Source organism: Oreochromis niloticus, linkage group LG7, assembly GCF_001858045.2.
Source record: "Oreochromis niloticus isolate F11D_XX linkage group LG7, O_niloticus_UMD_NMBU, whole genome shotgun sequence".
NCBI lineage: Eukaryota > Metazoa > Chordata > Actinopteri > Cichliformes > Cichlidae > Oreochromis > Oreochromis niloticus.
Window position 1 is genome coordinate 11,318,398 of NC_031972.2, and position 278,048 is coordinate 11,596,445.

At 39.0% G+C, this 278,048-nt stretch overlaps 15 protein-coding genes across 44 annotated transcripts in view; 10 read left to right on the forward strand and 5 right to left on the reverse strand.

The window, feature by feature from the left end:
- The first annotated feature begins 668 nt into the window (after positions 1–668).
- tmed2 (transmembrane p24 trafficking protein 2) lies at positions 669–2,589 on the forward strand. The gene is made up of 4 exons (XM_003455150.5): positions 669–1,045; positions 1,561–1,753; positions 2,252–2,359; positions 2,449–2,589. The coding sequence occupies exons 1-4, from the start codon at positions 866–868 to the stop codon at positions 2,571–2,573; spliced, it is 606 nt and encodes a 201-aa protein (XP_003455198.1). The 5' UTR covers positions 669–865; the 3' UTR covers positions 2,574–2,589.
- A 3,433-nt stretch (positions 2,590–6,022) lies between these two features.
- Positions 6,023–12,075, forward strand: ddx55 (DEAD (Asp-Glu-Ala-Asp) box polypeptide 55). The gene is made up of 14 exons (XM_003455157.5): positions 6,023–6,285; positions 6,367–6,417; positions 7,077–7,163; positions 7,428–7,519; positions 8,373–8,435; positions 8,703–8,852; positions 9,150–9,342; positions 9,453–9,535; positions 9,716–9,847; positions 9,937–10,029; positions 10,134–10,248; positions 11,183–11,351; positions 11,477–11,763; positions 11,846–12,075. The coding sequence occupies exons 1-14, from the start codon at positions 6,178–6,180 to the stop codon at positions 11,993–11,995; spliced, it is 1,773 nt and encodes a 590-aa protein (XP_003455205.1). The 5' UTR covers positions 6,023–6,177; the 3' UTR covers positions 11,996–12,075.
- On the reverse strand, positions 12,073–16,698 carry eif2b1 (eukaryotic translation initiation factor 2B, subunit 1 alpha). The gene is made up of 9 exons (XM_025908922.1): positions 16,387–16,698; positions 16,204–16,305; positions 15,552–15,688; positions 14,202–14,318; positions 13,989–14,101; positions 13,840–13,908; positions 13,671–13,746; positions 12,361–12,486; positions 12,073–12,271 (listed from the first exon to the last, which is right to left on the reverse strand). Exons 1-9 carry the CDS (start codon positions 16,397–16,399, stop codon positions 12,116–12,118), a joined length of 909 nt encoding a protein of 302 aa, XP_025764707.1. The 5' UTR covers positions 16,400–16,698; the 3' UTR covers positions 12,073–12,115.
- Positions 16,699–21,082: 4,384 nt separating this feature from the next.
- On the forward strand, positions 21,083–31,438 carry bcl7a (BAF chromatin remodeling complex subunit BCL7A). Of its 2 annotated transcripts, none has more exons than XM_019360705.2 (6): positions 21,083–21,278; positions 25,437–25,518; positions 25,665–25,758; positions 26,882–27,031; positions 28,283–28,386; positions 28,600–31,438. In XM_019360705.2, exons 1-6 carry the CDS (start codon positions 21,187–21,189, stop codon positions 28,672–28,674), a joined length of 597 nt encoding a protein of 198 aa, XP_019216250.1. In that variant the 5' UTR covers positions 21,083–21,186; the 3' UTR covers positions 28,675–31,438. The 2 variants fall into 2 exon arrangements, with proteins under 2 accessions (XP_019216250.1, XP_005459693.1); XM_005459636.4 differs by having other exon boundaries at positions 21,090–21,278; positions 25,662–25,758.
- A 1,043-nt stretch (positions 31,439–32,481) lies between these two features.
- Positions 32,482–79,706, reverse strand: clip1b (CAP-GLY domain containing linker protein 1b). 3 transcript variants are annotated; one of them, XM_005459637.4, is made up of 23 exons: positions 79,575–79,706; positions 76,057–76,245; positions 74,968–75,348; positions 73,734–73,867; positions 73,352–73,476; positions 73,027–73,228; positions 72,750–72,947; positions 72,467–72,570; positions 71,261–71,321; positions 70,366–70,470; positions 66,147–66,308; positions 65,746–65,841; positions 60,692–60,749; positions 60,511–60,608; positions 57,044–57,118; positions 49,879–49,985; positions 43,499–43,544; positions 43,279–43,322; positions 38,090–38,195; positions 37,832–37,997; positions 37,691–37,743; positions 37,469–37,581; positions 32,482–36,799 (listed from the first exon to the last, which is right to left on the reverse strand). In XM_005459637.4, exons 2-23 carry the CDS (start codon positions 76,145–76,147, stop codon positions 36,565–36,567), a joined length of 2,760 nt encoding a protein of 919 aa, XP_005459694.1. In that variant the 5' UTR covers positions 76,148–76,245; positions 79,575–79,706; the 3' UTR covers positions 32,482–36,564. The 3 variants fall into 3 exon arrangements, with proteins under 3 accessions (XP_005459694.1, XP_003455162.2, XP_019216249.1); XM_003455114.5 differs by lacking the exon at positions 70,366–70,470; XM_019360704.2 differs by lacking the exons at positions 43,279–43,322; positions 43,499–43,544.
- A 1,740-nt stretch (positions 79,707–81,446) lies between these two features.
- Positions 81,447–83,441, reverse strand: LOC100690406 (hydroxycarboxylic acid receptor 2). The gene has a single exon (XM_005459638.4). The coding sequence runs from the start codon at positions 83,187–83,189 to the stop codon at positions 82,161–82,163; it is 1,029 nt and encodes a 342-aa protein (XP_005459695.1). The 5' UTR covers positions 83,190–83,441; the 3' UTR covers positions 81,447–82,160.
- A 153-nt stretch (positions 83,442–83,594) lies between these two features.
- Positions 83,595–90,059, reverse strand: denr (density-regulated protein). 2 transcript variants are annotated; one of them, XM_005459640.4, is made up of 8 exons: positions 89,893–90,059; positions 87,445–87,557; positions 87,320–87,339; positions 87,120–87,204; positions 85,265–85,348; positions 84,810–84,926; positions 84,573–84,712; positions 83,595–83,899 (listed from the first exon to the last, which is right to left on the reverse strand). In XM_005459640.4, exons 2-8 carry the CDS (start codon positions 87,545–87,547, stop codon positions 83,855–83,857), a joined length of 594 nt encoding a protein of 197 aa, XP_005459697.1. In that variant the 5' UTR covers positions 87,548–87,557; positions 89,893–90,059; the 3' UTR covers positions 83,595–83,854. The 2 variants fall into 2 exon arrangements, with proteins under 2 accessions (XP_005459697.1, XP_005459696.1); XM_005459639.4 differs by having other exon boundaries at positions 85,265–85,354.
- A 388-nt stretch (positions 90,060–90,447) lies between these two features.
- On the forward strand, positions 90,448–99,140 carry ccdc62 (coiled-coil domain containing 62). Its single transcript, XM_005459641.4, has 13 exons — positions 90,448–90,810; positions 90,917–90,957; positions 91,036–91,179; positions 91,371–91,563; positions 92,265–92,431; positions 93,730–93,831; positions 93,926–94,097; positions 94,730–94,828; positions 95,439–95,527; positions 96,340–96,428; positions 97,571–97,724; positions 98,220–98,339; positions 98,567–99,140. Exons 1-13 carry the CDS (start codon positions 90,690–90,692, stop codon positions 98,654–98,656), a joined length of 1,581 nt encoding a protein of 526 aa, XP_005459698.1. The 5' UTR covers positions 90,448–90,689; the 3' UTR covers positions 98,657–99,140.
- A 76-nt stretch (positions 99,141–99,216) lies between these two features.
- hip1r (huntingtin interacting protein 1 related) lies at positions 99,217–116,980 on the forward strand. The gene is made up of 33 exons (XM_005459642.3): positions 99,217–99,492; positions 99,815–99,878; positions 101,601–101,743; positions 101,839–101,895; positions 102,286–102,366; positions 103,079–103,155; positions 103,235–103,296; positions 103,612–103,752; positions 103,851–103,908; positions 104,102–104,177; positions 104,299–104,439; positions 104,533–104,655; positions 104,999–105,182; positions 105,269–105,357; positions 105,608–105,724; positions 105,821–105,922; positions 106,961–107,155; positions 108,063–108,173; positions 108,291–108,485; positions 108,563–108,710; positions 109,332–109,418; positions 109,503–109,610; positions 109,703–109,839; positions 110,260–110,370; positions 110,534–110,592; positions 110,702–110,732; positions 110,821–110,883; positions 111,596–111,696; positions 111,803–111,908; positions 115,078–115,201; positions 115,670–115,731; positions 116,000–116,581; positions 116,680–116,980. The coding sequence occupies exons 1-33, from the start codon at positions 99,412–99,414 to the stop codon at positions 116,713–116,715; spliced, it is 3,852 nt and encodes a 1,283-aa protein (XP_005459699.1). The 5' UTR covers positions 99,217–99,411; the 3' UTR covers positions 116,716–116,980.
- A 4,974-nt stretch (positions 116,981–121,954) lies between these two features.
- rilpl1 (Rab interacting lysosomal protein-like 1) lies at positions 121,955–138,185 on the forward strand. Of its 6 annotated transcripts, XM_005459645.4 has the most exons (10): positions 121,955–122,546; positions 125,706–125,853; positions 126,728–126,846; positions 128,858–129,103; positions 129,827–129,973; positions 131,622–131,672; positions 131,755–131,909; positions 133,124–133,228; positions 134,479–134,566; positions 135,542–135,680. In XM_005459645.4, exons 1-10 carry the CDS (start codon positions 122,259–122,261, stop codon positions 135,545–135,547), a joined length of 1,353 nt encoding a protein of 450 aa, XP_005459702.1. In that variant the 5' UTR covers positions 121,955–122,258; the 3' UTR covers positions 135,548–135,680. The 6 variants fall into 6 exon arrangements, with proteins under 6 accessions (XP_005459702.1, XP_019216247.1, XP_005459701.1 ...); XM_019360702.2 differs by lacking the exon at positions 135,542–135,680 and having other exon boundaries at positions 134,479–134,572; XM_005459644.4 differs by lacking the exon at positions 134,479–134,566 and having other exon boundaries at positions 121,956–122,546; positions 135,542–138,185.
- Positions 138,186–139,047: 862 nt separating this feature from the next.
- On the reverse strand, positions 139,048–150,193 carry kmt5aa (lysine methyltransferase 5Aa). Of its 2 annotated transcripts, XM_005459643.3 has the most exons (8): positions 149,925–150,193; positions 146,190–146,343; positions 145,912–146,005; positions 145,717–145,827; positions 144,562–144,649; positions 143,583–143,642; positions 143,144–143,334; positions 139,048–142,818 (listed from the first exon to the last, which is right to left on the reverse strand). In XM_005459643.3, the coding sequence occupies exons 1-8, from the start codon at positions 149,931–149,933 to the stop codon at positions 142,608–142,610; spliced, it is 918 nt and encodes a 305-aa protein (XP_005459700.1). In that variant the 5' UTR covers positions 149,934–150,193; the 3' UTR covers positions 139,048–142,607. The 2 variants fall into 2 exon arrangements, with proteins under 2 accessions (XP_005459700.1, XP_003455165.1); XM_003455117.5 differs by having other exon boundaries at positions 145,717–146,005; positions 149,925–150,191.
- A 4,882-nt stretch (positions 150,194–155,075) lies between these two features.
- On the forward strand, positions 155,076–174,062 carry sbno1 (strawberry notch homolog 1 (Drosophila)). Of its 7 annotated transcripts, none has more exons than XM_005459651.4 (33): positions 155,076–155,425; positions 157,815–157,934; positions 158,024–158,128; positions 158,233–158,460; positions 158,552–158,693; positions 160,098–160,198; positions 160,366–160,462; positions 160,678–160,838; positions 161,113–161,246; positions 161,352–161,442; positions 161,521–161,682; positions 161,845–161,980; positions 162,093–162,198; positions 162,907–163,060; positions 163,146–163,328; positions 164,881–164,978; positions 165,072–165,223; positions 165,360–165,551; positions 165,645–165,815; positions 165,909–166,078; positions 166,201–166,332; positions 167,310–167,445; positions 167,583–167,695; positions 167,786–167,857; positions 167,934–168,033; positions 168,219–168,293; positions 168,384–168,530; positions 168,694–168,788; positions 169,951–170,037; positions 170,315–170,452; positions 170,545–170,621; positions 170,877–171,070; positions 171,316–174,062. In XM_005459651.4, exons 2-33 carry the CDS (start codon positions 157,815–157,817, stop codon positions 171,456–171,458), a joined length of 4,212 nt encoding a protein of 1,403 aa, XP_005459708.1. In that variant the 5' UTR covers positions 155,076–155,425; the 3' UTR covers positions 171,459–174,062. The 7 variants fall into 7 exon arrangements, with proteins under 7 accessions (XP_005459708.1, XP_025764784.1, XP_005459706.1 ...); XM_005459649.4 differs by lacking the exon at positions 155,076–155,425 and adding an exon at positions 155,436–155,626; XM_003455118.5 differs by lacking the exon at positions 155,076–155,425 and adding an exon at positions 155,436–155,626 and having other exon boundaries at positions 158,555–158,693.
- An 845-nt stretch (positions 174,063–174,907) lies between these two features.
- On the forward strand, positions 174,908–180,359 carry cdk2ap1 (cyclin dependent kinase 2 associated protein 1). 4 transcript variants are annotated; one of them, XM_025909001.1, is made up of 4 exons: positions 174,908–175,149; positions 178,726–178,850; positions 179,434–179,560; positions 179,647–180,359. In XM_025909001.1, the coding sequence occupies exons 1-4, from the start codon at positions 175,122–175,124 to the stop codon at positions 179,712–179,714; spliced, it is 348 nt and encodes a 115-aa protein (XP_025764786.1). In that variant the 5' UTR covers positions 174,908–175,121; the 3' UTR covers positions 179,715–180,359. The 4 variants fall into 4 exon arrangements, with proteins under 4 accessions (XP_025764786.1, XP_003455192.1, XP_003455191.1 ...); XM_003455144.5 differs by having other exon boundaries at positions 174,911–175,149; positions 178,750–178,850; XM_003455143.5 differs by lacking the exon at positions 174,908–175,149 and adding an exon at positions 175,468–175,719 and having other exon boundaries at positions 178,750–178,850.
- Positions 180,360–182,122: 1,763 nt separating this feature from the next.
- mphosph9 (M-phase phosphoprotein 9) lies at positions 182,123–216,915 on the forward strand. 2 transcript variants are annotated; one of them, XM_003455119.5, is made up of 24 exons: positions 182,123–182,254; positions 183,028–183,299; positions 184,328–184,475; positions 193,198–193,287; positions 193,425–193,927; positions 195,405–195,570; positions 195,787–195,859; positions 196,689–196,792; positions 196,892–197,011; positions 197,212–197,675; positions 198,745–198,894; positions 199,348–199,435; positions 201,170–201,385; positions 203,993–204,040; positions 204,135–204,199; positions 206,129–206,230; positions 207,012–207,227; positions 207,309–207,502; positions 208,100–208,369; positions 208,998–209,118; positions 211,300–211,391; positions 211,900–212,078; positions 213,047–213,115; positions 215,970–216,915. In XM_003455119.5, exons 2-24 carry the CDS (start codon positions 183,064–183,066, stop codon positions 216,069–216,071), a joined length of 3,816 nt encoding a protein of 1,271 aa, XP_003455167.2. In that variant the 5' UTR covers positions 182,123–182,254; positions 183,028–183,063; the 3' UTR covers positions 216,072–216,915. The 2 variants fall into 2 exon arrangements, with proteins under 2 accessions (XP_003455167.2, XP_005459710.1); XM_005459653.4 differs by having other exon boundaries at positions 207,309–207,478.
- A 3,196-nt stretch (positions 216,916–220,111) lies between these two features.
- pitpnm2 (phosphatidylinositol transfer protein, membrane-associated 2) overlaps positions 220,112–278,048 on the forward strand; it is an 80,265-nt gene continuing 22,328 nt past the window's right edge. The window contains exons 1-14 of one of the 10 annotated variants that reach the window (XM_019360699.2): positions 220,112–220,401; positions 229,479–229,516; positions 242,006–242,223; positions 265,877–266,091; positions 267,410–267,531; positions 267,936–268,169; positions 271,207–271,545; positions 271,737–271,832; positions 273,479–273,583; positions 274,463–274,521; positions 275,083–275,173; positions 275,748–275,901; positions 275,986–276,175; positions 276,271–276,390. In XM_019360699.2, coding sequence (XP_019216244.1) covers positions 242,146–242,223; positions 265,877–266,091; positions 267,410–267,531; positions 267,936–268,169; positions 271,207–271,545; positions 271,737–271,832; positions 273,479–273,583; positions 274,463–274,521; positions 275,083–275,173; positions 275,748–275,901; positions 275,986–276,175; positions 276,271–276,390 — 1,803 coding nt within the window. In that variant the 5' untranslated portion in view covers positions 220,112–220,401; positions 229,479–229,516; positions 242,006–242,145. Of the gene's footprint in view, positions 220,402–229,406; positions 229,517–234,649; positions 235,053–235,116; positions 235,249–237,245; positions 237,320–242,005; positions 242,224–265,876; positions 266,092–267,409; positions 267,532–267,935; positions 268,170–271,206; positions 271,546–271,736; positions 271,833–273,478; positions 273,584–274,462; positions 274,522–275,082; positions 275,174–275,747; positions 275,902–275,985; positions 276,176–276,270; positions 276,391–278,048 lie in introns of those variants that run through there. The other 9 variants (XM_005459654.4, XM_005459656.4, XM_025908745.1 and 6 more) reach the window with 9 other exon arrangements.

Genomic DNA, 278,048 nt, shown 5'->3' on the forward strand with positions numbered 1-278,048 from the left:
ATCAAAATACTTTATTAAGCTGAGGGGAAATTATTTGGTCACTGTTGCTCCAAGACAGTAAGAACAGTAACTTACTAAACTGAATTAAATAATACAAAATATTACAAAGTTACAAATCTAACAAAAAAGTATTCAAGTCTGTCATTCATGCCACACTACAAAAAAGTCTTACAGTGATGCACTGTGTCTTCAAGTAGTATTATCTTCAAGTAGAGTTTTGAACTGCTATGCAACATTAATAAATTATTATTATCATTATTATTGTCGTTACTGCAAAATGCTATCAACTGATATGAAATGTTTTCATAATCGTGTACTATTACTTAGATGACTTAGTGCTGTTGTTTTGGATATTTTCTTATTATATTCTTATTATATATTTGTATAAATATATGTATTTAACTCATTAAATTAGTGCATTTTCACTTATGTTCGTTTGATTTGATTTTTTTTATAAATCAGAAAAAAGTATTTACATTCAGAGTAAAAACACAAATTATAGTAAACTAAAGAACACGACTCTTTAATTATTCGTGTTGCACATAAAGACCCTTTACGGGGTTGACTTTGGCAAGCAGATATAACTTACATGGACTTAAGGGACTTCTTCCAATAACAAATGAGAAAACGAAGAGTTGTCTTTCACTTCCTTTTCAGTGTGTGTCATGTATTCTCGGAGGTTTGGCCCTCGCAGGTACCCGTGCAGTAAGCCCGTACGTGGCAGTCTGAGAGCAGCACAGAGTAGCCGAGCTTGTTGCGGCTCGTCTCCTGCAACAGTCCACTCACACAAACTGGATATACATTAGCATAGAAAATTTTTATACCGTCAGCTTTACGTTTACGCTCTCCATACAACCACGGAAACATGTTTACCTTGTCGGAGCTAGTTGTCTTGCTGGCCGTCCTGTCTGCCACTGCTTCTGGCTACTTCGTTAGCATAGACGCCCATGCCGAGGAGTGCTTCTACGAGCGGGTCAACTCCGGTACCAAGATGGGCCTCATGTTTGAAGTGGCCGAAGGAGGCTTCCTGGACATCGACGTCGAGGTGAGATGTTTCATTCGGATAGCAAAAGAGTCACCTAACGCGAGGCAGAATGTACTTGTAAATCATAAAATGCAATGCAACACAAGGCCTGTGCTAATGTTAGCTATTAGCCGGTACCGTCAGGTAAAACTAGTTGGATGCAAAGCAGGTGTAAAGGATTTAACATACAGTTGAATGGAAAACGTTTACATCTTACAGAGTTGCTTTTTTTAGTTTCCCGCTAAGAGCTGCTCCATAATGATGATTAAATTACCCATTATGATATAGGAAGTGCAGCATTAGCATTGTTTCTAAGTTGCTAATTATGTAGCTAATTATTGATTATTGAATAGTCAATGCGCTGTAGACGTTGTAGAATTCGTTTATTTTCGCTAGTTTTAAGCAGAAAATCTAGCTATTTCTGCAGACAGTCTGACTTAGTTTCTGCCATATGTTTCCTAAAGCACATCATGCCCGTCATGTTATTCTCCACTCAAGCAGCAATGTCAGTTATTTAGATATTCTTCTATCTCCAGATAACAGGACCTGACGGTAAGCAAATTTACAAAGGGGACAGAGAGTCCAGTGGGAAATACTCTGTGGCAGCGCACATGGATGGAACCTACAAGTTCTGCTTCAGCAACAAGATGTCAACCATGACACCCAAGATTGTCATGTTCACCATTGATATCGGAGAGGCTCCCAAAGGCCAAGATATGGAGACGGAAGGTACACAGTGGGGATTTATGTAGTTTAACCGCAACTCTTTTTATTCCTGTTGCTTGTAAAATTATTATTCCTTTTATTCATTTCTCATTTTTTGACTTTATTATGTGGATTCACTGTTTCCCTCTTCGTAGGTGGTGACAGCTGGGATGGTAGGGCACAGCAGGCTTTGACTAAACTACTGTTGTGAAATAAATTTTTGAGCTTGTGATGCACTGCAGTCTTCTCTAACCAGAGTTGCGTCTGTAGTAAAAACTAATTAAGCATACATATGTCAGACGCGGTGATGTTTGCGAATGATTTGACTTGTTGCACATGTTGAGAACATGTATGAAGTATAAATGCAGATACATGCATCACAGGTGTGAAAAGGATATGCACATCTTGCATGTTTTTTTTTGTTGTTTGTTTGGGGGGGGTTCTTTTTCAAATGGGGGTAGCAGGGTTCTTTACCACTGTGTTGTGACTCATCACTGACAAGTCACTTTTCTCTTGTTTCAGCCCACCAAAACAAGCTGGAGGAGATGATCAACGAGCTGGCAGTTGCCATGACAGCCGTGAAGCACGAGCAGGAGTACATGGAGGTCCGTGAGAGGATACACAGAGCAAGTAAGAGCCTTTACATTAAGTCCAATAACCATTGTAATCATAAGTGTAGATAAATCTTTATAATTGTTCTCCTCTTCTTCTCCATCCAGTTAATGACAACACAAACAGCAGAGTGGTCCTGTGGTCATTCTTTGAAGCTCTGGTTCTGGTGGCAATGACACTCGGACAGATTTACTACCTGAAGCGATTTTTCGAAGTGCGGCGAGTGGTGTAGTGCTATTCAAATGATACTCCTCTGTGTCCTCCACTGTACTTTTTTGTTTTGTTTTGTTTTTCCCCTCCAACACCAAGACAGTTATTTACACTGTGGAAATGAGAGTGGCAGTTTTGAGTAAAGCCTACATGTGATTGGATCTCAGAGGTTTTGTTCTCTTGTTACCTGTTTGGTTTCTTCTTTATAAATGTAATTTATGTTTGGAACGAATGGCCAAAAGATTGTGGGATAAATTTCAGTTTATTAGTTTTTCTTTTTAACAGATCTGTTTAATTACAGTTAGTACAGTTGTTTCCTGTGCAAATGACTGTAAGGCTCAGTGTCTGCAGTCAAATGAAAGACTTAAAATTGCACATGAATGGACAGGTATGTGTGGAGTCAGAGTGGAATGTTGCCTATATTAAGTTTGAAATGGGAACCTTTTTGAAATGATAAAAATGGCACATCTGAAAACATCAGTGCAGTAGTTTAGTGTCTGAGATAGGAAAAGTTTGATTTCAGGTGTCAAAGCCAAGTCAGACTGGCAGATACTGCCAATGTGTTAATTCTCAAAAAACACAAATTGCACTCCCGATGAACTTGTCTAGCTATCTGAAAAAATTTACATTACAGCTGGTCTTTAAGGGAAACTATACAGCTTCTAACACTGTCTATTGATTCATAGCGATTTGTGGCACAGGTGGGTGGTCATCTTTTCCAGGGGAAATTGTGTGGCTCACTCCCCACATAGTTCAGAAATAGAATTCAACGGCGAAGTCTTTTGTTTGCCATAAACTAACATTTATGATTGTCAAACTCTTGGATTTTAAAAACTTTGGCCTGGCTGTAAGATCATAAAAAGCAGAGGCGGGGTTGAATTTTAACTAAACTATTTGGGGTGCCTCTCAAAGTATAGAAGAATACTGAAATCCATGTTACATGTTGATTTGGGTGGGCTGGGTAGGTAGGGGGTTTAAACATTTGAATTCTTTAGTTGCTTCTATAGTTATTTTTTGTTAGGGTTGGGGATTTTAAATTATACGATTGTATAAAATTCGAACTGTTAATTTTTTCCCCCCTCTTGAGCATTACTTGTGACAGCTGTTTGGATGAGGTCTTTCTTCCAAGTATATACGTCCAAGGCAGTAGATGTTTCCATTTAGCCACACCATAAATGGTGCATGCACCAGATATGCTCCAGATTTGTATTTCAAATAATTCATGGTGAGCGCAGGCAGGAAAGTTGCTCTGTACACAGTCTCTCCTTTTTGTGAGTGCAACAAAATCAGCTAAATAGATCTTTACAAATGTAGGACTGTGGTCTGTAAAAAAAAAAAAAAAAAAAAAAAAAAAAATGCCCCAGGTTTCATAATAAAGCCAATATTCTGTACAATTATTTTGATGTCTTTATAAATGGGTGTGACGTTTCATTATGATTAGAGAGAAGACACTTGTCAACAGGTGTAATTTCACCATTAAATTAAAATATTCCTTGGAACACAGCTGCTCCTATAGTTTTTCAAGATTTTAAGAGGTTTATTATCCCAGAACATAAGGACCAGTGAGGCAACACTGTATCAACTTAATTAAAATGAGTAATACAAATTAGGCAATCCAATCTAAATTTAGAGGAAAAAACACATATAAATAATTCACATTAATATCCAATGGGTTTTACATGAGAATTATACTTAGGCGTAAGCTCTACGTCATAACTTGCACCATAACCAGAGCCTCATTTTAACAGTATGTTGTAGCCTTCTACATAACCTGATATGCACTTCCTCAGAAATGTAACCACACGTCGGGTGGACACATACCACAAGGACTTGGAATGGCATGGAAGGTTGCAGTGTAGGCATTAAAGGAATTTCCTGTTAGGATGTAAATTTCCTGCAAAAGTCAAAAAATCAAGCTTTAGAGTGCAAGGAGAGGGCTGGTATGAATATAAATATAAACTTTAGGAATTACAGCATATAACAAATTGTCATGTGTAATGTATTATTGTATGAGTCCCTGGTGTGTGGATATATGATTGGTGCTATGATGCTGCACATCCTCCTTCCTGCTTCATTAATGAGCAGGGTGAGAAGATTCCTGCATCTGCTAACATTGATGTCTTTAGTGAATAGAAGGCTACTGCCGATGACCTTCTGTGTGGTACTTGGTCAGTGCATTGCCTTTCTGTCTGCACCTGAGCCATGATGAAAAAGCTACAATACAGAGGTCAGTCTGCTCAAGTCTCCTAGGTAAGTAAAGATAGTTTTCCAGATGACGACGTTTTTTATTTGAATCCCCATTTACTTGAAACCGGCGATAACCTCAACAGCAGCTCCTCCAAAGTAGAGGGGCAGGAACTCAGTCCTGTTTATTTTGTCCATGACAATCCACTCAAAGCACTTCATAACTATAGGAGTTATTAGATGATGGTCATTCAGGCACGAATGCTGCTGAGGTTTTTGGAACAGGAGTGATGGTAGCAGATTTAAATCATGTTATCTTAGCTTGAAAGAATAAGATGTCAGTCAGTGGCTCTGAGAGCACCTCTGCGACCAGAAAACGGGAGAATCTCTGGCAGAAGAAACTAAAGCAATTGTGTCCAAAGAGGAAGCCAAAAAAGCTGTGTTTAGAGAAAAAAAAGTACTTTAACAAAAGTACCAATAATATAATATGAAATGTGAAAACACCTAACTGCTGCCGAGCTCCTGCTGCAGATGTTTAAGATTAAACTCAATTTAAATACTTTATACTTTGTTCAATCTCCACTAATGGATCATATTCAGATGTCTGTGGTAGCTGTCCTGTGAGGAACACTACAGCTTTCCCATCAGAAACACTACATATTGATTTTTTAAAAATATATTAAAAAGCAGATAAATTAAAAAGATTGAGGATTGTGTGACATAGTTAACTGTATGCATCTACAGGAGTATAAAAATGAATGAAAAATGTATGTAATGTAAAAATGTACATTTGGTAAACCAGGTGATTTTTCAGAGATGTTAAAAGTGCTGGTGGAGTATGCATCTTGCCTATGTTATTAAACCAGACATGGCAGGAATTACACCCTCTGTTTTTCAAGCTTTCATTACTAATGTACTAAATGAGTTATTAAAAGTAATTTACATCACACATGTTGGCTGAGTTGGTTTCCAAGAGAAGCTCACCTGTTGCAGTGTTGCAAAACGTTTGTATAGCATAACAGAATCCTGCTTGAGATAAAAGGAGAGAGATCGCTTTCACTTTGGTACGTTTTTATTGATATCTGTTTTTAGATTTTGTTAGCTCTCGCTTGCCCTGGCGAAAAACCAGTGTTGCAGGGTGCCCAGAGTCTGTGGCAAAAACATCCTAAATCATAATAACAATTACATCGTTCAGGAGAACGACCAGCAACTGCAGGAAGGTTTTATTTATCTTGTGTGAGCCGTCATTTGTGAGCGGCTCACAAATGACGGCTCACTTGACCGCGGTGTCACACGGAACCACGCAGTTTGGCGCGCTTCTGTTCCCACCCGGCGTGTAAACAGCAGCGGACCCGGAAACAGGAGCATCGTGGAGTGCGACTGTGGCAGACCCACTGTGAACCGCTTTAGTTTCAAGCTTTGCTGAATGTTTGGTTTCCAGCATGGATAATACAACAGACGGGACGTGGGACAGATTACCCGTTAAACTCAACGAGAAGATTTTGCAAACGCTCGATGAACTGAAATTCACACACATGACACCTGTACAGGTCAGTGAACACTTTCAGCCCGTGGCTCACACCTCTCCTCAGTAAACACTGAATCTGATCTGTTGGAATTTTCCCTTCTAGTCTGCCTGTATCCCGCTGTTCATGAGTAACAAGGATGTGGCTGCCGAGGCGGTAAGTGCGCCATTTAACCATTAAAAATAAAGATCGCTGAATTTTATTATTGCAGATGTTTCAGAGTTATGGTAAACATCCTCCCACACACCCACCCACACATCCAGCCAGCCAGCCATTCAGCCATTCAGTGTCACGGGTGTCTGGATCCTCTCCCAGCTGTCCCAGGGCTGCAGACAGGGTACACACTGGACAGGTCGCCAGTGTGTTCCAGGGCTGACAAACGTGGTGACCATCCATGTGCACAGTATACATTATACCGATTAACCACCACTGCAAGTACTGACATTTGAATTTAACTGGACTGGAAAAATTGTCTTGACAGGGTCATTCCATATAAAATCCACCTAATCTGGAAAAGTGGACCCCCAGACATATCCCCTGATTGTTGTATTTTCAATGCATGTTATAATAAATCATGCTAAAAGTGAAAAACCTAATTTATCATTAATAATTTTAAATATGGGTTTTTGATTCTGCTTGAAAGTAAACGAAGAAATAAGCTTCCCGAATCTCAGAGCTGATGTAACCACCTCAACCGGACTGACCCCCCCCCCGTCTGCCGCAAGGTTTTCTGCTCAGCACACGTGTAGAGAGTGGTTGTCCTGTGACTTATCGCAGCAGCTCCTTGTAGCTCACTGAGTTTCATTTGATTGCAGGTGACTGGGAGTGGAAAGACGCTGGCTTTTGTCATTCCTATTATAGAACTCCTCCTGAAGCGGGAAGAGAAGCTAAAGAAGATGCAGGTAAGAATGAAAGTGAAGCAAAGATGGCATTTAACCCCAGTTTAAAAAAAAAAATAGGGTGACTAGCAGTGTATGATGTAATTAAAATTAGCTTTTGTTCTTTTTTTGTGATATTGTTATAGAGTTTAATACCTCCTTGATCCTGAACAGCTGAACTCTGAGTTATGATAGTTCTTGATATTTTACAGATAATCTGTGAAATATACAAAACCTCAACAATATGATTTGGACACTTTGTTAAGCCCCAAATAATGTCTTTTGCAGGTTGGTGCCCTTGTGATCACTCCCACAAGAGAACTGGCCGTACAGATCAGTGAAGTGATGGAGCAGTTTATTGAGAAGTTTCCACAGTTCAAGTAAGTAGAAGATACAGTGTGAAAGGGGCATTGTATGTAATACAAATCCCTTAGTTAATAAGATGAAAAATTCTTAAAACCGATTTGAATGAAGTGTAATGGTAAAAAAGTGTGAAACTGAACATGTCTGTTTGCACTCCATATGTCAGAAAGAGCAAATGGTGGATGGAAATTAGTGATGTGGTTGCATGGTGAAAAAGTCTGTCTTTAAGAGTGTGGTTAGAAAAGTCAGAAGTTAGTGAGGGTGGCCTCTGCCTTTACAGCTATCCTTGGATAAAACTGGAAACTATTCTAATGGTCGTTAATTCATTATTGATATATACTGAGGTGTCAGAGGTTGTCAAATATCATCATCATAATCTAAGAACGAAAGTGTTTTAGATTAATGTCGAAATATCCCAGTATATAATAGTGGCTTTAATAAATACCTGCCATTATATCTTAATTGCCCCTTGGGGATAAATAAAGTCTTTCTGATTCTGATTCTGATTCTATAGCAGACAGGAAAAGACCATGGCGATGTGCCCATTTACATATGTGACACAGTTACTGTGGTACTGTCACAGTTACTGAAAGCAATATAAAACTGATGAAGGTGTGCAGACAGGATATATGATGTGTAATAGTCGAATGAGGTAAAGTTGCCACTCTGCTCCTTAAACAAATAGCAGTGCATCACTGATCATGTTATTATTTTGAGCCTGTGTCACCTACAAAATACAAGTAAAACCCCTTGAAAAGCATAATTATTATTTTAACTGAACTGTGACTGAAATAGTAACCGGTTGTATAAACCTCTACTTCATTAATGATCGGAGAAGTCTTTCATGTTTTCCGACTTGTTGTTTTTCAGGCAGATTTTACTTATCGGTGGCAGTAACCCAGCAGAGGATGTGGAGAAGTTCAAGGATAAAGGGTATGTGATGATCTGAGGGCCTTTCCACCAACACACAACTGGCACAGTTTTTCAGCTGGACTGAAATATATCCATTATAAGCACAATGATCCACAACCTTGTTCTGTTAAGAAGTAAAAATTGGGCTGTGTTAATGAAATTAGTTTTTCTGAATGGTTCTTCATATCAATGGACCCAGGAGTATTATATCAAAACCTCCTGTGCTATCCATCACAGAATCACGTTAAAAACATCCAGACCTCTTGAATTTGTGCATCTGTGTCTCAGAGCAAACATTGTGATTGCGACACCGGGACGCCTCGAAGATATGTTCAGGAGAAAGTCTGATGGTCTGGACTTGGCCAGCTCAGTTAAGAGCCTGGATGTGCTGGTTCTAGATGAGGCCGACAGACTGCTTGACATGGGATTTGAGGCTAGGTATGGAAAAACTCTTTAACATTTATTGTTTTCAATGCCAGAAGAAATTATGCTGAGGCCTATAGCACCTCTTCAGAAAGCAACACAAATGCATTTGGGCTATGGGGATTGACTCAGTTTTGAAAAAAGGTCTAGTGACTGTTAGAGGAACTGCAGTTTTTTTGTGCTTCACTGCTGGTGAAGTCCAATGTTAAAGCACAGAGCATGCCAATAAGAACTATCCAAATACTTTGTGTGTTTGAATTTTGTAGTGCGTTTTAACTCGTTATAGGTAACAGTCTGTATTTGTGTATCCAGTCTAAACACCATCTTAGGTTACCTGCCTAAGCAGAGACGTACAGGCTTGTTTTCAGCCACTCAGACCCAGGAGCTGGAGAAGCTGGTGAGGGCCGGCCTCCGGAACCCCGTACGGATCACCGTCAAAGAGAAAGGCCTGGCCGCTGCTGCCACCGCCCAGAAAACCCCTTCCAGGCTTTCCAACTACTACACTGTGAGAGAATCAGCAGTGCAGTGCCTTTATTTATTTATTTATTTATTTATTTATTCATTAAAGTAGAAAAGTGTAGCAATGAAACAAAAAATCTCATGCTTATATTTCAGATTTGTAGAGCAGAGGACAAGTTCAACAACCTGGTGGCTTTCCTGAGGCAGCACAAGCATGAGAAGCTTCTGGTCTTCTTTAGGTAAGTTAAAGTGGTGCACAAAAAAACTTGGTAGCTTTCAACTTTGCTTGTGTGTTGTGCGAACCACTAGACTGCAAACTCATTGTCATGACAACAGTTTCTTTTATTGGAAAATGTTTTTCTCCGTGACATGTCCGATTAGGTCTGTTATGACATAATTCGTTGTCATCTCGTCGTCAGTACCTGTGCTTGTGTGGAGTATTATGGTCGAGTTCTAGAGATGTTGGTCAAGAAGGTCACCATCCACTGCATCCACGGCAAGATGAAACATAAACGCAACAGTATCTTTGCTGACTTTCGGAAACTAAAAAGGTAAAATTCAGTTTGTCTGTACAGGTACAGTATTATAGCTGTTTTGGGAGGGGGTTTGTACATCATTTTTTTGCTTGGGTGTCATGCAGTGGGATCTTGGTGTGCACAGACGTGATGGCCAGAGGCATCGATATCCCTGATGTTAACTGGGTGCTGCAGTATGATCCTCCCAGCAGTGCCAGGTGAGTCAGTACTGACTACATAACTGGATCTTTTGCTCACTGTATGCACCTCTTGTTTTTGCATTTTATTTATTTCATTTATTTATTCATTTGGTCTGACTCAGTGCCTTTGTACATCGATGTGGGCGAACAGCAAGAATTGGTAATTATGGCGATGCACTTGTCTTCCTGCTTCCAATGGAGGAAACCTATGTTAACTTCCTGTCCATCAATCAGAAGGTGAGTTCAGCAGAAACTGAAAGTGATCAGTAACTTTTCACACCGGCTCTCTGCTCTGGTTGCTCCTAACCGAGAGTCTGTACTATGAAGCAAGTTCAGCATACTTGGGACCTCTTTTAATTGTATGGTTCACTTACTCAGAACATCAGCAGTCAGGTTAGGTGATCACATGATCGCGAGGACTATGTAAGTAAACAACCTCAGTGTCACAGCTCCTTCATTGCATATTTGTAATTTGTTCAGTTGTATGAAGCAATGTGTTTTTTTAAATGGTCTTCCCCCAACATTTAAGAAAATGTAAGCCTCCTTTCACCTGCATTCTCAGTAGTGTTAAATGATCTGTAGGCAAGTAATGTCCCACACCTTTAAAAATCCAACACAAGTACAGGGTTTAAGTGTACTAGGATTATATCTTTATATGAAAGCTTAGAATTATTTAAAAATTGCTTGCAACCAAAAGGGGAAAACAGAAATAAATTTGCTGTTGATAATATTTACATCTAAAAGTACACATTTTTGCATGTTTTGGTTTCTGACAGCTGGTCCGTCACATTATTGTCCCCCCAAAAACACTTCCATTATGTTTTGTGATTTATTTTTTCTGCTTCCATTGTGTGTTATTCAACTTCTATTGTGTTTTCTGTGTTTTTGAGGAGTGTGTTTGACATCTCAGGGCCACTGTGGAACATAGATATGACTTTGAGATGTTCTGACTTTTAATATACAATTTGTCATTTTTTGTTATATTTTCATTTTTCAAATTTAACTGTAGTCACTCTTACTTTTTCATTTCAGGTAATAAGTTCCATCAAATTGCAAAGGAAATTCTTGGAAATATTTTTTCCCATTCACAGCTAAATTCTTCGGAAAACTATAAGGTGCACAATATAGAACCTGCAATATACAAATCTCATCTTGTTCATCTACTCTCCAGTGTCCACTCCAGAAGATGTCCCCAATAAAAGACGTGGTGGATGTACTGCCAAAAGTGAAGGCCATGGCTCTGGAGGACCGGGCCATGTTCGAAAGAGGGAAGAAAGCATTTGTCTCGTACGTCCAGGCCTACGCCAAACATGAATGTAGCCTCATCTTCAGGACCAAAGGTTAAAACAATAAATCAATCAATCAGCAAGCACACATGTAGAGCATCCTAAATATTATTCAAATACATATTTGTTGTACCCACAAACAGACAAATGTAAATTTGTGTCACATTTCCAATGTATAGATCTGGATTTTGGCTGCTTGGCTCGTGGCTTTGCACTTCTTCGCCTGCCCAGGATGCCTGAACTGAAGGACAAAACGTTTCCTGATTTCATTGAGACGACAGTGGACACAGACACCATCCGTTACAAAGACAAGAACAGGGAGAAACAGAGACAGAAAGCACTGGCCGAGCTTAAAGACAAGACTCCCTTCCCTAAAAAGAACTTTGTAAAAAATAAGGCCTGGTCTAAACAGAAGGGCAAGAAGGAACGCAGGCAAAAGATGGCAGCCAAGAGAAAGCATAACGAGGTATTTCCGTTCACTCATCATTAATGGTTAGATGAATTAAAAACATCTGATGACTACACTTTTAACTCTTGTGTTTCTGCAGGATTCAGATGTGGATGATGAAGACCTGAAAGAGCTTTTAGATGACACTCGTCTCCTCAAGAAACTAAAGAAAGGCCAAATCAGTGAGGAGGACTTTGAGCAACAGATAACAAGTGGAGCAAAGTCGAAAGACAAAACAGAAGAACCGTAACAGTTTGGAAGAAGACAATGGACAATATAACAGCTGTTCAGATGTATCCACCAGAGTTGAATTAAATCTCTGACACATTTCGTTTTTGTTTGTAGTTTTTATTGGAGAATTGTGAAGCAGTTATAAATAAAGTTTGATGAGTTCATCGCTGACTGCAGATGGGGTAAGGACTCCCAGGTCAGTGAAGAGGAGGGTGATGAGGGAGGGAGGTGTGTAATCAATAATTGGATGTTCTTCTGACAGGTTCTTTGCGGTCTTCAGGGTGTCTGCTTTGTACTGTTGAGCCCCAAAAAAGATATGTAAGGAAAACTTCTGAATATAAAATAAGGGGGGGGGAGAGAAAAAGAAAATCTGTACAGTCATACCTTAAATTTTTCTGGCACGTCCTGTTGGTTGAGCGGGTACAGACGTACGAATTTGAAACTCTCTGCCACGACGTAGAAGGGTTTGTTGTGTGCTTTGGAGCACAAAGCCATCTGATAAGTGCCGATCTGCAAGAGCAAAACACCAAAGTCTATTATTGTATCACAAGCAGTGTCACATTTATCACTTTTAGGGTGAACAGAGTGCAACCCGAGTCACAATTTTAAAATGTCCCATAAAGTTACAGTTTTAAACAGACTGTATATCAGGGATCTCAAACTCGTATATTGAGGTGAACAAATAAAATAGAATTTGGCCCTTGAAGTTACTTTTTTTGTTAGAGAGGATTTATTTGTTGTTGAGTGCAATGTTTAAAAAGCAAAAAATTATTTAATATGGAGGCAATATGAGCAGGAAGAACATGTTGAGAGAATGGCTTTGTTAGTTCAGTGGGAGAGTTATTTGTAAAGAAAACAATTTTCACTAGCAGTCAAAAACTAATGTGTACAATTATGTCTGTATTTTTATTTTGTTAAATACGAACAAAATTATAGCAGTGCTGACACGTGGTCAGAAAGAGTCAATTTGGTAGTTCAGTGAAAGGCTTCAGTTAAGAGTGAGAACTTTTTTTTTGTCTTGTTATACAATATTTGACAAAAAAAAACAAAACCAAAACACAACTCTACATTTTCAGAAATATTTGTGGGTGTTTTCTTGCTTGTTTGGGTTTTTTTTGTAGTACTAAAACTCTAAAGTGGCCCTCAAATGAGATGACAGTCCCAGCAGTGGCCCACAGCTCTTTTAAGATTAAGACCCCTGCTGTATATTAAAGATGTAGCTGCCATGATATCGCTGAGGCATCATTGGTTAGCGAAGTCCTGTTATGAAGCCCCAAACTAAACATTTTCATTGTCTCCATGTTGGTGTCTTAAAACAAACTATATATGAAAAGTGAGCAGTCACACAGTAAAGCATGCCCTGATTTTTCAGGACATTGATGGAGACCATAATTTATAAAATGATCAGAATACAACACAGAGAACCCTGTGCTGTAACTTGACATGCATCATGTTACAAATGTAACTACAGATCACCTTCAACACACTTGTTTTATCATAAAGCGTCATTTATGGTTAGCCTAGACTACAAAATGCTTTGATGTATGGTTTGGAGTTGATGGCACTAACAAAAAAAATAATTAAACAAAAACAGGTGGCCAAGAGAGGCCCAAAGAAGAAGCAATAGCCAGCATTTTGACACTGATTTGAATTAGATTCAATTGAAGAGCATCTGAGTTTTTACTGGAACACACCTTATTGATGATCCCACCACTCTCCACAACTCCCTCAGCACCAACGATGACTAGATCCACTTTTTCCAAGACGTATCTGTAAAGAATGACAAAAAATACAAAACTAATGCAAATGACATTGACAAGAGACATGACATTAAAATCAGATATTATTAACATCTGTATCCACCCCACAGCTGCATCCAGCACGACCGTTACTGGAACATTGAGTTTCCTCAGGGCTTCTGCCATGTGTTGCCTGAATAAAAAAAAGAACATAAATAAGCCTGTGTCGTTTCAGAGTAAGACTAGAATACAGTATATAGACTGCTCCCTCACCCAGCTGCGTCAGGCTGCGATTCAGTCACATAGACAGAGAATCGTTTCTTCTCAGCTGCAGCTTTTTCCAGCACCCTGAGGACAACTCTGGAGTAGGAGTGAGTCAGGATTTTCTGAGAGAGACAAGGAGAGGCCAGGGAGAAGGAAAAAAAAAATGCATCACTGAACCTTTTCCCTGTAAAGAGCAAGAATTAGGTTGTGTTCCGTACTTACAGCGCCATCTTTAATAAAGGTGTGACAGAGCTTGGCGACCTTGGTCCTTGACATGGAGATCTTCTCTAAAAATAGTTCTCCTCTCTCCTCCATCACCTTCTTACAGCGAGACAGGTCCTGAAAAAAATAAATGTTAGCATCTGCCTTGGATTAAGATAACAGGTCTGATCATGCAAACATACGGTGCAGCCTCTTTAAATCTAGCCAATCTCCATAGCAGTTCCAGCAAAACTGCTATTTCTAAGTTCCTCCTAATGTGCTTTCTTCTAAAATCTTGCACTTTTGCATCTACAATGTGTGCTAGAACTAATTTGATTTAAATTTCTTTTTGGGAAGGAGAATGATGTTCCAAAATTGACAATGTGACATTTGGACAATGTGTGTAACATTTGGAAGCCATTTCTTTGAATTCGGAATATAGAGTCAGAGAAGATCTCAAAGCAACTTACACAGGCCATCCCTAGTCAGCAAAAAACAAGCACATCACAAAGATCGCAAGAAAGTTGCAAACTGCTGAAAGTTTGGTCAAATGAAACTAAGAACAACCTGCAGTAGAAAGGAGAGAACAAAGCACAGAAGCTTTGGAATGTCTTATAATCTGAGACAAATAACAGCCTCAATAAAACATGGTGGAAGCAGCAAATGGGAGGGGTGTGCTTGGCTTCCAGTGTTCCAAGGTCACTAATTTTTATAAGTGATGTGAAAAACAGACAGAGCTGAATGCATACTGAGGTGTGCAGAGCTATCATGTCTGCTTACAGCAAAAAAAACCAGTCATATCCAGCAAAGTCCCACAATGATCCAAAATACACTCTAAAAGTAGCGCTGGAGTTTTTGATGGTCAGGAAATGGAATATCCTGAAGCTGTTGGGTCAATCACGTTGTCTTAACCTGATCAAACTGTGTTTCACTCACTGAAGACAAAACAAAATACAGAACCATAAACAAACAGTAACTAAAGACAGATGCAGTAATGGCCTGGCAAACGTCATGAAGGACGAAATACATTCTTTGGTGATGTCTGTAAGTTCCAGGCTTCAACCAGCCATCAGCTGCAGAAGAGTACGAAAAATAATCACAACTATTTTCCAATTGTGACACCTCCACCTAACAGTTTTTTCTTTACTTTGATGATATTTGTTCTCCTATATGAACCATAACTTTGCTGTAGAACTGCAGTGTCTCTTTTAATAAAGTTCTTTCGAGAACAGTAGCACTTGCACAGCATCCATAAGGTCTGACTCGATAACATACAACAGATCTGGTAGCACTCTGATGATTTCACTCAAGTTATTCACGCTTAATTTTGTTCAATGTTTAAATCTCCAACGCCAAACTGTCTTCACTCACCTGGTGCTCCAGAGATGTGAGGCTTATGAAGCGCAAGAAGAGCTCCCCTCCCGAGGAAACGGCCACAGAGGAGTCCACTCCTGTCAGGCAGTCTGTGGCTGACGTAAGGCTCTCCCTCAGCCCCAGGATTGTTTCGCCTGAAGGGGAAGAGACAGCTTTGTAGTTCCTAGTAGTTCCTTACAGTGCTCTTTCAAATCTGTGAAATCTTTATTTTATTTATGGTAGAAAAAAATAATAATTCTTTTTAAAACTGGATCTCCAAAAGTTGAATCTGTTCATCTGGACGTAGCGTTTTGTGGGAGAAACGTTTCGTCACTCATCCAAGTGACTTCTTCAGTCTCAGCTGACTGCAGGTTTCCCCAAATCTTATAAACAGTACATTTGCTGTTTATAAGATTTAAAACTGGACTTGACATCTGGGCTTCAGTAGCTTCAGTAACTTTTTAAAGCACTGTTTCAGATATTTGAAACACTCTAGATGCTGTTTTCAGATCTTGGCCCACATAATTATCCCAGAGAAACTACAAAAAAAACTATTTACAAATTGAGAAAACACAAAAAGGCTAAATTTCAGGTCTTCTTCTCCACATCCAAGCGAGAATAAGAAAAAGCCGAGACGTGTCTGTATTAACACCAAGGGCATAACACTAACCTTTATCTCTCTTGAGGAATTCAAGCAAAGTGCGGATGGCAGCAACAGCAGAGGCCATGTCCGGGTCTTTCCTCATCTGATCCCTGAAATACTCCACCAGCTCTGTCCCAAGGCACAGAGATATGCAGTTAATATTTCTAACACAAAAAAGCAGAAATTTATTTTTAAAATCAAGCAATTTACCTTCGTTGTTCATCCTGAAAGCAACAACAGCGCCTAAAAGCAAACCACAGAAGATTTCTACAGGTTTCAGTCAGTGCACTCTTTCTGACACATGCCAGAGCGGCTGACTCCGCTCACTATCTCCTTCTTTCAAACGAAAATATTCACAGCGCTCGAAATATTGTTTTAAGTCAGCCCCACTCTGAATGTAAGCAAAAACCTACTGAACACTGTCTAAAAGTTGCTCCTGTCACTATTTCCAACTTACACACCATTAGCTCATCCTGCAAAAGGCAGGTTGACGTGTCGCAGAGTAATGACGTAGGACAAAAACGTCTCCCAGACGCCGTGCCGTTCACGTGAAGTTGGAAATGTGATTTTTTCTTTTCTTCTTTTTTCTTTCATTCGTTTATTTGTTTCTTTGTTTTCTGTTTTTGTTTGTTTGTTTTTATAAACCACAACAAATGGCAAAGTGACCGTAGTGGCAAGATTCAAAATGATGCAAATAGCTCATATTGTAACCTCAAAAGGAAAGAAAATAACAGCAAAGATTGTAAAATAGTAACATAGTAATGCAGAATCTCCACAAAGTGAATGAAATGACCATAAATCAACAACAGAGAGATAGAAATTTCTATTAAAACATATAAATCCTAAAGAGATTCACTTACCTATAACGGGAGACAACCAGACCATATGAGAGTCAGAGACAAAACAACTGGTGAGAAACCATTTGAACTTTGTATTGGTATCAGATCCATCCATGTTCATGAACAGTAAAGCACAGACATCTAATAAGTAAGTTGCTTATTCCATTCTGTAATGTAACTGAAAGGAAATATAAGTGTTTCTTATTCTAGTGTCCTCTGGGCATAGTGGGCATGAAGAGGTACAAGAGCATAAAACAAAGTTTATTATGAAATATGTCTTCATACCAGCAGTTATAATATAATAACATTTACACATTAATTAACATTTACAATAATTATGTACCTTAATAGAACTACACTGCAATATTACGGGTCATTTATGAAATTAAGTATACTGCTTACACAGGGTGAAGTGTCAACACATACTTTCGATATTGTTCTATAATTCAACTTCCAGTTAATCTTGATACGTTTCACAGCCTCAAATATAGCTAAATAGCTCCCAAACCTTTAACCTGTACCACAGTATATGAACTAAAAATGTAAACACCGATACACATAACAAAATACATATTTTAAAATGTTAATGAATTAAATTAAACTTGATAATTAATGTCAGTAATGATTTTTAGTGGGCTCACTTGGCTTTAATGGCTTATAAGCACATGAAGGCAAAGCCAAAGATTAAATGGTAAAAGTTGAAGAAGGAAGAATGTTATACAGAGTTTGGGGAGGAGTTGAAGTATGTGAAGGAAGAGACTATTAAAGAAAAAGTGGAATAGTCAGGGAAATGAAAAACACAGACAGGAGTACTGGGAGGCTAGGTGTATGGCAAAAAGAGAGGTGTCAAAGCCAAAGGCTAAAAGCTCATTGTGTGTCATGTGTGAGGCTGGACACTAACAGCCTCACAATGAGCTAAGGATAAGGGAACTTGTGAGGATAAGGGAATTTGTGAGAGAGACTGAGCTGGAAAGGATGTGCAGCAGTGATTTGTCACATAGAAGGAAAGATGTGCTAACAAGTGATGAGAGTATGGTGAGAAGATAAATAAGATTAGTTTGAGGAGCTGATGAAAGAAGAAAATAATAGAGAATGTGAAGGATGGGGGAATGATATCAGGAAGTCCAGAGGATTAGTAAGGAGGACATGAGGACAGCTATGGAGAGAATGAAGAGTGAAAAGGCAGTTTGTTTAGATCTAATGCAAAAAATCAGAAGTTTTAAACATCTTCACAATGGGCAGTGCACAAGAGAGGTGACAAAAAGAGTGGCGACATAGTTGAAGATTCACCCTTGTTGGGTGTGATTAGGAGGGGCAGGATTAGAAATGAGAACATCGGAGGGACAGCTCAGGAGTTTGGAGACAAAGTTCAAGAGGAAAGCCTGGGATGGTTTGGAAGTGTGTAAATGAGGCATAATGGATATATTGGACAAAGAATGTTAAATATGGAGCCACCAGGCAGGAGTATTAGGGAAAGATCACACAGAGGTTTTTTTCAATGTAGTGAAAGAAGACATGCTGAGGCCTGGTGTGAGTGGAGAGGATGCCAGGGATAGGATGTGATAGAGGTAGGCAATACACTTTAATGACTTCTAAAATGAAAATAGAAGAAGACTTGTTTTTGCTGTTAGTATTATTATTATTATAAAACTTAACAAACTGAAAAAAAAAAGTTTGATAGTAAGTCTTTGTCCATTTCTTCAGGCCAAGCCCTTCTGCAGTTTTGAATTACAACTGCAGAGGGCCACATGGTTCTTTTCTAACAACCACCAACTTTGTCATTAATTATAGTTTTTCTTCAGTTGCTTTGGCACAATTCTCACACCAGAAACACCATTCTCACTTCTTAATGCAGTTCTAAAATCAGTAACACGTTTCCCCTGCCACACTAGCGTTTTTATCACCACACGTTTTTATCTCAGTGTTTTTATACACACTGCTATTGTTTCTACACATACTAGACTACATACACTTCTAGAGATATTTGTTATGGTGTTGATGCACTTCTCACAATGACATTTTAAAATTCATGAAAACAGTTTATATGTTTCTTAGTCAGAACCTTAGATCTGTCCCTTTCCTGAATACTGTCCAGCACTGCATTAGTGTTTTCAATCAAGTTACTTCAAACTGTTTTCAAATATGTTAAAATGAGCAAATCCAGTCACACACTCTTGGTGTTAGCAGTGAAAATGTATTTTGGGTGGAAGCGCATTCTCAGAAGTTTAGTTGAAAGAGATAGAAATACATACAGTCCTGTGTGAAGGCACTGCTAATTACATGCATGCATACTATATGCCCAACGGCCACTTTGTAAGATGCAACATATAAAATCTCAGCTTGGACTGCCTTTTGCCTTGAGAACTGCTTTAATTTTGTGTGTTATAGACTCAACAAAGTGCTGGAAACATTCATCAGCAATTTGAGTTTCCTGTTCTTAGCTGACAGGAGTTGCACCTGGTGTGGTCTTCTGCTGTTGTAGCCCATCTGCATCAAGATCTGATGTGTTGTGCATTCATAGATGCTGTTCTGCATGTCTTGTTTGTAACACAAGTCCTCGAGTGAGTTATTTTTGCCTTCATTTCAAAATATCCAGGCCATTCTCCTCTTGCAATAAGGTATTTTCACCCAGAGAAATGTCGCTCACTGGATAGTTTCTCTTTCTCAGACCACTCTCTGTAAACCCCGGGTATGGTTATGTCAGTAGGTACCAGTAGGTAGTAGGTTCTCAAATACTTTCCAAAGTGTGTAAGGTTTTAATGAAGATAAAAGCCATTTAAATGTTACAAAAAGTGGTGAAAGTGTTTTTATTCATTCATCACAGAGTTGAAGTGATTGTCTGACTTTGCGGGTTCTGACAAATGTGAAAAACGTTTTGATTGTTTTAGTGTCTTTTGCACAGGTGAGCTTTGAACTGCATGAAAAGTGGTGAGGACAGTGGAGGAAGGTATTCACAATGACAACAAACAGCCGAAACTAAGAAGAAAGAGTCAAAATGACCCCAAAGAAATAAAGTGAGGACAAACAGTTTGAAAAACATGCAAAATGAGCACCAAGAGGCACTGAAGTGTCACACAATAAACAAAATAACAAGAAAGAAGCAAAAATTGGAGAAAAATTACCAGAAAAAACTTAAATAAAGATAACTGAAGGGAAACAAAGAAACAAGAAGTGAGGAAAAAAAATTTTAAATGACAATAAAATAACAAAAAGCGAACAAAAACTGAAAGTGAAAACAAAGAAAGACTGAATAAAAAGATTCAAAATTACGACAAAGGAGAGTCAAAAATTGTCAGAGTAAAAAATAAAAAATGTAAAGGCAGAAGGGGACACTGAAAAGTCAAAAAGGGGACATAATATGCACAAAAGACACAATAAAAGCAATACAATACACATTATATACATTATGAGGGCATACAAAACAAGGCCAAGGAGGCACTAAATAAGAAACACTGAATAAGAAACAGAAAAGTGACATCAAAGATATGCAAAACAAGTCCAAATAGACTCCACAGAGGCACAATACAACTATAAAGAGATTTAAAATCTGTGACAGAAAGAGATGAAACCAAGGACAGAACAGGAGACACAAAATGACAATATCAGGCAAGAAGAAAAGAACACAAAGCTCCTGAGACATGCTCAAAATGACTGACGGATGCAAGACAAGGCCAAAATACACATAATGACTAAAGACATGTCAGATGTTTGAAGGAGACGCAAAGTGACAAATAGAGACACGGGACAGAAGCTGCCAGAATGAAAGTGGTGTAATTTTGCTGTTGTTTTTCAGTCTTGTGTTAAGACGTGGGGGACATTTATACTCTTACTCGAGGCCAGTCTATTCAAAGTATCAAAAAACAATAATGAATCAAACAGAGTAAAAATATGAATCATCTTCTTCGTCTTTTCCTCGCACACTCTCTAGTTTTAGCGTTAAGTTTTCTGGCTGGACTGAAGTACAGAACATCAGGCAGCTTGCAGCCTCTTTGTTCTCCTCCTGGCTCAGCAGGGAGACGGCTCTTCTGAGTGCAGCTGCAGCCTTCCGCCCCCCCCTCCTCTCGCTGCTCTATCAACCCGCGCAGGCGCAATTGGCTCCTCTGTGCGCTCTACTGTTTGCATTGTGTCTGAGCTGCCGGCGAGCTTTAAAAATATTATACCCACCGCGGCAATGTCGGGCAGGTCGGTCCGAGCTGAAACCCGGAGCAGGGCGAAAGATGACATCAAGAGGGTTATGGCCGCTATTGAGAAAGTACGAAAATGGTAAGAGGAAAAGTAGAAAAAAGCAGGTTCGTTATCTAACACGAGAAAGGCTTGCTTGTTGGGGGAGGAGAGGGAAGGAGCGAGACAGAGCGAGGGATGAAATTGAAAGAAAAGGACATTTTCTGAAGTGGATTTCACGGCAGATGTACTTGCAGCTCAGGTGCACCGGGGCGCACTAGTGCGATGCACCACCCCGTCCATCGTCGGGCTAGCACGTTTAGACTACATGTAGCCGGCGTATTTTTCCACTGATTTTAACGGCAAGGGTTGAACCCAGAAGCCATATTTCGATGCAGTCACATGAAGCCATTGCTGCCCGCTGTTGAGCTCGTAGCACAGGCGGCGGTTTTTAGGATCGAAACGTCTAATAAGTCCGGACTTGGAAACAATTTGACGACGGCGCTCTTGAGTCGGAGCAGTTTAGTCCGTCTGGAGTTTTAAATTAAGCGCTTTGAGTCGCCCTTTAGGTCTGATAGAGACTGAGGCACGGTGGGGGTTGGGAGAGGGAAGTAGGCTACTGTAGTGCATGGCTGAACACGTAGTGACTCAGTCTTAACGTTTAACACAAGAAAAAAGCCTTTTATACACATTTGAAGGCTCCGATACGCCGATGTTTGTTATGATAGTATACACAATTTAGGTGTGAAAGCTTACTCAGGGGCCGAATTTATTTATTTATTTATATACATACATTATATATAATTCCCTGGTCGGCGTAGAGTTTTCGTGGTTTAACAATGTCCCTGATGTAATTAATATTTGTGAAATTAAACTTAAATATGATTTAGGGCAGGAAAACTTATTTTACTTCATACAGACCGGTTTGATTTTATTGTATTTTACATTCCTACATGTTCATTTGTGAAAAACAAAAAAATCCAAATTGTGCCCCTCGCGTGTTTGGTAGCGCTTCACTTTAGCATAATCACTTTGGTATAATTTTACAACTTTTAAATTGACCAGAATTTAAGTTTCAGTACCTAAAATCACAAAAAGATGATCAAAATCAGAAGGTCGAAATACTGAAGAATCAGAATTGAAGTATTTTTAAGTAATCGGCATTGAGTTATTTTTGAAAGAGTCAATAAAAACATCTTACTGGTTGGTAGTTTAGAGGAAAAGAAGAGACAGTAAGATGTTTACCCCTCTCACTTTATAATTACCCAATATTATTGGGTTACTGGACGGATTACAGAGTATGCTGACCTCTCCTTCGATTGATTAATCGGTAATGGATCCATAGAAAATGATTTAACATACCACATTCCTCCCATATTATCTTATTGCTAATATGAGTTCCCTGTTAAATTCATAATTGAATTGAACTGAAAATCGTTCTCCCCACACAGAAGATATTCAGGCTCAGTAATTTCTGATAGACCTCACTGAACCGTATTATCCTACCAGAGCACTTCACTTCACTTGGCTGCTGGCTTATTTGGGGTTCCTAGAATTTTAGACAGTAGAATTCAGAGGCTTCAGTTTCCATCAGTCCTCTCTCCTTTTAAGATTTTAAAGTTCAAAACCTTTCTTTTTTCTTTTAAAGTTTCTATTTAGGACTGGATCAGGTGACCCTGAACCATCCCTTAGTTATGCTGCAATTGGCTTAGGCTGCTGGGGGCTTCCCGTGATGCATTGAGTGTTTCTTCAACATTCGTCTCTTTTTGTGTTTATACAGCCGGACTGTATTCAGTCATTAGTAAATATTCAACTCTGGTTCTTTCTCCCATAGTATGTCTTTTGTCATGTCTCTCTCTCTCTCTATGCTCTTCACTTTCCTCTCAACCCCAACCGCTCAAGGCGGACTGCTGTCCCTCCCTGAGCCTGGCACTGCTGGAGGTTTCTTCCTATTAAGAGAGTTTTTCCTTCTACTGTAACCAAGTGTTTGTTCATAAGCGATTGTCTGATTGTTGGGCTTTCTAATATTGTAGCATCTTTACTATACAGTACAAAGTGCCTTAAGGTGACTGTTGTTGTGAATTGGTGTTACATCTCTTAGTAGAGATGGCACGATACCACTTTTTTATGTCCGATACCGATATCATAAATTTGGATATCTGCCGATACCGATATGAATCCGATATAGTGTGTTTTTTAATCAATAAAACTGTTTTTTAATATATTGCTGCATTTTGTATAAGTTCATACTCAGGTTTAAATAAACAACAACACTAAAGCTATTCTGTTATACCTGTATGTAAAAAATACACTGCGCCCAAAATATTTCATAGTTCAGCAATACTGATCAATCTAATAAACTTAAACCTACTCCATCCCTCCTATTCTGGTATTTTAAAGAGTACTTAGCAGAAATATTAAGCAACCTAACTAATAGGGTTGCAAACTCCCAGCAAAAATAAATAGGGAACCACCCCCCACCTTCCACCTCACGATGCTTAATCGACGTAATGAACTTTAATTTGATGCAGTGTGAAAAAAATGCACAGAATTAAATTATTTTTCAAGAATAATTAAATAGATTCAACATCTTTCTTCAACAGAATTGCAGACTGCACAGATGGTACCTTCCCAAAGGAAAAAGTACTATAGCTTACTAGGGTATATTAGACTTAACAGTTACTATATACAGTAATGGACTTCTACACATTTTACATCAGATTAAAGCTTTGGGTGTAAGATTCGGATAATTATTTATTAAAAGCTAGACATTTTAAATGAGAATAAGAAAGAAAAGTATGTCTTTGTTTGCCCCCCTTTCCCTTTTAATGCCCTATCGGCCCCCCTGGCTAAACTTTGCTAGATCCGCCCCTGCACAGTTACCAGCCGTCAGCTACATAGAAAAGGATCCTGGTGTAGAAAGTAATATTAAATAAATTCTAACAACAGCTTATCAAGCGTAAACGTGCTGCTGTTGTTCAGCCGCTGGTTTCCTCTTTCTGGGGCCAAAAAGTGGGCCAAAAACAAAGAAGAGAGACAGACTCGCGACAGAAAAGCCGATCAGCTGATCATTGATCAGTTTCATGATTGAAGTAGCAGCAGGAGGGGGAGAGAGAAGAGGCATCTGTTGTTAAGCTTAACGTGCGAATGCTTTACAAACATTCAGAGATGAACTTACACACTTGCTTTACTTCTCTCTGGGATAACTTCCTCGGAGATGAAATGCTGGTTTGCTAGCGAGGCTACAAATACACACAGCCACTCTATCACGTGATGCATAATGCTCTGACGTGCTACGGTTATGAGCCCAGTTACGCCTTGTCGCAAGTTTTGTGAGGTGCTTTTTTGATATTTAATGGATCGGATTACATTTTTTATTTCTCTCCGATATCCGATCCCGTAATTTACGTCAGTATCGGACCAATACGTAATATCGGATCGGTCCATCTCTATCTCTTAGTATCCTACTGAGAGTTTTTTCTTTCTTATCTTTTTTTTTCTCAAAACTACAACTAAAATGTAAAATTTCTCTGCATTAATCAAAACAATAATGAACTAATTTACTGTTTAATTAATTTTCAAAGTCATTTTTAAAAGGCACCAATAATCGTGGTATCAACTTCACAACTCTTATTTATAGTACTTTTTTGTGCCTATTTTTGGTGCCCAATTACTTCATCGCTTGTTTTGTCAGATCAACAATCCCAAAGTATTAATTTCAATAGTATGAAGGGGAGAATACTGGCAAAGTATCTCATCTGAGAGGCTGAAAGTTACAGTGAGTAATGTGAGCAGATAAAAGGCATTAAAAAACAGAGATCGTGATTATTATTTATTTTTACCCTTCTGCATTTTAAAGACCAGAGAAATGAGTAACTGAGAATACGAGTGTTCAGCATATGAGTGACTAAGCAAACCAATCACAAGCTTTAACCTTTGGTGTTCAAAATGTCAGGTAACATAGGATTTCTTATTTTGTAGCTTCAGGTTACTATCAGAAATGTTTAAGACTTTCAAATATTCAATGGAGAAGGATCATTTTTACTTAATTGAAACAGTGGTACTCTACCAACAACAGCTGGTACACTCTGTACTTTAAGAACATAACTACTATACTACTATCCAATACTTTTTTTAAATTGTATTTTACATTCCTACAGCATCATTTATAGAGTGGCTACAGTTATATCTACACTGCTTTCACATTGGCCCCATTGGCCCAGAGCCCTTGAGTCAGCTTGGTTTTTCTGTGCCTTACAGGGAGAAGAAATGGGTGACTGTTGGAGACACGTCCCTTCGTATCTACAAGTGGGTGCCAGTTACAGAGCCCAAATCAGATGATGTGAGTTCATTATCCTCATCATCACCAAAAGCTGTATACTAATTTATTCAAGCTCCAGGCTGTGTTTGTCCATCTTCCTGACACTTTATTGCATGTTGGAACCAGTTTTACTAACTAACATTGCGCGTATTCTTCTGCTTCAGAAGAACAAGAACAAGAAGAAGGGCAAAGATGAGAAATATGGCTCAGAGGTGACGACTCCAGAGAACAGCTCTTCTCCAGGGATGATGGACATGCATGGTGGGTGTTGAAAGCTATCATGTACTTTCATTTAATCAAACATTGCCAACATGCCAACCTTAGAGATTGTTTATATTAAATGAAACTCAGAACCAAACTCAGTTTGGTTGATTTCAGTGTATATATTTTTTGCCCTTGTCTTTTTGACTCTGTCAGTGTGTCCACATAACTTAAAAATCTTCAATCTTTAGCAAAACATTTGTTTATGCCATGCTCCAAAAGCCTATCATATTCTGTCATAAACTGTGCCACTACAATCCGAAATATAAAATGTATTTATAGTTGTATGATACAGCTTCACTTTACAGAAAATGGCAAAAAAAAAGGAGAAAAGTAAGTGAAGCTGTAGGACTTCCAGACAAGCTCGGGAAAGTGAGATAATGTATTCCAGGCATTTTTGGAAGGAAGTAGTTCTTCCATTGCCTGAAACACTCCAGTAACTATACTTGCGTGAGTAACAACAGGCAAAACTTTGTCCAGTCTTTGATCTGAACACGCCACCTATCATCTCAAGGCAAAAAAACAGAAAACAAAAAGAAAACCAGCCAGGCCCTGTGCTTTTTAATCAAAGGTTTCTAAACTGGAGGAAATGGTGGATTTGTTAGCGACTACTTTTGAGTAACAGATTAAGTTGATTTGTTTTTGCAGTGAGCATTCCCTGCAAAACCTACAGGCGCTATATAAATACAGGCCATTTACCATTTACAGTGTGTGTGTGTGTTCATGCTGATGAAGAAGCATGTCACCCAGTGTGTCTGTGTGGCTCATTGATGCGTTTTTTTTTTTTTTTCTTCAAAGACAGCAGTGGTGCTATGACACAATAATTTGCTATATTTTAACACAGAGATTACACCTTGATAATGATAAGCGGAAGAGAATAGATGGATGGATTTTTTTTTCCTGTTTTTCCTTTGCATATTTTTTCTTTTATTGCATTATTATGGCGTGAAATTTGACTCTGTAGACCCTTTAAGTAGCCTATAATACTCTTTGGAGTCATTCATTTGATTTTTTCATTATGAATCAAGTATTTATAAAAAAAATGAGCATGACACTGCTGCAAAACAAAGTCTGTTTGCCTTTAAAGTGACTGTGCAATACTTTCAATCTGTGTCTTTGCTAGATGACAACAGCAACCAGAGCTCCATCGCTGACTCGTCCCCAGTGAAACAGGAAAACAGTTGTAGCACCAGCCCTGCCCCAGAGCCCACCTCCACATCACACCGTGACAATGGTGAAGCCAAGACTGACCAGAGCCCAGACAGCAAGAGGGGTTAGGCACTTGCAAACACACTTCCAAATAAACAGACAGACACACACACTTTAAATGACAGTCTTATCCAAAGCTCCTCTAGCAGGTGGTGGAGTTGCATTGTCAGATGGGTGAGGAGCCCCTTCCTGTTTTTGTTTTTATCCTCAGAACAAATAGCATCACACTGTGAGAAGATTAAAATGACTGCTTCTAAATAGTTACACACTCATATGGGGACCACAGACACAGTGCAGCTGTCGTGCTGTTCCCCCCGGGACTTTAACCATCAACCATCTTTTGCCCCTGCCCTCAATTCATCTTAATGCCAAAACCCCCTCTCACACATTCACATTCTAACTTACATATTATATTTTTGCATATCTCAATATACTCCACAGCAGCAGTCTTGTGGGGATTGAAGCTAGAAATATTGCACCACAAATTTGAACTGAATGCACAATAAGCAAAGATTAAACATGTTGTACTTCTTTTTAAAGAATAGTGTAATACATTCATCATTCAATTATGGACCAGAGAAGTAAAAACATTACAATAAATAAATCCTAGAATGTGGTAAACAGGCCAATGAGTGTGTCAGTGTGTGTCTATAGTCTAGTTTTTTCGCACTTTAGTGTAGCAATACCTCTTACAACCATAACATTAATCAAACCAATTGTTTCTGAATTGATCATAAATAGTTTTCAAAAAAAAATGCCAAACACACACTTATTCAGGCTTCTTATTGCAAGGCTTTGCTGGTTTTTGTTGTCCTTTATGGTAGTTACTTAGATATTTTAAATTTAAAATTGTCTTTATTAAACAAGTTAAAAGCAGAATCTATTTACTCATGACAATAATTCAGAGCTTTGTTGTGCTTTTAAAGAAAACCCCAGCATTTTTTTTTTTAAATGCTTCTGGAATTCGTTGAACACCAGTATTTAGGATCGCAAATAATGATCAACTTTAAAAATCAGTAAGTATTGTATCTTGTCAGCAGAAGAACCTTTTTTCTTCCTGATACGATCGAACCAGTCTAAACCACTGTCCTGAAAGCAAAATGCCATCACTTTAACAGAACAAGAACATCTGAAAAGAATGGGTTTAACTCAGAATTATCAAAAGTGAAAACTGTAGATAAATTTGAGGGTGTTTTTTGCAGTTCCCATCCTGTGCAGTTCATCTCTGCGACCACACTGTCATTAAAGTATAAAGTATAAGACAACAGGTATGTGTGCTCTTGTGCTGATCTATCATTGTCTTAACAATCTCCAGGTAAGAGCATCCCTTCATCAGAGACCTCAGAGAGAGCACAAAGTGCCAAGAGAGACAGCTTGTCCTCAGGGGAGAAGGACTCTTCAGACAGCAAAGCCACTCAGGTATGAACACATCTGTCTATAAAATTCGAATCGGTCTTGTATGATCTGCTGTTGTAACCCCTAGAGGGAGCAGCTAAAAGAAGAAGAAAGTACATCCACGTTAGCTTCGCTTCTCAGGCCCAGAAGATATCCTTTATATACAGTATATCATATTACTATTTATTAGTCCAGAAAAATCCTCAATATTTTCTTTTCTTTTCTTCTTGCCTGTAGGACCTAGAGGATGAAGCCCCGCCCAGCAAGAAAAGCAAACTGGAGTCCTCATCTCAGGACTTTGAGGAGAGTTAAATGTTTGGGGCTGAGTCATTACTCTTCTTCAGCCTCCTGTCTCTTTCCCTTTGTACCTTCCTCCATTAACTCTAGATAATTTAGGGCTAATGGACATACTGGCTCTCCTCTCACTCCTGTTTTTCTTCCCTCACCTTCCCCTCTCTACCTAAACTAAAAGGGATAATGGACGTCTCCCACCCTTCCTCTCTCACTTTCACCCTAATGGCTGCTTCCCCTCCAGTTTGTCACCTTTGCCCCTGACACTCCCCTGTCACAGAGGGAGAATGGATATTACCTCTGTTCACTGGTCCCCCTCCGTGCTTCCTTCCAGTCCTCCACACTTTTCACTAATGCCAAGAGACACGCCGAACCTGGGCTGCAACCCCCTCTGTGAACAGGGGCAGCACTGTCAGCCAAGCCACCACCAGGCCAGATGACAAACACTGACCTGCTTCTGTGACTAAAAGAGTTAACACTGGGATTAGGATGAGGTCAATCGCAGACACTGCTCTGAGACCGTTTTTTTAAACGTTTCACTGCTAAGGGTTTAGCTCAGGATAACTGAAGAGGCTAACCTGGTCTCAGATCAGCGGCTGCGGGGGGAACCTCCACCCTAGGACCACGTCACTTCAATCCTCCCGATGCGCCTCCTGTTAGACTAATGTTCTATATTTGTTTAGGAAGTGTTTAGGGTTTTTTTCTCAGGAGGGTCAATGCACTGTTATGGTATGTCACAATCGATCACAGATAGATTTGCTGCTGTAGTGGATGTCTTTTTTCTCTATCCATGAAAAGTTCACCATTGACATACGTTTTTGTTTTTTGTTTTTTCAAAGAGAGTTCGTTTATGGTTCATAGAGGAAGAATATGACAACGGTACTGGTTGAGATACACTCTTGGTTAAGTAGTAAAGACAGGCATAGCTAGCGTAGGTCCTGGAGGTGTGCCTTGAGTTGCTACGATTAAATGCACGTTTTAGGTCAAGCAGGTTTTGAATTACAATTTTGGTGCCATGTTTTGTTTTTTGCCTTACAATTATCACTAAATAGTTTTAGCTGATATTTATTTTTTACCTACAACTGTTTTTCATTTAAAGGAAGAGATGAACATTTTGGGAAATATTTGCTTTCTTGCAGAGAGTCAAACAAAAATATGGCATTGTCACAGCCAGGCATTAGTTAGCTTAGCTTGGTATAAAAGCTGGAAAGAAAGGGAAATGGCTGGCCTGGGTTGGTCTAAAATCAGTCAAATAAGAACTAGGAACACCTGTAATGTTGCAGCAACACACAAATCCACCAGGTTAAATTTCCTTGATGGATGTCGCCCAGAGTAGGACGGGAGAGGAAGTGGCAGAGGGAGAAGCTAGCCTAGCAGAAATAGTATTTGATTTTGGTTATTTTACTTTTGTGAATTTTTCTCTAGGGGGTCACAGCTTCTGTCAAAGACAGTCTGGCCCATAACTCCCTGTGAATGACACGACTTAAGTTTTAGACTTGTTTTTTTTTTTTTCGAAAAGCTTTGGAGATGAAACTAGCTTACATGTTAACATGCTATTTATTATTTATTTACAATTATTATTTTTTACTTTTATACTAGAATGACAAGAGACGACATCCCTCATTACTTCTTGGCACATAAGAAAGTGAGTTTTTAGCAGTGCTGTTAGTTGTAACCTGTTTTTACGCTAGGCTAACTGTCTCCTGCCATGTAATAGCGTTATATCGCATTATCATAAAACTCTCTGCAAGGAAGCAAATTGGCGTGTTATTCCTTTAAACAGTTGGAGACTGGAATTTGAACACTACCCAGAAGTTAATTTAGTTTTGTCTTGTGAAAATGTTACAATTTGTAAACTTCAGTCAGATCACCAGTTGTTGGTCTTTGTCTACTTCAGGTGTTTTTGTTTTTCTTTTAGCACCTTTAAGTAGAAATTGACCAATTTCCAGGACTGGTTTTCCCACCTGCTCCACCATTTAATCACTTCTCCTCCGTGTAAGTCTTCTGTGTATCACTACTTCTCTATGACCTACTAAAGTCTTTTAGCTCAAACATTGGTTCTAATCCTCCTTCAAGGTGCTGTCTGTTGGCTGAATCCATACACAGGTGGCATCAAGCTCTTGGTTTTGTGCAAATTTGTGCAATTTACTTGAACTTTGTTGTGTGGATTCAGGCCTGTGACCTCTAATGTACAACCTCACACATCTAAGATTTACTTTCATTAATTGAGATTTCCTTGTCAATTTGGATTGAAATGAATTGACTCACCACAAATCAATGATTTCATAACATAACAGGGGCTTTATGATGCAGAATTACTTGATCAGATTTCAGCAAATCAGCATTCACATGGATGGAGAGAAAAGAAATTAAAAAAAAATGTCTTGGTATAGAGGACGGATTAGCATATACCTCATTCCCAGTCCAGCAGCGCTGGAACTTAAAATGCTATTGTATTGACATTAACAGTTATAAACAGCATTATGTACACTCAGTTTAAGAAAAAAAAAATCTCACTTATGTTGTAGCTTTCACCTGATCGAGCCAATTGCTTATAGTTTGCTCATAACTGTAAAAAAAGAAAAATGGAAAAAAAGAGCTGTGAGATATAAAATCTTGTATGTTTTTTGGGTTGTTTTTTTTTTTTCTTTTCTTGGGACCATATTGTTTTTCTTTAGATCTTGTACAGATTTATGGTTTGGTTTGACTTATTTATTCCATCAGTAGTGCTTGGTTTTTATCATGTCCAATGGTTTTGTTTTCTTAATAAAAGTCACAAAATTTTCTGGGTGTTGATGTTCAGTGTTTGGTGAGAAGAAAAAGGGCACGAATAATGAGGACATCTGAAATAGCAGCCTTATCAAAGTATGCGTTTTGCTTTTGAGTGGCTTGTTTCAGCTTGCTTTCTAGCTGATTTTTGCCAGTATGTGAAAGCTACATATTCAGACACTCATACCTTTGTTACAGTGGAACAAAGACATGAAAAAATTAATAGTAGGACTGACTGCCCAAGGCCCCAATAGGGGCCCTTGGAAGCCTCAAATGAACAGTTGTCCGTTCACAATTTTTACTTCTACTTAATGTCATCATTAAATTACCTGAATAATTAAAAAAAAAAATAGTGGAGGCTTGGAGGCCACTTTGACAAATGACAAAATGCTTTAGTCCACTCAACTCTTACAGTACAATGCTCAACTCTTACAGTACAGCTAATGTATTTTATTAAGTTGACTGCTAATGAAGACTGAGTCATATCTATAATCAAGAAAGCAAAACTGGGTTATCAAACAAGAAAGACAAAAAGCAAACTTGGGGGAATTCAGCTGTTAGCAAAACATTTTTGCAACCACAACTACCACCATCTGGTGGTCTTCAGATACAATGTAGGTTTAACGCACGTACGCACTGCCTGAATTTCTTTTACCCAAAAGCTACATCCACGTTTTAGAGTGGTTTTAGCCATTCTCTTTCATGTGTGAATTACACTGCCAAGTTTCAAATTTCTCCTTTTTTCATGCACTCTCACAATATCTGAGGTACTGAAGACCTGGTTCGTTTTTATTTCTATTAATGTACCCAAGACAACAGGAAAATGAGTATATCAATTTCACAACAGAGATGTTTTTATGTATATACTTTCCTTATTTTTCTTGTCAGACAACTATTGAAATGTGAAGAAAATGCATCTGGGAAAGAAACGAGCAGTGCCACAGCTGTTCCATATCTTTGTGCATGTCTTAAAATCAGCTATAATGCAGGTTGAAAGGTATCTTGGAGAAATGCAAAAGTGGCTGACTGGTAAGAGGAAACAAAGGACAAGAGAGTAGCTTTTCTTTTCTTAGCATTTCTATTGGACTGTTCAGGAGTATACAGCACATAGAAAACAGTGACATTTTCCACCACATCAACATCTGTAAAACGGTTTGAAACCATTTATAGATGGTGCCTGAAATTGTTACATATAAAACATTACACTAATAATTAGACTCATCACTTATAACAATGTTTTAAAGTCTATACAAATATTTTTCCCCTTGAGTGAAAACCTCCTTATAGAATGTCAGCCTTGTCAACAGGGCAAAAAAAAAAAAATAAGATGTACACACAAAAGCTATCTTTTTGTTCCATGGCACTGTGTACACATTTAGCAAAAGGAAACTTCTCATTAGTATTTACAAAAACTAGGGTCAGTGGTTAGTCATGTATTATACACTGTTACACTGGAAGATTCAATATGATCCAAAATTGTGCTTTAGTATAAGATACATCAAATAAAAACTGCTATACAGGGTTAATTTAAAGAAATAGTTTGGCAATTTAGGTAATTCACTTAGTCGCTTTCTGCCAGCTTTAAAGGATACAGCTGGCAGCTGGTTATGAAAGAATTTAACCAGCTAACATTCTTGTAGTAGCACCGCTAAAGCTCACAAGCAGTTATATGATCATGTTGCTTTAAATAGTACAAAATTATTTTTTTTTTAAAAAAGGCAATTTGTTTTATTTTCAACAGATTATTTATAATGCTTCCCAATATTTCTTCAATATGTGCTAAGCTAACCTGGTGTAGCTTTAAGCTGACCGCACTTTAGCAATACATTGAAATCCATACAGTACTACCATATCACTTTGTTTATTGTGCTTATAATTACAAAATCCACCAGATGTTAGGATTACTTTTAATTTCTATATATGTGCCAACATGTGCTTTAATTATGTATTTTGAGGTTATTATTATTTTGTAAGAAACCAGGTTATACAGGAGTTACACATGCTCTGTGATAACCATGTTCACAGTAAATGTTTTTAGTGTATAATAAGGTGGCATTCATAAGGTAACTTTAAATAATGATGTATATTCATTTGACAAACTCCAGTTGTATTGTGACTTTTAACATGGAATAGACTTTAGTAGTCAGTGTCATTAAACTCTCGAAGCGAAAAAGCAAAATTACTAAAATGTCAAACTTTTGCTTTAAAGGTACTTGTTGCAAATTCCTTTTTAAAAATCATTCTCATCTTCAAGAGACAACTAAAGTTTAAGCAGGGCTGGACTACACTATGTGTAATACCAATTTCCACAACAAGGTGGTGTAGCAAGTCAGTGTAACCTACAACTCTATTTTGGGCATTTTCAGCCTATTAGATAGTACACTATAGAGAATAGACAGGAAAGCAGACTCAAACCCAGGCCTCAGTATATGGTCCCCTGCTCAAAAATGCTATTTGTAGGGGTACCCAGTGTAACCTACATTTAACCAAGCAAGTAACTAAGAGCACATTCTTATTTTCAACACACCTCCTGATCAAACACTGCACCTTGGTGCTGTAAGTTTTCCTTAAATGGTGGAGAGGGAGATTGCAAAAAGTACCTTTAAAGAGGTCGGCATGAAAATTAGTGCTCAATGATCGGCACTGTCCTCCTTGAAAAAATAACTATTAAATACTTTGAGAAGAAAACGTACATTTACTGAATCTTTAAAGTGGATAGTGCAAAGCTATCAAAGTTAGTAGAGGCTTCTGGAGTTTCATTTGGGCAGTTTTCTGTAACATGAGGCAGATGCATTTCAAAAGCCCACCTATACTACAGTAGTCCTAGTACAGACTATACACCTTCAATCAGTGCTAGCTTATTTTCCCTTAAGGGTGTCACTGGCTAATAAAAGATCATACAATAAATAACAAAATGCAACTTCATTATTAACCCTCAGTAACCTTCTACTGGATTGTTTGAAACATATCAACCTGTGGGAGACTAAACAGGAAAATGTGTTTGTTCCTGATGTTGGAAAAAGCTGTTGAAACCTAACCATGAGATCTGGTTAGTTGGTGTTTAGTAACTTTTGATTAAGTTCCCCATTCGTCACAATATTGCAGGCAACTTTTAAATCGTAAACTTTTATGCATCTCAGGAAATGGTCCTTAAGAAGCTCTTAGAAATAAGAACAATGTGAGATCATAATGAAAAGCTCAGAAGCAGTTACTAAACAGACAGAATTGTGTTATTTAGTTAAGCAAAGAAACTTTATACTGAAAAAAGTAAGTGTGAAGGTAAACCCATGCTTTGAAAAAAGGACCTGAAATTATTATTTTTTGGAAAGTACCATTTCCAAGGTCAAGATTGAACTATATCCATATCAGAAAATATTTACATTTTCAGCATTTAGGTTATTACTAGAACTTAGGTTGCTAAATTTGTTTAAACAAATTAAGTCAAAAAAATTTTAAATATTTAACTGAACTATTTTAATTGGAAATCTGTGACAAATTTAAGAAAAAATATGAAATATTACAAGAAATAAGTCATAACATTTTATGATAAAAGTGATCATGTTTTGAGAATAAGGGGTCGTGTGAGAATATGAGAATAAAGTTAAGAAAAAATATCTTACTATTATAATATAATATTAATTTGATAAAATAAATGCAACAGTCTAAGAAAAAAACGTGCCGTAACATTTTGAAAATACACGCAATATTATGAAAATAAATTATTTAAGAAAAAAGAAATCCCTTCATTAAAAATGTCTGTAGAACATTTTAAATAATAAAGCCAAATGTTTTATTGAAAAAGTTGTAATATTCTGAGAACAAACAAATTAGGTTTTACAGTGATGCAGTATTTTTAGAATACTAACTATGATAATTACCATTATAAGAATTTAGTAATAATATTCCAAATGTCTATTTTAATACGTGCAGTTGAAACAAAGTGTTGAGGAAAATTTGTCTGCTTTTCCTTGTCAAAGTAGGAATGTGGATTTCACTCATATGCAGCTTAACGGCAAAGTCTTAATATTGAAAAAAAATGAATCCAGCTCATACACACTTCAGAAATGGACATTCTTACTTTTTCACAATTCCTTGCATTACCATGTTCGATCATTTTGAACTATTTTTCAAGGATTCATGTGTTGTTGTGCTTTGAGCTTTGGGCCATTTAATAAGATAAGATAAGATAAGATGGCCTTTATTAGTCCCACAGGTGGGAAATTTGTTTAACAATTACATTTATTGCATCTAATTATGAAGAGAGCCACGTTAAAAGTTTGCTTATACTTGATGATGGCAAAGTAACCTGATGGCAGCATAATCACAGGTGATTTAAGATGGCACTGAACTGTTTCACTGTGTGATGAAGAGCATGTATGCTAAAAAGCACACACTATTAATATGCAATAAATAAATAAAACTGGAGTTCTGCAGTACGCCAGCTGTTAATCCTTTTTTGTATTTATGTATTTCTTCAGCTGGGCACCTGCCCCATATAGTGGTGAGGATGTGCATGTTTTTTTTTTTTTCTTGTTTTACCTATATTTCCACCAAAATATTACAACTTCTTCAGTTTTATTATTATAATTACTTTTCCCAAAATATTTTTCCCTTTTTTATTAAAAGGGCTTTACAAAATATTGCATTAAAACATAAAAAAAATGTTATGGCAGCATCAGTCTGATTGGTTTCTAGCTTCACACTGAGCGATGTGAAACAGAGTGGAGAGGTGCTTCATCTTCCCTTCATTCAACTGTGCTTCCCTTTGCTGACCATCAACAAATTCAGTTATTTTAGAGAAACTGAAATGCAAAACAAACATTAAAAATGACAAGTGCAGAGGACAGATTCCTTTTGTTATAAACATCAATATTGCACCAAAGCAGCATACAGTATTTGGACGAGCATTCCTCATGACACAGAATGGAGCTGCAGAGTAAAGGATTCAGACCAGGACAGTGGCTACTTGTGATATGCATAAATACGGTATAAAAATACATTATGGAAAAATTTGCAGTGGCTATATTCAGACATGTTGGGTTGGACTGTGGGAAAAAGAACAGGAGAGGAAAAGGTGGTCACTGCAGTTTTTATGGGGAGGAAGCAAAAGGAAGGGGAAGGAGAATAAAACACCTGGAGCCTCTAGAAGGTCTGATCATCATTGCAGGACTCTGTGGCATGTCCGAAGGCCTCGCAGATATCACAGTAGGGCCTTTCAACGGCAGGGTTGCCATGGTAGGTGGTGTGAGGTACAGAGTCAGGGCTCTGAGCCTGAGTGGGGCAGTCCTCTGTGTCGTGGAGGTCAAAGCAGTCACAGATGTCACAGAAGAGACGCGGGGTTGCCTTCTTCTCTCGCTTTGATATGCCTTCATCAAACCTACGTTAAAGAGAAAAGCGAAAACACACAAGCTGTGGCCATGGGTTTTTATCTGAATACGTTGTATGTAAATCATTGTATACTACACTTGTGTTTTCCTAGTCTTTTTCCTTGAAAGTGTTAGACAACAATGTGATGAGTAAAGTGCACTGGTGGTCCAGGAGCGGTTTTAATTGTTATAACACAGAAACAGCACTAACACAGAGACATCTGATCGTCCACTTAACTCTGTGGTCTGCCATGAATGGAGTGAAGCCTGCAAGCTGATTCAGGGAGCCAAATACAAACTACATTCATTCTTCTCACCTCTTATGCCAAACACACCTTCATATTTAGTGGTTTATAAGAAGAAAAATTCCCATCTCCAGGGGATTTTTTTAAACACTCTCCAGTCTTCTTACATAAAACATCTGCAAGGAGTGATGAGCTTAGATGCCCAAATTCTAACTTTTTTATGCTGCACTAATGAATCATTTCAAATGTCAGTTGTCTGTCTGAACTAAAAGCTTTGCTCAATTATAATAAGAGAGAGCAGCAGAAAACTGACTACACAAGCAAGAGAGATTGACTGGCACCTTTGATTGAAAAACTAGTTAATTAGTCTAGCTAATCAATTCTAGACGATTTGTTTGTGCTCATTAGTTACATGTTTTTAACAGTATTTCTTACCCATCAGTCCCGTCGTTACCATTGAACTCAGACAAAGCAAGCTTCTTCAATTTGATCTTCAGCTCCTCGTTCTTCCGCTGCAGGTCCACAATCACACTATTCAAGAAGTTGATCTGATGGAGAAAACCACACATATCTCCTCTTAAAGGACGCTGGGGTCATGTGTGCAAACATTAACTGGAAACCGAGAATGAGATCAGTTCTGTTAGCGGCAAGTCTTACCTGTCCCTCTGCAAACTCCTTCTCTTCCCTCAGCTGCTCCAGAGCTGCATCACCTGCAAAAGTATGTCAAAGACAAGAAAACAAGTCAACAAACAATTTTTTGTATCTCTTGTCAGATACAAGACTGAAGTATTTTCTCACCAGAGGGTGGGAGTTCCTTGTCTCCTTCCTCCAAGGCTTGTGCTCCCATAAGCCTTTGCTCTAGACTGTGAACGCGGCTCTGCAGCTGAGCTTTGTCTCTCTCTAGCGTTTCCACGGCCGACTGCAGGGTCTTGGCCATGGCGTTTTCTCCTCGCAGCACCGCGATCTGCCGATAGAGACAGACAAATACCTTACATATTTGGCATTACACAAAACAAATGTAGAGTGTCCAAGATACTGTAAGCTGAGCGTGAGTACCTCATTCCTCAGAGTTTCTAATTCCCGGTCTTTGTCTGAGATTAAGGCTCCAGTGGATTTCTGGAAGTTTGTGTCCCCCTCTGATTCCACATTTGAGACAGTTTCTCTGCAGAAAAATGTGTACAAGGAGTAAACAGTGAGAGGACTTTTTATTTCCAGTTTCTTGCCAGTGGTATTTGCTAATTTATGAGTGTCCATCCAAAAATACTGGACCTTCAGATGTTAAAGATGTCGATTTATTCATGAAAGTTGCCTTTCTTTAAGTTTTCTGTCATTTTGACCAAGATTTGACCTCTTGAGCTACATATAAACTGTTGTCCCACTTTTTACAGGGTCACAGTTCAAAATAATCTACATCCTACACTAAAGCTTTGTGCGTCCACTCAGTTCACCCTTTGTCTGAAACGAGATGTATTTGCTCTCCATTGAGAGCCATAGCACTAAAAGTATCCTGAATAGAAATCTAAAGGAGAAATGGTGGAAGCCCCTCCCCTCAAAGACTAAAATCAGGGAAATTGTTGTTGCATTTATTTGGTAGAGTTTCAGCAGCCATGTGGTTGCAGACATCTCCTTCTCCCCATTATTGTTTAAAAAATTTATGTAAGGTTACTAAAAAAAACTCCCTCTTTCCACATTGCCTTAATATTCTAAATTAAACTTTGCAGGTAATTCTTGGTTTCTACTATCTATGTTATTCCTCACATTTAGTCTTTCCTTGCGTATGACCTTTTGTATTTGTTTTAGACTTTTTTCCTGCCCCTTTGCTGGAATTGGTTATTATTGCTGATGTCCTCTTTCAGTTTTTCTGTGTCATTCATTGGATCCTTTCTCTGTGATAACTTATACATAACGTGCATTATCATGGGGTTGTTCAGTGCTGTGTTGAGTAGGGGATGGGTCGACTGAGCCGATAACAAAACTATAATATTTTATTATCAATAATAACGTGAACGTGTGTAGTATAAGTTTTGGTTTATACTTTGGTTTAAAAACAACTTTGAAGCAAAATCAGATTGGTGCATAAAAATCCTACAGATGTATTTTTGGATGGATTTTTTATGTCCCACTGACCACCGACAGTTAGAGAGAGAAACACTGTGTTGTTGTAAGGATGCGTGAGCACAGCTGAGATCTGTGGCAGTTTCAACAGTATTTGAAGTCCTCTTCATGTCTGCTTATGTGTCTTCCAGAACAGAAATTTGTCTGTTTGATGAAACAGACAAAACCACCACTTAAGACCTTCACTACTTTACTTAAAAGTAAACCATTCATTCGACCCCAGAAAGTAGTAAAAGCATTCAAACAACCATGTGAAAAAAAACATTCACTGTGTAAAAAGACCCTGTGGCTCAGTGGCTTGTAGAAGCAGCTTTACCAGCAATAACTTCAAGTGATGGTTATGACTTTATTAGTCTCTCACATTACGGAGGAATCTGTTTCAACATCGCTTCACCTCATTGAGGTTTATGGACTTTCATTTATTTCATTTTCTTAAAGTCCCAACACAGTATTGAAAGAGTTGATAAAGCTAACAAATGAACTCTGGGTTTTTAAAACGTCTTGATTCTTTTTATTGTCGGTGATTCTGTTGTCATCATCATCATTGTCCTGTTGCATGACTCAGTCTTATCCGAGCTTTAGCTGTGGAACAGATGGCCTCATATCACTCCAGAATACTTGAATCATCCCAACAATTTCTCACAATGCCTCTTCCTGCCTAAAGACTAAAGGTGAGCAGGCCTTTGCAGTTACTGTCAATTGACAATCGGCAATTTTAAATCCTTAAAATTGCCAATTGTTGATTCAACCTATTTTTAGTTTCTTTTAATTAAGTCTGAGATCCCTATTTTGGTTTGGTCACACTTTCTACTGCTCTTTCATTTGATTATCATTGTTTTACCATTGAAATGAGTTATTATCCTTATCATGTTGCCCTGTGAGGTCTGTGTTTTGTAATGGTTTTTACCAATTTTAGAACTTAGTACTTGGAGACCTGGATTGCAAATAAGTGTTTCAGCAAAGCACTGGTTCAACTTCTCCATCCATTTGCTTCCGCTTATCCTTTTCAGGGTCGCGGGGGGCGCTGGAGCCTATCCCAGCTGTCATAGGGCGAGAGGCGGGGTACACCCTGGACAGGTCGCCAGTCTGTCACAGGGCCAACACACAAGGACAGACAACCATTCACACTCACATTCACTCGCACATTCACACCTAGTGACAATTTCAATTATCCAATTAACCTATCCCCACAAGCTGCATGTCTTTGGACGGTGGGAGGAAGCCGGAGTACCCGGAGGGAACCCACGCAAACACGGGGAGAACATGCAAACTCCACACAGAAAGACCCTGGCCTGATGGTGGAATTGAACTCAGGACCTTCTTGCTGTGCGGCAACAGTGCTAACCACCGTGCCACTGTGCTGCCTACTGTTCAACTTCTGTTGTTTGAAAAATGTGATATATAGGTAAAAATGACTTGACTTGGCTTGACTATGCTCACATCTGTCCAAAGGACATTGTTCCAGATGTTTTGCAGTTTGTTCATATGCAACTTTGCAAAGCTGTGCTGCCATATTCTTTATAGAGAGAAGCTTTCTTCTGGCAACCCCTCCAAACAAGTGCAGTAATCGTGCTGTCATGAACTTTAATATTTCCCATGTAAACTGAGGCCTTCAGATTCTGAAAGATGTAGCACCTGAATAATCATCTTAGCTGTATTTCAGCAGATTTTATCGCCGATTGCCAAAAACAATTACAACAGAATAGTGGCAACCAGCTGACACTCCGGCAACATATCCGTTCCAGCAGTCTTGACAAACCAAAGAGAAGGAGAGCAGTTTGTTTCACTGAATCATTTCTCATGTCTCTTAACGTTTACTTGAAAACAATCTCTCCCACCACATCTATTATTTCTGCTCTAATTGTATGCAACCTTGCCATTCCCCTCAAGCCAAAACTGCGGAGCTGCCAGTTCATCTTTACATCTTACATCTTTTTGACTTCACTTCACTCTGATCTTACACCACATATTTGTCTTTGATGTTAGACTGTCCCTTTCACTCAGAACTTAAGTCACTGCTCTACATAAGTGGTGAGATGTTTTAATATCCTGATCACTAAAAACACAGTGTTTCTGTTTATGACTGGCACAGGCCCACAGAAGTGATATTCACAGCTTCTTTTGTTTCAAGACTTAGAAAAGGCTTAAAATAAGACCAAACAACGTCACAGTGAATAGATGAAGGAACTAAAATTACATTTTAAAAAAATCAAATGTTATCCAACTTAGAGCAAATCTGGGAATACTAAAAGAAAAAACACAGCTCTAATGCAACGTGGCCTGGAACTAAATCCCATAGTGACATATTCATATTGCTTGGTTTACCTGACTATAAGTCTAATATCCAAAGATATTCAGTTGAGTTTCTTTTTTTTAATTTAAACAAAGAGTGCCCTTATGTCTTATGATTTTAAAGATTCAGAGGTTGCTTTTCTGCTTTTGTAATACGTGAAGAGCTTTGAGGGTCATATCTTGGTCCATTTATTTATTTTTTATACTCTATGCTGTACAATCCATCCATTTTCTTAACGGTTTATCCACTTCAGGGTTGTGGGTTGGTTGGAGCCTATCCTAGTTTTCATGGGACAAAAGGGATGTTACACCCTGGACAGATCACCAGGTTCCTCACAGGACTAATGCAGATACATAGACATCCTTTCACACCTAGAGCCGTTTATGGTGAGTTCATGTGCATGTTTTTGTACTGAACACCTGGAGAGAACCCATGCAGTCACATGCAGATCGTGCATACTCCACTGGACAGCCAAACTGGGTGGTGATTTCAAACCCAGGGCATTTTTGCTGTGAGGCACAGTGCCAAGGATCCCAGCATTATGCTGCCCCTGGTCATTTGACCAGAACATTAATATGAAAGATAATAACTGGAGGAGGACTTTGTTCATAGTGAGTCTCTCAAATAGATAGCAATGAAGTCTTTCTAGACGCAAGTCTGTCTCCTCAGGAGTCATCTTAAAACCTCTCCTCTCAGTTATGTGGGGAGTTGTTTGAAGCACTTTTTAAAACTAATCTCTAATAATCTCAATTTCAGTGGTGAACAGGACATAAAAACTGCAAGTATAAAATCACCAGTTGACTCTGATAAAAACTTCTTAAAGCTAGTTGTTTTCTGAAGAAAACATCCAGATGTACAAAAATGACATTGGTTATATAGCCTCTTATATCCTGGTGATCAGAGATCAATCCTGCACTCATAGCTGTTGACCAAGTATGAAGCTGGAGCCAACAATCAGTTAGTCAGCAAGTTACTTGGTTACAATCTCTTATTATACTTCTTTTTTTCCAGTCTTTAATTAAACCTTCAGCAACAAACCAGCAAATTACAACCAGAGAGGTTTTGATTTTTATCTATAGACTTTCACACCAAGTTTCACACTTTAGCTCTTCATCAGCTCTGTTACCAGTCCAGCAGTCAACAGAGGGATGTGTGTAAGTACAGCAGGGGGTCCCATTAGAGGAACCACGTCACATTAAGGCTACCCTCCAAATCTCCAAAAGAATGAATCTCCTAATGTCAATATTTGAATAATCAACCAGGAATTAAGGAATTAAAACATTATAATACTGTGGTATTATTTCTGGTCATTCCTGATAATGACTTCAGAAGCTGTTTAGTGTTGTTTTAATGGCTTTGTGTGTATCTTTGTTTAGCTGCTTTTAGTTGTTATAGCTACTGTGTTGTGCTAGTTTATAGTTGAAGAGTTAAAGGGGACCAAGTGTGTTCATTTTCAAATTGATATTTGTATTCTTGAACTCTACTAAAGTAGGGTTGCATGAGTCATACTTTCATACATATTCATACCAAATAATGATTGTTTATGTTATAGAGGAATTTGGTGCTGCCCAAACAACTAATTTTTCACTTTTTAAAAATGAGTTAAATGGTTATTTGCTAAAAAATGAAAGATATGACATCATTATTGTTGTTGGCTGTAGTCTTTTATAGTTTGTTACATCAGTTTTAGATGCATCAGCAGAGGAATTACTGAGAGATGCAGTGACGAACACTACAACATTCTATGTTCAATGTTTAAAAACTAAACAGGAAAATATATTAAAAAGTCAGAAAATCAACATTCAAAATTTGAAGCACATATTTCATAGTATCTAACCTGGTCTTCATGTCTGGCTGTTGACTGCTGCGATCCTCGTTGTGCTGAGGCGTAAACACACACAGACAATATATAGCAGAATTTAAATAGAAGCTAAACCCGTCTTAGCTTCAACAATTTAGTCACAGCAGGAGATAAAACCTCACTAGGCCAAAACCCTGAGCTCTAACAGGATAAGGGAAAAGCATTTACATAATAAGAAAGTTAAAAAGGCCAATACCTCATCAGGATGCTGAGACTTGTGGGATGCCAGCTTCAGCTCCTCACTAGGGAAGGAAAAGACAATTCACATGTTTGAGGGCTGCTCTAAAGGCAGTGTAGTGAGGTCCCAGTGATGTCTGTGTCGCCAACACTGCTATATGCTTAAATCTGGTGATTCCCAGATATTCACATCTGTTAACATCTCACCTATACAAACCTAAGTAAGCATATCCAACACACATCTGGCTAAATATTCTAATGGTTAATGAATTTTGTACTGTTACAAGAATCATTAGTGATATACACAGCAAATATATTAGAGGCTATTTTTGTAAATGATGAATACATTTCAATGATGAAATGTTCATGTTGAGCACCCATTAGTTCTCTTCTACTCTCAAAAGACACAGATGTCCTTGCCAGCTGACACTCCCTAATTTAAAGACTATAATATGATCACACAACATGTAACGTAAATAAAAGCACACAGGGGTTATTAGGAGACATTGATATTGCTGTTTGTTTTATAAGCTGTACATGTTCTCCCATTAAAACGCATCTCTCTACAGGAGATGCACTGACCAAGCAGCCAACCCAAATGGTGATTGAGATCTACATATGGTATCAACCAGAGGCAACAGGCTTGATTCTGAGGCTAATGTGATAGTACATTAAAGTGCAAAGCCACTGATGGATCTTGACCTAAAAATAATAAAGCCAATGTGAAATTGCTAAAAGCTGATTTTATGCTAGCAGTCAAAAATCAACACCTTCCATCATAACAACTGTATGACTCACCAGTCAGGATTGTTAACAATTAACAACACAGGCAGTTGTAGCTGATTACTATTTGAAATTTCCAGATACTGAGTAAGCCAAAATTTTGAGAAGATAACCCAATTTTTTTAGAGAATAGTTTTCAATTTAGTCTAATTTGAATGTGCCTGACATTTACATTTGCACACGTCTCTGTGTGGTAAACCATAGAAGAGTTCAGGGCTGGAGTTAATGTGTAGAAACAGCTACATAGAGCTTAAGTATTACATCATATTCAGGCCATCCTCTTTTCTACAAACTTCAGTGCAGTCTTTCATACAGCGTTCTTTCATTGGTCTTGCTGAGAAACCAAAAAAGTATGTCCCTAAGAACACACTGGCCTCCACTACAGGAACTGCGGTCATATGCAGTTTGTGTAAACACCTCACTAACTTCTTTCTTCTATTCTTTACTGAATACAAAAATCTCTACAGCAGTGTCCAGCTGTTATTCAGACATGTCTGAGCCAACTATGAAAACTCCACTTGGTCATGGACTCAGCTTTTCTGCCCAGCTGTGATATTTGGGTTTAAAGTAATCAAAGGACAATTGTTATTTTCCTATTTCTGAATTAAAATTCCGAACTTTCAGTTCATGTCTATAACTGTCACTAAATAAGAGATATCTGTAAAAATGCTCAGTGCATCTTAAAAAAAAAAAAGTTAATCATTACTTCAAATGGATTGTTTCAAAACACAATGGATTTATATTTGGAAACTATTCTCAGACTTTAGAAAAGCTATTTCTATGTCTGTGATGTCTGAGCAGGGACGATCAGAGAGTGCTGTGTGCCCCTCCCACAAAAGCAGCACAGAAAATTTTCAGAAGCTGTTTCACGAGCCTAGCTCTCTGGGCCTGGGTGAGGCTTTAACATATTAATGGTCATGAAGTTAGCAATACAAATATAGGGAGGTAGAGGGCCACCACAGTTCAAGATGTCTTGATGTATGCTCAATCATCCAGATAAGTAAATCCCAAAAGGTGGATTCTGTTCATCTAGATGTACGATTTTCAGTGAGAGAAACGTTTCGTCACTCATCCAAGTGACTTCTTCAGTCTCTGAAATCTCTTTTGGGAGGCACAGTTCAAGATATTGACAGTATAAAGGATGAAACGCCACCGTGACGTCATTTTCTAAAATGTACATAATCTATGTTAAGATATTCTCTGATGTAAAGAGATCAGGTTTAGTTTAGTTCAGCTTACATACAAAAGACAACTAAAATGAACAACCCTCTGTGCCAAGAGCAATGGTCACTGACCACTGACCTGACTTCAGTGTAAATTGAATGTGAGATTGTCAATGTACATTATATGCTGTATACACAGACAATTTTCATACAGCAATGATTGTGATGAAACTGATCTCTGACATTTATTAGTTTATTAGTTTCTGAAAAAATAACCAAAATGTCAAACATTTTGCACGACAATTGAAGATATGTTTAGCCTATTTTAGAGTTTAGAAATGTGTTAGATAGGATGTAGAATTATTGTAGAGACACTGACACTGCCCTCGATGTAATAAAGGCCCGAGTGTGTCATAAACTTAGGAGTAGATTTCTAGGAGACCTTTCCCCACTTGAGCTGTGAAAGTAAGACAAAGAGAAGTTAATGCTGAGTGGAAATTCCCCAGGGGATACCTAGGTGGGGGTCTCAACATTTGTAACTGGATAACTGTGGTCTGGAAGGGGGATTACTTTTATGACCCCCAGGAAGTCACATACACAGAGACACACACAGTGCTTTGACTGTTACGACACACCCACATGCACACAGTCACTCGTGTGCACTCACATAGACATACGGGTATGCGCACACACAGGCACTCACATGCTCGTACATACACACAGACACAGAGTTTGCAGCACACCATGGGGGTTTTATGATGGGGTCGCTTCTATAAAGCTGACTGTAACAAACAAAGGAGTGAAGATTTTGCAGAGGGACACCGGCCTTGCACGTCTTCCCTTCTAGAAGATGCATGCTTAACTGAAGATGAATGAAGATGAATAAAGATGAATAAAGGTTTGTGAAATGACTACTGAGTTCCGGTGCCATCTCTGGATGCCTTGAGGAATGAAAAGAACTGGGGTGAAACTGATTTTGCAACACATTCCTAAATCTTAAAGTAGTGAAATGTGATGAGCTAATCTACATATTAGCTCTCATCACTTAGAAAGACACGTGTTGTTCTGTTTTTGCTGCCTACATTCACTCATGACACAGTCCTATTTTAAAGGAGTAGTTTATATACTGTACTGCTATACAACTGACCTACCTACACTACACTATTAGACTATATAAAAAAGACAGCAGCATAGACAGTGTTGTCAGGGAATTTATGAATCTGGATATTTTTGGATGCTGGAACTAAATGATTCGTTCAGGAAAATGAGTTTAGCCCCATGTGGGTCATTATTAGGATTTGTGTCAAAGTTAAAACTCTGAAGCTATGTGTGACTCATAGCCCAATCACAGCACCATCTGGGTGAAATATTTAGCTGTCTGCTGTATAATTACATTGCCCATGCCTCTATAGCATCCTGCACTCTAACAACAGTGCGCTCCACTGTGCAGTTCTTTTTACATATTCTGTGTTCCGAGGACATCACAAACCTCTTGTCTCAGTTCCAGTTGCGCTTTGTGTTAGGTACTAATTATTCATTTTAACATGCTAAAATAATTAAATGAGATGAAGAAAATGTCAACATTTCACCTGCTAAATAACAGCAGGTTAGCACCGTCACTGTATGTTGGTATGCTCACGCTGGGATCTATCCTTAGCCACAACTGTGTTACCAGCTGCCCAACAAGGTGCAATGACTTGGATTTAACTTGCTACTCAGTGAGACCTGGGTTGTACACTTACGCGGGCAAACTGTGGGCAAAAGTAATCGGTTGATTAACAGCAAACTAATTTTTTTTTGCCAATGTTAACAATAGAATATCTATTCTAAATTATATTTCTAAATTCTACTTCTACAATACATTTTTTTACATGGTAAAAAACAGGGCATGATGTAAAATGAGTTTACCACTCCTGCTTTAGATAAAAGACGGACAGACCCTGCTTACAGATCTAAATATCTTTTGCTACCTTCACACTGCAGGAAATCAATGATTATTTCAATGCATGATCATTTTAATTCATATTCCACATAAAGCACAATTTGTCTATCTATTTACAAGAAAGAACAGCCTGAAAAATAAGTGCAATTTCAGCAACATGTCTCATGTAGTGTGTCTGCTGTCAAGAGTGTTATTTCAAATAAGACTATGACTGAATTCTTTCTTTGCAAAGCTAATTTTGATTCTGATTTCAGACAATCATCTCTCACTTTCATGAATCCCACAGCTGTGACAAATCAGCCATTTTATCAACACAAATATAAACATCATCTGAACTGTTTATTTATACCGCAAATCCAATTTCCTGTACTCTTCCATAACACAGGTGGCCTACAGCTGAGTTCTCTACCTTAACACCTCCTGTGTGACCGTTTTAACAGTAAAAGAAAAAGTGAAAGAAACTAAAGCATAAAAAAAATATGTAAACCAAATGAAGTTAATGAACAATATTTTTGGCCTTCAAAGATAAAATTACAGCAGCACCAAAATAACACAATCATGACATATATGTGAGCTACAATGTTTACAGCTGTTCTCTCATAGCACAAAGCCACCTTGTTTCCGTACAAGCCTGAAAACCCTCTCTCTCGCTGTCTCTCTCTCTCCCACACACACAGAACACACGCACATGCTGATGTCACAACAAGAGAAATAGCCATGTCGGAGCCAGGCGGTCCTAGGAGGAGAGGAGGGATTACATAACAGGACCAGAGTGAGGAAGGACGTGCCTCAAAAAGGATGGCGAAAAACATTGTTGGGACAAGGCGGGTGGAGGTGGAGGGAAAGAAAATGTAAAACAACAAAATAAGACTGTAACATGAATCATCCATATAGAGAGCTTTTATTTTCAATTATTTAGGCAAAGGCAGAAAAAAAGACAAAATGCTGCTTGAGGAGACTGGAACCGTTACACTGTAACTGATGTCATTTGTTGACATTTTTCATCTCCATTTGCTGCCTCTACATGCTACATATTGATGACTGTAATCCAACCAGTTAAATCCATCTGGAGCTCTGACATTGCAATTTAAGGGTTCTGATGACTCAAGGGGATGTGTGGCAGGATGATGTAAAGGCTCCAAAAACACACGCATGGACACACTACATATTTACACATGTACACAGAGGCACATGACAGCTTGAGAGAAACGCAAGCTCTATAAATAGAGCTCGGCGGCAGACTGGAACTTCACCAGAAACAAACAAAAAAGAAAAAAAGAAGAAGAAAAGAAGAAAAAATATGCCATAAGAAGAGAGAATACTTTTAACCTGAATCAAAAGCACCATGTTTCAGCTTACAATCAAAGATATACTGCTGAGTCAGTGCAAGTTAAAGACTTTCCACATCTACATGTCAACACCGAAGACATAGAAGGAATTAATAATGTAGATAACACACTGTCAAAAAAAATGTCCAATTTTAATTCAGATAATGTTTTAAATGAACTTGAGCAGAGAAAAGTCAAGATATAAGGATCATGCGGCTAAGGTTCATGATGCTGCATGACAGTGCCATTTTCACTATTTTCACACACACAGCTTCTCTACTCTTTTTGGAAGAAGGGGATGATTATTATTTCCATGTTCAATCAGTTCAATCCCAGGAGACGATGTAAATCCCATCAGAAAAGGCAGCTGTCATAAAACATCTGCTGAATCAAACATGCGGAGCTACCTGCTGTGAAGACCCGATGTGAATGAGCAAGCAGCCAAAAGCTGCTTGAAACATGTGAGATTACTGTGTCGACAAAACTGCAGATTCAATCAAGATATTTCAGGATCACATTTTGTGACATTTTTAAGTATAGTTAAGGCCTTAATTTTGCATAAATGGCTCTCAGACTTTTTAAGCATCTGTGAAGACACACCGTCAAAAATATCGCAAACATATACATCCAGTAATGTAAAAACCATAACATGGATTGTACAGTTAAGGATCTCAAACCTGGATAATGAATGCACACTCAATCTAAATTTCCAGTCAGGTGTCATGATTCAGGAATGTTTATATAGAAGGAGTAATACCCAAATGGGCTTTCTTTGCTGTGCTCATAAACAGTATTGTACATTGTCCTCCACATGCATTATCACACAACAGCATGGTCTGACTAATTGTGCTTTGCACAACAATTTAGAGCATATTTACAAGTGGAAGCATCTCTCTAGAGAGTTACACATGTTGCCAATTCAACAGCACATTTGACATTTCAGCTATAAAAATAAAAGTACTTCTGACTCGTTAAGGTAACAACTAACAACTGTCAAGCCACATTCTCACACAGTCCTTACTGTGCTGGAATTAGAGCTTGAAAATGCAGACTGGATTTTTAATGAACATTTGGCCCCAAGGACAAATTTAGCAGCTCCAAACTAATGAACTGGCTGGCTGGGGGTCACCTTTACGGGAGGCAAGAGGCAGGAAAAAACACATTAGTTATCATGAGTACTCACATTTCCTTGCAGAGGATGCCAATACGCTGGTTTTCTGAGCTGCTCCGCTCTTTTGAGAGACTGAGCTCTTCCTGATATTTGGAGTTCTGCTGTTTCAAAGCCTCAAGCTGAAGAGGAGCAAGATGGAAGAAAGGAAAGAGGGTGAGAAAGACACAGGGACTACAGGTATACAAAATTACACCTAACCCTATTATTATTTCTCTAGAGGAAATGAACCAATATTGCAATTGTGTGCTGGTCAGTGATTTTTGGATCCCGTCTGGAGTATTTATGCTTATTTCATCTTGGCTGTAATTACAGCTGCAATTACTCAAAGACGTTCTTGTTCCAACAGCGATGCTCTGCAATTTTAAAGAGTTTGGTTTTGTTCTTCTACCTCATTACTTCAGTGTGGAATGTCTCATTTCAGGCTTTTTATCACTAGTGAGGGATATGAGTTATGTAGCCTACTGGTGTAAATGTTTTAGCTATTTATGCATAGCAAAGAAGTTAGCTTAAACAGGAAAAGGAAAGTCAGAATTCAACACCAAGAGAACGAAGCAAGAAAAAAAAAACCTTTAATTTTGGATAATTTTGGATTTCTTCATAACATTGCGTATGTAACAGTCAGTTAACAATATAAAACTCCACTTCTCATTAATCCATATGTCAACAGAAATCCCTGTCCTACTAAGGACATGTTCATAATCTTTCTTTCACAAAAAAACTGAAAGCAAAGGTGAAAAACAGTCCATAAAGTACAGAAGCCGAAAGTAGTGACAGTCAATTTATCTGAATCCCCATCTAATCAATTATCAAGGTATTTACTGGCTGGGATAATCCCCAAAGCTGGGGTTAAGACAGTGACCACACACATGAGTGTCTATGGTTTGATTCTCTCCTTCTCTCCCTTATTTAAATTCCAGCAACATTTTTGAGCTCTACAAAACACACAGATATATTCAACATCTTGTTCTTGATTGTTGCATTCCTTGGTTTACATTCAAGAAAACTGCAGTAAGAAAAAAAGAATATCTGGGTCATTAAGAGTGAGACCAGAGGTAATACCTAAAATACACCAGCAGACCAAAGAGGCCAGCAGACAGCATCATGAGCTGGAACTAAAAATAAAAGCCCCAGAAAGATCTGTTCCTTCAACTTCACTGCAAGCAAACTTTTTTGTTTCCCATTTGAGTCACATGGCAGAGATTCCAAACACATCTGAAATCACTCCTGAAGCTTCAAAGCGCTTCTCGGACACATGCAGCGCTGTGATATCAGCTGCTTTAGAACAGCGTCAGTCAATAATTAATTAACGAGTACGACTTTGAAGTCTATGTTTTTGCTGAAACAAAAAAGAAAAGAAATAGATTATAAAAACCTCATGCTAGCCTTTTAGAGTACGTTTCCATTCGCACATTTACACATTGTGATATTAACTGCAGCTGAGTTTCAGAGTTTTTTAATTCTATTATGATAATGTCCAAATTGAATGCATAAACACATGAAGACACACAAACAAGCACAAAATACAGAATTATCCAATAGGTCACAGGCACAGGCAAGGATCATTTACCTGCTTACAATAACCAAGAGATACTACTGTATTAGAAAATGACTGCAGCACTGACAAGGTTTTCCTATCAGTTTGATGTGCTAAAAAAAAAATAAAAATCTAACAAATGATCCTACCTGGTAGTGAGGCGAATAGAGGTTGTTGGAGTAACCCTGATGCAGAGCAGCTATGTCCATACCTACACAGCTTACCACTGCTGGATTTCAGATACGTTCCCTTGCTAAACGACAGCAGTGTTGTGACAATCCCTCCCCTCTTGCTCTGTCTGTAAAATGCATGCACCAACACAAGCCGCTAGGCATCAATAAACCATCAGCTCTCATACCCTGCTGTGCACGACTGAGAGAGAGAAATGGAGAGCTTGTCGCCTGAACAACTCTCTCTCTCTCACACACAGAGTCAGGTTAGGTTAGCACTTCCCATTATGTAAGCCTAAATAAGCTCCTCCTCAGACTCGCCCCCCACCTTTCTGCAGCTCACAATCTGGTTTGTGCACACCACATGCACACACACTCATGAGAATGTTGACCATTCATTCATGATGAATTTCAGCATCTCAGATTGAACCCTCAGTTGGAGACTGCAACAACATGTAATATACATTCTACCAGACATGCCTTCATACTTTAGGCTCCTGCACTCGTTTAGTGATGTGTTATAGCATAGATACTCTGGAAATCTAACTAAGGCTGCAGGTAATCATTATCTACATGACCAATTAATGTCTATACAGCGATGCCTGATTCCATATCAATCAGTCCATAGTTTTAGTTCTTAGCTTTAGGAACCGGCTAACAGAAAAGAAATGCATCTACACGTAGAATTATTATTATTATTAGAAATATTTATGTTAGGTTATTACACGTTACGGTTTAAATGGTGAAACAGCTTGGTTAATTTGAAATGAAGATGTTCTTTCCATGTACTAAGTTAGGAAATTATCGCACTTTACTTAAATGTGGTGTATTTGTCTTCATGGCCAGACCTAAATATTATTTGCCTACAATGGCACACGACAAAAATATCACAATTATTGTTTTATGTTGTCTATAATGTGCCAGTATGAATCTATATTTTACAGGACATAATGCAAACAGAGAGGCCAGGGTAATTTAGAAATGGAGTCATGCTGTTTAAAAAGCAGATCTACTCCAACTCTGTTGTTTACAGTACTCTTTAGTCTTTACAGGACCGTGTGCCACACCATTTTCCTTTCAAATGTAACAATTTATGCTATGTACAGTCATGTGGAAAAGAAAGTATGCCCTATTTCAAGTTTTTCAGGTTATAATAAAAAACAGCATCTGCTCCTTAGAAGATCTTAAAAGAAAGCTGAAGTAGATCCTTACTGTTTCCACAGGAATTAAAAGGGTAAGTAACAATCAGGTGCTGCTAATCAAATGAACTAACTGATCATCGGGATGAGCGGGAGCTTTAGTAGTTTGCTGGACTGAAACATTTAGTCCATGTGTTAACACAATGGCAAGAAGGAAAGACATCACCCGTGATCTTGATCTTTCTAAGAATGGACATCCCAGAAAATGTATTCAAAGGTCAGACTGTAATATTCAGAGAAACTGCAACATCTCAGACTCTATAGGTCTCATAAAGTATGTTAAATGTTAAAACTGGTAACAAAAGGTTAGTATGTCTTTTTTTCCCGAAGTGTTCCCAGGAAAAAGGCTCTTCTCTCACACATGACAGCACAGATTAGGTTTTGAAAGTTGCAACTGAACAAACCCCAAGACCTCTGCAACACAGACAAGTCTAAAATGAAGATGCCCATGAAGTTGGCCATAATGCACAGTAACATACTCAGTGAAGACCAAACACAGCATATCAGCACAAACGCAAAAACAGGTAATGCTACTCTTTCAGAATATTTGGGACTCTTTCATAAGTAATCTAAAGTGATGAGACCTCTGTGTTGTGTTCCTGAGGATCTGTCTATAAAAAGCCTCTTGTGATTTTAATTTGGTGCTTTTAAATTTGTAAGGCAGCTGCACGAAAAATAACATGCTTAATTAGAGAACTGCACATTAAGATGATCTGCAGTCAGCCCCTTTTTTCTTTTTCCTTACTTTTCATCTCTGTATACATATTAGAATGCTCAGAGTAGGAATTAATTCAATGAAGATATTAATGAAAAAAAAACCTATAATAACTCTGGACACCACAACACAAAACACAAAAGAGACTGATCTCAAGTCAGCTGTTTATACTGAAGTAATGTTGCCAGAACTCATCACACACACACACACACACACACACACGGCAGCTCACTATGACATGTGCAGGGTTACATCACTACCTACAGCATCATGGGTGAGTGGAGAAGGGAGCCAGACGTAAGAGCATCTCTGCTGAATAATTGCTTGATCACATGAGTGTTTGTTGTAGTGCACAAACTCAGATTTCTCCCTCCTGCAGCTACCAAAAAATTTGGAATTAAAATATACACAGACCAATTTGATACATGCTACTATTCAGCAGTGCTGGCAAACAGAAAGAAAGCATCCAAAATGTAACGTTTATACTGAATTAAAACGTCATCGATGAAAGCTTAAATAATTTACACAAAGAGGAGTTGAACTGTGCAGGAGGTGCTTATTTTGAGTGCTCAAGTTATAATTATGTAACTTCAAAATGACTAACATTTATTACATAAATAACCAACAAGGTAAAATTCTATTTTAACCTTTAAAATGACTAACAAAAAATATTTAACGAAAACTGCATAAAATATTATGTACAACATATTAAAATAGAAAATATTACGTAGTTAAATCTATGTAGAAATTTTATTTGTATATTTATTAAATTATTAAGGATCCTTCATCCTCTCAGAGACAACTGACACCAAATGCACCTTAGCTAAAAATATGTATCTATTTCCAAAGCTCAACATGTCTTAATGGTAGAATAACACACTGAATTGTCAATTTAAACTTGCTGATGAATGATTAGCAGAAACATTGTAGTTTTATGTTTAAGTCTTAGTTTTGGCTTTTCAATTATTATAATGTGGATGGTATTTTTGCAAGACTTAAGAAGTCTAGAATAGGTATTATAATACAAACATAACACTTCAAGTAGTGCCGATATTTCAATCACAATAATTATCTGCAACAACCTGCTGTCTTCACATTTAAGCACACTGACAAAGACTAAAACCACGGAAATTTCATAAGCACACAATATGTCGATTATTTTTGTCTTTTTCAATTGCCAGTTTTTTATTTTTATTTTAGTTTAAGTCTAGTGTTTCATATCTAGTGTTGCTGTTTAGCTTAGCTTTAGTTAAATATAGCTAAGCGGAGAGCAAACATGCTACCTCTCCTGGACCATAAAACCCTCTTTAGAGAATCAGAGAGAAAGTGAGAGCAGACATCCCATAGAGAAAGAATGGGAGAGAGGACAGACACAAATGGAGATTAGGCAGGGGTCATAGATGACTTAAATCATGCCAAGCTGGTGTTATATTATATACTCAGTTTAAGTTGACTCAAGTATATAAACTTACCACTGGAGTAACAGGGGCTTAGAAACAAGCCATAACTTGCTTGTCATCAGTATGCACATACAACTTTGATTATATATGTAATCATGTTCTTATAATGTTAACTTAAGTGTCTCTTTTTCTGCTTACCCCAATATGATGGTATTTTAATTATCCATGAATTCATCAAGTAACAAATGGTATAGAAAGGAAGTTGTGTTCAAATTCATTCAGTATTTCTCTGTAAAACAGTGGGAGAGTACAGCTGCAGTGCTGATCAAAGTGTGTAGGAAAAATGCTGGGCCAATAAATTATATAGTTTATGTCAAACATAATGCATGTTTATGTTCATTTTTCATTTACTACTCTAATCTCCTATGTATTTCTTTTGTAGTGAGGAGATTCTCCATCTGGAGCCCACAGGCAAGCTGACAAATAGCGAAGATGAACGTACATTATTTGAGCAAGAGCCATGCAGTGAATGATCCTCTGCATGTGGAGTGCAAACAGAGGAGAGCCGAGTATAAGATAACAAAAATATAAAGTTACAGCTGAAAGTGCAAGTCGCAAACACGGGAAAGCAAAGAAGGATGAAATACAACAAGAGGGATGGACTGTAGTATTTCATGGGTGGCTGATTAAATACGATGACTGGCCCAATCACATGCGGTCGGTGTGGGAATGTTGATGTGAATATGTAACAAAAACCCTGTAGGCTACAGAAGCTGAACTGATGTGCATGTGCGAGTTCTTTCACGGGGTTGTGGCGACATGAAGTAGAACACAAGCATGTGACACTGAAACTGTACAATACCAACAGCAAAGGGTCAGAGATGGATTAAAGAGTGTTTGCTGCTCTAATGTATAATTCAATAATTAAAGGAATTCCTGTTTACAACTAACACATCCACTGTGTCATAGTTGATAGTTTTTGCTATTTTAATTTCATGCAACAAACAGCAGCCACAAAGAAGCAATGATTAGATACTGGTGTAGCTTTGACTTTTCGTTACTGGTTATAAATGCCATCAACCTGCCAGAGACTACAGATTAAAATTAATTAAATTCTTAGAGTCATGAAGAATTACTGGTATTTCATTTCAATTTGGACATATAATTAATTATTATGAAAACTAAAATAAAGTGTAAATAATTTTTTAAAAAGTGCAAACAATTTTAAAAAATTTAAATTTAGATCTCGTGAGCACGCTGTTTAACACAGTTTTACAGTTTTTTCTCATGTTTACATGAACTACTCCTATGTTGAATTACAAAGTTGGGGTTGGTGAGGCTTCTCCCACTTTTTAAGTGAGACGTACAATTCAAGGGGGCATTCCAGTTGATTTCAACTTAAAAGGTAGGATTTCTGACTTCCCACTTCAAATGGAACACAGCACAAGATAAAGTTAAGCAGCTCTGACCTGCCCTACAAAATACTAGTTTATGCTCTAGCAATTGCAGTTGCTGGAGCATAAAGGCTAATGTGAGATATTGTTTCAACAGCCAAACAGTGTTAGTCTTCATTCCAAAAGTCTATTAATAGAGGAATCCGTTAAATGTTGAAGATGAAACAAATTACTTTAAAATATGTTTGGCAATACTTTTACAAGCTATTTTGGGAAACGTTGTTGTCGCCTCGATCTTGTCACCATCAAGCCTATATGCAACATTTTTGAATTTTCATAAAAAATTTAAAAAATTAAAAAATAACATAAAGACAGCTATAGAAAATATTTTCAACTGACTGATTAGCTACAGCCAAGAACATCTGTTAGAGACAGACATCATGTCGGGTGACACAATCAACGGCTCAAAATAAGAAACTGCTTTGGTTTGAAACAGCTTGAACTTATTGGAACTTCTATGGTAATTCTGCCACCATTCTGTAAACTGATGAGTGCACACAAAGTAGCATAGCAAGTGCAGTAACTATCAGGGAGGCAGGGCTCAGCTAACAGCTAACACTGGTGAAAGAGAAGATAACAAGAACAAGGGATAGAATAGAACTTGTAAAACCATTGTGTTGACCTCAGTCACAGCAGTGTATATCCACAGTATCCACAGGTGATAAACATCATCCCACATATTTCCAGTGAAAGTCCTCTGCTCACCTGTGTCTCCAGTGTTCTATTGTCAAGGGTCAACTGCTCCAGCGAAAGGGCCAACCTCTCTGACTTTTCAGTGGCCTGGAATATATAATGCAGCCAGCATGAGATGTATGTTATAGTACAGAAAGAAATGCATATGTTTAACAACAAGCCTATTTTCCTTCTGGATGTATAAAAAAGTTAACATACAAATTTTTTCATTAATTACTAATGACTATTTACAATTACTTATTCACTAAGTGATACTTTGGGTTAAAAAAGCTACCAGGTAGAGTGCACCTCACACACTGTGGTAGATTTAGTCACTGTAGAGGTAATGCATACACCTTCCCTGAGTCTTGTTTCTGTTTTGGATAACTAAACAAACCACTTTAAAAAACTAAGGACAGAGTCAAACAGAATCATATTAGCACTCAAAAAACAGTATTCTATTAATAGAACAGAGAGATTAGAACTCATTAAGGATGTTGGCTAAAAAAGGAAAGTCAGCCTCAAGATTCTCATGCTGTTTCACCCTTACATTAATCTCCAATGAGTTTCTTGAAGCATGAACAGAAGTATGAAAGCTATGGCTTTAGGGAAAAAAGAAGTGCAAACTGTCCTGTCTACTTTCAGAAACAAAAGCAGTAGAAAAAAAGACTACATGCATTCAGTAGATATTCATTAGCAGGAAAAAACAGTCTAGTTTTTCAATTTTTCATTGCTGCATTTATACATTTTCTCCCACCATGTTTGATTTGTAAAAAAAACAAAACAAAAAAGGAGACTACTGGGAATGTAAAAGTGGTAAAGGAACTGACCAAAAGTCTTCTATAGGAATTGTTGTAGCACTGTTTCATAATCTGGAGTGGGTGCCACGTTGCGGAAGCCGCCATGTTGCCCCACCATCTTGAATATTGTTGCCTATATGGGCTTTGTCATTCCACCTAATCGCGTTTTATACAGTATATGTGGCTAGAGACCGGCCACATACGTAGTGTGCCTTAATTTAAGGATAACAGATAGCTCTTTAAAGCTAACAGATAGCTCTTTAAAGCTACCTGTTATATTTGACCATTTAACATGTGTACAAGTACATTTTTAATGTCTTTTTCAATATGCCTTTCTTCTTAACTTCATCTCCCACGTCCACCATTGCATTGTCTTCTCATGTTACCTCACCCTTTTCCTCTTTACCTCAGTCTTTATCTCCTGAACTGTAGTCAGTGTTGTAACATACACAAACAATAATGTCAGATTTATTATCAGCAGATTAAACATTCAACACTTCCGTCTCAAGACAGCTGACAACAAGCTGGCTAAACAAACAACAGCTGCTTATAAGCTAATATTAGCCTTGAGTGTCTTGAAAGCTACACTTTGGTTTGATTACATTCTCACATTGTAAGACAGTTTATTCACTGAGTGTCCAAGTCCAGCAATGTTAGATTCACTTCAAAGAAAGTTTCACAAACGCTGGCTAACAGTGGCAAAAGCTGTAATTCCTCTCAAAATTTCTGGAAATAATACTGTCAGTGGTCAATGGTCAATGGTAACTTTATTGTCCCCAATGGGAAATTGATTTGCAGGATGTCCATACAGAGAGACAAAAACAAACAAACACACCACACACACACACACAAACTTTTCATGGCAATAAAATTATAAGAAATTACTAGATGTAAAATTTCACTCATTAATTCAATTAAAATGCCCAAATTACCAAGATAATATGTCAGTCACAATAAATTGCTAAATGAACCGTTTTACTTATCAGTAATTTGTATCGAATTAGGGTCAATATCTCGCCAGCTTTTCTTTCTAGAGAATTACTATGAAATTACTCTAAATATTTATTTTTTTGTATGGTGTTAGGACAAATGTTTGGATTGTGGGTATGGGCTTTTACAGTCAAATGAACAGATGGTTTAAAAATACAATATGCAATCTAAATCCTGACAATGTATATACAATGGGTACTGTATGGAAGAGGAATAGGGCCAAAGAAAAAAAGGAAAAAGCGGCCCAGTGGCTCTAATCCTCTTGCGTAGTAGTGAGACGATACACAAAAAAGAAATAGAAAATGAAGACAAAAGAAAAGAAAAATTGTGAAACACAGTGCCATTTGTGGTGTGACACAAAACACAAAAAAACAAAAGTACAATGCTTTATTTAAACGCTGGTATACTGTAAATGTAACACAGTAAAAAAAACAAAAAACAAAAATAAAATATTAATGAAAATTAAACGTGAGTAACGTCAAACTGAACATCTTGAATAAGTGTATTTCTTACACTTACATTGCACTAGGACAGGGGTCGGCGAGCCGCATGCGGCTCTTTAGTCCTTATAGTGCGGCTCCGCGTGGTTTGGGAAAATAAATTAGAAGTATTTCGCTGAAGTGTATTTTATTTATGTTAGTTCTTTTAAACTTGTAGTTCTAAATTGGAAGATTATTGTGATATTGAAATATAAATATAAAATTATATTCTATTATTTTTTCCTCGCTCAATATAAGCGTCACACTCGCGGAAGTCGGTATTCCCGCCGAAACACCGTGCATTTATCGAGACTTTCAACCCCAGGTAGGCCAATTATGGATCTTCGGATCCACATTATGTCAGCAGCTCCACCGTGAACTATGTTAAAGACAAACACTGCTCACGCCTCACAGACGACAGATGACAGCTTACAGTTCTGCGTAAACTGACTTCGCACAGCACCGATTAGCAGACGCTGTGAGCAGAGGTTCAGGATCAGAAGTCCCATTGTAAACACATCACGGCAGACCCGACGATGTTTGCATGAACGCGCTTTTCAGCATCTCTTTATTGACCACTTTTCACACACGGTTGCTGTACGCATACAGCCGGCTGTAGCTTCGCAGCTCACAGCCCGACACACACCAACAACAACAACAGCAGAGAGAGCACAGACTTTAAGGCGGCGAGGCGTGATTGCGGGTGCCGCTCAGGTGCGTCCGCCTCCCCTGCAGCGGCGCTGCAGACCACGCCCCCGCCGCATGCATTAACCAGGTAAAATACATATTTAGGCAGAATTTTGCAAATATCTATTTTTCATTTTTCAGCAGCATAGAGCTTTTTTACCAATTATTTTTTAAAAGTCAGGTCAAGGCTCCAAAAGCCCAAAGGAGATATAAGGGAGGCGGCTCACAACAGTTTTTGTTTGCTACATGGATCATTTTAGTTCAACTTGTTGCTTTTGTTATATTTCTTTAAGAGTTCAAAATGTGTTGATTACATATATAAAATGTAATTTTCTCTGTAGCACTTCAAGGATTTCATAAGCAGCACACCTTAGTTGTTCACACAAAGGTAGAAAACAATATATACAGTGTTATCTTCATTTTAGATGTCAAAAAGTATTTGCGGCTCCCAGTGTTTTCTTTTGCGTGGAAACCGGGTCCAAGTGGCTCTTTGGGTGTAAAAGGTTGCAGACCCCTGCACTAGGAGCTGCATGTGCACACTTACCTGTGTCAGCTGGGCTCTTAGCTCTTTCTCCCTGGACTGATTCTCCTCTTTCAGTGTCTGGTAGTCTTTCGTCGAACACTCCACAATCTGCTCCAATCCTAACAGAAAAGAGATAGCAGCTTTAACAAATCACACACTGAAATGAGAATAAAGGTAGCAGATATACAGCAGATATGTTTACCTTGCATCGTCTTTGCTGCCTTCCTGTTCTCCTCCTCAGCTGTCTCAAGCTTTTCTCTCTGAAATGGAGAGGCATCAGCTTGACCACGAGCTAATCACTCAAACAGCAGCATTCTTGAACCTTGAGCTAACCAGGGAATAATGACTGGCTCCAGAAAGCATGCAAGGTTTTTGGATGAAATTCTGCTCTCAACGATCCTCACAAACAAAAACACAGAGTGATTAAATAAGACAAAGCTACAGCTCCACGAACCACCCGCACGAACATGCACTTCATTTGGAAGATGTGCTGAAGAGTTTAAGCACAACTCATGTTCTTGCTTTTCTGTCAGTGATAATAACAATATGACTGACTCTGTAACATTATTGTGACAATTGAGACCAAAAAATTACTATAATTTTAACTTTTATTTTTGTGATTGATTCATGTTTCTTGATTTTTGGCACAATTGCCAAAATATTCACTTGCATATTTACTTAGACTTAATTCTCAAAGTAAATAGCCCTGTACATCAATACAGCAACAGTTACTGAGGATTTCTTTCTTTTATTATACAGCACAATTATTTCCATGTGTTCTTCATGCTTGCGCCATATGGAACATATTAATTTTTTTGTCTTTGAATCTTTAGAGATGTTTCCCAATAGGTCTGGCATTTTCATTTATTATATATGCACACTTGTTAGCGATGACAATATAATATTCACTTACTAAACAGTCGCAATCTATTCATCCTGTGTACCAGCTAGATGATCACCTTTTAAATGTCTACACCAAACTTCCTCCAGCTATTTTGATGAGACAGGCCTTATGTCAAAGTAGTAATTGCCATTCAAAGTTAAAAGATCAAATTTAGGAGTTAAATGTGCTCTATATCCTGACACCACCGTTTTCTATTTAAATGCCGTTGAATTGAATGGGGTTAACAGGATGAGGGAGCTGTATCATTTGTTTTAGCCAAACATCTGTGGTCTTTTTATGGATGCCTCATCACTCAGGCCACTCACGCACACACTCAGACCTTTTGCACTGCTTCCAAGCACTTTCTTCTCCAATGTCTGCCTCTCTATTGTCTTGTATACATTCCTCTTGTATAGTGTATATATTTTATTGTATATATTTCTCCTGTCTGTTATTTATTCCTGCTGTCTTACTCTTTATATTTTACTCCTGTACAGTTGGTGTGGAGCACCCATAATTTCATTGTACATGTACAATGACAATAAAGGGCTATTCTATTCTATTTTTTTCTATTGTCAGTAAGCAAACTGAATAAGCTGTCAGTAAGTAGTGTTTGTTGAGTTCATACAGTAAACCAAAGGTAGCTGAAGAAGTAGTTTTTTAATAATGAACAACTAAAAGCAGTTCATTTGTCAGAAGATTTAATAAACAGTCCATTTAAAAAAATCAATAAAATTAATAAAATTATTTTATGGGCCAGGCTTTGAAGGGTTAAAATAATCACAATAATTGCATTAAGAAAAAAATAATATACAATCAAGATTTTAAAATTAATTTTAATCCTGATCCTAATATATAAGTGTTAAGTGTAATTACTGTAGTCAGTAGTTCAAAATAAAAATAAATACCTAAATAGATTTCTAAAATCAGAATGTATATATATATATAGATATATATATCTATATATATATATATATAAAATAGGAAACAGAGCAGTTATAACTGTTATTTTTCCCAATTAGTTTTTAATTTGTAGTTCATTTTGACCTTTTTTTGTACAGATTTTTTTTAAAATAATGCTTACACATTATAAAAAATACTGGCACATATGAAGTTAAAAATTCTGTATAAATGTATAAAAATAACATACTTGTCATCATCAGTACTATCAGTTTGTCTCAAAGGCCAAATAACTAACCATTTCTCCCACTTTTTTTCTCCCAGTTCTTTTTGGAGCGGTATAGAAGTAATTTCTTCCATCTTATGTATATGTTTGAAAATATTAACAGACAGTGTGGCAGTAGGACAATTTCTCTGAAGCCAGTGTTTTGTAATGGCTTGTTTGCATGCTGCTTCCAGAAGCTATTTTTGTCAGCACTGTTTAGTCCATTAGGGTTATAACCAAGATCTAAGATCTAACCAAGTTCTACAAACATTAAAGCCCAAGACTTTAGAAATAATGGTTGTTACTTCCTTCTAGAGCTGGGCGATATAAGATTTTTTCATATCACGATATGTTTTTTTCATTTCAGGCGATAACGATATATATCACGATATAAGCCAAATAACTATATTTGAAATAATCAGCAGCTTGTTTTGATTTAAATATTTATTTCCCATAATAAGTTCAACAGGGTAGATGTACTTAAGGAACATGAGACTTCAGTTTCAGATAAATAAAGGCAAATATTGCAAACTACACAAAGGGCAGCTGCTAAAGCGTTTAAGTTTCAAAATAGAACAAACAAAACAGACCACTAAATTGTCAATTCCACTTAGAAACAGAATATTAATTCTAAAAAAATAAATCTTAGTTTGTTTTACACTTTGTTTAAACAGTTTTAACAGTTGCTTTAGTCTGACAAAAGCCGAATGACGAATTAGCGCTTTCAGTCAGAGATTGAGCATGCACCGCTTTATTGTATTTCCAGACTTGCTTTCGGCACAATTTACAGTGTCAGACTTGAAATGGCTGAAATACCTTCACACCACTTCTATGGCCTTTCCGTTCGACAATCTCTCCAGCATTGGAACCATCATCTGTTTTCTCTTCGATAACCTTCGCTCACGCTCTCGGTTGATTTTTCTCTAGTCGGCGCACTCATTTCCTCCATTACCCGGGCGGCACGGCGGCTGGCTGCTTCCCAAACAAATACACACGTGCGGCTTGGCACTTGTGCTGTACATAACAAGTCACGTGACGTGACGCTGCGGCTGTGATTGGTTCGGCTCTGCGCTACTTAATTTGGATTGGCTGTTCTTTTTTTTTTTTAAAGAGGACAAGAGAGATGAGGCCTATTGCAATAGTTTAATTTTTCTATCGAGAAAAAGTTATTTCGCAATACATATCGTTATCGTTCTATCGCCCAGCTCTACTTCCTTCCAAAAAGGTAGGATAAAGGTGCCAGTCAAAATTTATGGGCATGATCAACATTCCTTCCAGCAAGCCTAGATGGGTGACAGTTTACTTCAACCTTTGTTTAGGAGTGACAAAAAATCAAATCAATTTTTCCAACAGTAGTGTCTCCAAGTCCAAGAATTGGTGGAGGACAATTGTGTCTCCCAGGCAGTTTGCACATATCTTCAGATATTTTAATGCCCAGTTCTTTCTCCCATAATTATTTCACATAGTTTGCAGTGTCCTTGTACAATGCGCTTAGATTTGTCAAGCCGATATGTCTGGCACAAGTTTCTAAAATGAATGAGCTTGCACTTTTTAACAAGCTTACACACAGGGGCAATGGAATAATATGCACACTGCCCAAATCTAGGATCTTGCATCACTGATTCAAACTCAGGATCATTTGCTGCTCGTCCAAGCAAACTTCATATTGAAGCTGGAAATGTTTAATAACATCCCACCATATGATTAGAGAAAAGTTGACCCACTGGCTATATGTCTTGACCAATTTCTTCAAATATTATCTTATTGATACAAGTGTAATTAATGTCATATGCTTTTTACAGGTCGTTACAGGTCACAGGTCATTTTTACAGGTTAGTTAAAGATCTTTAATGTAGGATGAGTATCGACTGAAAATGCATTTAGCATTCATTTCCTGTGTGTGGGTAAAATTGAATGTCAAGACCTGGATTTATATATATTAAAGACATACCTTGAATACATCCCATATATTTCCTGCCTTTCATCAGGAGAGGCAGGCCTGAGCCTGGGTCCATTATCCCAACCTGTACATCATCCATGCACAAGCTTGATTTGTACTCCTCACCTACTATAGAAATATGGGCTAGCTGAGCAAGCAGTCTCATTGTAATGTTATGGAGTTAGACAGACTGCCATTAACCTTTGTCCATGCTGTAAGTGAAGAATACACAGAATGGATGCAAATGTTTCACTAAAACTAAATATGTTCATTACAAGATTAAGAAAATCCCAGCCAATCCAATCAAAAGCACCCAAACTGAGTAGAATAGCTTTTTCCTTTTTTAAATTTGTTCAATAATGTGTAACACTTTCCTTATATTGTCTTGAGTTTGCATCTGTTTTTTATTAATCTTGTTTAATCCTCACCAATTTTTAATTTTCATTTTTACCAAGTGAGGGAGGGTCTAAAGATTTTTTTAAATCAATAATTGTACTGAGAAAACAAGAATTTATAAGATTATTCAAATTATTTTTGTATTCAATCCAGACTACAAGTAGTGTTATGCGTGACTGTCTCTCTTATAGATGGTTTTGTTTCCTCAATCTCCAAGCCTGCAGTTTTGTTGTTTGGTGGCTGATCTCATAATTTCTTTACTTCATAAATCCTATGTCTTTCTCCACCTACTCACTCATTTTGTGTACTTCTTGTTTATTGTTTCTGACTTGTAATGCCTTATGACAGCTATTTTATTGGCAATAATGCTCTCTGATTTTTTTCATTTTTGTTTAAATTTTATGGTTTTTACTTTTTATTTTGAATTCAGTTTAGTGTTTAAAATTATTTCCTTTTATTTTAGTTTTATTCATTTTAAGTTTCTTAAATTATTATAATATGTGAGGTATGTGTCAGAATAGAAGAATATAAGCGCTCATAAACGCAACACTCTGCTTTTATGTCAGGCAACCGGTACATTTTAAATAATTTTCTATTATTGTTTTTAGGCCTTTTATATTTATATACTTGCTTGAAAAGTTCACAATAAGTTAGATATTAATAATTGAGACCAATGTAAAAAATCATGTAAATGTGAGTTATCATAACAAAGAGCTATGTTCGTCTACGTTCTCTTAGATGTATCACTTTAAAAGCCATTATTATTGACAGACAGGTAAAGTACACAAGTTCAAAGATGGGCTACAGTACATCGTCATTTCTCTGAACATGTGTATTGTATTTATTTATGTCCAGAGTCTCTTTCCTTCTTACCAGACTGGTTAGCTGTTCTTCCAAAGACGTCTTATCCTGCTGTACAGACTGAAGCTCTTTCTGTTTGCTCTCCAGGTCAACACTCAGCTCACTGATCTGTTCGGAGCACACAGTATAGACCATAAAACATACACATGTATATCTGAATAGAGCCATAAATTATGCATCATCACAGTAACTTCAACAGACCACACACAGAGTATCACATTTTACTAGATGGTGGGTTGAATGAAGAGTGTTATACCAGTTCTTCTGATTTTACCATCATGTGATCATTTCAATAATAATGATAAATGATGACTAACACATTCAACAAGCAATTATGTTTCTTATAAAGCTGTGGCACAGGAATCGCTGAACAAAACACCATAGTCAAGAATTCTCTGGTGCTTTCTACAAACCTTCTTCTCCTGAGACTGAACCTGTGCCTTGAGGCTGCTGATTTGTTGCTGTGACAGAGACACAGCATCCTCCTTCTGCTGGGACGCCCGGAGCCTGAGCTGGAGATCTGCCACCTCCCTCTCTAGCTCCATTATCCTGGAGCGCTCAGACACTGTGGCCACCTACAGCAGAAAGCAGAGTCATGAGGAGGTTATGGGGCAAAGAGGAGACATGGGGCCTGAGAGAGGAGATTAGTAGTGCCTGCTCATATGTAATCATTTGCTTGTTTTGTCCAAAATGCAAAGACATTTACTTTACAGTCACATACGTAAGGGAAACACATTAATTCAGAAGCTGGAAACAGACAAAGTGCCAGTTTGAGGTTTTTGCTTGAAAATTACTGTCAGTAAAAGATTAACTTATTCATTATCAAAATCACTGCAGATTATTTTGCTGTCAATCAAACATCTACAAATTAAAACATTCACAATAAAATTATCAATTTTATAACCTCATTTCCCTCTTTCATCCTTAATTAGGGAGCCTACAGTTATCTACTTCTGTCAGAAATCAATTAGACAGAATCTGTGAGATATGTCACCATGACATGACATGAACCTTAAAACAAGCAGCTAGCTTAGCTTAGCATAAAGACTGAAAAAAGTGATGGAGCAGCCACAGTCAAACAGCTAAAAGCTGTTGACTGTGGTTGTGGTTTCTGCATAGAAACCATCATAAACACAATAACTGGACTTATGGATATCTTGTTAAATACAGTGTCGAAATGTATGAAATATTCATATTCAAGATATGGAGCTTTAAAGGGAACCACTGAATTTTCTTCCTGTTATAGACACTAAGAACGGTTACTCCAACTACAGCTGTTGCAATTTACCCCTGTAAATGTTTTTTCTTTTGGCAAATGTATTTATTTTCAAGAGTGAATAAATGTTAAGTATATTATGGACATTATCTTGGGGGTAATGGAAAATATAGTCATGTGGCCTTAAGATGTAAAGGTTTACTGAATATCAGTTTATTTGTACTTTTAAAATAATGTATTTTTAAATGTGACATATAATTGAGTAAAACATATCACAATGTTTCTCCCTTACATTAATGTGTTAGACATAAGCCCTATAATGAATGACATTTACTGTTATGAACACTATAGCCTGTAACAATCTGCACTTTTGCTATTTAATTGGGGCTGACCCAAGTAGGTATTAAATAGCCTGTTGCAGTACAAAGATATATCAAAATGCACAAACCAGTAGAAATGAATACATATTCAGTTATTTGAATCTTTGTGTCATCTGACAGCTTACATTCTTTATGTTAAGCTAAACTAAGTAGCCTCTATACAGTTCACTATACAGTACAGGTACAAAAATCTTGAGCCAACCGTCATTTCCAAACCTTCCAAATCTTAGATTTTAGCTTAGATCTTTTTAAGGTGGTCTTAAGCAATATTTCTTCAGGCTTTCTGGAGGTCTTTCAAAGTTCTTCTTTGAACTCTGCCTACTTTTGCCCACATTTTTAGTCAACTCTTTGTACCTCGCCATTTTCAAAGGAAATTACTAGCAATCTTTCACAAAAACACAATTTATTCAATTTCTTTAGCTGAACCCATAAAAAATGCCAACAATAACAGTTTGATAGGAATAAAATTGTATTACTGAAACAACGGGATTCCCAAAAAGCTATTAGTTTAAACCTTAGCATATGACATATGACTTATGCTATGGATATGTGCATACTCTCCTTAAAAAAGTTTTCTGGGGAAAATGGATACGTAGAGAAGAAAGGACGAAGTGGCAGCCCCAAAAACTACAGTAGAAGAAACGCATCTGAATGTCATGTCATTAAGAAGCAGGAAAAAAATCCAGCAAAGACTTAAAATAGGACCTGAGAGATGCATATGCCCCTTCAGTTGATCCATCTACTGTTCACTAAATCCTCATCAGAAATGGTCTCAATGGAAGGGTGACTGTCAAGAAGCCATTCTTAAAGAAGGTTTAAGTATGGTAAATTACACAGTAACTGGACTTATGGATGGTGATCAATCCAAATTTTAAAACCTTGATATTACATACAGAAGAGGTCAGGAGAAAGCAACACTCACTGTTGTACCTTTCTGTTAAACATGGTGGAGGTTCTGTCATGGTGTGGGGTGCATTTCAGCCAGTGATGTTGGAGATCTTGTCAAAGTTAATGGAATTATAAATGGAAAAAAGTACCCTCAGATTTTGATCCACCACATAATACTACTTGGAAAACATCTGATTGGCAATGCAACATTTTTCAGCGTGGAAAACACACTGTCAATGCAATAAAAAGCATTCGTGGATAGAAGAACACACACTGGAGTCATGGATTGGCCTCCCCATAGCTCAGAACTCAACATTACAATATTGAAGCAGTGTGTGATCATCTTAAAATGTAAAAAAAAAAAAAAAAAAAAAAAAAAAAAGTAGGCAACATCCAAATTTAGAGCTTTACAATGTCCTTCAAGAAACCTAGAGAAATATTCCTGAAGACTTCAGTTCAGGTTGTGTTGAAGAATAAAGGTGGTCATACCAAATATAGGCTTTAGAGCTTGTAAGAATGGTCTAAACTCTGTTTTTGCCTTATATACTGTATTTCCATGTGTGTTTGCACTTGTTTTAATAATAAAGAGATGAGGGATGGCTTAAGACCTTTGCACAGAGAGAGAGGGATTACATCAAGAACTTTGGCTATACAACTGGCTAAACCAAACCAAACATTCATTCATAAGAAAAAAATTCCACTCCCACTGGACAGAGAGGTGGCAGATCTGCAGCAAAGTTCCAACAACCAGCAGAAGACCTGGTCCAAATGGGAATTTATTGCTGTACTACAGAAGCATTTGACTCATCAAAAATATGTCAAAGCTTCAGGTTAAAAGACATAGGATGGGAGTCTTCTACATTTATCTTAAGGTCAGCAAGTCCCATGAAAAGGTCAGGTAGTGAAATAACCAACGAAGGCTCAAACGCATACTATTTGTTTTCTCTCCAGGGCTCTGATGGTTTCAGACACCAGATATCTGAAATATGATCATCTCAGGGCCTTCAGGTACAGACCCCCCCAGTCTAAAGCAGAAGGTTTGTGAGGAGCACAAAAGCTGGGTTTAAAGAGAAGGACACTAAAACAGTTGATAACATTGTTTCAAACAGTCACCAGTTGCAACAGGACCCAGCATAAGATAAATATAAATTATTTTCAACTTTGAATCAAGCAAAACTACTCTAGTAGAGTCCTGGAATAATTACATGACATTGACAATAAGCATAATAGGTATACTTTTATCTGTCAGCTCCCTACATTGATAATGTCTGTTTACACCTCCTGCATACTCTATCACATAGTCCAAACATAATAGTTCATGTCATAAGAGCACATCTGAAGTGGACTATCTCCTGTTGTGTGCTACATATGGGAAAGGACAACGTCACCGATGTAATGGGCTAATTGTCCTGAAATTGTTGCAAAATCATGCCCACACACCTTTATTTACAGGAAAAATGATAGGGCACGGAACTGGTTTCAATATTCAGAATTAAAATGTATATGAAGCAAAGCAACATATTTTTGACATCACTATATTGTTAGTTTGTAAAGACCGATCCTTTGTTTCTTTGATACTATGCATCAGTGAGTTATTGTGAAGGATGACATCTACAGCAGTAATAATGTTACTGGTAAAGACAAGGCAGTATTCTCAGACGGACTGCATTTTACACCACTTTTCTAGCTACCAAGGACTCACACAGCTGTGACACACTGTTTTGTGACTCAGTACTTTGCTCAAGGACACTCCGAGATATAGAGTGGAGGAGGATGTTGATGGCTTATTTTCTGAGACAAAATCATGCAAAAATGCTTGATTTTGCTCTTTTCATGGGATTTGTTGATAGGAGTGAAATGTTGAAGGATTCCACCCTTATTCTTTAAAGCCAACTAAGTCTAAAGAACCATAATCTCCAAAAAATATCCTTTAATAAAGCTTTATGCACATATGTATATTGTTTAGTATAAACAATAAACATGGGTTATCTGGAAAGCTCAAAGCAGATGAAATGTTAATGTCCCTATTGCAGGGCTGTGGACGATTTGCATGGTGTTTGCATGCTGCAGTTCCTTCAGTATATGCCAGTTGTGATTATTAAGTCTAGCGGGGAAAAAAGGCTGTCGCACTGCAACTGCCAGAATTACCCTAGTGTCCTCTAAATCCCTCTGGAGTTTTTCAGCTTTGGTCTTTTCAAAGAGCAGGCTCTGCTCAAGCTCCTTTATGTGGGCATGCTCCAGCCTGGTCTGCGTCTGTTAGTAAAAGAGAGCAGGAAGAGAGGAAAAACAAACACCAATGCGAACACTGAGCTGCCAGCTTTGTGCCACAGACAGAAAGAAGGCAAGACTTTAAAGAGAAGACCAGGAAGTACAAAAACACTGATGGTTTGCAGCATTTCAGCTTTTTTGTTTGGAGTATCCAGAGTTAGTTACTGTGATCATCTCTTTCTCTCAGATACTTTTGTTTCCCTTTCATGAAGCAATTGAACAATTCTAATCCAGGAGTGAGAAAGATGCAGAAAAGACATGCAAGATGAAGGCACAAAAAAGTGAAGACAAAAGCGGCATTCAAACACAGACATGTGGACAAACAGATGATGAGAGCAATGGTAATTTAAGTGCTGCAGATGGGTAGAAAAATCTCAGATGAATAAATGAAAAGAGCAGGAATAGAACACAAGTCTGAACAAAAAAAAGTAAATGATTGATAGAGTGCAGGAAAGGCAAAAACATTTGGCAGCAAGTCTGATTTAATCAACTTCTCATTTTTTGGAAGAAAATGATAATCAGCTTTACAGTGTCATCCTATGGTGTGAATTAAAAAGAGTCAGGAATCACAGTGAAAATCAAACTAACATGTGACTCAGTGGGACGCCGAATTGACAGTGATGATAAACTATTCATCTTGGCTGGAGTCAATAAATCATACCAGACTTCCATTAAAGAAGTATCAGCCTGATCAGTGAGAGGCAGACAGCTCGGGTAAATAGGACGAGTGAGAGAAGATGTTTAATTGAGAATCGGATTATGTAACCACATTTACCTCGAGGTCTCCCTTGGTGATGCATGCCTCTTCTACTCGAAACTGTAGGTCCTCCACTTTCCTGTCAAACAGGGACAATAATAAAATCTTGTAAAATCACAACACACAGGTAGCTCAGTCATTAAAACCCTACAGATTTACTGAAGAGCTGGAACAGCTGATAATGCCAATCATTTTGGCAGCCTTCTCATTTCAAAGAGAGAACCTTCTCTGTGAAAACAGGATGCTGCTCTTTTTCTCCCTCTTGTATTAAATGAGGTATTTCCAAAGTATGCATTTCAGGTCAGATAGTATCGTTGTCATGTGAATGACAATCAGAATGATCTACCTGCTACAACTCACAGTGCTCATCCAATGGAAAAACTTACTATTTAGAAGACAGCAAATCCTGAATGCCAAAAAATTTCTCTTAACTAAATGACACAGCAAAATTAAAGTTATTTTGCTAATATCTTTGCTCTGTTAAAAGCTTAACGGGTGCTTGATTCTCTGTTGACATATGCACAAACTACAGCTAAAAAGTTTTTACTATGTAAAAGCAACTGCTAAATTAAAGCAAGTTTAATTTCCTAAGGACTTAGAAAAAGATTCCCATGCTTGTCTCACCTCTCAGCTGGACTAAGATGTAACTCTCTCTGTATAGGTTTGTACAGGTTTAGGCTGTGGCTCAGGTGAGGTCGCAGGTCACCAACCAGGTGATAGATCAGTCTTTGATTCCTGCTGTCTTGGGCAAGATACTGCACCCAAAGCTGCCCCCAATGGATCAAACTGAAGTCTGCTTATGTGAATGGGAGAAAGCGCTTAGGTGTAGATAAAAGCGCTGTAAAAATGAATTTGTGTGTGACTGGGTGAATGAGACTTGTAGTAGAAACAGCTTTGAGTGTTTAAAAAGGTACTATATAGGTATTAGTCCATTTATTATACCTTTTCCTGATTAAAATTTATTCAAAACAAAGCTGCTAGAAGTTAAAAGGGTACAATGAAGAGGTAACACATCACAACTGTTTTTGCCCAGCTGCCCTGGGTACCAGTGTACTATAAAACAAATCTTTTTATAGATCTAGTAATTCCATATTTTGTCCCCAGTCATCCTTGAAAGAACTCTTTCCCACTCTTGCCTAAATGCTGCTTATCGTGCAAAGCTATTCTAGTTAAGTCCCAGAATATAGATATGGAGCTGGTTATAGGTAAAGTCAAGTCAGCCACCTCTTCTCCTCCTCTAGCTGGTTGAGCAGCTCCACTTTGTCTCTATCTGCTGCTTCTACCATCGACCGCAGCTGATCCATCTTGGCCTCCATCTCCAGTGCGTACTGCAGCATACAGAATTAATATGAGTGCACACATCACAAGTAAGTTACACTGAGCTGTTAGATGTTGGTGACGGTTAGACCACACTTTGTTTGACCTATGGATGCCATTTTCAAAATGTGATAATGTTTTATTTTCTTATTTATTTATTTTGAAATTCTGAACTGTTCATGTGTCTTACCTGATCCCGGCATTTCCTCAGCAGAGTCAGCTCCTGCTGCACCTCTCCTGCATGGCTGGTTGCTTTTGCCATCTCGCACCTCTCCAGGTCCCTCTCTGCCAGCAGCTGCTCGATGTGCTGCTGCTTCTCCTTCAGAGCCTCCTGCAGGGCTGTGGTGCCTGAAATCTTACGAGCGTACCGAGCTGACGTCTCTGTCAGCTGTAAAATGACACAAGCACTCGTGAATCACACTGCAGATGTTAAATGATGCACCATGCAGATTAACCAGATATCTCACCAGTCCTGCTCGGCTGGGTTTCCCACTGATTGAGGAGGTGGCAGAGCTGATGGAGCTGATGGAGGAAGCGCTGGGGCTTCTTTTGAGAGTGGACCTCCTCCGTGAGCTCTTTGCCTTGGTAGGGGTGGTACAGGGGAAGCCAATTCGGGTCACCTTGTGAACTGGAGCAAACAGGCCATACCTGGGCATGCACTGGAAGTACCTGAGGAGGAGACAGGTTGTACTATGCAATTATCCTCTGTCATATGTGCTACAGACAGAGCTGAGAGTATTGTAAATGTGCTATGCAAATAAAAACGCCCTAAAAATAGTCTGTGCTCTTTACCTGGTTCCAGCTACAGCGCCATCATTCTTGCCTAGAGGTTCATCTAGTTCGACTCCACACCAGTCTCCCTTAGCAAAGTCTGTCTCTCCAAGAAACCTTACCACTCCTGCCTTGGTACCACCAACCTACACACAAAACAATTCATGCAAATTCATTTTTATCTAAAAATTTTATCTTTTTTCTATTTACAATAAGGGCTTCAATCTGGTGGAATTATTCAAGGTGAAGCAAGCAATTTATTGAACCTGAAACATTTATACAAGCAGCACTAGGAAAAAAGCACTGAGTAGTGTAGCAATAAACTTTTCTGTGAGGCTCCATGTCTACATCACTGATATTCTGCCCTAAAGCCAACCGTCACAGTGGATTCAGTCACTCTTACCAACACTCGGTCTCCCAGCCTTAGTTCCCTTCTGTTCTTCTTCGTGGAATCTGGGTCGGAGAGGTTGGACACTGACTCGCTGGATGTCAGGATCCGGTTAAGTGCTCCACCTGTCTTAATGCCAGTGCCTGGAGCTGAAGGAAGAAGAAAAAAAACAAATACAAGAACAATCACAGGTTCCACATTTGTCAGTCACTTTGTAAGAACATCTTAACTGAAGCTAAACTGTGAGATGTCCCAAATACATTTTTTTTTTCTTCCAGTCTCTGGCTGTGATCAACAGCCTTTATTTAAAGCTGTTAAAGCTGGAGGTGGGGTGATGTGACCAAAATCTGATTTTAAAACTGCAAATTTGTTTGACAAATTCATTGTAAACATAAGGACCAAGATACTTATTGCAGAGCACTAGTTTACTATCTATAGACTTTTAGCTGGGTGCTTAAAAAAATTTTTATGGCAAAGTTTCTAAGTTAGCAACAGTGAGTTGAATTGAAGCAGGACAATCACGGTGAGAGAGGTACTCAAGGTACCAAGAGACACTTGGCATTAAAAAGTTTATCTTCTCTTCTACTATCTAACTAATTTTTATTTTATTTTAGTTATTTATTTTCCAAAATGTATCTTTGTACATTTAGCTTTTATTGTTGAACAGGACAGAAAGGAAAGAAAGAGAGAGAGAAAGCAGGGAGAACAACACACAGGAAATGGCCTGGGGTGGAATCTAGCCTCTGTGGTGGCCTTGAGGCATGTGTGTCAACCCTGAGTGATCAAACTAACATTCAAATTTTAAATTACATCCAAAGGTAACCCTTACAACATGGAAAAAAATCTCTTAAATATAGCACCACTATAAGGGAATTTTAAGAATAAGCAAATGGCTAAAGTTGATGTTAACCATCTGCTGTTAAACCCATTAGTCAGAAACAAACACACACATGCACACACACACACACACACACACACATTATTTTCTCTTTATGCTGCAAGTAGGAAATAAAGTCCCTGGTGCCTCTCTCAGTCTCTTTCCCTGTGTCTTCCTGTGTCCTCTGCCTGAGCTAGATACACAATTAGCAATCAGTGTTAAAGGACAGTGGATAGTGCAGCATTGTGCAACATTAAGGATAAGATACAAGTCTTTCTCTAAGTTTAACAAAGCTGATAAGAGCATCTTTGAAAATATTTGGTCTGTAAAGCACAGTTATCCACTCTGTCATGTTTTTACAAATAAACTTACTAGCTGAAGTAGTGCCAGCAGGTGCTGTCTCGCTTGTTGCAGAGACTCCTTGTGCTGGACTGGCACGGCCCCCATTCGTCTCCTTCTCTGGCAGTGCTGTTCTGGAGAGCTTTGAAGGCCGCGTGAATATCCCCCGTCCATCCTCACACTGGAAGTACCGGACCCCTGCCACAGAGCCATCGTTTTTCCCGATCGACTCGTCCAGCACAATGCCTGCCCACTGGCCGGGAGCAAACTGCGTCCCTCCAACAAAGTGCACATAGCCAGGCTTGTTGCCGTTGACCCAGACTCTCTCTCCAATTTTAAAGTCTGTGTTTCCATCTTGGACTGGTGAGGTCACACTGCCAGGGGACTTTTCAGGAGGAACTGGCTTTGAGGTACCTGCAGTTGGAATCATGTTTTAATAAACCATAGTTAGTAATCTTAAATATTACTTTTTTATAGTTAGATTTAAAAGGTGCATTTCTGCCAAAAAGAATTAGGTTAATTTAGTAATGTTAAAACCTTTTAGTACTTTATTTGATTTTTCTTGGTTTTGTTATTATTTATTAAGTAATTAATAAACACCAAGTCAGAATCCAAGGAATCATATTGTAATTAGTTGGAAAAGTTGTTGGACTGGTGCACCCATAGTAGTACGAGGAACAGATTAAGTTCTAGGGAGATTTAACCCCCAAAAATGCTTCTGTTTGGGGATTAGTACCCGGTGAGAAATGTCAGTATGATCTGTTTAATACAGTCTGTATTCTAAAAAATCTGCAGCTGTAAATTTGTTGTGTTTCTGATAGTCTTTCTCTATTTTCACTTCATAAATAATGCTGAATCCATATAACAATCATCCAAAGACTAATTTAAGGATGTACATGATTAAAAAGAAAAGCACCTTTAGTGATACTATATATAGAAATACACATGGAGGTCCATGTTTTGCTAAAGCACACTTTGAGAAAACTCACTGATAAGTTCTGTAGTTATGAATGGCCCAAACAGATACAAACGATAGCATGACACTTCTTGTTGACAGAATTAGACACTTTAATAAACAGACACAATCTTGAGGGTTTTTTTTTTTCTTCAGCAGCTTCTTACCAGATGACGGTGATGTCCGTGATGGAACGCCGGAGGGACGGACTATTTTACTGGGGGGTTTTAGCCCACTGGCTTTGCCTGATGTACTCATGGCTCCTTGTTTGTCCGTGGCTGGCGGGGGGGCCTATTGAAGATGAGGGATTAGGCCTTCCCCACCACCTGACACAGTCACAATATGATAGATAGGAGCTGGCAAAAAAAAAGGAAGAATGTATCCTCAACAAAAACAAATATAAAAAGATGACAGTGACAGTGAAGATGACACTGAAAACGCTATGTCCAGATGAACAGAATCAACTTTTGGTTATTGACTTATCTGGATGATTGAGCATACACTAAGACATAAAAATATGACATGTCAATATCAGGGCAATTTCATGTGTTTTACCTACACGTCATGTATTGCTGGTTCAGACATATAAATAATATATTTTTTCAAATTAATTATAAAAGTCTAAACTGATTATTATATAAAAAGATAGATTTTGAATTTAAATTCTAAACAGTTCTGGGCATTTTGAAGGTGTTTTTTGTTAATCAACATCAAAAATGCCTTATTAAATATTTTGTGTTCTTTCTTGTTGTAGGACTTTTCATATGTAACTGTAGCCCATTCACAGAGGCCTACAACCCCCACAATTACATCAGTGTCTCAGTGAGAGCTGTCGCTCTGCTCAGTGAAGCCTCAGTTTGTCTCACACACCTCCTACTGTATGTCACTAAGCCACAGCCCAGTGTTTATTACAGAGCTGTTCATTATCATCTGTGAAATCACTGTCATATTCAGCTGACCACATGGTATGTCTCCAGTTTCAGCTCACATGCCCATTAGTAGAAACATCTCTGCATTTGTCAGACATATCAAATAAATTGGGGGGGTTTTCACATACTTTGACATAATTCAAGAAAATAAAATCTTTTTTTCCTCTGTAAATATCTGTCTGTATCTCTAAATATCTCTGTAGATGTTGGACCTTATTTGACCAAGCTACCATTTAATTCATAAGGTATATGATTCACACTGACTACAACAAGAAAGTCTTTGGACATTAAGGCTAAGAGACTAAAGCCACCAAGCACTAGATGTTCATGGATGGAAGGTAAAGGTAAAAACTCATTTCAGGATGTTGGAAGACAAAATGTGTTGATTTATTTGGTTGTGAAATGGTTTATTTCAGACAGCCATACATCTACGCCATGTTTACCGACTAGTGTTTCTGGACAACAACGTTTTAAATATTGAAAAACATGTTTTACACCATTTATTTATATGTCAAATTCAGATGTGTGTTTCCACATGCTATAAGGGCCCAACCTGAAAAGACAGATTTTCACCTGTCACTAACCAAAACTCAACATTTTTCCAAAATATTGAGATTTTGTAAAAGGTTTCAACAAACCGTTCACAAAATCTTCTTATCAAAGAGACGGGCTGGGTGAGATGAGTTGTATTAGCTTAGACGTGAGTCACTAAATAACAAAATTTGCGTTTGACATCAAACATAGATTATATTGTGCTTCCAATGAGCCAGACTTTGTTGTAAGTTTTGAAGTGCTCTTGGGCAATAGTTGTCTAGGCTTTCTGCAGGTCTTTCAATGCTTTTAATGACATTGGCTGCTTTTTCACTCATTTCCAGTTCAGTCTTCGTACCTGACCATTTTCAGAGGAGTGTTTTTTATTTGGTTCTATCAGCTACTTAACACTGACCTATGAGTAATTCATGTATGTAAAAGATACCTGAGTCAAGGGATGAACCAACTTAGCAAAAGGGCTATTTTAAATTGTATGTCATGGCACTTTCTTACTAACACCCAGTTGCAAAAACACAGAATTTTTTCACATTTCTTTAGCTAAATTTATGAAAAATACCAAAGATAACACAGTTTGACAGGCATAAAATAGTATTTTTTCAATAACAAGGTTATTCCCAAAGAGCTATAGCCAAAAACATGGCATATCTCAGCATGCTGTGCAGTGTCCTTAAAAAAATAGGCCTTAAAAAACAACAACAAAAAAACAGCTCCTAACATAGGACCTGGGAGACACATTTGGGCCTTCCATTGATCCATGTATTGTTTGCTAAAGCTTCAAGGAAAGGAAAACGTTGGTATAAAAAAATTACACAAGAACTCGACTGAAAAATCAATGGTAACAGGTCTAATGTAGTGATGAATCCAAAAAGGTACAGCCATCTGTAAAACAGCAAGTCTTTCACAGTGTTCAATTGCCTCACCTTAAGGCAGGATTATGAATCAAGAAACCTCCTTTAAATAAATATAATTAAGTGCAGAACAGAACAGGCAGAAAACAGAGGTCAGTGGGAGATGTTCTCTAAACTTTACAGTCAAATACCAGCACTATCTGCATAGACATGAAAATACAGGTGAAAAGTTTTTATGAATAATCTTAGCTGAAAAATACAGACAGCTTTTTGATTATGTGTTAATTTCATCCAGTATCTTAAAAACTTCCAAAGATGATGTTTGGGTTATAAAGAAAAATCTAATTCAAGTAGATGTGTCTTTACATCTTTCATGAAAGACACATTTACTTTATTCTTTGTAAGATGCTGGAGAATATGTTCTTTTTATATGAAATGACAACATCACAATGGACATATTTACATACAGAAATATAACTGATAAGAAATCTTTGAGTCTTTAAGAACTCGGAAAATAGCTTCATAATGGAGGCAAATGTTGTTAAATTATTCTCAAAAACAGATGGTTAACTCTAACTCAAATGTAATGGGACTCAGGGGCACCAGTTTTCCTCCTGGGCCACCAAAGACTTAATGCAGCCTTGTCTCCGTAGCAACCAGCACACTGATGTACCTGCTCTGTCCATGGTAATAAAAGTACATCATAGGTGCACTTATTTAGGTTGTCCTTTTTTTGTTTTTTTTTGTTGGGGCACTAAATCGTTTCTCACAACACTGAAGAGAGAAGACTCAGAGGTCTTCCCCCGCCCAGCAGGTGTTGCCAGACCAAAACAACAAGCACACCTACAGCTGTCAGACGTCATCCTGCTGTATTCTCTGCTGTCAGCTCACTAACGACGATTCAATTATCTCCGGTTTTGCATGATCACACAAAAGCAATTAATGAAGGCAGAAATCGTTAGTGTACATGACACACATAAGAAGACTGGTGTGTGTTGTTTGTGTGGGCTAGGCTCTCTGTATCTATCGAGCTAGTGAGATAACTTAGATTTTTACCCGCCACACTTTCCAACTAAGCATCGTGCACATTTAACCAACACCGGCTGACTGACTGGCATGTCATTCAGCAGCAGATCATAGTGATTTACGTGAGGTAACGGGCACTTGTTTTTTATCATATTTTGCATCCTGTTAGCTAGAGCCACGGTGGTTGCTGTTTGCCAAAGCTAGCTAGCTTCAAAATAGCAATAACGCACAAACTGTGGTTAATATAAGACAACTAACACTCTACTGATGCGATATTAAAGCAGAATAAACACAGACAGTAGTGGGAAAAAAGGTGCTTTGAGAGCTTACTTTGTCTCGTTAGGTGAACTGGGTCTCAGTAAGGAATGTCGTGAGAAGGTGCAGCGTACCTTGCACCGTTACATGTTTTTTCCAACAGCTACTGTTTCCCAGCCCAGCCCCGACTCACACAATCTGACGTCACTCTTGGAAATGATGCTGCCTTCACAGCCCCAACATAAGCTCGTGAACTGTGAAGCCCAGTTGTAAATTTTGGGATCCAGGGTTACTATCGTTGCCAAAAAGCTAATTCTGGAAATGATCTTAATATTTTTATTAGCGTAAAATAAAACTAGAGTTCAGGAAAACACAAAATGTAAATTAAATTCTAATAGTTACTAGTTACTAGTTAATATAACATTTCAAATATCAGGAAAATATTTTTTATCCATTTTAACAAGTTTTTCACAACCAAAAGCAGTGTACAATGTTGCGTGAGTTAATATGGGTTGTGATATCTACATTACTGTCAAAGTGTCCGGGGGGGGGGTTTGTTTTGTTTTTTGTTTTTTTGCTTCTTTGTTTTTAATGATATTCTGAACTTCAGTCTAGCCCAGGGGTCTGCAACCTTTTACACCCAAAGAGCCACTTGGACCCGGTTTCCACGCAAAAGAAAACACTGGGAGCCGCAAATACTTTTTGACATCTAAAATGAAGATAACACTGTATATATTGTTTTCTACCTTTGTGTGAACAACTAAGGTGTGCTGCTTATGAAATCCATGAAGTGCTACAGAGAAAATTACATTTTATTTCTGTAATCAACACATTTTGAACTCTTAAAGAAATATAACAAAAGCAAAGACACCCAGCTGAACTAAAATGATCCACGTAGCAAACAAAAACTGTTGTGAGCCGCCTCCCTTATATCTCCTTTGGGCTTTTGGAGCCTTGACCTGACTTTTAAAAAATAATTGGTAAAAAAGCTCTATGCTGCTGAAAAATGAAAAATAGATATTTGCAAAATTCTGCCTAAATATGTATTTTACCTGGTTAATGCGTGCGGGGGCGTGGTCTGCAGCGCCGCTGCAGGGGAGGCGGACGCACCTGAGCGGCACCCGCAATCACGCCTCGCCGCCTTAAAGTCCGTGCTCTCTCTGCTGTTGTTGTTGGTGGTGGTGTGTGTCGGGCTGTGAGCTGCGAAGCTACAGCCGGCTGTATGCGTACAGCAACCGTGTGTGAAAAGTGGTCAATAAAGAGATGCTGAAAAGCGCGTTCATGCAAACATCGTCGGGTCTGCCGTGATGTGTTTACAATGGGACTTCTGAACCTCTGCTAATCGGTGCTGTGCGAAGTCAGTTTACGCAGGACTGTAAGCTGTCATCTGTCGTCTGTGAGGCGTGAGCAGTGTTTGTCTTTAACATAGTTCACGGTGGAGCTGCTGACATAATGTGGATCCGAAGATCCATAATTGGCCTACCTGGGGTTGAAAGTCTCGATAAATGCACGGCGTTTCGGCGGGAATACCGGCTTGCGCGAGTGTGACGCTTATATTGAGCGAGGAAAAAATAATAGAATATAATTTTATATTTATATTTCAATATCACAATAATCTTCCAATTTAGAACTACAAGTTTAAAAGAACTAACATAAATAAAATACACTTCAGCGAAATACTTCTAATTTATTTTCCCAAACCACGCGGAGCCGCACTATAAGGACTAAAGAGCCGACCCCTGGTCTAGCCCCCTTACAAATATCACATATCAAGGAGTAATAAAACAAAAACTGAAAGTAAATAGGGAAACTCACAATGGTACGGAATGGAAATTACCTGAATCTACATTAACTAAAAAAATGCTAACTAAAAATAAATAAAATACTACTAATAAAATGACATCAGCAGTTATTGTTATTTCTTAAACTGGGAAAAGAAAAAAGAAATACAATTCTTAACACCTTTATGCTTTATTGAAAACAAAATGTGACAGGGTACACAGACTGAAATGTTATACAAGCAGAAATACACTTGCACAGGCATTTACATACACACTGCTTTATTTAAACTAGCTGAAGTTATCTGCAAACCGTAATAGACTAACTCAAAAACCTCCCTTTGCATGTGGGTTTTGCCCTGATAGTTTAATGTTAGCACTAACGTAAGCTAAACTTCCCTGTGGCTGTACAAACATTTTATTCAATAAATAATATTTCAGTGGGCAGCCGAAAGATCAGTGTTACATTTGAAATAACTGCCTAATAAAAACATTAAAACTAACCTTATCAAGTATCGTGAATACATGAGCTGATGGCGTCTATGTGAGATATTGCCTTGACAAGCTTTTAAGTTCATTCTTTACTCACCTGCCCAGCTACTAGGAAAATGTAATTGTAAGCTACTGACGACAGGTAAGTGGCTTATAATCACAAAGTACATCCAAAGTCACAACAGGTGCATTATTGCAATAAAAGCACTACACCACTAAGATGTATATTAAGTGAGTCATTTTGTTCATAATTACAGCAAAAACTATTTGACATTTAATTTCAACTACAATAATAGAAATGTTTTCAATAGCCAGGAGTTTACCATGCATTCGTGTATTAAGGTGGATCTTAGTTTCCCTGCAGTATTAGAACAGGGACAAGCAGCTGGCTTTACAGCCTTCTACCATCTATGGTGGAAATGTCATTCTCTGATAACTTTGTCTCATCTTTGTCGCTGCTTCTTCTCAACAGTTTGTTAAGGACCTTGTTGAAGGCTCCACTGAAGGCAGGGCTCGAGAAATAATACAAAACAGGGTTGAGGACACTGTTGAAGTAAGTGAAACAGACCGATGTGTAGAATGCCAGGTTGGCTTCTTCAAAGTATTTACATTCATTGTACCATACCTTGAGGACCCACACTGCGATACGCGATATGGTGCTGGGGAAAAAGCAGATGATAAAGATTAAAGCCACAGCCAGGATGAACTGAACGGCCCGTTTGATTTTCCCCTTTTTGTCCACAGTCCGGATTCTCAGCTGCCATGTAATTCTGATGGTGCAGAAGGCCACGATGGCAGTGGGCAGGAAAAACTGGACAACATAAAAAGTGTTATGCCAGGTGGAAAGGGGACTAAAGCCCATGCAGATGTTGAAACTCTCACACTGCGTACGGTTGTTGTTGTAGAAAAAGTGCTGATCAGCAAGAAGGTACCCCGTAGCAAGGAAAATCAAGCACCAGAGGCCAAACGAGACCCAGAAAGCATAGCCCAGCCCCATTTGGTTGATCCGATTCGACGGGTGGACGATCTTGAAGTAACGATCCACAGCCACGGCCGTGAGGAAAAAGATTCCAGCTGCGCGGTTGGCTGCCAGCAGAAAGAGCAAGATGCGACACGGGATGTCACCGTAGAGCCAGTTTTTCCCACGCCTGTAGTAATCTGCTCGGAAAGGCAGGCAGAAGAGCACGATGGAGTCTGCAACTGCCAGGTGAGTGAGGTACACAGCGTTGGGCTTCCACGTGTCCATGTGAAAGATGAACATCCACAGGGCGACAAAGTTCCCCGTTAGTCCAAACATGAACTCCAGGATGAGAACTGGAGGCAAAACTTGGTCCAGGATGGGAGATTCGAAGGCACAACAGAGATCTGCGACTGTGAGATTCATCTTCTGACCCATCAGAGGAAACGACTGCTGCAACATATAGTGTCAGTAAAGAAAGGCTCCACCAGGTGATTTCTTTGGAAACTGAATCATGTTTGCGCATATGCAAAAGGTGCTCAGCCAAACATGCTAATCTTTATGTGGAGTGAACATCTGTGCACTCCGTTATCTATGGGGAAGTGGTATTGACCCAAAGGAGCATGGAAACAACTGTAAATGTTATCTGTCTGGGGAGTGCACCTTCATTATAAAACTATTATGCAGGGGAATAGGTTTACTCACGAGTATTGAGTGGGATGCATGAAAAACAAGTAACCTGCGGCCATTTAAGTAACTCAGATAAAGCAGCATATCAGAGCCCTGAAAAAGAACTAGTTTTTAATGCTTTAAAAATAACAGACACACAACCATGGGCGAAAAAAGAAATCAAATGTGGAAAGCGTGTAAGGGTGAAGGAGACTGAAATTTATTAGCCTACAGTTTTGCTTGAGTGAAGAACATTTGGGAAGGATTCATGTCATACCACACCTTTGGCAAACAAGAGAAAGCAGCTATTAACTAAAAAAAATGCCAAGTGAGTGGCTGAGTCCACAGCTTTTTATGTACAGTAAATAAAATAGGTATAAAATGACTTAATGTGTACATTTGGCCAGGTCATCGCTGTTACAGGTCACATCCTTTCAGCAAAAGTGCATATTTGGTCTTCACTTCTTGACTTCACCCAGATCATCGATGCTGTCATCATCCACCTACAACGCACAGAGAGACACGGAAACTGAGCTGTGTGTCATGTTTGAGATTATAGAGGACATTTTCAAAAGCAGCTCGGAAAATCCGCTATTCACACCGCCCACAGACACACGACACTGACCTGTGCTATTATTTTGGATAATATGAGTTCTATCAACTTTATATTGACACTCTCATATACTGCTGTTGAGAACAAGTTAGTTATTATGGCATTTATCATTTTACTGCCCAGCCCTAGATGGCACCATAAGATGTGCATAAACAAATGACTCAATAAAACTGAGTGAACGTTGTAAATGAGAGTGCCAAAATTCCTCCACAACAAAGCAACATACTAAGGGGGGTGGGGGCACTTATTTTATTTTTTATTGAATTTTTTAAAAACACACATTACTGTAGGGACACAGTATAGACACCAGTCCCTCACATACATACTGTACAATGTATAGCACTCTTATGCATGTCTCCCCTCTTCTTGCAAATGTTTGCTCGAGCATGCCGTGTTGCACACGCAAGCAACAGGAAGCTAGCTGCAGTTCACTTAAAGGCAGTGGGTGCCACTAATAACAATGGTCAACATGACGTGAATTTTTACAAATCACCAGAGAGAGCATAAGTTAAGAATCAACATTTTCAGCACACCCTGGTTTTCTCCAGAAACGGACAGCTTACCTCAGGCCACTTCTCTTGAATGACGTCAATTATGTCGTCTGTAAAATCTCCCTGAATGATTATTTCATCCTCTGCTGTAACCGAGGCACCACAAGAGAATTTCTGGGCAAAGAATCTCTGAGCCTCTTTAAGGTCGATGTCTGCAAGAGTCAAACCCAAGATCCATGTTGAGAATAAAACATGAAGGGAATAAGATTTTGGCAGCCTAGAGGATAAGGACAGCACAAGAGCTCTCACCAAATGTCGCCAGGCCACACACCCGTGTGACGTATTTCTTCTTGGCTCTTGGGATCTTTGCTATTGTAACTTTCTGAGGCACAGTCTTCTTTTTCTGTTTGATCTGGCCTCTTCCACCTTAAAAGGTCAATTAAAATGAACCCGATTTAAACTCATGTAGTGTTAAGTCGCACACAATTAAAGCACTGATAAAAAGTTAAATGCAGACAACATGAAGCAATCATTCCTTGGCAATCATTTGTATCCTAAAGACTTAATAGAATCAGTAGACTCAAGTTTATCAGACCCATGTCTTAAAATGGACCTATGAGGTCTCAGAATGTAAAGAAGTCTTAAAGAAGGCAGGTCTCATACTTATTCCATTACTTTATATGTAACATATTTGATGCACTATAGCAGTGCATCCCGAACCAGTAGATTCTGATTCCTTTTCCCTCTGACATTTGTCAGCATACCTCTCTTCTGTTTCTTCTTTTCCTCCTCTTCGCCTGCAGGAGGAGCATCTCCAGTGCCCGGTTCCTGCTTGGGCGCATTCGCTGCTGGACCAGTGGGACAAATGGAAAATGGAACAATATTAAACCCAGTCCCTCAACAACATGTTTAGCTTTCAAGGGATTATTATGCTCCTTGACAGCCTGGAATCATTACAGATCTTTACAGCAAATCGTTTCACCTTTCAGGCCTTGAAAGTCTGTTTTAAACAATTAAAAGCCATTTCTGTTCACACTGTGGTGAACCTTGCACAGACAGGACCTCTAGAACTCTAAAACTCTATTTTCAAAGTACACATGACAATCCAAAGCATGTCATGTAGCATGGAGGTGTCCCACAATTCATCACACTAAAGGTTATCAATCCAAACAGCAGCGTGAGAAAAACTTTAATGTCAGCATGACCTAAATGAGAGATCAGTTTATTCACAACAGCTGGCTAAGTACCAATTTGCTATTAGAACATACATAATTTAGCTTCCTCGGAACAAAGTCAGCCTGAACAACGTCAGAGCATGCTCAGAGCATAGGGTCTATAAGGCTCTGATTTTGAAATTAATTCCCTTACACAGCAGTGTAAGGGAACTCTGAGCTGACTCTGAGCTTTTTCAAATAAAGCATTACTGTTAGAGAAAAAATAATCCTTACTGACTGTGAGGGACCCAGCAACTGCAGCTGAAATTAGAAAATTGTGGCTTTTGTTGGAGTCAAAATGTTAAGTCTATAATTATCACCTCATCTAATCTTTTTAAAGGGAGGCTATTCTCGCCAATTTCCACATCCGTATTTTTATTCTGTGAATGACCCACAATTTCAAAATAATGTTCATGGCTGCTTTAGTGCAGTCCCTCAGACCATCTGTCCCAAACAAGCCATTTTAGCCCCTCCATTCACCCACTCTTTAAGACAACTTTTTTCTGACGTACCTGAGATGGCCATATTAGAGATAGTCCCTCTCTATGACATCATACACATCCAAGAGTAGAATAACCTGCCTGAAACATGAGTTTTTAGAGCAGTCTGAAGCCTGATGTTTTGGCTCATTACTTGCACCTACATTGACATTTAAAACTATGACCATGATCAATAAGAGCATCCAACTTTGCACCTGTATGTTCGTATAAGAAAACATGAAAAAGCAGAATGGGTACACTTTCTTTCCCTAACAAAGACAACATGTGATGACCTCCTCAGTGCCATTAATGATGAGCTTTCACACCTTAGTATAGATCAATAAATTGTGAAAACAGTTGAAAACCTCTAGAACAGGCACTAGGTTTTTCCAAGAATAGTAAGCTAGATAGGCAGAAGCCACCATCAGTAAATTCTGATTCACATCCAGTCATTTTCTTCTGAAAGCAGGCCTGAAATATGACAGAAACCAATAATTTGAGAAAGGAGAACCAAAGGCTATCTCTAAAAGGTGTCCAAGGGGTGAAGAACTAAAGTACAAAGTGGACTCTGAAGTTTTACAAAACAGACTTTCAGATCTGAGTCATATTCATCATGACAAACTTAACCTGTTAAACAGCACTGATCTGCTGCCAAACGTCATTCAAACCTAAACGGTTTTATTGATTTCTATTTTCAGTTTCCCCATCATTTCACTGACTGCAAGCATGACAACTTTTCAATGAAGAGCTGTAACAAAACGACACATAGAATATACAGAATACAATGCAGTCAGAATAGAAAAATTAAAATAAAATTTTCAGTCAAATATATTTACTGCGCAAACAAATCGCACAGGTTTATTTAAAACTCGCAAAAATGGTTACATTCTATCTAAAATCTATCTAAAATCTGAAACACCACTTACCTACAGTCATCCTGGCAAACACATCTGGAAAGTTCTTCTCCAGCCACTGCCTACATTTAGCTGGCTCAGGCATGTACTCACAGTACTGCAGACACAACAGTGCAGTTATTTAAGTTGCAGCAGAAAAAATACCCCCCAACTGAATATTTATAGAAAAGTGGGTCACACAACTAAATATGCAAACTGATAGTCAAACTCACCTCTGTAGGCAGAGAGCACACTGCAGAGAGAGAGAAAAAAAACAAATCAAAAATTCATGTCACATTTTGAAAAGGGGCCACCACAAAACTATTGAAGATGAAGTGAGTGGTTTTATATACCGGACCTCCACAATAAAGAACTTTCATTGGGTACTTTGAATCAGGGTCAGCTGTCCCTTGCTCTGATCTGCTTTCTGAGGACCCAGAATCCATCTCAGTAGTAGCCATCACAAATTAACTAGAAAAAGAAAGACAATGAACACAGGGCACACACAACATTTACCCAACTCATGTTAAATACCAGTAGTTTGTGAGTTGTGTTTTAGGATCACAATTAAAAGATACCACAGAAAGATTTGACTTTTTCCCCCCCTTCTTTAAAAAAAAAAAAAAAAATGGGTGCAGAGTTTTTTGTTCTTTAAACTGACAGTAAATGGCAAAAAAATGCCTTTTAGAATTTACAATATCATAACATTCCCAAAGGTATTCAGTTTACCAACATGTCACAATGTACATATTAAAAAAACAAACAAAAAAAACCAAACAAACAAACACACACACACACAGACACTTTGATGAGATGCCAAGCATATTAAAGCAACGCAAAAATATTCAGCAAGTTTTTTTGTTTGTTAGTTCTTCTAGGTTAGAGAACAACACCATCCACATCAATTCATGTGTGAAAAATACTTATTTCTCCTATACTGAAAGTTCAATCAGTGCCCTGGTCCATATAAAAGATGGACAGAGCTACAGTGATGTCACCTATTGATTCCTGAAGTCCCATTTTGAAGTCTCCAACGCTGCCATTTTGGTTTTAAAAGGAAAAAAAACAAAAAACCCCCGGATGTGGTAAGGAGTAATGGACATCAACAACAAGCCAATGCAGACGCCACAGATAATCCTCCATTTTGAAACATGTTATGCCCAAGATTTACGGAACAGATTAAATTTGTTTAATGAAGTATGATCCATAACAAGTGACGGAGGTTATAAACGCAACAGGAAAGTGTTTATAATAGTCAATCCAGAAATCCATCTTCCCATAGTCTTCTGTAGGACCCGAAATCTTGTTGCAACCCCAGCTATCACCATCTGGCGGCTTTTGGATAGAATGCATGTTTAAGGCACTTCCACATTCTGGGCCACTTTTCAGACCCAAAAGCTACATCCATATTTTATACTATGGTCACTGCTAATTGCCTAACGCTAGCACTTCTCATCTCTGTTTGAACTTAAATCACTAAGTTATTTGGCAAATAAAAAGGAAGAAACTTGCAAAAAGTATTCTTTAATAATTCATTTACAGAGGAATCCATGCTTTCCTTTGCTGGCACCAAATGTCAACATATAGAAGCTAAATCAGTTTGAAACACTGCATATGCATTTGCATTGCTTGGAGATATATATGAAATATCAGCCGGCAGATATTTTTTGACTGATACTGGCCCATTGCCGATATATTAGCGTTTACATTTTCCAAAAGTGTGAACATGCAAAAACATGCAAACCGTTTATTCTCTACACGAATTATTGAAGAAAAGATACATTGGGTGACTTTTCTGAAAGGGTTTGAACACAGTTTGTCCACCAGAGTGAATCCGACTCTAGGTACTGTGTGTATTAAATGTAGCAGAGTAGCATTATAACTGGGTGGAGTTCTTAACTTTTCACTTTAAGTTTGTGAGAAAAAAAATGCTTCAACCTCAACATATTTTATGTATATATGTACATAAAGGCTAAGAATCAATATCAGAGGTTTTATCCCATAAAAAATGGTAGCGGCTCCAAAAATCCAGGATGGATTGGGTTCGTAATGAAGTAGAGGTCCGAATGGGGAGGAAATATTTGAATGGGAGAGAATTTACTTACAAGTTGTGAAAACTGCGCTTACATAGACTACATTGCAACATGAAAAGGTTTAAATACTAGTCATGATTAACGTTTACATTACAACTTATAAACCGAAGATTTATTATCAGACAATAATACATGGATGAGCACGGCTCCTGGCAGTATTTCATCATGCTTAGCCTGCCTTGCCAACACTCTTCCCTTAATTTCACGACATATCGGGAACAAGGGTACCAGCTAGATAACAGCATCAAACAAATGTGGCTGAACTGAAATTGATCACCAGCCAGACTGTAATTTAGCGCCTGGCTCCAAAACATAAGTGGAAAGAACCACAGAAAAAATAAAACATATAAGGCAGAATGAATTTGATATTGTATGATATTGCAAGGCTTTAGCTTGCTAACACATGCGGCTGCTTTGCAGTAGCTGAGCTATTAAATAGAATAGTTAGCTACAATGCTGGTAGTAAAGTCTACAATTAAACCGTCGTAATTATTCCGCAAAGACCCATCCCGTGGACACGATGTATCGAGCTGATATCTTTAAAAAAATCTCGAGTTTAGTTTTACTCCTTCATTCATCAGGTAACATTCATTCGCCCAGCTGTCACCGTCAGCATCTAGGAATTAGCTTAGCTGGCTAACTGAGCTAACGCACGGCTAAAGTGGACACGCTCTACTGCTGAATAAAGACAGAATAAATGTCGAATTACGTACCCCGCACAATATACTCTAAAACTGTTGTCTTTCCAATGACGCCGATCGCATTATTCAAGCTCGTAAGACTTTTAGAAAAGCATTCTTATGAAATATGGTTCACTTGGCGTACTTGGAGCACGCCATGTAACGCTTCTTGTTTTAGTTATAGAAGTGGATTATGTGTTTCAGCGCCCCCTGTGCTTTGGAGTAAAAACACACATCACAGATTTATTTTACATCTAGTTTTGTTTTCATTACCGCCTAAGAACCTTCATAGACGTCTAAGGAAGAAAGCTCAAAACAAGAGTGAATACTAGAGCAAGATGTTTGGCACTGGCAGAGAAAATCTGTCAAGTTTCAGGGGCATAACCCATTTAGGGGAAATAAATTTAATAAATTACTGCTACTCCTCCTCCTCCTCCTCCTACTACTACTACTAATAATAATGATAACAATAATAATAATTATTATTATTTAAAAAATAATTTCCCAAATATGGGATTAATGAGGTGTTTGCTATTCTTGTTATTCTTGTTCTTTTATTTTGGAGTTATATTACATTATTTTGAAAAGTTCTGCAGGAGTTCCGCCACTGACGTCACAACATTCAAAAGTTGGTTGAAGTTTCTACGAGCTAACGTGTAAGCTTTTGGGGTAACATTTGTAGCATGTTTATAAATCAGAGCAGATTTGAAGCTTTTGGGTAGTTGATATGGTAAGTTAATCTCAGCTATCTTAATAAGCTAGCTAGCTACCGACTTGCCCTCGAGAGATGCCACAGAAGAAGCTCGGCACAACAATAACAACAATGATTGATGATACAGATTGAACAGATTTTAGTTAAAAGCTGTAATGATGTGATGGAGAAAGGGAAAAGACTGTCCACAAATGAAAGTGCTCCTGGAAAAGCCTCAGCCTGTTCCCTCTGGTCAAATGGTAAACAGATGTTTTCAACTACATTTCCACCATCCTTCTTTTAAAAAGATTTTTTAAAAAGAGGTGTAGTTTCATCCACCCAACATCCACTGCTGTGTTGTTTCAGATGCTTCAGGTGAGCGGTGGCATAGCACTCCAGTTAAAACGGTGAGTAATATCCACATGTCGAAATAGTATTGTAGCAGAGTGATTGTAATTTGTTTTGTATAACATGACACTTTTCAGAAAAATGAAGGTGTTTCACTTGATGTACACCAAATACCTGGTCGAAACAGCTTTAAGAAGGACAGCAGACCAAAACAGGGCACCATAGGCACCCCTCCCATCTTAGCAGATACCTTCTGTACTCCCAGCATGCAGGAAACTAAGGTAAGAGAAGATGGATTGCTAGGTGGACCAGCAGGATGCTGCTGGTAAATCTTTTAAATTTGTGTTTATGTTTCTTGCGTCCAAAACCCAGTTATTGAAATAATTTAAAAAGTTTTATAACCAACACAATAACTGATTGATTCCTTCAGTTGTTATTTGAGGTTTTCTCTCATTTGTGTGTTTGGCAAAAGTTCACTGCAACTGATCTGAGCAGCACCATCATCCAGAGGCAAAGAAGGGAGCTGCACCTGCTGATGGCTGAGTTAAAGGACCGGGAAACAGAGTTAAATGCCATGGCTGCTTCCCATCTTAAGCAGCATCATGCCTGGGAACAGTACCGCCAGAGGGTGCTGACCTTGGAGCAGAACTGTGCCCGTTTAGATGGTGAGGAGAGTGAAGGATATGTTGGTCAGTTCAATACAGCTGTAACTCACAGGGGAAAGCTGGGTTGCAAAGCAGCTTGCAGATGTACAGCAACTGTAGGCAGGATACAGCAGTTTCAATAGCACACTGTATGTAAGATTTACCAATCCAATGTAGAAGTAATTTAAGCATAATCAGTTATGGTATTCTGAGCTTGGAAAGAAAAGTGACTGGACTTCTTTTTTAAGCCTTCCCAATAAGGCTGAAAAATCTGTGACTCTCCACCAATTGCTCTTAGAACTGAAGAAGCTTGTTGGATGACAGGTGAAAAGTCTTCAAGAAACTTAATAAGGTCAGGATGCTTTTCTTTCCAAGCTCCTTAGATTCAAAAGTGAAATATCAATATGTTTATGATAAACCATGATAATACTGTAAATAGCTTTGTGATTTTATTTTCTTTTGTTGTTGACAGTGTAATTAATTTGTATAGATATGGTAATAACATGCTTGTTATGAAGCCATAATAAAAGTAGGAACCCGGGCTGAGTTGTAAAGAGAACAAGAATACATTATATTAATAAGTAATAATGTTTTCTTTGTCAGCACATTGTTTCTATAGTTTGCACATCATCTGCAGACTGAGTCCGTTGATGAAGGTGCGTACACGTGCCATTTTGTTAAACGGCCATATGGCGGGACTTTGTTCTTTTTTGTGTGTGCAGAGGAAGTGCAGATGCGTAACGAGGTGATCAGAGTCTTGACTAAACATGTGCGGGTGGTGGAAACCAGGGAGAAGGAGGCCCAGAAGGAACTCGACGAAGCCCGACAGCAGATCTGTGAGCTTGAAAAGGAGCAGCAGCACATCAGTGAAAAATCCCAAGACTTTCAGGTACCGCCATAACATCAGCACACAATTGGATACACTTAGTACTGCTGGGTGTGGTCGTTCATGTGATTTGTCAACATAGAGGAAAAACTTAAAGATAAACGTTAAAAATGATTCAGAAATGAATTGGGTTTCTTTTTTTTATTAGTTTTTTAAAATTCCCTTATACACAATTACTTCTTTCAGCTAATCCCTTTTGGGATCGCCAGAGTAGATCATCTGCCTCCATTTCACCCTGTCCCTGTCATCCTTCTCTGTCACACCAAATCTCTGCATGTCCTTCTTCAGTACCCTCAATACTGCAGTTCAATATTCAGGAAGCTTCTATGTGATCTTCCCCTTTTCCTCTTCCATTTCTATCTTGAACATCCTTTGTCTAATATGGGGCTGGGCAATATGGGGAAAACAAAAAATTTATAACGATAATTTTTTTTTAGTATTGTTTCATTAAGTCTATTATTTTTAACTGTCCTCAAGACATCATGCATTCATGATATCACTTTGTCTCTTTGTTTTTTTCTGTCTTCAAGTATGGTACAGGATAAAGTGTGTTAAGTCGTGTGTGCATTGCATTGTGCAGGTAAAATATCAACAGTGCACTATGCAAGAATGTCACTGCTTCAAGTGGTAAAAAGTATTTGTGGTATTACCCGTCTTTGTAATACATGTTTAGCCAAAATGTCTTCACACTACCAAATTCCTCGGATCCTTATTTCAAGCATTTCCTCATTGTTTGAGCCTTTTTTTTGGAGCATCACTTTTGGTAATGCTGCGACTCGAGTCTTCTTTTTCCATTCTCATTTTGCCTTTTATATCATTTACACTCCTGATGTACTGGTGTGTACAGCTACAGTACCTCAAACATTAGCACATGTGCTGCTACCAGCTGCTCCTTCTGCACTGTGTATCAGTCTAACCTGATGTTGTTCTAATTCTATAGTGCTCTAATCACTTGCACTCTGCTCTGTGATATTTTTTCATGGATTTCAAACAGGTCCATGATAAACACATCAACTTTGCTTTCAAATTTCATTTGAAGGATCATTGCTAGTGATGAGAACAATCTCTGTGGTTATAACTGAGTATTTGTCAGTGGAAGTCTCCACTGGTGTATTTTTAAGAGGCATCCAATTAACAGAAAGTGTTTTCTAAATGAAGAGGTAATAAAACAGCTTGTTATAACACAAACAAGGAATATTTTGAACTGGAAGTCATGCAAAGCTATTTTAGTACATTAATACAACTAGAGAACTAGAGATGAGCATAATTCATCTTCTCTAAGAGTCCATGCTGTTTTTCAGGAGAAGAACCAGAGTCTCAACTCCACAGTCATGGCTCTGTCCACACAAGTCGGCTCTCTGCAGGTCAGGGAGGAGGAGCTCAGTTCCATGCTCAAACTCAAGGTACACATGTCAATCTTTGCTCTCTATATAATCTGCTGGTCTTGCATCAATTTATGATTTCCCATCATTTTATCTAATTATTGTAACCCTTTAGGACCAAGATGTGGCAAAAGCCTCGAGTTATATACTCGATCTCTCAGGGCGCCTGCAAGACCTTGAGACATCTCTGAAGGAGAGTCGCTCACAGGAAAGCAAGCTCCTGAAAGACCTGCAGGAGAATAAAGTGTCTTACAAGGAAGCCAGACATGAAGTCACACAGCTCAAAAGTACATTATTAAAACTTTGTGTCATTTTGTTGCCTATTTACTCTCATTCTTTAGAGGGTAGATGATCAGAGTTCACTGATATTGTTAAAAAAATAAGGATAATAGAACAGTAGTCTGCAACTCTGCTCATAAAAAAGAATTGAAAGCCTTTTCAGAATCAGATTTAGAAGATCTGCCCTTATACTTTGTCTCCATGTGCTCCATGTGACATTTTTAGTCTGGATGTATAGCTGTATTTTTTTTTCCAGCATTTACAGAGTTGTGCACAATAAATGCTGTTAACACAGACTACTGTAACAAGACACATACCATTTAGTGCTGACACATAAAGCATTGAAAGCACGGGAGCTTTTTATGAAGGATCATTGTTATATAAACTCTAATGGTATCTGAACTTCCAAGATGCAGATTGGACAGATTCCTGAGCCTTGAGGGCATTAGTATTTTTCAAACAGAGAACTTGTCCAACCATCAAATGGCACACTCCAAAAAACAAAGATCTTCAGCAGAAAATCTGGAAGAAAAAAAAAGTTTGGCCTTCTGTTAAAAAATGACTTAAAAATTAGTTATCTGTTTATTTGCATGATCAGTCGTTTATTGTGTTCTTCTTCTATGTCGTGTGGTGCTCATAGAGGAGCTACAGCAGCAGGTAACACAGAGCAGCACCCAGAGAGAGGAGATCATCCGCCTCAAGCAAGAACTCCAGCTGCTTCACAGGGATGCCCTGACAGGTACATCACAAACACACTGTCTCTCTGTTTTTTCAGCTATTTCATTGGTGGAAACTTGATGATGTATTTCTTGATATGTTTTTGACGTATAAGTCTCTTTGAACCCTGAAGGCTCGCTGGATAGATTTAGGACTTGCTGGTGTTACGTAGAGTTCTGTGTGCTTTCAAAGAGATTTATCCTGGTATATGGTCCTCATCTTTGATATTATATAATGAGTGAATATCTATATGAGAGCTGTTTTAAATAACCGTTTTCACTTTCATTTTATCTGATGAACCTCTTCATCATTTTTTCTAATGTAAAAAAGACCAAACATATTGATGTGACAGTTATATCAACAGAGAAAAATGAAAAGTGGTTCTAGAAACGGAGAATAATTGGCATTTCATTCTCAGTGAATGACTCACAGTAGATGGCGTCAGTGAACAGTGACAGTGTTAGATTCAGTAGCAGGAGTATGTTGAGATAATGAGGTATGCAGTCCTGTCTTATCTCAGCAGTCTGCTTTTCTCGATAGAGATCTGTAGGGTAGATTGTTTCAGATACCTCTCAGCCTGAGAAAGACACTCTCCTGCAGAGATAAGCACAGCATTTGATCTCTTTGACCAGGGGAGGGAAACAGCTGGAAAGATGAGCTGCTAGAACTGTCCCACTCCAAACAGGAACGCCTCATGTCTGAGCTCCGCTGCCTACGACAGGTATAGTTTCTAACATGTAGTATTTCCCTGAGAGTACTAAACAAAACGTCATAAGCATGAACCCACAAAATATACTGTGGTAACTGGAGCCCAACTCTGGAAGTACAGCTTTCCTCATTCCTCCAGCCTAAGGTGACTTACCGGTTGGACAACATACCTCAGTGTTTCTGCAGTTTCACAAGGTAGATGTTTGACTCTGGGATACTGTCATTGTCCAGTGCTTCTTGAAGTAGTAACAGGCTATAAAGGGTAAATAAAGAGAGAAAGTGGAACCTCAGGCACAGGCACATGAAGGTCTCCTGCTTCTCCTGTAGATTAGTAAAACCCCTGAACTGAATTTGGCTGATGTTTCTTTTCAGCCATTCCCATGATTTTCTCCAGCTCTTTTGAAACTTTTTTGTGTCTGAGTGTGCTTCATGTTTTCATGTCATTGCAGTCATTTTGTGGCTGTAATTCAGGGGGAGCGCAGTAATTTGAAATCTATTTCAAAGTCTCCAGAGTCTTTTTTTTTGTTACATCTCTGTCTCATTGTCATCTAGGTATTTGATATAGTCTGCCTCTAAATGACCATTAAACAATTTTTATATTAAGTTACAATTTTTAGGTAGTTTTCATCTGTTTGTAGATGAGAATCTTTAAATCCACTTTTACTACTAGAATTTTTCTTTCAGCATCTCTCTCTTTTCAATATAAATGCAGACAATTTACTCTGGTTTGAACTGAGGAACCGCACCTATCATGTGGGGTCATGTTTTTAATAATTGAAAGTTTTAAAAAAATGCATTCAAGTGATCATGTTTGTGTGTGTGCAGGTTTGTGAGAATCAGCAGAATGACCTGCAGCTGATGCAGCTGAACTGTGAAACCCTGAAGGGGAAGACCAGTCAGGGATTACTGGGCAGGTGAATAATGTCCTAGGATAACAAACAAAGCAGCAAAAAAAGTGCAAACCATGTAACAAAAATATGTGAAGGAGCTATTTTCTGGTAGTCCTGACCCCAGTATAGTAGCTTTTCCACATATTGTTGTTTAATGGTTTGCACTAATTTTGCTGCTTTTGGAGTGCTTCTGTTAGGGGTGGCCACAACAGATCATCTGCCTCCATGTCATCCTCCTCTCCATAGAGTCTTCTTCTGTCACACGTACCCTCCTTCACTATATCCATCCATACTTTAAACTCCTCTGGATTTGCCTCCTCTCTTTGTGGCAGTGCCACTGTTTTGTGCAGCCAGAAATACATTTCAAAGCCCACAGTTATTAAAACCACAGAGGCTGCACAGCTGGCAGCAGGTGGTTTAAACCAACATTGTTACAGATGTTTTGCAGGGATATCATGTCACAAACCCATTCCAGCAAACTAAGCTTTCACTGAGTAAATATGTGTGGATTATACTGTTGGCAATAGTTATACTGTGGGGTTTTTAGAGACCCTGGACACTGATAGCAGCACACATACCCACAGCTGGCTTGTTGACTGGACAACATACTAAAAAACCTATAAACATTCTGTGTGTGTGTGTGTGTGCGTGTGTGTGTGTGTGCGTGTGCGTACAGTATATTGCAGGAATGTATTCATTGTTTCGTAAGACTCAGATAAATGTGTAATTCTTGAATCTTTGGGGTGGCTGTAGCTCAGGAGGTAGAGCAGGTCACCTACTGATCGGAAGGTTGGAGGTTCGATCCCAGGCTCCTCCAGTCTGCATGCCAAGTGTCCTTGGGCAAGATACTAACCCCAAGTTGCTCTCCGATGCATCCATCAGAGTATGAATGTGTGTGAGTGTAGTTAGAAAGCACTCAGTATAGAGGTAGTGCTTGTGAGAATGGGTGTGACTGGGTGAGTGTGGCGTGTTGTATAGAGCGCTTTGAGTACTCCGGGAGAGTAGAAAAGCGCTATATAAGAATCAGTCCATTTCAGTCCAAATCTCAAATTTAGTAAGTGTCTGTGTTTTGTATATTAAACTGAATGTGTTAAAGTTGTGAAAAATCCTTCTAGATTTTTAACAGGAACAAAAGATTAATGAATGCGTCTCTCTCTGTGTTTCAGCCAGGATGAGTTAACATGTAACTATCCGAAGGATGAGTCACCTTCTTCACTCAGAGGGAAGAACTTAAAATCTGTGTATGATGATCTGCCTGCAGATGCTCTTCAAAGCTCAAACAACTGTGACCAGGGAGTCTTCTCAGCTTACTTGATGGATGTAAGACAACTTTATAAAGTCCCTCAACAAACCTCTTGTTTGTCAGGGACAGCATATAAGAAGAAAGTTTGTTTAAAGGGAGGGTGGGAGTGGGGCTAAAATAGGTTGTTTAAGACAAGATAAACTGTGGGGGTACACCAAGGACCTGTATATGTTAATTCAACTGTCAGTCACCCAAAGCTACTCTGATAGAGTCCAAAAACAAAAATATTGTGCAAGAAGTTTCCCAAGTTAGTCTAGTTTTTTGGTATGGAAACCTGGAACGAAATAGTTTTGACCACACAATTTAGGCTGTTGACAGTTCTGAAACATGCGTTGGCAAAGAATGATGACACAGTGGAGTTGTCTTTTTTTAATGCTGCTCAGGTTGGAAAAATTAAGATATTTCTGTTGTTTTAAGCTTATTTTTTATTGCAAAACAAATTTGTCACCATATTGAAGTATTCCATTAACTGCTGAAGACAAAGACCAAGAGATCTTTCCTTCTCTCATCAGGATGGCCCTCTTTCCAGATGCTCTCTGCAGCAGCTGTTAGATGAGTCCAGGCTGGTTGTGGCTGGTTCAGGGAACAGCATCCTGAGACTCCACAGTTCTTTACAGAATAGCAGCCAAACGGTGAGTTGTAGCCCACTGACTCTTTTTATTTCCAGGGAGTCCCAGACACCCCAACATCACCCAAGTACCTCCATCCTCAAGTAGCTTCATGACATTCGGCCTCTTTTCATCTCTCTCTCCTTATTTGTGTTTATGGGGTGTGGCATGAAGAGGATAAAAATATTCAGTTCCTCCTGTTTGGGTGTGTTAATCATACCAGTTTTATCGTATTTCTTTTTCTCTAACAGACCAGTCCAGCTCCACCCAAAGTTTGTCCTCAACATAACACCAACCAGCCAGTAAATCACGTGGACTTGATGACTCAGCTGAAGAATTGATTTTCCTCATGTATGTTTCAGTATTTACCAAAATGACACACAACTGTTGAGCACTAAGATCGAACTGAAAAATCAGTGTTACTATATTAAGTACTGCATGCACCACTTGTTGAACCGTAAGGCCTCCCAGGAAAAGGTGAAATATAAATACAGACTGTGAAATGTTTTTATATCACTGATATTGTTTTAAATTGTGAGATGTGAATATGTCCTATGTAAGTATTTAAACATATAAAGACACAAAAATGTCATTGATTAACAAAGTTAAAGAGTGTATTTTTAAAATCTTGTTCATGGGTTTTAAAGGCTGAAACGTGTGGAGTGAGTGAGATGGGAAACCAGTCCTACAGGGCTGATGAGTGGTGTGTCCTTGTACCGTTTTTCCAGTTTCACTGCCTACAGATCAGCCTGGTGACTCAGCCGAAATGTCTGCATCTTTTTTTGTTTATTTGTTTTTTAAATAAAAATATTTGTATATAACCTACATGTATGGTACTTTATTACCTGACAGTCGCACACTTTTTTTTTTCATTTCCGGTGTGTGGATGGAAGCTCCTTTGTTCGGACAGCTTTGTTTTTAAAGCATCCTGTGTTAATTTTAAGGAGCTAGCCCAACCAGCAGGATTGTGGTGACGTGCGCGCGCCGCACCTGACTGACTTTTGTGGTTTAACGAGGCGCGAGAGCACGGACGAGGAGCCTGAACCTGTGTGTGGGACCACTTTGGATTTATGTTTCTGTATTTTTCGGTGAAAACATGAGTAAAACGAAGAATAAAAGTGACAATAAGACGGAAAAAGCTTTGGCTGCGGAGAAAGAACAGTTCGGAAAACAACAGGTTAGTCACTTTGTTCCTGTGACAGATAACTTTTTGATGTCTTTCCCCCCCAATCTCTGTAGATTTAAACAGTCTTCCTTATTGTTCACACCGTGTGCTTGATAACTAGTTTTAACTGTCAAATGGGTACTACCACACACTATCGAAATGTCAAATTCTTCACTTCTTCTGACTTATTAGTGGAAAATATTGTTAAATATATCACGTGTCAAGGAAATTCACTGGTGTTATTTCTGTCATGTTTTAATCTTGAAGTTCAATCCGATGTGGCTGTGTTAACTAGTTAGTCGTGTCCTGATTGCTCTTCTTTCATTTCTTTTAGCTCCACAGCATCAGCAAAGCTGTCACCACAGCTGAAACACCACCAAAAGACAAACATGTACGCAGTATCCTTTTAACAGCAGGTTTCCTGCTAACCGGGCTTACTTTGATACAAAACAAATACAGTTTCATATATACATATATTTTTTTTATATATATATATAAATAGCTCATACTGACTGGCTTATTGGGACAATGCTAACATTTGCTAAGGAAATAAAACCGAAGTCCCTCTAAGGTATTTGGGTAGGCTTCACAGGTATCAAATTAGAGAAAAGCAACTGAGATTCGTCTTTTGGGGATCCTCAGTGTCTGTGCTAAATGTCACGACATTCTGGAGAGCATGTTGAGACATTTAGACATTTGAATGCATGAGTGAAAAGTTGTTGGCAAAACCGGAGGGGGGAAAAATCAGGACCTCTCCTTAAAAAAGGATTTTTAATTGATCAACTTTGCTGAAAGTCTTTGTAAAGTTGTCAATTAACATATTTTAAAGTTAACATAACATTTTCTTTAAAAAAATTATCTGATGGAGTCCCTCGACACCTTTTTTAGTTATCAACTTTAGTTATCACCCACCCCTGGCAAATAACTCCCTCAGAAATGTATCAGTCAATCAGTTTAGCTACATGATTTCTTGAGTTTTCAACTGTCCAACACCCTTCAACTTTTACTATACATGCAGTAATGTTTGGAATATTTCAGTGTGGGGCAAAGTGGTGAACTGACCAGCAGTTGTCCATAGATCAAAGCCATAGCGTGTGTAAAATATCTTGACTGTATATAAACCATTGCTTTCTCTCCCCTTTTGTCTTAAGCTGATCCACTATCATCATCTTTGTTTTTTTTTAAATACATAATTGTGATGTTGATCTAATTGAGGAACTGAGGGATTCTATCTCTTCATATGATCCGAGCGGTGTCAGTCTCTCCTTTTATGATGAAACTGCTCAGTTATGGCAATCAATATTATGCTTGTGTTTATTGTCACTTAAAAAACCTCATGCAGTTATTGAATTGTATTAAACTCTGTTACGGCGATTTATTAAGCTGTCAGTATAATTTAAACAGAAAACAAAAAGAGGTGAGAGGACCAAGTGGTCGTCATGGATCCAAGAGAGTTAAGTCCTGATTGTGGTGGTGTTTTTGAACCAATTTCACATGGGCACCACCGGGCATCAACAGTGAGCAAAGGGAGCCCCAGGGCCAGTGGACTCTGAGAAGACCTGCACAGTAGCCAGAGTGAGTGAAACTGATAGCCACAGAGGGGTGGAAGCACACCAGTCTGATGTGCAGGGGGTTTGTTTGAATTACAATCAAGCTTTCATTCTGGAATTACAATCCAGAATGAAAGCTTAATAGAAAAAAATGAATGAAAAGGACTAATCCCCCCCCCCCAAATCATAAATGACATTAAAATGCTATAAATCACCCAGTAAATGGGGCCTTAATTTACAAAATGAACATATTGTATTTAGTACAATTTCAGACTAGAGACTGTGTAAATGAATGTATCGGGAAAGCATTTACTGAAGTCATGATTTAAATCTTCTCAGATCAACCAGATCTTATCAGACTTTTTTTTTTTTTTTTTTTTTTTTTTTTTTTTTTTTTTTTTTTCAACCAGAGCAGTCACCAACCTGCCAACCAGTAAAAAGGTTGCCAGTTTAAGGTTTTGCCAGACTGCCTTCATTTTTCAGACAGTTGGGCAGTTCACTCCGATAGCGTGTCCATACCTTCTTTGGACTGTGCATTGGTACTTGGGAGTCTCCTTGACAGTTGTACATATATCATCATGGGAACTCATAAAGAGGGTGGAGCTACGACCTTCTGGTCGTATGTCTTGAACCTACCTCTATCCAGCAACTCCATTGTGAGCTGGAAGTTTTGCTATCTGGTTCACAAAATCCTCAGGGATGGACACAGAAATGTAAGTTAAGTTTTTGCATTTCCTTAATCTTATACTCTTCCTCTCCTTCCCTCCGGTTGGTGATATGTAATCTCTTGTCTCTGTCTGATCTACAGGTGGTGACGGACTCTTACAGATACTGTCGTAATGTGAAAGATATGGGCACCCTCTGGGTGAGTAGCTGCCATATTGAAGCTGCAGCTTATATTTGAACTAGAGAATACAGTTTGAAGGTTTATCCATTAAGATGCTTTATATTTATATTGAGAGTTTGTTAAAAGATCTGCAGTTACATGCATCTTTGTTTCACCCTTATAAGATGTTGATTTCTAAAATGATGACTTTTTGGTTTGTTTTTGTTTATTTTTTTTTAAATTGGTGGTGTTGTTTGTCCATATTTGGACAAACAAAACCACCATATTTGGAAACATCAGTATGACTCGCATTAATATTCATTCATTTGTTGGTGCATTATTAAGGTAATTCAGTTTAAATATGATTGTTTTCTAAGCAACAAACTCTGTTTTGTTCTGTTTTGTTTTGTTTTTTTCTTTCCTGTCTAGGGAAACTTGCATGATCGATATGGGCACATTGTTGCCTTGTCTTCCAAATACCTAGGCCAAAAAATGGAATTTCATAAAAAGGTAATATTACTCATAATTTTAGTGTTAAGTTGGAACAAAGGTACATTTTTACAGCATAATCGGTGTTTTGCTGCTTTCTTGTTTCATTGAGAACTAGAAACAAAATGCTCTGTATTCCTGTTCCTAACCAAAGGGAAGACTTACACCATCTCCTGTGTACTTAAACTGTACTTACTACTGTAAGTACAGTTTGTACTTAAATTGAACTGCTCATATACTTTACCATATACAGACCATATATGGATCATATATATACCATATACCTTTAACATTTCAAAAAAGATAAAAAGCGGCTAATCCAAATGGCAGTCAGTTAAGCATGAAAAAAGGAGGAAAACACCAGCATGAACTGTATCAGGCAAAACACTTTGCCTTCACTGCTTCGATTAGCCTTAGTTAAAGCCCTCAGATCCTAACCAAACAGAGCTTTTTTTGTGTGCCCATCATAATCCTGGAAACACTTCCAAAAGAAGTGTATTAACAGTTTCACTCTCTCATAAATAAAGGTTAAACATTTCTGGTGATTAAAGACAATTGTACAGAATTTTTAGAAAACCTTTAATTAGCATAATACAGGCTTTCTTTTCTGTAGGCAGCTTTTTCTTCTTGTAAGCTAACATCCATGTGCTAAAGAAAAGGGTTCCTTAATCAGTTGTTTTATTTAAGTAGCAGACCATAATATGACCTTTTTTTTTTTTTTTTTTTTTTACAGCACAAGGTTATCCCAGGTAACCTGGAGGCCAGTGATGAGACTTTGGAGAAGGAAGCAGGAAGTGACATGAACAAAGTGTAAGTTGTCCACTTTTTTTAACCACAGTTAATGTGCTTCAGTTCTGCCTGAATATTTCTTAAATGTTTTATATTGTAGGCTGGATATGACACAGGAGCTGTTGGATTACCTGGATGCTGGACTCAAGATGGCTGACACAGGTTAGTCCGTTAGGAGGGTCATTATATATATGCTATGATGACCCTATAATTTATATGATACAATACTAGTAACTAGTTTAGAATAAGTTGCTTCTTAAACCAGCAATATTTTTGATCAGTTTCTCAATACTTTCTGACATTACTGTAGCGTGTCGTGTTTTCTGCACCACACCTGCTGAACATTCCTTGAAATAATACGCCGTAGTTTACTTAAAAAAATAAATAGTCTGAACCAACACATTAGTGTTCATTCTGTTCTTCAGCAAGTTAAAAACCCCTAATCAAATTCCCTAATTTGGCTTTAATGCCAAATAGTATTTCGCCAGGTGGAGGCCAACCAGGCCAAATCTACAACTCCAGCTGGGCAGTGCAGACTGATGCCACTCATACCTCTCATACAGGACTGCAGCTTTCTCTATCACTTCTCTGTGCGATTGTTGTTTAAGCTTCACAGCCGTGAGTGAAAAACAAATATTTATTTATTAAAATAAATCATGAGATGGTCAGCATTATTTAAAAAATGTCTTAAATCAACCATATCCTTTTCGTCGCAGGCATTTCTCCGGATGTTCTTCTTGGACACAGAGAGCGGTTCCGTGATCTGTTTATGAGGTGAATTATTTATTAGAGAAACTCACTAATCTATTTAACAGGAACCAAGCAAAATACATTTGCTGTTTAAGTGGTAGGTAAAACCTAATTTCCATTACAATGAAAAACATGTAAATAAAAATCTGAAAACGACAAAGAACAACAGTGACCTTAAAGTAAGAGGTCTGACACTGATGGTTATTTTTTTCTGTAGCCTCACACAGTTCTTTGACAAAGCCAGAGAAATGGAGTTCTTTAAAACTTTCATCCAGATCCCAGATCTCCCAGATGTAAGTGCCACAGATTTTTTTTTTTTCTTTTTTTCTTTTTTTTTAACATTGCCATGTTTGCAACTTTGCTCCTTCTGTTTTTGTGCCTTTTGTGTATGTTAATTGTATCATTACCCCTCAGGCTCCTCCAAACTTCCTCCGAGCCGCTGCCTTGGCTGAGTACAAAAAACCAGTAGTAGTGATGCCAAACGAGGAGCATCATGAGGAGGAGGAGGATGTGGAGCCACAACCAGAGTTTAGAGAAGCTTCTCAAATACCACAGGTAAGGTACATAGTTGTCAGAGGACATGTTACTTTGAAATTCCACCAGCTTTGTGTGGTGTCAGTGCTGATATGTAGCTTTTTATCAAACCAGTACTATTTGCTCAACCAAATGGGAACACCTGATTCTTCAGTGGATCAAAGAGAAATGGAAAATGACAGTCTGAAGAGAGAGCTAGATGTTCTGAAACCAGAATTGCAGATCATCAAGAATGAGGTAAATGGGACAAGATGGCAGTGTTGGAGTGGCTGGTAATATAAAAATCTAAAACCATTCCTCTATGCACTCAACCATGGTCCTTCCATATGATGGTTAAGAGGATGCTAACTGTAGCATCCTCTGCTTTCTGGTTGGTGATATTGGTACATTGTAATCATTGTGGATTCATTAGGACTTGTATATTGAAAGTCATATTGAAACATTACCAAGTTTATGTTCAGGTGTCTCATTTACAGTTTGTAATTGTGAAATGTGTTTGTGTTTGTCTTGTTCACAAATTAACCAAAACAGCAAGACAAGAAGTCCTTGTCAATAATTGTGTTTCTTCTTCCTTCCCCAGGCTCAGAGGTGTGTAACAGAGTTAAAGGCTCAAGTGAACCGATTGGAGGCTGAGGTCGAGGAGCAGCGCACCCACAAGCAGATGGCAATAGTTGAAAATGAACACCTGCGCATGGAAGTGGAGGCTTTAAGAAGCACTAATGTGGCTAACATTGGGGCACAGATTGGCTTCAAAGAGGCAGATGGTGAGAGTTCAGATGTGAGCATGCAGCTGAATAAGCAATACAAAAAGAGCTAAGTGAAAAGGTGCATCTTCTTCCTAACTACACAGGCAGAGCTCAAGCAGCAGAACTTCGTTTCACTCAACTTAAAGAAAGACATGCAGAGCTGGTTAGCAGCCATGCTGACCTTATGAAGAAGGTAAATTGCAGTTTCTTTGATGTTTATTTTTAACTTCCTTAGCTGCTGCCTTCTAAAAAGTTAAATTAGAAGGTTGAAACACATTGTTCAGCTCAATTAATGATAGAGATAATTGGAGATTGTGATAGGTGAATTTTGTTACCTTCTTATAGACTCCATTCCGCTGTTTTCCTGTGTTTCTCATTTTTGTAGCAAGCTGAGGTACCTTTACCTTCTTAGTAATTATGGAATGTATTTTAATCATGTGCAGAATACAGAAACGGTGAAGATTCTGTCAAGCACCAAACAAGAGCACGATGATTTGCAGAGGGCCAAATATCAGCTAGAAACTGAGCTGGAAAGTCTACGACGGGAGAAAACCAATGTGGTAAGACCCACATCAAACATAGTTTTGTGTTGATGAACAAAAGCTGTTGTCACTATTGATCTTTTCTTTCTTTCTTTTTGTTTTTGTCCTGATCAGATGAATCAGCAGCAGATGGAGGTTGACCGCCTGAACCAAGAACTGCTGGAGCAAAGAGCAGAGCTCGCCACCTTGCGCAGTACTTTGGAGAGTAAAGAGAAGGTAGGACTGTAATATGACCACAGATTTACATGGCATCTATTTTTAGACTTTCGGGAAAACCCTTGTTTTTCTTTCAGCTGCTCCTTTCAGGGGTTGCTAGAGCTGGTCATCTGCCAACTTCTACCATCTCAACTTGTTCCAAGCATCCTTCTCTGACACACCAAGCATCCTTCTCTGACACACCAAGCATCCTTCTCTGACACGCCAACCCTCTGCATGCCCTCCTTCACTACATCCACGAATCCTTTGCAGTGGTCCTTTCTCTTTTCCTCTTGCCTGGCAGCTCCAAATTTAAAAACCTTTCTCCAATATAGCTTCTAGCCCTGCTTTGCATATATCCAAACAATCTCAGCGTTGCCTCCCTAATGTTGTCTTCATAATGGTCAAACTGAATGTACTCACTTCTCTCTGATATACTAAATCTAATCCTCTGTCCTCTTTACCCCTCATGAAAATCGTAACATCTTTAACTTTTCTACTTCTAGCTTGTCTTCCTGACTTTTTGTCAGTGCCCTATCTCCGAATCGTTCATCAAAGCAGGTCTCACTAGCATCTTGTAAATCTGTCCTTACACTTTTGCTGCTATCCTGCTGTCACTAATTGTCCCTGATATTGTGTCTCCACCCTGCCTGCAGTCTCTTCTTCCCCTCTCTTGTGCTTGTCTGTTTATTTGAATTGTTGACCCCAGTTATAAAAAATTCATCTACCATCACTATTGCTCCTTGCAGCTTTTACTCCTGCTTGACCTCATCTGTTAACCTGTCCATCACCACTGCAAACAAGAAGGGGCTCAGAGCCAATCCCTCATGTAATCTTGCCTCCATCTTGAACCCATCTTTAACATCTACCGCACACCTTACTACTGTCTGTCTTCGCACATGTCCCATCCTCACATACTTCTCAGACTCACCCTATAGTACCTAGGATAGGCTCTAGAGTTTTGCAAGCATCTTGGTGCCTGATAACAAAGGCCAAAAACACATTGGGTATTGAGTTCTTATATGAGTATGAGTTCTCAAGATGTTTGTGTTTCTTTAGGAGGGATCTCAGGTGAGCAGCAGCTTGACAGCTCTGCAGGCTGAGCGGGAAGTGCTGCTACGCTCTGCAAGAGAAAAAGATGCAGAGCTTACCACTCTGAGACAACAGGCACAACTACAGCAGAGCTCCCTGGACCTGGAGAGAGACAGGACCAACCGAGAGCTGGAGGATCTGAGAGCTCAGCTACAGCGGCAGGTCTGAAACACGCATCACTACAAGGTCCAATACAAGTGCAATACAACATTGCCTTTCACAGGGGCTAAAGATATTAATATATCAATAATGTATTAGCTCAGGAATAGACTGCCAACCTATCCACGGTTTATCCCTCCTCTTGCCCTGTGACAGCTAGGTGAGGTACCCAACCACAACACTGAATTGAATAAGTAGCAGAGGATGAATGGAAAGAGTTTGTCTTCAAGCATTACAAAAAATGTCCACACTTTGGTATTGTGATATCTGTAACGATTTGCTTATGTGTTTTCTCTGTATTATTGTAGGGTCTTTACATTACAGTACAATGCACTTTAGGCACATTTTATTGTGATGTTGTGCTACATAAATACAATAAAATTTAATTGGCTCAGTAGCTCTGTTTAAGACATTTTCAAATCTCCAGTTTTAACCTCTTTATGTTAAACTACATTATAAAATCATACTTACTCCTTAGAGCTATAAATATCCAGGTATCAAGCCTTGTTAGTGATCTTTAAATGAACTGTCCAAACTCGTTGAGTACTCCATTAACTTGGCATGACAGTCCTGTAACACTGTCAGACTTTTAAAGCAAAGATCAAAAGCCTTAGAACCAGATTTCTATTCGACATATTGTCTCCCTCCTAAAGCCTCTGTACAATGTCTGTAACACTGCGTGTAAAAGGACTGCCTGACCTCGGTCATGATATTGGTTGTTCAACCTTGAACCACTTAGGCCCATTTTTCACAGCTCTGTCTTGTGTTTACTTTTACTTTATTTACCTGATTAATGATTGTGTTTTTCTTTGCTGTACTGGAAGCATTGATAATTGCCAAAAAAGTGCCCCTAAACTTGTTGTATAATATAATTCTGTCTGCTTTTGTGTCTCTTCTGTGTTTCCTGTAGCTTGCCATAAATGCAGAGCAGAAGCTGGAGATTGACAGGCTCAAGCGAGATTTGGAATCCACACGAGCAGAACTGGCAAAAGCAAACAACATCCTGCAAAACAAAGAAATGGTCAGAACATTTAGAGCAAAACTGCTGATGCTGGAAACTTATTTTCTAGCATCTACAAGCCTTGAAGATTATAAGACTTATTTGTGAAGAAAAACTTTTTAAAAATCTGTTTCTCAGAGTGGTACCCAGCTAAACAACACACTGGCAGGGCTGCAGGTGGAAAAGGAGGGGTTGCTGCGTATGATACGGGAACAGGAAGCTGAGCTGAAAACCCTCAGACAACAAACTCATCTTCAACAGTCCTCCCTAGAGCAGGAGAGGCAGAGGAGCAGCATGGAGCTGGGAGGCTTACATGCCCAGTTACAGCAACAGGTCCAGTTTTCTGTTTGTCACTCTATTTTAAGACTTTATAATGACTGATTATTAACTTTGTGTGTGTGATAAATCAGGCTTCTCGTGAAAGTCAGCTAGCCCAGAAGCTGCAGGAGGAGCAGTTTTGTCTGCTACAGTGTGCAGTGGTGGAAGCTGAGGGCATCATACTGGATGCTGTGGCCAAACTGGATGACCCTATACACGTCCGCTGCATCAGCTCTCCTGGTAAAATCACTATTTTCCCTCCTCAAAGAAAATCCCTTTAAACAGACTTTTTAAAAAATATTTTAAGGACGGAAGATTTTATTTATTTGCATTCAGTTGCCCATGTGTTTGAAAAGTGTACAGTACTTTATGTAACCAAAGAAAAGCCATAGAATAGGCATTTTAATACAAAAACAAAACAAAAAAACTGAATAAAATCAGCAAAGCTCTATTCTAAGACGTTAATAAATATTGACATTGGTTCATCTGTTTCATATTCTAATGAGGACACACACAAAGAAAGTAAAGACATGGCTGATGCCTTTTAAATTTCAGAGATGACTGAACTTCATATAACTCACAGTGCAATAATAGCAACAGCAATCTTCAACACAGATTTTAATGGAGGCAAAAGCAGATATGCACATTATGATATGGAAAGACATGGCAAAAAAAAAACTCCACTGAAAAAAAAAAAGATTCAGTCTACACACACATTTAAGGTTGTTACTTCAGCACTGCTACACAAACCTTTATACAATAAATTAACATGGTAACCAAAAATCTCTAATCCTCGGACCTTAATTTGCCATTTTGCTTTTCCATACTGCTTGTTTTTGATCAGTTCTTTGTGTTTGACAGATTATTTGGTGAACCGAGCGGAAATCACTCTGAATTCTATTGACAAAATGCAACAGAGCCACTTGGCCTATCTGGGAAACAGTAATGGTACGTTGGGAATTGTGGGTGTGTTCAGTTCAAGTCACGTACATCAACTGATTAGTTTGTTTAATCCTTCCCTGTTCTGTCTAGATGCCAGTGGTTTGCTAAGAGCAGTCACACAGTTTTCCCACCTTGCTGCTGACACAATTGTTAACGGATCGGCAACATCTCACTCAGCCCCTGTCGACCAGGCGAACTGTAAGAAACGCACATAGTTGTTGTAACTGTCATAACACTTGCTAAATATTTTCTACACAGAAAGTTAAGTGCTGTGTGTTGGACTCATGCAGATCTGACTGACAGCTGTCGGGACTGTGCCAATAACTGCCTTCAGTTCTTGAAGGATTTGAAGATTCAGGCGAGTTTACAGCGAGCAGACCCGTCTGCAATACGCTATACTGTTCAACGCATCCTCGCTGTAGGACAGGTGGGACTGAATTTATATTTAAACAATTAACAAGACAGTATTGTGTGTATGTATGAGTGTGAGAGAAAGAAATTGTCAAGTGTGTATGTGTAAAATTGAAAATGAGGGTGGGAAGCCGCAATAACTTCCCCCCAGGAGCCAAAGGCAGATAGAGGCAGATGTGGATGTGGGACAAACGGGGCATTCACAACCCAGCGATATCTGCGCACACATCCCAGCAGGAGAAGGAGGGAGGCCTTAGATGGGGCTCCCACAGCCCAGGGGTGAACCGCTCCCTCCGTGACCATGTTTCTATGTTATTGAGATAATGGCAAGAAAAGTGCCAACTTTTTTGCAGGTTTCCAAAGATTCTGAACTTGACCTCTCAATACTCGCTACTGAGACTCTCATGTTTGCTGTAACTGTGTGACTCTTGTTTAGGATTTGCGTCCGAAAGGGCATGATGTGCTAAAAGAAGAACTAGGAAGCATGGTGGACAAAGAGATGCTCGCCACATCTACTGCCATTGAAGAGGCTGTCTTGCGAATGGATGTAAGGACAACCATCAGATAATTTATAAAATATATATAAGATGATCTTTTTGATATATCAAAAATAAGCATTCTCTACTATGACCTGTCTACACAAAGCTACTATTCTCTGAATTATATTTCTATCATTTATCTCACATAGACATCTGTTCTTTTTTTCACAGGAAATACTGAGTCAGGCAAAGAAAGACAATACTGGTGTCAAACTGGAGGTCAATCAGAAGTAAGAAAAACTAAGAAAAATCCTAAAGAATCATCATAAAATTATTTATTTCTGTGGTGGTTATTTTCCTCCTCTCTTACTTACAATCTGTGTGTTTGCTTCATCACAGTATCCTGGGATCCTGCTCAGACCTGATGAAGGTAAGAAAGTGGGCAGTATTCAAATAATTTTGAACTTTAGTTAACTCTTGTTTCCTGTATTTACTGTGGTGCCCTCTCTTCTCTCCAGGCTGTTCACATGCTGGTGACTGCTGCTACTGACCTACAGAAAGACATTGTGGAAGGAGGAAGGGTGAGTTGGTGTCACCCTAAAAATGAAATTGCAGGACAAGCTCAGATATTCTCAGTCTTTTTATTCATCAAACACCATGCAGAATGAAAAAATGTGGGAAAAGTCATGATTATCAAGAAGCTTATTCCTCTTCACATTAACATGTAAAAGTGGCCTTTTTAGAGCTAAAAGCTCTAGAGCAAAAGTGTGTGTGTGTGTGTGTGTGTGTGTGTGTGTGTGTGTGAGGGAGGGGGAGGGAGAGGGAGGGAGGGGGAGAGAGAGGGAGGGAGAGGGAGGCTTGGTAGTGACATGTATGAAGGGGTGTGTGTGTGTGTGTGTGTCAGTCCAGTCACTGAGTGTTCAAGAGTCTGATGGCTTGGGGGAAGAAACTGTTTCGCAGTCTGGCAGTGAGACCCTGAATACTCTGGTACCTCTTGCCAAAAGGCAGCAGAGTGTGTGTGAGGGGTGCGTGGGGTCTTCCACAATGCTGATGGCTTTGTGGATGCTGCGGGTCCACATGCTGCGAATAGTGTCTGTGATGGAGGGAACAGAGACTCCAATTATCTTCTTCAGTATACCATTTGAACAAATCTTTGAACCACTAACAGTCTTACCTTTAAATTTCAATATATCCAGTGTTTTAGCATTTTGTTAAATTTTGGCAATGAGCAAGAAGCAGAATCTGCAGTTGGTGTTTTATCAAGTGACCCATTTGTTCCATTTGTGCTGGCAGGGTGCAGCAACTGTTACTGAATTCTATGCCAAAAACTCTCGCTGGACCGAAGGACTCATCTCTGCTTCCAAAGCTGTGGGCTGGGGGGCCACACAGCTGCTGTAAGCTCAGAATTTTATCAAAACCCACTTACTGATTGATATTCTGAACAAGAAATTTGTAAATAATAAATAAAACTGTATAATGATGGTTTACTTTCATGTTTAGGGATTCAGCTGACCGCGTTGTGGGTGAAAAGGGCACATATGAGGAGCTCATCGCCTGTTCACATGAGATTGCTGCAAGCACTGCTCAGCTAGTTGCTGCTTCCAAGGTACAAACTCATGTCAAACAAATTCCTGTTGGTTTGTTAGGTATCAACATACAAAGTCATGTTCAGGCTCTCGAATCTTGAAGCATATACTCCAGGAGGAGTATATGCTGTAGAACTTATAAGGCTGGTATCAGAGGCATTCCCTAACACTGGTGAGCCAGCAATGTAACTCCTTGTTGCTGGTTTTTATCTACTGCTTCAAGCTTTGGAAGTTGCATGTAAGTGGGGATGTGCACAGGAAGCTTTAACACTTATTCCCTCACCTGCAACCACATCTTATGCTCGTATTCCTACCACAGAAATTAAACATTCTCAGGTATGGTGTCTATCAAACATGAACAGTCTCACTCATATTCATGTGTTGGACCAATTTATGCTATAAAGCATCTAGTCACCTAGTCACCTAAACCCAAGTGTCTGCTAACACCAGGTCATCGTACTCTAAGGAGCTTGGAAAGAAAAACGTCTGGACTTCTTAAAGTTTCCTTGAAGACGTTTCACCTCCTGTCCGAGAAGCTTCGTAAGTTCTAAGAGCAATTGGTGGAGTCCCTGATTTTAAGCCCTATGGGAGTGTCCCCAAGAGGGTCAGAGACCCCCTGTTGATCCTCTACCTAATCACATGAGCCAATGAGTGAAAATGGGTGTGGGTCGCAATCAGCCAAGGTTTTGGGTGAACCCAGTGTGAAACCTAGTCCCACCCTATTGTGTGATTTACTGAGGTCAAATGGGTCAAAGGAGCTGGTTCCACAGAAGAGGGGCCTGAAAGCTGAAGGCCTTTCCTTCCCCGTCTACTTTTAAATATCCAAGGAACCACAGGAGTACCAGCAGTCTGAGAGTGAAGCTCTCAAATCTGGATTTAACAGGGAGCCAATGAAGAGAAGCCAAAATGGCAGAAATATGTTCCCTCTTTCTAGTCCCTGTCAGTTTTCTCTTTTCTGGGTCAACTGAAGGCTTTTCAGTGAGTTTTTAGAACAACCTGATAATAATGAATTACAGTAGTCCAACCTAGAAGTAATAAATGCATGAACTGCTTCTACATATTTAATATGCATTTTGAAGGATATATCCAGGTCAAAAATGACTCCAAGATTTAGTCACTGAAGGCCACAGTAATGCCATCCAGAATAAGAATCTGGATAGACATCATGTTTCTAAGATGTTTTGTTTTTTTGTTTTTGTTTTTTTTGAGAGCAGAGTACAGTTACTTCAGTTATATATGAATTAGCCTCCTCAATATTAGAAAAACATCGTAGCATTTTCAACTTGAATTGTTGCATACATGTCATGTCAAAGTAGGTGTGGCAAACATGGTCGTGGATAAAATAATGAATTTATTGATACTGATATAGCCCACAAATATGTTACTATGAGTTACTAGCTGTTACTATCAAACTTAATATAATTAATTAAGGATTTTTTTTCTTTTGTCTGGAGTTTGGCGCCACCTGCAGCACAGTTAAAGTACTGATAACCTATATTTGGTCTGTACCTGGACAAGAGTGAGGCTATTCAGTTTTGTTTTTTGTTTTTTAACAAACAACGAAAGTGAGCTGGATCATATGATCCACTGAAGGAGAAACATGGATTATAAGAATTTAAATGTAACAGAGTTCCTTTGGCATGATTGTAAACATGATGTTCATGCACAAAAACTCTCCAGTGTGGCTAAAACAAGAGGAGTGGGCTAAAATGCCTCCACGGAAATGTGGGTTAAATTACCAGGTGAACAAACACTTGACAACAAACAAACAATTGTAGTTCCTGCTTCCAAGGGTGGGACAACCAGTTAAAAGGTTTAGGAGGCAATTACTTTTCACATAGATGGGCGAGATGGGTTTTAGTAACTTTTTCACTTAATAAGCTAAATCACCATTTAAAAACTCCTTTTTGTATCTACGTGGATTATTGTTGTCTAATATTAAAATGGATTTGATCTGAAACCTGAGAAATAATCAGAAAATAGGAAATTGGGACGGGGCAAATACTTATCACAGCCCTGTACTTCACTATATTTATCAAAGGGCAAAAAAGAATTGGACACGTATCAGCAATAAACTGTTGTCAGTGCAAGTTAAAGCAGCTGATAGTGGCATACATATATGTCAAATGGGCTCCAAATGCCAATTGACAACACAGTGTCATTAAGCACAATGTTAGAAACATAGAACATAAAGGTGATAAAAGAATGTGTGCAATGCTCTACATTCAAGTGAAAGAACGTCATACAAAGCATGAAAAGAAAGGGGGGGAAAAAGTATCTGCTTATCCACAGCATTACTTGGTGTTCCACCCTGATTCATATATCTGTCTGGTTCTTAGGAAATTTCTTAACAAAAGAGATCTATTAAAGGCTATTTTACGTTACTAGGTTAAATATGCCAATGTTCAATAACAGTTCTTTTTACACCTTCAGATGGATGTTTGGGGGTCAATAGGTCACTCTCCACTACATCTTTAACTCTGTCCAAACCATCCTCAAGTAGCTACAGGTTTTCTCTGAAATTATTCTACACACAGATGTGGTCCTCAAAATTGTCATTACTGAGTGTTCTTCTCAATCTTTATAGCTGAATGAAGAGAAGGCTGTTTTTGCATTATGGTGAAGCTACTAAAATGTAGAATTGCCTTCCTGTCTGTTTTCTATAAATACAAATATGAATTGGTTTGTTTGATGTTTTGTTTTTTTCAAGCAAGTACACCAAGGAATAAAACAGATTCACTACTGTCCCGTGAAAAATGCACAGTTGCGCATTGATGATAGTTGCTTTGCTACATTTTGGCTGGAATTGGATTCTTCTTAGTCTTTTTGCGTTTATGTGACAGTGGAAGTTACTAGTTACTTTCCAAATTTGATTTCTCAATAAAACCAAAAAGACATGTTTTTTTATGAAGTGAAGTTTCCCTTTTAAGCCTTTCAGGTTTAAAGGGAAACTGCACTTCAGTGACTGAGTCTCAAAGAGGTAGTAATAGCCATTATTACATTAAAACCTAGAACAAAGACAAAACATGCATACAGCTCTGTGACTGTGTAAGTACTTAGAACCACCTCAGCCAGCATGGTCACCGAGTTACATCCTTTGAAATGTGCCTGCTCTGTGCCCATACATGCACCACATTGCAAAAAACTGTCCTTATGGAAGACAAACTTAAGTACTGCTACTCATTCCAGGTGAAAGCTGACCGCAACAACAAGAAGCTGAATACGCTGCAGCAGGCCTCAAGGCATGTAAATGACATGGCTGCTGTGGTTGTCACCTCCACCAAACATGGGCAGCAGCAGATCTCTGACCACGGTGAGAAGAGAAGCTCATATTGCAAGCAAATAGTTGATGCTTCATATTTTTAGTAAAACTTTATGATAACAGCATAGTTTTGTCTAAAAATGGCAGCATGCATGTAAGCAAACAATAAATCTATACAATTTGGTGAGTGCAAGTTTAACACTTACTTTAGCCCTTTTTTTGGTCTCTTATTTCTGACACTTTCTGCTGCTTAATACTTAACTGTGTTTAACAGCGAGCCAACCTGTCTACCAATGAGCATAGCATAGCTGAGCTAGCATACAGCTTTAAGGCTTGTGAGGGGTTTTTGTTCCTCTATCTCATTAGTGAGTTTGATCAGCAGCAGTTGACCATAAAATCAAACAGACTAATCAAAATGTTTAAATGCTTAAAGTAACCATGAAATTGGCTGATCATTCTGTGATTCACCTCTTGCATGATACAGCTTTGACACTCCAACTGATATTGTTGCCTTTACAGGGTTGATGGACTTCTCCGGCATGTCTCTGATCAAGCTTAAAAAAGAAGAAATGGAAGCTCAGGTCAGAACAACATGTCTCTGAATGGATTGTTTAATTGTTTGTCCTTATGTGCAACTTGCTTGTTGTCCTGGATCATGTGTAAGACAAGTATAAGACAAGTTGAGCCACCTTTAAAGAAACAGTATTGTGACTATGTGAAATCAATGTAGTTTAAAAAAAAAAAAGAAAAAAAGTTTTGGATCTTAGACTGGATCTTAACTGACTGGGTCATTGGGTTTTTAGACGTCTGGAAGCCATTGCCAGATCTTGTGCTCTTTGAATCTTTCAGGTTAAGGTGCTGCAGCTGGAGAGCCAGCTGGAACAGGAGCGAGTACGTTTGGGGGAACTGAGGAAGAGGCACTATGAGCTTGGTGTGTCAGAGGATGGAGGGGATGGAATTGATAGCTTCCCACCACCGCCACCACCTACTCTGCTTGACTCCACGGCAGTGCCTCAGTCCTTTGCACAGACACAACCTTATTCAAACACCCCAGGTTTTTCACAGTCAAATCCCTTTGCACCGAATCAAACACAGTCCTCCTCTCTGCCACAGTCTTACACACCTTCTCAAACCTACACACCTTCTCAAACCTACACGTCTTCTCAATCATACACGCCTTCTCAATCATACACGCCTTACCAGCCCTATATCCCGCCTCAGCCTTTCACACCATCTCAGCCCTACACTCCAAACCAAAGTAACTTAAATCCTCAATCTTATTCATTGTCACAACCCTCACAACCCACATCCAGTCCTGCTCAGCCTAAACAGACCCAGGCTGCCTCACATAACAGCACAGAGCAACACCACAAACTAAGCCTAAAAAAACCAAATATCTTTACCAAATCTGGGAACTTGCTGAAGAATGCGGTGAGTGCTTCTCTTGCTAAAGTTTTATAATCATCTCATCCCAAAGCTAATTGGAGTAGGTGGTGTTTACATGAGTCCTGTTTTTCTTCTATTGGCAGTTCAAACGGGGTGAACATGGAACAGGAGAATCTTGAAGCTGACTGAAGAAGAATCTGACTTAAAGATTTAAGCTAATCACTCACTAGAGGAAAAAAAAAAAATGCTTTCATATTTTGGAAACACTGACTTTTACTACATGTATCACTTGTTAAGGCTCCTGAAAATGTTGTGTAAGAGGAATTTCAAATCAACATTTCTTTGTGCTTTAAATTTGGTAATTAAATGGTAATATTTGAATTATAACACTGATGGCTATATTATCTGTGATTGATTAAAGATTAGAAAATTGTCTGAAATAAAGCTGTATTGTTCAGTTTTCTTTAGGTTTTCTATTCACAATATTTTAACCATTTTAACATTAACGACAACAGCACTGGATGAGTGTCAGACATTAACAATCTTCAAAAATGTTTGGTGGCACAACAGCTTCCACCACGAAGGCTACGTTATCCAGGCATATCCAATCAGGAGGAGTATATGCTGCAGAACTTATAAGGCTGGTATCAGAGGCATTCCCTAACACTGGTGAGCCAGCAATGTAACTCCTTGTTGCTGGTTTTCATCTACTGCTTCAAGCTTTGGAAGTTGCATGTAAGTGGGGATGTGCACAGGAAGCTTTAACACTTATTCCCTCACCTGCAACCACATCTTATGCTCATATTCCTACCACAGAAATTAAACATTCTCAGGTATGGTGTCTATCAAACATGAACAGTCTCACTCATATTCATGTGTTGGACCAATTTATGCTATAAAGCATCTAGTCACCTAAACCCCTCCTACCAAGGAAAAGAGTGGTAGCAGATGCTGAGGGCCAAGTGTCTGCTGCCACTGATACTGAGGCACACCAACAGGTGCTGCCACCTGCTTATAAACTCCCAAATGCTATGTGAATGCCATTGTTGAGAACACTGACAAAATTTGTTTATGTAGAGAGACGTATTAACTTAAGCTCAACACTAATAAAACGGCTCTTGGTTGCAGCTCCCATGGCCCTAATCTGGAAGATTAGACTATTCATTGATGTAGACTGTTGCACCATCTGGCTATGCCCAGAAATTTGCCACCTGGGTGTCATTCTGGACTTAACACTTTCATTCTATAGGGTGGGCCATTTATATGGATACACCGTAATAAAATGGGAATGGTTGGCGATATTAAAGTCCTGTTTGTGGCACATTAGTATATGTGAGGGGGCAAACTCCTCAAGATGGGTGGTGACCATGGTGGCCATTTAGAAGTCGGCCATCTTGGATACAACTTTTGTTTTTTCAATAGGAAGAGGGCCATGTGACACATCAAACTTATTGGTAATGTCACAAGAAAAACAATGGTGTGCTTGGTTTCAACATAACTTTATTCTTTCATGAGTTATTTACAAGTTTCTGACCACTTATAAAATGTGTTCAATGTGCTGCCCATTGTGTTAGATTGTCAATGCAACCTCTTCTCCCACTCTTCACACACTGATAGCAACACCGCAGGAGAAATGCCAGCACAGGCATCCAGTATCCGTAGTTTCAGGTGCTGCACATCTTGTATCTTCACACCCTAGACAATTGCCTTCAGATGACCCCAAAGATTAAAGTCTAAGGGGGTCAGATCGGGAGACCTTGGGGGCCATTCAACTGGCCCACGACGACCAATCCACTTTCCAGAAAACTGTTCATCTAGGAATGCTCGGACCTGGCACCCATAATGTGGTGATCTTGCTTCCATCTTGCTGGAAAAACTCCGGGAACGTGCCAGCTTCAGTGCATAAAGAGGGAAACACATCATGTAGTAATTTCAAATATCCAGTGGCCTTGAGGTTTCCACTGATGAAGAATGGACCCACTGTCGTCGTACCCCATATACCACACCAAACCATCACTTTTGTTGTTCCAACAGTCTTGGAGGGATCCATCCAATGTGGGTTAGTGTCAGACCAATAGCGGTGGTTATGTTTGTTAACTTCACCATTCACATAAAAGTTTGCCTCATCACTGAACAAAATCTTCTGCATGAACTGAGGGTCCTGTTCCAAGTTTTGTTTTGCCCATTCTACAAATTCTGTGCGCCGATCTGGGTCATCCTCGTTGAGATGCTGCAGTAGCTGGAGTTTGTAAGGGTGCCATTTGTGAGTAGCTAATATCCGCCAAAGGGATGTTCGACTAATGCCACTCTCCAGTGACATGCAGCGAGTGCTACGCTGTGGGCTCTTGCTAAATGAAGCTAGGACAGCCACTGATGTTTCTTCATTAGTGACAGTTTTCTTGCATCCACATTTCCAAATCCAAGACTGAACCAGCTTCACGAAACTTAGCAAGCAGTTTGCTAACTGTAGCATGGGAGATGGGTGGTCTCGTAGGCTGTCTTGCATTGAAATCTGCTGCAATGACCCGGTTACTGCGTTCACCAGATATCAACACAATTTCGATCCGCTCCTCACGTGTTAACCTCTTCGACATGTCAATGGCTGTGAACAAAGAGAAACTTGTAAATAACTCATTAAAGAATAAAGTTACGTTGAAACCAAGCATACCATTGTTTTTCTTGTGACATTACCAATAAGTTTGATGTGTCACATGGCCCTCTTCCTATTGAAAAAACAAAAGTTGTATCCAAGATGGCCGACTTCTAAATGGCCACCATGGTCACCACCCATCTTGAGGAGTTTGCCCCCTCACATATACTAATGTGCCACAAACAGGACTTTAATATCACCAACCATTCCCATTTTATTACGGTGTATCCATATAAATGGCCCACCCTGTAGATGCATATAAAATTTGTCACCAAAGCAGTATGTTTCCACCCAATGAACATCTCTTGACTTTAGCCATCCCTCCCTCACTCTTTAAAAGAGACCCTTATCTTCTTTGTTGCTGGCCTTGGATGTTGGGATGCCCTGGGATGTGGTTGCAGTAGGCCCACTTATTCCCACTGCGTGGCAGGGTACTATGGGGAATTGAGGTGCCTACTGAGCCAGCTGGAGCCTACTCTCCTTTCTCGCCTTCTCAATTTTTACATCCCAGCACCCACCCTCTGTTCATATACACATCAACATGGATCGATGTGTATTTTGGTGCATTGTTGTGTCTGTATGTCTGGTGTGTGTGGCCAGTATATGTCTGTGTCTGGGGTTGCTGTGCCTCAACTTCAGTACAACATAGTCATAGAGGATGAAGGGTTGCTTCACCATGCATGAATGCATGTTATTCATTTTTAGTTTTTCTCTCTTCCATATGCTTCAGCTTTATCCTTTCTTTGTTAGTCACAGTTTTTGCTATTGGGCTTAAATTTTTTTTACATAAACACACAGTGGTCATTTTTCACTTCTTCACTTCAGGATCTTAGCATTAGGGTAGCCAGCTAGTGATAACCTGTTCTTATATTTCTCAAAAATCCACAGTTTGACCTCTCCCCACATTTCAATCTTCATTTCTCAACATAGTTGTCAGTGGTCTGTACAGGGTCTGATGTTTTTGTGTTTATTTTCTGTTCCTCTCTCACTTTGTAAAAGTCGCTTTGAGTTCTAGGTGGAAGTGGGCTCTGTGAGTTCGCCTGTGTTCTTCTATTTAGATTGTCCTTCTCATACCTGAGGGCTGGATGGTGTAGCAGATCTCTGCCAGATTGTCTTTGCTATGTCTCTGCTTTACATTGACTAACTTTGTTACCTTGTTGCCAGTCTGTGCCAAACCTCTCCTGTTCTCTTCATGCTGCTCCGAGGAAATCTGAATGCACCATCAGCTGCTTATCACCAGAATCTAGCACCTATAAGGTGAAGGACTTTCCAGAAACTTGCTTACCTGCACAATGACCCTTCCTGGTCCTCAGCCACTCAAGCCCTCAAGTAGCAGAGTTAATCCAGTTCTCTAACTCTTTCCGCAAAACACATATCCTTCTTAGCCTCAGCTAATTTCAGCTCCCCCAAAGACTGTAGAAATGGGCAACACGGTGGTTAGCACTGTTGCCTCACAGCAAGATCTTCATATATACATTTAACTGACTTCAGTATGAGTGTCTGGTGTAAAGTAAACCTGGGACAATTTGTCAACAGATTTGTTGACAGAAAATTTACAAATCTAAATGTTTAGATTGCTGGTTTGTTTTTTCTTCTTTGTTAACATTTAGAAATATTTCTTTATATATCATTGTTCCTATTATTGTTATTATAACCCAGTGTTACAATGCATATAATATGACGTCAGTAAATATGAATGTAGTTCTGTTATTTCTGTTGTCAGTGATTCATTAAATGTTCAAAGACTCTAGGTAGACTCTAGGTACGTGATGCGTTGTTTTAGGCGTTAATCGTCTCTTCGTGCTGTAATATATTCACACAGCAACCTCGTCCGTCTCTTATTTCAGTCATGCGCAATACAAACTGCAACCTCACCACTATGGAAGTAGCCACTGTGATTCACGCAGGGACCAAACAGGAAGTAAAGTTAGGGAAAGGCAACCGGCGTTCGACTTCATCATATTCAAAATAAAAGCACTAATAAACGGTACAAGGCAACAGTGTAATCACAACTGGTACTCTGTATAAACCTGATGCACTGTTAAATTATTGTTTTGTCCATTGAGATAAGACTATTGATCTGCATAAGAACAGCAGTGGATACAGTAGGTCATGGGCCCTCATGAACAGCACATGCAAAAAGTGATGGTATTACTATACCATCACCATACCATGGTATTACTAATGACATGGTGATGCAAAATATATCAGCGTTTCACCACGTGTTACTTCGGGGTATGTTGAAATTTTCTAAGGTAGGCGCTTTCAGTGTTTCATATTTAATTTTAGCCTTACCCACACTCCCTTTTGCCAGGCCACCATTTTAAATAAGAAGTTCTTAAGGCGTCGCTTTCAGGTATTACCTGAAAGGATGACTCGGCCCCGTGTTAAGATTCTGTTGATCTTTCTTCAACACCATACACAGATGTTTTGACCATAAAGTCATAGCAGTTGTTTCTTCGTGTTCAGCTGGAAGCTATTTAATTTTGGAAAGGCTCATTTTGATATACAGGAGTCGATGATAAGTGTGCTTCTAATGTTACTCTAATGAATGAGCCTTTACTTTTCGTTGTATAAGAATAGAATTAAATGGTTTTTACATCTTTACTTAAAAGTAACGTTTTGGAATCTTGTTTTTATTTGTTAAAAAGCACATTGCTTTGCTTTGCATTAGTTAAAACATCTCAATTATAAATATATGAGAAGAGGTTGGAATATCTTTCTCCTTGCGGGTTTTATTTTGAAACGTGCTGCCGAAATTGTGAAGTTTACTTTTGTAGTGGTTGACAGCGGTAGCTGCTAGCTTACAGGGGCACCGCAGCTCCAGCAGGACAGCGATGGGACTTAGGCGATATGTATCTCAAAAAAATCAAACGGAAGGCTGGACTGAGCCGCTAGTGATGGATACGCAATAGTTTCAGTGTTATATGCTGCTTTAAGGAGTCTCTGGACACCGCTTATCAAGCTGAGGACATAAAGCGTAACTTAGCAGGCTTGTTCTTCACGGGGGAGGAAGTTTGTTGCGGCGAAGGGAACATAATAGGAAACCGGGGAGGGACAAAATATCTCGACATGGAGGACTTCGGGTCGGCCCTGGAGAAAAATGTGGCTGACCTCACGGTGATGGACGTGTATGACATCGCCGCAGTGGTGGGGCAGGAGTTTGAGCGGATCATAGACCAGTATGGCTGCGAGGCTCTGTCTAGGCTCATGCCCAAAGTGGTGCGGGTCCTGGAGATCCTGGAGGTGATGGTGAGTCGCAGCAGCATCAGCCCGGAGACCGAAGAGCTGAGGCTGGAGCTGGACAAGCTGCGTCTGGAGCGCATAGACCGGCTGGAGAAGGAGAAGAGGCACAGAAAGGTCTCACACTGCACAGCCACAGAGCCAATCACTCTCTGCTCTACAGAATAAAAGTGGAAATCAAGATTTAATTTGTCAGTGACTGTCATACTATGTTTTTGATCCGTGTAGGTCAGGACGTGTTCAGATCGTCTTCCTAAGACGATACTAATACCACAGTAAAATGTCCTGCATTTATAATGTGACCCGAGTCAAAGTAGTAAGTGTCACTCTACTCTAAAATGAATCAGGCACAAGAAAGTTTTGGATGCTAAACAATGTTAAATAAGTTGAACAACAACAACAACAACAACAACACCCCCCCCCCCACACACACACACACACAAGTACACAGAGTATTAATATGATCCATTACAGTCAATGTTGTATAGTAATATTTTGCACTCAACCATAGAAAAAACAAAAGAACACAACAAACAGTAAAATATCTATAAAAGCATTACAAGGCACGTGGATAGTGGTAACAATTACTTAAGTAAAAATCCTATAACAGGAAGGATAACCTGCTAAAAGAGCCTTTTTTCATTATATTTAAATAAAAGCAAGTACTGAAGTAAAACATGTATAAAATGCTTTTAGTGCACATTATTAATGTATAACACTAAATAGAAATGCACAAAATAGTCAAAAAATTAAAACATCATAGCTGCAGCCATAGTAAGTAGCATTTTTGTGTTTCAGCCAGAATAAATGGTGGACATAAGCTCTAAGAAGTGAAGCAGGAGGTGAAATTTCTAAACCTTTACTTTTTTTAATAGATAGCAGGGGGCAGTGACTCTGGTTTCAAACTTAAGTTAGATTGGAAAGAAGTCTACGATAAAGTGATCCTGTTTCTGACATGATTTATGATCTTGGCAAACACTTACTTTGTGAACTTATGATCTGAATTGCCTTTTTCAAGTCTCATTTAATAACAGATGATGTTAATTTAGTAAATTCTAGTAATATTTAAAGTAAAAATGACAAATCAGGTTTGGGGTGAGGCTTACTTTGATTGTATGAATACAGTGTCACAGTATGGCTGTACGTAGTATCATCAAGCACTCCTGTCAGATCAAATCCTTGATCATTATGTCCAGTTTTAAATACAGTCTGTGGCTGAAGTTGGTCGAGGTGGAGCTCCAGTGGTTGAAATGACTTTACATACAGATAGTGCTTATTCTAAATCTAGATGTAGATTCATCCAGTGTGGTAGTGAGGTGAGTATAAATTATTAATTCATATTCATTGGTGTAGGAGTTGGGTAAACTTTAGAAATGTCTAGGAATGGGTTTCTTTTTCCAATGGTTCAAGAGCCACTAAAAACAATTTATGGAGTAAAAATGTATTCATACACCATGAAAGGAAAAAAAATCATCCTTAACCACGTGCTGTATTTTATAAGGCAATTATATATTTGTATATAATCTGAAAGTAGCTATAGCTAGCAGACATAAAGGAATTGAGTAAAAAGTACATTTCCCTTTCGAATCTAAATGTAAAGTATTATGAAATGGTCAAGTAAAATATAAATGCAGTGCATTAAAGCATCGAGCTTTAAATGTTTTCATTTATTTTCCATCTTTGTGAATCTAAAAGTAGATCCTATGTTTGGGGTTTGAAATAAACCGGACACTCAGACTGCTCAGCGCTATAAAAAAAGTTAGTGTGTCAGTTTCTCGTGACAGTGACTGAGCCACTGGTTCACATATTAACTGTCTCGTGACCGTGATAAAGTGGAGAAGGCTGTTTGTGCTGCAACTCACAGGCCATTTGAAGCCAGCACCGTTTTCACATGGAAATGAAAAGCTCACATCCACAGTGAAAATATGTGGTGTAGTGTTTATTGGCTCTGTGCACAGTTTTCTTTTGTGTATATAAAAGCTAATGTAAGAGTTGTGCAGCAGTGTATATAATAAAACTTTGTGTGGGTTTTTTTTGTTTTGTTTTTTTCATGAACCCAATGACTGAATATGTAGCATATGTTGCCCATGTGTAGTGCACATGCTCCCATACTAAGCTTCCACTAAAATCAATGAAACTGATTACAGCAGGCCTCGGAGCAGTGTGGAATGGCACATGTCCACAGAATCTGTCATTTCCACACCTCCCGTGCACAGTCTGCGTAGCCTCCCGTGGTACCTTCCATCATGGTAGCAACCAATGTGTCAAATTTTGCATGTTTACAATCCTTAAAAAGTCTTTCAAATTCTCTCTTGTTGATGACTGTAACTCTTACTTTTGCTCAGAATCATAACTAGCTGTCCAACAACGATTTGGATACAGTCACCTCTGATATCATTGATAATAAAGATTTAAATATGGAATCACATCTGAAAAACATGCATCACATTTTTAAAGTAATAGTGATGTTTACCTATTCATTCACAGGTACACTGGAAAAATGAAGTACAAACAGCAAATTATGCATTCTTGTTAATGCGGCTGCTTTAACAATATGAACAGAATGACTCATACTTCCTGTTTCCTGTTTGTTCCTGGTTTTCCAGTTGCTATATGAATCATTTAAGGTCTGAGTGACTGACTTGAAGAAGATGTTTCGTTTTTGGTATCTGCCAAAATTTGTCCACAATTTAAAGCAAGACAGTTCGACTGTGTTTTATAGGCTTTTGTCATTAACGCATTACTCTTTGATTTGACGATTGTGTTCTTTAAAAGCAAATTACTGCAGTACATTCTGAAAGTTACAGATGTTGAGATTTCTTTTTCTTACACATGCGCATAAACCACACAGAGGAAAAACTCAGAAGACCACAGCAGTGCCAGTTTTGTTTTGTAATGCCGGTCTTCCTCTGGGCACCATAAATGCTTGTAGAAACTATGTCCATCCAGTTTTTGTTGAGATAGTCAGGACCAAAGTGGAGCAATGGGTTGATCCTCCCATTACACAACCAAAATTATTGCGAATGTTTGCACTGAAATTGTGATCTTGTTAGCTTTGAAATGGTTCCTTTGAACCAGGGAAGCAGGTCTGTACATAAGTGCTTGGTAATATTGCTTTTATGTACAATCACCTTGCAGTCAACCTCAGGCAGCAAAAAATCTCAATGCAATCAGGCCTTCCTAGTTTTTTACTCTAGTGTTACTGGGCCATAACAAATGTGATCAGTAGTGATATATGTACAGCATAACAGTATGTGCGTATGTGTCTGAGCGCAGGAGTTGGAGCTGGTGGAGGATGTGTGGAGGGGAGAAGCTCAGGATTTGCTCTCCCAGATTGCTCAGCTGCAGGAAGAGAACAAAACCCTTCTCACCAACATGTCCATGAAAGACCCCATGAGCGAGGAGGAGCTGCAGAGGCATGAGGGTGAGGATGTGGGGCTCCATCAAAGCAAAGTACTGTCTACCTTAAAAGAAAAAGAAAATGTGTTATATTTTTTCATGATACACACCAGTTTACAAGTGACTGAGAATGTGAATGACTTACAAGTCAGTTGCTTTAAAACATTATTATTAATATGTGTTATTCACTAATAAGTGTTTAGAAATGTTACTGCCCTATACGCAAATCTTTGAGACCAAGATTGAATCGAGTCAAAAGTAGGCTCATTGCCATCACTTTTCAGGAACAGTGTGGTTGTGCATTGGTCCTACAAAGAGCTTTGCAGTTACCATCGGATTTCTGAAACATGTACATGGGTAATTTTTTTTTTACTAACACTGTGAGCATGTGCCTAATAATAATTTCAAACAACAGACTCCTGCTTCAGTGTTGGGAGTCTGCATGCTACCACTCGAAACCTGCTGATACCTAGTAATGTTTACATCACAGCAGAGCATGAAACAGCTTGTCTTTTGCTGATTTTCCTGGAAATTCAGTTAAAGTTTGTGCCGCGTGTGGTCCGAAGCTTGTCCGTTTGCCCTCGATACGTTTCTCATGTGTGTCCCTCTATCTCTCTCTGCTGTGCACGCAGTACCACACTCAGATACAAACACAAACAAAGGGAGCCTTCTCTGTGTTAATGGTGAGCCAGTCTCATCCCTGCGTCAGAGGCTTCTCCGTGGTCTCACACAGAGGCCACAGTCACCCTGACGCACAGACCAGCTTCAGTGTACAAGCACACCTGCAAGCCTCACACACAAATCAGAGCTCACGTCTGCCTGTCAGCCCAGATGAAAAATCTATCTGTCCTGTTTATTTTTATGGTTGACAATTTTTTTCCTCTGTCACCCGTTTCCAGGTATGTCAGAAAGGGAGAGGCAGGTGATGAAGAAGCTCAAAGAAGTGGTGGACAAGCAGAGAGATGAGATTCGAGCCAAGGACCGTGAGCTCACTCTGAAAAATGAGGACATAGAAGCAGTAAGGACACAAACTTGGTGCCTCAATGAGAAGAGGCTGTTTTTTTTCTTCCTGTGTGAATTATAAAGAATTCAGATATTTTCTATATTTTAAATATAACAGAGGCCTGGTTAGATGGAGATGAGCAGCAACTGTTTTGGCTCAGTATTGAGGAGACATATATTTGCTGCCAGTGTTTTACTGTTTAAAAAAAGGTTAAAAAGCTCAGGGAAAGAACAGAAAAAATAATAATCTTAAGATTATCAGAGTGCCCGAGTTCCCCACCTTCAATTTCTAGCTTCCCACCTCAACATAGGCTAGGAAACCCTGGAAATGAGCAAAGTATTTGTTTATTTTCTTACATAATTTGTGCAAAGTCTCAAATAATTTAAGTTCTTTATCTTGATAAAGAACTTCAAACCTTTGAAGTGGATCATACCAGTCTCAAAAACAAATAGCCTACATGTATAATTTACAAAGTCTCTCTTTATCAGATGCAGGGTGTTTGATGTGTTTTGTGTGGCTGTATTTCTTTTGTATAGATTAGGTTTCAGATAACAAAGAGACCCCACCTAAACGCGACAGTGTAATGTGAACAAGCCAGAGTAAAGGTCATGCAAAGGACATCACTACAGACCAGTCTGGATTGTGTAGCAAATTGAAGACATGGCCATAGATCTGGAAAAGGTCAACGAGTCAGAAGCTCACATAGAGGACTAAAATTTCTTCAATAAACATGTAGAATTTCACAAGATGGCTTTTCAGAAAAGCCCTGGATCTGTTGATCTGTAATTCCAGTCATGCCAAAATGTATTGGTGCAAAATGCAAATATGCAGGTTTTTGGTTCTCTCAGAGTGACAGAGGTTATACATGTTACAGAAGAGGTTACAGAACTCATCTTTTGGCCTTTTGTCATAGCTCTGCTATGAATATGGAGGCACTTTTTAAAAAGGATGGATGAGTCCTGGATGAGGTGGTGGATAAAGGGAACGTAAAAATGCTGTGGCCTCAAGTTCAGGATGTTGATGAAGAAGATTCTTTAGCAAGTCAGCTAATCTACTATTGATCTACTGGTTTTCCAAATCTTTGTCAGAAAACTAAACCATTACTAATATAAATAACAGCAGCTCACACTTTAGCTTGTGAATACAGCTGTATACAACATCATAGATAAGACTAATACCAAGGCATGTGCTTATGTGTATAGTAAATTGATAGTTAACATGGGTTAATGATCTAATTATGACCAAAAAGTACAGTTTAGGGAACAGTTATTCTTGTTATAACCGGCCTGTTTACTGTGAGCAGGATGAGAGACAGCAGAGAACAGATGAGACACCAAAATAGCTACTAGAGATCTGAAGAAAAAAAACTTGGATAGGCAGATAAGACACAACACAGAACTATGTGATAGTATGTGATACTACAGTTAAACATTCAAAACAGGAAACATATTAGCCAATCATGTTGTTTTGCTGATGCATGCGCACAGTAAAGGTTCCTGAACGTTTCAGGAGTCATGTGATTCTGTACGCATGGGTAGGTAGAAAAATAATGTGCATTGTGAGACTTCAAAATGTTCTTTAGTCCAAGATTTTCCACATTGTGAAACTTACTTTAGATATACAGTGAAGTTGAGTAGTCAGATGTCACTCATTTGGTTTCCTTTGATGTCATGCTGGGAAAGGCAGCCTAGGCACTCTCACTCTGAAATGGCTAAGGCTCAGGTATTTTAAGATCCTAACAGTGAATTTCCATTTTAGTCATTTCTATTATTTCACTTGTCCATGGATTCAGCCATTCATTTGTTCTGTGGCTTTAGAAACCCCCTCACACCCACTAATGGTTTGTGTGTCACCCAGTACAGCACAATCAATATCTCCTCAGAGAGATTGCCTGAAAATGTGTGCTCTTACCTTTGGTGGCTGGCTTTTCCCTCCTGTGTGGCAGTTCTGAGAAACGGGAAACACTTCTAGCTTCCAACATGCTACGCGAGACCATGCAGCCCATTCTCTCTCTTTTTTTCTCCAGCTCCAGCAGCAACAGTCTCGACTTATGAAAATCAACCATGACCTGCGCCATAAAATCTCTGTGGTAGAAGCTCAAGGGAAAGCTCTCATTGAACAGAAGGTTGAGCTAGAGGCCAGTGCTCAGGCTCGGGGACAGGAAGTTGCTGCTCTTCGGCAAGAAGCTGCACGCTTAAGGGAACGGCTTCAAGGAGAGCTGACTGCTCAGAACCCAGATGAGCCCCCACCTCAGCCTCCTTCACCTGCAGAGGTAACAGAGCACATGGAAAACTGAAAATAACTTTTTGTTTTCACACTTTAGTTTTTTTTACAGATAATAGTACACATTGCTTACTTTAACGTGGACCTATTACACAAGCTCTATATTTCTTGATTTTTGTACTCTTTGTATGTTATATAGTTAAATAATCCTTCTTTATAATATGCTGGGCCTTGGTGAAGCCCCTCAGGTCATTCTCTGTGTGAAACAAGATGTTTTTTGCTAAATTCCCCCAAATTCCTCTTCACTGCCCTTTGCAAACAAAACACAGAAGTTTTGTACTAGCAAGTAGGTGGGGCCTCTGTGAGATGACCATATTAGGAATATCCATTGTCATAATGTGATACAGAGCCAAACACAGAAAAAATTCTTTAGTTAGGGTGGTCTGAAGCCTGAGGTATTGGAATTTTGGACATACATTGGAACAGAAAATGATGGCAAAAAATAATTAAAAAAACATTATTGGAAGTTTCCCCCATCTTCCAGTCTTTGTTTGAAGCTAACCATTTAGTTTGATCTTCTCTTGGCTTGTTGCGAGAAATGAGCAAACAAACTAGCATGTTATGCAAATCGTTTGCATTGTATAACAGATCTGATCATTTTCACATGCAGTTGTTCAAACCACCATCTTTTATCTGAACTGTAGGTGCACAAATCCTCAGAGCAACTCAATAGTTTATTATATGTCTCACAAATTGTCTTTTACCTCGCCAGTGTGGTAAAATTGCTACAGTGTTGGTGGGGGCTGAGGGCTCCTCAGAGCTGACACCCGGGGGGGTTGATGGTGTATCGTGGCCTCTGTGTGGTTCCCTCGGCCCAGAGGCACACGAGGATGCTGAGGACGATGCAGTGTTGCTTTGGGTAATGCAAATGTGCTGATTAGCACTAGAGTGATGTGATGTGATTGTCCTGACTCTAACTCCAAACCTGCACTCCTCCCAGAGGAACATTAGCCTAGGAAGATAGTAGACTAACATTTCTGTGACGTGTGGACTGTGCTGAAACGACTCTGCATGGGTGTCAAAAAGCTAACAGAGTATCAGTAGGATTTCCTCTCAACAGCTAAGTGACTTTCTGGACAAGTGCGCTCATGACCCCTCTAAATATAGAATACTGCAAGAGTCCAGCCTCTAACAACACTTGAATCTGTCCTTTCATGCACCCTGAGATTGAAACACAGACAGCAGAAAAAGCTACAATTAAGTGTTTCTTTTTTATTTCTCTGCTGTAATAGTGGCAAGAAAGAATAAAAAAAAAAACAAGAGTACTACAATGTTATTTTTTTAATGTAGCTACATTTAAGACTTTTATATTAACTACGATTGATGTTATGTTTCGAAACACATTAAAACACATTCAGAAAAATTTCATAAATGATAAATGAATGACAGCTCTAACTAGCCAGTTGGCGCAGCTAATGACATGAAAGCTCATGGTTGAGTTTTTTTAGCCGCTCAGCAGTATTCAGCACACCGATGGAAACATCTGACGTGCTAAACAAAGGTGGAGTCATGCCGATAAATCTGTTGTCACAGTGACACTGAATCTGAGCCAAATAAGCGCACTAGACGGCTGCGGTGGAAGATGTACATGCACCATTGTCTTTACTACTGTTTGCTCTCAGTGAGTCAAACAGGTCTGTGTGTTCTGGCTCTTTGATCCCTGATAAATGAGAAAATAAGCCACAGACCACGCCTGACTCACATCTGCAGGTTGGTCCTTTTCACTTCATCAGTCCCCAAAACTACTGTTTTATGACCAAGACAGCCATCAGCCTTCAGGAGCTGGCCCAACTCTATTGAGATGCCTATCTGTTCACCTTGGTGTACAATCAGTGGTTACAAGTTATCCAAAGTTATGCAAACATTTCTTGCTGTTGCTGCTTGACATTAACCAGCAAGATGCAAAGATGGTCTCACTTTAGCATCGGGGCTGCTAGACAATAAGCATTTGTCAGTTCGACCACATGAAATAATCTGTACTATTTGGTTTTAAATGAAAGAAAAAATATAAGTAAGTAAGTAAGGTTTATTTATTAAGCGCTTTTTTGTAGACAGGCAGTCACAAAGCGCTGTACACAAAATAAAGAAAACATTAAGTAATAAGATAGTGAGCTGAAAATGTCTGGAGCAGACAACAAAGTCAGGAGTGGCTGAGCTAAAGCGCATCACAAAACCATTTTTTTATTCATTTGCACACATATTCAGATAATCTCTAATGTTTAAAAAGTTTGAAGAAACATGTGATTCCAGTTGGACTTTGAGATTGTATAGAGAATCCTGAAAAACATGAGAATTTTGGACATTTTAGAGTAGAATTGTGCATGAGTGCCTCGTGTCCGCTGCATGTGTTTCAGGTGTTTTCCTTTAACACTCAGTGAATTTCTCTTTGCTGAGTTAAAAAAGCTAACAGCATTTTAGTTCACAGACTGGGGTGAAGTCTGAACTAAACCAATGCATTGGAACAAAAAGGCCCTGTGTCTGACTTGTAGTTAAACATTTGCCACCAGGAGGCGATGTGCGATGAAGACATGCCTGCTGTGTTCCAATATTTCACTAAGGTATCCTCACTCCCCGCCCCTGCCTCTTCCCTTCTGTTCTCTGGTTTACTTTACTCTGTGTAATGCATTTTTCTCTTGGCAGGAGGCGCTGTGTGAGGAGGAGTCAGGGGGCCTGGATCCAAAGGACCCCAACAGGCCCAGATTCACCCTGCAGGAGCTGAGGGATGTCCTGCATGAGCGGAATGAGCTAAAGGCCAAAGTGTTCCTGCTGCAGGAGGAGCTGGCCTACTATAAAAGGTACATATAGGTGTTAAACGTGTTAATATTGACAATTACCCACCTCCTGTGGAGACAGATATTTACGAGCTGCACAAAACAGTGTTTATCGTGCGCTTAAAGCATCAACAGGATTTAGAAGTTTGTTTTCTAAGTCAGACCACACAGGGCCAGCTTCTTTGCTGAGTGCTTTAAGTTGCTGTTTCCTCATTAATATATGTTACAATTGCACTTATTTGTAGCTGTTTTCAGTTTAATTATTATATTCTTTCATGTTTATGCTCTGTTACTTAGCAGCACAGTTATATTTTAGCCTCGTGTTTCTTGTACTGTTATCTCTGCTTTTACTTCGACTTTCAGACTTTTGTTTATGTGCTTGTGAAGCCTTTTCGGATTTGTTTTTTAAGGTGCAGGCCGTAAGATTATTGTGATACTTTGGCAAGTTATGTTATTGGTGTCCACCATATCATAAGTATGGGTGGAGGGACTGAGTAAAGAAATATTCAGTCCCTCCACAAGGGATAGACTTGTTGTGGGATGATGAAGAGAAAAAAATCAGTGCATAAAGAAGCCATAAAGAAACCATACGCATTTCCCAATTAAGAGGTGATGTATAAATAAAATTCTTTTTAATATTTAATGATTTGGCAAAAATTGACAGCTGTGGCTTCATTTATGGCTGGGTGATAGTTTGTCTGTTTATGTTGTTGTTGCATTAGAAAAACTGTATTAGCAAACTGCTTTTTCACATCGAGAGTAGTTCAGTCAAGTCCCAGCTGTGATATACTTGTTGCATCCTCTGCACAGTGAGTCTACTTCTGATTAAACAGTTTTGAGACAGGAATTCTGAATACAGGACAGACATAGATCATCTGGTCATTTCCCAAAATAAAACTCTCCATGTAAGCTAAATGCTCCACTTCTGGTATGAACCATAGGATGGAAGAAAAGGGTCACAAACCTTTGCTTGATGTGTTCTTAGTTTTAGACATTCACATTGTTTAATATTTTTCTTGGAGGGTTGCTCACAACCAACACAAGTTGCCACAGAGCTTTAAAATCCGACTAACAACCGATTTAAATTCTCTAAAGCATATTTTTGTTCCCTTTTTTCCTCACATCTTTTGCTCATCCCTCTGCCAGCACCTTAAGTTAAAAATTTATTTACTCCAAAAAAATCTTCATAGACAAAGTAATCCTGATCTCTGTAATTCTGGTGGTCTCTGTGTTTGCAGTGATGAAGCAGATGAGGAGATTATAACTCCATCTTCTTCTCCCTCCCCTGAACTGAGGACTCGCTCCCGCTCTGCTGCCCAGCCAGAATCGGGAATCAAACGCCTGTATGTGGAGCTCACACTCACACAAATACTCTCACTCATGTAACATCTGCTAATGAAAACACTTGCCTGTGAAAACCTTGCTTCCTGTGATTAATGGGAACTTTGCATGCTGTGAGTAGCGGTTGATTATTTGGTCTCTACATGCTCAGTCATTTGCATATTACATGCTTGTTCTTGTCTCTTCAGCAGCAGTGCCAGACGCTGTTTCAGGCTGGCAGCTTTAGCTTTAGACTTCACTTCCCTCGTGTGATACCATATATTATATATACTTTACTTTACAGAGGTAGCTGGGCTACTAACAAGTAAACATACATTTATCCTGTGTTTGTCAGCCATGTACAAACTGGAGTCTGTGGTTGTTTCCAATTAGCTGTCACATTGTGACAAGGACTCAAGGCTAAAAGCAGCTCCAAGTATTCTAATTGTAGGACACTTTACTATTTTATTAACGTAATATTTAATTGAATGTCTTTTTTTTAGTGTTGAGATTTTTTTAATGAAATTGTTTACCTGTTAATCTGTCTCTGTATAGCTCTCTGATACAGAGTACATATCATTCCTGTAAGTCCTGTGACTGTCTGAGGGTAAATATTTTCATAAATGTAAAACTAAAAGTATTCAAAATATAAAACAATTGTTTTCCAAAAAAATAAACAGACATTATTAGATTAGGGTGATATCAATAAATGGTAATTTTTACAATATTTTTTAGCAGTTAAAAACATGTTCTTTTTATTTTACCATGTATTACATTATTTATACGAGGCGGCTGTGCCTCAGGAGGAAGAAATGATTCAATCCCAGGCTGCTCCAGTGTGTGTGGCAGACTATTACAAGCTTTCTGGTTAAGTTTTTTTATTAATTCTATGGCAGCTCTGTCAGTGTGCACAGTAGCAAGTGTAAGTACAAGATTCGGGACATTAATTAAATGTATCAGGAGGTGTCGCTATACCAATATGGTGGCAACATTAGCAGCAGTTTGCATGCTTATACAGTTTATCTGTTCAAACTAAGTTGCATTCACTGTGTTTTGGATTTTAACGTGCTGTGAGTTGTTCTTGGATTTTGTTGTATTTTTTAATTCAATATCATAATTTTATTTTCCGGTTTGGTTTAAAATAAACTCAGCTTGACATCTTTTGAGCTTTAATGAGGTTTGGGTTCAGACAGAGGTCAACGGTTGATGTGGTCCTTGTCCTCCCCCATCCCCTATGTATGTGTGTTTTCGTGTCTTTACCTCTGTGTAACAGGATCTTCACCGCTATAATGCCGATGGTAGCGGCTGGTTTGATCCCAGATGACCCCACTTTACAGCCAATCAGACGCCTCATGTCACTTGTATGACTCTATATTTGGTTGGCTTTGCAATCCATCACTGTCTCAGCTAACAGACTTCACCCCCTTTGCATGTTCAGGGGGTTGCTTTCTTTTCGCACCTTTGTAGTATTCTGATTGGCTGATTGTGGGGCTGTCTTATTGTGTTTGTCGAATGAGACGACCAAGGATCGTGCAAAAAATAAATCAGCCAGTCAGAATAGTGTGTAGTCTAATGTCTCAACTTTTACCCTCACTGACCATCCTGACTGACCATGTGCACTAAAAATGATTGTGTGGAATTTACAAACTAAATTGATCTAAAGTGCTTTTAGATCATAACTAGGGATTCATTTAATTTTTAATGCTTTAATATTTTATCATCTGCCCAGATCAATTTACAGTAAAAAGATGAAATAATTTCTGCTATAATTTTTGAATTTTTACAATAGTGTATTAGGGCAGGTGAAGAGGAAAAGGGGGCTGGGTAAAAGGGGGTAAAATGACAGGGAATTTTAGAGATGAAAGTAATAGGTTCATGAGGGAAAAATCACTGAAAAATAGTGTTAGTGTTTTGTAGTGATGAATGCACCACAGCACCTCACTTGACAAGGTTAAATTGGAAAGAAAATTGCATATTGGAATTAAGGGGACGTTTAAATGAGCAGAGTTTCTATATAGTTATTTCACCTTCAGTGGTTTGTAGAGTTTTGTGTTAATTTGAATCAGGGTTACAACAGAACTTGACATATGACAAAAGGAAAACAATATCAGATATCCAAACAAAACGACTGATGTAAGATAGAGGCATTTGTTTACACTAATTATACAGAAGGTGTCGTAATTGAAAACTAAAATAATTCACTTGTGATGCATTCTGTCTGTTAAATTTGCCATTACTCTAACACTGCTTTACATGTAGCTCATACTCAGTGTTAGCCCTACATATATGGTATTGTAACCCACCGCCTGTTTCTTCTCTCCGTTCTCTCGTCTCAGGTTTAGTTTCTTCTCACGTGACAAGCAGCGGAGCTCGCAGCGCAGTGCACATTTCGACGTCGGCTTTGGCTCGTGGGCAGGCAAAGATGACGTGTACACCGAACAAGCCCAGGAGGCGTTGCAGCACATGTAGTCACCGTATGGGACTTAAAACTCTTAACACTCCCATCACTCAACTGCACACCAAACCAACACTAGCAACTCACACTGCAGCTGAAATGCCATGTACATGAGGTGGGAAGATGGCAAGAAACAAGAAGAATCTAATGTCCTTCGAAAAAATACAGCGTATACTTCAAATTCTGCCATTTAAAAAAAAAAAAAAAAAAAAAATCCCTGAAAGTGTTTTACAGGATTCACATGCAGGCGAGAGGGTAAACTCAGGTTGAACTGTGGAAAGTGGAACGTTTTGGCAGGTGGTAAATGATAAGGAGCTGAAGGTCCGGAGTAAACGAGGGGGAAAATGACTGCACACCTGAGTGTCACTAGTTTTTTAATGAGAGCAACATTTTAATATCCCATTTAGTTATTTCAAATTTCTGTCAAGGGGGCAGCTAATCAGTCCATCACCAGCGTTTTGCAAGTTGAGACTATGCAGCTCTATAAAATCTAATTGAGGCCTCTGTTTAAATGTTGCATGCAGTCACAATTTAAAGCTGTGTGAAGGTGTGAAGATATTTTGTTTTCATATTTAATGCAGCAGTTTCTGCGACTAAAAAGAATGAATGCATAAACACTTGGTTATGAGAATTTAAAGTACTCGTGTAAAGTGAAAGTTAGATTTTGACCATCATAATCCCAAGTTGTCTTTGCATTTTTACCCAGTCATCATAGTTTCTATTATCCTATTATAGGATGGTTTAAGCATTTTAGCATTTCATGACGTCTCCTATAATGCTGGCTACATGTTGTTTGTAGCCAGCATAAGCAACATCGCGGCTTTAAAGTTGAATTAGTGAGTCATTAATTCACATATTTGTACTTTTTAAGTCAGTGTTTGCAATATTCCATAATTTCATGGTAATATAAAAGCTTTGGCATGGTGAATTAGTTCATTATAAAACTTTTCCAGTTTTATTTAAGTCAACTACTACTGATGAATTATTTTACATTTTTTACTCACTCATCATGGTTTAGTATAAATTTAACACCTGACTTAATAATTTCTTGTTTTTACGATCTGAAAACCGTAAATGAATATAATACATTTGACTAAACAAATTACAAATTAAATTGTAAGATTTAGCTAACCCATTTTATTTATTAGATCTTCATAATACTAATGATCTTTTCATAGATTAAAAGTTGTAAATCAAAGCTTGAGCTTTTCGTTCATTACTGCGATTTTTTTATTTTCTTTTAGTCAATCTAATTCTAATTTATTAACTTAATGATGATGTATTGTTTCATAATTTTGACATAGTAAGCTCTTCACTCACTATAGTTTTGACTTAGTATCTCTTTATTTTGTTTGAGAAATTTGAATATATTTATGTTTGTGATGCTTCTTTTTTCTTTTTATGTACCCCTTTTCTCTAACAATTAACACAGATTTCTCTTTTGTGAAAGAGAGAATAGATGTGCCATGGGAATTCCCCTAATATTTTACACTATCTAAACAAAGCCTTACATACAAACTTACATTTGTCATAAAGTCTGATTTCATGCTTTCAGTGACAAACGTGACGCTCCACATTGTGCTCATGCAAACTTGCAGTTTTGTAACACCAGCCAAACCATAGCAGGCAATAATAAATTACATCTATATGATAATTTCTATAATTAAACATAGACCCTAAGAGACAATGTAATATTGTATTAGAATCACTTATAACAAAAATGTACAGCATCACAAGCTTTCACTTCAAATAAAAGCAAAATAAATTAAAATGTATTTTAATTAATACATATATTGTGCCATCAATAAGAGCCTAAATCTTACATTACATTTGCACTTTTTCCCTAGATAAAATATTCATATTCAGCATAAGCAACAATAATAACCCCAATTATCATCACACATCATGTGCAAAATAGAAGTCAGTGCGTTTGTGTTTATATGCATCATTTATACAAGGCCTCAAATTTAAACATGAATCAAGGCTCTGTTTAGAAACTGTAAGTCATGAATTGTGCATGGTTTAAAATAATGGTAATTAAGCTGAAGAGTGTGTTTACATATATTTTTTAAAAAGGCTATTTTGCGGATGGTGCTTGTGCTTTAACAGCTGATGCCTTCATGGAAACGTTAACAGTAGTGGCACTTTATCTTCATTTATACTCACCCAGGAAGGTGGAATAAATGAATGGCAAATGAAAAGATTGAGAAATGAGGCTAAAGACGTGTGTCAAAGCAGCTTTCCCCCTTTTATGAAATCACAGATACGTTAAAGAGAAACTATATTTTACATGTTATTTGGAAGTCAAAGGGATCTGCTCAATTTATTCATGAAGGAATTAAACAGTGAAATATTTTAAGGGAAATGAACTCATACCCGAGTGCTCACTCCAATCTTCATTTTTTTCCTTTGTTGAGTCTCCTATGAAGCCCATTAAAGTGGAGATTTAAGAGGTATATTGAATGGATCAGTGCTTTATGAAATTCAAACATGTCACATCAGTAATAAAAATCTGTAATATTTGACATTTTTGTACGTGGTTTTTTTGTTGTTGTTTTTTTCCTAACTTGCATAGCAACAGATCGCAGTCACGTTCAAGTGTTTGATTCGTTCATAATTGTAAAACATACATTTGTAAACAAAGAACATCCAGTGTGGTAAAATAACTGGCATGGGGAAAAATTTTAACTACATTAATTTTCCTCTGTCTCAATTTACATTTAAACATAAGGCACAAAGCAGTGTATTTGGTTGAAATTCCATTATATAGAATATATCACCTTTTGCCCTTACGTAACAATTTAGAAATCAGAGGTCTATATGAAGAAGACTAAATATGAAACATTAAAACAAAGCACAGCAGTAGTAGTCCAATTCACCAAAAAAAACAAAGATGATTTTATTTATTTAAGATGCTGGGTTAGTGTGGAAAGTTGTGACAAGAAATATGATTTATCTCAATTAGATGAGGATAGCATGGTGGTACAGTGGTTGGTACCGTCGCCTCACAGTGAGAAAGTCCTGGCCTCGTTTTGATTCCAGCCTGGGGTTTTGCTGTGTGGAATTTGTGATTCTAAATTGACAATAGGAGTGAATGGTTGTAATAGCCCTTGGAAACCTGTCCAGGGTGTACTATAACTCTCACCCTGTGACAGCTGAGATAGAGTCCAGCCCCCCACCCAACCCTAAACTGGATAGGTGGAATAAAATTGACAGATGGCGTGGTGCAGAGTGCCCTCTGGTGAACAAACTATACAACATCAACCCTCATGGTAGAAAAGAGTTCTTCCCATCTTTTTTTCTTTGAATTCCCATTTATTCAAAACAGTTTTAAGCATTTAAGTACTTCTTTCTTTTAATGGAAGAACAAATCTGATGCCCAAGACGTTTAATTTGCATATTACATCTTTATTAAACAATGCCTAAAACCCCAGCATTAAGATTTAATCAGCGCTACAACAGCAAAGATCTATCATGCCCTAAAAAACAGCCAACAGGTTTGTTTTGCCCCTCAACTATTATTGCATTAGTTCCACACAGACAATGGAATAATCCAGAGTGGAATATCTCTGTCAAGAAAGGCTCATATGAAAACATTTCATACACAATGCTACTGATAGAGGGAGTAGAGGAAGGTGTATCTTTATGTATTAAACACAGTGCATCACTTAAGATGTACTTCCTCGGATACATGTGACGGGGCTATTTATTATTAACACTGGGTTGTTGTTGTTGTTTTTTTCCTTTTGCATTTAAATAATATTAACAAGAACAGAAATCCAAACATTAAATATACTGAATATTTTAAGAATAACTTAGAGAGCTGGATTTGTTGTTGTCTTTTGGAAATCTCCATAACCTCGACAGCTGTACAGACAATAAGAACATAGAGAAATTGGTGCAAAAGGTACAATATATTGTTTAGCTGGGTCATTTTTAAAAGCTGCTACAATCAAGTAAAAAATTAAAAAAATAAAATAAAAGGCTTAAAGAAATAGTTCAACATTTTAGGAAATTGTGTTTCATTTGGATTTTTGCTGAGAAAATCAATACAACTCATATCTGTACAGTTAACATGAATTTGTCAGGAACGGCTTAGTTTAGCATAGCAGAAAGACTGGAAACAAGGGAAACAGTAGCCTGGCTATAAAAAAAAAAAAAAAAAAAAATACCAAAAAATATTGTGTGAAGTGGGACACCATATGCATTTGTGTATCACAATTGTCTTAAATTTGCCTTAAATTGTCAGATCAATCTCAAAAAGGCCAAACTGAAACTCAGAAACTAGTGCTAGTAAGAAGGGCAGCTTCCGTTTCCTTTTATTCTTCTTGTATTTACTGAGCAAGAGAGCCGGAAAAGTTGCTTTCAGATATCTTGGACTGCCTCCCTGCATTAACCTGTCCTACTTTGTCCCAAACAAACACTGTTTGTCACACTTTTTTTCTGAGATCTGGTAACACTGTGTCTTTAAACACAGGTCCCGATGGATCCCCCGACTAAAACCATAATTAAAACTACACAAAATAAAAATAAATGAAAACCAAATAAAGTAAAAGTCTGAACTACTACTAGAAACTATGGGTAAGCAGATCACATGTACACCATTTTAAAACCACTGCATCAGTGCGATGAAAAGCATCAGTGGCAGCTTGAGTACGTTTAAACTCATCCAACTGGAACTGAACTCCCTCATCATTTTCACATACTTGCAGAATAACCTACAACAAACAGCGAACTATGCTGTTAATTAACTACTCGTGTTTTTACCACAGAGTTCTGTTGTTACTGATAAACTGCTAAAGAACATAAGTGCGTCAAACTGTGGGACTGGGTGACATGTTTGCTTCATTACCATAAACACAAATGCATGATTTAATCCTGTGCTGCCCTCACTAGAACACCAAATGTGGATTAAGCTGCCAATTAACACTGTGTGTAACCAAGTCTGATTGTGTTTTTGTTGTTTAACTTGTTGAGCTTTACCCATTTATAACACACTACATTGTTGGAACGGGTCAGCTGTTATCGAGTTGGCTTTCTGTTGTCCACTGATTTGTATAAGCACTGTTAATTATGGATATATATGCAACAACAGCAAATCTGTTGGCATCTGTAAGAAGAAAAGCCATACAGTTGTTGTGAGACTGTTTTATATGCGTACGTAAATAGAAACTAATGGAAACATGGAAGAGTTCACAGTCAAAAACTGCTTGTGTGTATTTTGTAAAATACATTCATTTTCCCATTTTGCTGTGAGTTCAATAAGACTATGATGTCTGTATGTTGAAACAGGAATCTACAGATACTGGAACAGAATCACAGTTTACATTTACCAAAAATCGTGAAGATTTGGCACATAAACAAACTCTTTAATTGGTACCTGTACTGCACCTTGTTAATTACAAGAGCACACGCCGTTCTGGCTGGTTTTCAGTTTAGTTTCACCAGTACAGCAAATTTACACTATTCTCCATCCAGATGTGTGTTTAAGCGATCATTCAGAAGCAAATACTCTAATAATGCTAACAGTGGTGTTATATTACAGTAATAAGCAGATTTGACCTCCCCTGGCCCCCTCGGCTCCTCAAACCACGACACGACTTCAGTATAATTAACAGTAATGATAGTCCAAAAATTCAAAATGATATTTCAGCTAGGAGTTTAATTTTAAGGCAACGGGTGTAATCTGTCTGATAAAACCTTTATGAATAAAACTGAGAATTTGCATTTTGGCCTAACCATCAACATTTTCTCTCCCCTCTTAAATTAACGCAACTGCAAGTATAATGCATTGGATTTAAGCTCAGGTGTCAGCTCTCAAAAAAGGTGATCAGATTGACATTTTGCATAGACACAGGAGAGTTTGATCAATCTTCCCATTAAGTCTCAGCAAAAACTAAAAACATACAGCATAATTCCCAAAATGTCACAGTATTTCTTTTGAAACAACATTTGGATTTGTAACAGCAAGCAAATAAATATATTTACAAAGTGCAGCACCACAGACAGTGTCGTCATCAGTGGGAGAAGTTATAATTAAGTGAAACTAAATCCAACAGATGAGATAATCGTGTGAGGTTAGAGAGGGACACCGAAACTATTACTTGCATGAGCGAATCATCTCTTCGAGTCGCAAAGAATATTCTGTAGGTTTTCCCAGATACTTTTCATTTTAATTTTTAAAATTTACCACATACTAACTCTTTGTATATGGCATGTTTAATATTATAAAATACAATCTATGCTAAAAAATAAACATTCATAAGAGTAATTTCCATATTCTAATGTAATCTTTTCCATGATCAACACAAAGTACTTCATCCAGTGTCAAAACATGTGATCTTGTTTGGTAACCAAAACCCTGAAATGCCAAATAAACCGTGAACGTGATAAACTATTCCACCCCACTGAACAATGAGTGTGAGGTCCGATTGCTGAAAACAGATACCCCTTGAATAGAATACATATCTAAAAAGAGTTTGTAATTTGCATCTCATAGTTTCTGCTGATTCAAAATGGGGAGCAAATACAAGTATTGCCAAGTATCTACGTACTAATTAAAAAAAGCTGTATAAAAATGCAGAGCATCAACTACTACCTGCATGCTGTAGAAGCGCTACTCTAAAGGTAATACAAAATGTACAAAACAAATGTGCTGCAAAACAAAAGAATGTTTCTGAAACACGCATAAATAAAAAGTACAGATATCATCTGACAAGGCAGATGGACCTTAATCGAAATGTGATATGAACCCAATCAACCCCCATGACCTGGACCCATTAATGTCTACTAAACCCTCCCACACCCCAGCTTCCTCATTATTGAAACAAAAAAAAACAAAAAAAACAAAAGAGTACACATTCTGTTTCTAAGGCCTTTTGTACACTAGCTATTGAGAAACAAGTCTTACTGTACGTTTCCCTTTACTTTTTCTCTGGACCTCTTAATCAATATTTGAGCCAGGGGTGAGCAGCAATGGAAGCTTTGCTGCGGTCTCCATAGTCATAAAGCAGCTCCTCGCCTTTGTCAATATTTCGAGAGGCAATGAGAATGAGGTGAGGGACACCGTTGATGTCGTGGAGTTTGGTTTGGCAGTTCCCATTTTTACTGTGATTTATCAACCTACCCATTCGACCAGTCTCTTTTGTAGCATCCACACTGTTGACAGAAACACATACATTTACATTGGTGTTAGTATTAGAGGTTGTTTAATATACATACACAATATGTTCACAAGACAGCATTTACATTTTCATATTAAATACTGAATTGTTTTCAGTGACCATATTAGCTGCTATGCTAATATTTCATTTTCATTAAAAGAATAAAACAAAAAAAAAAACAAAAAAAAAAAAAACGAAATTAATAATTTGTCCTATCAAACTGGTGACTTTGGTAAACTGGTTTCATAACTTAATATAACACAAATTCCAAAATGTCCAATGACTGTTCATAGAATCCCAGATAAGTCTTTTCCTCCTACCAGTATGTTTTGCAGAGGTACTGGAAGTAGTACATGTAGCAGCCAGTTGCTGGATTTTGAGCATATTCGGCTTCTCTCTTTTTAGCATCGGTGATCTGTAGCAGGTCTCCATGGTATTCCACCACATAATCGCCTTTCTGGAAACACCGAGTGGCAAACACCGCTCTCCCCTTTCCTTCTATGTATTGCACCTACAAAAACAGTACAAGAGGCTTTCTGTGGTGACACAGCTTGGCAAAGCAAAGGTTCTTCAGTAAACATATGAACAATGTACAATTTGAATTAGGTCACTCTCAGCCTTTTTGTGGGCTTCATATTAAAATTAATCCTTAAAATAAGACATTTTTGTATGAGAACATTACAGTAAAACCTCATTTACAACGACAATAAGATTTTTCCTTCATATGAAGAAAGAAGAAACAAAGAAAATTCAACATACCTCCATTCCTTCCTCTATTCCACTTGTAATGAGATCGTCTATGAGCTTCTTTTCTTCGCACTGGTAATAAAATGGAACATGAAACAGGCCAGACCAGATTTCTCTTCATACACATATGCAGCGGGGGTAATAGTTATTTAATCTCTCGCAGTGCTTGCCAACAAGGGTTTCTCCATCAAGTGCCAACTCATCTTTTGCTTGGGGATCAAATACTTTCATTCCATGACAAATCAATGGAAATCAATTTTATTTTTTATGTTTTTGGTTAATATTAAGTCTCTCTCCATTAAAACAAAACCACGATAAAAATTAGAGACTGTTCATTTTGTAGGTGAGCAAACTTATAATTTAAGCAGGGCTCAGATAACTATTACCCCTAACGGTACATCCACACTATTAATAAAAAGTATATTACCCTCAAACACAGTCAGAGCACCACACAAGTGCAAACATAAAGACAATGTTTTTGACAATACTAAACATGCTATGAGAGTATATGTTAGGACAAAGCTTTTGTCATGAGCATTCTTAATAAGCTACAGATACAGCTAAGGTCAAAACTCCACCTTTGAACTTTATCTACTCTTAAAAAATCTGCACTTGTGGAAACTGTTCACCAGAATTTTCCATTCGCAAAAATTTTTACTTAGCAGTGACACTTCCATCAGTCTGAGAACCAATCAGTTAAGGTCTACTGACTCCAACTTCCTGTTCTGTTTGACAGTTATTGTTCACAAATTTTGATCAACCGAAAAAACAAGAACTAACAAACACACACAAAAAAGCTATATCATCATAATGTGTCCAGCCATAGCCTACAAATACAGGTACACTATAAACTAAAAGCACACTTTAATAAGACCCATACTTTTGCCACTTCTCCAAAGAAAACCACTTGAATATCAAATAATATGAACACCTATGCCTAACTACCTATAACATATGTTGTAGTACATTATGAAATAGACTTTTTTCTTACCTTGAGCTCTGTTTTACTTTTTCTTGAACTTCGTCTTACTGGATAGAAATCAGTAACTTTCCGGTTTTGGGAATTTTCCCCTCCTGCCCTGTAGTAAATAAACACATTGCAACATCAACAACTATTATACCCATTCAGCCTAATGATAGACTATTACAGCACTGCACCATTTACTACCAAGAGGCACTTGAACTCCTTCATGGATAGGTGCCATATTCATTCAGGCCAAAAAGGGAAAAAAAGTTTTCTTTGGATTTAGAGGACCAAGGATCAAACTACTGACCTTCCAACTGAAAAGCCTTCCCCTAACCACATTTAGACACTCGGTGGTGATAGTTTAACTTATTATTATATAATATAATATTGTAGTATAATATTATACTATTAAACACTAGTCTATTAATCAAGATTAGCCAGAAGAAAGTCTGTTTAATCAAATTAAGCCCATCTAGCCAAACAGAAATTTGGCTGTCAGTGAAAAACTACAGTCAACATCAGCAAGACATTCAATTTATTAATGGATCACTTGGCTTTTGAGATCAAATCTGACCTTGAGCCAAGATTCTTCTAACTAAGGTTAGCCAAGTCCTTGTAGGCTCTTCAACTGTAATGTCTAGGATTTTCCATAGCAAAATTTCCCTTGAGTGGATAAGACTGGCTCGTTCATCCAAGCTACCAGGGCTGATTTAGTAATTTAACTGTCAATTTTTAAATTTCTTCATCAACCAACATTACCAGACTAAAACTTACTACATATATTCCAAGTAACTAAGTCACAGCTAGTTGGCTTACCACTAGTCAAGAACGCAATGGAAGATTTAGACCAAATATTTTAAAAGTCTAACATCATGTACAAGTTAGCCACCAAAAACACATATAATACATTATTTAAAAGAGTTCAGACTATAACTATATTCCTTATATAGTGTCCATGAGGTTATCTAGTGTGTAGCTTTTGTGAGTTAACATGTTTACAAGAAAATGTAGTAATTAAGAAATCTAATCAGACCACCTATTCCATACATTGTATCTGGGGTATGAGCATGACATTTATACTATGTATGGTTCCTGTATACAAACGGCAGCATGTGGGCACACTCTTCTTCATGTACCATGAGGAAAGGTCATAAAAATGCATCAGTAATCAACACATACATTCTTCGAGTGGATTTCTTTCCTATGACCTTGACCCGGGCTCCCCTCCTCTGGTGGCCATGGAGAGCACCGCCATTGTTGGCATGTAGGGGAGTATGAGTTAAGCCATTGCTGAGGGGAAGGGAGAGTTCAGGATGAGAACAAAGGTAAGCTTCGGTGCAGTGGAGCTGCAGAGGTGATGGCTGTTCATCAGACCAGCAGGGTGAACACTGGCTGTAGCTGTTCTCCATCTCTGTGAAATCTGCCTTTGGGTCTTTCATTGGAGTGCTGATGGTATTCATTGTCTTTCCTAAGAGTGAATGGAGAGAAACATCATCCTTAAGATTCAGACAAATCTTGTGCTTCTAGTTTCTCTCACTGGAAATTCTTACATGATATATATATTAACAGGGATTCAGTTACTGTCCCATGGACTATTCAAACAACTCTCCTCTGCTGGCGATCAAACTGAAAACTGGAGTAAACATACTCACCTTCTCCTGGCTTCTGGGCATCATTCTGCAAGGACAAAACTGGAGAGCACTTTCCCTCCTGTGTCAACCTGATGGTGGGCTTTTCATCTTGAACTGATGATATGGAGTTGGTGCAGCTTAAGAGGGTGAATGAGTGGCTGTTGCATACAGTGTCCTGTGAAAGGAGAGAAAGCTTGATCACTCTCTAGAATGATCCATCACAAAACATGGAGAGGAATCTTTAGGAATATTTGGGATAGTCCGTTTATAGCAACGAGACAAGCTGAGGCACATCTGAGTGTAAAAGCTGTGCGACAGCCTCTGGTGGTGATTTAGTACCTAAAATGGGAGCTACTTCAACATCCCCCAACAAAGCACAGAACTTCTTCCTACTAGAGGTGGAAACAACAAGCTCAATTTACGAAAAAAAAAAAAAAAGGACACCAAAAAGTAAGTAGGAGGAGATACTAGCAGCTGGTGATGTACAACCTTGACGTGCACCATTATTGCTCTATAACTGAGGATTCATGCATGAGCAGGAAATCCATGTAGTACCAATGTTGTAACTACAAACCCTTGGAAACCCAACACCGTAGTCTTTGCTAGAACCTGATGTGCAACTCCCTGGAAATATAACGACACGTCTTGTACAACCAAGCACTACTATTGCGATTGCCCTGTTCAGTACCACTGATTCCTCCTATGCATGTCCACCTACTTTTTTGCCACATTTTTTGAATTTATCAGTGAGACAATAACAATCATTGTCTCAATATATGATATGATGAGCTGTGTGCAAGCTGCAAGCACCAGTAAAATGTTAAGTATTTTTTTCTCCGTGTCGTCAGAAATATCGTGGTATAATTTTGAGTCTATGCCCACCGGTAACTGAATGTGAGGCTTAGGGATGGGTAGCGAAACCAGAGAACCGGTTCCCACTGTTTCAATTCCTTGGAATTGTTTGCCATTTTTGCAAACAATTCCCTTATCGATTCCAGTTGCCCCGAATGACGTCACCACGTTGTGGAGCGTCATTTACCTGGCAAGAAACATGACGCCTAAGCGGCTCAAACACTCAAAAGTTTGGTTATACTTTACAAGAATGGATGACAACAGGGCAACTTGCAATACTTGCAAACTAGATATTTCATTTAAAGGAGGAAACACTACGAATATGCAAAAGCATTTGCTCACAAAACACGCGATAACCTTAAATGAATGTAGTGTTTTTAATTCCGCTCTGGACTCGTGAATCTCAACCCAGCAGCAGCGGTAACGTTTGCACGTCCTCTTCCGTTAATGCGGCAGGTAAATAATCAACTAACAGTGCATATTATGTTAGCGCGATCTGCCTTATTACAAAACCTGCCATTACTTTGTGCTGCATTTAGGTGACCATGATGAGAGAGACAGACAGAGTCTGGCTGGCTCAGATGCTGGCAGTTCTCGCTGCAGTCTACCGTTAGCGTCTCCTTTCAGGCCAGGATAGATGAATGTCACCGAGCAGTGACTAAGTTTGTGGTCAAAGGCTTGCACCCATTTGCCACAGCAGATGCCCCCGATTTTCGGTAAGTGAATGTGTTTAATTGTAGGCAGGGACATTACTGGATATTCTTGTGTAATTGCTACAGAATAATTTATGTTATACTTTGTTATTGCTACAGAAGAATATTTATTTTATTATTTTACATTTACAATTTTTCCTGGGGACCCTGTGACACCCCATTGAAGAGCCGAAGGCTGTGGATCTCTTAAGATCCCACTGTTGGGTTTGTAAGGCCATGTTACTCCTAAATTTCTATCTTGTTCAAAGAGAAGATATAAAACAAAGTTCTAAGCTAAGCGACCTTAGTGTTCTCCTTTTTAAAAAAGAATCAATAAGAGAATCGAATCGTTAAACAGAATCGAAAATGGAATCGGAATCGTGAAAATCTTATCAATACCCATCCCTAGTGAGGCATATATTATTGGAAAGAAACAAATATTAGAAACAAATAAAATGAGTCTAATGGAGCACAAAAACAAAAGCAGATCACCAATCCAAACCAAAATGCAAAAGGATTAAGTTGAATGAGTCACTCAAGATATGTCTCAGCTAATTTGTTGATAAGATGTAGCTTGTTTTCTTCTGTAGGAATGAAGCTGAAATGATGCAATCAACAGGAAGGGATAAGATCAACAGCCACTTTTACTTTGTCACGGTGAAAACAGTCAGATGGGTGGGGGGGTGTGTGTTTTGTGGTCATTCTATTAAACTACTTCACTTGAAAATCTAGAGCTTGATTTGCATATTAAATGTAAATGCAATGTCTAAACACTAGAATACACACAGGAAAGACAATATTATAACCATTATAATAAAATATCAAGATGGGTGCCAAATGATAGAAAAAAAGTGTATCATTAAGGTGTTTGCCTACCAGGCTAGAGATGTTTCTCTACCATTTTGAGACTCACTCTTCAAGTCCCAGGAAAACTACTGGAGGGACCAAACACCAGTTTTCTAAAAGAAATGTATTCATTTATTATTTAGAGAGAACTCTTTCATAGGTCTGACCCAAATCACAAACAGGCCACAGATATGACCCACATGACTTTCATCCTAAATAAACCCTTCAGTGAACCTTGTGCCCTCAGGACAGAAGCATTGCCATCCTGGAAATTAGCATTCTTATCAGGGCAGAATGTTTCAACATAGGACGAAGGTGATCACTCACAGTAACTTTGTGCTCATTTAGAGCAGGGGTCTCAAACTTAAATGAGCTGTGGGCCACTGCTGGTACTGTCATCTCATTGGAGGGCCACATTAGTGTTCAAAGTAGTACAAAAACAAACAAACAAACAAGAAAACACCCACAAATATTTCTGAAAATGTAGTGTTTTGTTAGTTTTTTAAAATGTCCAATATTGTATAACAAGACAAAACTGGAAAAGTTAACGCATTTTTTCCTTACTCTTAACTAACTGAAGCCTTTCATCGAACTACCAAATAAACAAATTGGTACTCTCTTCCTGGTGAGACACTTGAGTGAACCTTTCCTTTGTCGAGAAGTGTAGCCAAACAAATCCATCATAAATGGCCCGAAAGCATGACACACCCAGCGGATCCCCTCGCTGTAGAGGTAAGAGGTTCAGTTTTTCCTTTAATTTGTCACACACCTTATCTCATCTACATTATTTTACATATGCGTGTAATTATTTTTCTATATTCATTGATTCCTTAATATCTCTCCTCAATCTTATTATTTCAGTCGCTACTTTCCACCAGTGTTGTGGGTGGGGCCTGGAAAAGGGGACCACGCTGGATCCACACCCACCTACACTCCCCAGTCAGCCCCTTTAAATCCAGAGTCAAGGCACAGATAGGCCTCCTGACTCATTATCTCCCGATCACATCCATTCAAACCAAACCACAGAACTGATTTTAATCTATAAACCCCGTTCAAAAATACAAATGCAAATGGACATATTTCGATCTCTTCTACATCCGAAAATGCTGCTGTGTCCTCGGCTGCCAGGCACATGCATGTAGCTTTCAGTAGCCAAAACAAGAACTCCCCAACAAAACGGCACCTCTGTAGCGAGTCTAACGACACTAACTTACAGAAAAAAATACTACCCAACTGGGCTACAAGTATTAATTAAATACATTTCCACCGACAAGCACCTTAGTCTCAAGAGTTATCCCACTTTAGCTAGCTCTCCGTATTTAACCACAGTTTGGCTCGACGGTGATGACCAAACAAGCAAACTTACCCCGTTCATGTCCGACTTGTTTTCGTTGCTCCTCGCTCGGCACTCTCCTCTCGATTAGAGAAAAACACAAACAGAAAATCCAGTAAAAGGCTAGGCTCGCCCTGCTCCTACAAGGGAAAGATGTCCCTTCACGTCGGCCGCTTCCACGGTGACTGCGTGCCCTTCTGTTGCATTTAAACCTACAGCAGCTCAGCCAATACAGCCTCCACAGCTCCGCTCCGCCATCTTCCCGTCTGCTTGTAAATGAAGGAGAGGAGTGGAGGAACTCCGGCGCCCCCTGCAGGTCCACAGCGACAGTACAATTATTGTGTGTTTTGTCTTTCCGTTTTCTCTCGTTTTATTAGCCAAAATTTCGATAAATTTAGTGTCTGCCACGCAAAACAAACCAACACTCCCAGGCTTCCATGTTGTCTTATTTTTCCTTTTAAGTTAACTGGTATTTTAACGCAGTAAGCCTGTGTAGGTACTGTATTATCAACACTCACAGAGGGCACCAGTGCAGACTGTAAGTTTGTAAATGGATTTGTGTTTAAATAGTGGCCTTCTACTGAGTTGAATACTCAAAGCACTTTCTACTGTAAGGTCATTTATCTATACCTAATTGCTTTCTAACATTCACACATACACACACTCTGATGTTTGAGGACCTTGCCCAAGTATGGCTCAGTCTGGGGAGTGGAGGCCTCTGCCCTTTTAATTGGTAGGCGACCACTCTACCATTTGAGCAACAGTCTTCTATAAACAAAGCTAAAGCTATATTAAAGAGGACCTCTTAATTAATTAATTAATTTTTGGTCATATATTATGTCTATTATTATTCATCTCTGGTTACTCCCCCCCTCATCTTTTGTCCTGTTTCCCTCCACTACTACACTGAACTGAACTGAATTAGATTCAGTATTCATAACACATATCATAACTGTTACAGTAGCAGATGGTCATACTAAACATGGACAAAGTTTCAGATTCTCAGATCAGTATGTGTACAGCTATTGTAACCCAAAAACAGTTTTTTTTTTTTTTCAGATTTATTTTCTGTTCTTTAATTTTTATTATGCCAAATTATGATGTCCATAATTTGGTGAGCTCACTCTTGAGGCAAAGGAGCCACACCCACTTGCTTTTCAGAGCATCTGTTTGAGAGTGGGAGAAGAAAATTGGCTTAAAATTTAGAAAACTCAAATGTCCCGTTTATACCAGATAATGAACTGAAGTGTATCACAAAGGCCCAGTATAAGAAAAATACAGATTATTTGTAACTGTGAATCAAAGCAACTCTAGTAGAGTCTAAGAGTAAAGCTATAGAGTTAGAAATAGGCAAGATTTAATTTCTGCTTCAAAATCTTTCATGTACAGCTTAGTACAAGGTACCAAAAGTAAATGTCAGTCATCACGTGCACATATATCAATTAATAAGAAAATAATAGTAATAATAAAATGTACATTCACTGTACATTTTAATATCATTTATTTCTTTATTTAGTATCTGTAGCTGTGTTTACTAAAATCAGTTTAGGTCTACTTGCTAAACATTAAAAAATCACAGGACAAAGGGCAAAAGATTGAAATTTAAACTCTGTGCTCTTTCTTAGCTTAGCAGAAATCTCACTTAACTGTCACATTTTTAAAATACTCACACTTACAATCACCTCTGTGCAAAGGATTTTACAATACAATTCAGTACAATACATAAAGCCACTGTTTTTTCATAACTGAATAACACTACATGGCTTCTGTGTTGATATCTGTCATAAGGTATGTGGATACCAGTAGAGTGAAAAATTCTCAAAATATTGCCAAAGCTGTAACATATCATAATGATTGTATAGACACCAAATCTGACTCTTTACACTGATATAATGAAGATCAAAACAGTAGCTTTATAAACAACAGCACTCAGAGAGTGCAGGGCCCCCTGATGGACAAGGGCTATACTAAAGCTTTGATGTTTTATGTTGTTTGTATTACTGCTGATGTCAGCCTGCTTTTGCTACAATATGATTACATCAGACTGTTATGGCGCCATTGTGATGTTGTAAGCTGTCATAGTGAAACAAATAAAAACTGTGTTGTACAGCTCTCTCCATGACCATTCATAAAATATATTACTCAAAATTGTTTCTTCAGATTTCCTTTCACAGTCAAATTTTACCTTGAGTTCTAACAATGAAGGTCCAGGGCTTAACTATCCTCAGTAATTATGTCACCGAAAGCATAGTATATTGTTGTGAAGTTTGAAGAAAATCCATAAAAAATTGTGGGCAATATAAAGTTTTCACTGATTTTAAACATTTGATGTGAACTTGACCTTAACTTGATTTTTACCAACATTTTATCAGTTCAGGGTGTTACCATGATGCAAAATGTGAAAATGATATTTTGCAAAATTTGAAAATGATATTTTGAAAACTGTGCTAGACTACTGACAATAATACAGACAAACAGACAGCCATACAGTACTCTCTCCCGGAACCATCTTGCTTTGAGGTTACAGTATCAACCATTGCAGCACCATGCTGTAATGACTCAAAGAGTTGAATCTGGTTCATAATTTGTGATAGGAAAGGGAATCTGTTGTTTACTCACTCTATATGCTTACATTAACTAAAGAAACCAAAAAATTTAGTCATATATAGAGAAAACATGAGTGCATTGCATGCTTCCTCAAGCTCGGGTCCTCTGCCAGAGGCCTGGGAGTTTGAGGGTATTGCACAGCATCTTAGGTGTTCCTAGGACTGCACTCTTCTGAGCAGAGGCCTCTGATGTTGTGCTTGGAATCTACTGGAGCCACTCTTGAAGATTTGGGTTTATATTCTCTGTTTCCTCTGTAAAGTCTTTAACTTACAATAAAAAGCGCCTTGAGGTAACTGTTTTTGTGATTTGGCGCTTTATAAATACATTTGAACTAAATTGAACGTTTTCACATGCTCCTGTTACCACTGGGGAGACTTTGGACTTAACCTTTCACATCTGCTCCACTTGTTTCTTCAGGCCCTGGTTCCTCTTTTCTTCTATTTTCTTGTGCTCCTACATTTTATGTTAATGTCCATTGGGATTGCCACTCTATCACAACAGTCTTCTGCTCTGTATAGTTCTCAAAAACCCTTAGCTGTGTGTCCCCCACTTGTGTCTAGTGTATGTTGTCCAAGCTTGCATCTTACAACCTGGTACTATGTGCTGGACTGTTTCTTGGGGACCTTTGCATATAGTCTGCAACTTGGGTCCTGTTGGCTGTGATAGACTCCTGCCTCTGTGGATCTGGTGCTTAAGGTCGTGTTCTGGTGCTGCTATTATCAGAGCCTCTGTGCTGTTCTTTAGGCCAGCCGTTTTTGTATTTTCTTCCACTGGTAATATTTCCTAATGTCAGCCACTTCCTCTGTTTGTGAATGGTACAATGATATGTCTTCCATGATAGTTCCTCCATCTCATTCAGCTGCCTAAGACATTTTTGTAATAGCTCATCTCTGGGTCCATATTCCTGATGTATTTGTGGATGCTCCATAATTCTGAAGGCAGCTGGCTGTAGCTGACCTTTAATTTTCATCATGATTCCCAATTGCCTGTAGGATACCCTGGTACTTGTAGCTGGTACCATTAGTGTGTATTCTGGCAATTCTTGTCTAGTCCAAGTGACATCCTGATGTCCACAATAGAGATCCTGGTGAAGTGGATCAGTGAGTCGATGTCTTGCTTGCTTCTTGTGTACATCTTCAAATCATCCATGTACAGGAGGTAACTAGTAGTCACTCCACTCTTTAATCTATCATATTCACACTTACTAAAGAGCTGGCTTCGGGGGTTGGAGCGTATTCAGAACAACGGCAGGCATAGAGCATCACCTTGTTCTATTCTGCACTTGATAACCACTTGTGCAACTGCCCTGAAGTTGCCCTTAACCTTTTCATGCATGAAGTATGACAACCTCAATCAGGAATTTTTTCTTAAGAATTTGTATTCATCTTTAGGCATAAAAAGATGAATAAAATACTTTTAAAAAATCCTGATTGAGATTGTCATAATTCAGGAATGACAGGGTTAAATAACAATAATTACAATAAAACACGTCATACATCTATAGTAACATTAAACGACCAGTGGGTGGCAGGGTATGGAGTGACACATCCAATGTAGTGGTTTATGTGCAAGTATACTATCAACACTGACGCAAATACAAGAAAACAGCCTTTGAATAGCTGTCCATTTCTTTGAACAGCTGTCCATTTGTTGAACAAGATAAGTTTATAACCACTGTTACCCAAATTTTTAAAGCTGTTTTTTTTCCACTATAAGGTGTAATACCACCTGCTATGCCAAGTTTGCTAATTCTGTTTATTCCAGCTTCTTTTATACTCAAAGTACTGAACTATAGAACCTTCTTCATGGTGCTCATGAAACATATGGCTGTTCATCTGTTCCAGTTAATATTTCATTTAGTCCTAAATCCATATTTCCTGTTTTATGTTTCTGTCTGTTAATCTCATGTAATATGTACTCTCACTCTGATTTTGGATTGATGTCTTTTTCTTTTCTTTTTTTTACAGCACATCCTGAAATCTGTTTCATCATATTCTAGTTTTGTTACTAAATGAAAACATTGTGGTTACTAAGATTATTAAAGCCTACAGAAATGACTATTTGATTTTGGATTATGTTGATTTTTATAGGCGAAAGAATGACAAATAACCATAAACGATTCATTGTATAACTATTCTGTGTTTATGTGTTCAACTGTCATAAATCAACTTTGCCAACAAAAAACACTTCTTTAGTGTTTTGGACAGCGAATGTGAGCATTATTTCTTCTTACTTGAACAAGAAGTCTGTAAAAACCCTATGTCCCAAAAAATGCATTAACCTTTATTTAATTTTGTATTTGTATTTGTTTATTACTTATGTTGTTTAACTTCATGCAGTTGTAAATACACCCCTCTGTTTCCATCTATTCACTTCCACTTATTCGATTCAGGGTCGAGGGGTGCTGGAAGGTATTCATAACAGTCATAACAGTGAAATATCCCGTCGTTCCAAATTTTACCCACTGGGTTCACATCTTATTTCATAGTAAAATTAAAAATAGAACGATGAAAAAACGATGAAAAAAAAAACAAAAAACGAAGGAAGGAAGAAGAAGACGAAGAAGAAACAATTTTCATCGTCACTTCCTATCCAGACCTGGTCGGGTCACGTGATGTGGTATTAGCTCGATGACTCTGCTATGTTTATCGTTTGCGGCAACGTTGAAGAAATGTTGATTTTCACGCTTTTATCAGTTTACTGTCATCGGGGGATGCCGCGCGGCTGCTCAGAGACTCGTTTTTGTCGGCGCTGCCCGAAGAGTTTGACTTCGAAAACGGACGCTGTAGGCCTACACGTCACGTGACCAGCATGCGGCGGAGCGTTTGATAAAAAGATGGCGTGAGCGCGACGGAGCGGATAGGACAACAAGCCCCGAACTGCTGAGCGCTGCCGATCGCGAGCCGCAGCGGCCGTTCAATCGTCAGGTGAGCACATCCGCGTGGGAACGCTTCGTTTTAACGCTAGCTCAACTTCTTCGCGAGGAAAATGTCAAAATTACGGTGGTGCGCTGATTGTTGAAGAATAAATTCCAAGTTCTCGATTTGAAGATAGCGGGTAGCTGGTCTGAACGCTCCTTGTTGCTAATGTTAGCTAGCAAAAGCCGTGACACAGTGGGTGAGAGCACAGTGAGTATCAAAACAATGTGAGGGGTCGATAGCATGTTTTTTTTTTTTTTTTCCCCCGTTAGCTGTTGTGCAGGAGAGTAGGAGGGGTAGCCTGCTGGAAATAGTCGAAGTAGGTATTTTTTAAAACTCACTTAGTGCTGAAAAAACTTGCTAACGTCATTTATCAGCAACTCGTTATCAACTTCAAGGAGCGCCGACGTAACAAGCTAGCTAGAGGTCTCTAATACGGTGTAGTGGAATCAAAGTATCCGTGATAGTTGGACCAGTGAGAGATAAAGTAAACTTGGAGAAAACAAACATTTCCAGGAGCGAGAGTCTACAGTAGGATAAATGGACTGACATATGGACGTAAGCAAGTATCCGTGGTTACCGTTAATAACATTGAGCCATAACAGCTGTAAGCTTGCTTTCTGAATTTTGTACGTGGTTGAACTTGGCATTAGGTTAGCCTCTGTCAGTTTGAGAGTATTTCACCTATCTGACTTGTCACTGAAATACTGAATATGAAACTGGTTTTCAGTTTCAGCAGCTTAGCTTTCGGTTAGTGAGCAAGCTAGCGTAGCTTAGCTGTGTCACCCTGATCTAAGCAGGCCAGTTTAGCTTGTACAACATTCTGAAAAACCACGCAGTGGCTGTTGCAGACTGGTGTTTATCTTATATATTTATTCTTTGAGCTTATATAATATTTTAGCATATACGATATTATTGTCTGCATAAATAATAAGGCTATGAACCACCCGAGCTAACGAGGAAGGAGAAGCTCTGATGATCCAGAGAGAGCAGGAAGTTATAAGAGGGCATTGCAAACACGTGTCTTGTTTTGGGTCACTTTGGAACAAGTCTTTGGATCACACGGGTGTGTAGAAGTTGCTATAGTACTCGGCTAGCTTTAATTCTCGTGTTGTTAATCCTACCAACGACTGAATTAAAGTATATCGAGTCAGCGTTTACAAGAATTGTTCATCATTAATTTGCTTGTTTCGATCTTGCAAGAGTTGAGGAGAGTTTAAACATCCAATCAGCTTACATTTGATTGAAACAGCATTTGCGGATTTAAGTTTAGCATCAAAAGTTTGTTGTTTCATGCTGAGTGTGAAATATAATTTACTTTTCATCGGAAAGCGTAGCTTTGAATTTTGGTTTACACTGATTGTTTTGTACCCCACGTGTGCTTTACATGTGGGTCTTGATATTTGTGGTTTACATTATACTCTTTTGGGTTTCCTTTGTAAGCTGTCCCCATTGTATGTCTCTATGTCTGGTTACTGTAAATTACATGTAAGAATGAGGATTGATTATTACTGGTCTGCTTTTGATGGCAACATTTGATTGTATTTGTTTAAGCAGAGCTCAGTTTTTCTAATGCATCTGAATCTGAACTAGAGACTAAAATGAGCTTTAAATGGGTAAAAGATGTAATATTATGAGGCTTCACATGTTGCTTGACGTGGAAAGTTTTCATTTGGCTGAAAATAGCATTCACTTTTAAATTCACAGTTGAGTTTCATGGTTGCACAGAGTGAATAGTTTCTTTTTCATCCCAGAGAAGGGCGTCTCGTCATGTTTTCGTATTGCTGTGTTGGAGAATTTTTAGGGCTGCGGATGAAGAGAAGTTATACTAACAATTAGTCTTTGTTTGTATTGGCTGATTTACACACTGTAAAACAGGGGTCCCCAATCCCAGTCCACGAGGGCCGGTGTCCCTGCAGGTTTTAGATGTGTCCTTGATCAGCTGATTTAAATGGATAAATTACCTTCTCAACATGTCTTGAAGTTCTCCAGAGGCCTGGTAATGAACTAATCATGTGATTCAGGTGTGTTGACCCAGGGTGAGATCTAAAACCTGCAGGGACACCGGCCCTCGTGGACTGGGATTGGGGACCCCTGCTGTAAAAAATGCAGATGACACGTACCTAACACATGACAAAAAGGTTTTCGGATTACTTGTTTTTAGAGGGATTCGTATTAGGCTGGGAATGTTCACATTTGAGAGGCCGGAAAATTTTTTTTGTTGATTTCCCCTTTGGTTCATTATAACACAGTTAACAAAATGGCTGCTGATGTTCTATCCACTCCGTGTTAACCTCTGAGTGTGATTTTAATCATACCATCATTATTGGACCTGTAGATAATCAACACTCTAAATGGAAGATGTTTCCATAAGGTTATATTAATGTTTGTCTTGCAGATGGATCCTGGACAGGATTTACTTCTCGCCGCTCTCAGTGAGAGTGGAATTTGCCCAAATGATATTGGCTTATTTGATGTTGATTCTCAGGATGTTGCACAGCCCTCTACAACCCAGCAAGTAAGACGATCCTTAGTTTTTGTTCTTATGGAGAAATGAATGTTTATACATCTGTATATATGTTAATGTTATCATTTGCTTTCCTACAGTCGATCTCCATCAGTGCCCTGGATGTTGGTGTTGGTGTGGGGACAGAGTCAGTGGAAGTTGTTCGACCTGAACATCCTGCTGCAGTCCCCATTGTTACCATCAGGGTGAGATTACAGAACAATATCCCTCTTGTTTTAGGAAACACTGGTATTTTGCAGCTTATGTTTTGCGGTGTGAATTCAAATCTACTGTCTTTATTTTTTACCAGCACAAACCTCAGCCATCAACCACCACGTTTGTCTTAAATCAGCTGAATCAGTTGCCTCCACTGGGAGCTGTTGTGACCAAACAGTCTGCTATTAACCCTGTCAAGCATACCATAACTGTCACCAAGGTGGTTCATGTGGCGAATTCAACCCTGCGAAGTTCATCAGCCCCCTCTTCCACAAGTATTCCCCCTTCAGCATCCACAGTAGTGCCTTCTAACAGAGATCAGGTGAGTTTATGCAGCTCATATTTTCAGTGGTTAAGTTGTTTAGTCAGTGGAAAAGCATTTTACTTGGTTATGCTAATTATTCTAATCTCAGCAGATTCAGTTGAAAGACCTCCTTCGGTCCAGCAGTGTGAAGAGCACTGGTCTAAAGGGCAACAGTCTGATAGAGCTCATGAAGCTCAAGCCTCCACCTGATATTGCTCCACCAGTAGCCACAGCCACAGCCACAGGCCCAGGTGAGTTATCATGTGTTCTTGTAAATATGTATTGTAAACATTTCGACTAATACTTAACACAGCAGGCCGCATAAATAAATCATTTCAGGTTATTTAAATCATGTCATAGAAGGTAATGGTCTGTTTCTTACAGTGTTACTGAATGCGGTTGTAGCAAAAACTTATTAAGCACTTGTTCACAAAAAGAAGTAAAAAGAAGAAGAAAAAAAAAGTAAAGAAGTAAAAAAAACAAATAATTTTTTTTTTTTAATTTAGTTTGACTAGTAAATCTATGCATGCATTTTGATGTCCCCTTACCACTGAAATTGAACATATGTTTCTCTTCCAGTATATTTAGATAGGGATTTCCAACTAACTGGCTGGAAGCATAATGGGGTGGCGAGACCTGCTTTTTGGAAGACTTTGGTTATATCTTTAACTAGCTAATTTATCTACCCATTGTGTAATCGCCGAGTTCCCAAGTTCATTTTAACATTCATCCATAATCTTAACCAGAAACCCACTTCAGGCTCATGGGTGGGTGGAGTCTGGGTGGGCAGACCACATGCAGGTTAGCAGTTCATTATAGGGCTAACAGACAAAACATGCATATTTAAAATCGCCAGTTAACCTAGTAAGCATGTCTTTGGACTGTGGGAGGAAGCGGATTTACCTGCCTAATGACTTTTTTATATTATCCTAAATGACTCCTAGTAGGGCTGCTGTTAACATTATTTACCAGCTTTGTCATCACTTTATTGGTAGGTTAATAAAACATAGGAAAGGGGGAGGGGGGGAAAATGATAACTTCAGAGCCTGAGTTTACGTCATAGTTAAAAGTTTTCATCTATGAATTGAAATGACTATAATGTGAGGAAAAACAAATTCTGCTATTGTTATACTATTGGAAAGTATTAATAAACATAGGTAAGTGGTGATGGGGTTTTGACCTAGTTTTCATTCATCATTCATACTTCGGATGGGTTTATTATGAGTCTGTATTAAGTCTTAAGTTTAATTTTCCAACTCCATGCCACAGCTGTGACGTTTTAATCATTCTGTTGATAAGAATCATTAAGCTCACCTCAATCCGATAGCTAAAATGATCTTTAAAGTTGTAGTTGGTTGAAGCGGTTGTAACTGGTTTAAATCCTGGCTGAAAGCTTTTGAGACTTCCTGGCTGAGCTCATCCAGAGCTGAACATTTTCTGTTTGCATCTCATGAGACAGAGAAGTTTACCTGGAAAATTAAATGAAAAGTAGAAATAATAGCATAAACTAACAAAATGCTGTTTATTTGTTGTCCTAACTATTATAGTTTAGCAGAGACATCTTTCTGATTTTTAAGCATTGCCTCAAAAATGACAAGTCATCCATGTGGCATTGACCATACCAGTAACAGTTTAATGGCCTGTTGGTGTTTTAGGTGACTTGAACAATGGAATCAAGAGAGAAGTTTTGGGTAAAGATTCTGCCAGGATCTGGATTCATGATGACATTAAACTACAAACCTTTCCACATTCTCTGGTAAGTGTTATAATATTAAAGGTGGACAGTTATGGTAATTCTCATCTTTTTAATTTTTCTTTACAGAGTAGATATAAGTGATTCTAAATAGTTCTTTTTGGTCTTGCTTGGCCTTGGCGTACAATTTAAAAGCAGAACATTGCTTACACATGACTCTCTGTATACAGAAACCTCCAGTGGTGAAGGAAGAGGATGAGCCTGAGGAGGAAGAGGAGGATGAGCTGGGTCATGCTGAGACTTATGCAGAGTACATGCCACAGAAATGTAAGTACTACTGTTTTAAATCAAAGAATCAGTCTCATCAATAATGAGACATTTTGTCACTAAGCAAGGAGCTCAAGGCCAATGAAGTAGACTGTGGGCTAACAGCAGTGTCAGCATCACCCTTAATCAATACTGCTCCATCAAATCAAACAAGCAGCAGCCGCCTGCTGCTGCTGCTTCCTTCTTCCTCTGACCACTTGGTTTTGTCACTGCAGTAAAGGTTGGCCTGAGGCACCCAGATCCTGTTGTAGAGACCAGTTCTCTGTCCAGTGTGAGCCCTCCAGATGTGTGGTACAGACTGACCATCCCAGAGGAAGTCATTGACAGGGGCTGCCTCTCTGCGTTGCAGCTGGAAGCTATTACATATGCAGCTCAGGTAATCACTGGAAACTGACTGACTATACAGTAACTTTCTTTCTTTTATTCATAATAAAAAAAATAAGACTAAAAAATGCATCTGTGGTTGGTTGTTCCACTTTAACTCTTCTGTTGTTGTTTCACCAAAACTTGCTATTTGAAAACGGCGTATAATATTTAATGTGATGATCTTCTGTTCTGCTGCGATTGTTGTTTAGGTATTTTTATTTTTGCAGAGTTCTTTGCTATTCCCTATCTTGAAAAATAAAATTTCTTATCTCACTGTACCACAGCAACATGAGACATTCCTCCCAAATGGTGATCGAGCTGCTTATTTGATCGGCGATGGAGCTGGTGTGGGGAAAGGCAGGACGATTGCAGGGATCATCTATGAGAATTACCTCCTGGGCAGGAAGAGGTCACTATGGTAAGTTCTAATATTTGCCACAGTCGTTGACAGATGATTGACTGTAAAATAAAACCTAAACATGTCCTCTGTATAATATTTTGTGTATTATTGTCTTCTCTTAAGGTTTAGTGTCTCAAATGATTTGAAGTATGATGCTGAAAGGGATTTAAGAGACATTGGAGCCAAGAACATCCAGGTTCATTCCCTGAACAAGGTAAAACACTTTTATGATGTACACAATAATGTCAAGTGTTTACTCACTCATATGACATTACATTTTTCTGTTTTTCAGTTCAAATATGGCAAAATCTCTTCAAAACACAATGGAAGTGTGAAGAAAGGTGTCATCTTTGCCACCTACTCCTCTTTGATAGGAGAGAGCCAGTCAGGAGGGAAATATAAGACCAGATTTGAGCAGCTTCTCCACTGGTGTGGCGAAGACTTTGATGGAGTCGTATCCTTTCGGAAGTGTTTTTTTGTTTGTTTTGTTTTAAATGCATACAAAATGTTGATTAGACCATTTTTGTTTTCATGTACGCATGAGTATGATTACTTATATGTAAAATGATATAAATAAGATAAATATGAGGGGTTTCCTTAACAAAGTGTCCTTTAGATCGTCTATGATGAGTGTCATAAAGCCAAAAATGTTTGTCCAATTGGCTCCTCCAAGCCTACAAAAACTGGGCTTGCAGTGTTGGAGCTGCAGAACAAACTCCCAAAGGCTCGGGTTGTGTATGCAAGTGCTACAGGTTTGTTAACAACACAAACATAATTTGATCCATGAATAAATTGGCAGTCTTAAATGATATTATTATGCATCTTTGCAAACATTAAATATTGTAACAAAATAATCCTATGTAGGTGCCTCTGAACCACGAAACATGGCCTACATGAACCGGTTGGGCATATGGGGACACAAAACACCCTTCAGAGAATTTGGGGACTTTATCCAAGCTGTTGAGCGCAGGTAAGCCTTTACAGTTGCAGAAGAAGCCATAGACTTGAAAGACAAAGTTCTCAGAAGTCATTAAGAAGTCTGATATTGGAATCAAGGTCATGAGGGATCTTCCCGAAAAATTTGCTAAATGATTAATCAATTCCACCAGCTGAAAAGTCATTCACTGGAAAACGAAGACCGTTTTCAACTTGGCATGTCATCGTCTCCCCGCACACCAAAGAAAACGTTAAATAAATCAGCTGTGATACCTGTGACTGTTCTTGGTCAGTTGTTTTATAGTCACTGTCTACACTGTTGTTTCTGTAATTTGAGGTCGTCACTTTTTTTCCCCCCCAAATTTTTATGTTATAAGCATAACATATTTTAATTTCAGCTGTTTTATTTTGTCTCCTGAATTCTATGGCACTATATGGTTGAAAATAACATTTGTATATCACGTGTCGTGATATAGCCAAAAAATGTCGTCATATTAGATTTTCCTCATATCGCCCAGCCCTGTGATTAGTTTTGTTTTTTTTGGTTTTTTTTCACTAAGTGCCTGCTTTGATACAAGGAGGGAAAAAAAATTAAGGATGAAATTACATGAGCTAACATTCGAAAAAGGGTGTTAGCTAATAGCTTTTGTACTTTTCCACTGGCCGCTTCATACTTCATAGGAGCCTCTAGTAGGTCATAACATGCGCGTCATTTTTGCATACATTTTCCTCTCAATTCCAGAGGTGTTGGTGCCATGGAGATTGTAGCTATGGACATGAAGCTGAGAGGGATGTACATTGCAAGACAGCTGAGTTTTACAGGTGTGACTTTCAAGATCGACGAGGTTCCCCTGACTCAGGAATATATCAACATGTACAACAAATCTGTTAGACTGGTGAGCATCTACCTCTTCATCACTTTAATTCTTCCGTTTGTGCTTGCACTATTTTTATTTCAACTTTGTCTCCTGCTTCTTCCAGTGGGTGAGTGCACGGGAAAGGTTCCAGCAGGCTGCAAACCTCATGGATGCAGAGCAACGCATGAAGAAGTCCATGTGGGGTCAGTTTTGGTCTGCCCACCAAAGGTTCTTTAAGTATCTCTGCATTGCCTCCAAAGTCCGCCGAGTGGTTCAGCTGGCCAGAGAAGAGGTCCAGAATGGAAAGGTAAAACTGTTTTTGAAGTGTGATTAACAGTGATGTTGTTGCCCTCACTAACTGGTTAAACAAATTGATATGTCAATATTTTTTATATGTAGGGTGTGTCAGCTGAAGCGAGTTTCTGCAGGGGTGTGGACTTTAACCTGCAAGGAAATAAGGCTCCATGTGATAGCTAAAGTTAGGCACACTTGGCAAATTAATCTGACATTGTGTGTGTGCGTGTTTGCATGCGTTGCTGTGTATGGCACAAAGTGCTACACATAGCGGAATTTAAAACTCCCACACAATCTGAATTTGGGTAGTTGTGTTTGTGTGGCTGGAGAGATCTGTTGAAACAAGTGCTCAGTGACTTGAAGCAGTAACTGTCAAGTGTGGGTTTACTCCACAATAAAAGCACAACAGCGCATCCTGTGATCGTCATTGACACTATGAAAGACACCTGAATGAATAGATGATGGATCCAGCTCCTGCTCCTAAAGGACCAATCAGTAGCCAAATGGGAGAACATGACCGAATCTCCAATTCAGTTGTTAAGCGATGAAGTTTTAACCCGGCTTCTAGGTCCAAGGTCATACCACGTTCATTGGGGCCTTTTAATGTGTTTTAATGCGTTTTCCGTCTTTAGATGGAAACTGGCGAGCTAACTTCTACTCTGTTAAGCCTCGCAGCTCATCTTTTTCATGGATGCCTGGATTTTAAACCTTTATTGTAACACCTGGGAGAGCAGTAACATTTTTTTTAAATTATTATAATAAATCATATAATAATTTTTTAAACTCTGATACTACAGAGTTTGGACCTGGAAATGGCTAATGAAGTCACACTTAAGAGGCAGATTTCAGTGCAGGATTTACATACAATACTCTGGCTAGGTGTTATATTCTGAAAACCATACCAGTTGACAGGGAAAACTTTTACCCCACCAAAAAATCCACTTGAGCCCTGAAATGTGAAAATGATCCCTTGACATAGCAAAATTTAACACTTATAACTAGCTAAAGCCATTTTGTTAACACTCTTAGTTATTACAAGGTAATTGCAAACAGAACTCACAAATTTGTTTGGTCCTATTGGATCTTATCGAGCTGCTTACTATTCTGTTTTGTTTCAGCCGTACCCAAGGAATTTCCCATCTTTGGGATAAATAAAGTATTATCTTATCCTTAAGCATACATTGTTTTGCTACACACGTAGACATACTGAGGATGTTTTTATCATATGTTTAGTTTTTGACTTTCACAGCTTGTAAAATGTAGCTGTGGATTATTTCCCTTGTTGTTAGTGCATCTCACCAGACTGCAGCTTTTTAAGTGTTTTCGGTTTTTGCCAGGGGATGGAATTGAATTGTTTTCCCCTCTGCTGTGGGGGACTAAAATGCACTATGTCTTTATGGCAGCTGAACAGAGAAGTGAATAGAGTTGGAATTGGGAATAACATTAGGGACCAAAGCCCTAGCCACAAACTTTAATAGTGACTTGAAATATAAAGTTGTGCAATTCTGATCATTTGTCTCCTAAATGAGAGAAAAAAATAAGCTAACCAGTTTTTACCTTTACAGTGTGTGGTGATTGGCCTTCAGTCCACTGGTGAAGCAAGAACACTGGAGGCCCTGGAGGAAGGAGGGGGAGAACTCAATGACTTTGTTTCAACTGCAAAGTACGGACTGACTTAAAATGACAGTTTTGTGACAGTGTGAACATAGTTGTGTCTTTATCATGACAATAATGCGATAAAATGTTTCTATTGTAGAGGTGTGCTACAGTCCTTGATTGAAAAGCACTTCCCAGCTCCAGACAGACAGAAGCTTTACAGCCTGCTGGGTATCGACCTCTCAGCAAAGAAGACCCCCTCTCCCAGTGACACAGCAGTAGAACAAGAACAGAAGGGCAAGAAGAGGAAAGGTAAAAAAACCAAAAAAACAAACAAAAAAACATCATAAAAACATTAATGATGCCTAAAACTCAGCTCAGCAAAAAGATGGCTCATGTAAATCAAGTTGTGCTTTTGCATCATTCTTATGTCATTCTGCTTCTCCAGGTTCAGAGGTTAAAAAGCAGCAGAAAAAGCGTCCCCGGAAGCATGGGGGTCTGTCGGGTACGAGTTCAGATGAGAGCCAGTCAGAGGAGTCGGACAGAGACTGTGACAGTGATGACAGCTTCAAATCAGTCAGCTCAGCAGACGAAGACGACGATTTCAACCCATTCAGAGAAGAGTCTGATGATGATGATGGTGAGGATACTGGGGGAGCCTGGATGTAAATTAAAGCATTTCAAAGTGAATTGGAGGAAATCAGTGTTTTGTTTTGTTTTTTCCTCTTTTTAGATCCGTGGCTTAACAGGAAGGAACCAAAGAAAGGCAAGGAGAAGAAGAAGAAAAAAAGGAGGAAGAGTATTGATCCAGACTCGATTCAAAGTGCCTTGTTGGCCTCGGGGCTGTGCTCCACTAGGCCTACTTTCACTGCCTCAGTTAATCCCCCCAGCACGCCTGCCACAGGTAAGCATGTTCCAGCATGGTAACATAAACTTATATTACCCTGACTGAGCTTTTTGGAGGTTAATGAATGCTGTGTCTTTCCTTGTTCATCAGTCAAGGCAGACAGTCAGGAAAGCTGCCTAACAAGTCAGGACTCAGTGGAACTTGCCCAGAAAATGAAGAAAGAGCTGCTTGAAAAACTGGAGGATCTGGCAGAGGATCTGCCTCCCAACACTCTGGATGAGCTCATAGATGAATTGGGAGGACCTGAAAATGTAGCTGAGGTAAAAATAATTGTTGTATGCAGGCTGAACTTCCAGTTCCCCAGTTCACCCACCCCACCAGTTTTTAAGTTGGATTGTTCTGTATGAATTTTAACTTTGCGGATTCTTTAATTGTGCTTCAGATGACTGGCCGTAAAGGTCGCGTGGTCAGCAACGATGATGGGACCATCACTTATGAATCTCGCTCTGAGCTGGACGTCCCTGTGGAAATACTCAATCTCACTGAGAAGCAGAGGTTCATGGATGGAGAGAAGGTAAAATAATTGTTTGTTTTTAAATTGCGTGTGTGCGTATGTATGTATAAGTTCGATTCCTGCCTGGGGCGTCTGTATCCAGTAAGGGTCCTAAGGCTAGACCCCCTATGCTAAAAGCGAGCCTACCGCAGACATGAGCGAGACAGATAAATATGAAGGCATGCTGGCTCGGACGTCGCCTGGATCAACAAGGTCCGCGTCAGGTGTTGAGGAACCAGGGCACCCTGACGACAAGTGGGCTACTGGAACAAGAAGGCATCGGTGGGCAAGAGACGAAAACAGGGCGTTGTTGGAATGCTACTACGCAAGTAACCCTGGCGGAAGGGGCTACATGAATAGGATGAGGGACCTATGGATTCTTCGATACCCAACATCCACAATGACGGCGAAATACCAAGGGCTCAGAGAAGAGCTCGAGAGGATGTGGAGGGTGAAGGTAACGGTGGTCCCCGTGGTAATCGGAGCACTAGGTGCGGTGACTCCCAAGCTAGGCGAGTGGCTCCAGCAGATCCCAGGAACAACATCGGAGATCTCTGTCCAGAAGAGCGCAGTCCTGGGAACAGCTAAGATACTGCGCAGGACCCTCAAGCTCCCAGGCCTCTGGTAGAGGACCCGAGCTTGAAGGATAAACTGCCTGCAGGGGCGTGCTCTTTTTTTCCCCGTTTTTTTTTGTTGTTGTTTTTATATATATATATATATATATATATATATATATATATATATATATATATATATATATATATATATATATATATATATATATATATATATATATATATATATATATATATATATATATATTATTTTATTATACACTTAAACTGTGCTGCTGTAGGCCTGCTGTAGAAATGAACCAACAGGGTTCAAAGCTGTGGCTTGTGGTTGACTGACATGTGTCTATAAATACAGACGTCACAGCTGCTAATTGCACTTTTGTGTCTGAAGTGTAACATTCACTCATCTGTTCCTTCAACCAGAACATAGCCATCATCTCAGAAGCAGCGAGCTCGGGTATATCCCTGCAGGCTGACCGTCGAGTGAAGAACCAGCGGCGGAGAGTCCACATGACACTAGAGCTGCCGTGGAGCGCAGACAGGGCTATACAGCAGTTTGGTCAGTAGATATTACTCCTCTATACTCTGAGTACATGATTTTTCTTTGGTTTGCTCCTGTGTTAGACTGCACCTTGTTAATAAAAAAGAATAATAAAAAGGTATGTAACAAAATGGATGTTCTATTCTCAAACACAGGGAGAACCCACAGATCAAACCAGGTCACAGCTCCAGAATATGTCTTCCTCATATCGGAGCTTGCAGGAGAGCAAAGATTTGCATCCATTGTTGCCAAAAGACTAGAAAGCTTGGTGAGGATGCTGATTTCTTGTTTCTCTTTAGTCTTGTAGAGACTTTTCTCTTCATATGTGGACTTCATTTGTGTTCATTCTTTGTAACAGGGTGCTCTCACTCATGGTGACAGAAGAGCAACAGAAACTCGGGATCTGAGCAGGTTCAATTTTGACAACAAAGTAAGAACATCAAGCACTTCTCTGAGAGGATGTCTTATGGTTTTTAGGGCAATGACTCACTCATACTCTCCCACAGTATGGCAGAAACGCTCTGGAAATTGTGATGAAGTCGATTGTAAAGCTTGATACTCCATTAGTGTCTCCACCCTCTGACTTTAAAGGGGATTTCTTCAAAGGTATGACTCATACACTGTTAACCACGGACAGGAGTTATTTCCTGCATTTCTGCAGGCTTGTTGTGTTTGCTGCGCATGTAATTCATACTGTAGATGTTGGTATGTTTGTTGTATACCTTTCTGTTTTTTTTTTTTAAATCAATTACTTGCACATATGGTTATTGTCTGCCTTTTTCTTTCTACAGAAATTCAAATTGGATTAGTAGGTGTTGGCCTCATAAATGTGGAGGACAGATCTGGCACACTATCACTAGACAAAGGTGACTAGAAACTGGGGAATTTCAAGGAGAATCTCTTGTTTTTACTTCTTGGGAACCTTTAAATAACCACGTGCCTTGTTACTGTTGCAGACTACAACAACATGGGGAAGTTCCTGAATCGTATTTTGGGCATGGAGGTCCATCAGCAGAATGCTTTGTTTCAGTACTTTTCTGACACGCTTGCAGCTGTGATTCAGGAAGCAAAGAAGAATGGCAAATACGACATGGGCATTCTCGGTAAGATTATTCAACTGCTTTTACAAACACAGAAGCAAGGCTGGGCCAAAGGATGGCCTTTGTAATAAATTATTAAGTGTTTTATTCTTTCTTGGAGATTGAATGTTACTGTTGTGTTTCATTTTAATCATTCAATGCATTTATTTCTGTCCTCTGTTGTTAGATCTGGGCTCAGGTGATGAAAAAGTAAAGAAGGTGGACTGCAGGAAATTTCTAACACCTGGCTACACTACATCAGGGCATGTTGAACTCTACACTGTAAGTTCATATATGCATATGCTCTAGTTAGAGATTTGCAAGATTAGTTGGTTCAACTATAGACTATGTATGAGGACTAGACGTGGTACTGAAGAAATCATTTTTTAAATGTTACTTTGGGGCAAAGTTGGTGAACCTTTTAACTGGTAATTCTATACATTGAGTTTTGATATTCCAGTGAGGGGGGAAAAAGGGCCTGGAAACAAGAGTGTTGTTGTTGTTGTTTTGCACATAACAAACAGTAACAATTGACAATAAAATAAGACAACCCATCCATCTTCATCCGCTTTATCCGAGGCCAGGTCGCGGGGGCAGCAGCCTAAGCAGAGAAGCCCAGACCTCCCTCTCCCCAGCCACCTCCTCCAGCTTATCCGGGGGAACACCAAGGCGTTCCCAGGCCAGCCGAGAGATATAATCTCTCCAGCGTGTCCTGGGTCTGCCCCGGGGCCTCCTCCCGGAGGAGTCAAATGTTGTCCCTAAGACAACATTTAGAAAAATATATTTTTTAGATTATGTACATTGAAGAAAAATAACCCAATACTACCCATATACTGAATATATTTAACAAAACACAGCTTGAACAAGCTCTTAATATTTTAATGCCCAAGACTGATTTTAACTGTTGGCTCTAATTAAGTTCTCCATTCAGTCTTATTTATATACTTCCAATTCACAACAATAGTTACCACAAGGTAATTTATATTGTAGGCTAAAGACACTACAATATTCTACAGAGCCCGAACATAAGATTGCCCCTCACTTTGTGATAAGAAGTCCGAAACATCTGAAATGTTTTAATTTTTTGTTTTATGTCAGACAAATATTATTTGGTTCTATTGAAAGAAAATGAGTGATTGAATGTAGGCAATTTTATCGTAAACGGATCTGTGGACTGGAAGGAAAGAAAGCTTGCCTATCTGCACATGTCTACTCAAGTCATCTGTTTGAGCGACATTTAAAATATGGTGAAGATTGTGGTTAACAATATTAAATGTCGATATTTAACCTCCTTTTTTTGGTGTGTGTGTGTGTGTGTGTGTGTGTGAGATATGCTCAGTCTTGACTTTTTAAAAGTGTTTTCTTACTTTTAGACTTGTTATTTTGTATGCCATTTATAGTGTTGTCATAGCAACCATGCCCCTGACTTTGTCTTCATTCACAGGTAAGTGTTGAAAGGGGAATGTCCTGGGAAGAAGCCACACACGCTTGGGCAGACCAGAATGGAGCCGATGATGGTTTCTATGTGCAGGTATGGAAGTGCTAACTACACTTAATAAATGTTATGGAAATCATTGGGGGTTTTTTGTGTGTCCGAATTGGGGGGTTCATTCCTTATTGATCATGTTTCATTCCTTATTGATTTTTTTTTTTTTTTTTTTTTTTTTTTTTTTTTTTTTGGGCTCAAATAGCCGAACCTCTTTCTGTGAGTTAGCCTCTAGATCGTAATAAAGTGTAGTTAACCCGTACATGTGTGTGTGAATGCAGAGCAGTGACATATGACGTACATGTCTGTGGTTTATTTTCAGATGAGGAACAACAAAAAAACGGCCATCCTTGTCAAAGAGGTGAACACTAAGAAGAGGCTGTTCTTGGTGTACAGGCCCAACACCGGCCGGCAGGTCAAACTGGAGACGTACACAGACCTCAAGAAGAAATTTAAAAAGGTTAGATGGCACTCTTTCATTTACATTATGACAAGAAGAAGACAGAATATTTTATGTGGTGAATCATATGTGTTTTGCTCTCCCTGTATTAGGTCTTGTCAGAAGATGCCAAGCAGCACTGGACTGACCAGTACAAGTCTTCAGAAAAAATCTGCTCACACGCATATTGGTATGTGCACTTCAGATTTGCATGGTGCTTACTTTGCTTACTGTATTCTAATCCCACATTTGTTGATGCTACTTCTCAGAGCACCAAATGCAGATTAATTTGGCAGTGAAAATGGTACCAGTATTTAGAACAACACTTTTCTTCTTTTGTCATGAAGACAACGTAATGAGAGGACATCAGCAGCTTCAACCTTTGATGCTTCCATTGCTCTGTGGTCCTCTTTTTGTAAACCTATTTGTGTTTTTCTGTTGTCAGGCGCGGTAACTGCAAGAAGGCGTCAGTGGGTCTGCAGTGTGAAGTTGGTCTTCGGTGCAGGAGGTACTACGTTTTGTGTGGATCAGTGCTCAGTGTTTGGAATGAGCTGGAAGAAGTGCTCACCCCGGTCAGTGGAACCAATGTAAAGGTGCAGATTGTCCGGCTGAGAACCGAAGATGGGCAGAGGATAGTCGGTAAGTTAAGTGACTGCTGTACTAAAGAAGTTCATATTTTGGAAACTAGTCTCATTTTTTGGTAGAGTTGGCATCGCAGCGAAACTCCTGGTTTTATGTTTTGTGCCTTATTATTTAACAGACAGACATGTGACATGGTATTCTAACACTTAAGAGTTCCTTTTTAATTGCGGTCCTCTCAGATGTGTAGACACCCAGCTTATTCTCAGACCTTTTTTAAAATTTCTGTGTTGTTTTTAATGCAGGACTGATCATTCCGGCGAACTGTGTGTCTCCGTTAATTAACAAGCTCTCAACATCGGACCAGTGTCAGCAGCTGGCTGTGCAGGAGCAGCAGAAGCGGCAGCAGCTTCACCCTCAGAGTCTGAGCCACACACACCACACATAGTTTAGGGGCTTTAATCCCCATCTCTACCCCTTAAGTTCACATCCCTCCCTGAAGGGATCTCTCTACACTGCAGGCTCCAGGACCTTGTGCACAACCCTCACTGTTCCTGAGGGTCAGAGGTGTGGTACCAAGCTGTGGTGACACTCGGATGTAAAGCAGTGGTTGTATAGAGAAATGTTCTTTTTCTTACTCCCCCCCCCCCCAAAAAAAAAAATTGTAATCTCCAGAGACTCTTCCTTTCACCTGGAGATATTTGACAGGTGATGTATTTTCCTCTGACATTCAGAGTGAGAAGATTTGTGACTTTAAGAGAGCATGTTGATCTGAGTTATCCACTCCTCACTGATACTTTACCCTGTTTTACCCCAGAACCACCTCAGTATGAAACAGAGACTTTTTGTGGGTCTGGACCAAAAGTAGATGAAGCAAAATCTACGTTTTTTTCATAGTCAGAGGAAAGTCTCAGATGGGCATATAGTGCTTAACTACAATCACATATTAATGTATGCTAGAGACTCATTATATTAGATATTACCCAGCACTACTGCAGCGTAAGAATTTTTGTTTTTTTCTGAAGTAGAAAAAGTGATGCAGTTTACTGCAGGAAACCTTTTGCTTTTGGGGGGGCACTGTATCTGGCATATTTGCTCATGAGACGGTGAAGACCAAATATTCTTATTGTCAGGTTCCACTTCCTTCTAAAATCAGGCCAATTTCTGTTTTTGCTCATCTGTTTTTCACACAGGTCTCAGATTCCTCAAAGTTCCTTGGTTTGTTTTAATGTCTAACTTGAACATTTTGTTCCTTTTTGTCCATGTTGGAACTTGATCAGCCAGTTGTTTGTGAACGTGCCTTTGCGTGAGTACTTGGAGCTACAGCAGTTGGGCACCTTTACAAAGAAATGATTTGGTTATTTTTGCATCAGCTATCCTCTGACTTCTATCCATATATATATGGGGTGTTAAAATGTTAGAGATGATGAATATTAAGCGAACTGGGTATAATAAATACAATTTAGTCTTTATTAAAGTATTGAAACATTTAATAAATGGTTTATGGCCTTTATTGTAGCTACAAACATATGGTGTTAAGAGTTTATCTCCTCATGTGAGGGCATTTAACATTACTATACAGTGTTTCCCTTTACTATCAGAGGCTTTAAGGGGCAGGTGGTGAGAAAAATGCAGAGACCATAAATTACTGCATAGTGCAGTATAGACTCACACTGCACTGAAATGAAACAAAGCACATAAATTAGGCAACTGTAATGATTGTTTCAGTGTCATCATTTGTTCAGACGTGGCAGCATTTGAATGCTCACAAGAAGAAATATTGTAGACAAAAGTGCTAAATAATTAAAGCTACATTACAGTGCTGTGAATCAGTTGTTGAATGTTTACTTGATGCTTAAAAAATTTTTGGCAATAGAAAAATTTAGGTCACAGTTTGGGGTCGGGGAAAACTATTTAATATTGTACTCCTTTCCAATCCATTACAGCAGTTTTATTTCTTGACGTGGTCTTTAGCTGGCTGCTATTAAAACAGAGAAAATGGCAAAAAAATGGTTAGTTTTTAAAAAAGATAAAGGGTTCCTGAAAAATTGTGAAATGCATGTTGTTGACAACAGCCTTTTTCGTGTGTGCGTATGTTCAAGGTTTCACAGCAGTCTGCATCACTGTGTCCTTCTCAGTGTTTTTTTTTTTTTTTTTCTTTTGTTACTTTGATTTTTGATTTATTTTTTTTTTTTGTAAATATAAATCTGCTCAGGGGTTAAACTCATATGAAGACCCAAAACACAAGAGTTTTACAGTGTATCGCAAATGCATGATTAGAACTCAGTGGTCCTTGGACATCTTTGCTCAGTACAGTTGCTCTGTGTGTGTTTAGCTGTATTTACAGCTCGTATGTGTCAAACATCCAAACATGGTTCTCCAGTTTCTCTGCTTTCTTGAGCTTACTTGTAATTAAGGTCTGTTTGTTGTACAGTCCACTTTTTCTGTTGAGCCTGTACCACCTCAGTCATATGTTGCGTGATGCTCGACCTGCCCTGGAAGGGTCAGACCAAAGTCTGGATACGTGAGCTGTCCCAGTGGTGATAATTAAACGGAGGATGTGTTTGAATCCTAAACCTGTGGAGTGGTTACTGTTAGGTGGAACAAGAACAAATCTTTGTATCATTTGTACAGTTTGTAAAATGAGTCAAACTGAAATTGTTCATGCATCCTTTTTTTATTTTATTTTATTTTTTTTTTATGGTGGAGGGAGAACTTATTCATTAGAGCTTGCTCTCTAATTGGAAGTCTCATTTTAACTTGAATGTGCACCATGTACAGACCAACAACTCATGTTATTTTATCTTTTGGGCTGGTGGCTGACTTGGAAACTTTTTTTTTTTGTCTGTTAGTTTTTTTTTGTTTTTTTTTTAAATGCTGTCAAAATGTCATGGCAGATTTGGCTCATCTGAAGTTGAAACACTTGAAGGACTTAATTTTTTTTTTCCTTTCATTATCGCACGAGTTGCACTACTGACAAGAGTTGTACAAAAGTTCAAAATTACCTGTATATGACTGAGTGCAATGCTCAATAAAGCTTGGTATACTTCTACATTGTTGTGTGTTATAATACTAAAAAGCTACTTCATTACATTGCATATCTGGAGAATTCTATAGACTACAGTTACAGATGATTGGACTTGAATTCTTCCAGAAACATCAGTTAATCGTTTATCAAATAACAACAGCAACTAACAATTTGAGATGACAAGTGTGGTATGTTTGTTTTTTGTTTTTAATGCAGGCACTTTGTATTTTATTATTAAAGGCAGTAATGCCACTCTTAAAAGTACTCCTATAAAAAGTAAAAATACTGCATGTGAGAATGCTGCGAGGTGCTTACTCACTTTATTTATTCATTTATTTTGATGCTCAAAGTACAGCTCTGTGTAGTTCATAAGTGCAGAAAAAAAAGCATTATGCATGCATATTAAAAGTGTGAGGTGTATATGAGCATTTATAGCTCTATTACTTTAGGTGTTGCTAATAAACTGGCAACTAAGTATATAATGCCATTACATATAATTCCCATACACATAAGTTAATACAAAGTGCATTAAACAAAAGCATGGTGAAATACTCCCAGAAAGGCCGTTAAGATTTTTTTATGGAGCGATTCTCCAGCTCCTTAAAATGTCAGACTATTTAAGTTTTCTAAAATAATAATAATAAAAAAAATCTATAAAAACTGCTGTCTTCTAAACCTCAAGCTTTATATGGTTGTTTTATTGATAATTTATTGATATTGATAATGAGCTCCCACTGCTTGCATTGCGCCAAGATTGCAATTACCAAAATTAGAAACATTTATTTTGAAATGATTTAACACTAAACAGTGCATTTTTCACCCTGTTACGTGCGCCTTCTTTTGGGGGGGGGGGCACAGAGCGGGCAGGGGTCCGGGTCATGACCCTGAGAGCCACGATTGGACCACACTTTTGCCTTTGTGTGGCCAACCATGTGGCCAAAAGTACTGATGGGACATGAAGAACTGAAATGACTCCTGAGCACATTTTTGAAAAACTGAAGATAAAGTCTCCGAAATAAGAGCGCCTGCTTCCAACTCCAGTTACTTTTCTTTTTAGGTAAAAGCAGACGGCTATCAGTAGTAATGGATACGACCCCTCAGACAAAGACAGGTACGCTGGTGTTCTTTCATACTTTATCTTAACCAAAAAAAAAAAAAAAAAAAAATCTATTAAAAAATTTGGGTGAGTATAAAGTTTAACCTCAAATACATGTATCCACGTCTGGTTGCCTATTCTACTTTAAAAGTCTGGTTTCTCCTTCATAATGTTGTGTAAAAAATTTAAGTTTAAAACATCTAAACACATATCACGTTTAAACACTTTTTGTTAAAAAAGTCTTTTAAAAGTGTCGTTAAAGTAAACTCAGGGATAAAGGTTGGCAAATGTGCTTAAAATGCGTGTTAAAGCGTGCGCGAATTTGGTCGCTTTGTGGTGAAATGTGCTTCTTTTAACCGTTTTCTTGATAATCCGCAGTGGATAGTAGCAATGTTAAAAAGCACAGTGGGTGTCAATATAAAGTGACGGCCATATTTGCCGGTGCCGCTGTTGTAAACAAAAAGTGAGAGACAGACGCTTCACTGAATTTCGGGTCATTTTTATTTCTTTAATTTACAATGTCTTTGGGAATGTCTTACAAACCCAATGTCCATCAGCACATTCCGGGAACTTCTGGGAACCAGGGTAAGGAAAAAACGGCGGAGAAAATCAAAGTATCCGTCTGTTAAATCGAGTGTTAAATTCGGGGTCTCGGAGAATACCTGGAGAAAGACCGTGTCTGTAGTTTTTGTCCAGTTATATATATAGGGTCAGATCCTGGGAGCTAGGCTAATTCATATCCGCCATTATTACTAATGTAAAAGAGCGCCATCCGCGATACAAGTCGGCGAAGAAACACGGTGGGGATGTGAAAGGAGTCGGCGGCGGTTCCTACAGTGTCGATATCCGTCGTCCGGGGTCGCGGTCCCGCCGGGTGGGTGCCGTTACACGGTGACAAAAATGTATCACTTATGTCTTCTTGAGCCAGCCTTGTTCCGTTTCCTCCATGATGCTCCTCGGTCGGAGCTGCCGATTGATCTGCCTCGAATTTTTTTTATGTCTCTTCGAGGACATCTCGTGTTGGAGGTTGAATATTACAGGCGAACAAAGCGACAGGGGAGCGGTGATTATGGAGGTGCATGTGCGTGGATGGAAGTGTTCAGATCCCCAGTTTCTTTATGTTACCAGCCAAAACATAAAAAATACAAAAAATCAATCTGCTCAAAGTAAAGGTATCTGTTATATAGAGAAATGTATGGAAGTAGTGGGAAGAGTTAAGAATTAAAAGAAAGAAGAAGAAGGGAAAAAAACAATAGGAATTGTCGTTCCAAGTCAAGCTAACGGTGGTGTACAGATTGTAGGTATTTGGTAAAATTGTAATTCAAAAATTCTATTAGTAACAAGGGAAATAATTTCTATTTTTAGCACATGAATAAAGTGCAAAAAATGATTTTTTTTCCCTGACTGACATTCTCTTATGAGATTGTTAATATTGATGTTTCAGTGCTTTTGCAACATTTTACCCATTTTACTTCTACTTGCTTTACTTTAGTCCAGAGGTAATGGGTCCAGACAATGACAGATATATCTAAAGGTCAATCCTTTGTTTAAACTTAAATTTCATCTCCATTTTCATAAGACTATGGCATACCAAAGATGATATCACCTATGTCCAGCATAACAATTTTTAAGTAGTTTTTATAGCTTCATAAGCTGCTGATTAGCTTTATCTTTAATAGTACTGACTAAGTTTTTAGTAGGTTTATATTAATCTACTGTACTGTAGTCTTAAACCACCTATCATTTCTTTATATTTTGCTAGGAAAATGGGAAATGGATGTAGAGATTTATTGAATCATGTGCAAACATACACGGGAATACAGTATATAATGCAAAAAGAGAGTTTATATAATTCCAACAATCTCGAAAGTCGAAGCTTTGTTCTTCAACACAGCCTTAACTCTCATAGGAGCTAGGAACATAGGAACACTGCTTCAGAGTAAGGGGGGGTCAGACTGACTGTGTTCCAGTAAATGTTTTTGTATCCAGGTATGCTCTACTCCAGTGGCAGTGTGTTTGGGAACATTATCATGGTGAAAAATGAAACGTTTGCATAGTGGATCAAAATCTGACGGTACTTTTCTCCGTTCACAGTCCATTAATTTTGACAAGAGCCCCAACATCACTGGCTAAAATGCAGCCCCAAACCATGACAGAGCTTTCATCCTGTTTTATAGATGGCTGTAGCGCTCTCCTGACCTTCTCGGTACACAAACTAAAAATTTGAACTCCCTGTTGCTGGTGATTTTCAGCCCAGTTCTTGTGTAACTTGGCATACTTGAGCTTTTCCCCCCAGTTTCCCTTCCTTAAGAACAGCTTCTTGACAGCTACGCTTCAGCTGAGCCTGTTTCTGATGAGGCTTTGGTGAATAGTAGGTGGATCACCTGAAGGGCCAGATGCATCTCTCCTGTGACAGATTTTTTTTTTTTTTCCTTTTTCTTAAACACATGACATTCAGATAAGATAACCCAGGCCTAAAGATAGCTCTTTAGGCCTTTGCTCCACTTTTGTCCTCTAAGTTCTCCATATTGGTGTAAATATACTCTATTATACCTGACAAACTGTGTTATTGTTGGCATTTTTCATAGTCATCAAAGATGTTTACTTCTGCAGCAGGCTGCTGGTAAAAAAGTGCCTCAAGACAGAATTTAAATTGGTTCTTTGCTAAGTTCTCTGTCATGTAGTAACAAAACTCCTTGATAATTTAAGTTTTGTGCCTTTTTTCGCTGCTTGAGTGATTCATAGATCAGTGTTAGGTGGCTTCACAAAGAAAAAGAACATTCCTTTGAAGGTGATAAGGTACAACGACTGGACTGAACTTTAAACAACCTTCAAAGAGAAGTATTGTTCAAGATGACTTTCAAAAATGATAAAGTCTGTCTTCTTGGAAGAAAAGTATAAAGGAATTAGAAATTACTGCTAGAAAGAGAAATGACTGCAATGAAAAGCAAAGTTCACTGGCATACTCATCTCTTTTCTTCATGTCTGAGGTCACTGAATGGGTGGTTTGATAAAAGGTTTTGAGTGTGATGACAGTAACAAGCACTGCTGCTGTTGAAACTAGAAAATCACTTCACCCCCGCCTGGGCTCACTTTCTTGCGGCGTTGTACTTTTAATGTTTTCTGTGTGTGTGTGTGTTAGAGAGGAGATACTACACCTGTGAGAAGAATAAATGCTGCTTGTGGTGAATGCTGTAGCATATTTCATTCCCACACATGTTCCTAAAAACATTTTACAGTGTATGCATCTTTTCTTTAACTGTAATGTGAAACATACGCACTGTCAAGCCCTGCACCATCAGCATCACCTCCCTGCTGTTTCCCACAACACAAACACTGAAGAGCCTAACATGCTTCCTTTGTGAAACTGCTGACTATAAGAAAAAAAACGGCTTTACTGCTCTGATAATACAATTTCCATAAACAAAAAATCTCTTTAATGGCAAACAGTTTCTATTTGTAGTGCCTTTTAACCTTACAGGTTCTCTAAAGTGCTTTAAAAGTTGAGCAGTTGGCTGAGGTTTCTCAGCTGTGAAAGTTTTCTATTTTTTTGAATATATTTGATTTGTGTGTCTATTTTGATTTTGACAGGAGTTGTTTTTGAATTGTCCACAGTTGCAAACCTTCAGTCTCCCTCAGCAGCTAGCCTGGCCACACTGCAGTCCTACAGGCCCCTTCTGAGTGACTACGGACCTCCTTCTCTGGGATTTTCACAGGTAACTACTAATCTCACTGTATACCCCAGCTCGTAAAGGCAAAACAAAACAAACATACTTTTCCAGTTTTTCCATTTCCTTCATTGCCATGGAAGATACAAGAGTGTTGTTTGTTGAGTTTTATTTGTGCAAAACTGGAGAACATTGGCCTAATTACTTCATATTCATATCAACTTTACAGTCCAGGTTTCAACATAAGTCATATTTTTATATTAAAATTGCATTTACAGTCTGTCAAACCACCCATATGATGAAAAGCAGTGTTTTTACCTGTTTCCATCCAGTGGTGGTCTTTTACACAGCAGCAGCACAACTGAATCAAGAAGTGGTGATTTCTTGGGGATTTTAAGCAGGGCTGCTTATATGGACTCTTATAGTGACATGAAATACCTCTCTGTGTCTGATGTAGTGTTGGGACATGAAGGTCAATTTTAGACACTACTCTCCACCCCAGACTCCACAGGTCCTAATTTTTGGTCAGAAGTTAAAGCACAAGTATTAAACTGTACTGTGAGGCTCCATTTTGCATACCAGAAACCAGTTTAAATGTATTGAACCTGACTGATTTTTGCTTTAACTTCAGGGCTCTACTGGCAGCCAAGTGCCTCAGAACAAATATGCAGAGCTGCTGGCCATCATCGAAGAGCTCGGAAAGGAGATCAGACCCACATACGCTGGAAGTAAGAGTGCAATGGAGCGACTGAAAAGAGGTAACCTTTATATGCAGAGCAATACAAAAGCAGCAGGCAAGCATTAACATTTCTCAGACTAAATTTGTATTTGTTCTTCTTCAAAGGAATAATCCATGCCAGGGGGCTGGTGCGTGAATGCTTGGCTGAGACTGAGAGGAATGCAAGGTCCTAGCTAAAAACGCCCATTCCTCCCTGCAAGAACTACCTTTCATGAGGAGAAAAAATAACTTGCATGGCGTTTCCTTTGCAAGGAGGAAGTAAATGAACAAAGGATGGAACAGCAAGCTCCTTGAGGGAGAGAAAAAAAAAGAAATACAGTAATGCAATTTGTGACTCCTGAGAGCTCTGGAGGATAATTTCAATCATGTGTGGGTTATTGGAACTAAAATGAGAGATATCATGTGTTTTTTTTTGTTTTGTTTGTTTGTTTGTTTTTGTTTTTTTGTTTGTTTGTTTTTTTTATGCCCCATTTTTGGGATCATAGTTTTGACTTCATATTTAAAGCATTGGTTTATGCATGCAAATGGGCTCATAGGTTAATTGTAGACACTGCATGGAGTATACAGGTGTAGATGGGGAGGACTTCTTCTTTGAATTTTTTTTAAACTTTGTTTTTTTTGGTAGTGGTTGGTCTGTTTTTCAGACGCCTGTAACACCTAGCTAAGTAAGGGAGGGACAGAGACATGCCAAATGCATCGGTTGATTCGTTTTTGAGGTTGGTTTTGGTATTAAAGGGAGGGGGAAAAAGGAAAATGCTGTTAACTTGCATCTTTGTATGTATTTATTACTCAGTGTAATAAATTGTATTTTCAATATAGTTGTCAACATGATTTATTGTACTCTGGGTTTAATAAGTGCATTACATTTTCCCATGTACACATGGTTTAAGAGACTACTGGTATATTGTACTAGTTATAGCTAAATTATAGAGGCCAGTGATGATCTATCAATTAATTAAATTTGACCTACTAATAAATCAGCATCTACCTATAATGACACATCTCTTTGGATGAATGGATGATGGATCAGTAAACCATATTGGTCCAGGTTGAAATATATCAACAGTTGGTTAGTTGGCCATGATGATTGACATAATCGTCATGATATAACACATTGTAATACTATTAAAAGCTAAATATAATGAAAGTAGGCTGAATTTGAAAGTCAACTGCACCGAGTGCTCATGTGGTGGTGACCTGTCAATCACATGGTAGGTCGTATGCCTGCACCAAAGTATCATCCTTTTAGATTTTAATAGGGAATAACAAAATGAATTTCATGTTGTATTTAATAATATTTCTTTTTACACACAGGGGTTGACCCCTGATTGTCAATGAAAAAGAATGCAAGTTTAAGGCCATTTTGTGTTATTGGCTTTAACATCCATCTTTTATATACAGTCTATAGTCCAGACTACTATGGATCCTACTTTTTTTTTCAAATGGATGACTCATAAAATAAATATAGTTCATTGCCATATAATTTATGGCAGTGCACCTCTTTTAAATAGTTCTGATTTTGTCTAAAAATTTTTTTATCTATTTTGGAATTTTGTAGACTTATCCATGCCAAAAGGGAGAAAATATTTCTCTCAAACATTTAACAGTTATTAACAATTAATCTGCTATTCACGGAGCATTAATTGACAAATATTTTGATGACAAAGTGCTTCTGAGACCTGATGAGTTACTTCTGTATGACAATAAATCCCCCCGCTAACATATCCCAGCTTTATCTTTAAGCAGTATTTTTCATATTCTCTAAGGCCTCTAATATATAAAATGGATTCTTGTGTGAAAATATGTTACACCAAAAGTGGTTACATTCACTGATATTGTGAAATACCCATACTTAAGAAACCTGCAAATTAATGCCAAGCCAAATGGGAGATGCAAGATCTGAAATCAAAATAGAACATCTGACTTGTTGTGACAGTGGACATGGGGTTCCTCCACATGTTTGAATAATCAAAATGCAACCAAACAAATAAGTACAAAATTTCAAATACATTTCAAAAATGAGAATGTGATGAATGGATTCATATACTTTTTGAAACTTTTTTTACTCTGGTTGTTCCACAAACACACAATATGGTTTGGTGTACAGGTCTGACTGTGTTGAAACCAAATTATATTATATGCAGCTGTATATACTGTAGTCACTGTTTTACATTCAAAAGTACATGAAAAAGGAGCCACTCTCCTGAGTAAAATGTTTTGTTTGGCTGCTATATAAGTTGCTAGTACCCTTGAAACGATACTAACAAAACACCATAAATGAGAAATGTCTAATATAAAACCCATCACACACTAGTTCAAGAATCGAGCAAACTGACTTTAAAACACAATAAGGCGTAAAAAATCAGAAACTCTTCATGACTTTAGTTATCTGGCTTAAAAGCCACATTTTAAGTCAAATAAACGTGTGTCTTTTTCCCGTTATTGATAATTTACAATCCTCATGCTTTTGGTTTATCTACGGTCCCAACAGATGCGTACGCCTCTGTTCCCCACATAACCAATAGAAACACTGAGTGAAAGTAACGACCAATCACAGCTCTGTATTTCAGATAATATTTTGACCAATAGCAATGTGGGCTGTGAACGCTACAGCAGCCAACGACCACTGCAGTGCAGTAGCCAACCAGCAACCAGCTAGCCAGCTAGACTACTCACAGAGAAATATGGATGAAATAATGATACAAGTTAACGGGTAGGTTAAATGTTTATTACATGTAGCCAATCAGCGCGACACAGTTTTCTGTTTTACATCATTTATTATATACCCGCGTGCGCTATCGTTTCACCCGCGCTCTCCTGTGTGCCTACGCTGTGGTTACAAACCTGTCATAACCCAACTTAGCCAAACTGAGCTAGCTAGCTAACCATTTTGAACTGCTAGTCAGAGGTAGTTACTGTGCTAGCTTGGTAACTTAGCCTGACTGACCCAGGCTCCCGCGGAGTTTATAGGCAACTTCAACCGTCTGCAGCATCCGTTGCGCTGGCCGACACCATAGCTAAAACAGCTAATGTACCCTCTTATTAAATGAACCAGCCCACTGCTTGTGGAGCTCCTTCTCTGTTGATTATCTTGTTGTTGGCTAAGTTAATTAGGTGTCCAATCAAAGCTGCCCATGTTGGACGAGCAAACACAGGTCATGACAGACAGACTGACAGAAGATCTTCTGTCACAGGCTAAAGCAAAAACAATTACATATTATCTTGAAAATCTGCATATTGTGCACGGCTTTTGTTTATGTCTTATTTATGTTGCTTATATTTATGTCAGTTACTGAATGTTGATAGTAGATCTAAGATCAAAACTAAGAGTTGATTGGGTGTCTTTTCTTGGCTTTTACATGTATTATGCATTAACGTATTAATGCATTGTCGTGTTCACAGTTCAGCAGCACTTCCTGTTGTTGAAGCTGGAAATACAAGAAGTGTGATTAACAGCACTCTTAACTTTTCTCCCTTGGTCCCTAGCTGTCAGAGTGACTCCCTCTGCATGGGCCCATAAAAATGTCCACAGATGACAGTATCTCAGAGGATGTGTCCAGCTCAGGGGCTTTGAGCCATTGCCATGTCAGTGCTGATGGGGATGTGGGCAAGGAGAGCGAAAACTCGCTGGTGTCTTCTGAGGGGACATCAGCCTCAGGACTGGCTGTCTCTGAGGGGAGACACACAACCTCCCAAACAACAGGAGGCACTGTGGAGTGCAGGCCCATGGACATCACACCAGCATGCAACAAGATCAGGTACCGTAACTCTAAGTTCCTTACTGTATGAGTTTTTTTTTTTTTTCTAATGCAGGTGTGTTGTTGTAGTTTTTTTTTTTTTATTTAAATGCTTGAAAGAAAATTGATTTACATTTACTACCTATTTATGCAGAAGATTTTCTCCATTATTGTGACAGCTCTCTTTAAATGCTTGTGGAAATTTGAACATATGTAGGAGTGTTGAATATGAAGATGCATTGACTGCAATTTTCTGTGTCAATTTTGATTTATGGTCTTTTAAAACTCCTATGACAGTTTTTTTTCTTTCTAAGAACTACAATTGACCGCATACATAATTATTTCTCAGATTTAAATGGAATGGAAAATTGAATAGGTGCTGATATTACTCTCTTGTGTTCAGTGGACCTTTTTGTGTTGTGTTTGGAAAACCTCTGAACAGATTGAGTTCAAGTAGATACTGTACATACAATATACATATTGGGTGGTATTTATTTATAGTTACACATATAGAGTGTTAAACTGGAAGAGGAAGTATAGGGCTATTGTGTTAATTTCCACCAAAACATTTCAAAGGCTAAAGATAAGTTCCAGTGCTTGACACTACCTGCTGCTCAGCTGTGACGTTACTCTGCTGCATGTACTGCAGACAAATGTGTCAGAGCTATTCTTCAAGATAAGCACTGTTTTTAAATATACAGATGGATATTCTTCTGCCTTATGTTGCATAGAAATATTTTTAATATTGGCGCATGTTGAACAAAATATCAGACACTGAAAATTCTGTGATAGGCCAATATCTGCTGCAGATGGCTAGACAATATGTCAGTCTGCTCTAAGAAGTAGAGATCTTTTTTGACTTTTATAATTTTATTGAGTCTCTAAAATACTGCTCAGCTATAATAATAATAATAATAATAATAATAATAACATTGCCAGACAGTATAAAATAATACTGGCTGGAGAAACATATCTAATATATTCTAATCTAATATCTAATATTTTAATACTTGATACAATATTTTAACAATATCCAATTTGTTTTACAGGAGCCTATGTCTGAGCACAGATGAAGCCTTTGAACAAGGGAAGACCCTCCCATTCATCAATCCAAGCTCCCTGGAGACCCTTAGGGCCCTGGTGCAGGAGATCCAGAGCAGTGGAGAGACAGACCCTGAGATCTGGAAGGACTGCGAGGTAGGAAAATACCCATTGAGACTGGAAGACAATAGGTCTTGTAGAAAGGCTGATGATGAAGTGTAGTTAGTGTTTGCTGCTGTAGCAGTTTGTTCTTGTGCGCTGTATTTGGCTGCTGGTAGCCTCAGTTCAGACTTGTCACATGTATTTTTTGATCAAATCACACCTGACAGTAAGATAGATGCACACATACACATTTACAGACCCCAACACCCACACAGCACCACTCCACAGCTGATCTTTTCAGACACAGGACGTGATTTGCAGAGAACAGACAACTGTGATGCTCTACAATGTGAAAGCACTTTATGGCACAGTTCATCAAGCTTGAAGGCTTTCAGTTTGTACATCTGGGTATAACACACTCTGTTCTCAATCTTTAATTACTGTATGGGTAGGTCACAGGAAAATTAAATTCTTTCTATGTCTTCTTCCTCTCTAATGGAAGTTTGTATCATAATTGTTGTGCACCGCTGGGTTCTCTGGCACCTTCATAAATACACATAGTATCGCAGTCCTCTAGTGTACATGGAACTATTTTTTTTTGTGTTCTCAACTCTACTCAATTCAAATTTATTTATAAAGAGCATTGTTTGTCTCGGTTAACCCGCCCTCATGTGTTTCATGCTGCTCTGGATTCATTTTGCCTTTGTGGATATTATATTCTTTCGACTGCTTAAACAACCCTATTAAAAATGTGTTTTGAGTTTAACCCTTGACTGTTCTGGTGTTCTGCATTTGGGTCAGTATTCTGCGATTCATGGGAGTGGGACCTGGAAAGGGAGCAGGTTTATAGGAGGTTGGTGATGTAAGAAGGGGTCAAACCATGAAGGGCTCTATTGACAAAGAGAAGGATCTTGAAATCAGTGAAATCAATTCTAAATTTTTCAGGAAATCAAGAAGCTAAAACAGGTATAATATGATGTCTTTTTTGAGTCCCTGTGAGGATCCTAGCAACAGCATTTTCGATAAACTGAAGATGGGACAGAGAGGACTGAGACAATTGTAAAGTGAATTGCAGTAGTTGAGTGGGAAGAAATGAGGGCATGAATAACAATCTCCAGATCTTTCACATAAAGAAAAGGCTTAATTTTTGATATGGAACAGAGATTAAAAAAACAAAACGAAGACGTTTTTAACCATTGAGGTAATTTGCTTGTCAAACTTAATCAGAAAGTGGACTTCTCATTGGGGTTAAGGCAGAGGTGCAACTGAATAGTGTCAGTATGAGAGTGAATAGAGATTGTGTTTACTCATGATTTGTCCCAGAGTAAGCAAAACTGGGAGACCAGAATAAGGCCTAAAATGGAATCCTGAGATACCCTACAATAAGGTGCAGCTGATGTAGAAGAATTGTTTTCATTTTATACTTTTTAAAGATGTTGTTTTTCTGTATGCAAGGAATAAGTTGCTGAAGAATTTTGGTAGTGGTTGATTGTAGAGGTTGGTAATTATTAGGTAATTTGGAGTCTAAGTTGTACTTTCTCAGCAAGTGCTGGATTACCTGCTTCAAGAGAGATGGAACAGTACCAGTAGATTTAGAAGTGTTGATAATGGAGAGGGTGCTTGGATCAAATACATCTTTCAGAAGAGTGGAAGGCACAGTAACTAGAGAGCAAGTTGTAGATTTCAATGAGAAATCTCTGTCTTTGTAAGAGTGGGTAGTGTAATGGGTTTAAAACAGGCTATTTGAGAGAGTTAGTTAAACTGTGAAAGGGGAGGGAATGCTATTAGTCTCAACTTTACTAGTAAGGAATTGTAGAAATTATTCACATTTTAAGAGTTGATGGGAGAAAACATTCACTGAGCAATCATCAGGACGACTGTTTAAGGCCAGGCTTTATACTCTCAATTTATTCAGAGCAGCAGTATCCATAATTGAGGAGCAGTTGCTTTTGAATAAGTTAGTAAAATCTTCAGTGCTGAGATAGAGCAGGGAAGCTGCTACGGACCAAGCATCTGTTGCAGCTTTGAAGGACTCACCAAAATAGTTAGCAGTGGAGGAATTAATATAATGTGATTGGTGAAAAGGTAGATGCTGTGTGGCAGGGGAAAGAAGGAGCAGCATATCAAAAAGGATAATATAGAATTCTAATGAAAAAGCATCTGTTATATCCAGATTACAAATTGAAATTGAAAATTAATAAATTGAAATACCAAAAGACAAATCTAGGTCTAATATATGGTCCGGTTTATGAGTGAGTGCAGTAGTGAGCCAAGTGAAATTAAAAGAATGAAGGAGGTGCATTAAAAAAATTTACCGTAGGTTTATCAGGACAGCAAACATGGACATTAAAATCACCAAGAATTAAAACTTGATCAAATTTTTATTTGTTTTATTTGTTATTTGTTATTGTTCTTGAAAGAAAATCACAGAATTGATTGATAAAGCCCTTCTGAAATGGCACATGGAAGCTATCAAGAGCAAATTGACCATCAAGTTACAATCAGCTGGGCAGAGTTTGATGAGTGGAGAAATTTCTCGAGGATTCAGGAGGTCTGCTTCACAAAGTGGAAGGAAATCCAGAAGTCAGTGGCTAAGCCCCTAGGGATAGGTTGGAGTAGGGTTTACCTGGGCGCAAGAATACAGTGGTAGACAAGTTGACAAGGCTGGTCAGATTTGTCTTCTTTAATGAATCAAATAAGCCGATATCAGTTAGAGACGTGCATTCTCAACTGAACACTTCTTGCACCTTTCCTCTGATGGCAGCCACAGGGGTTAGCTCAGGGCCCTCTAGGTATACTGAGGGGTAGTTAGCGGAAAGGGCATTTCTGACTAAATTCAAATGTGTAAGTGTCCCTGAAAGAAGAGAGTTGGGCAGTCATACACTATGGCAGCTTGACATTATTTATTCAAATTGACATAAACAGAGACAAGACAAACACCAAGGGCAGCAGGTGGTGAGACACAGAGGCGTACCCAGACACAAAGGCGCGGCCATACTGATATGGTGGATGTCCAGGAAATTGATTTCTTGACCATGCAGTATAATAGCAAGTATATAGATCACACATGTGGTTATGGTCATGCTGTTTCTTCATACATATAGCATGTTCAAAAATGTTTGATTCACATAGGCAGAGGTTCATTTTCATGTCATGAGGACCTTAGTGGCACATGGAAGCATCTGTCTGACAAGACATATTTAAGAGAGGGAATTTATGTTTGATATGGGTTTTCTTTGTTTTAAATAAAAAAGTAAAACTTGAAAAAGTTAACTTATACATTTTCTTTCATGGAGAAATCTAAAATTAATTAATTAATAAAATCTCAGAAATAACTGATGGACTGTGGTTTCAGTGCCCATATCTAATTGTGTACGTTGTATACTGAACAACTGTTGACTCCTAAACTGGGTTTTAAGGTTGGGCGATTGGACGAATTTATCGACTATCGACGATAGGCTTTCACCGATTGTTTTTACAAGAGCTATTTATTTATTTGCCCATGAGTACATTTGCTAATAATGTTGGTTGAAGTTAAGAGAATCAGTCAACAGAAAAAATAATAGCGCTGTTTTAACGGCACCCTCTTCCACCTGTGTGCAAATGCGCCCACAGTGCGCCTAAATGCAGCGATTCATTTACAAAAAGAAAGATAAGCAGCAGCCTATGTTCAGAAATAAACAAAAGCATTTTATTTACATAAAAAATCCACAATGGTGGGGAGGGAAACAAAGAGAAACTGGCTTCTTTTTTCCACTATAACAGGCCGTGTTTACAGGCCGTTCCAGTGTTTATCTGTCTTACACACTCGACCAAACAACAAATACAAAATTAAACAAAAAGTAACTTAAAAATAAAAATGTCTCTTCCAGCTAACATTAAAAAACAAAAACAAAAACAAAGGCTATGTTCACACTGCAGGCGAAAGCGCATCAAATCTGATTTTTTTGACCCTATGCGACCCATATCCGATCATGGTATGACAGTGTGAACGGCACAAATCCGATATTTTCAAATCCGATCTGGGTCACTTTCGTATGTGGTACTGAATCCGATACATATCCGATGTTTTAGAAAGTGACTGCTGTTTGAACGGTCATGTCGCATTAAATCCGTCTTTTACGTCACTGACACAAGACAGACGCCAATTATCAGCGCCGGAGAAGCGCCCGAGAAGACATTGCGAACGCTTTCTGGCCATCCAGCGTAGATGTCAGTGAAACTGTTGGGAGGACAACGTGAACATTTTATTTGTACTGTATAATCTGCAGATTCTGACAGAAATCTGCAACTATCCTTTGAAGCACCGCTCCTCTAAAACAGCAATAAGGATAATTATTAGGTTATTTACATTATTATGTAAATAACAAAATAACTTAAAGCAAAAATTGGGAAACGTAAAGTCCATAGTCTTTATATTAAGGACCATCAGTCAAACAATATTGTTTGCTCTGGGTCTAAACAGAGCACGTTGTGTGTGACATATTTTGCGCATGCGGGCCGCTTTGAGCGTTCACACTAGAGCGCGTTTGCTGTCGCATTTTATTTGTAGTGTGAACAAGCAGACAAAAAAATCGGATTTGATCAAAAAATCGGAATTGAGCATTAAGACCTGCAGTGTGAACGTAGCCTTAGATGTAATGTTAAGTCTTTTGTGTGATTTGGCGCATCTCAAATAAATAAGTGAATAATACAAAAAGTAGCTATATTAAAACTGAAACAAACAAGAAAAGAAAGTAAAATATTCCCTCTAAACAAAACTATAAATTCTAAACACAGAAATCAGTCTGTGCATGATTACATTGCTCCGCCCATCAAAAAGTCACCTGCGCGGACATATTGGCTGTCGTTGGTTATTGGACTGAGGAATGTCGGTTGGAAAAATTTTACATATCACCCAACCTTACTGGGTGTGATGTCAGATGGTTGCAGGTGTTTGTGTAGAAACTATGAACTCAGAGACACTTTCCCTTAAACCAGGGTGGGCAACTCCAGGCCTCGAGGGCCGGTGTCCTGCAGGTTTTAGATGTGTCCTTGATGGTTGGCTGGAAGACTGTTTACTTAGCCTGGCAGGGCGAAGGACACTGTCTCAGCTGAACTCTGGACATACACACACACACGCACACAGACATATACACATGCAGATATACACTCATTCCCAATCCAAACGCCTTCGACGCTTATTCCCTTCCGATGCTGACGGTGGATCATGGAGACCAGCGCATAGGCTGCAGGCCAGGATGTACTGTCTACATTGGATGTCTCTCACCCTTTACCCACCCTTGTTGCTTGTCATGTGTTCTTTGGTGTATTAAGAGTTTTTTCATGTGCTATGTGCAGAGGTGTTTTTTTTTTTTCTGTTCTCAAACTGATCTCCCTGTTGGAGCTCAGTCTGGGGGGAGTTATTTTTTTCTCCTTATCTTTCCTCATGTTGTGCTTTTCCATGTTATACCCCTCTGACCTGTCTTCCCCATGTGATGTTTGTGTAATGTATGTATGGTCGGATGGGTAAGATGGCGCCGCCATTGCGTGCAATAGGTCGGCAGCCTTAACATGAAATTTCCCTTTGTGGGATTAATAAAGGTATATCAATCAATCAATCAATCCAGCACAGGGGATTCAAATGGCTAAATTGCCTCCTCAACAGAGATCGACAGACCACGTGACTTGCGCGCGTTGCATTGTAGGTACGAGTGGCAGCAAAATCAAAACACTGCATCAAGTGCTAGCATTTCCAGGACCGGTAACCATTCATTCTGCAGTTTTAATCCCTACTTGCATTTTATATAGTTATGTACAAAACGAAGGAGAACACGGCAGGTCTGTACAAAGACAGAACTGACGAAAAGGCAAAAAAAGGTACGAGGAAAAAATCAAAGGAGTGAAAGGGTTAGACTCATACGAGCATACAGAGTGGACTAAAGACGTTAGCTTGCTGCCCAACTTTCATCACACTCATATTTATAATTATATGGTCCTAAGGGTGAGTCCATACACTCATGAAGTGTTTAGTAACTTCAGGTCCCTGCAACAAGCAAAGTTCCAGTTTACTGATGGATGGGTACAGGACCTTGAGATGTTCCGAGTAGCCAGATATGTAGGTGGACACCAGGTTTATTCTAAGTGAAGGGCAACCCTTCAAAAAATGGACAGAGCAGTGGAGTAGCCAAGGCAATAGAACAATACAAAACTCGATTACTAAAATATAATTTATTTCACAAAAAAGATTTAAAACTGTTAAAAACACCCCTGGCCAAGGGGAACACACAGTGAAAACATAAAAACAACACTAAAAGTCCAGTGGCGTCAGCCACAGCATTAAAATCCACTAAAATTGGAGCGGGGCAAAGAAAACCCGGCAGCGACCCCGGCCGTCCTGTCTGTCTCTTCGCTCCGGAGTACTGGAAGAGAGAGGGGGCAGCGACAGTCACTGTTCTTTCCAGTGAAAGGGATTTCTTGTAGCACGGTGTGTCTCGGGACTTACCCCACAATCCAGGGGATCTGTCGCCTCTTCGTGACTTCGGAAACATGACTTGAACAATTTTTCTTCCACGAAGGAATCTGATAAAAAACGATCTCTTTACCCGTCGGCTTCCCGTGGCTGTCATGCGACCGGCTATGGCAGTTAGTAATACAACAGCTTCTTGCCATTTTTTGTGTCTCTGTTTATCTCTGTGTGACTGTTGTCTTATAATAGCCCGCGCGCTAGCCACTTGTACCTACAATCCTTTGCGGTTTTATCCCAGAAATGACGTCACATTTTCGAACTCCACATGTCTTGAAGTTCTCCAGAGGCCTGGTAATGAACTAGCCATTTGATTCAGGTGTGTTGACCCAGGGTGAGATCTAAAACCTGCAGGACACTGGCCCTCGAGGCCTGAAGTTGCCCACCCCTGCCTTAAACAGATGACTGTGAACAGTCAGGGGTTCACAACAGGTGTTCTGTACGGGGAAGGTCAAAACCCAACCCCCCCCCCCCCCAAAAAAAACGCATCCTGTTGCATATGTTGTGGATTTACAGTAACCAAGTTAAAACAGTCCATGTAAACATATTGTCTGCTTGCCTGGTGAAGTGCATAATCAGTGGTTTATACTATAAAGCAAGTTCAGCATATCCAGGATCTTTTCCTTACCTAGCTTAACACATCAGCAGTCACACTAAATCATTATACAAAGGTGTTTATCAGTTTGATAAGTCAGCCCAGGTTTTCCAAAAGTAGCTATAAGCTTGATTCTCCTTTTATTTGTATAATATAAGAAGTACAATAGATCGGCAGGTATACATTTTTCAGAACCACTAAGTCTAGCTCAGCTGCAATCCTAGAAGGTTATCTGATCTCAGTGCCAGTGTTAGCTGATGCCCTTATTCAAATCCAGTTAGATGTTTTTGTTGTTTTGGCCTTTTTCTGGGTTTATTACTTAGGTACAGTGAAGACTGACAGGAAAGCGGAGGGAGAGAGAAAGGGAAAGAGGGGAAGACATGCAGCAAAGGGCCACGGGTCAGACTTGAACCCAGGCCGGCCCAGCGTATGGTTGCCTAGTCATCTCACTGGGCTAAGCTGGCAGCCCAGTTGGCAAATGTTGTGTGGGGTATATTGCTTTAGCCTGTCTACAGTTATTGCACATGTAAGCTCATTTACCATCCTTCTGTTTTGATGCTGTTTCTGACTCACTCAGTGCCACATTTGTTGAAACTGATACCTGCTCTGGTCTGTGACTACGTCTTTATGGCTTTCCATGTATACACAAAGCGTGATAGGGGAGGCCCTGGTCATACCTACAAATATAATTTACTGCCTATGGAAATAACATTTTTTTTTAGTATAGTGTTCCTGACTCAGCTAGAATTTAAAGCAAGTTGAGCAACTTCTAAATATAATTTCGAAAAACAACACTGCCGCTAAAGCCGAAGCCTGAAAAGTAAGTTAACCAAAAGCTAATGACTTAATGTTGTTACTTACTGTCACTGCCCCTTGCTTTACTATAATTACAGTTTTTTAAAAATTATTATTTAATGGCAATGTTGCTCGGATGTCGTTTTAGCCTCATTCTTTAAGTTGTAACCATGGTAGCAGTTAATTTTCTTGGGATCAAATAAAGAAAATTAATTCAAACCATTAGGTTTTCAGGATTCTGTAAGGACCTGTAGATTCTTGAAGTGGCTTTTGAATTGGTTGCAGTTGAGTGGAATAAATGATGCAAGGAATGTTCCGGTTTCCTGCGCTAAGAAGCTGCATCTGTTTTTGATACATGTTAGGGAAAGACAAAAGAGATTTCTTAACTTATATTTTAGCTGTTATCTATGTTTTATCTGCTATTTCCTTAGAGAATTGATCGGTCAGCCAAAGGTAGTTTTGAAAAAATTGTTCTTTAACGTAACCTGCTCCAAAGCCTGATGAAATGTGCAGGATAAATTACAGCGGTGACTTTCCCCTCGTAAGTGAACTACCATCTTAAAGATAAAAAAATACAGGATTGAACTTTCCTTACCGATTAAAGCTTTCTTTGTAGTTCAGGCCTCTGTTAATTGTATTTTTGTAAATGTCAATAGGTAAGCATCACTCTTTTGGCCTTTAGATGGTATGGTAGTTCAGACATACGTTTAGGAAAGTTGCCAGGAGTGATTGCCTCTGCATTATAAAGACAAAACAGGGAATGTCAGCATATATGGACACTGATTAAAATGACCCTGGCTCCACCCCCAGTTGATTTATTAAGGGGAATGTCTTACTTTGAATAATTATACTAAGTAACGGTGTTTGTTTTTCTGCAACAGGGTCGATGGCTGCATCTGTTTCAGCTGGTTGAGAAGCAATACCAAGAGCAAATACTTGCTCAGCAAGAACAATACCAGTGCCAAATACAGGTAAGCCTGCATTTAACATCATGTCCTGTTTTATGAAATTGGACCACCTCAAAAAAGAGATGGTGGATTACAAGGGAACTATCTTAATAAGTATATTGAAAGCAATTTCTTACAGTAAAATAATTCCTCTTTTTCAGTTGATTCAGGATGAAATTAAGGCCCTGGTTCAGCTCCAAAACCGACAGGCTAGTGTCCAGCCACATGGGGAGTTCTCCCCAACTCCTGTGAGCAAAAGTACCACAAACATGAAGGACTATATTTTCCCCCCTGTCTCTAGTGAATGTACTGTTCCCAAAACTGTGTCCAGTGACAATGACAGTCTGGCAGCTCCCGTCCATACCCCTTTTAGCTCCCCATCGCCTCCACTCCCTAGGTCTGAGGCCACAAACCAGCGGGATGAGCGTGCAACGACAGTGCTCAGCAGTGGATATGGGACTCTTTCTACTTGGGAGTCAAGTCTGGAACCTGCAGGTTCACCAGGGGAAGATGAGGTTGTTGGTCAAAGAAGCGAAAAGCATCACTGGTCCATTAACTTCCAGAAAGAAACAGAGACAAGTATGCTTGGTTGCCAGCAAGATTTCTCCAATGAGAGGATGCTCGGAGTGAATGAACCACTAGTTTATCAGCAGAAAATCTCTGGGTATGTAAGGTCAAACACATCCATGCTAAACGGAGTTTGTAAGGATGTACTGTGGTGTTTTCTCAGCTTTTTCAGACATAAACTTCTATCTGTTAACCCAAGAGCATCTGAAAATGGCTATAGACAAAGTCTGAGTCCAGACAAAGTCCATAAACATTACAGACACGGTCAATCAGCTGGCCAACAGTTTATTTTATATGTTGAGTGTTTAAAATAATGGAAAAGTCTTCAATGTGATAAAGACAGAGTCTGTGACAGGCCAGATTAATGAGATTTAGTCGGGAGCCAAAGTTATTTGTTGCCTGCAGCTGCCTGTAGAAGTGTTGCCTCTGAGTTTCCAACACACCTGCAGCATCAATCATTAAGCAAGAGAACTGAGCAGATTTATGAATGTGACACAACAATAGTAGCTTCATTAATTACTTAAAATAAATGGTGCCCAACATATAGACACCATTGATTAGGATCAAGCAGCTAGTGACTGTGTACTTCACTTCAGATCTGTCACGCAGTCAGTTTATACCCTACAGTGAGGAACATGAATGTAAACATGACCTAAAAGAAAGACACTGATGAAGCCATCAGTGTTAAGTGTTCTGTGTTTGAAACTGGGTTTATACGTAAATACATTTAACATCAAATTTAATTGCCTGTAGATGTTTTCTAAAAAAAATTTTGAAACTAAATGGCCACCCAACATGACATAGTCACATGAGAGTCTCTGGATGGGAGATGATAGGAAGCCCAAATTCAAACAAGAAAACAGGAAATATGTCTCAAAAATTGAGCATATCCTGCCAAATATCTAGATCATCATATGTAGATCATCGCCCCTATCACACTAACTACTTTAGTAATACTATTAGGAATTAGTAACTTAATCTGGAAAGTACTAACACAGTACTACAATATAAATGCACTTGGTAAATGGCTCTAGAATAGTGGTTTTCTTAAGTATTGGCAGTATAGGCAAACATGTCCAATTATTTTGGACATGTTTGCGAGTGCGAGTCTTTACTAAGCTTTATTGGAATATATCGTTGTGCTAGTGTTTCCTTTCCCTGTCTCACTTGTGTGTTCACCACCTCACACACTGAGTGGAGCAGAGGGCACACAGGTGACTCATTCTCAACAAGCGTTAAACTGAACATAATGTAGTGAGAGAAAGAGAGAAAATGCTGTTGTCAGAGCTTTTCAGTTGTGTCAGCATATGCAACCAGTGTTTTAATCACAAATTGTTACAAACAAACAAAGAAATCTTTGGAATGCCTCCAAACTGCTGACCCTTTGCTGTAATAATAAATAAATAATAAATACAGAATAAAAAGGCACTGAAGTGACTGGATTGGCACCAGTATGCTTGTTGTAACAATACTCATTCAACCCGTTAGATACCCTACAAGAATCCTGTTGAGGTTTAGGCAGCATTTGTCTGAGAAATTATATTTTTACTTACCCTAAGCAATTCTGTTGACAGCACCAGTCAACAGTTGACCTCCTGGGCCCAGAGGCAGAAACTGAGGCCCAAGAAGAGCAAAGCAGGACAAGCGTCATCCCAAATACCAGAGTACCAGGAGCAGCCTCGCAGCCCCAGAGAATCCCACAGTCAAAACACTGTGGAGAGCACAGAGTCCCAGGACCAGGTATAACCCAGGAAGTGGTGACAGCCTCTTCTCCAGGATTAATTGTCCAAGATTTTGCATAGATAAAATAAAACAAAACAAAACAAACAAACAAACCCAAAACAGCAACAGTGCATAGTGTTTATTTGTAGTATTTTTTCTTTTTGCTGTAATTTTTTCTGTTTTGATTACTTTCCTGCTGCTGAATTTAATCCACTCATCTCTATTGGTTTTCAGCATCAACCAGCTGGGCCGTCTTCCAGCTCTTTTCCACTGAGGAGGAGTGATAGCCTAGCATCCGAAGCCTCAGGTAAGAATTCAGTGACTTGAATTCAGACACACAGTGACTGGATTTGGCCACTGTAAAGTATATTGAAATAAATCAAATACAGAACATGAAATAAAAATAAAAAATACAGGATATTACATTTTTTCTTTTAGAAGATGAAACCCCTGGTCATATTTGTGTTTGATATATGTCTCCATGTTGAAAAAATTGAAAACATACATCTCTACACATACCTGGAGAGCTAATTTCTGTGTTTCTTGCAGTTAAACATATAGTAGAGTTACAATAGAGTTGCATTTTTCTCAGCCAGTCAACCATTTTTAAACAGCTGTTCACTCCAAGGTTTTTTTTAAGTTTTTTTTTCTTTTTTTCTTTTTTTTTGGGGGGGGGGGGTTACTCCAACACTATGGTGCAGTTATGTGTTTATGATAATATGTAGATTACACTAAGGCTCAGTGGAACAAGAATAAGATATTTCATATAGACATACACACATATTTTTCAACTACATTCTTTCTTTAGGTGTTTCAGCTGAATATTGGTATTGGAATTGATCCATGTTGGCTATATCCCATCCATATTGATAATGGGATATTAACAATCTTTGGTACAGAAACAAATAAAAAGTGAATAGTATCAGCACTGGCTATCAGCCAAATTGTTATTGTAAACATTGCCAGTGGTGTCAACCAATTGAGCAATTAACTAAATATCAGAGTTCTTGTTTATATTAAAAACATATATTTTAGGGTGGCCAGCACTGCCAGAAATATGTGATAAAATTGTAGTTTCAAACAACGTTTCCAAATTATTGCATATAGCAATTACAGTAAGCCTTTTTCTGTTTTAGGCCTCACTTATTGGCGTTTGAATGAGTGTGATCTCTATCACCCACTACCTGAAAGCTTTGACAGTGGTGCCTATCTACTTCTGCAAGAGGCATCCATGAGTCTGGTGAGTTACGTTACGGTTTACTGTGGCTTCTGAGACTGATGTAAAATACATGGTTTGCTTATAATGCTGAGGTTTGATGCCTAATTTGGTCTTCTTTAGACTCCAGGAAGCCAGGAACCTCAGCTGTCTCTCAGAGAGATCTATCAGAACAAGCAAAGAGCAGATTGTAAGCGTTCAGATTGGGAAGGCTCTGCTACTTCTTTTCCGTTGTCACCGCAGGTATGTCATATGACTCAAACTCTGCAATCCCAAGATTGTAGAAGTGATTTACAGAAGATAGATAATGACACGATAAAACATTAATTATTAAAAAATATAATATTTTTAAAAATACAAGTGACTGGTGACGTGTTAATCTTGTAATAAATTTCATATCCACAAGTTCACATTTTCTTACAATTTGTATGTTTGTGCTTCAGATGTTGACACTGGATCCAGCAGCTAACATGCGGCAGTCAGATCGCACCTCTGGCTTCACTTCACCCTCTCATTTCAGCAGCCCATCATTCGCCAATCAGCCCCACCTCTACCCTAGAGTCGGGACCCCCATAACCCCTGACAGCATGGTGGATTGCAGCCCCAACCCTGGAGATACAGACTGTATCTCTGATACCTCCAGTGTTTCTGCCCCATCTAAAGTGCAAAGCTCATGGGGAAATACAACCCAAGAATTCCTGTCTACCTCCCAAGATAAGGCTCAGCCCTCCCAAACAGACAGCCATCAGCGCAGAGCCAGTGCCCCCTTTGCCAGCGAAGAGGAGGGTAGTCACACCCACACCAGCACCCTGAAGCCTTGTTCAGCCTCTGGTGCTTCTCTGCGACATGGAGTCAGTCCACACGTGGAAAGAGCATCATCACTAGAGGATCCTGTTGTCCTCTCTCTGTACGTACATACGTTATAATGTATAATGTTCTGCTCAACCATTTGGTTGAGCACATTTTGAGTCCCTATATCTTTCCAAAAAAATGCACTGATATTAACTTTAACTTGTTTGAGCCTTTTCTATCACTTGGTTTTGATATGTTATTCTCAAAAAATCCACTGACTGTCAATGTGTCTTTGAGTGGTAGATCTTTTCAGTTTCCTTACAGAAAGTTAGCAACGCCACAGGAAAGCTAGAAATGCTCTGTATGGTTAAAATTTTAAAGTTGGGTTTGTTTTTTTGTTTTTTTTGGGCATGACATAACGTTAGAGACTTGACTGAACAGAATTAATTAGCATGAAAATTAAAAAAAAGTTTTATATGTGTCAAATAATTTCTAAAAAAACCCCAAAATAATTTCTAAGAACATCTACTCTAATGCTTGATTTGGCCCTTTATGGTAAATGTTGACCTGAAGCTAAAGAACTGAAAATGTCTGTTTATAAAGTATAAACGATTAGTATTTGAACAATATGAATCTCTAAAGACATCAAATAAATCCAAAATACTGCCAATGTTTTCTGTTAAGAGGACCTGAAATAAGGGCATGGCAGGTCATGTGTTTCATAGGACCCAGAGCCAGTGAACAGAAATCTCATGTTTAATAGCTTCATTTCATAATAAGATTGATTATGTTAGCACATATTTAAAACTTTTTACCCTTGAGGCTGGTTATAGTTCCCCTTTTATTCCTCTATTTACAGGTGAGTATAATTGTTTCTGGCACTGTCCAAGAGGCTTTAGCCAGCCCCAAAAGAAAAGCCGCTCTCATTTCTATTTATTGCTTCTTTTTTTCCCATTATCTTCTTGTACTTGTAAAAGTAGAGGTATGTCAGATTATCAGAAAGTCAGAAGTAATGGATAAATAAGGTAACAGATTAATACGCTTCACTTTGCATCGTGATCACATTGCCATGCCCAGTCACCTCCCAGAGAACCAAAAACTACTTCAAGTGCTGTGAATAAAGTAACATTACACATGACCAATCTTCTTAAAAAACGTTTTGTTTTTCTTCTCCTGTTTTTCAGACTAAGGCAGAACCTGAGAGAGAAGCATTCTCGGCATGTGGCTGACCTGAAAGCATATTATGAGTCTGAGATCAAAATCCTGCGAGACAAACTCAAGCTCAGAGATCTGCCCCAGGATTTAGAGAAGAGCAACCATGCCCTTACAGAAAGGTTTGCATTTATGGACTATATTTTCAGTTAAAATATTATTGTTCATTATATTGAGTTGGAGTAAAAAATTTGTTCTATATGTACAAGAAAAATAAGCAGGGATGATACAGTTAAATGTAGAACCAAGTCACAGTCCTCCTCAGCGGGTTAACTGTCACTTTTGGTTAGAAATAGCCAATAAGTGAACTGTTGTTTTTGATGTCCAGGGGTTCAGAAGTTTAACACATTTCTACATCTGTCAGTGCATTAACAATAGGGGACATTAAAATAGGTACTCCATTTAGAATGATGCAAAGTTGTCGTTAAGATGCTGAAATTAAAGGGGAAAAGGTGTCAAATCAAACTTGAATGATATTGAATTCATATTCTGAAATACCAAGATGCATAAAATCCCGTAGTATTGCTTTTTAGATTATTTTTATGTTTTCATTGTTTATTGCTATTTATTTACAGGTGCAGGCATCTAGAACAGGCTTTGACTGAGGCCACCACCCGTATTCAAGAACTAGAGGCAACAAACAGCTCACTGGAAAAAAAGCTGGTATGCTTTGCTATTTATTTTATATCATTTTTACCCCTTAGCCGTAAAAAGCTGATGTGGTATTGTCATCACCCAGCAGGGGACATGGACACCCAAGTTGTGAATGCAATAACTTGTTAACCAAGCAACATAGAAGTTTCAAATTGATACCATAGGTGCACTACTAGAAGTCTCAACAAGTTTGGTCATAAGTAGGGATGGGTACTGGTATCTGTGTATAGAGTTCTGACATAAACGGTAGTAACTAGACCGAAAAGCAGCGCACATTTCGGTGCTTTATTTCGGTGCTTTTTTTTCCTGAGATGTCACACACTTTGGATTCTAGCCAATCATTTTACCTTTGCAAGCGAAGTAGGCGGGCCCAGGTACGTACGTTCTTTTAGAGCAGAGCTACAGATTAAAAATGCCCAAGGCGAAGCGGTCAAAAGTCTGGCTGTACTTCACAGCAAAAGATGCAAACTCAGCAGCCTGCAAGAAGTGCTTTAAGCTGATACTGTGCAAAGGAGGTAACACCTCAAATCTGATGAAACACCTGGCGACGCATAGCGTTTTTTTAAGCCGAGAAATGCACCGTATTTGATAGCTTGCTGCAAGACCTCACACCGAGCACATCTACTACGGGTGTGGTGCCTGTTATCGGACCCGGAGTTAGCATCCCCCAAAAACCCGAAGAGGAGAGTCCTGGCCCCTAGCCCTGCCAGTGTAGCAGAAATGATGACGGATGAAGATGGCAGCAGCAGCCGTTCTTCTCTGCGCGAGTAGCTTAACCTCCTAGGACCTGGCGTCCACATATGTGGACATCACATTTTGGGTTATTTAGACCAAAATACTCAATTTTGCTCTACAAGCACTTGATATCCACATACGAGGACATTATACTGCTACTGTTCTATCAAAATTTTAAATGAATATCCTCATATTTGGCTCTTATTTTTCTTAAAAACAAAAATAAGGTAAAAAAAAAAAAAATCTGGTAATTCTTTGTTTTTACATTCATCGGGCTCCAATGTGACCAAATATCAAAGAGAAATTAAAAATGCATGCCGTGGAAGAGTTCGGGTCTTAGGAGGTTAATGTTGTTTGTGTGTAATTTACGTTGAGTACGCTAACCACGTTATTAAATTAATGCATGTTAGGTGAACTAGCAAACACCATCGTAGTTACATGCGGCTGTCTTCTTGTTTGATGGCAGATACTCCCTTCGCCCTGGCCAAAAAGGCTAAAATGACCAAAGAAAAAGTGGAAAACAGCTAAACATGCGAGGTTTTTGGACAAAGTTTGTGTTTTTTCCATTGTTTAAGCACTGCTTCCAGCCAAGAGTGATACCACATATGCCCTATAGCTGCAGAAAAGGCTAACATTGTTATCTTTTTACAAAAAAAAAAAAAAAACCAGCTAAAAATGAGAGATTTTAGGACAAATTGTGTGTTCTCCATTCTTTAAGCACCGGTTCGAGCACCGTTTAAGCACCGGCACCGTTTCAAAAGTACCGGTTTGGTACTGGCATCGGATAAAACCTAAACGATACCCATCCCTAGTCATAGGTCAGATTTTTTTGAAAATTTTGTGAATGCGAAATATATATTTATGTGTTCATTTATATTTATTGGGTTTTAATTAGAATGTCTTTTTAATTTGTCACTTCATCAAGGATGTTTTCTAAAAATATGTCAATGGCTATGAAAGTAATCTTTATTCCATATCTTCATTTTGATGTCCTTTTTTTGTCATTAGGCAGAATGGCCAGAGCGCTATGCTGTAGCAGGTGCCACTGTAAAATCTTTGCAACAGCGACTGGAAGAAAGCAAACATTCGGCCAAAGAAAAGGACACCCTGGTGGCGCGTTTGAAGAACCGTGTACGGCAGCTGGAGGAGGCGGTGCAGAAAGCCTGCAGAGAAGCAGATGAGAAGGAGGCCAGGAGGGAGAGAGAGTACAAGATGCTGCAGGATGTAAGTGTGAGAGAACAGAATGACATGAAGACATGATAACAGTCAGAAAACTGTCACATAAAACTCTCATAAACATCCTCTGGATGCTGTTAGCATCAGTACTGAGGTATTTCCTTTAATCAGGCAAGTACACTGTTGTTAATGGACTTGATAATTTGTGATAGTTTACTTTACCTGCAGTCAGCTAGCTCTAGGTGTTGAGGAATTAGTTTGCAGCTGAGGATGTATGTAAGAGTTTTTTCTATGTTAAGAGTTTTCTTTCAAGGATGCACCAGTCAGGTTCATCTGATTACTATCTGCTTCAGTATTGATCCTTTTAACCTTATGTTGGCTACAGCCAGATGTTCTCCAAAGCAGGGGAGTAAAAGCAAAAGTCTTTCACTTTATAGTCTACATATAATTTTCGTGTAATACAGTTTCTGCCACTTTCATGACTGGTCTTTTGAAACACTGGACAAAGTATCGGTAGATTTTTTTAAAAACATAATTCTGAAAGTACTATTAAAAAATATTAAGTCTGTCACACAACACAGTTAGAGAACTATTTACACTCACATTCACACTTTTGGGCAATTTAGAATCACCAATAAACCTAACCCCACTAGGTGCATGCCTCTGGGCTGTGGGAGGAAACCAGTAGAACATGCAAACTCCACACAGAAAAGCCCTGGCTAGCTGGGGATTCGAACCCTCATATTTCTGCTGTGAAGCAACAGTACTAACAACCATGTCACCATGCTGATCTAAAACAAAAAGTAATTGTATTTTGTGCATTCATTATCAAATTATAACATGTTATAAATCAAGCTCACATTATTATTTACAGAGGTGCACTTTTTGCACTAAAACTAAACTCCCGATCAACCAACAGACTATGTGGCTAGATAACTTATGCATAATCTATCTAATGGAACAAATTACATACTCCTTAAGATTTCAGAAAGATTTATTCATTTAGTATTTAAACAATAAAGAGGCAGTGTTAGAAATTTGTGGGGGTTTTTTGTTTTGTTTGTTTGATTCTTTTTTTTTTTTTTTTTTTTTACATTATTTTATAAAAAAGGACATTTGCCAGTGCTATAGTATGTATAGAGTATTTAAAAATTAAGTTAAAAAAAAACAAACTATTGAACAACCCTGTGTTAGCCACCACATCCAGCTCATTTTTTATTGATTTTAATATTGATTTTCAGGGCTCGCAAAATTTCAAAATCCCTGGTAGCCCTTCGGGCAGGGACTCTTCAGCTTGTGGTAGTCCAAAATAAATTTAAGTAGCCCGAATAAAAAAGGGAGCAATTTTTTGATTGATGTTTTGTTTCCTGTTTTGTTTCCGTTACAATATTATACATTAAAGTATAATATTGTAAGGCGCTTGTCGACTCAGAAATCAAGGGAAAACCAACAACACACCTGGCAGAACATTATGTTATTTACAGGGGTGCACATAAGTGGTCCGCAGGTGCGCATTTGCTGTCAAAATAAAAGACGCGCACCAGATAAGTTGCAACGTGCGTTTGCGTACATATAAAAGGCACTGTTTTTGTCCGCTAGAGTGGGATTTTCACGGCATATTCTGCTCCACATCTCTGTGCGTTCATCATTTGTTTGAAGCCAGCTCACCTCCTGCAACCACTTTTCCGAGAATACGCGCTTCTTGTAAAGTAATTGCTTAAAGGAGCTTGCTTCTTCGACATCTTTAAGAGTTCTAAACAAATGTCTGTCCTCCTCCAGAAAATCTGGAGGCGCGCGTTGCAACTTCTTATCTGGTGTGCGTTTTTTATTTTGACAGCAAATGCGCACCTGTGGACCACTTATGTGCACCCCTGGTTATTTAGCTTGTCATATTCCAGCCACAGAAATTCTTTTGTCCATGAAACCATAAAGCTGCACTTTCTTTTTCCCTCATAGTCTGATTTGTCATAACTTTTCCGTTTTGTGGTAGGCTTTTCTTTGGCTGTCACTTCTTCACCCTGACTTGTCTTATTTGGCTCAGCAGAACTAAAATATATATCCTGCTGCTTTTACACACGCACTCACATAACGGTCAGCGATTCTCTGCGCAATCAACCTCTCACATGTTTAAGCTTGCTGTGGGAGATTTCACTTGTCAGGTTTGAATAGTAAGCTAATGAGTGATAAGACGATGTCAGAGGAATTGCTGCGCAATTAATTGTCACTCACCAATCAGTACTGCCGCTCTCTATACACAGTTCGCGCGATCGCAAAGTGAAAGCAAAAAACAAGCGCAAATTCAAACGCGATTTCAATATGTCACATATTGACAGTGGCTCACCGATGCCAATGACATAATTACCCAGCTACATTTCCGAAAGAATGCAAAAGCATTGACATATATTTTTACTTCCTATGATAGCCCGACGGGCAGGGCTGAGATAGATTTTGGTAGCCTGACTGGAAAATTCGCTAGCCCTGGGACGTCGGGCTAGCGATTTTGTGAGCCCTGATTTTTCTTTCGTGAAGTATTGTCAGTACTACTGACACATTTTCAGAATTTTGTATTAAGAGCAAAAAAGTAAATCACTCTTTGTCAGCACTGCAGTAATGCTGGCCTCCAAGGTTACAATGTCTGTGGTTTTGTTTCCTCAGCTGCTTGGAGAATATGATTCTCTGATAAAAGACCATGAAGGATTGAAGGTAATGATTCTCTCACTGAAATTTACATTAAAACCTTTGTGTGATTATTTGATTTATTTGGCCTCATGGAGTTTCTCCATTTATTTATTTACAGAACAACCTGGTGTCAGCAGAGAATAAGCTTGTTGATTCCAATGATAAGATATCTGAATTAAAGAGGTGAGTGAAGAGAGTGATGATAGGTGAGCTGGATCTAAAGGTTAAAAAGTCAAGGCCGTTTCTCAATTCTCAAGTACGCGAGTACGTACTCGCCGAGAACGCATGGGAGTACGTACCCGCCGAGAACGCGAGCACGGACTCGCGATATGTACAATTGGAACACCTGCGTACGTGATGATGTCACAGGTCCGGAGTTTTTACTGCCGTCCCCTCTTAATTTAACTGTGAGTAACATGTTATGAAGCTTAACTTTAACCACAGCCAAACCGGTTTACTCAGGAACAAATAAAACACTGAAATAAACCAAACATTAACATTTAGAAGTGATCTAAGTGACTTATATATCATTTTTAACCTCAGTAGTGAAACCTCTATTAATAAAAATAGTGTACATGTACATACGTGTACATACCTTAATAAAAACAAGCAGGTGAGATGTTAGAACACTTTTATTTCTATTTTAGTGGACACTCAATACTATAGACAGCTGCTGGGGTTTCTTTAACCTGAGTAGTGAGAAGACCGCGAGCGGGGGGGGGGGTTGAAAATGATGTGCCGGGAGTCCGCTGTTGAGTTTTGGATGAAATGCATTCTGGGATATTTAGCTGTACCAAGTCCACACCGATGCATGCTCGATAAAACGGGTGGAGCGAGAACACATCCGGGACTTTTTCGCGTTCTCGGCTTGATGCGTACTTCGAATTGGAACAGTACTTGGTCTCCGACTGATGACGTATCACGAGTACACGAGAACGCAAGTACGCACAAGTACGCATATTGAGAAACGCCCCAAGACTACCAGCTTGCTTAAATGTCACTTTAGGTCAAGGTCAAAATGTTACAGTGTTATTGGTCTCTGGCATGTCAGTGTTTCATTGTCACTTGCTGGTTTGAGCATTTTTGTGAAAGGGCTGCAGTGGTGGGTGGTATTCAGCAGGGAGACGGAGAAAAGAATATTAATCGATAAAGCCTAATGATGCTCCTGTTAAAAATAGATAATAGTGCTGGCCTCTGATGCTAGGCAGCATTGTCTCCTTGCAGTTTCCCCTTTGCCTGCGAATTGATGCCTATAAAGGGAGCACATTGATAAAGAGTGCCAAGTCAACAATATGAACAGATGGTAGTTATAAATTGGAGTACTTTAGCTTATCTGTTTTTGAGTTAATAACCTAAAGGTAAGGCCTACATCAGCATCCACTGAAATAACATATGACCTTGTGTGTAAAGAGACTGGGGAAACTAAGAAATGTTTTTATTTTTTGAATACACAGAGGACTTTAAAAATAGAAAATGTGTAAGCTGCTCTAAGCGTCAAGGACTAATGGAGTCACAGTGCAAATGTTAATTACTACGATCTGTAAAACAGAGGAGCAAATTACAGCCAGGCCTTGATGGTTGAGAGAATTTTTCTTGCAAAATGTTGACATTAAAGAGAACCTAATATGCTCATTTCCATTTTCATATTTTCTTGCACTGGACTAGACTAGCGTTGTATGACTCACAGTTCAAAGTAATCCTACTTGAGCTTACAGAGATGTTGTACAGCCCCTCTGTCCATCCATTGTCTGAAGTAGCTGTCTGTTCATGTGCTTGGTGGACCCTTAATTTAAAATTTAAAAAGCAGATGAGTGAAGCTGCTGTGTGTTTAATAGTCTCACAATAATTTGTATTTTAGTTGGAATTTATTTACAGTCATATATTATCGTTTGCACTTATTAACATTGTTTGCTGTTTACTGATCACAGCTACTGATTACACATCTCCATCAGTCATTAAAGTAAACAGCCTTGTGCTGTGTAGTGAAAAAAAGAAATAAATGAGGCAGCATGGCTTGTTGTACCTGCCTTTGAAATACTTCTATGACTCTTTGAATCTAAACAGTGTTGGTTTAGTTATTTTCATGTGTATGTTTGTGATTAAACCCCTCAGAGTGATCTCTAAGCTGGAGTCTCAGGTGAAGCAGTTGGAGCATGAGAACCAGGCCAGGGCCCGTTATGTTTCCCACAGTAACATACAACCTTCTGGAGCTGGGTAAGCACAAAAAGTACTGAAATCCTCCACAAGGTGTAATCAATAATGTCAGGGACTCCACCCGTTAAATAAAATCAGAATCTTTACCTGGTTATTTGTTTGATTTCCTATCAAGGCCATTTTCTCTGATACCTTTGACGAACAGAGGTGGTATTTTTAAAGCATTCCATGGACGTCCTGTTGAATGTGCCACTGTGATACCTTCTGGTCTCCGGACGACTATTTTTAGTGCTGCAAAGCAAATCTCCCCTCCACATATGCCCTACTTATGTCCTGTCGCCACCTGGTTTGGCCACTTTCATTGATTAGGATGTGCTCTGCAAACATTTAGATGCTTCAGGACTGTACAGTAGAACTCCAGTGTGATATGGAACAGATTTGATATGGGACTCTGTAACTGTTAATAAAACAGCGAGCATGGTCCTTTGTATTGATCGCCATCTTAGGTCTTTGACAATGTGAACTCTTCTACTGAAAATTCTTGTTTCAGATGTGATTTTTGCTTTAAATTGCCAGGGCCACAAAACTTGATGATTTAAGTTTTGAAAAGCACAACCAGGAACATAGATTACGTGAATCTTTACTTTTTTACAACAAACAAAAGTATGCCATCAGAATAAGAATGATGAACTAATAACTACAGATTTTCTTTAATGTTTTTAATCATGTCTCTCTTATTATATCTTTCCAATTTAAGCTCAAATATTTTGTAAGTGCAATGCTTACAAGGGGTGTATAAACCAATACGTGCCAAATTCTGAATCTTTTAACATGTCCACAGTCTTTTCCACCATCCGGACCTCCTGCTGTCACCCAGTAAAGGCAAAGCAGAGCCAGATGTCACGCACAGAAAGTCTCCTCCTCTATCAGACCAGCTAAAAAGTATCAGAAGACCTAATCAATCAACAGTCCACAAAAGGGCATCGTATCCATTAAATGATCATTCATCAGGAACAGGAAGCTCCGTGGACACCCCTTCAGCTGCTGGGAGCTGGAGGTGTGTTTCTGATCATTGAGGATGTTTTTTTTGTTTTGTTTAGTACAACTGTAAGTGATTTACAGAGATCTTCTCCAACAGGTGTGCATCTCCTCCAGAGTGTGAACAGTCTGCTCTTCAGATCAGACACCAGGAGCAGAGTGCTGGCCACCAGGAAGCTAGTCACAGAGAAGGATCCTGTGCCCTGACACCCATGATGAGGGCCCTGATAGAGCTGGAGGAGACTAAAGCCACAGATACCCGGGCCCCCTGTAAGAACAGCTCCACCAACCATAGTATGACTCACACTCACTCACAAAGGCCACTTTATACTGAGGGACTGTCTGAAATTCTAAGCAGCTAACCATGAAAAAAAAATGTTCCTCAGTCCTGTAGCTCAAATCAGAAAGAGTGACTCCTGGAAAACAAGCTAATTGAGAAAAAATGAGAAATTATACAGCTACTATATAGCCCAACATGTCAAACATGCCAACAAAGATTTGTGGCCAAACAGTTAGGTCAGACCTCAGTGTTGGTTTTACAAAAGGAGCTACAATTAAAAAGGGGTTACTGACTGTAATCATTCCTCTATTTCGTACACTTTCACTACATGTGAAGGGGGGAATGATTTTTTTTTTTTCCCATCTCCAGGCTGAATATGTTCACGTGTTTTGATAGGGATGTTTCTTTAATTTGTGGTGATTCACATTAAGTTCCAGGATTTTATTCTTTACTTTTAGGCCTTCTGTAGTCACTTGTCATTTCTTGCTTTTCTGTCTGGAGTGTTAGCTGATGGCTCAGTTTATACCTTATTACACATCCTGTTGGTAAATCTTATACAGGATGCACTTTTTAAGCTGCTCTTGGATTATATTATGTTTTTGTCTCTGTAGGGGTCAGCAGCCAGAGAACCACTGTTGGGTTTGTGGAGAGGAGATACAAAGAGCCAATTCAGGAGCACGCCGGGCTTCTTCACAGAGAGAAGGAGTTGGTTAAACCTCGAGGAGTTGTGGCTGGAGCTGAACATGGAGGATTGAAAAGTCGCAGTGGAGCAGAAAGAGCTGCTGCTCTGCTAAGAGCTCAGAGGAGTCTGTCTCCAGAGGGCCACAGATCGTCCTCACTGCCTCCTCCAGCACACCGAAGCATACCCACAGCTACACCCAGTAAGAGCTTCCAGTCATTCTACCTCCATTTAGGGGTGATGGTGGCTCAGGTGGTAGAGCAGGTCACCTACTAAATGGACGGTTGGTGGTTCAACCCCCGTCTACTCCAGTATGCATGCCAAATAGCCTTGGGCAAGATAAGAACCCCAAGTTGCTCTCCGATTCATCCATTGGAATGTGAATGTTAGATAGAAAGCACTTAAATAGAAAAACATATATGAATCAGGCAAGTTGTATTTAACGAGTGCTCAGAGTAGAAAACGGCAAATATAAGAACAGTTACCATTTAAAGAGGGATCAAAAAATGAGTAAAATCGAGTGTCTTGTTTGATTTTTTTGGTATGACTTAAGATGTATATACTGTGTGTGAAATTTATGGTAGCAATCAGATGGCTTAGTTCCCTTTGTTTTCTGTGTTAGCTTCACTACATGCTGCTATAATTGGTTGACTGGTATTGTGATTACTGTAATAAGTTGTACACTGCTGGAGTCCACTGTTTGTCTGTAATTTGAATTACTTTGATTAATTGGAAAAACAAAACACAAAGACATTGTTGTTGGCTCTGTCTCCTGTGACACACTCAGTCACTGAGCTTTACTTAGTGGTACGCTCTTTTCTTCCATTCAGCAAAGAGGGAAACGTTACTCATGCCTCTGTCTGCAAAGTCCAGCCCTAAACGCAGCCCGACTGAAAATTACTCCACTGCTTTTGGTCACCTGATGCCAAGAGAGGAATACCTTCTCCACAGGTAAGAAACATACATCAGAGGGGGAATTAAGTATTCACTGTGCTTCACAATATTTTAACTAGTGATTCTTTATTTTAAACCATCTAGAAATAACATAATATGAGCTCTCCCATGTGGGTACATTTTTACATGACCTGAACTTTCTTAATATGCCACAATTGATGCCACAAAAAGCACACAACAAAATAATTCAAAAATGATCTTAATAAATCAAAACCTAAATAAAAACAATAAAATAAGTTATTCTGCATCTGTCCTCATGTCAGTGGAGTTGAAACAGATATCAGGGAAAGTGTTCAGCTGCCTGTGCACTAAGCTGTACTGAGGGTACACACAGTTTATTTTCTATATCCATTCATTATACATTCAGGTATAATACATTCACTACCCGCCTTTTAACTCTGATGTCATTAGCTGTTTCCGGGTCCAAACTCCTCTTCAGTTCCCAAACTCAAACAAATACTGTGGCATCGCCGAGTTAAAAACAGTCTAAATTCTTTCATCTTTAATAAAATGATCAGTGTGGTAGCTCTACTAGGTGTAACAATAAAGTGTAACATCCAGAGGTCCATGAAAACAGGATTTCTAAAGTTTAAAAGAATTAGAAGTTAGCAGGGCGTTAGCTTGCTAGTTTCTATTTAAAGATGATATACCATATTCTGACTGAAGGATTTCTGAAAAATTAAAACCTACAGCTCTGCTATCACTTTGGACATAAATAAAGACAGAAAACTAAACATCAGTGATGATTGTAGGGGTACTGAAGTTGGGGCTAGCTGGCATATGCTATGGTTAGGATGATATAAATACATTAGCACAGTAAAGCTGGAGGATGAACAGTATTTCCCCCTCATTAGAAGGTAACGTGAGGGTCTCCGATGGTGGAGACAAATGCAATCGCATGGCAGATAAAAGATGCTGAAAACGGGCCAAACTGAGATAATCCATTCACAATATGAAGTTAGTCATGAATGTACTGCTGCATGGTATGGATTACTCGCTATAAAAAAATTTCTGATTCTCAGCTTCACGTACCCATTCAAATCTTTGTTAGCCTCAGAGTGATTCTTTTCCGACCCGATCAAAATATTTGTTGTCTGGAAAACTGTGAGCTGGTGGACTGTGTTTACATTGTAAGGTTTTTAAAACTAAGCTTTAAAATGTGCTGCTGATGAATAGTGATAATAAAAACCCAGAGAGGCCGACAGTGATCACTGACTATTTTTTTAGGGGTTTGTTCAGATTAAATAGAACAAGATACAAAACATTAAAACGTGTTAAAAAGACAACAGCCTTTATAATCCCAATGTAGTTTGGACTCGCAAGCAGGGTTCATATCTCATCACTTAACAACAGGATAGCCACAGTGATTCTCTGACACTTTCCTCTGGGAAGTAATATGGATGTATTTTACAGCCTGTAGGTCAATATTCAGGCCACCGAAAAGTCCCATTGCAGTAACCTGTCTGGTGTTGCACCACTTTTCTCAAGTAGTGCAGTCCCTGTACATTTCTTTGTGCTACTCGGATTAATATGACTATCATTGAAAATGTTCTGAAGCCAGGTACAGTCATAATGTGGTCTGGGAAGCGAGTGTAAGATCTGTATGAAACACATCAAACTACACTCAATATGTTCCCTTTGGGTCTTAAATTGAGCTCACCAAACCAAATGATAGTTGGAATAGAGGGTTTATTTTTTTCCACTGCTACTACACAGTGGCAGGCTAAAAAAAAAAAAGAAAACAAAAAACCCCCCAAAGCCAAATGCTCTGGTATCTCAGCTTGGATCTTAGTCAGCTTGGAGAGAGATGTCTCAAAGATTTTGGTGTGGGTGAGCTACCGTCGAGAAATATTAGCAGTGGAGCTCTGGCATCTGTTAGTGAACATTATTAGTTGCACCATGTCACAGAAGACAGAGTAACCCTCGTGTCATATATTTGTTGTTAACACTGCCTGCTGAGATTTACCACCAGGTGTCATCCCACTGCTCCCTACACACATTAAAACCTTGTAAAGAGTGTGACACAGAACACGTTTGTTCAAAGTCAGTTAGAGCATGAAATGAAATATAAACACCTCACTGCTTCATCACATAAGCCCCTGAACACAGCAGCTGTCACACTTGTTTTTTGTTGTTCTTGTTAAAGTGAATTAAAACCTCATTGTGTGCTGTCTACAGGCCCGACGGACAAGTTGACAAGAGACGTCACTCATTCCACAGCAGCAGTCCCAAGAAAAGACTCCAGTTTACGTCAACAGGCAGAGAAGATGGTAACATATTTATACGTACAGATACAGTTTTTTATAAAATTCAGTGAAGTACTGCTTTTTTGTTGTTTGACCAGATTTATTGCATTGTTTTGGTGCTGTACTCCTACCATAAACCAGTTTAAATGATACTGAATAACAGGGTGATTATTTATACTTCTTATCTTTTAATGTAAGAATGGATGGATGATGAATCTTTTAATATGCGATGTAACAATAAAACCTGATGCTTGATTGATTTGAATTGATTTTTCGTTGGTCACACTGGTTGTCTTCACTTAACAGGAGGCACCTGTTTGTTCTTGGGCATTATTTATTTTAAGGTGTTGCTTTAGAATGCGAGAAGGTACATTATAATTAATTTGTTATATTAATTACACTAATCTTCACTACTTCTGTTATTGCTGTAGTAACACTTCAGTAACTTTTTTGTTTGGTTTTTTTGCACACATAGCAGACAGTAGATCTAAAACAGTATTTACTGTGAGCACTTTTTTCCTTTCTCTGCCAGAGTCCTCTGGTGGTGAAAACCCACAGGATGAAAACTCCCAGCTGGGTTGGGAGGAGCAGGGAGGCTTTAGTGGACCTGACCCGCAGGACCCCTGTGAAGACTCAGCCTCACTTCACAGAATCCAGTCACTGGCGGAGGCTGAGAAACTGTTTGATGAGTTGACGCAGGAGAAACAGCAGGTGAGAGTTCAAAGGCATGTCACAATATGCAATAGTATCTGCTTTTTAATTAAATCAATGTATGTATGTAAGTGGCACACTGGTGTCTTTTTAAAAATGGTGTAAAAAGGTAAACATGCATGTGCAAGTTTTATGATGAGTCTGTAGGTGTGGGGAGGCGAGTGAATGGTATCTCTCAGTGTTAGCCCATTAATGAACTGTTAACTAGTTAAGGGTGTACTTGGTTTTACCCTAAGATAATTTAGTCTCCCTGCCTCTAGATAGATGGTTATTAACAAAAAAACAAACAAACACATGAGCATGGTAACATTCCAAAATTTAGCTTCCCTTATAAGCTGTTGGGACATGGCAAACATTGATATTAACAGCCTTTATCTCGCCACTCTACAACAAAGAGTACATGGGGGAACCCACCCAGCACAGGGAGAACATGAAAACAGTGCTAACCACTGTGCCACCCTGTTTGCTGTCCACTTAACTAGAACACCTGTTCTTCTGCTTTGGTATTAGGATTTCCTCTTCCTCTCATTTTGGGCAGACTTTGTACTTTATTGATTTGTTATAACAGCTTGTGATACAAGTGCCCTGTTTTTAACTTTTTCTTAATATCTCTTTGATACACTTCCAAGTCCTAGTGATTGTTTCATCACATTCTGCTTGTAATTACAAAAGGAAATTTGCAATTATTTTAAACACCAGAAATTCCAGTAGTTACCTTTAAAGACCCTTGCATCTCTTGACACATAGGCCAGGATTCATTGTTTTTACAGAGCTGCTAAATGACTTCTATTTTTAGGAGGTTTATATCCACCCACTCCCCCCCCCTCCTCCTGTCTCTACCTTGCTGACATGGGAATATTACTCTGCGTTACACATGAGTCCATTGAATGTGTTTCGTGTCAGGGGTACTTAATTAATATCATTATTTTTGGTCATAAATGATTAACTTCTGAATGTGTGATGTACAGATTGAGGCAGCTTTGAGCCGGATGCCTGGTGCAGGCGGCAGAGTGAGCCTACAGACCAGGTTAGATGAGGTAAGGCTCCACGGAAACCATCCAAATATTTAATATTATGTTTCTAGGATTTATTTATGGTGGTTGTTGTTAAGCAGATGGTGTTTAGATTCTTTATTACAATCCTTTTTACTAACAAAATTTTGCAACCTGTCACTAGTTCTTAAATTTGAACATTTGTGTAATGCAAATTACATGATTTGAGGGGGGGGGGGGGGGGGGGGGGTTTAGGTTGTGGTTAAAGAGAGTGTTTTCACAGTTTATAAGTTTAAAAGGCTAGGCTTACAATGTAAATCTGTGGATACCAGTCTCCCACTTTGGTGCAGATAGAAATAGTTCAGCCAGCTTATTGATACATTTTAGATTTATCCACCAACTGCTAAATGTCTTATGTTGTTCAATACTTTGTTTTTTCGTTATTTTAAAAAAATAAAGACCCAGAAAACATTGCCATCAGCCTGAACTGTGTCGTATGCAGGGCTTTTTAACAAACGTTAACATACTGACACTTTAAATAAAACTGCTAAACCTCAACAAGTTAGTATGGTAGTATGCTTTGTTAGCATTTCGCTCAAAGCTTACCACTGTAATTAGGTAGAGACTCCAAGCTGCTGTCAACCTTGTTCAGTAGATTCTGTTTTGTGGACCAAACTAAATGCATTAGCTAATTAGAATCATTGATTCTACTGTAGGGCAATTCGATATAACGATATGTTTCATATGACGATATGAAAACGTCTATCATTTCATATTACACTATCGTTTGTTTTGTGGTGTCACAAAATAAACTGTTTACGGCAATATTTTTTCATTGTTTTGATGGTCACTGTAGTGGCTATATTAATTTTTTAAAGTTCTATCTTTCTCTTATATTTAAAATAACAACACTGTGGACGGAAAAGCGACTGTTTTTACTCTTTGTCGTTAGCAACAACAATGGTAAAACATTGTGTGGCTCCGCCGTCTGCTTGTTTATTTTCCACATAAACCTTTCACAATAAAGCTGAATATCCTGTTGAGGTTTAAAAAAAAAAAAACTGAACATGACCTGACAAAATACATTTATTCTCAAACATCAAATTTTAGAATATACATCAAACAAATTACCTCAAATAAAAACAAGAAGTAACTCTAAATGGCACTTACAGTCACCACGTGGATGCAGGCACAGAGAATACCAGCATGGCCAGTCAAGATGAGGCAGAACCAGGTAGCTTCAAACAGAAGGATCAGTAAAAACAAATCGAGGAGCTTATTCCTAAACGAGGGGCTACCTCTGTAGCATGGACATGGTTTGGTTATGAAAACTCTGACACGGACCAGAAAACTGTACTATGCAAATTATGCAACCGGTCCCCACCTAGGACTCAAACATGGCAACCCTCTTCTATCACCTACGCAAGAAATACGTGAAAGAGTATGGAGAGAATTTATGGATGAGAAGCAAAAAAGAGCCGTCAGATGCTCAAAATAAACCTTAGAACTTAGAAGAACTTAGAACTTTTATTGTCAATGTTCAGTTGCTTGCACAATGAAATTAGGAAACAAGACCATAAAGGTGTGAAAGAAAAGAAAACAATATACAAGAAAGAAGAAAAACAATATAAGAACACTATATACACGATGTTTATGTTACATGAAGCATTGTGGGGGTGTGCACAAGGCGTCGTAATAAAATATAAAAAATAATAAACAAGGGTGGGAGGGCTATGGTTGTTAAGGGATGGAAATTGCACATCATAGCTATGGTCATTAAGGGATGGAAATTGCACATCTGGATGGAAATTGCACATCTGCCAAAATATTGCAGAGGAAGAACAGAATATTGCACGGAAACAAAAAGAAACACACACACACACACACACACACACATAAAAAGCAACAAAATAAATAGCAAGTAGCAGCAACAGAGTGATTGTAAAAAACTCTTCATTTGTATTTATTTTTCTGACTGCCCACGGGTAGAAGCTGTTCTTTAGTCTGTTGGTTTTGTACCTGATGGATCTGAACCTTTTTCCAGAGGGCAGGATGTTGAATAGATGGTGGTTAGGATGGAGGTGGTCTTTTATAATTGCCCTGGCTCTGGAGAGACATCTAGAGCTGGCAATGAAGACCAGGGTGGAGAGTGGACAGCCGATCACCTTCTCTGCAGTTCTGATGACCCTCTGGAGTCTCTTCTTATCGGCTGTTGTGCAACCAGCGTGCACCAGCACACTCTCGATTGTGGCACGGTAGAAGGACACTAGTAGGTCAGTCTGCAGCCTGTTCCATCTCAGAACCCTCAGGAAATGGAGGCGCTGCTGGGCTTTCTTCACCAGGGCTGATGTGTTAGTTGTCCAGGATAGGTCCTCAGAAATGTGGGTACCGAGGAACTTAAAGGAGGACACCCTCTCCATGTAGTCACCTTTTATGGAGAGGGAAGGGGGATCAGTTTTTTCTTGTGAAAGTCCATGACACTTCCTTGGTTTTCCTGGTGTTGACGGTTAAGTCATTGTTGTCACACCATTCTGTCAGACGTTGGATCTCATCTCTGTAGGCAGTTGTCATCGTTGGTGATGTTTGTTTTTGGGGTTTTTTGTTAGTAAGAAAAAGGTGAAAAAAACACTAAAGTGGGAATAGATGAAAAGTGACTAATTGGCAACAGTGAGGTGACCTGAAGTGATGCTTCATTAAAAAAAAGTCAAGGGATGCCAGTTTTCATTTGGGTTTATTCTCTGAGCCCCATGAATGTCTACATTTACATCTGGGACCTCCCAGACAGGTCAACATCCTTAGAGTTAATACAGTTCCTTAAATCAGATACTAATGTATTGAACCTGCTAACTTACTTTTGAAATGGCTGCCACTGAAATTTATGCTCCACTTCCACCCTCAGGTGGCCTTAGAGAATCGTCTGGAGAGGCTGAACCGTGAGCTGGGATCCATCCGAATGACCCTGAAGAGATTCCACATCCTCCGTTCCTCGACCAACATATAGCAATGTCTGTCTTCTTACTTTAGTATTGATTCTACAACTTAGTGTCTTGGTTTTATACACAGCACTGATTGTCCTCCCATCTTTTTCTGTGCCATAAACCCATCTGTACAGTGACTCCACAGCATCTTTTTATACCTCTTACTTATTACTCGGGGGATATTTTGTATATGTATGAAAGATATAGCAATTTTTTGGAGTATATTTTTTAGAAAAGCACAGATTTGTACAGTCGTTTACTTTTTTAGCCACAGAAATATCAATATTAATATTCTTTACTTGCCATATTCAGGAGTAGATTTTTTAAATTGGCTCATGTTTCAGAGTAAATGTGAACGATCAAAACAAACGTTTCCAGCAAAATCATTTATCCACTTTGGAACTATCACTGCCTTTCTTTCTTTTTTTCTTTTCTTTTGTTGTGGCTCTTTTGTTTTTTAAGTTTTGAATGTTTTTCCTTTTGACATGACATAAAATATATTCATTTATGTTTTTATGTATTAAGGTAATTTTCTTCAATTTGTTGCTTATTTATCTTTTGCTTTGGGCCAAACTTATTGATCTTGAAGGAAATATTTACTTGAGTCAAATCAGGGTTTTTTTGTGTGGCTTTTTTGCTTTATGTCTGTAAATTATTTTACAGTAATGGTCCATTCCGAAATAGAGTGAAACCAGCACACACACATTTCCACAGAGTCAAAACCTGAGTCAGCTGTTTTTCAATGATGCTTGTGCATGGAGGTTCTTGCACTGCTTCCTTGTTGTCCTGGTTTTCCTACAATGATATGAACTTCACTGGAAATGTAATATTGTTGCACAATAAATGACGCTTTTTGTTAAAAATAAATCAGTATTTCTCTTTGTTTATGCCCAGTGGCTGTTATTCAGTATTATTTACATAGAGCCCGTTTACAAAATTTATCTCAAGGCACTTTATATTCTCAGGTAAAGAACTTACAATATTAGAGAGAGACTCCCTGTTGATCTCTGTTGAGCATGCATTTGCTGATGGTGGGGAAAAAGAACTCGCTTCTATGAGGAAGTGCTCAGTGTACTGTGGAAAGGCCCCTGGCAACCTAAACCTACAGCAACATGATAGATTTCAGGCTTCAAAGCTCTTGCGTGATGGGGTGACATGTGATGCTCAACTGAACTGTAGAACTGTTGGTTCCAATTATTTGTGCCGCTTGTACTGAAAAGTTAAATTTTTCAGAGGCAGGAATCAGCCAATCAAATCAGATTTATTTACTGTAGTCAATCAAATCAATTTATGATATTGTAAGAGAGTGAGGTAATTGCTCTAGAAGTTTAGTGTCAAAGAGGAGATCCTGGCATTGAGGATTCACTCTGTTTTGTATACAATGAATAACAGGCAGTAATTTAAGACTAATGAAAGATCGGTTAGCTTGCCTGATTAGATTGTTGTTGCTAGGATTACTGCATCTACAAAGTACCACCATCCCACAATTAAGCACTGAAGAAATGCCTATATGCCTCCTGAGTCTAAACTAGGAGCTTGGTCCACACCATGGGGGCCTGACAGTCGAATACTCTGTTCATTGTCACATTGGCAGGGTTCCTATGTCCTTTATTTCTGTCCTCCTTTTAATTTTCATCGATTTGCAGCATACTCACATAAGTTGACAGTGTCTAAACCCTATTCTGTTCAATTCAATTTTATTTATATAGCGCCAAATCACAACAATAGTCACCTCAAGGTGCTTTATATTGCACAATAGATCGTACAATAATAGATACAGAGAAAAACCCAACAATCATATGATCCCCTATAAGCAAGCACTTTGGCGACAGTGGGAAGGAAAAACTCCCTTTTAACAGGAAGAAACCTCCGGCAGAACCAGGCTCAGAGAGGGTCGGCCATCTGCTGCGACTGGTTGGGGTGAGAGAAGGAAAACAGGATAAAGACATGCTGTGGAAGAGAGACAGAGATTAATAACAGCTTTGATTCAATGCAGAGAGGTCTATTAACACATAGTGAGTTAGAAAGGTGAGTGGAAAGGAAATCTCAGTGCATCATGGGAATCCCCCAGCAACCTACATCTATTGCAGCACAACTAAGGGAGGATTCAGGGTCACCTGGTCCAGCCCTAACGATATGCTTTAGCAAAAAGGACAGTTTTAAGCCTAATCTTAAAAGCAAAGATAGTGTCTGTCTCCCGAATCCAAACTGGAAGCTGGTTCCACAGAAGAGGGGCCTGGAAACTGAAGGCTCTCCCTCCCATTCTACTTTTAAATACTCTAGGAACAACAAGTAAGCCTGCAGAGCGAGAGCGAAATGCTCTAATACGGTGATATGGTACTACAAGGTCATTAAGATAAGATGGGGCCTGATTATTTAAGACCTTGTATGTGAGGAGCAGGATTTTGAACTCGGGATTTAACAGGAAGCCAATGAAGGGAAGCCAATACTGGAGAAATATGCTCTCTCTTTCTAGTCCCTGTTAGTACTCTTGCTGCAGCATTTTGGATTAACTAATGGCTTTTCAGGGAGGTTTTAGGACATCCTGATAATAATGAATTACAGTAGTCCAGCCTGGAAGTAATAAATGCATGAACTAGTTTTTCAGCATCACTCTGAGACAGGATATTTCTAATTTTAGAGATGTTGCACAAATGGAAGAAAGCAGTCTTACATACTTGTTTAATATGTGCATTGAAGGACATGTCTTGGTCAAAAATGACTCCAAGGTTCTTCACAGTGTTGCTGGAGGCCAAGGTAATGCTATCTAGAGTAACAATCTGGTTAGATACCATATTCCTAAGATTTTCAGGGCTGAGTACAATAACCTCAGTTTTATCTGAATTAAGAAGCAGAAAGTTAGCGGCCATCCAGGTCTTTATGTCTTTAAGACATTCCTGCAGTTTAACTAATTGGTTTGTGTTATCTGGCTTCATGGACAGATAGAGTTGGGTGTCATCAGCATAACAGTGAAAATGTATACTATGTCTTCTAATGATACTGCCTAAGGGAAGCATGTATAATGTAAACAGAATTGGTCCTAGCACTGAACCCTGTGGAACACCATAATTGACCTTAGTGTGTGAAGAGGACTCTCCATTTACATGCACAAATTGGCATCTATTAGATAGATATGATACAAACCACTGCAGCGCAGTACCTGTAATACCTACAGCGTGTGCTAATCGCGCTAATAGAATATTATGGTCAACAGTATCGAATCCTGCACTAAGGTCCAGCAGGACAAGCACAGAGATGAGTCCACTGTCAGAGGCTATAAGAAGATAATTTGTAACCTTCACTAAAGCTGTTTCTGTGCTGTGATGAGCTCTGAAACCTGACTGAAACTCTTCAAATAAGTAATTCCTCTGCAGATTCTTACACATCAGCTAAAATTTCATACTGTTAGTTTCACTAGCTGGGCCCATGTCCTCATTTTAGGTTTGACAGCGTTTTAGTAGGTAAAAGTGAATGCTTTGACATGAATTGAGCTGCGGTTTGGGGAAGGCCTTGAAGTGGACTGGCGATGGCTCCCGGGCCTGGCAGATCCCCGTGCACTAAATAGAAATGAAGAAGTTAGAAAATTGAGATGGAGGGGGAGAGGGTGGGCCACGTAAACGAGAATGAACATCTTGCAGAACTGGGGGAACCTATATAGATGACAACTGGAAGGAGCGTGTTTGGAGGCTTGGTCCTGCTCCTGAAATTCCAATAAATAATCTCCAAGATAAGAAGTGTGGGGACCAAGAAATATGTTGCTTTCTACCTGTGGCACACTTTGTATTTTACCACTTTGTAAAAGTTAAATATAAAATGATGTTCTAATACTGTCTGGATGAGAATACAGTGCTTCACATAAATACCCATGTTTTCAAAACTGTGGTGTCCTGGTGCCCTTGTTCTTGGTCCATCTCGTGCCACTCCACTTAAGAAATCCTGGAAATGTCCCTGCTAACTTGAACACTATTTCAGCAGAAATTTCGCAGCTGGCACAGGTGACCCACTAGAGGACGCCTTTCTCTTCTGTTGCTCTGCAGAAAAATGTCCTGTTCTGTTATTACTATTTACCCGGCTTGTTATCAGCAGCCACCGGCAGCACACTGCGCTGCAGCGGAAAGCCCGAACAGGACGGCCGGGTAGTCCGCTGTGGCGTTGACAGCAGCTTTGACAGGCGGAAACACACCGGGAATGAGCGCTGTTTGTGGGGGGAAATCAGCAGAACGAACACCGCTAACCCTTCACTGTAAAATATATGAAAGATAACGCTGTAAGCCGGCTTGTCTCCTCTGAAAATCCTCTGAAAAGTCCGGAGATGTGCGCGATATGTGGTCTGCAGACAGACTGTGACTGCAGGTGAGCCGCCGATCGCCCTGATGCCGCAGTTGTTGACCGATTGTACGGTGTCACTGCTAATTAACGCTGCTATCTCTCATTAATTCCACTAATGGAGGCGATGTAACGTTTAATTAATTCCCGCATTATTTGTGGGAGCATTGATTTGGGCTGCAGAGGTCAGGTGGTGTCCGTCATAAGCAGTGCAAAGCAGCTAAGCAGCATAGTCTACATATATTATGACTGTGGTGTGAGGGGAATGATGTTAGTCTGTCTACTGTGGGCAACTTGCATGATATAAGGGACACCTGTGGAGACATATGTAAAACGTTGTAAGAGCTGCCCCATGGCTGCTGTTGTATTGTGGGTTGGTCTCCTTCCGTCTGCAGTCATTTTGTGTGTCTTTGTGACTGTCTTTTTTCTCGATTGCATCTCTTTTTGGTCATTTTGTGTAGGTGCTTTGCATATCATCGTTGTTTAGTGTGTTGTTGTGGTCATTTCCCACTGTTTTTCTGTGTCTTCTTGTCGTTGTTTTGCAGGCTTTTTGTCTTTTTCTTCTTCTCTTATTAAATCCGTGATTGATTAGATGGTTTTGTGTTTTTTGTGCTTTGTTTTATGCGTCCTTGTAGGTGTTTAATCTCTGCAACAGTTTGTTGTTTCTTTGCACACCCTTTGCTTCTCATAGCTTTTACCTCTTTGTATTTGTTTTTGGTCTGTGTGCTGTGTGGAACTGTTTTGTTTTTTGTTTTTTTAATCTATTAGTGTATATATATATATATATATATATATATATATGTATATATATGTATATCTGTGTGTATGTTTGTGTCTCTTTTTGCCTCCATGAAGCTTTTTGGAAGCTCTGATTTCTTTGCAGTGTTTTCCTTAGTTATTGTATCTCTGGCTGTCTCTGTCTCACTCACATATACACCTTTACATTACACTTGTGAAAATGGAGAAAAATGGATAGATTAATCGAAGCCAGAGAATGTTTAGAACTGGTAAATCCAAAAACGTTTCGAACCATTATGCTCCTGTCATGGACAAAAAAACCCCAAACAAATAAAAAAAAAAAAACCCCATCTGCTTGTTATCACTCCTATCAGCACATCCAATACCAGATGCATACTGGTTATGGATGTGCTCGCCCTATTTCCTCCCATTTTAGGTTCATTTTGAATGATTTGAGTGTGTGTGTGTGTGTGTGTGTGTGTGTGTGGCAGGGAGTGAAAGAAGATGGAGCCTCACAGGATTTGATTATCTAGCCAAAATGATTAGGTTTGCTTTAATGAATGCTGTTAGGAAGTAGCCACTGCAGAAAGAATGAGTCATATTATTGATTGCCACTTGCTCTTTCTCCTCCTCCCTCTCTCTCCCTGTCTTGTCGTCCATCCATTCACTCTTCCTCTCTTCTCTTTTTCTTTATGTCATCTCTAGATATTCACATTATCGCTTCCTTTTTTTCTTGCCATTTTCTCGTCCTCTGTTTTAATTTTTCGTTTCTTTCAAAGGACATGCCACATTCCCTCCTTGTCCTATGTCTACAAAGATTTAATGTGAAGTGACATGTAGCCAGAGTGACTGTTGCATACCAATAAGGAGGGAAGAGAGTGGCCGGGGAGTCTTGGAAGAAGGGGGAGGCTGGATGGGGGTCTTGTCACGAGATGCCACGTCATCGCAGTGTGTGAAATCTATTTTTAGCAGCGTAAACAGAGGGATTCCAGCCCACTGATCATGGCTTTGCAGTCAGGACTGTGAGGTGGGAGACTGCCAGAACGTGAGATGCTGGATGTGAATGAACGACAGTTGTATAAGCCCTTTTTGTCTGCCTCCACCGTCACTCCCCTCCCATCACCTTGGCCTGTCATAATGAACACTGCACCGCAAATAGACCAACAATTCTTCTGGCTACTTTTGCAACACTGTTTTGCTTTACATGCATTCACATGTGATATCCTCTATGTTTTCGACTGAAAAACCTGTCAGCAGTTACTTTTCTATTAAGTTAATTACCAAAACATGTATACAACCTTCACAAAAATGACTGGCTACAAGTGGAAACCAGCAATATGAAGCTCATGCCCGACATCTTTGGACATATAAAAGCTCAGTTTTTTTTCAGCACTACAATCACACAGTGATGGATCTACCATCACTTGCTTCCATTTTTGTGCACACACTCAAACCCAGGGATTATACGAGCAACACTCTATCAGGGAGTTGCCAATATCCCTGGCTGTTTTGTAACTAACTATGTTGTCTGGCATGGATTTATCAGTTTCTTTGCCTCGCAGAACCATAAAAGTACAAACATAAAGAAACAATCAAAATGTATTTGATTTTTTAACAGCAACACAGTAAAGTGTTTTGCCAAACAACACTAGAGACATGTTGAGGGACAGAAAACAATGAATAAATTGGACATAAAATAATATTTATTAACAAATAAACTGGTGGTATTATACCATCACAGAAGCCATTTTATTTTTGATTTTAGTTTTTTAGTTTACTAAAGTCATGCTGGTGAAATGTGAGGACTTTTACTCAGAACTATTTCTGTATTCTAATGTTAGTATTTCCACTGACATAAAAAAACCCCCTGTTATTACAAAGCTGATACAAACACACATATAGGAAATATTCAAAGTAGCCTGACATTGTTAGGGTTTACAGTGAATTGATGGTGCCCTGAACACATCTGAGACCAAGTTGGCGGGCTAGAGGGGGGATTGTTCTGGGAATTGAAAGCACTCAGACTAATTAACAGTCCCCCAGCTTTGTTCAGATCCAGTGAGGCGTTATGTCCTCATTAAATATTCGCACAGGTTCAGGGGTACGGATGAGGCACAGAAACCTGCTCAATAGATATTCGATACATTCTGCTACTTAGTTAAGAGTAATCTCTGTGAATCAGTTTTCTCAAAGGGTTGGCTACAGGCCAACTACTCCAAAGCATACAATGAACATTCTGTTTTGCATTTGGCATAAATAAGGATTGCAAGACAGAATTACAACTGTCTTGTTATATAGATTGAAATGTATTTTTACTGTTCTGTCTTATTTTCCTTTGGCCTTTTATCTCCTTAAATCCTCCTGTTGTAATAAATGCCTGTTACTACTTGGATGAGGTTATTAGACCAACTAAACACCAAGAAAAATAATGAAAAAAAAATTGTGGAGTTTATCATAGAGGTTACTAAAATTATTGTTGTCACAGTCCCAACCAAATCAGTTGTTGAGCTTTACCTTGCAAGTATTAATCTTCACTACACGAAATGTCAGAGCAAATCAGATCCATCTTCTGCGTTCTTCCATCCAGTAAGTGTTGAGATATAGATTGTGTCCCTATCCAAGGGCCATTTGTGCCTTTAGGGTGATCCTGTGGGTTCCATGATTGTGGATACAAAAGAAGGTTTTTACCACCTGGTTGGACTAGATGAAAAGTGGGAAGTAACATCTGGAGCTGAACAATAAAGCAAATGCACAAGTGGCAAGAACTGCATTTCCTCTAAGAGCCACTAGAGGCTGACTCCAAAATGGAGTTGATTGCCATAGACTCCCATTACAAAAATGTCCAACTTTACAGTATTAAACCACACGTTCAAGAGTTCCATTCACTGGAACTAAGGGGCCAAGCCCAACTCCTGGAAAACAACCCCACACCATCATCCCCCCCTTCACCAAACTTTACACTTGGAACAATGCAGTCAAGCAAGTACTGTTCTCCATCAGATTGCCAGATAGGGAAGCAGGATTCATCAATCCAGAGAGCTAATTTGAAGACCACATGAAGTCTGGAGGTCTGTAGCGGCTGACTGCAGGAAATTGGTGGCCTCTGCTCACTATGTGCTTCAGTGTCTGCCGACTTCAATTTGTTATTATACCTCTAGCAGAGTGTGGAATATGGAGGAGTGAGGAAATTACATGACTGGACTTACTATCACAGTATCCGCGCTGGAATTTAATTCCATGGCCACTTTCCATGTGGTTACTGCTCTCCCTACACTCTCCTACTGTCCTGATGCACTTTCGGGAGGGGATAAATGGAAGAACGCATTCAACACAGCCCTAAATCATTTCGAATATCTGGTTATGTTGTCTCACTAACGCCCCCTGTGGTCTTTCAGACACTAGTTAATGATGTATTGAGGGACTTCTGTCTACCAACTCACTAGAAGAATATCGAGTCCATACTGCAACGCCTCATGGAAAATTGGTTATAATACAAGGTAGAAAAATGTGAGTTCCACTTTCCTTCAGTAACCTTTTTTGGTTATATTTTGGCAGGAGGACAGGTGAAGACCGATCCAGCAAAGATTCAAGCAGTGAATGAATGGCCCACTTTCGCTAACTTATACCGTCACTTTATTCAGAATTACAGCCAGGTAGCCGCACCACTCACTCACCTCACCTCCACCAAGGTCCCATTTTTCTGGTCTCCTGAAGCTGAAGCAGCCTTCACTAAATTGAAACATTTGTTCACTTCGGAACCCGTTCTGATTCACCTCGACACCACAAAATCATTCATAGTGGAAGTAGCCTCAGATTCAGGAGTTAGGGCCTTTCTCTCCCAACGTTCAGGGCCACAAGCCAAGCTACAGCCTTCTTCTCACGTCGCCTCACTCTAGCCAAGCGAAATTATGATGTGGGCGACTGAGAGCTGTTTGCTGTAAAATTAGCCATTGAGGAATAGCGTCACCTGTTAGAAGCAACCGAACAACCATTTACCATTTGGACTCATCACAAGAACCTAAGAACCGCCAAGAGGCTCAATGCCAGCCAAGCCTGTTAGCATCTTTTTTTTTGCAGTTTCTCTATTTCTCTACTTCCTATTGGCCAGGTTCCAGAAATGTCAAGCCTGATGCTTTGTCCCGCCAGTTTGCCACCAACAATGACCCACCTGAGACTGCCCCTATTCTCCCTGCCACCTTCATGGTAGCTTCGTCTCCTGGGACATCAATCCGCCAGGCTCTTCAGGATGAGCCTGACCCAGGTACCAGTCCACCTAATCACTGCTATGTCCCCATTCCAGCCCTTTCAGCAGTCATCCATTGGGTTCACACCGCCAAGTAAGTAGGTGTAAGTAGGACTATTTCATTAATCAAATGTCACCACTTTTGATGGGGAACTCCAGAAAGAGATGTTAAAGACTATGTGGCCGCCTGCTCCATCTATGCATGAAGCAAGAACAGCACTCAAGATTAGATTCAATTTTGTCACCGGCCTGCCTTCCTCCGGGAAGTCCGTAATTCTTTCAATATTTAATAGGTTTTTCAAGTCAGCCCATTTTATCGCTCTGGACAAACTCCCTTCTGCCTCTGAAACTGCCAGGCTCCTGGTTGGTCGTATTTTCAGTCTCCACAGCATCCTTACACAAATTCTCCCAGACAGGAGTCCTCGTTTCACTTCACAGGTCTGGTAGACCTTCTGCACCGCTCTTGGAGACAAGGTCAGCCTAAGCTCTGGATATCACCCACAATCCACCGGCCATACTGAGATGCTCATCCAGGAATTCGAATTGGCCCTCCACTGTGTCACCACACTAAACCTGGTAACCTGGTCTTTGCATCTTCCTTTTGTAGAGTACGCACATAATTCACTTACCTCATCTACAACTGGTCTCTCGCCTTTTGAAGCCTCTCTAGGTTATCATCCACCCCTGTTCCTTCAGAATGAGGTTGATCTCGCTGTTCCTTCTGTTCAACACCACTTGCAACGCTGTCGACACATTTGGACTTGGACTCGGGAGGCGCTACTAAAGGCCGTTGTTTGAAAGCACCGCTACGTGGATCAACTAAGAAGACCTGCCCCTAATTTTACTCCAGGAACATTCCTCTCAGGCGATTCTTCCACAGGCTCGCCCCATGCTATATTGGACCCTATGAAGTTGAGTCCGTCATCAGTCCTACGGCTCCCTGCATCCATGCGCATAGATCCCATGTTCTACTTTTCCCAAGCCAAGCCGGTGCACTCCAGTCCACTGTCATCTGTTCTTCACCAGTTTGTCAGCTACCTCATGGTGGTAACCAGGCCTCATTGCTTCTTGTTTCCATGTTTATGCTATGTGCTTATCTTGATCTCTTTGTGCCTTCAGTAACCTCATCAAGCCACTGCCTAACTCACCTGCAACTCTATAATCTGGACGGTGGTCTCCACAGCAAGATCCTCTGTTTCACTCTGCAACTCACTCCTCGGAAGTTAAACAACTCACCTGCCTGCCAGGAGGCTGCCTGCTGTCTTCTCAGGAATATAGGAAAAGCAAGGTCCTAACCACACTCTCCCTCTGTTACAGTGCCTCCACGTCCGAGATTCCCCACCACTTACTCACGTCTTGTCATTGCTTATCTCTGTGTTTATAATAAAGCTTTTGAAAACCTTAACGCTGTTCTGTTTGTGCCTCCACTTTGGTCCACTCCCACGTACAGGACTCCTTGACACCTAGTCTCTTTTTATTACATCTGAAATGTAATGCTGATTTGTAGACTTGCTTTAACTTCCTATCTTTATATTAGTAGTTTTGTACCAACTGTGTGCATTGTATGTGCTCTGATTTCCATGCTGCGTGAATTTCTCCTTTAAGCATTTCTTTTGTTTGCTTCTGTAGTATTTTATTCATACTGTTGTGTTGTGTTAATCACTAATGTAACATTTGAAGATTTGTGCTTATGTGAGCACAAAAATAAGCAGAAGTTATATTTATAGAATAACTAGAAACGAGGAAAACCAAACTGCACACTACCTCATACTGCTACTTTGCTCCATTTCATTTGGAAATACCACAGTTTTTTAATCTATTGCATTTATTATATAGTCTTTTTAACTCTCTATATAAATTCCAACAGAAAATAATAATGACGTAAAAAACCAATAACATTATTTTTATTCAGTGGTGTATCTTGATGTATGCTCAATCATCCAGGTAAGTAAATCCCAAAAGGTTGATTCTGTTCATCTGGACATAGCGTTTTCAGTGGAAGAAACGTTTCCTCACTCATCCAAGTGACTTCTTCAGTCTCTGGAGACTGAAGCCTCAGAAATTGCAAGTTAACAGCATCTCAGATTAGAGCCCAGATAAATGCCAAACAGACTTCCAGTAGCAGACACATCTCTACATCAACTGTTCCGAGGAGACAGCGCAAATCAGCCTTCATGATCTAATAGCTGCTAAGACACCACTACTAAGGAAAAGCAACAAACAGAAGAGATTTGTTTGGGCCGAGAAACACAAAGACTGGACATTAGACCAGTGGAAAGCTGTGCTTTGGTCTGATGAGTCCAAATTTGACAGCTTTGGTTCCACCCGTCGTGGCTTTGTGCGACACAGACAAGGTGAACGTATGGTCTCTACATACATGGTTCCCACTGTGAAGTATTTAGGAGGAGGTGTGGGGGTGCTTTGATGGTGACACTAATGAAAAAACTGAAGGCACACTGATTCAGCATGGCTACCACAGCATCCTGCAGCGACATGCAGTCTGGTTTGCATTTAGTTGACCCTCATTTATTTTTCAACATGACAATGACCCCATACACACCTCCAGGCTGTGTAAGGGCTAGTGATGGAGTGCTGCGTCAGATGGCCTGGCATCCATAGTCACCTGACCTAAACCCAGATGATTTGGGATGAGATGGACCACAGAGTGAAGGCAAAAAGGCCAACAAGTGCTGAGCATCTCTGGGAACTCCTGAAAGACTGCTTAAAACCATTTCAGGTGACTACCTCATGAAGCTCATGGAGAGAATGCCAAGAGTGTGTAAAGCAGTAATCAAAGCAAAGGATGGCTAATTTGAAGAATCTAAAATATAAAGCATGTTTTGAGTTATTTCACACTTGTTTGTTAACTACATAATTCGCATGTGTTCATTCATAGTTTTGATGCCTTCAGTGAGAATCTAAAATGTAAATCGCCATGAAAATAAAGAAAAACCATTAAATGAGAAGGTGTTTCCAAACCTTTGACTGGTAGTGTATGTCAATAACTTGATGTAGGGCAGCGGTGTCAAACTCCAGGCCATTGTATTTTCACTCAGAAAACTGTTGCTAACTGGTCATTTTGTCTTTTTCAGATTGTTCTCTGTATACTCTAGCGATGATTAGATATTTGTGTTAACAAGCAGCTGAACACGTGTTCCTAACAAAGTAGCTGATGAGTGTATATGTCTCTGTACATATCCAAAAGGATGTTAACAGTTTTCAGCTGTTTGTCAGCTGGTTAAATGACACTTTTTATGAGATCTTTCATTTCATGAAGTCATTACAGTTGAACATGGGGCCACATCTAAAGTTATTTTTTTATATTCAGTCTGTGACAGTGATTAATATTCTGCCCAAAGGAAAAAATATCGCAGTTTTCAACCTGTGTTTGTTTTGTTTGTAGCTGCAGCTCTGTGCCATTGTTTAAGTGCACTAAACAGCATTGCAAAGACTGAAACACGAACTAAGCAGAGGCTCAGATGAGTGCTGAGAACACTGATTAGCTCCCCTCCCTCCTCAGGCGGTGATGCATCGCTGTCATTTACGAACGCGCAGGAAAGCAGAGCAATTTGAGAAATGTCACAACTAACTCCAGCTACAGCAGCGCCATCACTTTGATCCCTGGACCCGCCTCACCTCCATTTCCCCCATGCCCCCACCTCCTCCCTCTCCTCTGCCACCCTCATCTAAAAATAGCTTCTCCTCTTTCATCACCCAGCCATCACGTCAGGGCTGCGTTCACTCTCATTTGCTGTCCATGCCTCATTTTTTTTTTCTCTGTTGTGATATTTTGACAGTGTCAGATGACCACATTAGCTATGGATGAATGCATTTGGCGTCAAGGAAAATAGACCTCCAACTAATTGCAGACACCCAAATCACTTTTTAAATAATGTAATATGCAATGCTTTTGCAACTAAGCATTACTCAATACTTTTAATGCTCTGAAACTGGATTGAGGAAGGAAATGGTTTAAAAACAGTCACTTCTCCTCCATAATGTGATATTTTTGACAGCGCTCTCTTTCTTGTGCAATGCTTCTGCATTGTAGACTCCTTGAAACACACATTAGGAAGATGCCGCCTGCTCACTGAGTCTCATTTCAGCTGTTTCTCATTCACAGGAAGAAAGGTTGAAACCTCCACTGGGGATGAACTGCAGGTCAGTGACACAATCTTCTATCTGTAGTAGTTCTGCAAACCAAACCATCAACTGAGCAGCGAGGAAGAGTGATAAAATATCATTTTTGTTAAGTAAAAGGAAGAACAGAACATCAGCCCTACTTACCGTAACTATTCAGAAAAGTCAAATTACTCATTCTGCACTATAATGTCCTTTGCATTATGTGTTGTTATTAATGCTGACTCATCACGTGTAAGCAGCATTATTTTAGTGTTTCCAAGTCTTTTTGTTTCTACTCTTATGATTTGAATTGTAAACAATCTGTGACACCCTGAGTCTCTCTATGAAACTGATTTACTTATTGACAGTAGTAAAGTGGTCATCAGAGCAAACACTGCCGCGACTGGTAGGGGGGTAAGGGGAGGCACGCTGTAGAAGTAATTTACACTAATAAATAGCTTTTAGCTTTAATTTTGTTTCAAAATTTTTAAAAGGGTAAAACAAGTGGACACCTCAGGTAGCGGGTTCTTCTAATGGCTACTTGAGGTCACTCCAGTGTATCAATTCTCATAGATTCTCTAGATTCTCATGTTAAAATCAATTTTTCACCTTCATGATGGCTGTACAGTATAGGGAATTTCTGCACACTTACTCCATCCATCCATTGTCTTCCACTTATCCTTGTCAGGGTTGTGAGGGGGCTGGAGCCTATCCCAGCTACCAGAATACAGAGAGACAGACATATGTACTAACTCATATTTTTAAATTGTATTTAGGCTTAAAGTTATGGAATATTAAGGGTGTGGCCACTTTGAGAGACAGAGAACTGCCTACTAGGTGGGGTCTGTCACATTACCAACAGCTTCAAGTCACTGAACTACACTACTGAAAACCTATGGATGAGAGGGTGTCCACATTTTGGCAGGTAGTGTAGGGCTGTTTCTAGCACTAAGAAAAAATGGATCAAATTTAATGTAAATATAAATAAATAAGTGCCTCACAATTGTAATTATGTAATGCTTTAAAGATAAACGTGAAATATAAATGCAAACAGTCTACTGGTAATGCAGCCACACACATGCTCAAGTGACGTCCACATAAATGCCGTTAGTTGCATCACAGCAGCTGACAGTGAGTAGCCACACAGACCTCTGTTTGACGAGTGCAGGATTGGTAGCAGGAGTATCTGGTGAGGAAAGATGTGCTTGACAACATCACAAATTAACAGTCACAATGACAGCAGATGTTCATGTTGGGTTGTGCGTGTGTAAGTGGTGTTTACTTAGCAGGGGTTGTTTCTGTTAGTGTCTGCTCTGCTGATGCTCAGATAAAGAGTGTGTGTGCAGCGGGCGGAGCACCCATCAACAAGTCATTTCATTCTGAGGATGTGGATCCCTGCAGCTCACAGATAAAACGTGAGGCTGAGAGCAGTGAACCTGCTGCTGGTGTTGCTGTACAAGCCTCGAAGCTTGTTTTCAGTTGCCGCGCTGCACTCTGACTGTAAATTCATTTAGGGGTTGGCTTGGCTTTTGAGATCTCCTGTAGTGAAATGTCTCCAGGTTGTCTTTCTTCTCCTTCCTCTTCAAGTTATAGTCTTTGAAATGTCTTTTAAGCCCAAGCAGCAGCTACACAGTCCTCTATAGATCACTACGAGCTGCAGGTGGAGTATTTTAAACAGAAACCCTCTGAGAAAAGTCATAAATAAATTGGTGTTAACTTGAAGCTCAATGGGGAAAGTGAAAAATAGTTCATAAAATGGAGCATTAGTGGATGGAAATGTTTATTCAGGCTGGCCAAAAAGCCAAACTCAGCCATGGTGTCTGCAGATCAGCTTACTCAATGCCAGCTTAGGCAACATCCTGTTGGCAAGTAGGGTTACCACACTGTTTAAGCTTCTTTAACCTGCACATAGTTGCTACACATCTACAAGATGCTTTGCAACTAACCTCAATGCCAGCTGCTCCTTTGGTGCTGCTTAAGTCTGAATTTAATGTCATGTAGATTTTCTACTGAAGCCTGCACTGTTCTGTGATGGATTCTTGCAGCTGCTCTACAGCTGAGCCACATGCCAAATAAGGTGACTATTGACTATAGTCAATGTTAACCAAGGTCATTCAGGATGTTTATTCAGTTCAGCTTTGTAGCAAATGAACAAATCTTAAATATACCAATCAGGGGTAACATTATGACCACCTGTGTTGTGGTTCCCCTTATTGCTGCCAAAACAGCCCTGACCCATTGAGGCATGGACTCCACTAGACCCCTTATGGTTTGCTGTGGTATCTGGCACCATGATGTCACCAGTAGATCCTTGTAAGATGTGAGGTGGGGCCTACATGGATCCGACTTGTTTGTCCAGCATATCCCACAGATGTTTGATTGGACTAACATCTTTGAAATTTAGGCTGAGTCAACACCTCAAACCATTCCTGAACCACTTTTGCTTTGTGGCAGGGGGCATTATACTACTGAAAGAGGCTACATGACCCATGGTTCACCACTTCCTTCCTTGAGCCATTTTTGATAGATACTGTTGATTTGCATTGCCCATGACCCCAAAACAGGAAGTCTGTCTCTCGACAATACTAACCACTGCAGAGCCGGAACACCCACAAATGCTCCAGTTTTGGGGATGCTTTGTCCTGCGCTCCCAATCAAAATTTAGCCCATGCCAAACTTACTCAAATCATTATGCCTGCCAATTTTCCCTGCTTCACTGTGTAGTCTGCTTTACTAAAACAAATTCTGCAAAAACTAAACATGCAAAATTCCCTGCATTAAAAAGAGAGTGTTTGCAGAATTTACACTATTGCACCAGGCTCATTAAAAGGAAACATGGCCCTAATAAGAGAACTGTCAGTTAAAACAAAGGAAAGGATTATAAAGCTTCCTCGAGAAGAAAATCTGACACAGTTTGTGGCAAAAGATGTTGATTGTTTCCACTCAGCTGTGTCTAAATTTGGAGGAAGTACAAAAAATGGGAAGGTTATAAAAGGAAAGCATATATGGGTAGATGGAAGACAGAAAACTCAAAGGACAGGATAAGAAATTCAAAGCAGTATACTTTTAAAAATAAAAAAAAGCACAACAAAGTAAATTAAAAAATGGATAGAAACAGGAGTTACTGTTTGTGACAGAACTGTAAGAAATAAAGGGTATGTATAAATTAAAATATACCTTCTATGCACATCATATTGTGTGTATATATCTGATTACATGCCAATGAAAACTTTTTAACTTGACCAGCACTGAAACACAAGTAGAGAAAACAAACATACAGGTGTCCAAAGAGGAGCAATTGTGAACTCTGGATGAGTGAATGAAAGTTGTGTTTACCTGTGAATTACAAATCTACATTGGACAAGAAGATGATTCATTTATGATATGGAGTTTCAGGTACATGCCCAGGGGAGAGGGCAGTCAATACATCAGCAGTAGATGCTCAGGTGTACAATGAAATTTTGGATGCTTTTCTCATTCTGTGTATGAAAAGCAGGTTTGGCTATGAATTTATTTGTCAAGATGGTAATGCATCTTGCCAGAGAGCCAAGAGTGTTAAAGCTTTTCTTCAGGCAAAGCTACATTAACTCAGCAATCAGTCTGGATCTCAAGCTAATTGAAAATCTATAACAGAAAGAGAAAGAAATGGTCCATGATAAGGCTCCATCCTGTATAAATTATTGCTCAATCACCATTTGAGAGTTGAAACCTGTTTATCTTTCATTAGACTATGCTAACTGTGATGTTTTTGTTGATCGATCCATAATTTGTTTCCTCCACACTAAGTGATTTCATAATTTCTTTTTAATTTTCTATGTGTTTGAGGTACCTTTATGAAGTCAGAATTTTTGTGCCATATGAATATCCTCCAATCCTCCATTCCATCAGTTTTGCAAGGGTTTTAGTGTACATATTCAGCAGCCACTGAACTAACACTTGCCGAGAAAAAACAAGCAAACAAAAACCTGATGATTTTTGAATATCTCAGAAGCCTATTTGCAGTGTGGAATTACCTGTATAAATTGTATCAATTTGCTCAACCAAAGGGAAATACCTGTGTTCACAACACTCAGTTGACTCATTCTGAATCTGTTCAAAATGCACCTCAGAGGCTGAAGCAGAAGCAAAGCACCTCACCAAAGGCAGGACAGTCACGATGCCTTGCAAACAAAGGCGTAATCATCAGAGCAACCAATCTGCTGCTCAGAGCTCCGATTAAAACGTGATGCATACACATTTTCTTCACACATTTACACCTCATCACCTCTGATGTTGTCTTTAAAAGAGATCCCATCATCAAGGATTTGTGGGAATGTATCAAATGCACAAGGAGAAAAAGAAAAAGGGGTTTGCAAAGCCATTCCTATAAAGCTTTATAAAAATGACTGAAAAAAAAAGTTGCTACATCGAGTTAACTGTAAATTGATCAGCAAATTAATTGCAGTCTTTTTAGCAAATAGGTTAATCATGAAAATATTTTTCAAAGCAAAAATGGTTTGCCTCACATCAAGAAGCCTGAGCTATTTTGTGTGGTATTTGCATGTTCTCCTGGTGTCTGTGTGGGTTCTCTCCAGGTACTCGGCTTCCTCCCACAGTCCAAAGACATGCATTTAGTGGGGTTAGGTTAATTGGTGATTCTAAATTGCCCATAAGTGGAAATGGTTGCCTGTCTCTCTGTGTTAGCCCTATGACAGACACTTCCCCTCTTGAGGCTGAGATAGGGTCCACCCCCCTGCGACCCTGAATTGGATAATTCAAAGAAAATGGAACTGTGAGCATTTATTGCTTTAATCTGCTTCATATCTGGAAAAAAGGCAAAATTATATTTATTGAAATTTTTTACAATTATTTTCATAATTAGTTTGTGAAAACTAGCTTTCTGCTTGTTCTCCTTTTTTATCCAATAAAATTAATCAATTAATGTAATAGACAAAATGTGCTGAGTTAGTCTTTTATAGATTGTTAAATTCCATTGTAAAGTATGTTTTTTAATTTGGAGTTAAATAAATTTGACATTCACAGTCCTCCATACTTTCCACTACGGGGCTTTGCTGTGATACACAACGTAATGTAACACTGAAAGTGAATTCCAATCCCCCGCTTTACTGAAAATAAATTCCTATATATCTCCACTTAGTAAGCTGATTCTGGCTCAGTGTTACACAACGATTCTGACTGAAAAGGCAATCAATCTGGTGGGCTGCACTGCCGACTTGCTGCATCACAACAAACGCCACCAATCAGGCCACAGCCTCATGCGTCTCCGTGGTAACAAAGCTTCCTCAGTCCCAAAGAGGTGGAGACGGCAGAAGAGGGAGCGCAGAAGAGAAATAGAGGTGGATGGGAGGAGAAAGGTGATAGAGGAGAGACAGAGAATCGATATCTTCTCTGATTTCACTGTGAGAATTTAGAAAGTGAAGCTCCTTACCAGAGCGGGGGTGAACCGGTGAGGATAAGCTGACCAAAGACGGAGGAGGAAGGGGAGCGAGGGTGCCTGCGCTGGGATTCTCTTTAGGATTGGAATCTACAATGGACCCTAAGCCTCTATTTAGTGGATCAGTTGGGTAGCTTTGAGGTAAACACCCAAATGATTTATTTGATTATACATGATTATTTGCTTGTATACATGAAATACTGCCAAATAGAGCATTCATTTGTTTTCTCCTCCAAACTGCACTGTTATGAACGTAAATGATATGATGGCAACATAAATGCTGCCTGCTGGACTGTGGTTCACTGTGGTCGAGGCTGACTGGAGTGAGGATCTGCAGGTGGGAAACTATGGCTGTGAATAAGTAATGGATTCATGTTTGATGTGTGGGCTTGAGCAGCATTCAGTTTTCGTTATCAAACACTTGTTAAAAAAATAAAGCTTTTCTTTTTTTTTTTTCTTTTTTTCTTTTTTAAAGGTTTCTATAATCAGACACTGTAACCCTGTGGATGTGGGGAAAATGCCAGTTACAGGTTTCAGCCAAATATCTGAAAGAAAATTACCTCATCTTGCAAATTGTGTGAACCAACTTGTATGTTGATTATTTAGCGTGAAAGAATCAAAATATAAACCTTTAGATCTGGTGAAATGTTTGCAGAACATCATGTCATTACTGTCCTGTGGCTGCAAGCTGGGTGGTGATGATGTGCTGCACGCTGAGCTTTTCATACCTGAGTTATGATAATAAATCATCATACGAGACTCTGCTTTGTACAGAGTAGCCCGAATATCTTTTGCTAATTTCTTATTGGAATATTAGGCAGTAAATGCGGTCTATGAAATCCACATCTGCAGCTAGTGTGGAGGGAAAACTGAATTACGCAACAAGCACACACAGTACAGTACTTGACTCTTGGGGTATCTCATGAAATCAGGGGGGAATCAGACTTGCTGTGGATTTGTCTGTGTGTATGTGGCAGATGTTGTGCCCCAGCATGTGTGCTTGCATGTGAAGACTGTTGTGGTGTGTTTTACATCAGTGTGTGCTATGATTACTGAATGTAGAGAGCAATCCCATCGGGGGATCTTGTCAGTGCAGCACGACTCCTCTAAGTGCCAAAGAATCAAATCAAATGCATCCTGATGCATCCGACTGTGATGTGTAACAAACAGATGATGGCCTCCTGGTCTTAGATCTTGTGTATGTGATTGCAGTGCAACAGAAACACATTATTCATATCATGGGCGTAGGTTTTGTTTGAGGATCTCTGAGGGAACACATTAAGTAGGGAGTAGGGGATTTGGGGATCTGGGGATCCCCCCCTGAGGGAAGCTGAGAGCATTGGACACATAGCATAGATTTCCATTGTTTTGAGTCAGAAATCTTATTTTTTTGTAGAAAAAGATTAAGCAAAAGGTAACGGTTTGCCATACTGTTCATTCTAACTAACTCTTCTGCTTCTTTTATATCCTTATTAGAAGAACAAATGCATTGGAGTGGATGTGTCATGTGGATTCCCCCTATGGGTCACATATTGTACATTGGCCATGTACTTTGCACAGACTCAGGGGACTTGGCAGAGGAACAGGAACTTAAAAAACTTCAACATGAGATGTGCATACAAGTAAGGTGCAGAAAATAAACTAACCAAGAGCTTAAAAAGAGCTCCACAAGAGGATTTTTTCTTAACCACTTCAATTCAGGGAGGCTGGTTGTGAGAGGTGGCAGGTGGGGTACACCATGGAAGGGCCAGTCCATCTCAGGTCTAACACTGAGAGAAAATTTAGAATGAGCAGTTAAGCTAACATACATGTTTTTGGACTGTAGGAGGAAGTCAGAGTACCCAATTATTTGTGGGTCTATTATATGTGTTTAAAATTTTTTTTTTGCATAATAACAATGCCTGTAATTAAAATATGAAAACACTGACAGGAGAATTATCTCCTGAACCTGGATCTGCTCTTGGCTCTACAGAGCTGTTTGGCTCCAGCTTCACTGCTTCTGTTGGCTGTTTGGCAGCAGGTTTAAGACAACTATAAAAAACAAACAAACAAAAGCTGCAAAAAGCAGACACACACAAAGACCAGCTGGTGACCATCATGCACCATTTAGTAGAGTTGAATTCTGGACTTGATGACAATGCACCTTTCACAAACTAAATATTCTCAGCTGAATGAAGCAGCGCTCATTAAGGTGGGTTAAACAGCTTCTTTGAATTGTAGGAATCTTGGTTTTGAATCGAATGTGCAAAAGTCCCAGTAAACACTTATTACAAATTGAACTGGATTACCAGTAATTCACAGGAACAGCCATGTTAATGTGTTTTTTTCTGTTAGATAAGGAGCCTAAAATATGAACAATCAAAAGAACAGAACCAGGATCAGGAAGATCTGCCAAAGCTAGTTAAAAGGTGAGAGCTTAAGAGACTAGAGAAATGGTGCATTTGCAACATAATGCTTATGTTGTTGGTGTCTGTTTGATAAAATGTCTATCTTTGATCAGTTTACTAATAAACATACAGTTAGTTTCATGCATGCCACATTTTTTCAGGGCATCTTCCATGAGGAGCCCAACATGACCCTGAACATTGTCAGTATCTTTAGCATCAATCTAGACTTACTGGCGGATCATCTCATAACCCACTTCCACTCACTGGGATGGAATGGTGCTCAGTGAGGGGGACCTTCCACATGGACACACAAATGAAGTGGAAGTGGGTAGAGAGAGGGTGTCAAGTTTGAAAAAACCTAATATGTTCATGTTCTGTCAATTTCTATTGACCCTAGTGCTCCAAAATACTGGTTGGAGAATCAGTCGAAGTTGTTTGTCAAACTCATCAACATGTGCTGTAAGTAGCCTTGTAATCTTTTTGGTTTTTGGCACAAGTGTTTGATTAGCTTGTGCCATGGCGAGATGTGTGTCTGTCCATCTGTCCATCCTTATGTCCATCAACAATTTGAAAGAAACACTATTTTTCAGAGATTATTCATTAGAATTTAGTCAAACTCACACACAGTCTGGGTCTTCAACCTAACTGTGCTCAGGACCAAGGTCACATTTGCCATTTTATGAAGAATAACCTGTAAGTTGTGGCAGATCGTGTCCCATACGTTCTGGTTTTATCTGCAGTTGTCCCAGAGATGAGCTGTCACAACCTTTGTCATTCAGGTTGAAACATCAGCATCTATTGTTGGACTGTGGGCTAAAGACTTAAGTTAAATGTGAAGGGGCTAATGGTGGGTGTGCCTTTTTCCAGATGGTGGCTTGAGCTCCAATTTGGTGCATAGGAACAAGCTGCTGTTTTTATTTGACCAGAGCTGCTTCAGCTGTAAATTTAGTACAGTTTAGCTGTAGGCTTTCTCAACCTCCCATCACATAGGACTTTGATAGATGGCAGCTGGAAGCTAGTCATCCTCTCAGAGGTGCAGATGAGACGTTTCTTTTTCTCTGCATAGGCAGGCACTGGCTCTGATCAGCTGTAATTTTCTGCTTTGAGCTCAATTGGAAAGCTTCTGAATCTACCCAGGAAACGTCCTAGCTGCTGCATGGAGTCAACACTCTGTTTGAGTTTACTGGTGATTTGATTATAATAAATGTTACTTGTACCGTATTTTAAAAAATAGAGTGCAAAGCAATTTGGCAAACAGAAATAGCAGAATACTCACACGTGGTAGTTTCAAATAGAAAGCCAAATATTAGGGCCAAATAAGGCCAATACAATTAAGTTCAAGTGAAGACATAATAAAAAAAGGTGCAAAAACAGAAAGTAAAATAAAAAATAATTAGCAGTAAAAGAGTAAAATATAGGGAAATAATAAAGAAGACAAGTGAAAGATGATAAACATTTAATACAAGACTATAAAAGACAACATAAAACTGTAATGATGTCACAAAGAAGCAAGCCTGTAAAAATGTGCTTTGGAAGAAGTGGTTTCAAGGAAGTTTCTGATTTTTCAAGCCTAATTTCTGCAGTCATATCTGTAGATTTAAGTTTGGGTTTTGAAACAGCCAGACGGCCCCACCTAAAGATCTGAGGCTGCAAACTGGTTCAATTAGGGTCAAAATTTCTTCTGTGCAGCTTGGTACCAAGCTGGTGCCTTAAAAATGATCATCTTAGATGTTAAAATCAACTCTAAAACATACAGGAAGCTAATGTAGAGAAGTCAAGACTGGGCTGATGTGATGTTGTCTGCTAAAACTAGCAAGAAGTCAATCTGCTGCTTTGAAAAAATAAACATGGATTGCTTGTTCTAGTTCATAACTTATTTGATGTCTGGTTTAAAGCTAGAAGCTGAATGAAATGTTACTCTAAAATGTATGGACAAGAGACCAAGACAACTCCATGGGGTTGTACAAGAAGATTTTGTATTTTTAGGTACTGAGTTGAAGAAAATTTTGTGCCATCCAACATGCAGCCCTTCATGGTGATCTGAGAAACACGTAGGATTCTCACTTATTGGAGTCTATAGAGGATAATCTTTCTTTATTATGTGGTTTCGTCCTGGTGCCATAGTGAAATGTTGTGTCTGGTGAGCAGATGTTGATTGGGGCTTATTATAGCATTGCTCTACGAGTTGTAAACTTATAGCTGAAAGATGCTAAAATGCCCTGCAGAGACAGTGGCAATTAGCTTCAAATTCACCACTAAAAGCAGCCCCTCTAATAGGAAATCAAGTAACTTCTTTGATTGTAGGTGCTACTGTTTGTACTGTAATTAATAAAAGCAACTTTAGACTATTTTAACAACTTACATATAAACCTGAGATTTGCTACACTTGTGCACAAGACCTATGCAAACCAGGGAAGATAGCTAATCTGTTAATGACTATCCTTATATTTAAAACTACTTGAAATGATTTTGTTTGTTAAGAGAAAGCATCTCCCTGTAATGAATGTAAATTCATTCTTAAAATAATTGATTCATTTTCTGTCAGTGAACTAATCATTTCCCCTACAGTAATATGCTGGCGGCTCTCCTTAATAATTCACATCCTTTTGCCAAAAAAAAAAGCCAGTTTATCATACATGACACTATGTGTCTGTTTATGTCTACATGTCAGGGCTCATCTGCCACTGTCTCACATTTTGCATTATGTGGATTTAGTGATTCTCGCTGTATAGCAGCTGTTCTGTGGACCAAGGACTCACTCTTCATAGGAGTCAGTGAGAAATGTCACTTAGTTTCTCTGCTGTAACTGCTCCAGAGCACAAACTGTCTCTGCATTGTAAATAAGGTCATACATTACAGCTTCTGGAGGGCAGCTTGGATTTCACTGTTCGTTCTGTTGTTGAGTCAGACAAATGTTTTATACCTGCTCCTGTTGTTTGTTATTATTTATCCATTGTAGATGTGTGTAAAAGAAATGAATCTTTGAATGAAATGATTTAAAAGTATAGTATTGAGCATAGCTCTGAATCATGTAACTGCTCCTGGGGCATGGACTGTTCAGAAAAATAAAACAACGCCCCTGCCATGCAGTTGTTTTACATCTTGTAATACTTTTTCTGGTCAGATTTTCCTGTTTGCAGTGCTGGCAATCAAATTGGAATTGGAATTCTGACATTAATTTCAGAATTCTCAGTTTTTGTTTTTAGAATTCAGATTTTTTTTCCCTCAGAATTCTGACGTTCCAAGAAAAAAGTCCAAATTCTGTGGTTTATCAGCTGGGTTATTACTGTCATTTGACAGATTTTAAAAATGGCTGTAGCTTAAATACAATAATAAGCAAATGAAGACTCCAGGAAGTCTTTAATGTCAATCTATACTTCCTGACCACTACGGTTCATTTGCTATAGCAGCTTGAACAAACATGCACAGCTTAATCATGCACAGATGGACAGACACACACTTCGCATTCAACATCAGCTCCTTACCTTAACCCCTTCCCCTCTCAGCATTAGATTTACTGTCCACCATCATCTGCCTAAGATTAAGCATTCATTGTCATGTGACCCTCTTCTGGTTGTTTAACGGCAGGTGGAATAAGCAGTACATCACCCTCACTCTCACAGCACTGTTTGGATAAATGAATAATGATGTAAAGTAAAGATGGCATTTTTTTTTTTTTTTTTTTTTTTTAATGGAGCACATGAGTCAAAACACTTGGTTCCACCTTCCTTGTGGAAACAGAGCTGTCAGACTCATAGAGATGGGATGAGCTGCTAAAATTACTTTTGCAATTAAAATTCCCACATTTAAATGGTAATTTAAGTGCAGAAAATTGGTTATTTAAAAATGTATTTTAATATGCAAGCCAACAGATCAATTCGGTTTTATTTATAGTGTAGCACCAGTCAATAGTATCAACAATAGTCACCCCAAGAAGCTTTGTATTGTTGGGGTAAAGGTAAAGGTGCTACAATCAGAGAGAGAACCCCAGCAAAAGCACTTGGTGACAGAATAGAGATCACAGGTTCAGCGAGGAGCAGTCATCCAGCATGTCAGTCTCTCTAAGGTACACATGGGAAAAATACAACCCATAGCCTGGGCCCATCTCAGTTTAGCTAACACACATGTAAAAGAGAAACAAAAAGAATGTGGCCTTTTGCCTATCTAAATCAGTATCAGTAGAACTCTGGAATAAAAATGTTGACCAAACCTGCTCTACAGGGACAAGTGAACCAGATAATGCCAGGAAACTTTTATGGAATGCATTATTTTAAATGAACAGCTTATATGTTTTTCCCCCTATGTAGTAATGTAAGTAAAATTTCTATTAACTTTAAGTAGTACAGTCTTCCAATCTGAAATGCACTATAAGTTGAAATATAATACAACAAGAAAATACCTCAGCACTGTGGCTCCATGACACTTGAATACATACGCTTTCTATCACTAGAGAAGACATAGACAAGAAGAGTGATTTAAAAGGCAGCACTGAACACAACTTGGTTGCATCTTTGGTCTGTAGTCAGAGTTGGGATTTAGGTTGCTGGGGGATTTCAGCGCGTTTCCTGGGTCAGTGGATTACCTTGTATGTGTTGGCTTGTGTATGTAGAGGGAGGGGGGGGTTAATCCTTGAGACAAACATGCAAACTCTTCCTGTGGTTTGTCTGTAACTCTGGAAGCTGAAAGGACATTTTTCCTCTGTCTCAGGTGTGAATAATGAGTCCCGTTCTTCCTGCTTGAACATGCAGCTTGGGTAGCAAAGCCGACTGACAGGAGCATCTACCTTCACGCGCTGCTTCCTCTCTGGACACACACACTAACTGTGTCCGCTCAACTCAAGCACAGCCATGCTGATCAAGGAGTATCGGATCCCTATGCCTATGAGTGTGGAGGAGTACCGCATTGCTCAGCTCTACATGATCCAGGTGAGTAGTTTTCCTCACATAGCCTTACAAACATTACACGTGTATTTAGGTTCATTTCTCCTGGTTTCACTTAGATGTGGCACTGCTATGGCTGGACACTATTAAAAACTAAGTATTTATATTAAAAGACTATCATGCATGTGTCATGCAATTACATGTTTATACACAGTCTCACATTTTCAGAGATTCAATTATAAGTGGAAAAATTAGCCACTCTAAAAAGTAATTCAGAGGCTTAGTAAATATCACTATAAATATAAGTTAGATGAGCCTGATAAAATCTATGAATATCCTTTTAGTAATTATTTGAGTTTGATAAGTTGAAATAAATGTCTAAAATGTTAACGTATGTGTTTGTGTTAAATTAAGGTATTTATTTACATTTATCTCAGACAAAAAATTCAGTATGTGGTTCACAGAATATCTTCTTCGCACTTTGTTTTTTAAATACTCTGAGCTTTTGTGTTTGCTCTCCTGGTTTGCCATTTATCATTCAAGTATGTAAGGCTTTGAGCTAAAAGGGAAAAGGCTCTTGTCTTTTTAGCGCTTGTTTATTTCGAGTTATTGCCATGTTTCTGAAAATTAAATTTTCATTTGGAAAAATGTTAACATGTGGTCATTTTTCATACATGTATTATGAAGCACATGACTACATATTAGTTTGTTTAGTTTTTTAGACTTAGACTACCAGTGAAATACAATAACATTCATATTTAAATGTTAAGGGGTGATCGTGGCTCAAGAGTTGGCAGTTCGTCTTGTAATCGGAAGGTTGCCGGTTTGAGCCCCGGCACCGACAGTCTCGGTCGCCTACTGGTTGCCTACTGCCTACTGGTGGTGGTCAGAGGGCACGGTGGCGCTAGTGTCCGGCAGCCTCGCCTCTGTCAGTGTGCCCCAGGGCAGCTGTGGCTGCAATGTAGCTTGCCATCACCAGTGTGTGAATGACTGAATGATTCACACACACATTCAGGATGACTGAATGTAGTGTAAAGCGCTTTGGGGTCCATAGGGACTAAGTAAAGTGCTATACAAATACAGGCCATTTACCATATTTAATATTAGATACAATTTTGATTATGTTGAATTTACAATATTAAGTAAATGGAACAAAATTTTGGATTAACTGACCATCTGTATTTCAGTTACATTTCCCAAGCATATCAGTTTTATTTACTCAATTTTTTCATGTTTGTGTAACAACTAAAATTATTCATTTCAACTTAATATGTTTAAGCTTTAGTTATTCAATTGATCAAGTATATTGAACAGATTTGACTGGTTTCCAATCTACTCAATATTTTTAAGTGTAAAAGTGTTGCCTCAAAAATTTTAAGTAAATGTCAGTTTTAGTTTTTAGAGTGCATCGTTTTAAATATATGGTAAGTCAGTGAACCAAATGCAAATACAAGTGAAACACTACTCTACTTTATCTGCTTAAATTGAGGGAACGGGCCTCACCTGGCTGTGAAACTCTTGTTTATCAATTCAGATGCTAAAATAGTGCACTGTGTTGTAATTCCTAATCAATAAAACCACGTTTCTGGTTGTTTGGTCTAGAATCCATTGTGGTTGGTCTAAGGCAAAATAAAAAAATGTGTATTTGTCCAAACACTTACAGGTATGGACTGAACTGTGCACAGTACAGATAAATTAGACACACTACAGGTCATTTGAATACTTTTTTAAATTTTCTAATTATTATATATTAAGTTTTTATAGAATTTGGAAATAAAAGCTGCAGACAAGGCGTGTATAAATTAAATAATGGCATCATTTTGGCTTCAGAGTTTATATTAAACTGTTTTAAAAATCAGAAATTACAACCCATATAACTTGTATGCTCTCGATGTCTAGATGTCTTTTTCCTTTGCTGTAAAATCAAAACTTTAAATGAGAACTTGCATTATGTGATTTTTAAAATTCATTTATTTTTAAATAATTTATATACTCAAATATTTGTGGAGCACATTCTCTATTTTTTCTGTGTTCAGAGGAAATTGCCAGAATTACTACTTTAAAAACCCCACTGAATTCATGTTGAGCTTACAGAAATAATAAGTATAGCTAAGGAATTAAGTTAAAAAAAAATATAGTACAGGGCGTAGAGTATTTTTCTTGACCTGGGGCACTAAACCAGGTAGAAGTTCAGGTTTTTTATGTCATGGTGGCAGAGGTCAGCTGTGTGGGTCTGTACCAGGACAAGAGCACTAAGGGAACATGAGTAAATGGTCACAGGGGCAGTGGAGTTCTGCAGAGCAGATGGTGCTCCATATGCTTGTGGCTTGTGTTTATCTTGGTAATTGTGTGAAAATACAAATACAGATAGTTACAAGGGCATAAATATGATCTCTCTGTGAGTTTTGTTTAGTAAATATAAGCAGGGAAATATTCATAACCACCTTCTAGCCCTCATTGTGGTGTCTCATTGCTCTGTGTATTGTATTCTAACAAAATGTTATTCAGTATTGAATACGCTTGCAGAAAAAAACAGTCTGGTACTAAAGTCCAAGACCACCAGAGGTCAGGGGACAGGGGAGGAAAATCTATAAATCCAGAATTTTGTGGTTGTCAGGTGCTTCTTGAACTAATTGTGTTGTGTGGCCTAGCAGCAAAATTGCAGAATCGTCAAAATCTTTTGTCCCCGCAGTTAGTTGTAACTGTGGCTACACTACAAGTGTGCATGCATCCAACAAATATACTAGAAACTAGTATAATAAGAACAGCTGTTCATCTGCAGTGTCCAGAGCTGACCATGTGCGAGTATTCTTCCCTTCTGGGAATCAGTTCAGAGACCACTGAGATGCTCTGAGGCTATTAGACAGCCTTCTTCTCCAGCCCTGACCTCTGCTGACTGGAATCAAAATGTCTATCTGAAACGTAACTGGATTTTTGTCTCTCACTGTACAAAGCTTAATGTATTGCTCTCCATATGATGTGGAGCCTAGTCATGTTGTGACACATAGAAAGGATTTTTGCTGATAATAATTTTTTCACTCTTGTGAAATTCCTTTATTTATTTTTATTTATTTTTTGGCCAATGTCACTGTAGAGAGTAGACAGGAAATGCAGGAAATGGTCTGGAGTCGAATCAAACCCAGCTTTTTAGAATATGGGTCACCTGCTCAACCAAATGAGCTATAGCACCACCGTGTTCCTTTATTGCTTCTGCTGTGTTCATGAGATACAGCCATTTTTCTTAGAGGTGAACAATGGCTGCAGATTGATTTAGCTTAACAGACAAATAAGACAAATTGTAAGTGCCAAATCTGAATTTTACAAGTTACGACTTGTATTCCTAAATATTTTATTAAATTAAAGGTTTAGTTGGAATCCTCATACCTTCAGATTATTTCCATTTTTACATAAAAGTGTCACAGCTGTTTGATGTAGTCTCAGATATGCTGGACCTCACGGTATAAAAGCAGGTAGTGCCTGTTTGATATTTATGTTTTCCCCAAAATCCTCTAAATGTATTGTCACTGGCACATTAAGTAAGACACACACACACACACACACACACACACACTTGTGCTGGACGTTGCCTCTTGCTCGCTTTCACAGCTGGGCACTAGTTGCCATGGTAACCGGTGACATCAGCTGCAGCAAGGCAGCAGCTGCCATCATTTTGTTTTTGAGAAAAACAGCAAGTGAAAGGACAGCTGTGATTTAGTGAAATGTTGATATATTGTTGGAAATTAAGTTACAATAGACAACTAAACAAGTAAGACCAAAAATAAAATAATAAATTTTAACTCTTAGAGTTACCTTACAAAAGGTAAAAAATATTGAAATATCACTTCAATCCCATCATCATGCATACTACAGGACTATTATCTAACATTCTTTAAAAAAAATCATGTTAAGCTTCTCAAATGTGGAAATTATTAGATCAATTTACACAAGGTTGTAAATGTTTTCCTGACTATCTTCTGCTCATAAATACATAAAAAAAACTTTACCAAAATACACCAAGACAACAGGCGGGTTAGCAGCTCATCATAGAAGACATTAAGCTGTGTATTTGTTCTGAAGACTCAGTTTTAGGAGACCTTTGATGATGTGACTGGAATCTACTGCAGTGTCTCTCCCAGGGAGATGGGAATTACGGCCTCTAAAGCTCCTATTCCCACTGGGATCATATCTGTTCTGTGATACGTTTTCACTTGTGCGTCTAAATGTGGAGGACTGCAGTTGCAAAATATAGAAAATACATATGTAGCAATTTTTGAATATCGAATGATTGTCTGGGTTTGTGTCAGTGCAAGTGTCAGTTTCTCTAGAAGCCATCTCACATATCATCCCTCACCTTTGTTAATTAGAGGTCATTAAAAACTACCTACAGGGAAAGTTAGGGAATTATCAAGCCCTGGGCTTTGTCCTCTGGGGACCATGATTTGTCCACAGGAGATTATCACAGTTTTGTCTACTTGTTGGTGCTGTGTGGGATTTTCCATTGCATTTTTGTTTTACTTCAGCAGCAAGCTGACAATAACCTTTTGTTTGTGGCCAGTGTCACATTGAAGCACAGGATTTGAAAAATGACCAAGGTAGGAGATGTGTGAAGCCTTTGAGCAGCCACTCATAATGTTTGATGCATGAGGTTCTACTAAGGCACCAAGAGCTGAGGAGAGGAGTTAGCTACCCCTGGTTTATGCTAACCTTGTGTTGTCACATAAATTATTCAGAGACACTTCAGCCTGGCAGAATCACGACCCTCAGCAAAGCTGGGCTATTACAATTCACAGAGGGAGTCGTCCGAGTGTCTGCATAAGCTAGCAGCAGTTCTCAAACTGGACATACAGATAAAGTCAAGGTCAAATGTATTTATATAACACAAATGTATTCATATAGTGCATTTAGAATAACAGAGTTCAACAAAGTGTTGTAAATGAAAATATATAGCCGAAGTAAAAGTTTTAAAATCCAGTAAAATAGAATCCAACACACAACATTAAAAGACAATAAATAAAATAAGATCAAATAAAGTAAAGTAAATGCAGACCATAAAATGCAATAATCCAAAGTGATGTCACACTGGAGGAAGAACTTGAGCCTATCCTACCTGCTATAGGGCGAGAGGCAGGGTACATCCTGGACAGGTTGGCAGTCTGTTGCAGGGCAAACACAGAGATACAGACTAGCATTCACTCTCACATTCACACCTATGGGCAATTTGGAATTACCAGCCAGATGTGATGAAAATCTGCAAGCAGAAAATTTTTCAACAGCCTGATCAACATTACAGCGGTTCTCACCAAGACAGAATTAAAAATACTAAAGAGCAATTGAGGCCTGTGACTGTTAGAAACAATATTTGAGAAGTAAGCAGACTTTGCATTTGACCGCTTTGTGTTACGGTCATGTAAGATCTCCAAGGAGACCTGGAGCTTGTCCTTTTTCCATTTACTCAGCATGTCTGCACTCATGTCTGCGGGTTGTGTTATTCAGCAAGGGCTGAAAGGGGGATATAGTCCAATACAGCAGTGCAGGGCTTCAGCTAACAACTCTGAGTTTGTTAAACCTGAGTGGGGGGAAACTAAAGCTTTTCTGTTCTAGAAAGAGAGTTATCTTCAACTCTGAAGTAAAACTGATAAAACTGAACTCTGAAGTTGGGTAACAGAAATATATCTTGGCCCTGTACTAGCCAGCTCAACATATCCAGGGAATCTTTTTGTTAGCTGTATTCACTTACCCTAATGTTGACAATCAGGATAAGCAGTCAAGTTAAGCTGGTTATCAATTCGGTAAATTAACCCAGGGTTTTCTTGGGCGCACATGAAAGAGGTGGTGTTGGCAGTCCCAATCTTAAAGGATTGTTTCATGGGTAATATGATTTTTCTTCCACAGAAAATGATCCCTATGAGTGCCACCTACAACGTGATTAAAAATGTATAAGAAACATAAAAATATAACAGTCAAATACAACACTATTATAAAAAGGACAACAGATGAATGCTGCAGAAAATCATTAGTCTGGTGGTTTAGTTAACAGAGGGGTAAAATAAGGATTTTTAAGGGTTTGATAATAAAGATTAAAAATAAAAACAGAATTCAAACGTAGGTGTCATGGTCCTGGGTCGGTGACCCAGTGTTATTGGTTTGTATTATGACTGTTGTTTTGGGTTTCCTAGGGTTTAGTGGTGTTCCCTCTGTTTGGTGTCTTCCCTGCTTGTGCATCCCCTTAGTGTAGTAGGTCTCTATGTTTAGTCCGCGTCTCTGAGTCTGTGTCATTACGTGCATGTGTTTCCTGTTTTACTTTGAAGGTCTCTGTCTTATGTCAGCGCGTTCTGTTTACGTTTCCCCTGCCCCGTCAGCTGTTATGTTTCCCAGGTGTGTTTCCCTCCTGTTTCCCATCCCATGATTACTGGTGTGTATTTATAGTGTGTGTTCACCTGTCCTCGTTGCTGGTTTGTCTGTGTTGTTCACCTCGCTCTTCCTGCGTCTCTCCATCCGCCTCTCGGTGTATTTCCCCGTACCTCCCTGCATCTTCGTTCAGGTTTGTTTTGTTAGCTCCGCCCAGTTTAGGTTCCAGTTTCATGTTCCCCCGCCATCGCTGTTTGTTTCCACTCCTGTCAATAAATACTCACCTGCACCAGAGCTTCCGCATTTTGGGTCCTTTTCTACAAACTCCACACGTCTGCCACACCGGACGTGACAGTACGAACCAGCCACCATGGACCCAGCAGCAGTAAATCCGTCTGAGGAGCTCCGGGACGACATTATTTACAATGTGGAGATTCTCCTCGGGCTGTGGCTAGAGAACCCTCTGGAGGAGCTTCGCCGCGCTGTGGAAAGCCGGTTACAACGGCTCTTTTCCGGCCTGCCATGGCTTCTGGAGTCGCTTCCACCGACTGTGCAGGCCTTTCTCCACAACACACCACACCTTCTCTCAGCCACTTCTACCTCGCTGCCCGACCCGCCGGATGTGGTTTTGCCCGGCCCGTCGGAGCCGTCTGCGGGGAGAAAACACCGATCACGCCGCCGGCGCGCCACCCCACAGCCGGACGTTCGGACTCCTAATTCGCCGGCTGTGGTGAGTGAGGACTCTTTTCCGTTTTCGGACTGTGTGACTGTTTATTCCGGGGCTGTGTTTTGTGTGGCAGATACTAACGTGAACAGCTATTCACCTGCTCAGCGGCTTCAAGCCCAGTTAGCTGCCCAGCAGCCACCGTCAGCTCGGCCAGCCGCCCAGCAGCCACCGTCAGCTCGGCCAGCCGCCCAGCAGCCACCGTCAGCTCGGCCAGCCGCCCAGCAGCCACCGTCAGCTCGGCTAGCCGCCCAGCAGCCACCGTCAGCTCGGCCAGCCGCCCAGCAGCCACCGTCAGCTCGGCTAGCCGCCCAGCAGCCACCGTCAGCTCAGTCACCAGTGTCAGCTGCTCACTCTCTGTCAGCTCAGTCTCCAGTGTCAGCTGCTCACTCTCTGTCAGCTGTTTGTTTCCACTCCTGTCAATAAATACTCACCTGCACCAGAGCTGCCGCATTTTGGGTCCTTTTCTACAAACTCCACTCTGCCACACCGGACGTGACAGTAGGCTTAGTCTATACACAAATGATATGAGGTCTCCAAGTAGAGTGTAGGTGTCCTGTTTTAGAATCAGATATTATTGCTAATAAAACAATAAAATTGTTTTAAATTTTTTTTGCAGCCAATAGAAAGAAAATCAAATAATAAAGTTGAATCTAAGAATTTACATATATTACTGATGCTTATCAGGGAAACACAAGATGTTAGACACTACTGAAAAACTTCCTCCTACTCTCCCCGCAGAGGTCCGAGGGATCTAGGAATAGTGATTTTATACCTCTTGATCTCTACTCTACAATCTAACCTGCCCTAAAGCAGTTTATGTTCACAGCATAAGCTACCATGTAGATTTGCCCTGTTAAGACATGAACGATTATAGAAAAAATCTTTAAAATAACTTTAACTCTGGCACACATCCCATGAAATATCTAATAATCAGACTTTTTAGTATCATCAGGAGGTCAAAGCTTAGTAAACTATAAAAAATTTTGAATTTTAAAGCTGACAAATGAAATGCATTCAAATTCTGAGTTTTCACTTATTAAGTTTTCACATATTAACTGCTAATTAGACGCAATCTAATTAATGTAATCCAATGTTGTCAAACTCTGTCAAAGAATTGTTTCAGCAGGCAAAGAAAGACACAACTCAAACATGTATATACATGGGTGATCTCAGTGGAGACTCACACTGAGACATCAGTTCCCTCTTTATTTATACACTGCTCCTTCCTAAAATATGTCGGGTCGGTGCCCCTTGTGTGTAAAACAACTCCTTACAAGGTGATAAGCATGAAACATATTTAAACTGTTAAAAATAGTAACCGGTCAAGCTTATCTCAGCAAACTCAGCAAGGGTGGAGGCACCTGTGGTATTTCCTCATGCAAGCTTTGTCATGAAACACAGTAAAATAGGAGATTTAAATGAAGCTAAACAACTAGGGATTTTTTAACTACAATAAAGCAGAATACATATAAAAATCCTTTAACATTCCCTCCTGTTTTAGCTCATTTAAACACGTTTCACACTTTATTTCAGAACATGTTCTCTTGCTCCTAGCATTTTCAAACATGTCATCATGTGTTACTTATATTGCAATCTAGCTTTACAGGTCGTCTTTAAGATTTTCTTCTCACACATAAACATCTTCGTCTTCAAAGTTATCTTCACTGTTACTCAGATCATTTTTGTCATCCATTGGTACAGTAACATAAGCTGTCAATGATGTGGAAATCATTTTAGAAATCATCTTCCTGAGACAAGGGAGAATACATGTGGAAAATACACAGAATAATACAAGTAAGAGTCCTATGAATATTAGACCTTTATACAGCAAAACAGTCCACGAGCCACTTAGCAACCATTTCAACCAATCTGTACCCCCGTCTACATATTCCTTTGACTGTACATTCTGAAGTCGTTTTAGAACTTTTAATGCATCCGTCATGTTACTAGAATGTATGTTGTCAGGTGTGTAAGTGCAACAGGTGGTGTTAAAAAGCACACATAATCCTCCTTTTTCAGCCAGCACAATATCAAGCGCCACTTGATGTTGCATGACCATTATTCGCAGGGCATCTATCTCCTCGTTTTGCTGGTCATTGACTCGACATGATGTATTCAGGAACAATCCAAATCGATAGTTCAATGTCTCGATCCTCAGCGCATTTTTCCCTGTGCCTACCCACGGAAAGAGTGAGTGCAGCACTTTCTGTCCTGTAGTCCAAAGCTTGAATTCCTGTGGGACGTCAGAGCCCCATATTGGGTCATGTGGTTTTGGATCTGGAGTGTCAACTGATCTTTTCCCTCTTTTGAGTGATGTATCGTCGGTAGTTATCTTAAACGTGTGATCAGATATGAAGATTGGAGCACACATACCTGTCCATTTCTTGGGGGGAGTGAAATAGGCCCGCTGTCCACATAGCCAGGCCATTCCCTGCACCCAATAGGTGCCATTGGAAATGTCATTGTGTAGTGGTGTGAGTTATCATGCGTCCAAGCTTTCTTCTGATGATGCTTTTGGTCCATATTGAATAGTAGGAAGCATCCTGCTGCCAGTACTGCCAGGGTCAGTGAGATCAGGAGCAGCTTCATGGTGACCTGGCGCACCTGGCCCCTCTGATAAGTAGACTAAAGGCAAGAAGCAAAGGGCGGGATATACCCGATCAGCCCTTCCTCCACCTTTCGGATCACCAGAGGGCAGGGGCGTCGGCGTCTATTAGTCTATGCTCTCACTCACTTTCTTACAGCGACTTTGGTGGATCCAGGATGGTCTTTCAGAAATCTTGCATGCAGTAGGCGTGGTTAAAAGCACTTGGTATGGTCCCTCCCAACGGGGTGAGCTCCAATTTTTCCTCTGGAGTACCCTGATTAGGATCCAGTCACCTGGCTTCAACCTGCAAAATACTGGAGAAGAGTCATGCGGCAATTTGTTGTTCAGCACAATTTCTTTATTTTCTAGTAGCTTTGCCATCCACTCTGCTAGAGTGGTCTCTCTAACTGATTTGCTTACTGGTTCACTCGTTATCGGTAGGGGGAAAGGTCTTCCATGAATTATTTCAAATGGCGTCAATTTTTGGGAACCTTGTGTTAATCTCATCCACATTTTTACTAGACCTATACATTCAGGCCACGGTCTCCCCGTCTCTTCCATGCATTTCCTTAATCTTTGTTTGATAGTGCCATTTGTTCTTTCCACTAGCCCTGCACTTTGTGGATGGTAGGCACAGTGATTTTTTATACTAAATCCTAATGCTTCGGAGACCTTGCTAATCACATCATTTACAAAATGTGTTCCATTGTCTGATCTTATCAGGGACGGTATGCCATATGTTGGGACAAAATGGTTGCCTAGGCATTTTGCTACAGAGATTGCATCTGCCTTTTTTACAGGATAAATTTCTGGCCATTTTGAGAACACATCTATAATCACTAAGGCGTATTTTGAACCTTGGCTTTCATTTAGCTCAATGAAATCCATGTGAATAGTATGAAATGGGTGAGGTGGTGCAGGAAAATGACCTCTTTTTGGTCTTAGGTTACCTTGTGTATTATGCTTTTGACAAATCATGCATGTCCTTATAAATCCTTTTGCCGAAGTTTCAAAATTTAGTGTATAGAAGTGTGTTTTTAACTAATTATACTCCCTCCTGTTGACACATGAGTAACTCCATGTGTCACAAGAGCTACTGTTTTATGTAAAGACTTCAGTAGTATTGGTTTCCCATCACATATCATCAGATCATCCTGTAGGATTGCTCCGCACCTCAACCATTTCTTTTGCTCTAATAATGGTGCCGATTTTTGTTCATTTCTCAAAACATCCAGTGGAATTTGTGTGGGGGTGTCAAGTGTCAGTGTGTCCACTTTTTGTTTTGCAGCTGCTTTGTCTGCAAAGTTGTTAGTATAGGTTTGCTCTCCATCTCAACAAAGTCTCATCTAGGATGACAGGATTTCAATCAGGTCAAGCGCCTCTATGCACCTGATTAGTTTAGGTATTTTCTTTATTTTCTTCATCTCATATATCATTGAACTGAGTTTGAGCAAACCTTAAGCTTGATTCAGACTACTTTTAACAATTATCCACCTTACATCATAGCTGAATAAGATGCTTCTTCTCATTAATATTATGTCACTATTAATATTATTATTAATATTATTATCTCCTCCCAACCATACCTGCGACCATATGTTCTGGACACTCGGGTAAAGAGAGGGGCTGAGCTGTCAACTGATCACCACCTGGTGGTGAGTTGGATCAGGTGGCGGGGGAGGACGCTGGACAGACCCGGTGCACCTAAACGCGTAGTGAGGGTGTGCTGGGAACGTCTAGCAGAGGCCCCAGTCCGCGAGATCTTCAACGCACACCTCCGGCAGAGCTTCAACAGCATTCCGAGGGAGACTGGGGACATTGAGTCCGAATGGACCATGTTCAGCGTCTCCATCGCCGAAGCTGCTGCATTGAGCTGCGGCCGCAAGGTGGTTGGTGCCTGCCGTGGTGGTAATCCCCGAACCAAATGGTGGACACCAGAGGTGAAGGGAGCCACCAGGCTGAAGAAGGAGTCCTATCGGGCTTGGTTAGCCTGTGGGACTCCGGAGGCAGCCGACAGGTATCGACAGGCCAAGCGGAATGCGGCTCGGGCAGTGGCTGAAGCAAAAACTCGGGTGTGGGAGGAGTTCGGAGAGGCCATGGAAAAAGACTTTCGGACTGCCTCGAAGAGATTCTGGCAAACCGTCAGGCGTCTCAGGAGGGGAAAGCGGTGCTCTACCTGCACTGTGTATAGTGCTGGTGGAGCGCTGCTGACGTCGACTGAGAAAATTGTCATGCGGTGGAAGGAATACTTCGAGGACCTCCTTAATCCCACTGACACGTCTTCCGAGGAGGAAGCAGAGTCTGGGGATGAGGGGAATGACCCGCCAATTTCCGGGGGCGAGGTCACTGAGGCAGTTAAACAACTCCTTGGTGGCAGAGCCCCTGGTGTTGATGAGGTCCGCCCCGAGTTCCTGAAGGCTCTGGACGTTGTAGGGCTGTCCTGGTTGACACGCCTCTGCAATGTTGCGTGGAGATCAGGGGCAGTACCCCTGGATTGGCAGACCGGGGTGGTGGTCCCCATCTTTAAGAAGGGAGACCGGAGGGTGTGTTCCAACTACAGGGGGATCACACTCCTCAGCCTCCCTGGGAAAGTCTATGCCAGGGTGCTGGAAAGGAGAGTTCGTCCGCTAGTCGAACCTCGGATACAGGAGGAACAATGCGGTTTTCGTCCTGGTCGCGGAACACTGGACCAGCTCTTTATCCTCTCAAGGATACTTGAGGGTGCATGGGAGTTTGCCCAACCAGTCTACATGTGTTTTGTGGACTTGGAGAAGGCATTCGACCGTGTCCCTCGGGGTGTCCTGTGGGAGGTGTTGCGGGAGTATGGGGTGTCTGGCCCATTGCTACGGGCCATTCGATCCTTATACAACTGTTGCAAGAGTTTGGTTCGCATTGCCGGCAATAAGTCGGACTCGTTCCCGGTGGGTGATGGGCTCCGCCAGGGCTGCCCTTTGTCACTGGTTCTGTTCATAATTTTTATGGACAGGATTTCTAGGCGCAGCCAAGTGGCGGAGGGCTTTCGCTTCGGTGGCCTCAGAATCTCATCTCTGCTTTTTGCGGATGATGTGGTTCTGTTGGCTTCATCAGGTGAGGGCCTCCAGCTCGCACTGGAACGGTTCGCAGCCGAGTGTGAAGCAGCGGGAATGAGGATCAGCACCTCCAAATCTGAGGCCATGGTTCTCAGCCGGAAAAGGGTGGAGTGCCCACTCTGGGTCGGGGATGAGTTCCTGCCCCAAGTGGAGGAGTTCAAGTATCTCGGGGTCTTGTTCGCGAGTGATGGGAGAAGGGAGCCGGAGATCGACAGACGGATTAGTGCTGCGGCTGCAGTGATGCGGACGCTGCACCGGTCCGTCGTGGTGAAGAGGGAGCTGAGTGTAAAAGCGAAGCTCTCAATTTACCGGTCGATCTACGTCTCTACCCTCACCTATGGCCACGAGCTGTGGGTAGTGACCGAAAGAACGAGATCGCGGATACAAGCGGCAGAAATGAGCTTCCTCCGAAGGGTGGCTGGCCTCTCCCTTAGAGATAGGGTGAGAAGTTCGGCCATCCGGGAGGGGCTCAGAGTAGAGCCGCTGCTCCTCTACATCGAAAGGAGCCAGTTGAGGTGGTTCGGGCATCTGACAAGGATGCCTCCTGGGCGCCTCCTGGGTGAGGTGTTCCGGGCATGTCCCACCGGGAGGAGGCCCCGGGGCAGACCCAGGACACGCTTATATCTCTCGGCTGGCCTGGGAACGCCTTGGTGTTCCCCCGGACAAGCTGGAGGAGGTGGCTGGGGAGAGGGAGGTCTGGGCTTCTCTGCTTAGGCTGCTGCCCCCGCGACCCGGCCTCGGATAAAGCGGATGAAGATGGATGCATGGATGGATTATTATCTCATAATTGTTTTCTCTTATTTCTATATAACATCAATAGTATATTACAATATACTACTATACTACAAATATACAATAGTCTATTATAATATTTCATATATATTTTATTATGTATCCATCAAGGGCTGGGGGTGATCTGCAGTTTCACCCTTACCCAAGCTGGAGACACACTTTCCTTGGCTGAACAATGACACAGCCTCAATATACCTTATGCAGCTCTCTTTTTTATTTGATATACTTTCATGTGAATTATCTGGTTTCATTTACTCTATTCATTCTATGCACGTTCGTCATGCCAACGATATTTCATTGTTAATACCAGTTTACAGGTTGTTATCCTGCCTATTATTAGTTTGAATACATCAGATAAGCTCTGATTTAATTTAACCTTTTGTTTATTCCACTTCATTCCTCTTGTATTTATTTCTGTTTGGAGGGTTTCTTATAGTTGCGTTAGTGCGGAGGGACTACATTTGCCTTCCCACGTGGGACATTTGGTTTTCTTTGGATTCCTCCATCTACATGCACTAATTTGTCCGGCGCCTGGACATTTTTTCTCTAGCCACTGCTCGTCAGCAGTGAGTTTTGTAGCTTTATTACCCATTACAACAAAACTGCAGAGCTGTCTCTGGTATTAGAGTCAGGAGTGGTAACTAACACGCCCTTCTACTCCTATGCTATTCGTGGAGCGGTGTCAGTTTTACGTGATGAACACAACCTTTCTCCTCTACTCACCAGTACTTTGGCTACTGACAGGAAACAAAATGACAATAACAAAAGAGTAATCCAGCAGCGTACCGTGCTTAAAAATGATTTACTCTTCACACACAAAAAACACAAACATTTATTATACAGTCGCGCAGATCCTTTCAGCGGATCAGTCTACCAGCCCTTCAGGCGGGGGAATCCCTGCACTTTTATACCAGCCCGTGCGGTGGCGAACCTATTTTTGGATCCCTGCACTTTTCTACCAGCCCGTGCTATAGGCGAACAACGTTTTACGCGAGTGTATACGTGTGGTTTTCTTTACCTTACTGAAACGTTGTTGCAGCTGGTTTCGTTAGATCGTTCCACTGAATCCCACCGCCGTGGACCACTGATAAAAACACTGGCCAAGACCCGAATTTTTTACGCTCCTGGGCTTTCACCTCTACCTAGAGAGGGCTGTCGACAGACTTCAGTGCGGGCTCCCCACGGCGTCAGGAATCAGTGTAGATCTCTGCTTTGGAGTCACAACAAAACAGTTGTTATTTCCTTTCCGGCTCGAAGGACCAATAAAAATGTCAAAGAATTGTTTCAGCAGGGAAAGAAAGACACAACTCAAACATGTATATACATGGGTGATCTCAGTGGAGACTCACACTGAGACATCAGTTCCCTCTTTATTTATACACTGCTCCTTCCTAAAATATGTCGGGTCGGTGCCCCTTGTGTGTAAAACAACTCCTTACAAGGTGATAAGCATGAAACATATTTAAACTGTTAAAAATATTAACCGGTCAAGCTTATCTCAGCAAACTCAGCAAGGGTGGAGGCACCTGTGGTATTTCCTCATGCAAGCTTTGTCATGAAACACAGTAAAATAGGAGATTTAAATGAAGCTAAACAACTAGGGATTTTTTAACTACAATAAAGCAGAATACATATAAAAATCCTTTAACAAACTCCATCAATAGCACCTGTAGAGACTCACTAGTTCACCACTGACAAAGCCATTAACTTGGCTTTTCAGACACTTAATCACAGTCAGTTTAAGTAAAAACCATTTATGTTTTTCTGTGCATAAACTGTATCTTAAACATGGCCCCGGCTACCCATTGTTTAGAGAAGTCCTGTTGTGAACCCTCAAGCTGAGTACTTTTACCTTCACTGTTTTAGATGCTGTGTAAAGGAACAGCTTTAACTTTCTGTCAGGCTCAACATTCCCCAGGATTACCTATATTTTAATAAAGATTCACAGAGCACCCTGGAGTAGTGCTGTATATTCTACACTGTACCTCATTTCTGCTCTGGGCTTGAAGATGAGTGTTATTAATACAGATCCAGTGTGCTCACTTCCCAGAAGGTATGCAGACAGAAGGATGATAATTTGAGGCTCTTAGCTCCTCACCTAAATTACATTACCTGCTAGATTATTACAATTTTCCAGCTGTTTGCCTCCTCTGACCTTCATTACTGATATTACCTCCCTAAAGTCTTCAGTAGAGAGAGCTCATTTTGCAATCTGAGCTCTCCTTCTTGACCCTGAACACCCCACTCTTGCCGTTAATAATGATCATGATGATTTGTATTCATGTTGTGCGTTCCTCGACCTGCAGCATATTACAGTGGCAGGAATGAAATGCCTTTTCAATCATGTTTCAAAAATCATAAGACAATGCCAGTGCAGTCATTCATTCTGAATGAGTAGGAAGATACAAAAGCTGTAGCCAGAAATACTCAGTTTGCATGAACAATGTAGCACCTGATAATTAACTCTTACATCACTAGTGTATCACTGCCACTAAAAGTGCATGGGCAGCAACCCTGAGACCCCAGATCTTCATATTGCCCCAAAAGCCCCAGGTTGACACTGTGGTGTCATACACATATAACAAACATGGACATAACCATCAACCAGGGGTTTCTGGAATTTGAATTTTGAAATATCAGTGCTCTTACTGTTGCCGTGTTGATGTTTGGAGCCAGATAACAGAGAGCAAAAGAGCAGATTACTTAGCAGGATCTTGCATCTCCATCCATAATCTATGTGGGTCCAACAGAGAGAAACAGATTGGTAATGGTGCATTAGTATCAGATAAAATAAAACAAAATCTTAGAATTTCACTCAACAAAACTGAACTGCAGCTGTCTTTTCCTAGTTGTGCCACACAGCAAAACATTCTGTTTTTGCTCCGAAAGGTGCTATCGCCACAAACAGATCAACATGTCCATTTCAGTGACTAGAATTAGCAAAGATCAGGCTTAGCAGATACAATAGTGATACTGTTGTTCCCTTTGTTGGCACACCTGTGTATTATAGCAGCCATGCCCTTTATCAGTGTCCTTATAGACATATAGAAGTATAAAAAGAAAAACACATTATCACATATTCTTTTGGAAAGTTCTTTTATTTTCCAGTATTATAGACTTTTGTTTATATGAAACATGTATGCACCCATGGTGTCAGTGCTGACTTGGATAGTTGGGGGTAACAAATTTTCTTTTTCTTTTTTTTCCAAGACTCCAATTTCAATGTTTTCTGTTCCAATATGAGTCTGTCCAGCTATAGTTTTGTACCAGTGTTATTATGTCTGAAATATTCAACCAAGCATGGCAGGTTAATTATATGAAAGTCGCTGACCCTCTGGAAAACTAAAGAACTAAATCCAGTAATATGGATATCTGTCATGTGATCACTGCAGTCATTTTGGAAATTAGCTCTAGTCACAAGCCAAAGGATGGTAAAATATAGAAGTGGTTTTAAACACCAAACAATCCTTTACTGTGTGAATGTGAACATTTGCCTGCCAGTTGCTGGCAGATGTTAAAATTTTAAGTTCATTTTCCACCCTGGTAGATTGTGATTCTTATGTAGGTAACTGAGCTTCTATTATCAGATCCTGGAGGGTTTTCATATATTTAATAAGCCACATAAAGGTGGATGTGTACAAAAGGAGAGCCTTGTAAGGAGATGTAGGCTCTTTATAAATGGAAACTGTAATTCCAGACCAGTTGTCTGTAGAGCAACAGGATTAATACAACACTCGGTGGGATCTATGTGGCTGAACCATCTGCTGCCTTTTATTGGAGGAGGTTACGTGCTGATTTTACCTCCCCTATGTCTGTCTCATTTAGTCTGGATTAGATGAAAAGATGGGAGGTTTATAACAGATTCAAAATATTACTGTATGATCTACTGTTATGCACTTCTCAGATTGTTATCATATAGATACGTAAAAAATACAATCAGAAATGTATTGTTTTGGTTGGTATTTCAAGATATTCTATTGAAATCCAAACCTTAATTTGTAATGAACTGACTTTTTTGGTAACAAATATTTTGCTTCCCACTAAGTGACCTGTGACATCGCCTTTTGATCAAAAGTGGTCGGTCAGAGGTGTTGTGTTGCACACTCAACTTCTGGGTGACCAGTTGCTTTCTGCAGCTACTTGAAATCATTCACCAAATGTGAAAAAAGTCTGTGCAATCACCTGGTAACCAATGAGTTTTTATTCAGTTTTTTGCCCTAAAACAATATTTTCTACAAACCTATTATCATCTAGAACAGGTCGAAGACTATTCTACTAATATTCCCATTTAGCATAAGGCATCAGATCAGATCAGACTAGATCACGCTGACTCAGCTTTCCTCTTTCAGTGATGAGCTAGGACTGAGACTTCATAAAACACCTGAAAGCTCCTCCTAATACCTGAGGAAAATCTGCAAAATGCTGCATTTAAAGCAAAATACGCAAACGGAATCTGCTGTTAACGTAACTCTTATAAAATTAAAGTGAAAAAGAATTTCACAGTGTAACGTGAAACAGAGGTGTCGTTCAAAGCCAAAGATGATGGAAAACTCTGAAAAATGAACAGTAGAGGAATAGGGTGGGTGAAGTAGAGAAAACTGGTGTCTTATATAATGGAGAGGCAGACCTTTCTTGTTCCATGTGGCAGCTTTTTCTTTCCACCTCATCACATTGGCTCTGCTGCATCATCCAGCTCAGTGATGTAATCACAAGGTTGGGCAGTGACAGACAGGAGTGCTGCGTAAGGCTAGCAGGGGTTTAATTGGAAGTTTATTGAAAGAAGCGAGTGTGTGTGAACACCAGCCCCAGCTGCAAGTTGTTCATTAGTCAAAACCAAGGTCTGAGCCAGGAAAAGTACAATTTAAGGACCTTTATCATTCAGCAATATAAAAAGCTTGTGATACCAGTTGTTGCAAGTGATCTGTTATTTCGATTTATTAGTCCCCTAAAAACATACCATAGTTGACAGGATATTAATGATAAGAAACACTCTTGGCTCTTTATAGTATATGAAGGAACAGAGTTATTTTCAAAGAGACATGCTTATTTAAGCGATTCATTGAAATTAACAAAGAAAAAAGTGTTTTTTGAAATTACACCACTCTTAGTTAACAAAGGTGCTCTTTTGGGATATGTCTTATTTCAATGAGGAGAGAACAATAGAGAGAACTAAACATAATTCATGATGATTTTAAGTTATGGTATTTGGCGATTAGATGCCGATGACCCATCACAGTACAATAAAATGAATTAGGACAGGATCCCTTGAAGTCTAGACGCTGGTGGTGATGAAGATAAGTTGAAAACTTGGATGAAGTGACTTGCGTAAGGCAGAGATGAGGGGGAGCTGGGTTGCACGAAGGAGTCTGCAAGGGAGAATGAAAGATGAGTGGTGTGATTTAAAAGATGCAGAGTGGAGACTGATTGAAGGTGGGCTGAGTTCACTCAGAGTGAAGGGAGCCAGTAAGATGATTGGACTACAGCAATGATGTCAGCACTGAGTTTTACAGCATGGGAAAGTGGAAGTGAAGTCATGTAGGTTTTGTATGTTGGAGGCAGGATCTAAAGTGTACAATCACACCCCTAATAAAGAAGAAACAGAACTGTAACATGTAACAAATGAATTCTTGTAATGTCAGTGATGTTAGCCATTGTCATAAATGTTCAGGCAGGTGGAAATCTCTTTCTGTTACTGCAGTATATTTCCAGTGTTGGACATTTTTTCCCCGACTGAAAAATGCTTTAAAGACACTACATCTCCTCAGAGACCAATACTGAGACCCCCCCCCCCCCCCCCCCCCCTCCCTCTTAGAAGCTTCTTCAGTGGAGACACCCTCTTTACTTTTAAGACTAGGCTTAAAAAATTAGGGCTGGATCAGGTGACCCTGAATCCTACCTTAGATACACTGCAACTGGCCTAGGCTGCTGAGGGCTTCCTATGAATCACTGAGTGTTTCTTCACCTCTTTTCAGTCTCTATGTGTTTATATTATATATTATATTTAGTCATTAGTGATTATTAATCTCTGGCGCTCTTCAATAGTATGCTTTTTGTACGGTTTTCCTCCCCTCACTGCCAACCGGTTGTGGGAGGGGCTGTCTGGTTCTGCGAGAAGATTCTTCCTGTTAAAAGGGAGTGTTTCGTTCCTACAGTCTCCAAGTGCTTGCTCATAGAGGGTCATCTGATTGTTATTGGGGGTCGCCTGATTGTTGGGGTTTTCTCTTTAGGGTCTTTACCTCACAATATAAAGCACCCTGAAGTGGCTGTTGTTGTGATTTGGTGCTATATAAATAAAATTGAAATGAAAAAGTGTAAAATACTTCAACAAAATCAACTTCAGATACTGTTTCTGCTTCATTTGTCATTAAAAAACAAGACGTTGTCCATCCACGAACCTTCTTGTCAGTTATTTGTTCAATTAATTTTGAGCCTCTGAAAATGGTGGTCTATGGCTGAACTTCCAAAACAGTTAATACAAAACTTTTGTAAATTCCTTGTAATTAAAGTCTTCAGTCATTTTTTAATTGCTTGATTTAAAAACTGCTGACGTGGTGTACAGAGACAAAGTGTGTCCTTGTTCAACAAATTATGGACCTAATTAGTGTGAATGCTTGTAAAAGCATTCACAGTATTGTTGTTGTAATCTTTATTAGTGTGAATGCTTGTAAAAGCATTCACAGTATTGTTGTTGTAATCTTTATTATTATTATTATTATATCATATTCCGTACGTTTTTGTGCATCTATCTCCTTCAAAACCGTTCAACTTAGAAAAACCATTCAAACACCGTTAGATTCCACTTCTTTTGGACATGACTGCTTCTATTTTTCTCATTTATAACATTTATATTTTTAATTTTATTCAACTTTTTTCAACAAAAATTTCCCATGTATTTCAATGGGGAGACCCTTCAAATCCTCATTCAACTTACTCATTTTCAAACTGTATCTACTTCAACATACGTTGACATAGAGCCACCATTCAAACTTTAAAACGAAGACAAGACATTCAACTATTCAACTTGTATTTATCTTTTCAATATCTGTTATACTTTTTCTTCAGTTCCAGTTTAAGTTTCATGATGTTTTTTCAGCCGTTTCAGAGTTTATAATGGGTGTGTATGGGACGGAATGTTGGGGCTAGAGTGAGACAGCTGAACTGCTAGAGTGAGAGGAGCGAAAAAATTAATCTTAAAATATTTTTTAAAACTGCTGCTGTGTCCGCAGCGTTTGCTCTACAGGTATGATTTTACCCTCAAAACGTAGCCATCGCTGTCCTCTTTCATCCAATGTGTTTACTATTGTACTAGGTGTTATGGTTCTTTCATAAATGTCACCAAAGCACAGACTCCTCCCTCCAACTCCTCCATAGACTCCAATGTTAAAGTGGCTCAGAAAGTTCCTTTGAAAATCAGAAGAGCATGGTGTCTTTACACTGTCACCACGTCCATATAATAAACTCCACAGGCATGAAAACTGAGAATTAGGTAGACTGGACATTGCTGTCGCTCACGGTGAAAGAATTTTGTCAATAGGACCTGTACTTTTCATTTGGGAGCGATTTGTTTCGACCTGACTTTTCTGTTCATTTTAAGCAGCAAAAGTGAGGTGCATGTCTGTGTGCGTGTGTATGGAGCCCCTGGCTCAGTCACTATAGCAACCAGGCTCACACCTGCCTGCCTAACGAGCTCTCTCTCACTCTGCCAAGATTCATCTTGAATACTTCTCTTTCAACAGCTGCTGTGTCCACAGTATTTGCTCTACAACCATCATTTTACCCTCAAAGTGAAGCCATCGTTCTTCTCTTTCCAACAGCGTGTCTTTCAAAGCTCAGAGATGTAAACCTTTAAAACTGTGTGGATCCAAGTGGAGGGATCATATTTTAGTCATTCAGTGATTCAAAGAATATGAACTTTTAATATTCATTCAGATGTTTTCTGACTCTGAATTTTCTGTTCTCATTTCTTAGGTTTTCCAAATTTTAATTTAAAAACTTTTCAGCTATTTTCCAACTTCTTCTGTGTGAACATCAACTTTCAAAAGTTCTGCACTTTTGTTTTCAGGTTACAAACTCTGTATTTTCAGGCTCATTCAACATTTTTATTTTTAACTTAAAATTCAGCAATTAATTCATTTCAGTGCATACATTCAGATTCAAGCATTCACACTGCAGTTTCTTCAGAAAATGCACTTTCTAGTTATTATTATTATTATTATTATTATATCATATTCCGTACGTTTTTGTGCATCTATCTCCTTCAAAACCATTCAACTTAGAAAAACCATTCAAACACCGTTAGATTCCTCTTCTTTAGGACATGACTGCTTCTATTTTTCTCATTTATAACATTTATATTTTTAAAATTATTCAACTTTTTTCAACAAAAATTTCCCATGTATTTCAATGGGGAGACCCTTCAAATCCTCATTCAACTTACTCATTTTCAAACTGTATCTACTTCAACATACGTTGACATAGAGCTACCATTCAAACTTTAAAACGAAGACAAGACATTCAACTATTCAACTTGTATTTATCTTTTCAATATCTGTTATACTTTTTCTTCAGTTCCAGTTTAAGTTTCATGATGTTTTTTCAGCCGTTTCAGAGTTTATAATGGGTGTGTATGGGACGGAATGTTGGGGCTAGAGTGAGACAGCTGAACTGCTAGAGTGAGAGGAGCGAAAAAATTAATTTTAAAATCTTTTTTAAAACTGCTGCTGTGTCCGCAGCGTTTGCTCTACAGGTATGATTTTACCCTCAAAACGTAGCCATCGCTGTCCTCTTTCATCCAATGTGTTTACTATTGTACTAGGTGTTATGGTTCTTTCATAAATGTCACCAAAGCACAGCCTCCTCCCTCCAACTCCTCCATAGACTCTAATGTTAAAATGGCTCAGAAGGTTCGTTTGAAAATCAGAAGAGCATGGTGTTTTTACACTGTCACCACGTCCATATAATAAACTCCACAGGCATGAAAACTGAGAATTAGGTAGACTGGACATTGCTGGCGCTCACGGTGAAAGAATTTCGTCAATAGGACCTGTACTTTTCATTTGGGAGCGATTTGTTTCGGCCTGACTTTTCTGTTCATTTTAAGCAGCAAAAGTGAGGTGCATGTCTGTGTGCGTGTGTACTGAGCCATTGGGTGCAGTTACTATAGCAACCAGGCTCACACCTGCCTGCCTAACGAGCTCTGTCTCTCACTGTGCCAAGATTCATCTTAAACACTTCTCTTTCAACTGCTGCTGTGTCCACAGTGTTTGCTCTACAGCCATCATTTTACCCTCAAAAAGAAGCCATCGTTCTTCTCTTTCCAACAGCATGTCTTTCAAAGCTCAGAGATGTAAACCCTTAAAAGTGTGTGGATCCAAGTGTAGGGATTACACTTTAGTCATTCAGTGATTCAAAGAATATGAACTTTTAATATTCATTCAGGTGTTTTCTGACTCTAAATTTTCTGTTCTCATTTCTTAGGTTTTCCAAATTTTAATTTAAAAACTTTTCAGCTATTTTCCAACTTCTTCTGTGTGAACATCAGCTTTCAAAAGTTCTGCACTTTTGTTTTCAGTTTAATAAATCTGCATTTTCCAGCTCATTCAACATTTTTATTTTTAACTCAAAATTCAGCAATTAATTCATTTCAGTGCATACATTCAGATTCAAGCATTCACACTGCAGTTTCTTCAGAAAATGCACTTTCTAGTTGTATGTGAGCTTCTACCTGAGCTTCGTCTGAACACTGCTTATATAGACAAAAATATAACCTGAGGGAATCTGACCTTTTGTACTAAGGAATTATGGTCACTGAGAAAATTTGTTTTAATTGTCTGAAGTTCTTTTTGCATTTCATCTCTTGTGTTTTCAAATATTTCTGAATTGCAGGCTTACGAATAAATATCTTGGGTTTTGATGTGATCCAACACTTTTGGAGTCCAGTAGAGTATAACATGCAAATACATGTAAAATTAGCTGATGCTACATTATTATTAATATAATGTTTGTATGTGATACTAATGTAATACTCTAACGTGAACACCATTGTGCCTGTATATTGAGTACTTTTACACATACTATTTACTGCCTTTTTTGCATCTTGATTAATCTCAACAGCTTTATACTTTAGATCTCTTCATACTATTTGCTGTCTTGCAGAAAAAGAGCAGACAAGAAAGTTGTGGTGAGGGCAGCGGGGTGGAGATCCTGGAGAACAAACCATATGAGGACGGCCCTGGCGGCTCGGGTCAGTACACTCACAAGGTCTATCACATCGGCAAACACATCCCATCCTGGTTTTGTGCCATTCTGCCTCAAGCTGCCCTTCGAGTGGAAGAGGAGTCTTGGAATGCTTACCCCTATACGCGAACCCGGTGAGGGAACCACAGATACAGACAATAAAAAAAGTGATGGAATTTTATTTCCGGGGAACACATTATAAAACTGTCCCTGTGCCTCTTGTAAAACAGTCGCTCCCTGTTAGTGCTTAAAAGCGTACGTTACATGACGTTGGCTTTATCTGAAGTAGAAATGCTGACCTTTCAGAGATAAAATGTTGTTGATGGTTTTTATTATGTTCTTTTTATTATTATCTGCTGATGGCAGTGTGTTCTTTCTTTCTTTTTTTTAAAAACAGAATAACTTCAGCTGCATGACCACATATTCATTTGGTGCCAACTTTGAATATCATCCTGATGACTTAATGTGTTGGAACCAGCCACTCCAACTGCTTTCTAAGCCCATCAAGCGTTAAGGGAATTTTATTGGCACCACTTTTTACTTTACAACTGATGCTGATTTGCAGCATTTTACATGAGCTCTGCAAGTACTGCTTACAGGTGCTGCACTTTACTCCAGCTTAGGCCTTTTTCTGCTGATGCTCAGCTACATTTTAAAGGAGATGCACTTACTAGTAACTTTAACCATTCCCACCCTGGAGGTCTATGTCTTAGGACCAGGCTGTATGTGTTATTAAAATGCAGTCCATTGCAATTCCTTGAAAGGATGCTGAGCATGGGATATTCAGTGAATTGTTGTGCTTGGTTTCTGATGACTTTCACTTGAAGATATCTAATTGCTTATGCATTGTTGGATGGTCATGAGATCTAATATTGACTTGGGATGAAGGATCCTGTTAACTGATGCATGACACCACCAATGACTTCTAGAAAAGAACCCAAACATTGGTTCTTGTATTGTTTCAACCATGTGAAGATGCCAGAGCAGCTTTTCACCATTGCCTCCGGCAATCCTACATTGTGACACTGCATTCACACTTCATATGATTTTGAAGTGGAAATTAGGATTATTACTTTCAATAGCAAATACTGGTACAGCGCTTTTGTGCTCCATTTGAGCACTCAAAGTGTTTTCTTACTACAAGGCTCATTCACCCTGTCATATACACTTGCACTACTAATACTGCTTTATATAAACTGCTTTTTTTCTCCATCTAAGCACTTAATGAACATTCTTACACACTGACACTCACACTCTGATGGATACTTCGAGGTCAATTCAGGGCTTGGCATCTTGCCCAAGGGTACTTTGATATGTAAACTAGGGGAGCATAGTTCCCCTAGAGGGATTGAGCCATCAACCTCCCATCTTGTAGATAAGTGGCTCTACTTCTGGAGACCTAGCTCATATTGCTTTTCCATCCAAAGCAACAATTTCTTTTTCTTTCCTCAGGTATACCTGTCCCTTTGTTGAGAAATTTTCTATAGACATTGAGACTTATTATAAACCAGATACTGGAAATCAAGTGGATGTCTTCAATATGTCCTCTGCTGAGAAAAGACAGAGGACTATTGGTAAGTTTATCGTCATGCACACTTAAAAACTCACTCTCTCTGCACCATTACGCTAAAATTCTGCCTCTGGGATCAACTGCCTGGTCGTTGTCTCCTCATAAGCAGGATCAGAAATCGAATTTACACAGAGTTATTTGCAATGAAAGCGCTGACAGTGTGGTGCAGAGGGGATGCAGGCTGTGGAGTGTAAGAGCTTGTGTTGAGCCTCCGCATACTAAAATTCACTGGGGTGCAGGGAAAATGTGCAGTCAACTCCAGACACGATCCCTGCAGGGACTGATTACATAAAAGACACACACATAAAATCACATGCTTTTCTTGAGGTGAGTGAGGACATTGAGACATACCTGCTGCTTGAATATGCCTCAGTTTAGCAATTCATTATGTTTTTGTTTCCCTTGTAGACCCCATAGACATCGTTAAGGACTACATACCTCCTCATGAGTACCTCGTGGAAGAAGACCCTAAGCTATATCAGTCAGTCAAGACTAAACGGGGTCCATTGTCAGAGGACTGGATTGAGGAAATCGGCCAGAACCCGGGTCAGAGTTCTGTCATGTGTGCCTACAAGCTGTGCAAAGTAGAGTTCAGATACTGGGGCATGCAGTCCAAGATCGAACGCTTTATTCATGATGTGGGTAGGTATGGCTTGTGTGTATGCATGTTTTTATGTGGTTCAGATCTTACAACCTACAGACATATATTTTACTGAAAAACAAGGAAAAACCAAAGTCTAAGACAACTGTAGAAGCTAAAATAAAAACAAAAAATCCCCCAAAATCCTTAAAGATTAGCAAAAACTATGACTATATCAATATTTGGGAAGACTTCTGCAGTTAATTAATCCCAGTGTCCAATAATCCTGCAAACTGTGACATCCTAAAGAGGACTGAAACGCACAACTTGGAAGACCAGATAAAAATTCAAATTTTAGTTGTTAATTCAAGATTTGGTACATAGGTAGTTAATCTATTCATATAACAAATTGCATAACAAACCAGAGGATTCTGGTTAGGTTGGCAAGATATGTCGAGTTTATAATCTAAGTTTTCAGTGGCTGTTTTTTACCTGGCTAAATCATCATGGTAATTTGTGCCGAACACATAATCTTACGTTTTTATTAAATCTTTTAACTAAATCAAATCTATAAATTTTTTATTTAGAGCATCTTTCGAGTGCTGGGTGAGTATGTTTTATATGTGCAAGTTCTTGAGCTTGACTAACATTGCAAATGAAACCCATCTGTAAACAGCAGTACAAACTGTGCATTGTAATATCTCTAGAATTTGCACGTAGTTAGTTGTTGATGCAGAAAAAGCATAAATGTCTTTATTGTAATAAACTTAATTCTAGTCTGCTCCAAGTTGCTTTCAAACTGCTGAAATTGCAGCTACTAGAACACAGAACACAGGCCGGGAACACCTGTTCAATCAATAAAATTACTTTTACTTTGATTTGCTGACAAACTAAAACAATTTCCACTTCTCCTTCATTAGACTATGAGACAGTAAACTTTGACATTTAAAGTATCCAGCTCTCACGATAGGAATAAACAGCAGGATCAAAAATTTACTCAATGTTAAAATAATAAACCTGAGTTATACTTGAGTTAATTTAGCGTTTTACTGCTCTGTTTTTTATAGTCTTTTTATGTTACCATTGAATTATCTTCCTCTAATAACATCTCTGACTGGGGCAGGTGACATGAAAAAGGAGATCATTTTGTGTGGAAGAAGAGTTATATGACTCGTGAAATGTCCCTTTTATGTGAGCATGCACAGAATATGAAGCAAAAAGCCTGGGTTAAGAAAGAAAGTGATGATCGCTGGTGTGATACACCAACTACTTGAGACACATTATCTCTGACAGAGTTTTTAGGATTTTTTTTAACCCAGCTAACACAAAGAAAGCCGAGCTCTGTTGGGCTGTGTATAGACCTCATAGACTTCACAGCCCTATTAAGGTAATCTGATAGAGGAAAAGGAAATACACACAGACCAGGCACTTAGATATACACAGTATGCAGCTAATCACATGAGGAGGACGTAGAAGAGCTGACACAAAACACAAGCCTCGCAACAAAACAAGTCGGAAAGTCAAAAACAAAATGTAGTTTGATGGGTTTTCTCAGGAAACTGGGAATCATTCTGAAAAGTGTTTAACAGTCTTGAAAAATAATTCTTAAATAATTCTGTAAAATTAATTCTGAAAATGATGAATAACTGGTATAAACATTTAAACCTTTGATTTAATTTTAGGCTACAATGTTCCCGATGACTCCTGTGAATAATTTTGAAAAACATCAGTGAAACATCATTCAAATTTGGCATTAGAAATCAATCAGTCATGGATTAAATATCAGAAATTAGGCTGAAAATTCAGGCAAGAGTACACTGAAATGTGGCTTTCATTGTTGAATGTCTTAGTGAAAGTAAGCATTTAAGAAAACATCTTATTTCCGTTTGCGATTAACCACTGATAAAGTAAAAAAAAAAAAAAAACTACGTTGGAGTGCCAGATACTGAAAAAGAAATGAACCAAGTTAAAATAGAAGCAAGTATCGAAGAAAAACTAATAAAAATGCAAACGATACCTGGTGTAGAAAGTGTCAGAGAGGCAGGAGCAGAGAGAGGTTTCTGGCTTCTCGAGATAACAGAGCAGGCTGGATTAATTTCCTGCCTGTGTTGGTGTGTTTCTGTTTTATTGCTGTGATCTAAGACTGTTTATACACTTCCACGGCCCTCAGGATGCTGCCTCACAGCATTTTACTTCCAGACTAGTGAAGCAGCGGCTGCTCTATCTTCATGATATTCTCACTCAGTGGTCCAATCAACACATCTTCAATCACAAAATGTGATTTTCCTCTGTGACTCTCCCGTCACATTTCAGCCTTTCATTGAACTTTATGTTTATGCTAATGTTATCTGCACTTGTTTACTGGGCTTCCGCCCTAAAATATTCACAGCGTCTTCATCTGCATCTCCCCTGATTCATGAATACTATCACACACCAGCTCCAAGACACATTGCCTTTTTAAACTGTGCCTAACAGGTGTTTGAGTTGCATAATATGCTTGGAGTTAAATATACATGGAGTTAAATTGCTTTTGACAGACCAATCCTGACCTCTGTTTATATATATGAAAACTGAAAAAGAAGAGAGGCCAGGATTGGTCTGTCAAAAGCAATTTAACTCCATGTATACACACTGAAAATAAAGATGAAAAAAGTTAAGCATATTATGCAACTCAAACAACTGTTAGGCACAGTTTAAAAAGATATGGCTGTTGAGTTTTTAAATTTATGCACGTGTATAAATTTAAAAACGTTACTGTCATAATGATATAAGTGGCACTAAAACACTTTATGGTGAGTTTCAACTGACTGGTTAATTATACAGTCATCACCTAACTGTTCTTGTTCACCATCACTGCTCTCTTTCCAAAAAAGATGAGTAAAGATAACTTACATTTCAAAAAAGCAGTAAAAAAAAAATCAACTAAATCAAAATGAAGACACAAGACAAACCTATAACTAACAGCTGACAGAGAATCGTAAATACCTGAAGAAAGTAAATTGGATTTGTAATGATATGGATATTCAGCTAAACCACTTTTGTAGATTTGAGCCCTTAAAATAATTCATTAGCACTAAATTTTGGTTGCTGTTCCTGCAGGCCTTCGTAAAGTCATGGTTCGAGCCCACCGGCAGGCGTGGTGCTGGCAGGACGAGTGGTATGGCCTGACTATCGAGGACATCAGGCAGCTGGAGCTGGAGACCCAGCTGGCCTTAGCAAAGAAGATGGCCCAATACAGCCTGAATGAAGGAGGGGGAACAGAAGCCAACAGCTCCTTTATTAGTCAAGAGCAGGAGCAGGGAGCAGAGACAGTGGGCTCGACTGCAGAGGCAGAAGGAGCAGGAGGGAAGCTTGGAGATTCACTTGAAACAAGAGGGGAGCTCACAAAGCAATGGTCAACGTCCTCTAGATCCTCCAACAGGTCATCAAAGCGAGGAGGTGAGGACGTCCTTCTGATTTTTGTCTGTTTCACTGGCTTTTACCACAGTCTGTGGTACAATATTTGTATTGATATATCTTGAATTACAGTGTAACTGTTGACGTGAGCGCAAGTACTTATTTAAAATATTGGTCATGCCATAATTTTAGGTAACGCTGTGCTACACCAACGTTAATCTTTGTTTGTACAGGAAGTCCATCTCATCAGAGCATTTCAGAGTGGAGGATGCAGAGCATTGCCCGGGACTCTGAGGACAGCACAGATGATGAGTTCTTTGATGCTCATGGTAAAAGTCAGCCGAATAAAACACATTATAAACAGCTCACGAGCCAATGAATTTATTCAGTATTGTACCCATGCACAATTTTTATTGCAAGAAAGATTTTTGCATTTCCGCAGTTCCCACAGATTCAATTTAGTATTTGGACATTATCTTGAAAGATGAATTAATGTGTTTTCATATCTGTGTGTCTTTGGGATGATAAATATTAACAGTGGAGAAACTCAAGGTTGTTAATCCTGCTTGCTTCTTTTAATGTTCTCGTTTATCCCCGTGGGTATTTATCCTTAAGAATGAATACTGAAATGTTAATTAGTGAATGTTATTAAAGTTGAAGCCAGAGGAATTATTCTGCCAGACAGAGTCTCACAAATTAATTTTTAAATGCCTTAACTTGCTTATTATATCAGTTTTTAGAATGAATTTATTAGCAATGTGTGATTTCTGAGAAAAAGGTATAATAATTTGTGCCAACAGCTTGTTACTGTGCACTAATGCCATATACACAGTCACTTTATTAGGTACACCTGTTTAATTACTTGTTAATGGAAATATCTGTCACATGGCAGCAACCCAGTGCACTGAGATATGTAGACATAGTCAAGATGTCTTGCTGAAGTTAAAACCCAGCATCAGAATGAGGTAGAAGGGGGATTTAAATGACTCTGATTGGTAATTATTGTTATTATTATTATTATTATTATTATTATTATTATTATTATTATTATTATTATGTCACATGTCAGGGCATATGTCAGAGACATGAAAATCAGAACAGGTATTACAAAAAACCCAGAACCTTTTGAAAGGTTCAGCTAGTTTAATTTTCTTTCTAGTTATTAGTTTAGTTTTAGTTAACTATAATAATTATGTAACGTATAACCTTGCTTTGAACTTAAAGGTCATCTGCCTTTATATCAATACAAGAAAAAAAAAAGTATTTTTGAATAGTGCTGTTTTACTATCTGTTAAGTCTTAAAAAGGACAGCTCTGTTAAGCAAACCAGACTTTTGAGATAACATATTAACTTACTCTGCCATTCACTAGGACACCCACAACCCTCCTGTGGCAAGTGTCATGGGAAAGGTTGGGGTAGCTCCACCCTGAATGTATGATTTTTTGTGTTTCTGGAGTATCCAAATAAGTTTTTTTATGAGAAAAATTGTAATTCTCAAATGAATGTGTTAGATTTCATTAGATTGATCGCCTTCTAGTTTCTGGAAAAAGTTGTGTATTTACCATGTGGCTAAAATCAATTCCATCCCTAACCCTACCCATAAACCTGGAGGGTTAGGGGGTAAATTCAGAAACCTTCACATGCCTCTCTGAAGGTCCTGGCTAGTGAATGTGAATGCAAACAAAAGTGCCTACATTTTGCTCAGTACTGGATGTCATGGAATAACAATGACCTTTGAAAGAGGACTTTGCAGGCACATCTTTAAAAAAGACCTCTGGAGACTTTGAGGAGGTTTGAGGTTTCAGGAGAACCAGCCTTTAGAGAACCATAATAGACAGACTGCTTTTTCAAAGAGTGCATAAACAGGAGTCACCTTTGATGTAATTTAGGTTATTTAATCTGTGTTATGAGGCTGACTGCTTTGATGATCAGAGAAGTGTCTCATTATATTAAAATCCCTCTGTGTATCTTGCAGAGGACTTTTCTGATAATGAAGACATGTTTTCCAAGGAAATCACCAAGTGGAGCTCAAATGATCTTATGGACAAAATAGAAACAATAGAAGTGGATGAAGGACAAGGTAAGTGACTGCTTCGCTGTTAATATGCTTTTGTGTACCAAAAACAAAACAAGAAAACACTGGGCTTCATTTACTGATATACATAAAAGTAATGAAAGAGATGCACCTACCAATTTTGTTCTTATCATCTTGTGTGCATTAAGGAAAATTATCTTGTATTGAAAGGTGTTATTCTCAATGAGAAGCATGCCTACTAAAGCACAAATCAAAAAGATTTCAAAAGTGAAGAACTGAAACATTAGTGTTCCATATGGATGAGGCACAGAAGTGTTTCCTCTGAAGTGACAAAGGGGCTGTAATAACCAGGAGTTGGATGTTTTCCCCTGTGATAGGGACTGTGGGTCACTTAAGAATAAGAAAGGTTTGACATTTAAGTCTATGCCAAGAAAGCTGGGAAAAAAAGAAGGAAGAAAAAGAAAAAAAGACCAGAAAAAAGGAGGAAGACAAGGCCTACGTGACCAGCATAACAGCAATTACATCAGACTGATGGCAATTACTGGGCAAACATCCAAACGGAAAGCTTATGGACACACACAGTTTAAGATTTATGTCTATGCACTTTTTGTGAACTCAGACTGTATATAGAAGATGGATATAGTCACCATGACATTGGTGGGCTACAAACATTTTGAATCCCTCCCCATTGCTCCTCATTTTTTTTTAACTGAACGAAGTGACACATGAGGACTGGAGAATTAATACAAAAACATCATTCTGTTTTAAAGGAGACTTGAAACTAAAGCCCCCCCCACCAGAGTGAACAGTGCCACAGTTTACTCTGTTTGTGAATGAAGCCCAGTGTATCCTGAGGACTTATAGTTTATAGTTTAAGCCATCTCTTCTGTCATCAGTGATGAAGTCCATAATTTGTTTTCACAGAAACCTTGTACCAGGAGTCGGTCGGGGAGTATGCCGTCAATGAGGAGACACAGATAGAGGTGCCATTTTTTCAGTGTTTTTGCATTTAATTCCTGTCTTTCTTACACCGACACCCATAATTAAAGGGCTTGTAGATGGTACTGTTCCATCTACATCAGCTTCCTGTCACCGTGCCAGTGAAGTGAAACTAGAATCCAAAATAAAACTTGACCCAAGACTTTAATTTCAGGAGAGATGTTTAAGATTTTTCCTCCTCTTGTCCAGTGTTGTGTCCTTAAAAGGGAAAAACATGGTTAGGGTTTCTTTTTTCTCTTCAAAATGAAATGTAAATGTAGCTAGCTCACCACTGGTCTTCTCTAGAGCAAAGTGTTTAGACTTTATTTGATTATTTTGAATTCATTGCTCATTTAAGCACAAATGTTGTATTTTCTTGCGTTTTTTTTTTTTTTTTTTTTTTTACAGATAACTAATTGAATCTTTGCCATTGAAGGTCCAGTTCCCAGTTCCTCCTCTTGCATGTCATAATGTCCTTGTCCTTTTAGTGTTTTCCTTTACTCCCTTTTGCCTCTATCCCTATCAGCCCACCTTTATTTTCCTGCTTTTTTCCTGTTTACCTGCAGGATTGTTCATCTCAGCAGTGTCTACAGCCTTCCAAAATTCATGTCCTCATTTTGGTCCTGCATGGAGGCAACATACTGGACACTGGCTCTGGTACAGAAAACCTAAGTCACACCTTCAAAATTCTTTGCACAATCCAACTAACTACTAAATTCATTATAGATTACATTATAGACTATTTTTGGATTAGCTGATTGTTTAGTACAAGTGTGAAAATAATAAGAATACATTCTTAAAGCTAAAATTAGCATAGTTAAGTTTTCATTTTTCTGTGATAAAAATATCATTTACATATAATAATAATTAGAAGAAAAAGGGAAATTAATTAATTGTCAAAAAATTCCAACCATTATTAAATTCGATCAAGGATAGAAAAGAAGAAAATTTTAAAGAAAACAAAAACAACTAACTAATGAAAAGCATATAGTTTTTAGCTAGGTCAAATAGTTAAAACAAACAACATATGAAAAGCGAATTAAAACAAAATTATAGTAGCTAGTTATGATTAGCTAAGACTAGGAAAGTCTTAGCTAAGACTAACACAATCGGTATAGGAGATGTTCATTTATGCAATACAGTAAGTCTTTTAATTTTCAAATAAATGTGCAAGGCTTTATGATTGTGGTTTATGGCAATGATTAATAATGAGCTTTTGCTTGTCTTGAAGGAGAACAGAACAGCAAACAGGGAGATGTAAACACGCTAAGTGGAGCTTTTGAGGCTGTGATGAGGGTCCATTACCCTTCAGCACTGGGCCGCATTGCCATTCGAATGGTACCCTGTCCTGCTGTGTGTGTCGAAGCATTCTCGCTTGTGTCCAAGTGAGCAAGCAGCATTTTAATAACATGCTGTTATACACGTGCAAGCTGATTATAGACATAAAGCCACTTCTCTCTGCTCTGCAGTCTTAGCCCCTACAGCTACGATGAGAGCTGTCTATCCAGCAGTCAGGACCACATTCCGCTGGCTGCGCTTCCTCTTCTGGCTACTTCTGCACCACAGTACCAAGATGCTGTGGCAACCGTCATCTTACGAGCCAATCAGGTGTACAGCGACTTCATCAGATCTTTGGAAGGAGCTTCTTTTAATGGCCAGGTTGGGTTTCTGTCTTTTTGGATTGGCACTGCTTGTACAGATAAAGCTAATTTAGTGTGCATACTCATGTTTTTGTGCTTTGCTTTATAATACAGGTGTGTGTTATTGGGGACTGTGTTGGGGGCATTCTGGGCTTTGATGCGCTGTGCAGCAGTTCTGTGACGGTATCAGAAAGCCAAAACAGCAGCAGACGGGGCAGTGCCATTAGTGTCCAGGTATCAACTTCATTTCTCTGATGACATACCAAGCTGTTGATACCGTAGACTGTATATAAAAGATGGATGTAGTTCTGGGTCTAAAAAATTAAACTAATGCTGAAATCTTAAAAAAACGTTTTTTTCTAATATCCAAGATATTAGAAATCTTTGAAGTATATGTTAAAACACTTCCTAACAAAAACTGCCGTTGTACATTATGGTCCCCACTTGTGTCAAGGAGGACTGTTCAGTGTCTCTTGGTTTATCGGTCAGCTTCACTCCTTCTTAGTTATTTTTAGGTTCAGTAGCTCAGATGCTGATGGCTAAAATGCTTAGCTAAAGACAAAAATGTGACTTTGCAAACCAACAGGTAATGTAACAGTGGCTACATCCATCTTTTATATACAGTCCATTTTGATACCAGAAGCTGTGTTTAGTTTAGCTATGCTAAAATACCTGGAAAACTAGCCAACATGTTCGATGCATTACATTCTTATATTCAACTCCATTCTTGCTTTATATGAACTTGAACAATTTTCACTTGTGTATGTCCATGAGCATGCAATGGTGTGGCTTATTCTGTTTTTAAAGCATCAGAATGAGTGATATGTTGTCAAATGCAGTACAGTGTGCTAAATGTGTGCCCCTTGGGGAAAAATATATGAAGAAAATGTGTACATTAGATGTAACTAGAAAAATTTGCATTTCCTGCGAAAATGCAGTGTGGATGCTGTAATGCTGAAGCTGTCTGCTGAAACTAGCTGAAAAAGCTGAAAAGTTGCAGAATTTCTAAAAGCTTTGCAGAAGCAAAGGAACTTTGCTAAAATCTAGTAACTTAGCAGAACTGTAATATCATAATACTTGGCTGAAATACAATAGCATAGCAGAACTTAACAGAAATATTGTAACTTACCAGAAACACGATAACTTCTCAAAAATACAAGAATTTAGGAGAAATAGTATAAGATAACAGAAAGAATATATTTAGCCAAACATTCTTAAACATTACAGAAATACTATGATTTAGAAAAACAGTACAACATAGCAGAAATGCTGCGATTTACCAGAGACACTGTAATATACTATTAATATTGAAATTTTAAAAAAAGTACTATGTTTTAGCACAAACACTGTAATTTGACAGAAATACTGTCATTTGGTAGAAATACTATGTTTCAGCAGAAATACTCTGGTTTAGCACAAATATTATAAGGACTAAGACCACCAGGTACCGGAACAGCTTCTTCCCCACAGCTGTCAGACTCCTGAACTCTGCCTCCTGACATCTGACCCACGTTAAACTCATGGACTGAACATACACACACACACACCCACAACCACTAGCACTTTATCACTATCACAATTATCCTAACTGCACTACTGTATAGTTCTGTGTGAATATCATTCTGTACATATGATAATTTTTCAATCCTACAACTGTTTATAACTTGCATAGTTCACATTTCTGTATAACTGTATATCTCAGATTTCTGTATAGTTTTTATTTCATATTTATATCCTGTTCATAGCCTGTACATAGCTTGTACTCACTACAGCCTGTACATACTTATAGTTATAGAATATTCATAACATACTTCACACCGTGTACATTATAAGATACCATAATAGACCCATTTCTGTAATATACTTACACATCTATATTATTGCTAATATAT

Excerpts from the sequence above, each read along its gene's own strand:
- ccdc62 (XM_005459641.4), top strand. The coding sequence starts at position 90,690 with ATGATACAGATTGAACAGATTTTAGTTAAAAGCTGTAATGATGTGATG. Across the intron at positions 92,432-93,729 it reads AAAAATCCCAAGACTTTCAG|GAGAAGAACCAGAGTCTCAA; the intron begins GTACCGCCATAA and ends GCTGTTTTTCAG. Across the intron at positions 93,832-93,925 it reads GTTCCATGCTCAAACTCAAG|GACCAAGATGTGGCAAAAGC; the intron begins GTACACATGTCA and ends GTAACCCTTTAG.
- eif2b1 (XM_025908922.1), bottom strand. Across the intron at positions 15,689-16,203 it reads ATTCCTCAAGAGAGATAAAG|GCGAAACAATCCTGGGGCTG; the intron begins GTTAGTGTTATG and ends CTTCCCCTTCAG. Across the intron at positions 13,909-13,988 it reads TCGCAGCCTGACGCAGCTGG|GCAACACATGGCAGAAGCCC; the intron begins GTGAGGGAGCAG and ends TTTTTTATTCAG.
- clip1b (XM_005459637.4), bottom strand. The coding sequence starts at position 76,147 with ATGAGTACATCAGGCAAAGCCAGTGGGCTAAAACCCCCCAGTAAAATA. Across the intron at positions 75,349-76,056 it reads ACGGACATCACCGTCATCTG|GTACCTCAAAGCCAGTTCCT; the intron begins GTAAGAAGCTGC and ends TTCCAACTGCAG. Across the intron at positions 60,750-65,745 it reads AAGAACAGCTAACCAGTCTG|AGAGAAAAGCTTGAGACAGC; the intron begins GTAAGAAGGAAA and ends TCTCCATTTCAG.
- denr (XM_005459639.4), bottom strand. The coding sequence starts at position 87,547 with ATGGCTACTACTGAGATGGATTCTGGGTCCTCAGAAAGCAGATCAGAG. Across the intron at positions 85,355-87,119 it reads GTTTGCCAGGATGACTGTAG|GTCCAGCAGCGAATGCGCCC; the intron begins GTAAGTGGTGTT and ends TTTGTCCCACTG. Across the intron at positions 84,713-84,809 it reads GTGTGGCCTGGCGACATTTG|ACATCGACCTTAAAGAGGCT; the intron begins GTGAGAGCTCTT and ends TGACTCTTGCAG.
- ddx55 (XM_003455157.5), top strand. The coding sequence starts at position 6,178 with ATGGATAATACAACAGACGGGACGTGGGACAGATTACCCGTTAAACTC. Across the intron at positions 6,418-7,076 it reads AGGATGTGGCTGCCGAGGCG|GTGACTGGGAGTGGAAAGAC; the intron begins GTAAGTGCGCCA and ends ATTTGATTGCAG. Across the intron at positions 8,853-9,149 it reads GACATGGGATTTGAGGCTAG|TCTAAACACCATCTTAGGTT; the intron begins GTATGGAAAAAC and ends TTGTGTATCCAG.
- kmt5aa (XM_003455117.5), bottom strand. Across the intron at positions 146,006-146,189 it reads TGCCCAGAAGCCAGGAGAAG|GAAAGACAATGAATACCATC; the intron begins GTGAGTATGTTT and ends ATTCACTCTTAG. Across the intron at positions 143,335-143,582 it reads GAATAGAGGAAGGAATGGAG|GTGCAATACATAGAAGGAAA; the intron begins GTATGTTGAATT and ends CTGTTTTTGTAG.
- sbno1 (XM_005459649.4), top strand. The coding sequence starts at position 155,585 with ATGTTAGCTAGCAAAAGCCGTGACACAGTGGGTGAGAGCACA. Across the intron at positions 160,463-160,677 it reads AGAGTACATGCCACAGAAAT|TAAAGGTTGGCCTGAGGCAC; the intron begins GTAAGTACTACT and ends TTGTCACTGCAG. Across the intron at positions 171,071-171,315 it reads AGATGGGCAGAGGATAGTCG|GACTGATCATTCCGGCGAAC; the intron begins GTAAGTTAAGTG and ends TTTTTAATGCAG.
- mphosph9 (XM_003455119.5), top strand. The coding sequence starts at position 183,064 with ATGTCCACAGATGACAGTATCTCAGAGGATGTGTCCAGCTCAGGGGCT. Across the intron at positions 195,860-196,688 it reads CCTAGCATCCGAAGCCTCAG|GCCTCACTTATTGGCGTTTG; the intron begins GTAAGAATTCAG and ends TTTCTGTTTTAG. Across the intron at positions 196,793-196,891 it reads AAGAGGCATCCATGAGTCTG|ACTCCAGGAAGCCAGGAACC; the intron begins GTGAGTTACGTT and ends GGTCTTCTTTAG.
- tmed2 (XM_003455150.5), top strand. The coding sequence starts at position 866 with ATGTTTACCTTGTCGGAGCTAGTTGTCTTGCTGGCCGTCCTGTCTGCC. Across the intron at positions 1,754-2,251 it reads CCAAGATATGGAGACGGAAG|CCCACCAAAACAAGCTGGAG; the intron begins GTACACAGTGGG and ends CTCTTGTTTCAG. Across the intron at positions 2,360-2,448 it reads TGAGAGGATACACAGAGCAA|TTAATGACAACACAAACAGC; the intron begins GTAAGAGCCTTT and ends TTCTCCATCCAG.
- bcl7a (XM_005459636.4), top strand. The coding sequence starts at position 21,187 with ATGTCGGGCAGGTCGGTCCGAGCTGAAACCCGGAGCAGGGCGAAAGAT. Across the intron at positions 21,279-25,436 it reads ATTGAGAAAGTACGAAAATG|GGAGAAGAAATGGGTGACTG; the intron begins GTAAGAGGAAAA and ends TGTGCCTTACAG. Across the intron at positions 25,519-25,661 it reads CAGAGCCCAAATCAGATGAT|AAGAACAAGAACAAGAAGAA; the intron begins GTGAGTTCATTA and ends CTTCTGCTTCAG.
- hip1r (XM_005459642.3), top strand. The coding sequence starts at position 99,412 with ATGAGTAAAACGAAGAATAAAAGTGACAATAAGACGGAAAAAGCTTTG. Across the intron at positions 105,183-105,268 it reads TGGCTTCAAAGAGGCAGATG|GCAGAGCTCAAGCAGCAGAA; the intron begins GTGAGAGTTCAG and ends CTAACTACACAG. Across the intron at positions 111,909-115,077 it reads AGCTAGTTGCTGCTTCCAAG|GTGAAAGCTGACCGCAACAA; the intron begins GTACAAACTCAT and ends TACTCATTCCAG.
- LOC100690406 (XM_005459638.4), bottom strand. The coding sequence starts at position 83,189 with ATGTTGCAGCAGTCGTTTCCTCTGATGGGTCAGAAGATGAATCTCACA.
- rilpl1 (XM_005459644.4), top strand. The coding sequence starts at position 122,259 with ATGGAGGACTTCGGGTCGGCCCTGGAGAAAAATGTGGCTGACCTCACG. Across the intron at positions 126,847-128,857 it reads AAAATGAGGACATAGAAGCA|CTCCAGCAGCAACAGTCTCG; the intron begins GTAAGGACACAA and ends TTTTTTCTCCAG. Across the intron at positions 131,673-131,754 it reads TGTTCCAATATTTCACTAAG|GAGGCGCTGTGTGAGGAGGA; the intron begins GTATCCTCACTC and ends TTCTCTTGGCAG.
- cdk2ap1 (XM_025909000.1), top strand. The coding sequence starts at position 175,653 with ATGTCTTTGGGAATGTCTTACAAACCCAATGTCCATCAGCACATTCCG. Across the intron at positions 175,720-178,725 it reads GGGAACTTCTGGGAACCAGG|GAGTTGTTTTTGAATTGTCC; the intron begins GTAAGGAAAAAA and ends TGATTTTGACAG. Across the intron at positions 179,561-179,646 it reads AATGGAGCGACTGAAAAGAG|GAATAATCCATGCCAGGGGG; the intron begins GTAACCTTTATA and ends TCTTCTTCAAAG.